Source organism: Teleopsis dalmanni, chromosome 2 (genome assembly GCF_002237135.1).
Source record: "Teleopsis dalmanni isolate 2A chromosome 2, ASM223713v2, whole genome shotgun sequence".
Classification (NCBI taxonomy): Eukaryota; Metazoa; Arthropoda; class Insecta; order Diptera; family Diopsidae; genus Teleopsis; species Teleopsis dalmanni.
The window spans coordinates 33,915,479-34,203,836 of NC_051847.1; the positions used below are offsets into that span (position 1 = coordinate 33,915,479).

A 288,358-nucleotide genomic window follows, 5' to 3' on the forward strand; every position below is an offset into this window, starting at 1 on the left:
ATATACCCTGTATATTTCAACTATATTAAGCCCTATATCATATTAAAGATAAACGAGTAAAATTGCAACACATATGAGTAGTGCAAATATTCCACAAAAACTAAGTCAATATGATACGAATGAGATACAATTATGCATAAAAAGTTAATACAATATATAAAAAAAAAATATATAAATAAATTCAACGCAAACATATATCATTTATAAGTAATATGCAAAGAGGAAAAATGGATCAGCTGCTTTGGATTACTTCAGTTTTTACTTTTGTGTTTATTATGTTATATATATAACATATATATGTATATATATTTGTTTATCTGCATTTTCCCTTTTTATGCTGTTGTTTATTTCAAGTTAAATTATGAGATAAGTTGAATGTCAATGTCTTCTACGCTGCTTTAGCTACCATTGGAGTGGAGTAACTTGAGGTTGCACTGAGTTGCAACCAGCACATATACATCCACAGTGCACACATTTTTGTCCGTCCTACCCCAATTAAGATACTGCATTTGAGATACAAGTACGATTTGTGTTACAGTTATGAAAACGACAGACGCAGATATATAAGATGAAAAAAATGGCATTTTTGAGGTAGGAAAAATGAGCAAATGTAGCTAGCTAGCAAATAATGTACAACACAGTGGATATATGAGTGGTGCAAGATGAGAACATATTGAAACTGGCAGACAATAGCGAACTAACGTAACGATACGTAAATCCCCGGAAGTTGACACTTCTCAGTTGTAAACGAAACAGAAACAGCAGGAAAAAAATATGTATATATTTATGACAAGCACAAAAATAGGGGGAAGTGGGGGGATTTAGCTTATAGCTAAATTTGTCATATTTAATTTGAACAAACTTGCAACAATGTATAGCAAATGTTTTGTTTAAAAAAAAAGATACAACATTTTCACATCGTATTTTTGTTTATAAATAAACAATTTTTTCTAACAAAAAAAAAATAATTTTTTTAAAACATTTGGTACTTGTACTTATATTCAAAAGAGAAAAAAGAAATATTTTAGGAAAAGCATTGAAATTCCAACCGCAACATCACATCTTGCAGCTTAACTTTTCCATTTTCCAAACTTTTAATTTGTTTAGTTGGAAACAATGAAAAATGCATGCAACTGGTATGTGATGCTGGCAACTCCTTGACTATAAACGTTGCAGCATCATTCCCAAGTATCGTATCTTGTGTGTGCGATGACTTCGACTGCAATGCCGTCTTATATTCCCTCTTTTCATATTCAAAACCTTTGATGTATTGTCTAAAGGTGTGAACAGTCTTTGTTTAAAGAAAATTTCTTAAACAAAACATTTGTCGCCTATTTGTTAACATTAAATAGACATTTTAACGCAGGAATATTTATGTGGAACTCAGAAATAGAATATTCTTCGGACATTTCGTACTAAAAATAAAATGTAATTTGATTTTATTCGATTATGAATTTAATTAAGCTACAAATACCAAAGAAAATATGTAATAAATTACAGTAGACGAGTAGAAAAGTGATTATACATTAGAGCAAAAAAAAATTAGATAAATTATGATTAGCAAAACATTACTAACTGCATATAAACTCAAACAATAATGAACACAAATATTTTTTTAATAAATAATAATTCGAGACAACTGTATGGTCAGGTCAGGTCAGCTCAAAAATTTACTTGATTGAAGGGCTTTCTTTTGAAACTAAAATTATCCTCACCATTACCAACCATTTTTTAATTGAAATAGATTTCAAACACTAGTTTTGAAGTTTGAAAAATTAACAATTTACAATGTTTAAGTTAATTTATATAGCTGGGATTCATGCGTTAGTTTCAAGTAATAGCATAGTAATAGCTATGGTTGTTTATGAATAAACAACAAAAATGACAAAATTCTGACACGGAATAAAGTAAATGAAGTATACGTTGGCTTATTCACTTGGTAGATGCTAAGTAGGAATAAATTTACTATTGCGATTCTGTGAAGACCGTGCTTTGAACGTTAATTAATATCTCAATATTATTTGTTAATCTACAGTTTGTAAAATAACTTTCAGATTAGATTTCGATTTCAGAAATTCAAAAACTTACGCAAGTCCCAACTAGCGATCTTAAGGATAGGTTACAGATACTAACGATGTTCTCACAAAGGAAACTCATCAAACTCGGTTGTTGAATATATTAACATACAAAATTGCAACTGTCCAAATACTAGTACAGTAGTTCCCAACCAGTGATCCGAGAGATAGTTAAAAATGGTCCGTAAATTAAGTTTAACCGATATGAATATATAGTTAATAGTTTGTCCACTATTATTCCTAAACTTAGTGGTCCCTACAAAAAACAAAAATATCAAAATAGTCCTTAATCAAAAAAAGGTGGGGAAACTATGTACTAGCATATCTATAAAAAGGTACTCTACGAATTTTTGTATATTCACACTTTTTAACTAGCGATCTCAAGGACTGGTTATATATACTAACGATATACCAAGTACTAACAACCTTACCAACAAAAAAGCAATTACATTCTTACACTTTTATGCAGTGATGTGAGACCTTTTTCAGTTGTTGAATATATAACCAAACAAAATTTTTCAACCTTCTCCAGTCTTGTACTTCAATTCCAGTTAGTACTCCCTCAACTGGATCACACCAGAGATACATACTACCTCTACGCCTTCTTCCTCTAATTATCTCTTCAAATACCTTTTTTGCTGCAGCGTCTTCATCCATTCTTACGACATGACTTAACCAAACCAGCGAAGATGCTAGATGTTAGTTGGCAGAATTATATCAAACCCATGAGAAAGCTCGTATAGCTTGCGGTTCATTCGAATGCAGTAGTCGTCGTCAACTCGTAGAGAACCAAAGATCTTACGAAAAAAGGCAAGATACAATTGATATATATTGAAATTAAAATTTTATCCAAATATCAACTGCGTTTTATTAACGTTTACTTAAAGAATCACTAAGTGGATGACTCTACATATATCGATTTTTAAAGTTTAATTTGAGTAAAAACTGTATTTCTCTCTATTTTCTAACTTAAGGCAACTTCCACTGAAAAGGAATAGTACCATAAGTTATAAAAAAAAAATGTATATGACTTCATTAGAAACTGACAAAACTACATACATTATAAATTTGTGCATACACATTATCAAGGAAAAACTGAATGAAAAATAAAATAACAAATACTAACACATACAACACAGGACTTGAGTCAGAAATGCCATAAGGCCACTTCAGATTCGGCAGAACAATATGAACTGCAATAAAAAGTGCACGTACAGTTTTCTCGAAACATACAACAACAACAACAAAAACAACACTAACGAAACAATAAAAGGATACACTTTATTTCAGAAAGCATACTTATAAACGACGAAGTGCATATATACTTGTATGCAGCAGCAGAAGCAGACAGTAAGGATAATGTTAATACCATTCATCCAACATTGCTTGCCTGTCGATGTAGGCACGGCGGTACTTTATAATACAACCCCAGATTTAATTATAGGAAAAACTGGCAAGCCTCAAAAATGGACAAAAGCAGGCAATCAATCAGTCAATGAACAATGAATTTATGCCGAAAGATAATATGCAATATAAGCTGAATAATATGCAATATTCTCGAAGGATAACATTCGAATGTTAAATGACGATAAAAGGTTACTGACGCAAACCACTCTAAAGTATAGTTAACATCTACAGCAACATCGACCACTACATCTTTAAAGGTAATAGTTTCGCAATAGGCGAAGGACATCGTAGCAACACCTAAACCACAGTTGTAAGATGGGAAATGTCCGAAAGGACATTAGCAATATGCCTAATGCAATTATAGTTGAAATGTGTATGGATGGTGTCCCGTGATGCAATATTATGCATGGAATAGTGTGTTAAAATTGCATTGCCTAGTTTATGACTTCAGTGTATAGACAACAATCACTCAACTTGTTGCAGCAATAAATCATTTTATTAATAATGAAGTAATTTTTTAATTTATGCAAGCAAATAAAATTAATTATGCTTTTATAGTTGCTTAATAATTAAATTTCAATTATAATTGTTTGTAGTATTGTGCATTAGAAAGATGTTTTCAAAGGTTTTAATTAGGGGAAGTACACAACTTATATAATATTACCTCGAATAATTAAAATTGTATGGAAACTAGAGTACTAATTTATAAGGGACATTTTCAAAGTCTTGTTTATTTATATTAATTGAGTGAAGCACAATTACTCGTAATCACAATAATAGAATCAATATTACGTATCAAGAAAATGTATACTATATATATTAAATTCGAAGTAAAACAAAATTACAATATAAATTACTATTTTGAGTTGTTTAAAAAGAAAATATTTTTAACATCATATTTAGTTCCCAATACTTCGAACTATAGCAGTGACTGAAAATAACCGGTAGTTGAGACTTAATTATATTGCTAATTAATTAACTTAATATTTAATTTCCAATACTTAAAACCATAGCAACGACTACAAGTCACCGTTAAGTACGACTATATTATATTGCTTAATAATTTATTGATGGATAAATTTTTTTATATATAGTTTTTACTTAGATACTTAGAAGTCTCTCCTTCGACATCCTCACAGGAATTTTAACTGTTCTTGTTAAAGGCATGTAATGCCCGATTTCTCGACCTGTGGAGCTATAGTCCAATAAAATATAAAAACCGTCACGAATTTTGTCATGTCGATTTTACTCTTACTCTAGGTTAAGCTGTTAAATTTGATTTTATGAAATTTACTCTTTTCGAGTTATTCATGAAAATGATTCTCAAGCAACTTTTAATAATATCAGTAAGAGTTCCTCTGCAGAGGTTATTGTTATTGACAAGTTCAATAACAACTAAGTACTAATTGCCAAAATATTGGACCCAGTTTTGCCAGAACTGTGTAATTGCGCATAAACTAGTCAATGGTCTCTATTTCACCTACCCGAACGCAGTTTCAGATGTTCTTCTTAAAATACACCAGTGACTTGTAAAAACCGACACGAGTTTTGTTACAACGATTTTACCCTTACTCTAGATTTAATATGTTGACTTGGATTTTATGGAATTTAATCTGTTGTACTAACGCATGAAAATGATTTTGAAGCAAATTTTAATGATATTAATACTGGTTCCTGTCTCTAGAGAATCTATGACTCTTGCCTGACAATTCAATGCCATCAAGTACCAATTGCTCAATGATCTCAGTTGAGTTTTGCATTTCTTGATTAGGTTTACTTGTGTATTATGGGAGTACAGAGCCTATAATACAATCTTTTCTCTCTGAGAAGATATTAAATTCTATGCTGATTTTTGACTTTTGTTGCTTTTAACTACAATTATTAAGTAAGTTCAGAAATGTGGGGAAAGATCGTTTTAGAGGGTTCAACTTTCAGTGATTTTTGTTGCTTTCAACTATAATTATTAAGTAAGTTCAGAAATGTGCGAAAAATGTGTGAGGTCTACATATCCCGATATCATTCATCTAAGATAACCAAATGCCTGTCACTACTTTTGTTGGAGTTGCATAGTTCTAAGGACAATGAAATAAAATGAGTTATAACAGCACTATTTTTTACTGCGATTTAAGTGTGATATCAAATACATATAAACGGTAATTTTAAGTCTACCATAAAGTCGTATATACAAATGTAATATATAAATATTGAAAATTTATTATAAATTTATATTATACATATTTGTAAATGATGCTTATATATTTATTACTTCCTTTCTTTTTTCATTTCTTTAAGTTAGTAATAAAAATATTTTAAAATGCACTAATTTTCTTGAGTTCATAATTTTTTTTTCTTTTTTTTTTTTGTTATTTATATGCTTTCTTTTTTGCACATATTATAATTTTTATTTTTATTTCTTTTATATTTGCACGCGATTTGAATTTAATTAAAAGAGAAGAAATAAACAACTTTAATCAATTAAAATTAATACAAATTATGCTGCTGACACAATTTTCATAGTTGAGAGCACAAAAGTCTATAACTTGAGTTTTGCAGATACAAGATACTATATACATATAAACATGATAGTAAATATATCAATATATATATATATTTATACATTTATGAAGTGAAGATATAGTCAATTCTGATATCTGTGTATTTGTATAAGAATATAAACAAATTTTCAGCTGATAATTATTTTTGCAGAGTAATAAAATGATTGTAAAAGAAGTGATATTATTTTAAAACGTCAAAAAAATGCAATAAAATTGTAAATTAATAATTTTAAATTAATTTGTAAATAACAACAGTAATTTTCATATTATCTTTTAAAGATGAAAGTGTAATAAAAATTATATTTTTGTATTTAACAATTAAAATATTATAATATAGCATTTTTTTGTATTGTATATATTTGTAAATATTATTTATTTATTTATTTTTTAATGATTTTGAAGGAAATATTCGACAATATCCTCTGTCATCAATGATTTCCATTCATATAAATATTTCCTTTAATAAGCACAATTTTCTATTATTATTCTATTTTAGCCATAATCCCAAATTTATTTAATTATTTTATTTTTTAAACACAATAAATTGTTTTAATTATTTTTTATTAAATTTCACTTAATTTTGTTGTCAAATTAGACAAGGCAAGAAGACAAGCACTAGACAGGCACAAGGATTCTTGGAATTCGATAGAATTTTTACTTCAAATTATGTATTAAAAATTACGCATATGAACGTTTGTATTTTGTAATTTACATTTTATAAGATTACCGCAAACAAATTTATTAGATTATAAAAATTATCACAATCAATCTAATAACATTAATACCGGACTTCGAGTCGCCATAAATTTACACAGATCCGACGAAACATCCACAATTTCAGCGAAATACAAACAGACTGAGTAAATCCAAAAAAATTCATGGTAAAATTGTTCTACAGTTGTTATTTTGCATTGCGTTTTGTTCTCCTTTCATGTTTCCATGTTTCATTCCAAACAGCATATGAGCGCGCATTTCATTTCATTTCGTTTCACATTATTTGTTGTATTATTCAATATGAGTGAAATTCAAACTCAAATTTTTTTTCGCATTGACGACTGACAGCATTTAAGAGTAAAATTTTATTTTTTTTTTCATCCTTCAGTCAGTCAAAAATGTTATTTTGCAAATTTTATGTTAATGTGCAAATAGGTCGGCAGGCACCTGTTATTTTTACACCTTACGTTGATATATTAACAACTTTATATTAAAATTTGAAGATTTTAGTTATATTTATTTTTATAATTTATATATATTTATATGTATAATTTATATATATTTATACATATAATTTATATATATTTATATTTATTTATATTTTTATATTTATTTTATATATATATTTATTTATTTATATATATTTATATATAAATATTGATATATATTTTTATTCTTCAATAAGGAAGCTAAAGCCGAATTTAAAAAAAAAGAAATAAATACAATCTACCTGCAGTACTTAAGAAAATACTTAAGGGAAAACATTTCATTCCAATTAGAAGGTTTAATTTGAGAAAAATAGATAAATTTTTTTACAAAAACATCATTGAAATAAATTTTATTTTTTTCAGCAGCAAAATCGAATTAAACTTAAAAGTTGTTATTCTAAAATCATTATACAAAATTATCAATCAATGGGTTAAGGTATAATTTCGTTACTCCAAAGAATGATGAGTAAGAAGAAATATTAGTAGTATTCTTAATCTCGAACAAAAATTTAATGTTACAACTTATTATTTTATAGTCATTATACAATATTATCAATAAATGGGTTAAGATATAATTAGATTACTCCAAATAATGATGAGAACGAAAAATTATTAGTAGTATTCTCAATTGCGAATAACAATTTAATATCGTTTTCGTTTAACAAATCTAGATTCACCAATCAAAAATGAAAAATCTACTAAAAGTAAGTCTATAGAGTAAAAAAGTTACCCTAGGAGGTTCGACAATTGAAAACGACATTAGTAACTGAACTTACTGAGCTGAATTTTGCACTTCTACTATAGTGCAAATTAGTAAAGACATATGAAAACATATTTATATTTGAATTGTATTTTTTTATTGCCGCTTTGCACAATTGCTAGTTTACTCGATTACATAATTCGTTACTAGAGATCGTGAATGACTTTATTGTGGTATTATATTATAAAATTGTATTATAAGATTTATGCAAATTATGAAAATTTTATATTTAATATTGTTAATATAATCCAAACATATCAAATAATTATTCAACATTATTTATAAAAATATAATTATACAAAAACTTATCTCTTAAAACAAATTTTATTTAATTTTGTAAGCTGCAAAGTAAATAAATATTGTGAGCAAAATGAATTAAGAAGAATGAAGAGTTTTAGCTCAAAATCGTATAAATCGTAAGTGGAACGAAACGAGAAAAACAAAACAAATTGAGCTAAAGAGATAGCGAAATGGAAATTGTGCAAAAAATTTTAAAATTTCTTTAAGATGCACAATAAGAGAATTTTAAATTATTTAAACTAATAAATTATTGTTAACTAACAAAGATGTATATAGAAATAATAAACAATTTTTTATTTACTGGAAATTATAATATACCACAGAAAATAAACTCAAAGAAAGACAAGAAGCACGTGCTATATAAAAAAAAGAAAACAAGAAAAACCAGTAAATACAAAAAAAAAAAAATTTGCAAAATAAAACAAGAATGAAATGAAAAACACTAGATTTGCCGGTCTTTCATCATTTGTTTACAAGCAGTAAGCAGTGTTGCCGTTTCTTGAAATTATCAAACCAACTACAAGCAGTTTGAGTTTATACTTATAATTTATTATATTGTATACAATAATTTAATTATATTAATTTATATATATATTTTAACATTTTTTTGCAATATGTTATTAATTTTTTTAATAAAGTTTAAAACAAATAAAAATAAAATAAAAAATGCATTATTTCATTGTTGAAATGCATCAGCGTTTAAAAAGCAAATTTACGCTAATAACAGGAGCACGCACAATTTCGTTATGTTAACCCAAAAGGAGTGTAAAGAAGGAATATTAGAAAATGTGGAGAACAAACAAAATATGCACGCAAAACAGAATAAAATAAGCAATAAAAAAAAAAAAACAAAACCACTGTTGAAAACAATAGAAAAATGGGAGTCGTTAGTTGTTGTTGTTGAAGTGACTGGATGGATATAAAAGCAAATGTGAAAAAAACAATTGCTTTCTTAATGATATAAAGAGGAGCAGCAGTGGCAGAAGCAGTAACAGCGGCAGCAGCAGCACCAACAAAGGTAAGTTAAGTGACGACTGCTCATCAATATAAAATGATGAGAAAAGCCGTGTCTAGACCAAGCACAGGGTGTTTTATGTTAATTAGTGTGTATTTATTTGAATACAAAAAAATTGGATTATGTATAAAACATTTCTTAACAAAACTTTTGATTTTTTATTAACATTTTATTAAAAATTAATATCGCATTAAAAACTATACCAATACTCAGTAGTCATAGTTGAATTATTTAAATTATACACATTCGACTAGAGTTCAATTCATTAATTACTAACAATTTATTAATTGAAAATAGTTTTTAAACCATTCTTACCAAATTATAATAATTCGAGTCTTTTGACGAACTCATATACATACATGAAAAAATTTTACCCATCCCTAAGGGGAGAAGATCTGATTATGATAAAAATATATAAATATTCTAAAATTGGAGTAATTCGAAGTACTAGTTTATTTGGGAACAAGTGTAAACACTAAAAATGATGTCAGTCTAGAGATTCAACGACGAATGCAACTTGCCAACAGATGTTAGTTCAGATTAAGTAAGTAATTGAGAAATAAAGCCTTTTTTAGGAAAAAAAATATCGCTCTACAAGTGTCTTATCATATCTGCACTGCTCTGTGATGCAGAAGCTTAGTAAATTACTAACAAAAATCACGCTCTACAAGTTTCTTATTATGCCTATCCCGCTGTAGGTGTAAAAGCTTAGACAATCACCAACAATGATGAGGAAGCGATAGGAGCATTTGAAAGAAAAATTCTTTAGATGATTTATGGTCTCTTTTTTCGTTGACAACGAGTATCGAATTGGATGGAACGATGAAGTGTCTGAGCTACACCACGACATTGACATAGTTAAGCGCATAAAAATTCAGAGGTTTTGCTGGCTTGGTTATGTCGTACGAATGAAAGAAAATGGTTCAGCTAAAAAAGCGTTTGATTCGATACTTCCTGGAGGAAATGCGATAGAAAACCCTCGCATCTTCAATGGAAAGAGCAGAGAACCAACAATATGGAGACACTCGGTACTACCAACTGACAATATTAAGCAACATAACGGCTGAACACGGCCAAGCACGACCTATATCTGTAATAGCTAATTAAGTAAGTAAGCAATAAATAACTACAGGATTGAAAAACAGTCTAATACCTCTGCACAAAAAGAGAGACAAAATGGAGTGTTTAAATTTTGATGAGGAGAAGAAGATGCAGATGTTGAGATAAAGAAACTAACAAATATTTTCAAAGACTATCAATGATAAATATTTATGCAGTATTCGAAAGAATTGTATGAATAGTCCACAAATATACTTTATTAAAATATAAATTAGGTGAGGGTGAAAGGTTATCAGCGCGTGCTGCTGAATACTTCGACTCGTAGACATCTAACAACGATTATTTTCTGTCATTGTTCTTTTTAAACCCTTTGCTTTGAGGAGATCCGGCAAGTCTACTTGTCAAATCAGGGAAGAAACGACCTCCTAGACAATGAAATCACTTTGTCTGCAGTTTAAGTTAGATCAAGTTAAAGGGTTATCACCACGTGTTGATTTAACAGTCAGCACTTTCACATGAAGACCTCCATTGACCATTGTAATGCCTCAAAGTTGTCTGAGAAAGGCAAGTTAACTATCTGTTGATATATCCTGGCATTATCCAGGATATATTTATTTCAAGCTAAAGAAGAAACTATATCTAAGATATTAAAATCGCTTCATCTGTAGAAGCGAACAAAGCCATATAAACTGATTAATGTATTCTATTTCTTCTGTATCATAACAACACCTGCACAATCCATTTGTCAGAATACGCCACCATTAAAAGGTAAGAAATATAAAAAAACTCTGCGAGATAATTTTCGTATTTATCTTGTTATTCTAATTATCTTAGAAAATAACAATGGTTTATTCGATTATTTCGAACATTTTTTACACAACATACAATATTAACATAAACATAAGTTTATGACATTATAAATCCCTACTTTAATTTACGTCATATTAAAAAACGTAGAAAGACAGTAAAATTCATAAGAGCTTATGGTTTAATAAAACGTGCCATTTTTTTCTGTTAAATATCATGCTCTTTTCGGATTCGGTAGAAAAAAAAACACGCTCCAGTAATTGCAAACATACTATTTTTTATGTTGAAGGATATACACACAGGACATTACTTCACCATACTGCAGGGCACGAGTAGCTCGTGTGTAATAGTGGAAACGTGTACATCGTAATAAAAGTGCATATTTCAGAGTTGAAAAATTGAAGTGGAAACTAACAGATAAGATAGAAATGTATTTCAGGACAGAGTATATGATATGTAACAAGGATTAACTTATTTTTGTAACTAAATAAAACTTTATAATGCAATTTGCGTATCAAATCAATTGACAAAAATTTAATTAACTGAGCTTTAATGGAGCTGAGAAAAATCGTTGATATTTTACTTATAGTATATACTCTGAAGTAAGTAAAATATTTTTGTATTACAACCATAGAAAGATATATTTATCGTTGTATGTCCTTTTTCTATTTTTGAAAAATGCTTTACTCAGATGAAATGATGCTGTAGTTTTATGACAAAATTACTAGAAAAACATGTACGAAAATTAAGTAGTCCACGTGCCAGTTAATTTAGGGACATTTAGTTTGGTTAAGTGTAATAACTTTTAATTAAATAATTTTACAAAATATGAATTTTTTAAATTATTATTTAACTCTTTTGCATCTTTAATATTATTATAATATATAAATTTATTTCAATAAATCCAAACTGAGCTTGTATTTTTATTTATACTTTTCTATAAAATACACAAACACTATCATTATATATTGATTGAATAATATAAACAAAATTGATAGTTTTTAGTAATACAATAAATAATAGACGCAATATTAACATTAAATTGAGTATATACTATTCAATATTATATCATTTGAAAGGACAATCACATACCACAATATTTGAGATATTTTGCACTTATCCTTATAGAAACTCTTATTGTTTAAGTTCAAGGGTGGTACTTGGTTGTCAATGGGATAACCTATTTAAATTAGTTATTCGAAATTTTTTTCATACTGAGTAGTCGAATATATATACCACAAAAAGATTCGTTCCCTTTAATGGAAATTGGGGCACTCCTGTATTCTCGTGAATACTTCTGCTTGAAAAATAATGAAAACACTTCTCAGTGAAATTAGGTGTTCGGCGAAATTGGAGTGATAGCCTTGTATATTCAATCTTACCAGTATTCAAATAATAGCCTCTTATGATATCACGGATAAACGTTGTTCAAACATAGACCAAAAGGAACCTCAAAAGAACTATTGTGGTAGGCGTACGAATAATACTAAAAGGCCCGAATCCCTCACTCAAGTGAAAGTAAACCAACCTGATTAGTCTATAAACTTAACAAAGCCCTTAATTTTACAACACTGACAACACTGTTAAATCGGTAAGAAAATGGACCCTCAAAATTTTAAATCTTCTATTGTCCAGAAGAAGTTGAAACCAGGATTCTCCCTCTATTTAAAATCATAACCACAATAAAAGTTATTATAGAGTAGCCCAAATCTTTTAGTAAGTTCTGCTTTAGTTTAAGTAGCCGACTGGTTACTTTATTGTCCCATTGAAATTAATATATTATTATTTTGTACAACATTAAAGTATTAAAATATATATTATATTGAACACAGTTTATTTAAAACGTCATATGTGTACCATTTTAGTCAAGAAATTCTATAAATAAAAATTATTTTCACCACATATAATAATTGAGTAATTGAACAGATTAAGATTTAAGAATGAAATTTACTTAACCTTTTTTTATCAATTAATGAGATATATTAAGGGTATACATGTGTAATTCCTTAATATATAACCATATATACATATGGAATTATTTTAAAATTAAACAAGAATCAAATTAAACTCACCATTTGAAAAATCTGTAACTTCTAAGTCTTCATCCTGACGTGCACGTTTTTCCACTAAAAAAAATAATTATAAACGAATTAATACATTTATTTAAATATTTTATTGCATATTACAAATTTGCTTCATTATAGCTACTTTATATATTCTTTATTATTAATATTACTACATATTATATGTTATTAAATATTACATATTTATATAGTCAATGTTTTCATACTGTAAATATGTACTACTTAAACAGAAGGGGAAGGTATGATGCGTCTTCAAAACCATCCGTTTTGAATATATACAATATATATCTATAAAATTCCTAGAGTGTATATATATATATATATATATATATAAAATGTTATCAAATAAAACTAATAAATTGATTTAAAATTAAATAAATTAAAAAAAAAAAAACTTTTTAAAACTTTTATTTTAAAAATGGATAAATTTATCAATAAAATAATATACTTATAGATTATAACTATTGCTGCAATAAATTTTATTATTTCTTTTTGGGATACACGAAATTATTCAATACACATTATATTGACCAAATTTACCCCCATCTCGTCACACCCATCGATCTATATAATCCATATCTATCAATCAATTAATCGTATCTAGAATATATCGGTAATTATTGCTACGTGGAATCTATACAATACTGACATCAACTACAACGAACAGCTTGCATCTCTACAGACTGATGCAGTATCTGCTTTGAGAGTATACCTTTGTAGTTATTTAATTCGTAAAAGGCATTCGATTCTTATCTCTCAGGAACATAGATTGCTATCTAGGATAGCAAAAAATATTCCTGCCTTAATGTAAAATATAACCATATGATAAGAAGATACTTATTACAATCTACTATATCTATTTTTAATGTTTATACAAATTGCAGCTCCTCTAAGTTCTCTAAGATATATAAATCTAAACTCATTGATGTATGTCCTTGTCATATGTTCTTTATTTTATCTCCTTTATTTGCCACTATTAAGTTTTCTGTAACACGATAGACTGGGCATACTTGCTGGCTACTAAAGACAAGCGTAGTATTAAGATGTCTTACACAACAAATATAAACAATATAAAAACCTTCTAATAAAACAATTGCTTTATCAAATTTGAATATATATTCTAATACAATAGAAATAAACTGCAAAGGAATATGTTATTAAAATAAAATAAAATAGATTTCCTATAAAAAAATAAAGTAGAATGGTTTCTTTCCTCATAACTGACTTTAAAATATAAAATCTTAGTTAATATAAAATAAACAATTAAATGTTATTTAATATAATATAAAAAAAACCATAAATTATTATTTACAAAAATTTTAAAAATTTACTTAAATTAAATAAACAATGAAATTAAAAACATTTTTACAAATAAACTTACTTGCAATAAAATCACTCGACGTTCTTGGCCGTATTTTTCCCATAATTTTACTGATTTTATTATCATTGTGTGGTTCCTTTTTCTGTTTGGCTTGCGGTAAGGGTCCAGGGCAATTTTCGTCTAACACTTTCGAACAAGGACGGTGAATATTTAATTTACAGTCTAAAAAAAAATTGAAATATGTTAAAAATATAAAATTATTTAATGCATATTTACAAACCTGTACAATGATAACCTTGTGGGCTAACACCCCATATAATGGTCTGACAATGATTACAGTGCGTCACTTCGTAGTATTGGCGTAATACTAATGGATGACCACGTACCATCATCTAAAAGAAAACAAATATTTGAGTATTGCTAACTTTACAAATAAATTCATTTAATATTAATTAATAAATTCATTATTATTAAGTAATGTAATTAAAAATAATTTTCTGGATTTCAATTTTTTGTTAAAATAGTATTTGATTTTAAGATCCCTGATCTTAAAAAAAAAAACCTACATATCTTAACTCATGTGAATTAACTATGTGAATACACTGTACAGTGACAAAATAAGTGTGGTGTGAGGCCTTTTATTTATTTTTCTTATAAGTGCATCAAGCATCATTGAAAAAAAGTCACGCATAAATACATCTATTTCCAATGTATGCCCTAACTGAAGCTCTTCTGACCATTGCGCCGCCCATCTGTTTTGCTGTCGTTCCACTCACACAAATCTTCGTCCAATTGACTTTTGAGCCCACCCCATTGTAGTAGTCACGTTTCTTCGGCTGGATCCAGGCTAAAGTTCAATTTCTTTTTCCCCAACCACTACCTATCTACTTCCCTACCCATGTAATATCGTCTTGTATATCCTTTCATGTTTCTGGTTACGGACTTCTTCCTATCTTATGTTTAATTTTTCTATAATATTATATTGTTACTATTCATGATTTATAAATAAAAAGTAAACCCTTTAGCACTAAACACTACATAGTATATAATATGAAGGGTAATCTATAAATTTTTTTTAAATATATTTTTTTATAGTTTTACTTCAACTCACTTTTCGATTTTTGCCCATAAGACGAGATTTAAAACTTTTTTCACGACTCACAAAATGATGCACACGATCTATAATACTATTTGGATGTGAACGAGTTATAAAAATGCGATGTATGACAGTCGATAGTGCAGAACATAAAGCTAACTTCTTTGGATCCTCAATCGGTAGATCCTTTTCATACTCCTCACTATAGAATAAAAAATTATATATATAATTTTAAAAGTTAATTAAACTTTAAAATATCATTTGTATCAAAGTAAAACTTACATTTTTGTCTGCAATTGACGCATTAAAGTTTCTTCAAAAATGTGTTGTTCACGTTGTTTATCACCTTTTGCTTCTGCCAATTGAGCATCTGTTGGCCCATAAATAGTACCCAAACCTGCGGTACGTTTCTGTTGAAATTCTCGCAATTGGTCACAGATAATATAGCGTGCACGCTTTCGACTTTTCCAAAAGACTTTACGTAGAATCTCAACTTTATCAAATTCACTTTGCAACACATTATCAACTTCACGCGCCAGCGATTCATCTTGCAAATACCAGGCAAGAGGGGCGCGTGGAACTAAAAACGTTGAATGTATTTCATAAGCCCATTTTCGCATATCTTTAGCTGTTCCCTCTTTATAAAGACCAGTTATTAAATAGAATAATAATGGAGCTGGCTCAGAATTGGAAAGCACATAATTTAGAAACACAGCAAGGAAAGCAACATTTTCAGCTTCCAGCAAACGTTGTAAATAATTGAATGGACCATTCTCATCTATAAATGGACCCTCCTGATCAGAAGCATCTTCATCCTCCATTGATATGATTTCTTTTTGTGTTGCACTTGTTTGTGCCGCTTGTATGCGACTGGAATGTGTAGCAGCAGTCTGTGGCAGCGGCGATGCAGCACCGGAGAGCGGTGTAAAATGATGAGACTCAACAAAAATACCGCTCGAGCCTAAGTGATCATTAGAATCTTCCATACCAATTGTATTTGGAGATTGGGCTGTTAAGTATGGTGGTGGCGGAGTACCTGGTGGCGTTACTTCACCATCTTTTTCAACGAGTTCCCATGAACCAGAAGTCGTTTTATTGAGGCGATCTGCATTAACGCGAAAAAAGATAATAATTAAAATTTAAAAGAAAAAAATTTGTATAAATGTTTGCACGGCGTCGGAATTATAACTAAAACAAAAGGAGCGTAAAATATTGTTTAAAGCGAGCTTTGTAATAATAAACAGTTTCTTGATAGTCCGGTAAAGAGAATTACTTGAGCGCTACAAACTTTAAACTGGCATAATCAGTTATTAAAATATCGTATTTTTTTTGTTATGGTCTGCTTTAAAATATCTTATATGATGTCAAACTGATCGGACTGGTTATAGCGAACACTCTGTGATATGTTCTAATTAATTGCTTTCTGTCGTTAACTTAATGAATAATACAACACATAAGAAGCAGTCAGTACATATTGTTTGATGCAATTTGGAATATTTATTCAGTTGATTTTGAAAATGATATTGTATTTCAGATATTCTACATAATAAGTATCTTGTATATTAAATAAAGTGTTAGCAAAACTTTTTACGCTTAGTTGCTCTTAAAATCCGATAAAATTTTTAATATTCAGCAAAAGCTAAAGCACTTTTAAAAATATTAGAATGATTAAACAACCCAGCATTGAACTGCATTTGAAAAATTTTAAATATTTTGTGAATATGGGTAGGGTATCTATGACGTCTTCGTATATGATATACTATAGAAATGGTTAGGCATTTCACACAATTTTTACATATGCCAATCCGCGAATTTAATTGTTTTAAATATAAAAATTTACGGTTGATGAACATAATTTTTTTATTAATAACACTAATGTACAAGGGACGTAACTTAAGTAAAATACTAACAAAAACTTGTAATATTGCGGTTTATTTAAAGTAAGAAGAAGACCTGAAGTTCATACAACAATAAAAAATATTTAATTATTTATTTAACTTTGGTATTTAAAAATTTGACTTAAGTACATAAGTCGGTCCTTGTGTATGTTACGTAAAGTAGACAAAAGTTTAAACATTGGTGAAGATGTTTAAATTAGTTTCACATTAATTAGTTTTAGATTATATAAGATGAGATAATTGGTAAGTTGCGCGGAATTATGAAGTGTAGAGCTACAGAGTCCAGAGTGATTATTGTATTCTTAACACAAATATCAAGATAATACGCCGATTAACGACCCATTGGTATTTCAAAGAATTTCCACCGATACCAGTTGAAGTTATGCGATTATACATAATTTTCCTACTGGTAAGGAGTGAGGCCTACCTAACACCTCCACTGATCTTTGATCTTTGAGCACCTACTTAGAAACTGCAACTCCACATCGAATGAAAGTAAATAAATACTATCATTCTTCCCGCGTAAGTTTGGGTTTTAACCACAACCACCACAACACTCCCTCCCTTAATTGGCCAGAACAGCCAAATTGCCTGTGGTACCAGATTTACACCTCCGATCAAGTGAAACTCACTCACTACCATTTACACTCCATTTACCATTTACAGTATCGCATAGTGCCCTGAATTTTAGCCGCCTCTTAGGACAGACCTTTCCTCGGGAATATTCTAAGCCCTTTCCCATGGGAGTAAGTGTAAAGCTACAAATAGGTCAGATGACAGAAATAGATGAGATACTATTTATTAATAAAAAATAATCTATGAATTTACGTTACTGAACTAAAAAACGTTTTATGAACGGTAAAAATTCTGAATACCTATCTAAGAAGTATATCTTCTACTAACCCTAAACAATCTTCTTTATTTTTATTTTATTTTACTATCCAATCTAAATCGAATTTATATAAATTAAATATTTAAGTTTAACTCACCAGGATGTCTTGGGTGCATATTTTCTGGAGATGATACAACACGTCGATGCTTATTTAAATGATTCTGTGGATTATGTGGCGTTTGACCAAGTGCCTAAAAAAATTTTCAGAAAAATAAATAACTTGATTTTATATTCATTTAAAAATAAACCCAAAATATTTAAATTTTTGTTTACAAAAATATATATAAAATTATCACATGCATTTCCAGAGATTTTATAGGAAAAAAAATTGCATAGTATAAAAAATGTTTAAGAATAAAACAAAAATCAATTGTATAGTGTGTCTTTATATATACATATATACAGTGTTATCTAACATGCATAAAAAAATTATACCATTAATTATAAGTGCACATAATATAAACTTAAATACAAAAATCTACATATATACAACCAATATAGGGAAGGTAATTCTACTTAAGTTATTCTTAAACCTCTTCAGTTTTATTTCTAACAAAATACAAATAAGTTTCGTAAAAATTTAGAAACTTTAACATATACTACAAAAGCATTAAAATTACAAAAGCCGTGTTTTTAGATCTGAGAGAATTGGTATATAGCCCAATATCAACCACTTGTTTTTTATAGTGCTTAGATGTTAAGAATACATAAGATTTATTTAAATTTTGAAAAGTGAAGAAAATAATGTAAAAGTATATGCGATAGTTTTTGTAAGAGTGTAGGATAGATCAAGGTTTCTCAACCACCGGTGCACAGACCGGTACCAGTTTCTTTAGTACCACCAATACATAAAATATTCTATTTTCGTATTTAATGATATTATCTTTTTGAAAGATATTGGTGATATTGGTACCGGTCTGTGCATTAAACATACAATATTTTATCGGGTCTTATAAAACACATTGAATATTTTTTCGATCCGCAGTACTTTTTTGTTTGAGAAACCCCGTTGTGAAGGTATAAAAATTATAACAAAATAAAGCTATTATTGTTAGTCTGGAATAAAAATATTTACAAGACTAGAAATAATGTGAAATATATATAGGTAATGCGAGGATTACTTATGCCATAATGTATTGATATAAGTTTTCAAATTTTTTGATATGTGTAATAAATGCATTTATTTTTTAACAAATCAGTATCAGTAATAGGTTTAATGATCTCCATCATAAACAAGATATTTGTACATATAATATTAGTAATACCATTAAGTTATATGTATATAAAAACTTTGTACTTCATGAATATTCATATTATACAATGCAGAGTGCTTAGTTTTATGTAAAATTAGTTAATTTTGCTTAAAATTACTATTAATTTTTAAAAATCTACTACGCCAAATCATGTTTGAATACTTGTGGTGAACTAAACAAAACCAAATATTATTAATAAACACCACCGACGATAGAATTGTGTATAGATAGATTCAATTAGGTTTAAATAGTAGAAAGTTTTACAATATACGAGAAAGCTACCAGTAAAAATCCCAGTACAAAAGCGTATTTCTGTTGTCTGAAGTTGATGAAATGCATATTACTTACTGCTGCTGTTGTTGTTGTTATTGGTGAATTTGTAATACAAGCACTGATAGCACCTTGCAATTGTTGCTGTTGCTGCTGCTGCTGTTGTTGTTGTTGCTGTTGATGTTGGTGTAATTGTTGTTTTATATTTGGACGATGTGAAAGAGGAAATGCCGCTGCCATATTATCCCGATGTATTGGGGTACAACTGGATACTAATGGATAATTTAATATGGTTTCAATGCTATTTGGTTGTGGTCGCGCTGAAGGCCCTCCTGTATTATTTAAATTTTGGAAACTACCTTTATGTGATGATTCTTCTAACATCATACCGGGCTGACGCGGTGGTAGTGGTGGTGGTATACAATCTACTTCGGTTGCTGTCATACCATCGAATAGACCACGATTCGAACCAGTGGCCGTTTCCATTTGTAAAAATATTTGTGTGGACATTTTAGGATCTGAGAGCGCTTTCGTTTTAGTTTTACCACGTTTCTTTTGCACTGAGGATGTAACACTCGATGTTGGTGTCGCACATGTTGGTTGAGGTGAATTACGTTGTGGACTTGTTATTTGTGAATGATCCAAATCCGATATTGGCGAAAATAATTGATTATTATTATTTGTATAATTAAGACCGCTATTACTACTATTGTTATTATTATTATTAGATGTCAAATCTAATTGTAGTTGTCTTGGAGGATTTCGCTGAGGTAATGGTGGTGGTACATCCTCTTGTATTGCATTTTTAGCTTGTGCAGCGAATTTATTTTTACTCTTTGAATTAGAAGATTTTGGAGTTTCCTTTAAGCGTTGTTGTACTAATTGTTGTTGCTGATAAAACAATTGTTGAGAATTGCGATGTTGTTGCAACTGTGGTTGATGCAAAGATTGTGTCATATTGAAAAGTGGTGACCCAGTACCCGTCGTGGAAGTATGTAGAAAATCCGTTGTATTATTAAGTGGTGAAGTTATTAGATCTTTATCAATTTTATTTTTACGTGTGCCCAACGATAGCGAAGATAGCGATCGTGGTAAGAGAGATAGGAATGCAGGTGAGGATTGTGTTTGTGGTGTGGTTGCTTGATTATGGTGCTGTTGTGAGGAGTTTAAATGGTGAAAATTGGTTTGATGATGATGTTGTGAGGACGCCGACAGATGATGAATTTGATTTGGCGTTAACATAGCAGTATTTTTATTGTTGACAGTTGGTTGATATTTAATTGTTGGTGCATCCTGTTGATAAAATGTTTGTGGAGATAGTAGAAGTATAATAGATTGTTTATACAAAAGTGTTGGTAGAGGTATAGTTGCAAAAAATGGCAGCAGGGATTAACAGGAAATAAAAGTAGGTAGATAATATTATAGTATAAAGTATATTAATAGTATGAAATAGTATACTCATATATATCAATTGAGTTTTAAGTATATTAATAGAGACTCTAACTAGTTTAATAGATATACTCAAATATCTTAGTGTGTAAGTTATCGTAATAGACTTGAAAAATTATTTTCCAATATCTCAATTGAATTTTAAGTATAGTAATTTCAAGAAAAACTGTATTCAAATTTTATAAGATAGCCAATTAATTCAATTTCCAAATAAAAGTTCATATGAAAAATAATGTTGAACTGAAATATATCAACTTGATTGTATTCAGTAAATATAATACAAAAAAGTTATTTACTAATGATAATATTATTAAGAACATGGCAATATGATTTAATAACTCCAGTTCAATATGATAAAATTAGTTATAAAATATTTTTCATAACATTATCTTATAGTCATATATATTGAATGCATATGAGTGAACACGAACCATTGCATATGATTTATAAAAGAAAAGTTTAAGAAAGGTTTGTGAGTGAGTTGTGTAAATATATCATAATATTTTGTTAAAAATATGAAATTTAAAGTAATATTTTTTATATAAAGACATTTTTAAAATTATGTGAAAATTGTGCAAAATTATGTTCATGTATAGTTTAAACACAGAATTAAAAAAATTACAAAAATATATATATGGTATTATTAGAATTGAAAGCTAGATGTAAAAACAAATGTGCTGTGCACAGAAAAAAATAGTAGAATTTACATTTTTAAATATTTATGAAGGGCAAACAATATTTATAAAGTAATTTGAATAAACAATTTTTGTTTACAACAAATAAATGGTAACAGAATGGAATAAATATTAAAAACTATTATGCGCCTTAACCTTAAATAAAATATTTTTTAATTAAAACTGTCGCTAACACTAAAATTAATAGAAATTCATATATATAAGCTAATATAATAGCTTAGCCGTTATAAAATTAGTTTAATTGAATTTTAATATAATACTTAAAATAATTATAATATATATAAATGCTAATATAAAATTACCAACTTTAAAATAAAATACAATAAACCTAAACCATGTAAAAAATTTAAGATAAGTTCGAGTTAACAATTCTAAAATATATTTTATAATAATAACTTGTTATATACATATGTTTCTTAAATAATTTTTATTTTTAAGGCATTCAAAGTTTGATTAAAAATATTTACACACACTTTTTACTTTATAATTAGAAAGTTTTTTAATTAGAAAGTTATTTAGGATGTTACTGTTAGCGTACAGCAAAAGAGCATTAAAAATAAAAATTAGCTGCAGCTTGAACATATAGTTTTTAATAAAAAAAATAAGTATATATATTATATTATATATTATAGAGATATAAAAATACTTAAAAAAACAACTTTGTCAAAAAAATTTGTTTGAAAAAATTCCTTACAACAATAAAATTAACGTCAGTACATTCATTATAAGGCTTAATTGCCTTTATTAATATAATACGAGCTGAAATATATACTTTGTCCATCCAATACATACCTCTGCACCAACTTGACGTAGTTGTTCTTTTAATCTTCGTATATTCGCCTCAGATAACTTATAACTTGGATGATTGGTATCGCCTTTATGACGTTCTAAATTCAATTTTTCCTGCTCAAGCATTTTTTGCAATGTTTGTATCTTACAAGTTTCCATTTCACGACGTTTAATACTCTAAAAGATTGAAATAATAAAAATAAAATTATAAATAATAATAAATTAAATATTATATGTTTTTTACTCACATCAACTGGTTGAGGTCCAGTAATGGATGCAGTTCTATCTCTGCCAGAGAGTATGGGTGTTGATGGTACTACGCCTACAGATGTCGGTCGCACCATTTTGAGATTCCGCTTAACAGCCAATTCAACAATATTGGAAGCTAAAATATAATAATTTTTTAATAATATAAATTTTAATATTTTATTTGTAAATATAATTTATAAAGATATAAGTAAAAACTTAAGGTTTAGTTTCGAAATAAGTAAGGAGCATTTAGCTTAAGTAAGGTTAGATTAGGTTATAATGGCGATCCTTATGATCTACTAGGATTATTGACCTTTTTGTAACCATACATATTTAAAAGGGTTTAAAATTATCTGGAATAAAAATAACATGCTCTTTAAGTAGGTATTGTAGCTAACTAAGATCTTTTTAAAAGTGAATATAATATATTTATGAAGTAATAATAAAAAATTAATGGTTAGTTTCTAAATAACTAAGAAATGTGTAGATTACGTTAGCTTAGGTTAGGTTATAATGGGAATTCTTATGATATATTTAGAATTATTGACATATTGTATGACTGTACAAAGCTCGAAAGGTTTAAGATTATCTGGAATAAAACATAAGATGCTTATATATTGATATTGAAAATATTGAAAAAAGATATTGAAATTTTAAAAAGAAGAGCTGATGGTTGGGTCATGCTGCTCCCAAAAAGTTGGCAAAATATATTGAACGAGGTTTATTTGAAAGAGGTTTTTCGAACAGTAGTGAGTATTTATTAATAATGAATATTTATTTAATTTAATATAACATAAAACATTGTCCTTTCGAAAAATCTCCAAATTATCTCTCAAAAAACAAATAATCTAAATTATAAATGGCGCAAAAATTATATTGTTTGTTATTTAAAAAAAAAATAAACTATAATGATTTTCCATGCAGTATGGATGTGAAAAAATTTATAATTATAATCTGATAAATAATAAGTCTTTCACTAGATCAAATATTTTATGATTAAAATAAAATTTCCTATATAATTACAAATATAAAATCAGCTCAATCACTTCTTTAAATTGCAAAAATGAAACTAAATCTCATTTAATTGTATATATTGTAGCTTTTGGATGCTCACCTTTAATTAAACTGACCACTGTTGGATGCTTTTCGGAACGCACTTCTTGCCCATTGACCTAAAAAGAATGTTAAAACGTTATACATTTTTTTCCACACAAATATTTTAAGTGACTTGCAAAAAATTAATCACAAAATTTATTTTTATTTTCATTTTTTGCAATAAAAAGTTCATTTTATATTATATTTTGGCAAACCTTTAAGATCATGTCGCCGGCAACTAAACCAGCAATTTGCGCCGCTCCACCTGGTTTCACGCTTTCAACAAAAACTGGATTGTCACCAGAAACCTAAATAAAAATAAAAACAAAAAAAATTGTTTTGTTATAAATATTTTATTTTTTATATAAGTCACTTAAATTTTTATTTTAATAAATTATTTTAAATTATTTTAATTATTACACAATTTTCAGTGAGAAATATTAACAAAATGTTTATAAAAATCATTGTCCTATAAGAAAAGTTGTACAGAATTTATATATAATGGGAATAAGTTTTTAAAAAGAAATTAAATCTATAGCCAGAATTTTTTAAATAATTGCCTATAATTAGGCAAAAGGCTTAAGTAAGATTACACATTATCCAATAATATGATCACTGCGACTTCTAATAAATGCACTCAGTACTAATTAAGCTGAGTAGTACTGACTAGTAGAGACTAGTGAGTAGTACTCTTGTTATGACGAAATAAACGGAACCTATTTAAAACGATCTTTCGGCTAAACTAAAACAGAAAGTGAGCACTTAATTTGAATAAGTAATTCTTTTATTTAGGTTTTCACTTAAACGAACCGGTCTCTTTTAGTTTAATTTAAAGGAAAATTACTGTGTGTATAGTATTTGATTAGTAAAGTAAAGACTTAATACTTCAATTCTGGATATTGCAGAGTAAAGAAGTATCTATCGAATCTAGATATCATAAGAAACAATATTTGCAAACTTTGTCATGAAGAAGAGGAAACAGCAGAATACCTTCTGTGTCACTGTGATAGTCTCGTCTCGCTAGACTCAGATTTCGGCACTAATCAACTGCCTATCCACTTATAACGAAAAATGGGCAACATCTCTCCATGGGACCTAATGACATTTTTAATTGCTATGCGCTTATAAAACTAAAATTAGTTTGTCATAATAATTCTGAAGGATGTAGTGACATACTTCCCAACTCCTTAGATCTAATCTAAACTAAATGAACTGTAAGGCTCATCTAGATTAAACCTAAAAAATAAACAAGTTGAAATCTTAATCTAGTATTTTAGGTCGACTAGCTCAAGAATGGGTTTTACACCAAGTGACTGTTATAGAAACTGTTGTAGAAGCTTGTAGCAAATAAAATAATAAAAAATTATATTATTACAGCTGGGAAATATTTCATAGGTATAAGATATATAAAGATATGGATCTAATGGATTCTTAGTCAACGAAATAACAGACAAATTTACCAGAGAAGTAGTAATCGTTTATTGACATGGAAATCATTCTGTAGCTTAGAAGAAAGTAATATTTTTTCACTTATTCAGAAAGGAGAGTAAAAACACAGAAAACTATATTTAGACAATCAAACTATACATACTAGGACTTTTACATCGAAATCGTTTCTACGAAATTTCAACCTAAAACGATTTAAAGCTTCCCTAAAAATAATGAAAACAAAATAAAAATCTTTACATTAATTTTTACAGTTGATTTCTTTTTGATTCGTAATTTTACAAGACTGGCAATTTACAGTAATTGAACTTATAGATTATGTCGTGAATAGAATGAGACCTCAAAGCACATGCAAAGAGTCTGATCTGCATGGATGTATAAATAAAAGAAATATCTAGGTGAACTTTTTACATTAAATAAAGAAATAAGACTCGGTAAGGAAGTTTAAATACTATAAATTATTTGGGACAACAAACTTGAAAAAATACTCTAAATAAATGAAGTGGGTACAATAGATCCCTAGAGGCCACAGTATTAAAACTTTCAAACTAATGATAATAGTTATAACAACAATAATATTAAGAATTAATTATAGAGCGTGTTAGAGCCACGCTCTATACTATTTGTGATATTGACGAAATTGTTTTACGAAGGCTAATAATTTAATTATGTATTTTCTAAGAACTTGTGTATGTCAGTTTCTAAATAAATGAAACTGACTATTAGATGTACCTACATGCGTTCCCACATGCTATTCCAACCCAGAGTAATAGATTGTTAATATTAGTAAATTTAATTAATATAATTTCTTCACTACATTACATACATCTTGACGAACTTATGTTATCAAATAATAGTGTAGAAAGGGTATAGAAGAATTTAAATAAAATTTTGTACAAAATGATTTAATAATAAACATTAATTTTTAAATCATTGTTTCTGATACATATTTGGGTGGCCAGATATTTCGATAATATTTTATTATTGCATTCGATGATTCATGATAAAATACCCTTCTTAGTAGTTTATTAATTGCTGTCTTTCTATAAACTCATTTATTTAATATTTTAACAGAACTTTTAAGTGCTTGCAAAAACCATTAAATATTTTGAAAATATTGAAAAATATATATTATATTTTATAATAGTGCATACAGTAGTGACCTGAACGTGAACTACTCATTCTCATTTAACATTTTCTATCTGTGCATGCATAAAAATGGATATAAAGCAACTGTTCCATTAATAAAATTTTTCATTTCAGTTTTAATTTGCCAATAATTTCAATGAATAATTTCAATTTGTTCTATGCGCTGATGAAACTGATGAAAAAGATAAAACCATTGAGTTTGCCGCGGCTGAACCAGGCAACGTGTACATAATTACTGGATGCGAGCCAATAAATTTGTATACAAAATTTGTATACGAAAGTATAACCAAAAAATAAAATAACACCAGAAGCAATAAATAAAAAGTCATATAACATAAATGAATAAGTAGGAACATTTCTACATTATTTTTAACACTATACACTGTCATAAAATTTATTTAAAGTTGACTATTTTTTCCTTTGACAGCTAATGTATATGACGTACATATGCGAACGAGCGCACTGGCTCCGTTTCCATCGCTAAAACTGGCACTGGCACTGGCACTGGCGTTGGCACATATGGCTTTTGTGGATCGTCAAGAAACATGGGAGAAGTACAAATGCAGTTTGTAAATGTAAACAAAAGGTTTTGTTTATTTTAAAATATTTAAAATTTTATTAAAATTTTAATACAATATATGTATTTCACGTATTAATTCACTTCATTTCCATATATTTGTAGTAGATACATCCGAGTAGCCACTCACATACTCTCCAACGAGTGCAAGTACAGCAATTTTTCAACAAGTTCAAGTTTATGGTTTTACAACAATTTCTGTACATTTTCCGGTAAAGTAAATTCAAGATTTTTGTTTAAAATAAATTAAGTTAAGACACGTGTCGCCTTTATGGCTACTTTAATGCTTTATAATGTAATTTTGTATTGTTGTGTTGTAATTTTATGAAGAGTTCCAAAAAAAAAACAAATATACTATATATACAATTTTCACTCCTTCAACAGATTTCCTGCTTATTTATTCATCAAAACAATCGAAAATAACAATGAAATTTTTGAATGAAAACCAAAATAAACGAACTTTAATGGTTTAAAGTTTATTAATAATGAACGAAATAATTAAAAAATATAATAATTTTTATTACAGATTTACGCCAAAACTATTTGTTTTCAAACAACAAACATTTAAAAATTTTTTTGTAAACAAAAATATTGAATGAAATTATTTTTCATTGCAGTTTTTAATGAGAAAATTTTTACTTCAAGTTAATAATTAAATAAGTTTAGTTATTGCCAATTATAATTTGTGAAAAATAGTTTCAGATATATCTATATACATCTGTTTACATTTATGTATAAGTTTCGCTTGAATGTACTCTTTCTTACTTACAAGTAGGAACTAGTTGTCACCTTAATCTTAACAACATAGGATGAGGGTCTATCAGTCGCGATACTCACAGCAACGCATCACTCACACAAAGGTGTGAAATAGTCCCGAAGATGCGTATATGCTATCTATTTTATCTATTTTAACAAGGTATGGTCACGCGTAATGCCATACTAAGGCCATGATGCGTGATACTGTATCACACCCTTCCTGAAGTGAAACTGTTTTGATGTTGATTTGTTGCCGATAATTATGCTCGCGATGCTACAGTTTAATCCAGGTCTTCTTGGCCACGAATTTTTCGCAATTCACCACTGTTTATGATCTTTATATATAGTATAGTTATTGTCAATAAAATAGAGGTTTCCAATCAAACATATTTCACTTATGGCACAGTATGAAAGAGTTCGACGATTAGTCTACACTATTAAAGTTTTGACTTAGATTGTTCAGATTAATCATACATACAATTTCTTATAATAGCGTCAGAAATAAATTCAAAAACTACAAAGAAGGGAAAAATGAAGTATTGTCGCAAGTTATTGACGAAAAAACCACAAAGGTCATTATTTTATGTTTTACAATAAATAGGATTTATTAAGGTCATCAATATATTTATGAGCTGTGAAGATCAATTCCAAATTCGATTAAACCAACTTTTTATTCTCTCTTTTAAAATCAGATAAAATAAGATCTGATGGTGGATGTGATAGTATCTTATAACGTAGTTGGACAAATTTTGGTCTGGCCATTTCTGGCAAATGGTCTGGAAGTGTTGTCCTGGGGAAACAAATTATTTTTTTACTTTTTATCTTAATTTCGCTATCGAAGAGATCTAAAAGAATCATATAATATTGGTACTTTTAAGCTTTTACGAAAAAATTAATTACAATGAACAAATAAAAAAAAAAATAGAAACCATGATATTTCAGACTTATATAGCTGTCTTTACATTTCTGAAACACATTCATCGGAAGACCTTTTATTTTGTTTCCGAAGTTGAGTGGTAAACTTATATTTTCTATACAGTTAAAAGTTAACGCAGATGCTCTTTTGAATAATTGTGAAATAATTTGCAAATACTGCTTGAAAGTATTTGCACGAGTATATATCTGATCTATAGTCAGTAATTGTGTTATTCAACTTGGTGATAACTTTTTTTAAACAAATGCTATTAATGTGTCTACTTAAGATTTTTATTGTACTATCACTTTGAATCACCACCACTTCGCGCACTTTAAATCTTAAATTACTAGATGATTGATTTAGTTCGCTATATCTGTGGAGTGCTTACCTCATATGACCTCATACCTCATACGATTATTCGAAACCCAGTAAATCACTTTTGAATCATTCTACAATATGATGTAGAATTTCCATTTTGCTTATCGCTTCTTTTTTTTTTTTGATCAAAATTTTATATTTTTTTAAAGGTTGTGCTTAACCAACACGTTAAAGTTTTGTGGAAACATTTTACAAATTCATCAAAACTTATGAGTGAAGTCAAAACAAAATTAGTTCCCATGTTGGAGAAATAATGTAGATTCAAGCTTTCAAATTTTTTCATGCCATAAAAAAAATTACAAGGAATATTTTTTAAAATTTATTTAGTGTAGTTATCCGAAGATAATACTTTTTTAGAAGAATAGTGCCAAAGTTTAAGGTGATTACAATTTCTACAAGGTACGGGTAATAAGCTTCTTCTAATTGAAAAACCACGACACTTGCTTTGGGAAGAGAGAACAGAACAAACATCAATGAATGTTTCATGAAGCTTTGGCTTATTCGGTTAAAACACACGAAGACATTTTCTCTAATATGAGAGGTTAAAAGTTCTTGATCTGTTTCTATTTTGTGTAGAGTGTCACGGGCACGTCAAAATCAAAATTATTGTTGCTTTCAATGCAAATTAAAAAACTGAGAGTGAGAGAAAAATCAAATACCGGTTTAAATTCAGTCATGAGAGCTGAGGCTATCTGTACCTCGTCACTAGTCAAAGTCGTGTTATATGTATGTATGTAAGTATATATTTCCTTTAAAATTTAGGCACAAGGAAAAAATACAAAACTATTAATAAGTAAGAAAAACGAAACTGACAAACTTATGTGATACTCTTTTGACGTGCCCGTGACACTCTACATAACATGGGGCTTAACATTGTCGTCATAACATAATCTAAACTTACTTATCAAGCAGCCTTCGTATATATTTAGTTGAATTTAATTTAATTTGCATTTTATTTTATTTACACTACATTTTTCATTATTATAAAAAAATAGCTTTTTGTCATAAAATAGTTGCCTATTTCCATATCATAAACTAACTCTTACTAACAATAATAGCAGTTTAACAAGAATGCAAAAAAAAAAGTTTTCCTTTTTTTATATTATTAAATTATCTACAATGACAAAATAAGATCGATTAATACATATGAAGTGTGTATATTCATAAAAATGTTTATTATAACTGCATGAGACAGTATGGCTAATACTTCTCACAGTAAAAGTCGGAAACATACAAAGATCTGATTTTGTTGTGACTATGCGACAACTAAAAATTTAATGATCACAAAATAATGATAATCAAAGTTATCGCTAAAAGTTCGTTATTATCTTAATCATCACGATGATGACTTCATACTAATATTTAATATTTGTATAAAAATATAATATAGGCAAAAAGCTGACTTAATCGACATGAGCATTTAAATGCAAACACACAGATATCTATAAAAAAATATAAATATATTTATTTATTTGTTTATATGAATTCGGTGAAAATGTCGGAATAACGTGAATGTTATTATAATTATATGCATATATATATATACACATATACACATACGGGAAAGACAATTTACAAGGCTTGTTTGTAATTTGTCATATTTCAAACAAAATTATATATTTTGTGTATAATAATAATTTGTAACGTGTAGTTAACCGAGCATTTAATTTAATAATATATTTTGTTTTATTTGTTCAGTAAAATTGTGTTTAATTGGTATATCATTCAGAGTATTATCATTATATATTTTAATTATATTACAGAAAGTGAAAATAAAATTTTAAAGTTGAATAAATTTTAGTTATTAATTTAAATCTTATCAAATCCCTTAAGGTAAACGTACTATAGAGAGATAACATTTATCAAAAATGTTTTTATCATTTATTTAAGCCAATAAAATTCATATTTCCTGAATACTGTGTATTAAATGATTAACAAAGAAAGTTAGATAAAGTCTGTATTAAATGAAAAGAAATCAATCTATTAAATTATTAAATATCTTTGTATTGAAATATGAAATGAAAATGATTACAATATAAATTAACGCGAAATATTAATTATTAATTGACACAAATAAGTGTACTGCAATGGTGTCATCCTCACTGGCGTGAAAGTATTTTATGGCTTATTTACATCGTATTTTTGTGCTGCGCAGATTTCTGTAATAAAATTTGACATTATCGCCAAGAGATACAACAATTTTGATGATTACACATAAAAGTTTTACTTAATAAAATAATTAACTACACTTCTTATCGGAAACAGATTAATAACACCCAAATGAAAAAAAAAATATGCTAATAAAGAGGCGAAAAATAACATTAATCTACCTATAAAAAATTTAAGATCCCGACATGAATAAAAAAAAATTTTGATGAATACGTTTAGTTAATATGCGTTCAATAATAATGTAAATGACCGATTTTACATTATTTTCAAAACACTAGTAAAATAAGAATTATTATTTCTTATTTCTGTTATAAGCAAAAAATCGCTTTTCATACATCAATTTAAAAGCAGTATCAAAAATTCACATTTGAATAAAATTGTTGAAAATGAATAGTACCAATGGATGCATAGCAAAACATTCTAAAGTGGACAGTCCTTTAAAATTAGTAAACAATAATAATCAACGTAATAAATAATTATAAAAATTATTAATATATAAAATTTAATATTAATAAAAATTAATAATAATAAAAATTCATAATAGTAAATTTTAATGATAATAAAAATTAATGATAATAAAAATTATAAATAAATAAACTTTAATATTAATAAAATTTAATATTATTAAAATTATCATAATAATAAAAATTAATAATAATAAATATTAATAATAAAAATTAATAATAATAAAATTAATAACTAAAAATTAATGATAATAAAAATTATATATAAATACATATATAAAATTTTATATTAATAAAAATTAATAATAATAAAAACTATACGTAATTAAAATTTAATATTAAGAAAAATTAATAATAATAAAAATGATTAAAAATAAAAATTATTAATAGCAAAAATTAATAATAATAAAAGTTATAAATATATAAAATTTAATATTAATAAAAATTAATGATAATAAAAATTATACATAAATAAAATTTAATATTAAGAAAAATTAATAATAATAAAAATTAATAATAATAATAAAAATTAATAATAATAAAAATTAATAATATTAAAAATTATAATCAAAATTAATAATAATAAAAATTAATAAGAATGAAAATTATAAATAATAACATTAATAATAATAAAAATTAATAATAATAAAATTTAGTATTAAGAAAAATTCATAATAATAAAAATTAATATTAATAAAAATCAATAATAATAAAAATTAATAATAATAAAAATTAAAAATAATAAAAATTATAGTATATAGTAAAAAAAAAGAATAATAAAAAACCATAATAAAAAGAATAAATATATCTTAATATAATTTTTGTCATCAAAACTTCACAGCTATTGCACGTTGTTTCTGATTACGTCTAGTATTTGAAAATTTAAACGGAACATAGACCTACACCAAGTATTATAACAGTTTCAACAGTTACTTAACACTATTGAGCGCCCTACAACAGCATTAAAAAAGTCGAACGTTTCCCAAACGTAATATAAACAATGATCTTTCGGAATAGTTAAAAGATCAGTCAATGTATGTCTTCATTTTGAAAAAAGTTTTCTTTTGTCAAGATAATGAACCGGCACCCATTCTGTCAGTTATCGTAAATAAAATTCACCAGTTGTGTTGCGAATTATATGATCATCCTATTTATTCATCCTGTTTATTTTATTTTCAAAGTTTGTAAATCGGTACATTTTGTAGGTACTTTATAGAAACTAAAAAAATTGGAGCATTATTGAGAAAACTGTTTGAAGTTAAAAAGAGTTTACTTTAAAAAATAACAAATAAAAAAAGATTTAAATAAAAACCTCTTCAATACTGAATGAAATCAAACTTAATTCTCTCTACAAACGAAAAATTCGCTATAACTTTTCTTAAGTATATTTAAAAAAATATTTTGTACTAAAGAAACTAATCATAGAGGCTACTAATCATATATTAATAGTTAAATAATTAGATAAAATTATTTGAGAACTTAAAACGAAACATAAAGACAGGTGTATCTCAGGATGTAGTACGTTTTCTTGAACTCAAACATAAAAACTTTTATAATATATATATTATATATTTTATATACATTCTACATATTATATACATCATATATTATATATATTATATATATCATATATATTATATATATATTAAATAGATTTTCCATGAACTGCTTATTAGAGTCATGGTGCTCACAGTACAATGTATAATAGCAAAATTATGTTATGTATCTATTACTATTAAACTATTTCGAATATTTGCAAAATATATAGATATACGAGAATATACAACTTTATAACTCACCTTCATACCATAACCATTTTCATCTTTGCGCACCGTTAATGTTAAATATTGAAAATGTTTGGGCGATTCGGCAATTGGTGAAATTTGTATTTGGGGACGACGTGATGCCATATTTATGCTATTGCTACGATGATTATTTGTGGTACCATTTGTGGTACCTTGGCTTAGTTGCACGCCGCCCCCCATTATGTTGACGGTACTATTATTAACATTATTATTGTTATTAATATTATTGCAATTGTTGTTGCTGTTGCTGTTGCTGTGACTTATACTGCTGCTTTGCTGTGAAATTGGCGTCACTGTTATTGGTGTTGAACTATTGAGATTATTGCCTAGGGGTGCAATTGGCGTTGAACTACCATTCATATGTTTCGATTTATTTTGGTAGTTCAATGGCAGAGGCGGCGTTTGTGGTGGTATTACTGAAACCGTTGGTTGTTGCTGCTGTTGCTGGTAACTAAGATTGTTATTACTGTTGCTATTGCTTAGACTACTTGCTAATGACGGTGATCTTGGTATTTTAGATTTAGATTTGGATTTATTTTTTGCTTTAGAATTTTTTACTGATTTTTGTTTTGGTGGTGGTATTTCAGGCGGTACATCAGTATTTGCTGTTGCTGTTGTTGCTGGTTGCCTACTTGTTGTCTCGTTATTATCACTGAGCAGCTGTTGTTGATTGCTTGATTCTTCTGGTAAATCTTGCACGTCGTCATATTCATGCTCTTCAGTACCAAAATCAATCAACCTAAAATAAAATAATAATTGTAATTTAATAAAAAATTTTAGTATAAAAATAATATTACATTTTTGTTATTTAACATTTAACATACATACATACATACACATATATTTATTTTTTTTTGAAAAAGTTCAGTTAAGTGTAACTACTTTTTTTTAATTACAAATAAAAAATTGAAAAAGAAATAATTTAAATAATTTTTGTAACTAGCTCCATACCACACCCATATGTTGGTTAAATGTATTTTTCGGGGTTACTGAGCGTTCATTTGTCACTTTACTTCATGTATCTCAGCGTTTAATCAATTGTTGCTATTGTTAGCTAAATTTTATTGCAATTTCAAAAAGTTTACATCATCGCTGATTTTAAATGCCATAATTTTGCACTAAAACAGTTTCAATGTTTAAATGAAATAAATTTAACATTTACGTGGTCAGAAGCTAAACAAATTATTAATTCATATTCATATTTATGTTTAACGTTTAGAGAATATATTTTTAAATATTTTTAGTTAATTAAACTATGACAATCATTAATCATGTGATGTAGTTGATGGCAACATTGATTTGTTTGTAAATAAAAGTTCTGTTATAGATTTAGTGAAAATATCTAAGCTCATTATTTATTCGGTGAAATATAAAGTTCGTAGGTTGTAAAATATTAAAATTGTTTTGAATTTTATATTATCTTTGCTTTTTATAATAAGTAAATGTTATTACAGAAACTTTCTTCTCTGGATCAGTGTGAATAATAATTAAAGATGGCATATTAGGTTATACGTGGTGGAATGACATTTTTCTGGATCTTATCAAAAGATCCAGATAACAGATTTGGGTACAAATCTGCATTCAATACGTAATAAGAAAATATAGCATATATGTTTAAAAAATAAATTTTTCTGATTTTTTTTGATTTTAAGAATTAATACGCAAACATTTCTACACTTCGGTCGGACTTATTCCAATACTCGCAACCTCATCCACCCCTTTCGCACACATATATCTTACACATACCTTCTTCTTTCCTTATTTGTACCTTTCAAGCTATTTACGTGTAGCTTGTGGAAATTTGTAATATTAAACAATCTAAACTATATTTATTATAAAACGTTGAGAAGGACTCGTTCTCCCTCCACCACAACTAACTAAACTATATAACGTTATCTTGTAACACTAAATAACCTCAAGGTCGCGTTTGTGTACACAAGATGTACCAGTGTGTCAAGGTCTTATACCATCTCAGTTAGAAAATTAAAATATTATTAGCTTATTGTTATTTCAAGTAGACTCCAGGATATTAGGATAAAAACATGCCGTTAAGAGTACCATTTGAATAAATTCGACTATACATTTTCTTATCACTGAAGAGAAACTCATAAGTTGTCCTCCTTAATTTAAAGTTATTAATAATCTAAATGCTATCTACCAGTCTTTAGGCTGTAATAGTTATTATAAACATTGTGAACGTAGAAAATGTAAACTATAGAACGCAGAAACAGTCATTAGTTATGACAGAGTATACATAAACTAAAACAGTATAAAACTACAAAGAACAATAGTTCAATCCGTTCACTCAACAGTTCTCAGTTGATCTAGAATTTTCTTGTATGATTACATCAAGTTTGCATTGTTTTTTCATAATAGTATGTTTCTACTGACTTCTTCAGACCAGTTAACCAGTTAACTTACTTGAGATTTAAGTAATTCAAGCAATCACAAGTAAGTTAACTGGTCTAATCAAGTCAATGAAAACAAATTATAAGATAGAATGGATCAACTGCTATCTTACGTCACAACTAATTCAGCCTTAAATGCCAGATTTCATTCAGTTTAACAAAAAAAAAATAGGGCAGTACCTGCCTCATTTCATGACAAATTAATTAAAAGATATTAGCAGATATTTTGAGTGATAAGCATTTAAAGTATTTATTTAAAATCATTTTGCGAATTCAAATAATTATTTCCTAACCGAAATAGTACTGATAGAATTTGATCTACCATTTTTATAAGTTTTAAAGATTCATTTGAAAGATCATCGTAGTTTCAAAATCTATGAAAATTAAAAATGATTTTAAAAAGTGTTAGGTATATATTACCTTGTATATATGTAATAATTACATATTAAAAAATTTAATTACTTTATTAAAAAAAATGCAAAATAATTGACCTTCCCTTATTTATAGTACAGTACGCTTCATTAAATTTTTTCTTATCTTAAAAGCGATTTAACCAATTTTTATCTTCTACTACATCACTGATAACCAAACTGATAAAATATATACCCTTATGTGTATATAATAGAAATAAGTTCAGATAAAGAAGCATATGTGTGCAAAGCTGTAATTTAAAAATAAATTCCAAGAAATTCTAAATAAATAAGGAAATACATAAACTAAGCTAAAAATATTAAATTCAAACATTTTGATTTGATTTTTTGAAAACGTAAACTGTAATATTTTGTATTTCAACGAATTCAGACAAAGGTTATTTAGTACGTGCTGAATAAGTATAAAAACAATCTATGAAGTATTCGCAATGAATTCCCAACAGACATTCTGCAAGTCTTTATGAATTTCTTGCTTTTAACGATAACGATGTTGGCATTACACAAAGTATGTAGAAGTCATTTTGTACTAGGAAATTTCAAGTCAGTCCATAAGCGGATACAACTGCACCTCACTGTAGGTAGACGTATAATTGTTTTCACCCATACAGTGAAATTATTGCATAATTGCATTTAATTCAATCTCAATTTGCACATAATGCCAAATAAATTAATTTGCAACACTTTCACACCATTAAGAGCAAATAATTTCAAAAAAAAAAAAAATAAAAGCACATTCATCCAACAATCATGAATTCAAAAAATGTATCTTATTGCCAGTGCATCAAATAAATAATGCTTTTTATATATTTTAATATATTTTAGTAAATTATATGTTGAAGAAAAAATTATGTGACAACTGCAGATGAAGGGTACCACCAATAATGAAATTCCCACAAAATTTCCATAAAATCAGCAAATAACGGAAGTAAAATTTGCAATAATAAAATGAGAGATAAATTAAATAGCAGATGGAAGCATAGTAGATACAACAAAAATGGTTGGGAAGAAAATACAGACATTAAGTATCTAATAAATAGCATCTATCTAATAATAGAAAACCAGCGCAAAGCAAAGCCACCATCACAGCAATAACAACAATTATCATTGGTAATAATTAAACTCATTTGGAATTACTGTACAGACACAAAAATGAATAAAAACACAAATAATCACAAAATGGAAAATAAAATTCTTAATAGGTTCAAAATAGACTAAACATTTACTGCCCCGTTTTTACGAATAAATCTGCACAGCATTCAGTAGAAAGATTTTTTGTTTTTATACTCGCATTTAAAAAGTAACAAATCAGCACGAATAATAAAACTTCGCTAATTAAAAATTAAAACTAAAATTAAAGCAGACAATATCCACTGCATTCACATGTGAGACCAATCCATAATGAAAACTTTATTTTCTATAGAGATATGTTATATGCACATATACGGTGGGGCTGCTTGGCAGTCAGTTTTGAAGTGAAAGAAGTTGGTTTTCTTTTACTTTTCAATTTATTTATAGCCAAAGCCCCTTTGAGATCTATACATTATATATAACAATATTTAATTTTTTTTATTAATTTAAATACCTTCTTTTTCAAACTATTTAAAACTCTTCATGGTCCATAATGTATTTATTAATTGAAAGTAGTAGAAGTGTCAGTCTTGTACATCAAAGTTCACTTAAGAACAAATAATGGCACGTATATGAAATCGCCTGAAAACTCTCCTAAAGATAAAAGCCCCAAATATCTAGAGCACTAAAGACGTCTCTTTTTAAAAGCGATACTCCCAAATTCAAGTATAAAGAAACTAACCTGAGAAGTCTATAAATTTGGCTATGTATCCAAATTTAAAGAGTGTCACGCTTTCAATTAAGTTAGGAAGACCCACACAAAATTTTGATGAAGACATCTCCTAGCCAATGGTGAGCACTACCACATGAGGTGGAATACAGAAACAGCTTCATCATCCGCAGAGCCACAACATCGATAAAAGTCATTAGAGTCATCACCGATACTGGGTAAATAAATATTCATATCGGATGTCTTGGCTTTTCTTGCAAACCCCAGGTATTTATGTTTAATTGCCAGTTCAACAATTCCGAAAGAGAAGTTTATATTGAAGAGCAGCTTTCATGCATTCACAAGTTCATCTGTTTTACAGTTGCTTAACACCTGGACTCCGTGTTCTGGTATTTATTTGAGGTACTTGGCCTAGATAACTTATTTAATTAATCTTGGGTTCTCGAGCTACAACAGAAGCAAGCGTAAGAACGATTAAATTTTTAATTGCAGCTGGATGTCTGAAGAAATTGCTGCATTTTTTGCCAGAACCGTATAGATCAGAAGTCAACAAACCTAGATAGCTTATAAATCCCGGTTATAGATAAAATAAAATAATTCCGGTTATCTCGGAATAAAAGGAAGTAGACGTAACAACAAGCAGCTTGTATGTTTAAAAAAAGTACTACATGCATGTCAAGAACTGTATAGATCAGGACCCTCTTTACTGCGCAGTAAATTTACCAATATGTATTTTACATACTATCAAAAGTTTTAATTTGTTTCAGAAATAATTTCATTTTAATTATGCTTAGTTAAATTATGAAATTTTTTTTCGTTTTTACAGATTCACGCAAGCTTAAGCATGTTAAAACAAAAGTAGCTCACATATCAGAGTATTAATTTAAACTATAAGTTTTTAATATTAAAAAGTTTTAAAAAAAATATTAAGGAAATAATTTAAAACATCACTAAATTATCACTAAATTAACAATCTTAGTAAGATATTTTTTATAGACTTAGTTCCGAAACAATTGCATGCTTCTAACTTGCGTTTCTTTCTTTGTAATTTATCAGAATTAAAGCTTTCTCTGATTTTTACAATTACACTAAGTAGTAAAATGATCAATATTTTTTAAAAAGTGTTGTGAGAAAGCATTAGTGCGATAATAGTAATATAATTTATAATATCAGATCATTCTAGATATAAAGGAATAAATATTACAAAGATATTGAATTACACAGTCATACATATTAATATATAATAATTGTCATGTATCGGTTCAGATGCAAATAATGTGTACTATGTACTATATTGGTTAATATTATTTTTGTACCTTTTCAGTCCCTGGCTATATAGAATCAAGTTAGATTTATGTTATTTGAAAAAAGCCAATAAGTTAAGTGAGACAAATTTATCTAACATTTCATGAAATTTTATTTCTAATAAAATTATTGTTAATAATTTCTAACAATAATTTTTTTTTTCTAGAATCATTTAAATTTTTAGTTTTAATTAATATAAAAAAGAGAGACCCAAAAAAAACTGCAATGACTTCTGTCGGGGCTGTGACACTTCGAATAAGGAGAAAATTGTATTCTATCTCATGTGTCAGTGTCTATCATTGGCTTGGAGAAGATTCAAAACAGTTGAGAACCCTTATCTTATCGATTTGACATAGCTGTCATTCTACAAAATAAGGAACATGTATAGAAAACCTGACAAGTTGTTACACTTTCATGTGAGTAAAAGAGTCGTGTCTTTCGGTGTTGCTCACACGCTCACTACTAAGGTCCTTCGGAAATTCTTTTGGTCTGTGAATGAACAATACCAATTCGTGAGCTCAAGTAAGCTTTGGATAAAACCATTCTAGCAACTTTATCTATTTATGTAGCAGCGGCACTGCTACATAGCAGTAACATATTTTATGGTATCCCTAAACGATAGAGCCCTAGTCAATTTACTTTACAGATACAGTTGAATACCTTATATCTAGGCTAATTAACCTATATACTAGATTTTTACAGCTTTCGATCAGTTTAATTTAATTTTAGTTTTATAGCAGTTTGACTATACGAATAAATAATGTTTTGATTTCTTCAAACGCCTTCTGGAGTACTCTATACAATAGATTGGAATAGCATGCAGTTTTGCCTCACAAACTGTGAACAATTTTTTTTAGTATTATTTTGTTTTAATCCAATAGTGAATAAAAACACACAATACGGGGGCTGTACAAACCCCCTATTGTTTCTATTTCTTTTTTTTTTTTGAGATTCTATTTATGTATGTCATAATATTGTGGAAAATATATATACATATGTATATGCAAAATTATTTAACAATATCATTTAAACCAAAACTGAATATTTGGTTGTGTTTATTTCATGGATGTAAAATTCTTCCTTGTGACAGATGGCATAAATATATATAGTAGAAATAAACCGTTAAATGATTTAAAATATTCTATTTGAGATATTTGATTTTTGAAATGTTTGATTTATATGTTTCATGCGACTGAACTAACTATTACAGTTAGTTGCGTCAATTGTTCTTTTCTGAATATTTTTTATATTCAGAGACAATAAATTTTGACCACAGAAATTTATTACTTTACCATAAAGCTACTTTCTAATGACGTAAGTTGTAAGTTGGAATGGAACATAAAAACACCGCATGGAAATATTGCAACATGGCGCAAAAAACTACCACAAAGAATTGTGAGCCAAACAAACCACAAATAATGCACTTTTTTAAACAACGACTTACTACACTGACTGTCAAGCCATCATCAAAACAGTCGACAGACAGAACGGCTGCCACTACTAAGCTGACCGCCTACGCAAATTTACAAAAGAATTAGTAAATTGATTGCAGCATTTGGCGTTTGTGTTGCTTTTATTGAGAATGGGAGTATGAGTGTGAATTTGTATGTGTGTGTGTGTGCTATTGTTGGTATGTTCAATATTTTCATTGTGGTTGTAATTCTGCATGTATTAACTTTATTGTTGTTGTTGTTGCTTTATGTTAAAATACTATAAAAGCATTTCTTTTGCTTTATTTATATTATTTTACCCTTAATTTGAAAAGCCTTATAAATTAAAAATCAAAAACAAAACAAAAACATAAAAAAACATGTTGCATGCAAAGGAAGTAGTAAGTAGTAAATAATATGGAAGCAGAACTTTCTGATGTATTCAAGAGTACAGATGTATGTGTGAATATATTGTGTTTGTTGTGTTTGTTTGTTTGGCTTGGCTTGGCTTGGCTAATATGCATTTGAAATACAATTTACGTGTCTAGCGGCAAAGTGCAAACATTGTGTGTACAAGTACTCCACCTCATAAGGGAATAATTAATTCTTTGAAAATCGTATTTGGTTGCATTGTTGTTTCTTTGAATTATTAAATATATGTTTGGTTTTGGATTTTATTTTAGTAAACACCCTTCACGATATCAATGTACAAAATGGTTTTTGTGCCGACTAGGGTCAGTTAAATTTGTTAAGGTTCTTCACATAGGTGTATTAAAACCGCTTCGTTGCCACATTTCTCAGGTTTAAAGTGCACATTAATTAATTAAGAACCATATTGTACACTCGATGTAATTGATTGCAAATAATAAATATATTTTTTATATGATAGGTCTTTCAAATTTAATATTTGCATATTTTCTTTAAAAATTGGTTACAGCACGTTATCTTGAATTGTATCTTGTTATAGATGAGTAAAATAGGAAAAATCTTAACCTCATTTAAGAAAGTATTAGATCAGGTATTGAAAATGTGCCCATTGTTAAGTGGACTTACCACAAAAAAAATTTTGATTTTAAATAATTTATTTAGAACACAGATTTCTATGCTGTACTATGCAATTAAATACATTTCATTCATACAAACAAATTAGTACACAAGACAACATAGTTGTTGCTTCAAATTTATCTTAATTGTGTGTACCATAGTCTCTGCGTTGGCATTGTTAGTTCTTATTCTTCTTTAAAAAAAAAATAGTTTTCACTAACTCGTTATTATATCTATCTTCAATTTCAATTCAAGTTCAATTGTTGCATTATATTGTGGTGCCTGCGTGTCTCACTATATATCTCAATTGTAAAAGCTATCATTCCATCATGAATGCCAGCCAGAGTTGCATTTATCAATATTTTTCAAAACCTTTTCTGTTTTCTAAATTATTTTATTATTTGAGAAATGAATCGAATACCAGTAATGTTCTCGTTTGTTTTCTTCAGGATTAAAGACTTTATTGTCTCTAACTAAATACATATTTGATGATCAAGTTACAATTCTGAAGGGCTTTTATTTATAAAAAAAATTATTTTCAAATTAAAGGAAACTAAAACAAGTCAGTTCAATAAATATGTTATTACTTAAATAAAACAGAAATTAAAAAAACAAAAGAACATAAAAAAATAATAAAAAAAATAAAAAAAATGAAAAAATCAAAAAAAAATTCATTAAGCCATATAACTAATTTTATCTATATATATATATATATGTTTTGTCTATATATATATAAATATAAAGATCTAGAAAAATACACAGACAAATGAAGTTTTCTGTGCTATATAAATTCTGATCTGCAAGAAAAAATAAAATTGAAGCTGTAATTAATCGGTTTCTCTAGCTGATGACGAGGTAAAATATTTAAATTCAATTTCTTCTTTATAATAGTTAGCATTTTTAAAAATAAAATGGGCTAGAAGAAAACATCCGGATAGTAAAAGAGTTAATGCTACCCTCATTTTATTATAAGTATTATTTTTCAAATGTATAAAAGTCAACTCAAGTCTTTTGAAAAACAAAGGTATGTCTATTTAATTTAAAAAAGACCTGTAATTCTTTGCTACAAGTATCTTGCGCGTTTCCTTTAATATATTGACCCAAAAAAAAATTAAGGACGATAATTTATTTACGAAATACAAACGTTTTTATATTTGAATAAAATGTATGTTTTAATAATACATATATGTATTAATAAAACGATGAGAGATTTTACATATATTAAAGCTTTTCCATTATAAAGAAAATGTTATTAAAATATTTAGTGTTATAAAGAAGAACATTCAATGTTTTATAATAGTTTTTAATTACGAAAATCATTATATTAGTTTGTTATTATGTAACATATAAATTTATAATAACATAAAATAATATATATAGGCACGTACAAAATGTAATAAGTACATTAAATACTTATAGATATTAATAGTTTTTATATAATACCAAATTCTTGACTGGTTTGAAATAAAACCATAATTAAATTACGTATTCTTTACGAATACGAATTTTTTAAAATACAGTAAATTTTAATTTATTAAAAATAATAATAGTGTTCAAAAACAATAGTGTTCAAAATTTCTACAAGTAGCTAGTGTCTTAAAACTACTAAGTTGACTTAATTTCTTGTTGTCTATTATTTAAATAAATAATTAGTTTAGAAAATTTTAATTTTCTATAATACACTATAGTTGCAACATATGGCTTATTATTTCGCACTATCAACTTATACACTATATAACATCGTTATTATTGCAAGTTTATCTTTTTTTGATGTAATAATATGTACACTATAAATTCAACGTATGGTTTATTATTTCGCGCTAACAAGTTATACACTATATAACATCGTTATTGTTGCAAGTTTATATCTGTTTGATGTATAGTTTGGGCGAACCCAATTAGACTTCAACTCAACTAAAATGTATATATTATGATGTTAAATAAATAAAAAAATAATGATAATAAAATAATTAAAAATTGCAGCTTTTATTGCAACAAAATAATAATTGTCGAACAAAAATACCGTCAGACTTGAAAATTTCTGTAGAAATTGTAAAATAATTCTTCACGGCTCAGAAGTGTTTAAATCGATCAATTTTATTAAAAAATTATTTGTCCAACAAGATTGTAATAAATTACTGGAAATATTTCTAACGTTCTTTGCACTTCTTAACTGTTTATATCGATTGATAAATAGAATATATAAAAATTGTTAACTGTATCGAAACACTTTCATTTTTATTGAGAAAAAAAAAATAAATTACCAGCTAAGATAAGTAGAATTCCCAGAATATCAAATGAAGTAGTACAATAATTATTATCGTATACATGTATTTATATACTATATGATAGCATACAAAGTACGACGAGTCTATTTAAAAAGTTAAGAAATAACTGCATGCCTGCACCGAAGACAGTGCATACAAAACCTGTTGGTTAACATTATTACCAAGAATTGTTAAAGTATTTGATATGAGCCACTTAAGTGCAACACAGCCACCGTTGTTGTCACATTTCTAAGCTTAGCTGACACACTTAATTTTCGTGTGGTGCATGCAATGATCTACCGACCGACCAGCGACCAGGCCCTCCCAGTCACTGAACAGCTCGAGCCACCCACCCACTCAGCTTGGGTAAAGGCAGCAAATAACTGTCAAATAAACTTGTTCAACGCACATGTAAACTAAAACTTCATAACCCTGTATACCCAGTACTGGTATTAAAGCAAAGTATTAAGTTAGTAAGAAGAAAAAAGTCTATATATCTCTTGCAAAAAATATAGTAACAGAGGAATTGGTAAATGAGATAAAAAAATAAACGAAAAAAAATGCGTGGTTGAAACTTTAGTAAATATTAAAAGAAAAGAAGCAAATAATAAAAACGAAAAATGCATAGAAAATAAAAATTCAGTCAAGCACAGCGTAGCCAACTTAATATTTTGACTAACCCACGCTTTTAGGGCGCTATGTTTTTTTGAAACATATGTACAGTTTCTGAGAAACTTTTTATCAGATAAAGATTACAATAACTATACTCAATATAAAAAAGCATATTATAGATAATTTTTATTTTTGATTGGTTTTTATTGCATTCAACAGAACAAAAATTTACAATTAATTATAATCTATTTATGGTATAGTTGGTTAATCGTCAGTTTTGTCGTAGGTTTATTGACAGTTTTCAGCCGATTGAAGAACCATATTAGAAGATTGATTTATCCCCTTAATCACTATTTTAGGGGCTTTTTTTTGAGGAACTTGGCCAATTCCAGGATCTCCATCTAAGAAGCATTTTAGACTTAGCAAAGGTTTGAGGTAATTTTTTATACGTTATAGCCAATAGACTTAAATGGATTTTAAGAATCTAGTTAGGCATCCAGGTAAAAACTATATTTATCCAGTGAACAATCAGCTAGATAGTCTGCTATCCAAATGAATATTACCAAAAATCTCTAAAGAACAACGTACATCGAATTTGAGGGAAACGATCTAAGGAGAAACTGTAAAACCAATGAATTAATTAAACAAAAGGATATAACAATCATATGCCTCTAGAGAGGAAACAAATTCATATTTCATTAGTAACTTGGAAATGTATAGTCAGAAGTACATATAAAAGAAAAAAATAAAAATATCAGATATAAGATCCGGTCCACCTGTTTAAAATGAGATCTAAAAATTCATCAGAATTTCACCATAATATGAATTAAAATTTCAATCCTAACAAATAGATGTCATCATCGAATACTATTTTTGAAAAAAGGATGACTATATTAGATTACTATAAGCTACAAAATATCTGATATATTGTCAAAATGGTTTTAAATAGTTAATATTATTTAAATTTGTGAAATTGACAAAATGATTTAACGGGGGCTTATGCCCCTGTCGAATTCCAACCAATTTAGTCGAATTCCCTCAGTTTTCAAATTGAGGAAATCAATAGTTTGACTTACATACTTAATACTTTTGAGACCAATACAACTGTAACCTGTTGTAAGTTTATAATACTAAATATTGTAGTATCTTTAGACTAACTTATATGACCAACTTTAATTGCACTATTTTTCGTTTGCTTATTAAAAGCTTTTACAATCGTGTCTGGAAGCCAGTTTTATGTGGTAAAAAATACAAAAAAATGGAAAGGTCTCAGTTGATGATTTCGTGGATAAACAATCTCTAACGAAATTATGTTATTAAACAGCAAAAAAATTGTCACACTACAAATGAGTTGATAAATAAAAAAACTTAAAAGGTAATGTGAAATAATCAACATTGTTCAAATTAAAAAAATAGCAAAAATAATAGAAAATATTTGAAAAAATTCCATTAAAACCACATTGCCAAAAAAATGTATCCGAATAGAAGCAAGTTGGCAGTAAATTATATAAATGTTTTTTCTAAACTATTTTAATGGAGTACATTTTAGAATCTAAAATTTAGATAAATAATAATTTTGAAAAATAAACTTTTTTCTGTTTTTTAATTTAAATTTTATTAAATAAAACTACTGTAGTAGTTCTCCTTTAAATTAATAATGCTTAAATATTTAATTTTACCATAACTACCATTTAAAAAGTAATTATATTACATAGTTTTTAAGAAATTACTATAAGGTTAACATACTATATTATTAAAAGTATAGAAAGTATCATTAAAGATCATAGATCGTAGAAATAAATGACGACATAAGAATTTTATGCCATACTCCCGAGTCAAGCTTGTTTCCCCAATAACTACTACTTTAACAACAACAAAATCAAATTATAGTTTAAATACATTTTCTTTACATAAATCGATCCTACTACAATCCGCTTTTCTAAATACCATTGCAATAACTCATTCTGAGTCCTTGGTCAAAAAAAAATGTTTTTACCACTGGTCTATATACAGTTACACATAGAAATAGATCCCTACTTTTACAATGTATTTTATAATTGCGTTATTGGTTTTTTTTTACTGAAATGTTATATTCTTATAACATCTGCACTTGACTATACAAAACAACTGCACGCATATCACTGTCTTTATCTATAGCGTTTATTGTCACATAACTCTTTTCCTATTGATTCAGAGAAGGATTGCTAAGATACGTCGAATTGAAATTCAAGACCTACTCGCATCACTTAAACTAATTTATTGTCTTTAAGAGTTTTATTAGATCACCGATATTAGTTTCTGATAATTCTTCGGAGTGCAATAAGTTGTTTGGTAAGGTTGGGTAAAAAATAAGATCATATTTATCCAATCTCCTTGTTGCAGAGCACGTTTCTAAGATTGCTTAGATATATTCTTATACTTTCTCTGCATAACCCACAACGCCTGATTACAAGAGAGATGATAATATTTGCGTTCTATATAAGTTAATTAGTTTTCAAGTAATGTATCAGTTTATAGAGGGCCAAAATTGGGTTGCTACTATTTTTCATAAAACAAGTTTAAAAAAATAATAAATAAATTATTTTCGGAAATTTATAGGGAATAAAACAAACATTAAGGGTGTGTCCAATTCTAAACTATATATGATTTGTTTATCACTGTTCTACACTTCTAATTTCAATATTTCGTTATATAGCCTTTATTTGATCTAAATCTATTAGTAATTGTAATATATTTTGTTAAATATGTATAACAATTTTGAATAAAAATATTAATTTTAATAACAAAAGAAATGAAAATATAAATAAACAAAAAAGTTTCAAGGTGAGGTCATCAGCTTTCTACAATAAAACCGTTCACTATTCCTATTTACCACTAAAAAAAAAATAAAGTAAAAAAATAATAAGCGTAAATACTTAATTTGTTAGTTACTAACGAAGATATTTTACGGTTGTACGTGTCGTTCGTAATGTTTAAGATTGAACCCATTTAACCAAGTTTATGTCAGTTCGTTCCAAGTATTTAATACTCGTACATATGTACATTCTACTCCAAGTTTATTGAATTCAAGTTTAATCATTTTTACATACTTGCGAGTATTTTACTAGCAATTCTTATAGTTGTGCATTTTTATTTATAAATTAATCAAAGAAATGACTGAAAGACGATGACGATGATGATGTCTCAAGTGTAAAATGCAATTTGTAGAAGTAGCTGATATGTGCATTATTAAATTGAAGTCTAGGAAAAATAGAACATATGTAGTTCCAGGCGATGTGAGGTCGAGGAGATTGAAAGCATTATTGACTTTTATGAGAAAAATAAACCGTAAAATGATGCAAGTGTATCTATAAGTAATAACACCAGCTAATAAATATGTATATAGAAGTAATTGCAAGTGTTTTGATATATTTTGTAATTATGTGAGTAACATTTAAAGTAGAATAAACATTAAAATAATCATTTTAATTTAGCAAAATAACAATAAAAATGGTATGCTGATATCAATTATGCAGAAATATAAACATATGAATATTATTGTTGATAAACAACAAACATATTAAAAATATTATAACTATTATTTGAGTTGATAGAAAATTGAATTCTTCATTTAGATGTTCGAATATGTTTGTGTTTGAACATTTGTCTCCCTAAGAGCTTTCTAATAGTCGCTCGAGCTCCAATGTTCCCACACATTTAAAGTATTCGATCCTATTATTCGAAATTGCACTATACCTGAAACGCTCAAACAGTTTGGAGCACTACTTTCTATTAAACAAGACGAAAATTTAATAAAACATTTATCAGAAGAGCTGTCCCTGAAGCTGGAACATCTTTGAGTATTTCGAACACTTTTGAAAATTTAAAGTTTTCGATCCCATTGTTCGGAATTCGACTAGCTTGAACTGCTCAAACAGTTTGGAGCACTACTTTCTATTAAACAAGATGAAAAGTAAATAAAACATCTATCAGAAGAGCTGTCCGTGAAGCTAGAACATATTTGAACCGCTCGAACATTTTCGAAAATCGAATACTTTGATTCAATTGTTCAAATTCGACTATGCCCGAACTGCTCAAACAGTTTGGTGCACTACTTTCTAAAAAAACAAGACTAAAATAAGGTAAAATATTTATCAGGTGTATTGTGCAAGAAACTTGAACTTCATCGAGCAGTTAGAATATTTTCGAAAATTCGAAGTTTTCGAATTCAATTATATTGAATCTATTATCTGTTATTCCTTATCCTTAGGAATTGATTTAGTTTAATAAGTAAGAGGAAGATTTGCACTTAAATATATTCAATATATTGAATCTATTATCTGTTTTTCCTTATTTAGGAATTGATTTATTTCAATGGGTAAGAGGAGGATTTGCACTTGATAACGCCACATTAACTCGTTTTTTACTTTTAATTTTAATTCACCTTTTATTGCAATAGCAATAACAATAATTCATTTATTATTTTCACGCCAAAGAAATGCAAACAACCTAATATGATTAAATTACGGAAACTATAGAAACAGTTTGAAGTACTACTTTCTAAAAAGCAAGACGAAAATAATATTGAATAAATATTCAGCAGGTAAGCTTTACGAAAATCTGAGATATCTTTGTGTAGCGCCAATATCTGCGAAAATTTAAAGAAATTTTTCGAAGTACTGTTTTCTATAAAACAAAATAAAAATAAAATAAAATATTTATCAGATGACCTATCCGAGAAGAAAAAATATATAGCACCTAGAACTTTTTCGAATATTTAAAGTGTTTGATTGGAATGTTCGAACTGAAGTACACTCGAACCGCTCGAACATCGTTATACTTTGATATGTTGCTTTACAGACATTACTAATGAATATATTAAAAATGTTATTATTCTTAGAAGCATTTATTTATGGATTTATTGAAATACTTATTAACAAAAAAAAATATATATAAAGTACTTAATTAAAATTTTTGTTTGAAACAAAAAAAAAATTTCACTTGATTTAACCTGAATTGTATTGAATATAAAAATATGAATGTGAAGTAAGAAAAGAATTGAAAGAAAATAAAACTAACCTATAAAATACTAACGGCAAATCAAAGTATTTCTAAAGCAAACAATGCAAAGTCAATAAGCAGTAATACCAATACTTCAACAGCAAATGTCTAATAATGTAGTTCAGCACATGAGCATCAAAGTATCTCATACAGTAGCCACAACAACAATAAACTTATTAATCAAATTCATATGATAAAAGAGATTCCATAAAAAAAAAATAAATAAATAAATACAAAAAAAAATTAACAATAACAATAATAAACGGTTTAAACTTTAACAATTAATTTAAGAATAGAAAAAAATGCCAGCAAGCAGTCAGAAAGAAAAACCTGCCTTGAATATTAAATCATATGAAAATGTAGAAGCATATGATGAAAACTGAGCACTCATACGATATGTATTTATATATACAAAGTACTAATATATAAAAATGTTTATATGTTTAATAATTTGCCATATGTATACATATAAAAAAACATGGAAACATGCAAACGTCAAAAGTTTTTTGACAGCAAAAACAATATAAGCAGAAAAAAAAATTAAATAAATTAAAATAAAAACAATAAGAAAATGCAAAAATATTTAAAAAAAAAAAAATAAAGGCCACTGACACATAGTCTTCAAATTATACAACAATAACAACAACAACAGCTAATAATATCTTTAAAATTGCTATCTACATATGTATGTATGTATGTATGTATGTATAAGTGTAAGTAAACAGACTTTGCTTATACACATGAAAAACTATAAACAATTATTCAGGGGGAGTGATACAAATATGTGTATATGTAAGTATATACCATATAGTATAAGAAACAAAAACTTTTTAATAAAAGCAATAGCTGATAAAAATTTCTAGTTTAAATTATCAATTAACCATAAACAAAAGAAATTGACTTCTAGACAAATTGGGGCGATGGAATTTATAATTTTTAATTCAATTAAAAAATATTTCAATTAATAAAGTATACAGAGTTGGAAAAAAGAGGCCTTATAAGCCACTTTTTAAATATTTACTCAATATTTTTTAACAATAACAAATAAAATATTTGAATATAAGTCCGTTTCAATTCATACAAAATAACTAAAAGATATACACTTATCCGATTTCATCATTATTTAGAAATGAACGTAAATTATTTGTGACTATATACAAACACTTTACTCAACAAAAAACACTTTACTTTTACATTCATTTATAGCCGAATTTATCTCTCCAAGGATAGTATAAGAAAAATCAGAAGTTGACTTTCTTTTCTCCCTAACCCTTCTCCGTCTGGTTTTTCATTAATTCGTATCTTTTAAAGAAGAAGAGTTATTCACCGTTCTTACTGTTACAAATCAACCAGTACTTAAACTTCTTTATCTTTCACAAATCTAAAGTAACTCACATATACGATAGACAACTACTCACTATCTCTTGCTAGGTGATACTTGACCCTGTTGTGATTACATTCACTCCTGACATTTTTCGAGTACTTTCTAACTTGCTTCAAATCACGAGGTTTGAGTTTCTTCCTGAATTCCTCAAACCATTCTGATTCGATTTCAGTCAATAATCATGGCTATTACCACCCAGAACAGAATTTGTAGTTAGCACACTATTAATGAAATTTTACATCTACCATATGCCACCCCTTTTACTAGCCATAAGAAACTACATCTTGATATCTTTTTTAATGTTCTTTCTCTGTCAATAACTCGCATGATTATAATGAACTGAGTTCTTCTACCTGTTCTGGATTACTATGATAAATTTCAGATATCGGTATTTAATGGACAACTGACCAAAATACACCCTCAATTTATACTTAACAAGTGATTTAGTATTCTCCTACTTTTATATGGTTTTTACCTGATGAAAAGAGACATCTGGGGCAACTGTAAAGCAAAAGAATTTTCCAAAATTTCCAATATTTAATCTCCTGATATTTGTATTTGTTGTGCGACAGCAAAAATGACAATTAAACATTAGTACCAAAGGTTGGCAAAGCAAGCCTTAAATAATGAAGTTTCTTATAAGATAATAAGATTCAAATGTTCAAATTGGTTAATATTAGTTAAAATTTGTACCAGTCTGTTGCTTCAACGAAGGCGGAACCAATGCATTACAGTGGTATCGGTGCTGACAACGAATATTAGAATGCAATTAGACTTGATTTACCCTTTAATAACGATTGTCGAAGCTATAACACTGCGGGCGGTGAGAAAACTGTACTCTACCTCATGTGTGAGAGTGCTCATCATTAGATAGGAAGAGATTAAAAGCCGTCGGTAACTTTGAAATTATGCACAAAACCAAGTTTATAGACATGTCAGATTGGTCTCTTTGACATGATAGCCCCCAATTTTTTGAGAAAATGTAAATTTTAACAAATACAATTATTTAATAACACTTCTAACTATGAATAACTATTATAAGTAGAGTTTATTCTCTTAAGAATATGATTAATGATATTTCTACAGTTAATTTACATATATGGATTATTACTGTTCACGGATTTATAAACCTATTACTAGTGGTTAATTAAAGAGATCTTAATATTTTTAAAGATCGCTCAAATTGTGAATTCAAAAAAAAAAAAACAATATATTTTAAGCCTGGCACTTACAGTCCAAACAAATTATATACGGACTATGAACTAATTAAAATATTTGAATATTTTTTAAGACCACTGATGATGACTACTTGGCAATACTCGAAACAGCGTTGTATGATCAGCCAAATTTCAACAAATTAAATAAAAATTTTTGTCTTTGTCTTTTCTTTGCTATTCGAATCCGGTTAACTTTTAAATAGTTTCTTTTCGGCATAAAGACGCGTCACACTTAGCAAGAAAAAATTAACATTAATATATTTTATTACTTTTAATATATAATACATAATCTTCAACTTAAGCAAGGAAGTAAGTTTTTAACCTACTTACTTGATTTATTAGTTAAAAGTCTAAACTGCATATTTAGTTCTTATCGCTGCAATTTGATTTTAATTTTTCCTTCGACCAACCAACTTCATATTTTAAATGACGTCAGCGTAAAGCTTCCATAACTATAGGCAAAAAAATGTGCTTAAGTTAACGACTGGGTCGGTCGCTCCAAATTTCTTACTTTTGTTGAAAATCGTTAAAATGTGTTCTGCTGCATTTGCTTCGTTCTAATAATCTTTTTCCAAAAACGAAAAAAAAAAAAACAAAAATTAATCGCTAAACACTCGCACTTATCGAATTATATCCGCGCTTTGCGTGTCAAAGACGTTTAAAAGGAAAAGGAAAAACACTCCTCGTTTTTTGAAAAAATGGCAGTTTATACAGGTTTCAGCGAGCTTTTGTGAACTAAATTTAATGGCAACCCAAAAAAATATTTTAAGAAATTAATAAAATTAAATGAAAAAATCAAAAATATTTTATATTGAATAAAAAAAATTAAATATAATAGTTACATATTAACTTAAAGTGCATGCAAGTTAAAGATTGTATCATAATAAATGCCATTTAATATAATAAATGACACTGCTTATGATTAAAAATGTGATAAACGTAACGCAATTGTTGTTGCTTCCGAATTATAATACTACAATAAACATTTACTACAATTAAAACATAGGATTGAATTTGAATTTTGTACTGAAAGTTTGCAATGAGACAATTCAATAAACTTAATTAAACTTAATCAACTATTAATTAAACTTTTTTAATATATTAAACTCTATATTTCAGATATAAATATATTTCTAAAAAGGTACTTAACAATATTTCAATTTATTATAATAAATAAATACCAACTTCAATAATATAAAATTATTAAAGAAGTTATTTATTAGTTTAATTTATTATAATATTACTATAATAATATCATGATATATGCATTATTAATTATTATTTCTTTCAATATTATTGCACACAATATTTTTTTAAGTGTACTAATTTGTTTTTTTTTTCGTAACTTTTTTAGCACAAAAAAACTGAAATTTGAGCAATATGCACTACTAAGGTTTCTATATTATTATTACAATATTAAGGATTTATAATCCAAAAAAATGATAAATTGAAAGTTAGTTATAGTTAGCAATTTTTAAGAACTATTGTTAATAAACAAACCAAAAATTATTGTAAATGTACCTACATATACCTCCGGTCTACATAAACACAGACAATAAAATGTCATTTACTTTTATCGAAATGGACCCCAAGCAAGTTTTTGAAATTGAATACAACAACTTGGAACCGTACACCATTACCGATTGAGTTCGGTTATAACACCGATCAAAGCAAGTTAAAACACCGATCAAAGCAAGCGGTTATAAAACCGATCAAACTCAGTTATAACACCGATCTAGTTCAATTATAACACCAACCAAGTTCGATTATAACATCCTCCAAGTTTGGTCATAACACCGACCAAGTTCGGTTATAACACCGACTAAGTTCGGTTATAACTTGTAATTTACATTTCTCTTAAAAAAGACAAAAAAAACCTGTTTTTCGAGGAAGGAGGGTTTAAGAAAACCACTCTTAAAATCAGCCTAGACTTCAATAATATTAATAAAAAGTTACGAAACAACTTAAGAGAACTTTTAATAAGTATTAAACACACACTATTGTTCTTCTTCTATTATACTCTTTTCCCAATGGAGCATAGGGCCTTACACGCACACTAGGCATAGGGAAAAAATACTTGTTTTTGCTTTAATCGAATAGATCTGCTTATTGGAACTCTAAACGATTCTTGGTCTGTTAAACCAGAATGAAGCGATAAAAATCTCCAGTTTTAAATCTTCATTTTTAGACGAAGTTTCGAATAATTCTCTGGAACCAGAATGAAGTAAAAAAATATTCAGTTTTACATTTTCGTCTTAGAGCCAGTAGTCTGTGATGATAAAACACTTCCATGAGAATTGTGATATTCTTAGTCGGTAAGTCCGACCGTTCCTGTAAGCAGAAAGAAGTAAGAAAATCTTTAGTTTTATATATACTTTCTTAGTTTTTGATCCGTCTTAAAGCAGTCGTCTTAAAGCCAATTCATAAGAAAGGTGTACCTAATTTTCTCTATAAAAGATGAAACGACTTGCGTTACTAAAACAAAAACTTAACAAAAAGAACAACACTTAAAGAGCCAAGAAAATTATGTATTATACTTTAGATACTTTATATTTCACTTGAAGATATTTGTATCAGTTTTCTTTCTTTAGTTACAACACTTAGTATCACCAAAATGATAATATTTTTCTAAGTGTAAGAGTTCTCAACAGCAGACATATAAATCAAATTGTCTGTAAGAAGTGTAAGAAGTGACAAAAGAAGATATAAAAAGGGTCAAATTACATTCAATGTTGTTGAAGTAAAAAGGATGAATAGCTGATAAGAGAGACTGGTTAAGGATATATGTGCATGAATAAGAATAAGGCATTTATTGTCTTACAACTTGGTGGCTGCAATTGTGCCAAGTTGAAGACATGGCCATAAATGTATTTTTAAATGTCAACGAAGTATTTCAAGAGTAAAGAGCTCTTCGCATTTAACAACTTAATAATAACACCAGCTTCAGTTCTATCAGCAAAATATCAATATGGTACTTGCGAAATGCAGTGGTGGAAGTGATTGTGGCAAGAGTGCAAAGGATGTTGGCTTATAAAAGACGTCTTTGTTCGATTTACGTCATTGACTAACCAAAGTGAATATTTTTTTTTTGTTACTTTATAACCTTTTGCAAATCTTCGTATCAAAGTGAATAAACAAAAATCTTGGTAAATAATTTGTTGGTGTGTTGGGCGAACTAAAGATTTTTGCTTTCATAGCCAGCAAATCGCTGCGGGGCTATAATGTACAGCCAACATAAGACAGTATTAAAATAAAATGTATTTGCATTTTTTACCTTTAAATTTAGAGAGAAGAAAAATTTTTTTGGTTTTTACAGTTGCATTTTTTTTATTTTTGATTTTTGGCGGATTTTTAAAGCTTTAAATTAGTTTTCTTTCATAAGGTATGAAAATTTTTTGTAGACTGCTGTAGTGCATATTTCACTATTAATACGACTTTAAATACAATTAATGTTTCCTCTTACCACATAAAGTCTTAATATAAAAAATTTTTATTTGTGATATTGTTAAATACTTCTGCTCCATATGAAGCAATTAAACACTTTTAATTAAAATGTTTAAAATAATTAAATATTAAAAAAAGTTCATTACATATTTTACATCAATTAGGCGTACTTCAATTAGCGATAATTGAAAGGTGTTTACTTTATGGCAACTCAATTATCGAACAGCGAAATAAAGCAAAAACCTAAAAGGAATTGCATATATAATAGAAAACTAAGGATTAAATTAGATGCGAAGGATCTAGTAGCTTAGATCCTTATTCTTGTTCAACTTTAAAATAAATTTTAGCAATAACTCACATATAAATAAATAATAAAAAAGAATTGAGTTAAATAATATTAAGTTATTATAAAAATTATTAATTTTTTTATATGTTAGTAATTCCTTTTATTTATTTTTTAAAACAATTTGTTTTGTTTTTATTTTAATAACACTAATACGTCACTAAATTTAAAAACAGAAAAATTATGCTTTTCGAGTCAATTATCTCTAACATCTCTGTATGTAAAATGTGGCTAATTCCTAAATGATTACTTTATTGAAATGACACTTGAAAGTGAGATAGTTGAGTTAATTTTTGAGATATTTCCATCATCTCAAAAATTCTTGTATGTGAAATTTAATTAACTGCTAAACAATAAGCGAATTAATTGCGCTAACGACTTAATTGAGATACTGTAAACGATATACTATGTTTACATTTGAAAGTATCGAATTTATGTAGCACATTTTATATATTTTCTTAAAAAATTGCACTTTTGTTGCACAACTTTTAACTTAATTGTGATAATTTATTAAACTTTAAAATTGAAATGTTGATAACATAAGAATTATTTGAATTTTTTATAAAAATTATTTCATAATTTTTTTCTGTGTATATATTTTTATATACACAATATACTGCAATGCAAAAACAAAAGAATGCAATTTATATTTTATTTTCCTTTTTAGTTTTTACGACTTTTGGTCATACAAGAAACATTTTTCCACTCATCATGATAACAACCCTGATTACAAGTTGCATTCAGTGCCGAAGAACAATGATTCGATTCCTTCACACACTCGCAATGCGGGTGTTTTCAGTTAAGTTTTTTATTATTTTGGGGTCGATAGAATTGATATGTAAATATAAATGTATAATATGTACGTAGTCATATAATATATATACCACATATACGAATATATATTCTGGAGCATGTCTTAATTGTGTTGATTTAAAGATTGAATGAGGGTGTTTTATATTGTTTTATGCATTGCAGTAAAGGGCTTCGGATTGATTAATGAAATAATCAAATGAAATTTAATCAAAGGGAATTAATTCCATCAGTTTCGACTTTCAAAAAGTATATAATGTTTATTGTTCCTTTGTTATTATAAACCAGCAACCTTTTAATAAATACTAACTAAATACTACTTTTAAGTTTCAGTGTAAATTGATAGAATCGTCTTGAATATATCAGATTATATGTATTACCGTATATGTAGACCTTAATATGTATTACTCAAAAGAGCAGTTAACAATTTTTATCAAGAGACATTTATGTTTAATATGTTCATATGATATGTATTGAATTTATAATTAAAATATTTATCTCTGAAAACTATAGTACCTATGTACATAAAGAACCAATATCAAATCCTTCAATCCGTAACGACTGTGATCCTTTACCAAAGACACCTCGCGATATCAAAAGTATTATTAAGCATTTATAAAGTATTTCTTAAAAAACATTCCAACAACTTATTCCATATGGTGAAATATAATAATCAAAAATATGAAAAGAGATCTATAACAACAAAAGCTTATTAGCTTAATAATATCTAGTAAGCAATATTAAATCCTCGTATAAAGGTTACTAACTGGTATATTCTATCAAAATTGAAACGTATAAATTTATATAGACAGATATATAAATTTATATATATAAATATAGATATAGATAAATTTATATATAGATATGACCAAGAATTTATGTCTCCATTTGGAGCGATTACTGTGACTATTCGATTTCTTGTTCTATAACTATTTTTTACTAAAATATATGACATTCTACCTTACAAATGAAGGACAAAATTATTCGCATTAAAAATTTTCAAAAACCAAAAGATAGTGACTGAAACAAAAGTATAATCAGTTGCATTTTATTTTTCAATCAAAGAGGAGTTTTCTTATAACAATGGTACCACAGATTAATATGTTCAGTGAACTCGCCAGCAACCTCAGTTCCTGTTCGTCTCTAGTAAACTGACAAATGAAGTTCTGGACTCCTGGAAACTACCTATATGAGACCAGTATTTATACAGTTATTCAAATAATCGTTTTTTTTACACTTGATTCTCTGTGGAGATGTAGTCGACATTTAACAGAATTAGACTTTAAAGATGTCAAAATTCAAATTCAATTAATTTCGCAACTCATGTTAAAAATATAAACTTGGAAATATTTATTTAAGCTTTATTGTATTATACTAAATAAATGCATTGGTATTTAAATCATCTAATCTCCTTATTTAGTATATATTAATGTTTTTATTAATAAGGTCAACATGTTAAGTTTCTTTACGAAATCTTATCACTATAGACGCTTTTGAAGACGGTGAAATTAACAATTTTGTCACTAACAGAACATTTGTAAAAAAAAAAACACAAATTTGGTTAAGTTATAGCAGACGTCTAACAAAAGAGTATTTAAAGATTATAAAATAATATATTTAGCCTGCAATCTTAGTGTACCAGTTTGCCAATCTAATTTTTTTTAACTTTATAATTGTAGATATTGTTTACTCTTTCGAAATAAATATCTTAGATTACATACTATATATAGTACACAAAAAAATTATAATAGAGACTATTTTGCTCTAATAAATTATGTGATAACAATACAAACAATAGATTGCTACTCATTTCTAAACAAAGAATGACGGTACTTAAGTTCTTCGTAGTCTCAAACTACTTTTTTGTTAACTAACAAAAAATAAATGATAAGAAAAGACGGTATTTATATTTAGCAGTTTCTCATTAATACATTTATTAATATTGAATTTAAGTTATAAAAAATTTTAAATATTAAACTGAAAAGAGAAAAGAGAAAAAGAAAACTAACTAATATTATTCAAAAATTATTTATAAAGTAAAAGCAAAAGTTGAAGAGCCACTCCCAATTTAAATAGCTATTAAGTCATCAAAATTAGGTGGTAAAAATGTATATTTGATTTAAGAAAAAAAAATGCTTCTGGATGATATAAAAAATTAACCAAAAATATAATCATACAAATGAGCAACACCTTCAGCAATATACAATACTGTCATTTAGTAAAATGATTAATAATCGTGCGGCTTGAGTTCTTAAAATGTGTTGAGGTATTTATTACAGAATAACAAAATTCGCGAAAAATAAATTATATGAAATCTGTAAACAAAAGAAAAATTGTTTGACTTGTATTTTATAAAGCTTATATACAGTTGGCAACAGGTTAAATATTTTGATTACAAATTGAATAGAAATAAAGAGAGAGTAGCTTCTTACAAAAGTTCCATTGTCAAGTAGTCTAAAATTAGTGAATAATGGTCAGACCACCGACAAGAAAAGAAAATGAATATTCCAATAACAGAAAAATAATCATGAGTTATACGTCTTTTATATTACTCAGCGGATTAACTAACATGGAACGGTTTCGCAGGTTTGTTCTTTACGTGATAATGAAAGACGTTACTTTAGCGGAAAAAGGTATTTGAAACAGCTATCGACGTAAGAAGACAATAGAATACTGTATCTTCGGTAAGATGATCAGGTTAAGATAATCATAATCACTTTTAAAGCATATAACTGGAGAAAAATAAGAATGCCTGGAGAAACGATCTTTGCCAAACAATGGACAATAAACTTCAATCGACCTAACAATCGACTTCAATCGATATATGTATAAGCAATTACTTATTGTCTGTAACTGTGTATACATTATATTATTTTTTTTTTAAATTTTTATTTCTAGGTTCTGAAATTTTTTTTGACCAAGAACCACTATGATATTTTTATTTTTAGTAGGGGCTACCACAAAGTTTAAGAATAATAAACTGTATGATTATTTTAATATACTTAATGAATCTCTGGTATAGTATAATGTATAATGAATTGTATAAGTGTATAGGTGCATTATATAGGTTATGAAATAGGTATATAATTGCTTGCAAATTTTTTATGCTTATTTTCTAATAATAGAGGTCTAAGTGAACAAACTTCAAGCTATGTACTCATACTTGTTCAATTTGATTCAGGAACCATTTTGAACCATCTCGCGAACCACCCGTCGGAAATCACTGTTATAGACGATTTGAAGTTCGTATTAAACGATAAATAAATTAGTTTAGCTTTACATATTGATAATATATATCGGAGTTACGTGGATAATAAGAATAGCGTATCCTCATTATCGTGCTGTCAGTGCACGTCTTTCAAAAGCTTATATATCTTTGATCTTTCTTTTTTAAAAGCCTAAGTGAACTATATTAATTCTCTTTGAGTACAATTTTAAGCTGTGTGTGTAGTTCTAAGCAATTGTTCAACCTTTGGACATACATTTTTAATAGTATCGCAAACAGACATTCGGTTAAAACTGATCTTTGTCACAATATTATTTACTATGTATTGTATTTATATAAAATAATATATAAAATTAAAAAAATTCTATAGTTAAATAGAATGAAACAAAATAGATATTGAGTAATATATAATATATACAACTGCCATTATAAATACTTACAAATTCATATGAATTGCTGTTGAATAATGTCTAGAATTTCATTATTGCTGCTATGAAAGTCTGTAATATCTATCTTTCTCTCCCCAATAAAACGTTCAATATAATATCATAAAATGTATAGCGTATATACGTATGCAACAAGTATATAAAAGATACTATAGAGTTGAGATAAACTTCAACACGAATAGAGAATAATAAACAAAATAAAAAGTTTCTTTATCACTATTTATACAATTTACGTATTTCAACTTATTCATTATAAAAGAAAAAATATAGTTTTGAAGTATCTATAAATTTTTCTTGGAAAAGAATTTATATAAACAATTTGTGCAACGGTTGGGGTATAAAATTGCAATTTTAAAATTTTGCAGAGAGATTATTTTACACATAAATTTGTTCGAGTTACAAAGAAAATGAAATATGTGATATCTATATTTATTTAAAAAAAATAATTGAAGTGGTTTTAAAATTATAATTACTATTTGTTTTAGATATTTTAAAGGATTTAAGATTATTTATTTATTTACCATTAAGAGGGGATGTGACACTGCAACTATCGAGTCTATTATGCCTACTTCCTGGTTTAGATTAAGATCTCTAAGATTAAGATTGTCTTTGTCAAAAATTAAACAGTTGTATAGAACTGTTATAAGGATGTCTTATATCAAATTAGTAAAATAAAAATAGGAACTATATTAACTTTTGGAATTGAAATCAGAACTAAGGTTTTCATTAATCATTTAGTGCTAGCCAAGATATTTTATAAAAGCGATTAAATTGCTGTTTTTTATTAAACAATCTTTACTCTCTTTTTAAAAAAAACTTTTAAGATAGTAAACTATTTACTATTTATCTTATGTATGACTGTGCTTTGAAAGCAAACATAAAGAGGGAGAATATTAATTACATATATCCATATTTTGGAATGACAAATTTCAGTGATTTGAAGACTGAATATAACAAAACAAAGAATATTCATTGTTGAAGTTGTAGTTCTAGAATTGGATAAAAATTCAAAAAGAATAAATGCCTACATATACAACAATTAAAAATAGACATATTTTATTTGTTTAGGTTTTAGCACATTTATTCTTATTTATTTAATTTGATTTTTTTATTATCTGCAATGTAAGCACACTATAGAAAATTGCTTTGGTGGATGGATTTTATATAATTTATTTTATCAATTATTTATTGTATTCCATTTCGTCTGTGAGCAGTTGTACATTTTTGTGTAAATTTTATTTGGTTTTTTTATATAAACATTTATTTGTAGAACCTTGACCTCCCATACTGACCTCCTCATTGAGTCATTATAAAATTGTAAATAAAATTATAATATCTGTGGTTTTTCAATATTAACAAAATAACATAACGCAACTCAATGGAGAATTCCAAGAATTTCAATATAACTTCTAGTTGAAGTATACCTAAGAAGTTAATAATATATTACTTATAAAGATATGTAATGGAAACAAGCTCATAAAAATTCATAAAAATGTTACACATCACATCAAAAAGAAGGAGATTAATTATTCTTTTAATTCTTAATTAATTTAATTCTTAATTAAACGCATTATCAAATCGTTTTTAAACATTTTACTATAAAAAGTGCATACCAAATAGAATTTAAAAATTGTTGTACAATATAAAGTTCCTATTTAACCACGATAATTAAGTCTTTATAAGCCAAGGAATGGCAAGGTATTTTTTTTATAACACAATATAAGTGTAGTTAGTCAGGTATCCCAGATATATAATATATTATTTTGTTGTACATTAATAAAAAAAAAATTTTAAAGCATTATTAAATAAAGTCAAAAGCATTCCCTCCTGCATTCTCATTCCGATCCAGATCAAAATTGGATAGTCACATAGAATATGAGAAAAAACCTGTGTTTTTGTAAATGTAAATCTCTAGTAAGAAATTAAATTCAATTACTATAGACAAAATAATATATATTTAGATAACAAATCAAATCAAGCTAACTTATCTATTAACTTTAGAATTGTTAAACCAAATCTGCTAAGGAAAGGTGTATGTATCTTCAATAATACACAAATAGAGTTCTGTGTAAGACTGCGATCCGTTTGAAAAAACAGGCGGAGATATTTAAATAATTTTGAGTTTGCAATACATTTTTTAATCTCCGAAAATCAAAATTTTTTTCAATATTTGGATTTTGATTCATATTCAAATCACATCTCCAGATATTGCTTTCTTTTTTGGACAATTTATACCATATCCTTCAACTTACAATAATATATTTCAAGAATATTTTAAAGATTGTAAAAGACAATCGACGTTGTTAATTTGCAAAGAACCAATTCACGACTCATCAAACAATTCGGAAAAACAACCTAAACGCCAGACGGGACTAGAAATTGACATAGGAATCAGTAGCACCAATAATACAATAGAGCACCGCATTTTATTCAAAATGTTGTTTGTGAATGTTGAGTATGAATAATACAAGAAGTTACGATTGGTGTAGACGTTTGACAATGTCCAACAAATAGACGAAATATATGTAGAAACCTATTCTAAACCCAGAAGGTGGCACAAAAGATACGAAGTGCTAGGAGTTCTATGAAATATGAATAATACAAGACATTACGATTGGTGCAAACGTTTTCAGAAGGGTCTTGAGAAGTTAAGTATCAAAGATCAACATCAATAACCGACAATATTCAACAAATATAGAAAATATATGTGGAAACCTACTCTAAGTCCAGAAGGGGGCACAATAGATCCGAGAAGTGTCACATCTCCTCTTAATAATATATAAAATAAATACTTCCATTAATATTATATATAAAAAATTATTTAATAATTACAATAACTGTTATAAATTAGTAAACACTATGTTTAAATGAAAATAAACTTACCTTCTTGTGATTGATGGGTCATCCATAGGTTTTTACCGACTTACTGAAGAAAAATTTTAACGAAAAAATTTATAAATAAAAGAAACTTGGAAGAATTAATTTTATCGGAAATATCCGCTGCAGTTTCAAAGTGGTTTTAGTGTGTAGGGTATTAAGGGGCAATTTTGTTTATATTGTTGATTGTGCAACACGTTGGTCCTAGAATTCTCACTGTTTTTCTTTTCAACACTTTTCTTTACAATTTAATTTTGTTAAAAAAAATTTATTTTTTTTTATTTATTTTTGTTTTTGTTTTATTTTTGTTTTGTAGTTAAAAGCAAACTGCAAAATAATTTTCACTTTAGCACATTTAGCACATGTGTTCGGAAGGAAGGATAAAAGTTGCAAGCGCAACGATTTATGAGGCAAATTTAAAAGTAACAATTCTGAACTTTAGACTTTTTCGTTTTGAATTTTTCTTCATAGTTTAAAGGAATTCACATTTCGAATTTTTTGTTGTTTTGGCGGTTGCCAAGTAGCAAATTTTGTATTTTGTAGATATTTTGCTGTAACTGCATTAAAATTATTTGCTTTGTTTTCTTTAAAGAACACTTAAAAATTTCTGCACAATTATTTCAATATTTTATAGTTAAGATTTATATAAAAAATTATTATTTTTTTTTTAAAAGCATTTTTTTTATATTTTAAAAATCACAAACTCTTCGCTGATTTATTGCTTAGTAATTGTTGTTGTATGCTATTTGAATAAAATTAAATTTTTTAATTTATTAATATTTTTGATTATTATTTACTATTAAATATTATTTTTCATTTAAAACCGAACGAAATACCGTGAACATGAAATCATCATCAAGCAACAAAAAAAATATAAAAAAAAAGTAATTTGTTGCACACACACACAACACACTCAAAGGAAAATATGCACACATTGACAAAACATACAACTAACAAAAAAAGTGTTGTGTTTGATTTACGTTTGTTTTGTTAGTCTGTTTATTATTATTAGGTGTATTTACTCCTTCTTTAACTCATAATACAAAATGATTTTTACTTTTTTTTTTTCAACGACTCAAAACAAAAAAACAAAAACAACTGCAAAAAGTGGAAGCACATACAAAAAATGAAAAGAAATAAAGAGAAAAAAAAACTGGTCGCGCCAGAACAGGAATGAATTTATTTACGAAATTCTTCACGTAGCGAAACGATGAAGTAAAACTGACTGACTGACTGGGCCAAATATGTTACCATAAATACTTCTACAACACTGAATTCTACTTTCAACTCCGACGACTTTACTTTACTACTTTACTGCGTACTGTGGAGATTGCGTAGAAGGCAAGCAAGCAGCAGCAGCACACAGCACTGCACAGCACAGTACAGCACAAATGAAAGAAATTAAAACACAAACAAAACAAACACAGAAAAACGAAGCACATAGAGGAATACGAATGCAGCACACCGGCACAAATTAAAATTTGTGGTGGCAAAGTAACAAACTTTTGCTTTAATTTTTACTTATTTCCTTTTTTTTTGTTTTGTTGTATTTGCAAATAAAAATGTTATTTAAGAATGAACGTAGAAACAAAATAAATTTTGATATATACGAGTATACTATATAAAATTATATTAAAAATATATAATTTGTATGAGTACCGTCTGCTTGCGAATACATAAATAAAATTACATCAAAAATTATTTAGAAATTAATGGAAAGTTACTACTTTTATATGGAAGAGACTTGAAAGAAAAGAGAAAAATAAGTAAGAGGATGGGCACAATGGTTTTCAATAAAGACAGCAATAATTATATTCCTATATTAAAATTATATTACTATAAATTATTAAAATATTTTAAAATAATTATTGAACGGGCTATTTAATTATAGTTTAATCATTTAATTAAAAACTATAATTTTTTATTTTTATTTAAAATAATTATATTTTATATAAGTGATATGCCAATATTTAGACTATCTTCAATAGTCATCATCATATTTTGTATAAAATATGTTATGTTATATTAATAATATTATATTAACATAATATATTGAAATATGTTAGTTTAATATATTGATAAATTTTAATATGTTATATAAATATTATTATATTAGCATAACATATTAATATATGTTGTATTAAAAGTATTATATTAATATTATTTTAACTTTTTTCTTTTATTTAAATAAATGACATATTTCAGACTGGTCGACATGGTCATTACACACCACGAACTATTCTACGTAAAGTAAATAACTCTGACTTGCCGATGGAATCATACCACCTTAAACGTCGTGCCAAAGGAGACGATCTATTAAATACATCTATTAGTATTATAAAGGCAAACAATCCTACATATGAGGATTATTGCGCAATTCTTGCAGTAACTTCCCTATACTAACCTGAATAAACAAGGGGCAGAGATAAATTTAAATAACTATTGATTGAATGACCCAAGCCTAATTCGGTACAAAAACATTCCTATGCTGGTACTGACTTCAAAGATAAACGGATATTAAACTGGCTATTTCACAAAATTTACAGATATCAGCGTTCATCACTCTCTGCTTGATAGGTAACTGTTGTTGTAGTCCATAGAAATCTGTCTATGAAGTTAATTTTGTGAGTGTTGAATGATACTACTTTGTCGCCGAATTTGACTAATGGTTCTGAGACGTAGGCCCGTTCTTGTTAAAAACTAATATTTTAGTTAAGAAGTACAAAGATTAAATAGTTTTTCACATATGTCGGGTAATAAAATTAGACAGATCGAACCTGGATTCATGTCAGTCCATAGTCCAGTATCCTGTTAGAACAAATTTTAAATTAGATACTGCCAATTTATTTTGACGTACCAAGTCGGAGGTTTGACATTTGGAGTATAAGGACCATGTATTTCTTGTAAATCACCTTTCGTCTGTGGCTGGTAGGAACACAACTTGAAGCAGGAGTTTAATTTTTAGAGTTCTTTTAACAATAATGCAAATCTTTTAAATCAGTTATTTTTCGATCTATCGCTTGTCTAAGCTCATTATTTCTAAATGATTTTAGTTCTAACTAAGATCTGTTCTAGAGCAAACTTTAAGCTTCAATAAAAAATGGTTTTGAAATCTAACATATATTGTGCAGTTAGTTAACCCGGTAAACGTATATGCGATTCTTACAAGCTTTAGGGGTGGAAACAGGGCTATAAAAATCAGTGGGATGGCAGTACTTGTAGCGACATTATGAGCATGTGCGATGGAATAATAGCACAGATCGACCGAAATAAGGGGAATGCTAGTACTCGTAACAATGATAGAGGTGTGTGTGAGGGTGTAACGGTGCACGGCGACAGAAATAAGATGATACTATATTCAAGTCAAAAAATAGCTTCCCATTGTCTTTTTCTTCTTCCAATCGCAATAACACTGTAAAGAATATTTAATCACTTTTTTACTAAATTGTATTTTAACGTCAGTTATGCTGGTAGTGACTGATTAAGTTAATAAAAACTATTACATTCCTAGATTAGGTTCTATGAAAAATAAAGAATAACATAAAATCATGCAGTAAAAAATGCCTCAACAAAATAATAGTATTAAAATTTACCAATTAAAAAATAACTATAATCAATTATTTCAATAATTCTACAGCTGGTTTATGATTTCGTTCTAATATAACACAGCAAGTGGATTTGTTAATGAACTTTCACAGCAAATTAACAAAAATAACTCCAAGTTATGTACGGCTTTGGGTCAGTTGGCTAATGAACACTGAGCTTCAAATTTGTCAGGGCACGAGTTCAACCCTTGGTACTTGCAGTCTTAAAAAAATATTTACGAATAATTAAATACAAGAATTATTTCCAAGACTACTGATGATGGGTATTTGGCAATTCTCGAAACAACTGTATGGTCAACCAAAAATCCAATTAAATAATATACAAAAAAAATTTTTGTTCTTGTAATTTACTATTGTTCAAAACTTCTCTAATTATTTCACTGAATAGGAACACTTATACATTTTTCACAGTTCAATCGCAGCATTATATTAGTACTAATAGAACTAAGTGGATTCCAATTCTTTCGGAATCGCTTTGCTCATTTAAGCTAGTGAAAAGATTATTGACTAATCTCATTAGGTAAGGTCTGACTCGTTAGTAAAACGAGTGTTAATATATTATATTTTTCAAATAAAAAATGACTCTGAGGCTAAAATAAGTAAATACTGAATTTGGAAAAATTTATGAATGACATATGTGCAGTACACGAACAAAATGTTAGGTGTTAGGGGTAGGAAAAGAAAAATTGTTAACACCTGGATTAATTTATTGTACTTAGAATGCAATAAATTCATAAAGAATTTTATTTATTTTTATAATGAGATTAATTGTTTGTTGAGTTTCAGTTTTATTTCAATTCGATTGCATATTTCAAAATATAAAGAATTAATTTTATTTGATAAATTTTTGCAGATGTATTGCTATATACAATATAGCCGAAGTACACATATTGTAAGGGCGTATGTTGCACGTATAAAATAAACAAAAGGATCACGCAACGCAACGCAACGAAGATCTTCAACACTGGAGTCGTCTCCAATAAGAAAAAGTGAAAGAAAATAAATAAAATCTAACCGAAAACAAACTACACCAACACACAACCGAAATGTATAAATAAAGAAATTTTATCCGATGTAGTGGAGACTTTAATCCAAAATCAAGAGTAGCACAACAGCAGCAGCAGCCACTGCGGCGGATATCAAATAAGCAAACAAATTATTAAATGAGCAAACTTTTTTTGGATTAATAATTAAAAATTTCCGTTTTACACAATAACACAATATTTATTGAAGAATTTTGTTTATTTTTAAACGATTATTTAAAAATTTCACAAATTGAATGTTTAAGTATTTTAAAACAAAAACCAATCATAAATAAGGTTCAATATTATATTGTTTACATTTAAATAATTATTGCACAATAATAACAAAAAAATATTTATTGAAATTTTCAATGAACAAATAAAAACCGCAGTATAATTGAACTTTTGACTTTTTCATTTTATTTTTTTTAATTGACTTCTTTTATAATTTTTCATTCTCTTTTGTTAACTTCTTTGCTGGAAATTTTTTCTATTCAAAAAACTTTATTATTTTACGAACACTGCTTTTAAAATAAAAGTATTAATTATTACTAATACAATTTGTAATTTAAACAAAAGATTTTCACCAACAATTAAAAGTTTATTTTTAATTAATAATTTTATATCTCATTTACGCACAACGAGAAAAAAATCCACCGACCGACCAACTACGTATAGAGAAAAATGATGAACTGATCAACATCATCCAACAAGTGGTGTTGTTGCCGCGACTCACCTAAAAATTACACAATCCCTGAATAATATTTTTATGTTTTAGGGAATATGTTATAACACATATGTTAATTGAGTAAGTTATTAACTCCTAAAATTAAAGTAAAATAATTTACAATAATTATTTGCATTTATTTACTTAAGAAAACAATTATTAACATTATTTAGAAAATATTTATTCTCACAAATATTTATTGTGTAATTACACAAAAGCACAACAGAATAAATTCATAAAATTGATAACTTTTTAAAAAAAAATAAACTAATATAAACTGAATTTTTTTTTAATTACTTAATTAAATAGTTTACACAAATGTACGAAGATCAATTTAAAATATCCATAATATTATTTATATTTGAACCGATCGTATACTCGAAAAACCATTGTTCGCGTACGAATGAACAAACCAAACGGCAACAGTTCTCATACAATACTGAACGTTGTGGTTTCATTTGTAATGTACAGTGTTGCATTATACTAGCTATAAGCACATGACACATCTGTTGGTATTACTTTTGTGGGTTAATTTTTGTAGTTTTATTAAATCTTAATTCTATTTTACAATGTATATATTTTTGAATTTATATTATGAAATAAATTATTTTTTTATATATAAATAAAAACAAGTTTATATTGTTTGATTAACAAATCTCGATTTTAACACCTTAAACAAATCAAATTATATCGTTTTTGATTGGCAAATCTAAATTTGCTCTTAAATTATTATTTATTGCTCGAATTTTGTGGTCCAATCGAACATTATTGTGGAAAATCCTAACACTGTTGAACAGTTCCACTGATATTGTCAAGTTAATTCGGATTCTTTTATTCATTTTTAGTTTCTTTTATTATATTATTTTAATATAATTTTCAACTTTTAAATAGCAAATGGACGCAATATTTAAAATATTTAAAATGCCAAATGCGTTTCAAGTAACATAAAACAGCTGTTACGATCAAAACAATTTTATAAATCTAGCAATATATCTAGGCTGTTATAAATTAATCACGAGTGTTGAGTTTACCTACTAGTTTCTTGTAAAAAGTTTAATATTATATTTCAATTGCAATAACAATTAATAGCATATAATTTTATAAATAATAATTGAAGTGTTTAATCATTATTTCATTGATAATATAAATTATTTAAATAATCAAATATACATATATATTAAAAATATTGCAAGTATGTGTCATTATTATCAAACATCTTGTAGTATTGTATATATAGGTGATTTTTAATATTGTTCAGTAAGTTTTTCATCTATCTTATGATTTCAATTTTTTACAAATCAGCATAAACAAATATATACATTCACAATTAGAAAAAAATTATATATGATATAAAAATATTGACATATAAGGTTTTAAATTTATAAAATTTTTTATACACAATTAGTAAATTTTAAGTAATGTTAATGTTTTGATTCAAAATTTATACATCTGAGCGGAATCTTTAAGGTCTGTATCAAGTTATTTTCATCAAATATATATTATTTATGTCAATATCTATGTTTAATATAATAAAATGTAATGTGATGTTTTATTACATGTAATAAAATGTAAAAGTAATGTAAATTCTGAAACACCATTTTTGATAGACTAAATAAAATTTAAACGGCTTCGTATCTTCTAAATATATTTTCACAAATGATAGACCTTCAACTATAAAACTTATTTAAGTATGAATGTCGTGCTTATAATGCAACTAAAACTATTTATGTTAATCAAATTAAGTTTCGATAGTTTCCATTGGTATAAGTTAATTTTTGCATATAAAATAGCTTCTTTATTTACATTCTATACATAAAATATATGATAAATATTTCAAATTTCTGCTAATTTGGTAAATTTATTTTTAAGTGTTGCATTTGATGTTTTTCGCCTTAAATCAGTTGATTTATTTATAATGAGTTTAATTATATGAAAGAAACATGGTATTAATCGCATAACGAGCCACCGAAACAGTAGTAGTAAAATTTGTAAAATTTCTTTCTTTTTTTATCGACTCTGCAGCACTGTTTCCAGCTGTTATTTTTCACACAATTTCGTTCCGTTTCCGCCGTTCCTTTCTAATTCACATTAGCCATAGTAGATAATTCACACATTGTTTATTAGTAAAAAACGTAGTAGTTGTTTAATATTTTAATTGCTAATTGTAAACATAAACTATTATTTAAAAAAGATGAGTTCTGGTTTTGTGACAGAGACAGAAATTATTGAAGCCCGCAAGCGTCGACAAGACGAATGGGAAAAAGTTCGTACTGCTGAACAACCACTTGGTAAACATTTTTAGATAGTTATCATTTCTTTAAGAAGTTATAAAAATAATAAATATAAATATTTAGAACGACCTGAAGAACCTTATGACGGCCGATCTTTGTACGAACGTTTAAAAGAGCAAAAAATTAAAAAAGACATGGAGTTTGAAGAAGCACATAAACTAAGTAAGTGTTAGATATTTTGTTTGTATTTTTGCAATATTTACCCTTTAATTACATAGAAAACCTAATACGCGGCTTAGATGATGATGAAGTGCAATTCTTAGAATTGGTTGACCAAACTAAGATGAAAGCTGAAATAAAACAGTACAAAGAAGATGAACGTGAGCTTAAAGATTTTCGCAATCGGGTAGCTTCTTTACAGCAGGAATCTCTTGACAAAGTAACTTCATACATTTTATTACATATGTTAAAATAGTTTGTAAAATTTTTTTGTATACAGAAAATCCAAAATGAGATAAAAACATCTAAAGCTAAGCCAACCACTTCTACTACACGCCCAACACAAAAATCTTTATTAGGTGTTGGTATTAAACGCAAAAATGATGAACCAGAAAGTGAATCTGGTGCTGATCAAAATAAGATGTCTAAAGTTATTACAACTGAAACTAAACCATTGCAGCAGAGAACTTTGTTGAATATTAATACAAACGAATTCGATAAAGGCAATTTTAAATGTATTGGAATTTTACCTGGTATTGGACGTTATAATGAATCAAGTGACTCTGAAATAAGCAGCGATAGTAATGATGAACCTGACGCTACTGAGAGTAAATATGACTTAGTAGGACGAAAACGTCAAAAAAAGAAGCAATGTCAGGAAGAATAAATTTTCATTACTTTTTTTTCTGTAATTTAGTTCATAATTAATATTAATATACATAAAAGCTAGAGGCAGAATTGTAGTTTTTCCATATTATTGTTTTTTTGAATTATAAAATATACTTATATGCCAATTATAACAATAGCTACAATTGTGGTAAAATAATTATTTTTTGCTGGATCATTTTATATATTTTTTATTTAAATTTTAATAAAATGGAATGTACACGTTATCTTAAGATCAATGTTATGTTCCAAATAAGACACCCGCATATAATATAGTTTTACTTATATTAGTTATAAATGGAATTACTTCTTTTAAAGACTTCGATACTAAATAAGATCTGATACATATCCCCATTTTTAATTATAATAGTATGATGCAAATAATGGCGATGTTGTGGCTCGACAGACCGACTGAGATTCGTGTATATTGTTAACATATACCTTTCACCTATTAAGCATCTATGAATAAATACACTATTTCTTGATGTGTCAAAAACAATAACAAAGATTGTTAGAAGCAGTTTTAATTATGGAAAAGAATTGTTTTAAAAAACCTGACAAAATTCTATAGTGTTATGCCTAGAGAAAGACTCCTAAGCTATTCTGTATAAATTAAATCTAGTAATAGGTAACTTTACTTAAGCGCACATTAATTTCAAGCACACCGTCTAAATATCCATTTTTTTACTTTACTTTCTTTCAATTCCACTACCAATTCCACTTCTTCTTTTAATGGATTTGGCTTGTAATATGTTCTTGGGATTGCATTCTACGCTGAATATATGAAATCTATTGATAAATCTAAGAATATTCTTCGATTTAAGCCTTCAGGTCTGTTGTTGTAGTTTGTAGAGATCAGTTGATGTACTGTCTTTTGGGACTGTTGTTGCAGCCATCAGGTTCTAAAAAATAAAAAGAGGACTAGACGTATACAAAACGGTGATAAGATTGTGTATTATAACGATTATGTAGGACAAGGAATGGAGGAATAAGCGGGACTAATTGAATCTATCTAGGTTGGGTTCAGATGTAGAAAATTCAACAGCTTGATGGAACGAAGCCTTAAATCAATATGGCTGATATTGATGTATGTGCTGCGGTAAGCGGACAGATGATCGACTTTATAGAGGGTAAAACTGAAGATCACCTTATTTATGTCTGACATATAACATATGTTAAGCATGAAGCTATATATACAGACTAGATCTCATGCAGCTCAATGAAAATGAAAAAGATGTCCTAGCCCTGTTTTTGATAATTGTTTGTCACAATTAAATAATATTAGCGAATATGTAGGTCTGCTTTTTGAAAAATCTGCATATAAGAACAATACTAATTTCCAACTCTAAAAGATGGTGGCAGTTGTTGTAGTCTGCAGGGATCTATAAAGCGGATAATATGAAATGAATTACAAGCTGAATACATGGATTTGGATATGGATCGGTGGTATTGGCAGTGTGAGACGAGAGGTGGAAAGAGACTACACAACTGAAAGATGGTAGTTAGGAATAGTTTGTTCAGCTATGGATTAATGTGATTTTAGATATATGTAAATACCTGTCAGCATTTTTTTGACTAGACTGAGGTGGTCATAGACCCACTACTTTAATTGTTTTTAAGTACTGACGAAGTCTGTTAAGTATAAATCTTGTAGAAAGGATCGACTTTTAAAAAGTCTGGCACAAAAATTTATTCTTTAATTCGTTTTTTTATGTGTACCTAATTGCTTATATCATAAATCAACAAAATGGTTTTAGTTTAATAGCTCTCTATAACAGCGTTTTTCGAGAGACCGTTCATAGAGTATATTTCCAATATATTCTCTGTGATTAAAGCACATTTTTCACAGGTAAAAATTTTCCCTTTAACACTGTCTTCATTGTGTAGCTTTAACTTATTTATATATTTATCAGTTAAGTTTTGCTTTATAAATAATAACTTAACTAAAGATCATGGCTACTAAGACTCTTAAAAGAGATCACACAATAGGTTTAGAAGTCGATTGATGCTTTTCAGATACTAAAATAAAAGAAGAAGAATTGTTATGCGTCCCTTTTATTATATGGGAAAAATTGTATATAACTAAAGAAAAGGTACTTCGGATTTTACTATATCTATATTTATAAGAGGTCTGATGATAGCGAATTTTTTCGGGTCCATAATTTTTAATGGGAGAATTTTTATATGAAAGTAAAGGAACGCTATAAATTTTCACATTAAATTGATGACATGATCTGAAACATGTTTTAATTCGTTCGCTATAGCTAAAATGATCAACAAAAGATATATACGGGTTGGTTATATTTTTTAATTTCTTCAAACTAAACACAATTGAATATAACAATAATATAATAGAAATCATCTTAGCTTGTAGGTTTTTAGCTAAGTTGTCATAAAAATTCAATTATTTCTTTTGCATTATTGCAAATATTCCAATTGTTCCCTACTCTCTGGAGTGATTATATCTAATTCTTTTATATAATACTATAATATCGTTGAAACCACCGTCGTAATAACTTTGAAACCATATAGAAAAGGGTAGTATTGTACATAGTTTTAATATATTTGATTATATTTTTTGAAAACTTATAATATTGTACATATAAAATGTATATTTATAAAACGAACACTAAACAAACAAAACAGTTTGGGAACTACGTATTGTTCTTCTTATTACGGTTACGGTTCTTAACATTTGAAACTTCATAAAAGTTTGTGCCAATTTTTTTACGCTTCTGACTTCGTTCAATGGCGCGTCTTTCCTTAGCGGTTAAGCGTTTTTTCTTCGATGGTCCTCCATCATCATCATCATCATCATCGTTTTCGTTAGGTTCAATTTTAAATTTACCAGAAGCAGTTAATGCCACAGTCGGTAGCGTACGTGCAGCATTTGATTTTTTATGTATAACACGTTCCAAATTTTCATCATATTCATCTTCTGAATAAAATTCGCTAGCACCATCACTAGATTCCTCTTCATCAGATTTCAGCACTCGTTTCTTTTTACGTTCAAGGCGTTCTTGTTTTTGTTGTTCCAGCAATTCCATATCAATAGCATCCAATTCACGTATATCTTCTTGTTCAAACTCCAAGCCAACTTTAATTTTACGAAAATCTTGCAATTGCTTAAATTCTCGTGCTTTCTTAACCGATTCACTAACAAAAGTTTCTGCATCTGACTTGGCATCATCATTCTCTATTGTGGCATTATCACTTCCTATTGTAGCATCATTTGTTGCTGTTGTTGACGTAGTAGTTGTTGTTGTTGATGTAGTTGTTGTTGTGTCTGTAGCAGCATTTGTAGGTTCTTTTGTTAATGGATTTTCATAACCTTCTGGCGCTACATAAAAAGGTAATTTACCACGTTGCCAGTCATTTAGTACCATACGTGATATAACTGTGATATCAGGTTCTCCACCTTTTAAAAGTTTACCACTTTTTTTAGCCAACTGCTCCAGGAAATCCAAAGAAGTTGTCCAACTTTTAATTTTATATGTTCTTCGTATATATTCCTTACGTACACGTTGCAACACTGTCTCCACATAGTCTTCTGGATTTGTTACTAGCTCAACTCGCACAACACCTTTTAGTACTTTTTCAGTATCAGTTTCAGCTGAAGGATATACCACACCTGGGCAATCAATTAAGAATACACGCTTCATTAATGTAATATACTGCCAAACTTTAGTTTCGCCAGCAATAGGCGCCACATTACAGACTTTTTTCGAACGCAAAGTATTAATAACAGAAGATTTACCAACGTTTGGATAACCAATAAAACCAACGCTTATTTGTTTTTTGTCTACATGCAGTTTACCCAATTGACGGAATAAATTTATCAGCGCACCTGAAATAATAAATATTAAACATTTATATTTTATTTCTATTATTTATTTATTTACTTACCTTTTCCAAAAGGATGTTGCATTGAGGCATGAAACGCAATAGTGGGATATTCTGCACTTAGTATAGCTACCCAACGTTGTGTCACCCACACAGGCACCAAATCAACTTTGTTCAATATGAGGAAAACATGTTTGTGTGGCTTTTCTTTGCGTATGAATTCCTCTATATATTTACAGCGTGTACCAAGCGGATCACGTGCATCAAGCACTTGCAGTAGCACATCTGAAGCATCCACTACCTTATGCAGTTCATTCCAAATACGTTTACTTTGACCAGCAGCAAATACCCAATCTCTAACAGCAGCCTTTTCACCAGTATCCTCACGTACTAAATCTACATCTTTTGTTTCGTCATATTTTTCAGCTTGTGCATCTGCATTACGCGTTAAATCTTCCAGATCTCGTGCCTTCACATTGACGCGTTTCCTTTGCTTTTTCGGTCCAAATACACTATCAAAACTTTCTGTATCCAGCAAATGCACTCGTTGATATTTAGCAGTTTCATTTAAAAGTGTTATAGGCAATTGCGACGGTTTCAACACAACTTGATAGGGATCTTTCAATGCTTTACCAATTTCATCTTGAAACTTTTGTAATGCATTTTGTGTTATAACACGCGAATTACTAAACCATTTTGGTGTAGGTTCTACACGTGCCATAGTGCCAGGGGCTAATCGTCCCTAAAAAAATTCAAACAGACAAATAAAAATTATGTTTCATTGTGGATATTCCCTTGGATTACCTGAAATGGAGCCGGTGTTATGATTTTGCCTCTACGATCACGTTTTGCTTTAAAATTTCGGTACATTTGCAAACGTTTTATTGTTGCTTGTGACCGAGGATTCGCAACTCCTTTCAGATCGGATTTTAACCGCTCCGGATTCATGGAATGATTGGAGCGGTTAAAAGTTTGTTTACGGGGTGGGCCCGATGTACTGCGTACTTTGGGCATTTTTATATATTGTTTTTATATTTTTAACCAAAAAATATATTTATTTTACACAGAAATAGGAAATTTCGAAAAGGTTTAAAACGGCACGTGTTTAAACCACGGTATATGAACTTGTTTTGACAATAAAAGTCAAAACATTGCTGTGTCGATTTTTTGAACAGTGTTGCCAACGCGAAAAAAATTTGCTTTTGTAGAGTTTTTTGCACATTGGTAAATTTAACAAACGAATGCTTTATGTACGTGATGTATTATGCTTTCCGTATTTAATTATAAAATTAAAATAAACAGGATGTGTAACTAAATTATTGTAAATTGAAAATTGAAGAAAGTCTTAAAAAGGATTATTGTATAGCCTACGGAGAAGCATTTATGCAAGTTATAAGCCTTATATGTGTTATATATTTTGGTCATTACTGGAAATGGATTGCAGTTCTTACCCTTTACAGCCTTATGGCTAAAATTTGTCTATTTAACACCATTCTTTTGATCCACCGGAAAAATAAGAAAAATATATATATTTTCATACTATATTTATTAAATTAAATATATTTATTTAAACCTATAACGATAGTATTTTGATGCCACTACAATAAATAAAATAAATAAATAACCAAATTATTCATAGACTATAAGGAAAAGTGTACTTAAGAACATTTTTGATGCCACTACAACAAATAAAATAAATAAATAATCAAATTGTTAATAGACTATAAGGAAAAGTGTACTTAAGAACATATGCTTTTATCAAGAGCGGTAATTAACTAAAGATATAATAATAGCCATAATGTTTCTTTCAGAGTTGCAAAAAAAACAAAAGTCATTATTTTTGTTGTGTTGAGTACAAAATAAAATATAAAAATTGTAAACACTAAAAATTAATTAATTTAAATGAAAGAAAATAAATGAATACTAGAAGGATAAATGTTAGAATTTTTTATCTTATATATTTAAATTAATTTAAATAATTTATTTAATAATTTAATATAAATAATTTATTTATTTACATATTTGCAATTATTAGTAAATAATATGCTCATATGATTTTAACGGATGACTGGAATTTTGCAAAATATTTCCAGTTAACATTCACAATAGAGGGATTTTTAAATATGTCTGTACTGAAACTTAAGATGTAAAAATTTTGGCAAGTAAAACCTACCTTTAAGGATTTTAAGAGCATTGTTGTTACTTCACGTGCTTTCTTCCTCTGAAAGAAAAACTTATGGTTATCAACTCATTTAAGGTGAAAAATGTCGTATGCAACCCTTAGAAATAAATTTCCCACAAGGGAAATTACCAAAATTTCAAATATACGTCATATGTAAAACAGCTGAACTGTAACAGCTGCGCTGCAAACAACAGCTGAGCTATAAACAGTGGCACTGAGAAAGTAAGTATATATTAAAATCATTGTATTTATTAATTATATATGAAATTTGTATATAAAATGTATATAAATTATTTAATATATCAATTATATGTAAAATTTATTTATCTGATATATTAAGTAAAGTTTATAAAAGTTTTATCAGCTGTATAAATTATTATAAATGAGAAAGTGCCTAAATGAGATAGTGTGTGAAACAGTACTATTAGTAATAAAATAATCACAACTTTATATTATGTTTACATTACTAACAACCGAATCTCATTAGGATATTTTAATATGGATTTTATATACAAAATTCCACTAATTGTTAATAAACTTAGTATTAGGAACACTGCCCACTAACCATAAATTTAAAACAAATTAACCTGATTGTATATAACATTTTTGTTAAAAATTATAATTTTATTATTCTTTTCCATAAATCATGTATTCTCTCAATTAAAATTCAAAAAATTTCATTTGCATCTAAATGACATTCACAATAATTTGAATGTCAGAAAAAAATTATTATGAATACATATCGATTGTGAATTTGGCATTCCTTCAGTCATTTAAAGTCGAATGGAAAAAAGCAAGAAAATTCCACAACACTATTGCGCTAACATTAGAATATTAAGAAAATTTTTGTGAAAGTATTTATAATTGCTTAATCCTGAGAAGATAAATTGGATGTGTTGAGATATAAAAGTGTCTAAAATAAAATTTTATTATAAAATTGAGGCTATAATTCAGTGGAAATATAATTTCACAACGGAAGAGTAAATGTTGGTATTCTTAGATTTGGAATGTTGTATTATAAATGCTGGTAGCCTTGACCAGCGCTTATAATATGCAAATTTAACGGATCTAAAAACAAAAAACATTTAAGCAACTGTAAATTTTTATAAAATTCACACTTTATAAACTAATATAACAAATAAAAAAAAAATGGATGAACATACACTAAATGATTTGCTTGAATGTTCGGTTTGCTTGGAACGCTTGGATGATGCAAAGGTGCTTCCGTGCCAACACACCTTTTGCAGGAAGTGTCTCTTGGTTAGTTCCAACGTTATTTCACAATTAACAATTATTTTATATTATTTTGTTTTCTAGGTAATTATGGCTAATAAAAATGAACTGCGTTGTCCAGAATGCCGTATATTAGTGGATTTAAGAGTAGATGATTTGCCACCAAATGTGCTTTTGATGAGAATTTTAGAAGGTGCGTATAAATAATAAATGTTTTCCTTTTTTTTTGGTTATAAAGATTTATGTATGTGCGCTGCAAAAATTTAATCGTACAATAATAATAATTTCAAGAAAAAGCACTACACCCACATGCGCAAACATGTACACATGCAAAAGTGAGCTGTTTAATTGCACCTACATATGTTTTCATTTAAAATTAGTTATAACTTCTATATATTATTTTTAAGTTAAATTATTTGCATAACATTAACTAAAATATGCTTATTTGTAGGTATGAAAAATTCTGCAACAAAAATCCAACAGTCTGAAATGAGCTTATCTAACGGAGCTGGAGATAATGTTGCAAGTAAAGTGGATGAATCCATGAAAATTAATGTTGATATGCAGATTAGTTTGGGAACAGAACCGGTAATGAATTCTCAGCCACAACAGAATCAACACGCACATATGCAGCCACCAAAAGAAACCCAACGTTTATCACAAAACCATCGCTTTCGCCAACTGACTGAAATGATAAGCTCATTGACTGCTCCAACATTTCCACATGCTATTGCTTTGTATGACTTTGATTCGAAAGAACCAAACGATTTAAAATTCAAAAAAGGCGATATTATATTATTAAAGCGAGAAGTTGATAAAAATTGGTATGCTGGTCAACGTAATGACTGTGAAGGAACCTTTCCGAAAATATATGTAAAGGTACATAATACAGCAAATATAGTCAAAATATCTTTTTTATTAAATAATTCTTAAAAATAATATTTCTAGGTTCTTGTTCCATTACCACGTGCTGAATGTATTGCTTTATATGATTTTAAAATGGGTCCAAATGAAGAGGAAGGTTGTCTTAGTTTTAAGAAAAATACTGTGATACACGTTTTGCGACGTGTCGATGCAAATTGGGCAGAGGGACGTATTGGCTCTACTATAGGAATATTCCCAATTGCATTTGTTAATTTAAATTCTACAGCTAAGCAATTATTAGGACAATTAATTAAAAATGTAGAAGTTACACAAAGAAACAATGTAGCTATAACTTCAGCACAGCAACCACAAGTGCAACAAGCTGCACAAAACCTTGTCTGTACAGTTCCAAATTTACCTAATGGTAATAATGCAGCTCAAATTAATCCATGTGACTCAACATCATCGTCCAGTTCTTCTTCGCATAATAATAGCCCTAACTCTACTACATGCAGTTCATTGTCTAGCACAAATTCTATGCCCGGTAGTCCAAATCATTCGCTACCAAATACACCAGAACATTCAATGAACACCGTAAAATATAGAAACCCGAAAGAGAAGCGACATTCATTGAACGCTTTGCTAATTAATTCTGGTTTCGGTGCTACTACAAGCAGTTCAACAAATAATTTACAAATGAATCGCCACTCAGCTGAGATATTAAGTGCACCGAGTGAAATGAGTGAAGCAGCTGCTTCTGCAGTTTCTGCTTCAGTTGGTAATGGTTTGCATAGTTTGCGTATACAACGTTCATTTATTAATTTCGACCAAGACTTTTCTGTAAATGTCAACAAACCCGTTAAACAATCGATGTCAGCTCGTGAACAACAACAAACAGCTTCCGTTCCTGAAATTCTAGCACGCACAACTTTACTTAAAACAAGTTCACAACAATTTTTTCCAGCATCTTTGCCATGGGGACATCTGGCCTTGTATCCATATACACCACGTATGAGTGACGAATTAGAATTAAAGAAAGGTACATTATTCTCAATTATCATTAACATAATATATATAATTATTTATATATTTACCTACTATTTTCATATAGGTTGCATTTATATTGTAACTGAACGTTGTCCTGATGGTTGGGTTAAAGGTAAGAACTGGCTAGATCAGTCTGGAGTTTTTCCAGGCAACTATGTCACACCACTACGTAATCGTGATCAACAGCAATTAATGCATCAATATAAGTGTATGCCTTTGCATAATCACAGTGCTGAGGCCAGTAATAATATGGACATAGCACTAATGCAACATAATTCCTTATTAGTTAATGGTTTACCACAACAAGCTCCAGATTTGCCTCAACGTTCCTTATATTACATGGATGCAGAAACTGCAACAACATCTGCATCATCCTCATCAGCTGCATGGAATAAACCATTAACGCACAACACTTTTAACCCTTTCAATCATATGATTAGTTCACATCCGCATGCCGTAGATACTGGAGAAATAGAAGCGGCAAGGCAAAATGATCCTTGTAGTGCTAATGTCAATACAAGTGGTACAACCGCATCGATGTCAGCATTTAATTTAATGAAACGTTTTGCTAAAATGAATACACGCTCAAAATCTCCCAATACTGCGGCTAATCAAGAAGTGAATTCAACAAATAACCATCAACATCAGCAACAGCAAACTTCGCACCCAATTTATGCCACAAATGAACAACCGCCAAACTATGGTATGTCACTGCACAATCAAATTAATCCCAATGTACCAACACAAGTTCAGCATGTGCACGTTCGGTAAGTTTATTTTTTATAATTTAAAATGTTAATACAGATTTATAATATATTTTTAATTTAGTTCTGGGTCGTGCCCAAGTCAACTGCTACAAAATATTCCAGTTAATCTAACAGTGAATGAAAATTCGAAACATAATATGCAACAACAGCAGCATTATAATCAGCAGTTACTTGGACAAACCAGTTACGGCTCACAGCGCATTAAGGGCTGCAAAGAACGCACTCCATTGCCATGTGCTTTAGGTGATCGCTTTACTAAATATCCAACTCAAAATGGAAAGCACACTATTGGATCCATACAACAAATTCAAAATCAATTGCAACAAAAATATGCTCAAAAATGTGAAGCTGCAAATGCTATCAATCATCGTAAATCACAAAGCTTAGACGCAAATACTTTACCTATGCCAATGCAGGCTTTAAACATGTGTCTTCAAGCAACTGCAGCTCCATCTAAATCTAATAATATAATAGCACCATTGCTCGCTGCCTGCACTGCAAATCAGAACGTTCAAGATGCACCGGATAGGTGAGTGAAGTATTAAAAATTTTAAAATCATAAATATTATTTCTGAAAGCATTAAAAAGGATTTTGAAAATGTTTTCATTACTTTCTCTTATTGATATACACCCCCACAATGTGGCTCTAGCTAAGAGCTGGGCGAATTTTTTAAGCAAATATGTCTTTAGTTCTCTTACAGCAGACTCTTGCGCTGATGGGAATATCAACGAAATCGTGTATCGATAGTCGTACATATGTTTACGTTCTAATAAAGTATTTAACAGACTTAAGCTTGAAATCTCTAGATATGGAAGAAGCCTCCCTCGTGATGCGAGAACTGTCCGTGCCTAAAATATGTGTGCTGAAAAGTTAATAGTCTTGTGTAAATATGTCTATTCCCCAAGCTACAGTACTACTCTTGAAGTACACACCAATTTGAGCTTGATTGACTTACGGCTCCGTCAAGTTGAAGTGGCATTGCTCCTTCACTTTGACCCGTACTAGCTTCAATTAGCACCCCATATACATCCTTTCATCTTATACTATCTGTTCCCATGTATATGCTTTCTACACTTACTCTTATGCTTTCTAACCTTTGGGTCCCTTAAAGTTACGACAACAATCTTTAAATGAGATATATATATCGAAAGATTTTTTAAACTTAGAATCTCAGAGAACAACTTTCTCTAAAGAAGTACTTTAGTTTTGCTGAACGTGTTTGTTTAATAAATTCAGTTTGAAAGAAAAGATCTATATTAGGGTTTCTCAATTGCGGTCTGCGAATTATATTGGTCTTAAGATATCGTATTTTCGTATTTTACGTTATTATCTTTTAGGAAAATATTGGTATCGGTCCTTGAATAACACGTTAAAAATTTTTCCGGTCTGCAATATGTTTTGGGTCGACAGATTTCGGTCTATACGACATATGATATTTTAATTTATTTCCTAATACATATTTTAGAAAATGCTTACTAATATTTTCGTTTATATTAATAGATATCGTTGCGTTGTACCTTATCCGCCAAACAGCGATTTTGAGTTGGAATTACATGTTGGGGATATCATATATGTTCACCGTAAGCAAAAAACTGGTTGGTATAAAGGTTTAAATGCGCGCTCAAATAAAGTAGGTTTGTTCCCAGCTTCATTTGTGGAACCAGATATATAAAAAGGATTAAGATACTTTAATTAACAATTAATAAATTTCTTTTAAATTTTCATCTCTAATACAAAATCGCATCGAAATTTTGAAGTTTGTTAAATTTTTTAACATTAACATTAAGAATATCACAAAAAATTATATCGCTGGTCGATTTATTTTTTCTTAGAAATCTTCAAAAATTGTATCCACTTTGTTTCTATGAGATTTTGTTATAATTAATAAAAAAAATGCAGTAAAAAGTGTTGTACTAAGACTGAAAGGAAAATTTAACATATTGCATATAATCTATAATATGTATTTAAAATTTAGAAGATTTACACTTACCAGTAATTAATATTTTCTACAAATCTCATCACAAATTTAAAAACTTATAATTATAAATGGAACAAATTTTATTATTTTTAGAAAATTTTTTTCTAATTTTAATATATATATATATAATTATTTTCTTATACATTTAATTATAAAATCATTGCTTAATATAAATGTATATACATTTAATCTATTTTTTGGTTTATTATAGAACTTATATATTAAAAATAATTTTTTAAATTTTTAAATATGAATAATAATAATAATTATTTATTTTTTTTTATTTAACAAATAAAAATTAAATTATAAATAATAATTTAAAGCTAATTAAAAATTAGCACTTTATAATTATATTTCATTTAAATCAATGAAATAAAATTTCATTTGTTTCAATGATAAAAAAATCTTAAATTTTTATTTAAAGTTCTACAAATCAAATATAATAACTCATGTCTCCAGCTAGCTAATTCAAATAATATATAATATTGCTTAAAACTCTTTAACTTAAGCACAAACTGAAATTGAGTATTAAAGAGCATTTTTCTACTAATATGTAAAACTATATTAAAACTATTATATTATATAAAAATAAAAATCAAATATTAATATACTAATAGAATTATAAGAAAGTTAAGACAAACGAATATTATACTAATGACTGGATTTTGAATGTGAATATATGCTTAAGTTCGATTTAAAAAAAACTTATTTTAAAATAATTATTTAATTAAGTAGTTTTGTAGTTGGCACAGAATTTCCTTTATAAGTTTAAGATATTTCTTTTTTATACTGCCTTATATTTTGTATATATTTAAGTATTTTCTATACTGTATTTAACATTTATAATTCGATTATTGAAAAACGTTCAAATTTTTTAAAAAGAGATTGTTTACATTATAAATTAAAAATATTTTAAACTCGAATTTACTTAACCGTATGCATTTATTAAAAACAACATATCAAAATAGTTAACTGTAATCGCATTAAATAATATAATATTCATATTAATTTTCTTTTTGTTTGTATCAATTAATATTTATTTTAGAGACATAAGATATTTCTATGTCCTATGAAATTTTAAACGAATGAATCAATTATTTTACATTGTTTGATTTTTTATTTTTTTTATATTTTTTTTTTTGTATTTTTTTTTATAACTTTTGTTTTTATTATTTTTATTTACATGTTTTATTAAATTTTTTTGTATATTTTTTATTATTTTTTTTTTGTATATTTTTTATTATTTTTTTTTTGTATATTTTTTTATTTTTTTTTTGATATTTTATTTTTTTTTTTTGTATTTTTTTATTTTTTTTTTTTTGTATATTTTTTTATTTTTTTTTTTGTATATTTTTTATTTTTTTTTTATATTTTTTTATGTTATTTTTTGTATATTTTTTTATTTTTGTATATTTTTTATTTTTTTTGGTTATTTTTTAATTTTTTTTTTATTGTATATTTTTTTATTTTTTTTTGTATATTTTTTTATTTTTTTTGTAATATTTTTTATTTTTTTTTGTATATTTTTTTTATTTTTTTTTTTGTATATTTTTTTATTTTTTTTTGTATATTTTTTTATTTTTTTTTGTATATTTTTTTATTTTTTTTTTGTATATTTTTTTATTTTTTTTTTTATTATATTTTTTTTGTTAACATTTTTATATTTGCTTTATTACATATGTTTTTAATAAATATTTGAAAACTGATAATCTCGAATTTACTTAGGAGTTAAAAATCGGTTAAAATAATAGAAAATATATATTAATTTTTACCTATGCAATTCATTTTTATCATCATTTAATAAATATGTGTTTTCCATAAATTGTTCTTTGATTTAATTATTTTCTTAGAACTTTTTAAGCAATACTTTACTATTATTTTTTTTTTTATATTTTTTGAATATTATTATTTTTTAAATATATATTTTTGACTTTTTGTTTTTTATCTTTTTAATTTTTTAATATATTTCTGATATACATATTTTTATTATTTAATCTATTTTTTTATATTCTAATATAAATTTTTTAAATACATGTATATATGTATATTTATCTATATATATTTTTTATATTGTTATTTAAAGTTTTTAAATACATGTATATATATACATTTATCTATATATATATTTTTTTTAATATACATTGTTTTTTTAATTCATGTATTTTTTATAATTTTTTCATATTTTTTTAAAGTTTCTTGTTTAATTTTATATTCATATATATTATGTGTTTTATTTTTATAGTATTTCGTTTTGTTTTTGTGAATTCTAATTATTTTTTATATTGTTTATATCTTATATATGCACATTTTTATTATTTTTAATTCTTAATTGAACTTCTTTACATTTATTATTTGTATATTTTTAATATTGAAATATGGTGATTTTCATTTATTTTATTTTCTCTATATGTATTTATTTTTTCGGTCATGCTTTATTAGATTTTTGTTTTTAAATTACATTTATTGATATTTTTTTTTTGTTGTAAAAATTTTTTTTTTGTGTTATATACAATTTAATATAAAATATTTTTTAATATTTAATTCCTTCCTCATTATTTTTTTTGTTTATCTATTTATTACTTTTTTATTATATTTTATTTTTGTTACAATGATTTTATAGATTCTATTAGAAATTATTAGACCAAAATTAAAACAAATAATTCTATTATTTAATTAATTTTATTGAAGTACCTATTTTATATTTAATATCTATTGTAATTTTTTTATTTGAATGCCTCCACTTAACATAAGCTCAGCTTACATTCATATATGTGACATTTCTTTTAATATAGTTTGTATACATTATTAATTTTGAGTAATATTAAAAGTTTATTTAATTTGTTTTGTAACTATAAAGGAGTTTCTTACATGGCCTATTTTTACAAATCAGATTTAATTATAAGTCCTATTTACATATACTAGTAATTATAGCATAATTATACAATTTTCTTAATAAAATTATAATATAATACATATATAAATAAATTCTTTTATAATTGAAATTAAAAAAAATGTTTTTATTCAATAGTTTTTGGCTTTTTAATCCAAAAATGTCTACTGTTCGAAAATAGAAACTTCCAGATCCAGGAATTTAAATCAGCAGTAAAAACTTTATACCCTTTGAAAATGTTTCGGAATAGGAAATAAACTGAAAGGATGGGTATACATAACTTAAGAGCGATATTATCTGTATCTTTCGATCAAAGCTGTAAGTAAAAGGCATCAGGATGATCTATTTCTTTGAACTCTTGTTACAAAATGAACCAATTCATCTTCTTTGTGTTGCTGTTATTCTTGTTGCAACAAAACACGTTTCCATTAAAATCTCACCCATCAAGAATACACCCCCTAATCCTGTATTCTGTACCAAATGTTTTCTAATCAAGAGCAAGCACACTTCAAGTTTAAACGACAGTGTTCAATGGGTTGGATTAGGAAAGGTTATGTGGAGATGGGAAGGAGAAAGGTTGAAAGGTTGTGTTGTTCTTTTAGTATTTTACTTTAAAAATGCATTTATTATAAAACTTTAATCATAATGCGCTAATAGTTTTCAACATATGATTCTTAGAAGAATGGCTTAGTTATAAATACAAAAGAACGCAAAAAGTTTAAAAATGGAAGAGGTATTATTTTCTATAAATTTGGGAATTATTACATTAGGATAAAAAGCGGTATTGTTGACGAAGTTATGAGTGCCAAATGAGCAGCATTTTTATCAAAATATTTCTTCTGCATGGCGCAGTAATACTTCTTTTTAATAAATAGCAAACCAAAATCTAGTGAGAATCGCATTAAAATGATATAGCAGGTCTCTGGAATAATATCTATCTGGAATAACTTTAACTTATCTTAAAAGCGTTTACTTTACTTCTATGGTATCTTCATATTTTTGCTATTGTACTTTTTAACTAATTTCCATCTGAACATAGATTAACTGGTTGCAAGATAAACGAAGAGAAGTACGTCGAAAACTGAAGAGAGCTACGCATATATTCTTTTATTTGTTGTTGTACTAAGCACACTATCAATTTTGAAAAACTACAGAATATAAATATTTAAAAATGCAAACACATATGAATACTTAATTAATTCTGCTAATTTATTAGAACACAATTTTTATTTTTTAAAGTTCAGCGAAAATATATGGAGTTATTCGGACTTTTCAAATTTGGAACCATAGATTGGAACATATTGCAGAACTGTTTTCCAATCTGTATAGTACAACAGTCCTAAACCGGCAGCTCCTCCAAAGGTAGCAGCAGATCTGATGCTATAAATAAATTAGAAAATATTATTGTAAATAATTTAATCCTTAAAATATTGAGAAAATATTTAACCTTAGAGGTGTTATGCAATGTGATACTGAGTCGTATGGTGAACTCAATAAATAATATAAAAATTAGTATTACATGTATATACTTACAAGGCGGTTGCTATTTGAGCATGTTTTGGGCCAAACGGTAGAGTCATCCTTGATATTTTATTCGTTTCCAAAAAGTCCGCAACTCACTTTTAGAATAAAATCTGTAAAACTAAATAAATTATCATATGTCAAAATAAATTCACAATAAAACTACAAATTTCGTTCCCTATTTTAGTTATTGTGAATGGTTGCCATAATGAACAAGCATAAATGTCACAGCTACGTAAATGTTTAATTTGTACTAATATTTATATATATAGTAAAAAATAATTTTAACTTGAAATTTTAAAATAACGATGTATAAAGAAATGACAACATGTTAATTTTTAAATATTTCTTTTTTATATCTAGTATAATTTTCAGAACAAGTTCACGTTTGATTGACGAGTAGGAGAAATTTATATATATGTATTGGTAAATCTGAATTTAATTTTGTTGTCCACAATCGAACATTTTTAGAGCAATCTAAAATTTTTTTTTATTGTTTTAGTAGATATATACTACACAAATTCATTTATGGAATCAAATCACAGTTTATATGTTAAATCATATAAAACAGCTGTTAACTTCGGGGTGATGTTGCTACTCTGGCAAACTATCTAGAGTGTTATAAATTAATCTCGAGTGTTACACATTTCTCGGGATTTACCAACCAAAAATGAAAATTACACAAAAATACATTAAAAGAGTATCTCGATAGAAAAAATTAATCCAGATTTACCAATCGAAAACACTATTTATTTTATTTAATATCTTTTAAATAATTATTTTATTATTTAAAAAAAATTATTATGTTATGATATTAATTATGTATTATCATTTTTATTGTTAATTATTGTTATTGTTAATTTAACCAGATGTAATATAAATTATATTCTATATAATATTATATTGTATATATACCAATAAATTTTTTAGTTGTGTGTGAACCTTATATAAAGCCACCTTTTGTGATTCCAACTGTTTACTAGGATATTTTAAATATACATCATAGGATGGTGTTTCGAAATCTTTGAAGACTTGGTGCGCGTTTTTGGTAGACTTGTCGAAAGCTACGCATCCATATAGCAAGGATGACCTAATAATTAGAGATTTCTATTCAATTTTACTGACGTAAATTTTTTGCTTTAGAAGAGGAATTTAATTTGTTTAGAGTTATTACACATTATCTCTTTCCTTTTGATATTTTGAAGGAGATAAAATAAATTTAGAATAAAATTTAAATTTGTGTGTTTTATTTACAAAGTCTGCAGAAAGTCTGTAGATGTTGAAAAATAGATTGCATTGTGTGGTTATCTACATATTTGTTCAAAATGAATTAATAATAAAATTAACAATTAAAGAAATGCTTGATCTGGATATCCCTCCTATTTTTATTTAATATTCAACCAATTGAAATTCGGCATAATGTTGGACTGTTTAACAGAGCAAATCCTTTATTGACTAATTTTTTGATAGTGATTGGGACTATCGGTTTATATGGATTCAGAAATGATGGATTTACGCCCTGAAACCTTTTGTCTGTACAAATGACCAAAGGATGTGCACTGTTCTTCTTAAAAACCCGGAAAGGTCACGTCCCTTTGCTGAAACAACTTATCAAGATTGGCGACCAAATGCCACAACCATCGAAGTTTCTCCGAAAAGATAAGTCAAATAGAAGTATTGACCGCTGGTAAAACCTTAAGGTGATTATACTAACATTAATATATGCCATACCAAAATGATTAATCATTTAAAATAAATGTTATCTGAACCGTCACATAACACACATATGGGATATAAAATTCTTTAACTACAATTTGATTCTAAACATTAAATGTTGGTTTCAATGCTCACATCCTTTATTAGCTAACAAATTGTAGAAACCTTTTTCGGAAGAAAGATTATATGATTAAGGATGATCTTAATTTTTGCAATGATGAGGAACCACATGTTTGGAATGAACTTATCCTTGTATTATTTTTTAAATTGTTTTTATGTTACATTTTGTTCGTATTTTATTTATCTCACACTATGCACAGCACTCTCAAATAATCACAAATAAATATTCCACAAATTATTATTTTAAACTTGAGTGCGTCAAGTTCGAAATTTATTATTGTAATAAAAATCCATAAAAGTTTGACAAAATTTGTTTGTTTTTTACTTGAGTGGAATAAATCTGGAGCTGTGGGTAGCACCAATACCGGGTCTACCGTGCTTAACGGGTTTGTATGATAGCGCGAATTCACCCAAATAGTGACCAATCATTTCAGGTTTGATTTCAACCTAAAAATAATATTATAATTATAATCTACATAAGCGAAAAAAAAACAAATTAAATTTACCTGTCCAAAATCTTTGCCATTGTAAACACCAATGATGGATCCGGTCATCTCTGGTACGATGATCATATTTCTCAAATGTGTTTTGACAATTTCTGGCTTTTCATTTGGTGGTGCTTCTTTCTTGGCTTTACGCAATTTCTTGATAAGTGCCATTGGTTTGCGTTTAAGACCACGGGAGAAACGCCTGCGTGCGCGACTGTGCATCAGTTCAACCAATTGATTGCTGTAATATAATATATAATAAACAATCAAATAAATAATTTACTATTTGATAAATAGTTTTGTACATACGTTGGCATATCTAATAATTGATCCAAGTCAACACCGCGATAGGTGAACTTTTTGAAGGTACGCTTCTTCTTAAGAGTTTCTTCAACCTATAATAACAATAGAGATAAATTGTTTGTATTAGTTTGCACATCTCATTTTGTCATTATTCTGCCGTGTTAGCGCAAAACTTTTTATAGGAAACTTTCGGCTTCCTACAACACATAATAAATTCTTCGTCACTTTTCTGTATAAATTTTGCACTATTTTTGGCCGATGTTCTATATTTTTAAAGATTTATTTATTGAAATTACCTCAGCCATCTTGACGTTTCTATGTTACAAATCGGAAAGAAAAAAATAAAGACATGGCGCTGCCATCATATAAATTTTTTGACATTTCGACTGCAACATATAAAGTACTGTACGTATGGAAAGTTCACAAATTATTTTTCTCTTCATATGTATGGTACTAATATATTATAAAATTTAATATTTTTATTTATCAATTTATCTAATTTATTTATTCGAATTACATATTGTACAAAGCTATAGCTCACTCAAAGCAGCCGCTGAGCTTTTATGAGAATATTATTGACATCGTAAAGGCTTTAAAGTGTGTAATTAGCACGAGTTATAGTATGTTCCACTAATTTTGTTAGATCGGTTTATATACATACTTAAGGTCGCTATCTTTCGTGCTTTTATTCTTAGTTAAGAATAAATCCAAGAAACTTTGACCAAAAATCGCCAAAATTTTAAATATTTGTCATATATATTATATGTAAAATAAATATAAATGATTTAAATTATCAATTATATCTGTTTAATTGTTTTGTGTGATATATTATTAAGTAAAGTTCATTTATTTTAAATGGATACAATACAAAAAGTCAATGAAAAAAATATGTACGCACTAGTATTTAATAAGGTTCTTTGTTTTCATAAATTATATGTGTAAAGATATTTAAAAAATTGATTTGTGATTTAATTAAATTTAGAAGAAAGTAATTATATTTGTTGTTATTTAACAATTATTAATTTTTTCCGATGCGTTACACATTGTTTTCTGTACGCAATATTGATTTATTATGTATTAAATTGACCGCGTCGTTAGTGAAGTGATCATATTAAAGGAGCACTAACTGTCAAACAAGTAAGTATGGTAAGTAACTAAGGTACGCTCTTGATAGAATTTTCTAAAAGATTGGAGTTATTTTCTTTACCACTAAATATATCACTATATCTTAATACATTCCGTAACTTAATCTAAGTATCCTTTAGGCTTAGATTAGACATATTGATTTGAAACATTTTCAAAATAAATGTGAATATAAGATATTATGCCATAAATTATCAAGCATTATTAAAAGTGAAATTAGTATTGACAATAAGCATAAAAAAATTGAATGCAAAGTTAAAAATTTCAAAAATTCATAATAAAATAAATAAACATAATTCATTGTTAATATTTTACATAATTTATTGGTCCATAAATCGGTTTTAAACAGGTTTAATAACTAATTGTTTTAATGGCTAAATATATTTAATAATAATTCTGTTTTTTAACGGGCCTGACCAATTAACCCGTTAGTCATCATAAGGGTACTATTAAGATAATTAGGATATCATATAGGAACCTAATGATGACTATAGAATATAGTTGAAATATCAGTTTAAATAAATTTCTTTAAAAAACAATTTTTTAAAGTGTGTCTATTCAATTGCTGACCTATTAGCCCGTTAATAAACAGGTTTGTAAATAAATAGTGAGATAATTGACATTATTTAAACTCAAAAAACTTATTTTTGATGAAGCCACTAAAAGTCAAATTAGATAGACAGTCATGGTTTATGTCAAACATGTAGTTGTATTGTTTCAATGTGTGTATGTGTTTGACACGTGATGTCAAAACAAATGTCCAGAAATTCATTTTGGCGTCTAGCTCACAATATATTTTTTAAAACCTAATTTTATTGCCATTTTATACAAAACGTTAAGGACTAATTATGGCTAATGTTTTTGATAATGGTGGAGCAGAAGGTCCTGGATTTGTTGGTATACGTTTTTGTCAAGAATGGTAACAAGAATGGTATAATCAATTAATTTAGCATATAATAATTTCACCTTAGCAATAATATGTTATATCCGAAGGAGGATAAGGATAATAAGATTCTTTTGTATGCTTGTCGAAACTGCGATTATAAACAAGAAGCTGATTCTAACTGCATATATGTAAACAAAATTATGCACGAAATTGAGTAAGTTTTTCTTTTATACGTTGCGCCATTATATTACAGCTTAAGATTTTTAAAGTGAGCTGACACATATTGTTCCGGATGTTATATCTGATCCTACATTGCCGCGAACTGAAGAGCATGCTTGTCCGAAGTGTTCGCATCGAGAAGCTGTTTTCTTTCAAGCGCAAACAAGGCGTGCTGAAGAGGAAATGAGATTATATTATGTTTGCACTAATCAAAATTGTACACACAGGTGGACTGAATAAATGTAAATAGCTTAGTGTACACATAGTGTACAAATAAATTATAATGTAAACTGGAACACAGATCTATAATATTAAAAATAAACTTAAAACAGTGTATAAAGATTTGGGTGTATTCGTTCAATCTTCCAATATCCAGATATCTTCGTCGTAAGTTTGATTTTTTTGTATATTTTTGTTTTAATTAACCATAAATCGTGATTAAAATATCTCGGAATGACCACAATACCATTACCACTTTAGTGGTAATTAGCGCTTGTTATTATATACAGTATTCAATGTTTATGTGATTTTGCATTTAAGTACTCTGATTTTCGTTTGTTATTGTTTCGTTTCTTTGGATTTCATTAATTGTGTCCATATAAATAACTCTTTTCTGTATTTTTGGTTTCTTGTCATGACAGCTCTATCATTGAAATACACGAGAAGAGTTTCAGTGACTTAATTTATTTTTTGATCTAGTAATAACTCTAAAATTATAGTGTACCATTAGGTTGTATATTATTTACAAGTTTTGATACGGAATGGATCAGATGTGCTATCATAAATAATGTGTTTTAGCTTTTAGTTTTGTTAGAGATAAAATAATTACAGATAGATAAATTTTTTGTTATAGCTTAAATTTACCAAAGTATTTTGTAGCATAATAAAGCGATTTTATTAAATTCTTGTTCGAAGTCATTGAAAAGGTTATGTATGTCTATGTTTACTTTATCATAGTACTTCAGTCATTGTCCCCATCATTGAATACAGTGTATTCTAAAGATATCACTAGATATAATATTAATATTTTTTAATACAAAAGATAGAATTCTGCTTATGAAATAATTTAGAAAAAATTATGTGTCTAAATTTTGTATGTAAAAATCTATTTAAGTAGAAACATTTTCTGTAGGATCTTTGATATAATATTATTTTTTTTTTGTCATCGATATATATTATATATATATTGTATATATATTGTATATACTTTTTTATATATATTTTTATATATGCGTAGATATATGCTTATATAGTATTATATATAATTTTAAATATGCATATATATGCAGTTTTTTCAAGTCCACAAGTAAATATTAGAGAATTATGTAGTAAGAACGAACCATACGCTAATAAATTTATCTTTTAAAATAATAATATTTAAAATATTTTGAACTTTCCACTGTTTTGAATATATAACAATGCTTATAAATTATAATTAATTTGGCAATATATGCTATTAGCTTCAAATCAGTAGTTTACACATGCTAAGACATCTATAAGAGGTGTTATTATAACTTTAATGGTAATAGAAAATAGCATTATAATATGGTAACTATGCTGTCCAAGATTAAAAGTAGGACGTTTATTACACAATATACCTATTTCTTTCTATTTTTCACTGCTGTAGTCATTGCTGCTACTACTGATTGGAAAAATTGTCTTCGAAGACATTATTTTCGAGACAGTCCTTTATAGTGCATCCGCATGATTAAGAAAATTTAAAAACAATTGTCTAAAACATGAATGTAAATAAAGTCTCTTCAATCGAATATATAAATCTGAATTGATTGGATCTGATTCGTCTGTAGGCATGCGTCCATGTTTTTAAGACGTCTTCGATGTCAAATCGATCCGTTTTCAACTACAATATTGAGATATTTTTTGTTTATTTATTAATGTTTAGTTTACGATTAATAAATAAACTAAAGGGTAACGTTTAATTTCAAGACCTTTAGGCTTTTTATTGTAAAGAATTTATACTATTGTGCCACGTCTTAAACGTATTGTCAATATAAAAGTCAAGTAAAACATTAGTATTTGATTGATATCATTTTATATATGGTTAGTTTAAGTTGGTTTCAAGTGGCAGCATTAAGCTTACTTGAGTCAAAATAATGGCTGGTTGAGATATTACGGATGAGATACTACTAACATTTGGTTGGTTCCTCTTAAGTTGAAGCAAGTGACTGGTATAAATTTTGCTCTCACTAAATTGATCAAGATTTGACAAAAATCTTCATCTACCCAGGCTGTGCAATCGTTACAGTCATTTCTGAGAACAGTGTGTCTGGTTTGACAAGTTCGTTTATATATAGTATTGACTGATATTTTACTCATGACCTAAGAAGAGAAGCTTAAAATACTGATAGAGTAGATTTTTAGGCATATATAGCTTTTATTTTTATGTTTTTATCTCGTTGAAATATATTCTAAACGTTAAGCTTAAGCTTAAAATTATAACTCAAGATAGTTAAAATATTTAATTTATATATTATAAACTAATAATAATAAGTACCGTTCTTGCCAATTAATAGCTCAATATTTTTGACCAACCCACTTTCTTTTTGTTATCTATTAATATTTATTATAGATCCGCTATTTATTAATTTAATCAATTTAAACTATTTTATCTTAAGTGAAGATTATAAATATATTAAAAAAATATGGAAGAACAAAGCAATAAAAAAAAATTCGCAACTGTCCAATTATCAACGTGATAAAAAATATATAAAAATCCAAAAAAATGTAGATAGTCTCCTCATTTGAGTACTATAAAAGCATTCCTTTTTCACAATGAAGACGTCAGTAACGTTTTTAAAATGTTTCGTTTTGTTGCTTTATTTGCGCTGGTGAGCTGTGCTTACGCAGGTGTTCTACCCGATGGTCGTATCGTTGGTGGTGTTGATACTACCATTGAAAAATATCCCTATCAAGTCTCCATCCAATCATCTAAAGGTAGCCATTTCTGTGGTGGTTCCATTGTTAAGGAGGACATTATAGTTACAGCTGCACACTGCATGGTTTCACAAACAGCTGCCAAAACTCAGGTTCGTGTCGGTTCCACAAGATATGATGAAGGTGGTGAAGTTATTGATGTAGAAGATATCAAAGTTCATCCAGGTTACAATTCCAAAACTATGATTAATGATGTCGCCATTATGAAATTGAAACGTGGTGTCAAAGAATCATCTACCGTCCGTTATGTCAAATTAGCTACAGATACACCAAAGACCGGAACACGAGCTGTTGTAACAGGCTGGGGTGTTACATGCTATTTAACTTGCGTTAGTACACCAAAAATTTTGAAAGAAGTTGAAGTTGATATTGTTGATAAAAAGGATTGCGAAAGCAAGGAGTACAAGTACGGTTCTGAAATTAAAGACACTATGGTATGTGCATATGAGGTTAAAAAAGATGCCTGCCAAGGTGATTCCGGTGGTCCATTAGTTGCTGACGATGAATTGGTTGGTATTGTCTCATGGGGCTATGGTTGTGCACGCGAGGGCTATCCTGGTGTCTACGCTGATGTACCTTCTCTACATGCTTGGATAGAGGATGCTATTAAATCTATCTAAATATTCAAGTAATTTTCGAAAACAATTTGTGCATATTTTGAAATATACCAAATGCGATATTAATTTGATTTTTATTGTTTTGTAGTAAGTAACTAATATTGTCATCATAGTTTGCTTTATTTGGTAAAGTCTGTAAGATGTAGTATTTTATGCCTGCTGAAATGAAAACCAATATCTTTCTTTTAGTTTTAATGAACAAAATATGTATGTTAGCATGTAAATGACATAGACATCATTTTATGTTGTATAGTAAATTCTAGAAGTTCTTAGAGTCCTTGACGCAGTATTTCTCTCCAGACACCTCTGCTGCGTGCGCACTTTCTCCAGTCTGATAAATTAAGTCCGCTTAGTGCTCTCTCAACTTGATCACTCCACCATAGATACGGTCTACTTCTACGTCATTTTCTTCCAACTACCGTTTCAAATATCTTTTTCTCATACATTCTTACGACATGACCAAGCTAGCCAAGCTGCTGGAAGTGGCACGTTATGAATGATATCAATGACGTGTTAAAGCTCATATAGCTCGTGGTTCATTCAGATGCGGTATTCGTGGCCAACTCGTAGAGGGCCAAAGATCTTAAGAAGAAGTTTTCTCAAATGCATTTAATTTACAATCAATAACTTTCTTTTTATTTCAATGAACAAAGCTTTTGTTCTACAGATATAAAGGGACAAATATTTCAAATCCAAATAAACTCAGTATTCATAAAAGCTATATATACCTACAATACCCAATTATCATCATTCGGATAATCAAATTAGCAGCTAAAATTAAAGAGTTGTAGTAGCAAAACTAAAATTATTTTGTTATACATATATAGTTATTTCAAGTCACAAATCGTTCCCAACTTTTATAGATATCATAAGTCTAAAACCCATCGTTATTATAATTTACCTTTAGTTAGTTAGTAGGTTCCAAATGTTTTTTAATTTAAGAGTCTGACCTTTAAGTTTACTCTGACCGTTATACCGTTGGGTGGTGAAAGTATTAGAATTCAAAATTATTTTCTATGATTGGTTATTCATTGTCGTTAACATCTTATGGATTGCAAAAGTCTCGTAACTTAATTCTTTACTACAAAAAAATTCGCGAATGGACTTGTAAAAGTTTTCAAATTCTTTCTAAACTATTTAATTTAAATATATTTTAATTATATACTTACGAGGGCAGCCTTTTTAAGTCTTACGCTTAACAATGAAGTCACAGTGGTTAGTCAGTAAAAATGGTTTTATCGTTTTTTAAAGTATTCTCCATGATGACCAATACATTTTTCCAGAGTTTTGCCACTTTGAAGTTGGTATCCGCAAAACCAAGATTTTGAATGTGTCAACGGCGTAGAAAAATGTTTGCTACGCATTTTTTTTAATGTTTCAGAACAAGAAAAAGTTATGAAGTGCCAAGTCGGGACTGTAAGGCGGTTGGCCCATCCATTCGATGTATTGAGTGTTCAAAATTTTTTTTGCTAGAGGTAGTAGAGTTCACATTATCGTTATTCATGGAAGAGAATGATCTTCGTTTAACGGCTGGTTTTCCTCAACTCTTCGACGATTTCCGGCAAAGAAATAGTTTTGTACCACTCAGAATTGAGTGTTCTACGTTATTCAAGTGGTACAGTTGCGACATGACCGGTTTGTAAAAAAAAACGTGCGACCATTTGTTTGAATCTGTTTCATTCGCGAACAATCATTGTCGGGTTCTGCTTATTTTGGAAAACACAAACAATGGATTGCTATTTTGTAGATCCATGATTCGTCGTAGGGTTATAAAGATGTAGATTAAGTACCTAGATTGCGCCAAACCTAATTGATAGTTGTCAGATTTAATTGATTTGCGTATAGAATAAAATTATAAAAAGCAAAAATGATTACATGTTTTATTAGTGATATTTCAATTAATTATAATATTCTACTGGCAGTTTGAATCTTCTATTAGGATATTTTTATTATAGGTTTATGTTCAGCACACAAAATGGTAAATAAAAAGAATTCAACTGTTCAATTGCTAGATCGATAAAAAATATAAAGAAATCCATTAAAACGTAGAGACTATCTACGCTCATTTAAATACTACTAAAGCACTCCCTTCTCACAATAAGAAGTCTCGCAAGAAGTCGGTAACGTTTTAAAAGGTTTTGGTGAGCTGTGCTTATGCAAGTGCTGTACCCGACGATCGTATCGTTGGTGTTGTTAATAACACCATTGAAAAATATCCTTATCAAGTTTTCATACAATTATCATCATCAGGGGATCATTTCTGTGGTGGGTCTATTATCAGTGACACTTATATAGTAACAGTTGTTTACTCACTCACAAAGAATCTCATGTATCCAAGTCCGTGTCGGCTCAAAAAGATTTAATAAAGATGGTATAGTTATTGCGGTTGCTCAAATCAAAATGCATCCAGGGTATAATTCTAAAATTATAGTAAATGACGTTGTAGTTGTAAGATTAAAAAAAACTGTCAAAGAATTATCTACTGACCGTTATATCGAACTAGCTGAGAAAACACCAAAGATCGGAACAAAAGCTGTTGTAACAAGTTGGGGTGTTGAATATTATTTGAGTTGTATAATTACATCTAAAATTTTGCCAAAAATTGAAGTTGATATTGTTGATAAAAAGGATTATAGTATAAAGTATAAGTACGGGTCTGAAATTAAAGACACTATGGTGTGTGCATATGAGGTTACAAAGGATGTCTGCCAAGGGGATTAGGGCAGCTCGTTGGTTGCTGAAGATAAATTAGTTGGCTTTGTCTCATGGCGTTTTGGTTGTGCATGCGAGGGCTATCCTGGTGTCTATGTTGATGTACCATCTCTACGTGATTCAATTATGGACGATGCTAAAATGAATGTAGTGAGTCCTTTTTAGCTGGTTTATCTATAGTAAAGATAGTGTAATCCGAGTTCAAAGTTCAACAAGTAAATTTTTGATATGGGGGCATCGTTCTTCTATCGAAATAAGGTTGACTTTTTTTATTTCTTTTAAATTCTACGTTTTACTTGTAAACAGTCGCACTTTTCAAAATATGTATTATTATGTCTTTCTGTTGTGTGTTTATTTTCATTAAATTTTTAGTCCATATTAAAAAGTAATATAGCGTTTACGTTTAAGTATGATTTTATATAAACTAAGTTAACAGGTTTATTTAGTTTAGATACCAGTGTACAAAATCAGATATATTTTGAATATCAGATCTTGCTACTTGAAAGATCTTTTTCAGTTTCTGTAGATTATATCCAAATTTGTTGACGGAATTAATTAACAGTGGTTGAAGTATTTAAACGAATCGCAACACTCTCTAGAAAATGTTTGAAGATCATGCATACGTTCAGTATGCGGTATGAGCGGCCTCTCTTTTCTGTCCATCAATCTAAAGTTCTATCTGTGTATTCTAATACATATTATGTCTAGTCTAGAACATTTGTCTTTAACCTGTTGCAGGAAATGTTGAAATATTATGTAGGTGTTAACAAAGCGTAGCGAACGGTGAGAAAAACTATTATATTAAAATATCATTTTTAGTTTGACGGCTTTAACAGGGACACATAGCTTGCCTTGGATATAGCTGCAGTAGTAGGAGTTAAATCTTATTCGTTGGTGTACAATCTACATTAGATTACTTTTATCTAGAAAGCCTTTGTTTTATTTGTGAATGAAAGTTAAGTTTCTGTTTTGATAAAAAAATACTTTTAAATAGTTTTTGTCACGAAATATCAGTATCAATGATAAATTCCATATTGAGTATTTTTGCCCGTGGTACTTCATTTCTTTGCTTTGTTGTGTATTATTTAAAACAATTAATTTATTGCCTTTTTAGATTAATTTAAAATAAAAAACCGATAGATAGCAAAACTTTGATTTTGATGAAACGAACGCAAGCCTATATAATCTATTTCATATCTTCAACGTTTACGTTCTTTCATATCACCAATCAAATTAATGGCATGCTTATAGCCAATTGAAAGATAACACCAATAAATCACAACATTGATCAGTTTAATTCAGCTATAAAAGCCAAAATACGACTTTATAACTATTTCAGTATTTCGTTACGTCTTATTTGATTGGGAAATACTATGTTTCGTTTCGTTACACTCTTTGCTTTAATAAGCTGTGCATTCGCAAGCACCTTGCCGGAAGAATTTGATGGACGTATTGTAAATGGCGAGGACGCAACAATAGAGGAATTTCCATATCAAGTGTCTCTACAAAAGACTTCGGGTGGACATTTCTGTGGCGGTTCAATTATAAATGAGGACACTGTAGTCACAGCTGCACATTGCATGACAAGTCAGGTTATTTCAAATCTTAAAATACGTTTGGGTTCAACTCTCTACAACGAAGGTGGTGAATATGTTTCGGTAAGGGCATTCGAATATCATCCAGGATATAATTCTAAAACTAAGGAAAATGATATTGCCGTCATTAAATTGGCCACACCTGTACGAGAGTCAGCAAAAATTCGTTATATTGCGCTAGCTGAAACAACACCAGCAACTGGTACTGCTGCGGTTGTGACTGGTTGGGGCGTTAAATGCTTCCTCTGGTGCATTTCTTCTCCTACGACTTTGCAAGCAGTTAAAGTTGGCATTGTTAGTGAAAAGGATTGTGCTTCGAAAGAATATAATTATGGTTCATCGATTTTGCCAACAATGGTTTGTGCTTACGATGATGATAAGGACGCTTGTCAAGGCGATTCAGGTGGTCCATTGGTTGCAGATGGTGTATTGGTTGGTGTTGTGTCATGGGGTAATGGTTGCGCTAAAAGTGGTTATCCTGGTGTTTACAGTGATGTGCCATCTTTACGTGCTTGGGTCGAAGCAACCGCAAAAACTTTGTAAAGAATAAATTAAATTTAAAGTATAAAAAGAATGCTTTTTAATTGGTAATATGAATATATTTTAAATATGGTTTTTTAGATATTTTTTTGCAATTTTGAAATAAGCGAAAAATATTTAAAATTAATATTGCAATCATATGATATTAACATATTATTTAATAGTACATAATTATAAATTTTCTAAGCGTATATGTGACACCTTGACATGAGCCAACATTGAACCAGAGTACTGTGCTTACCTATATTCATAACAATTTGCTGTATTATGGAAGTTAAATGTATTTTCTGATGGTCTGGATATGTGAGTCAGTAATTTAGGTTAGGTTATATTGGCGATCCTTGGATCTACTTAGAACTATTGGTCCATTATGCTACTGTAAAAAAACTTGGAAATTTGAAAACTACCTTAAACCTTTGGCAAAGCCTAAATAATATCTAACAGAATGTCTTGGGTCTTATTAAGATTTTGAAAAACGTAAGTTCTTTAGGTAGTCAATGTTGTTGTTGTTGTTAGAGTACGGTTGTGTAGTAACTTTGGGGAGTGGTAAACGGAACTTGGTCGTCGAAATTGATGAGTGGCTTCGTGACGTAGATCCAGTCGATCTTGGAACCAAAAAAGGATAAAGTAGATGTGCGTTATTATCGTCCTTCTCACAACTGCGATAGAAATAATTGGATGGGACATCTTCTAGCATGGTTTTTTAAACGACTGTGAGCTGTCAAGAAATCTTATCACAAGACTAATTTATTTAAAAGATTGCTAGAATAATTTATATACGGCCAATTCCTATACAGATTTCTGTATTTTGTTGAATCTTCCCACTTTGTATTAAATTATTCAATCAATTGTTGAGCTTTCTATATTAACAACGAATTGCATGATATCAGCTATATGCGTAGATCTTTCAGATATATTGAATAATTACCTGAAGCCAGATTACCAGCTCGTCTGCTTTACAGTTGCCAAAATTATCTCTATGACAGCGAACTTTAAGCCTAAGTAACATCGTCATCTCATTCAGTTGTGTGTAGCAGTCAAAAACCTTTCTGGATGTAAGCTGTCCTGAACTCCAGGACTTTAAAGCGTCTGTTAGTATGACTGTCTGTTAGTATGTATAATGTGAGTCAGTAAATTTGTGAACCGTTCGAGATATATAATATTTAGTTATAAGGTTTAAATCTTGATGTTGATATTTTGCTTTACAAGTGATCAAGTTAGATCGATTTATGGTAATATCCAGTAAAACTTGAAACAAAATATGTTGAATAACTTGGACAAATATGAGTTATACTTTAGCACGAAAAGGTTCATAATAAACTACATACTTAAATTCATTTCTTATTCATTTTATTAAATTCGCTTGATACTTACAACAAAATTATTAGTATATTTATATATAAAACTATAAGCTCAAGTTTGGTCTCTTTTTGTGGATCCTACAAAATATTTGTTAGTTTTATCTGTTTAGGCTCATAAAAAGTCCCAGGGCAATTTTGAAACTCAGCTGGTAAACTTAGAGGTTAGGTCGATTATTATTAGAAGAACGTCATATAGATCGACAAGTAGATAAACAGGTAGAGAGACAGCCAAATAGACATATACACTCAGACAGACATCGTTAGTTTTGTTGGTATTGTGATCAATAATATATGTTGTATGAGTTAAATATATTTGTGTTATACTTTGCATTATTCTCTGCATTACAAACACGAAGATCAACTTAATATACTTCATCCGCACTATGGGTATCAGGGGCAGGTTTTTTTGTATAATAACCCAATATTATTTAATAGGTTAGTAGTATACTTTTGGGATTATTTTATTTTTGCCTTTCCGTGAGTTTTTGAAGAGTATACTTTAAATTAAATCAAGCTAATATATATACCCCTGTAAAATAATTATATGTGCAAAATTTGTTTTTCGTTATTCTCTTCTTAGAATAATGGTACTAATTTTTTTTATATACAGTTGATTCTGTAGTTGAGTTTAACTTCTCTGACCATATATGGAGTTTTTTTTGTATACTATTTGTGGTACCGTTATCATAATTAATAACAATAGGTAGCAAATTTCATAGAAAATAATTATATGTGCAAAATTGTTTTGCTTCTCGAAGTGTCAACAGTAAATGGAAATAAAGTTGTGAAGTGTATTATAAAGTTTTTTTTTTAAAGTATTGAAGAGCAAAGAATAATTGGTAAGTAAAATACTTATTATTTATTAATATATATTTATTATTTTAATTAATTTAGATAAAAAATGCCGCATGGGACGGAATTTTCAAGTGAAGAGTGCGGAAAGATTATTGGAATGAGTTTTGCTGGGATGAAATGTGGCGAAATATCTGCTGCTGGTTATAGACACCTGAATACTATAATAAACTTATTAAAATATCTCGAAAAATATGGTGTTATAAGAGAGGCGGCCGCTTACCAACTATTAACAACCGAACAAAACGGCATATTCAGCTTCTTGCTACCAATGAGAGGATGAGTTGCAGACAAAGAGAAATGAATTAGATTTGTCTATCACTAGGCAATGCGTGCAACAAGTTATGAAAAAAGACTTAAAGCTAAAATATGAGTCGAAAGTTCCCAAACCGCGCCTTACACAAAGACATAAAAATGCTCGTTTAGCTTTTCATGACAAATATAAGTTTTGGGACGAGGAATTCGAAACAGTTGTTTTCAGTGATGAAAAAAAGTTTAATCTAGATGGTCCAGATGGTCAACACAAATATTGGAGAGATATTTGTCATCCACGTCAGAATTGCAACAAACGCAACCATGGTAGTGGTTCACTAATGGTGTGGGCTGTCTTTAGCTCGAAGGGAAAGTCTAATATATGCTTCGTACCATCAAAAATGAATTCGGAAATATACATAAATCTGTTGGATAGTGAACTGATAAATTTTGCTGAAAATATTCATGGAGATAATTGGACTTTCCAACAGGATAATGCTCCAATACATGTTTCTTGTGCTACAAAGAAATTATTTGAAGAGAGAAGCATCCCATTGCTAGATTGACCGGCTATGAGTTCTGACATAAATCCAATAGAGAATCTTTGGGGTATTCTTAGTGCCAATATTTATGCTTATTCGAAGCAATACGATACTCTTAAAGAGCTGAAAAAGGACATACTGGACGAATGGGCCAAAATTGACCTCCTACTATTAAAAAAATTGGTAGATTCAATGCTACATAGGATACAGTTAATAAAAATAAATAATGGAAACACATTATCTTATTGAAAAACAAAAAAAATTGAATTACATAAAATAATTAATTGTTTTTAGCAAAAAATGTGAATTGCACATATAAATATTTTCTATGAAGATTTAAAATAAAGTTAATTTTTCACTTAAAAAAAATTAATTTGAATAAAATTTTTTTATTATTTTAATTAGACTACTAAACATAAAAACAAATAATAAACTAAATTCACCCTAACAAAATTTGTTAGAGTTTAAATTAGATTTTAAGTACTGCACATATAATTATTTTACTGGGGTACATATATATAATAATAAAATGTATTATTTTTGACGAGGTAGAAAAAAGTAGTTATAATAATAATTTTTTATAGTTATATTGTCATAAATTAAAGTTGCTATAATGTCTATAAAAGCTAAAAAAAACAAACCCATTTTAGGCTTTTACATTATAAAACGTGATATTCTATCAAGGTATCAAGGTATCAAGTTGTATGCGTTTGCGGTTACTTTTTAGGATGGTAGGAAGTTAAGGGGTATAAAGTTTGTTCAAAATATAAAAAAACCATAACCGGTGAGTGTATGGGACTATATTCCGTACAGTATATAACGATATATACTTATATTATTGCTGAACGTAATGAATTCTTGCATTAAGATTCTTGCATATGACACTGGTTTGTTGTTATGTTTATTGCTCTACAGACTGACTTATGAGTACAGAGTTTACACGGGTATATTGAATTTTGGAATATTTACTTTCATGTGGCATATCTCAAAGATCCTTAAGACATTTGACATTTGTTCCAAATTAATTAATGTACTACCATTACTAACGTTTGTACGTTTGTACTTTGTAATTGAAGCTCTGAGAAGAAAAATGACTAAATTAAAGCTAAGTCAATACAGTATTACGGTATAGCTGCTGACAATTCACTACGTAGTAGGTAGCCATGCTATTAGACTGGGTCTACCTTATAATAACGTTAGTACTTTGTAATTGAAGCTCTTAAAATGAATCCGTATTTCACTTTCTTTATGAATAACCACATTTGTTTAAGAGAAAAAAAATCTTTGAGGAAAATTTTCCTACCGATGTGCAAACTGTCATCCTGCAATACTAGGGTATTGGCCAAGTTAATAGACTTGAGTTTCTGTTTATACGTTGGATCTACAGCACTATAATAAAGGTAAAAGTCTAAAGCATCTAACGCACCAACAGAAACTCTTTCAGAAGGCGATAAACTTCCATCCTATAAAAGGGATTTTGAATCTTTACCTAGCTAATGCTTACAATACACTGCAAAATGAGGTCGACTACCGCTTTCTCACTATTCACAGCGTCACAACGTGAAGCCGTTATAGTATAGATCAATGTAGTTAAATATGACTTCATATTATTGTTTGAATATTTTAGAAATAAATTTCGATTTTTATTGCCGAACTAATAGATCTGAAATGAACTGAGTACTGGTCAAACCTACCATAGTCTGTAATAAAGGATAAAAAAATATATAATATCTATAAAGTATGAACAATATGTGTACGTCATAATAGTGTTTAATGGGAACTACACATGTATTGACAATAGTAAAAATAGATGCCTTTGAAATACTCTAATAGATGGCATGACAATATCTCTCACTATGGTCGCTAACTTATTAGAACGAAATTTTTATTAAAATGGGAACAAGGAAATGGAATTCGATTGGTAATACGATGCTGTAATGCAAGCGAAAAAAGGTTTAAGCTTCGACAAATTGTAGAGATCCTATGTTTCACGGGCACTCATAAGAGCATAGAACGTCATTGTGGTTTAGTATGAGGGTTCTACTTCTTATGTTTTATAAAACCACAATATACCTCAACATGGGTTACTTGGCATATTGACTATGATTTTAAAACACCAGTTTTTTAATGAAAAACTATGTTATAAAGAAACTGTTTTAAAAATCGGTACAGTAAGATTTTTAATAACACTTACAGTGAATATTATTTTCATACTCGACGTCTGCCTTGAATAATTTATTTAGTTTTTGTTCTCGAAGTGATAAGTTTTCCACAGTAGCTCTTGCAATTTTTGGTTGAGGAAATGACGCAAAGTAGATTTCTTAAGCTGTCAATTGATAAATGCTAATTGAGAAATACAAATGCGAGCATTTAATTTCAAAGAGATAAGCTCACAGTTTTGAGTACTATTTTTCATACTACCTTTATTCTTCCGTTTTGTTATCTCCATTTTAAGCAATTAATTCACGAGTTGATAATTTCTTCTTAGGTGTAAGCACAAAAAATCGCATTATTTCCTGCCGAAGAATCCATTTACCATATCTTTGTTGATGTAATCTATTCTCTATCTCTAAAGCTTTCTAATACGGCCAATCGTTAGATTAGAACAGTCATAAATCACAACACTGATCAGTTTAATTCAGCTATAAAAGCGGTAACACGATTTTATTGGCTCAGAAGTGACTTCTTAATTGGTTCAGAAATATGTTTCGATTCGTAACTGTCTTAGCTTTGTTAAGCTGTGTCTTGGCAAATACCTTACCAGAAGGATTCGATGGACGTATTGTGAATGGTGAGGACACTACAATAGAGGCACATCCATATCAAGTGTCTATACAAAAGAGTTCGGGTGGACATTTCTGTGGTGGTTCAATTATAAATGAGGACACTGTAGTCACAGCTGCACATTGCATGACAGGACAGGATGCTTCAAATCTTAAAATACGTTTGGGTTCAACTCTCTACAACGAAGGTGGTGAATATGTTTCAGTAAGGGCATTCGAATATCATCCAGGATATAATTCTAAAACTAAGGAAAATGATATTGCCGTCATTAAATTGGCCACACCTGTACGTCAGTCAGCAAAAATTCGTTATATTGCGCTAGCTGAAAAAACACCAGCAACTGGTACTCATGCAGTTGTGACTGGTTGGGGCGTTAAATGTTTCTTCTGGTGTATTTCTTCTCCAACGACTTTGCAAGAAGTTAAAGTTGGTATTGTTGATGAGTTGCGGTGTGCTTCGGACGAATACAAATATGGTCCAAAGATTATGCCAACAATGGTTTGTGCTTTTGATGAATCTAAGGATGCATGTCAAGGCGATTCAGGCGGTCCATTGGTTGCAGATGATGTATTGGTTGGTGTTGTGTCATGGGGTAATGGTTGCGCTAAAAGTGGTTATCCTGGTGTCTACAGTGATGTCGCTTCTCTACGTAAATGGGTTGTTGCAACTTCAAATTCCTTGTAAAAGACTAAAGGACTAACAAATAAAATCAATTATATATGAAATGATAAAACAGCGTACTTTTTGATACTATTGGAGTGATTGGGGTGAAAATATCGATTATAATAGGGGACTGAAATTATGCTAGTGTTCAAGTGTTTTTTGGAAGTGATTTTAGCTGACTTAAAGTGTTTAGTCTCTAAAGTAGTTGTTAATTATTTAAAAAAATTTTTAATTTGTTATTATTATTGTAAAAAAATAGTGTTGTAAGGTAAGACCAGTGATATCTATTGAGTTATATTTAAACAAAAATTTTTGTTCTATAATACTATAATATAATAATTCTTTATAATATTATAGCATACTATAATACTACGATATTAAAGGTTCAAGTTTTTAGGCTTCTTTCAAGTTGAGAAGAACGAGAAGATTTTAGATTTCATTTTGCATTGTTACAGGATTGTTCAGAAAATTTTTTGGGTGCTAGATATAACATGCTATATATAACATATTGTAAAAGTAACAAAGTATTTATGAAATATATAAAGTCATTTTTGATTAAATATGTATATTTAATCAATTAGATTGATTATTATAGTGTGTCTATAGCTCTGAATGTTATATAGCATTTTGCTAATTTAATATTATAATGTTTCTTCGGAGAGTTATTGTAATATAGTTAGTTAGTTGAAGTGGAGGGACGAATCTTTCTCAATTGGTTAAGAAAAACGTTTTGATTTCACAAATTATTGTGGTATGAAAGTGAAATAATTATGGGATTAATCTCTTTGAGATGTAACATAGAACTAATAGCAAAAACTTAACAAAATTAGATAGCTGCTTTTGGGAAAAAAATTTCATAAAAGAACATATTACAGGCATATAATATGTAGTTCCAAGTATTAATTTCTTCAACTAAAAGTGCAGTGGAAAATTGAAGATATGCGCGACATTAGAAGGAAACAAATGTGTTGGTTATGAGATTGTAGATTATTGCTCGAAACGGTGACCGTTAGGATCCCACAGGAGATGGGTGAAGCCCACGACTCTTAAGAAATATAGGAGATTAGATCCGCCTAAGAACAACTGGACAACTTATACAAGCGGCACGAGGAGTCATTGGATTAGGACAAGAAATATATAAATTAACTATATAATTTATATTAGTGTTCCTTTTTTTATGACCGATTACATTCTGTTAAAAGAATACGCAAATAAAAAGAAACAGATATATTTCTAACATAGTCAATGAATATTCATATTCCTTTTTATATGTGATTAGATACATTCTATTGAAAGAAAACGCAAATAAAAATAAAGAAATAAATCTATGTATCACATAGTGTAATTTTTTAAAACTCTCCTAAACTCTTCATCCACATCCACAAATTCAATAAGCGGGAAGCAAGGTAGTACAGGCTACCACGTCGTTGAGTAGAGTAATGTCAAAGATTGTTAATGTCAACAGCCAACTCTGTTCTTCTAAACGGAAGCGAAATATGGGCTGCTTTGCTGAAAGTAGAACAGAAACGTAAGCCATTAACATCAGGACAACAAACGGCAGCTGTAAAAATTGCTACACCATACCGTACAGTATCTGAGGCTGCGGTGCTGTTCATCAGTGCCACATTAACTATAGATCTAACAGCAAAATAAAGGAAAATTAGGTGGCAAATTAAGTAGTAACAAACTACAACGTTAAATCGTGTAGAAGTAAGAAGTAGTAGTAACAAATCCAACAACAGTGCCAACAAAAATGGAATACAAAAACAAAAGGAAAATGGATAGCAAGATTTATTCAAGATGGAGCGATATGGTCAGATAGGAGAACTGACCAAGTAAACTATTATCTAACCCAATTCCTTTCTGGTCATAAATATTTTTAAAAATTCCTTTTCCGTACTGGCAAAGCAAATGTTATGAAGTGCATATACGGAGATAGGTTAGTTTAGGTTCGGAATGCGCGTACTGACCGTTGTCAGCATTTCCACTCGGAGGCATATATTCCCCATTGTGATGCCGTCAAAAATTTTGCCGGAAGAGGCGGGTTGCTAACTTTTGTAATCCTTGTTAAATGATTTGGTTTTCCAGATGAAGTTGAGGAGATCCGATAAGTTTGCTTTCGTTATCTCTTCCAAGTCAGTGAAAAAGCGATCCCCGAGACATTGAAGTCGCTTGGTCTGAAGTCCTGGACAGAGACAGAGGAAGTGGTTGATAGATTCTACCTCCTCTTCATCTTGGCAACTCCTGCATAATCCGCTTGCTGGAATTCGCCACCGTTGAAGCATAGGTGCAATGGCACAGCGCCCCGTTAGTACTCCAGTAAGCACACGAACTGGAGGTTTACGGAGATACAGATGAAGATAACGCTGAACACATCATATTTAACTTCAACAGATGGTACAACTAAAAAACATCACTGGAAACAATAGTCAGTGAAATAAACGTCGAAGATATCATAACAAAGATGTTGCTACCTGAAAAAAACTAAACCGCCATAGACCGATTTGTTACAATCATACTCAAATAGAAAAAATATAAACTCGAAAATGACTAATTTCGAAAAAGAAGCAAAGAAATAAGCCTAATTACAGTCTGCACGCAGGCTAACAAAGAAATAATTTTTCTCCTGAATCCTGAAGTGTGGTCGATAAAGTTACAGAGTAGAAATGTTCTAGTACACAAGGGGAATTGTGTTGAGTCCGTGCAAACCGGGCATACCATTCTTGTGACGGCATAGTGACCATGCGTAAGTCATTTTTAAACCTTTTCTTCGCACACAAACAAAAAAAAATTGGTTGTCATAGTAACTATTTTTTAACGCTTTATGGCGTTTTCGATTGGTGAACCTGGAGGCAATATAGATTTACTCTCGATCTGTCAAATTTTGTGGCCCAATCAAACATTTTTAGCAAATATTTATATATTTCATAAATACATATATCAAAACAAATTACATTTTATTTTTCAAGTCATATAAAACCGCTGTTAATTTCAGTGTGACCTTGCTACTCTGGCAAACTATTTAGAGTGTTATAAATTAATCTCGAGTGTTACACATTTTGCACGACATTTACCGATCGAAAATTACACTAAAAGGTAATCCCAAATAAAAAAGTTACCCCGGATTTACCAATCGAAAACGACATTAAACAGTGGCAACACTGTTTTCTTTTCATTAGCAATTAAAGCTACTGGAATATATTATTATTGGGCTTATAAACAATAAAGTAATTAAATATCTTATCATAATTCTATTATATGAATTTGTATTTACCCACAAATAAACAAAATATACCGAAATATGTATAAACTTTTCTTCTCTCTTGTCTGGCTGATCTCACTTCTTAAGACTTAAGTTAATATTCATATATACTCCAAATAATATAATATTCTCCTAATAATTTTCTTATCAACCCTTAATTGCAATGTTTATATAAATTAAGTTTAATTAAAGCTTATCGCAATAAATTCATGCATCGTAAATAATTTCTATTTTAACTGGAAAGATTACAAAATATCGATGGTCGCCATATACCTGACTAAATAGAGTAGACCAGTAATCAATTTATTAGCGAATATGGTGGACATAAAAATTTTGTTATTGATAAGTGCTCTTGGGCTGACGTCTGCAGCTGTATTGCCAGTCGAATTACCAAAAGACACAGAAACAGTATTAGTACCACAATTAGATGGACGGATCGTTGGTGGCAGCGAAGTATCTATAGCGCGGCATCCACATCAGGCTCAATTGCGGCATAGAACTTGTGAAGGTTGCACCTATTCGCATCTATGCGGAGGCAGTATTTACACTGATCGCATAATAGTAACTGCAGCTCATTGCGTTTATAATCGCTATGCCAACAATTATTTGATAGTCGCTGGTACAGATAAGCGTAGTGGTGCTGAAGGTGTTGTCTCCCGTGTTGATAAAATTGTGATGCATGAAAACTATAATGCGTCCATAACAGATTACGATGTGGCTTTGATATTTCTCTCAAGCGAGCTGCCAATAGATGGTATCAAAATTGCAACTATAGAACTGGCTGATAGTCAACCGAAGAATGGTGCTAAATCTATTGTAACAGGTTGGGGTACAACTACTGAATCTGGTTTATCATCGCAAAAACTATTAGAAGTGGAGGTACCAATTGTAAGTAATGAAGCATGTAATGTGGCTTACGGTGAGGGACGTATAACAGATGCTATGTTGTGCGCTGGTGTGAAAGATGTTGGCGGAAAAGATGCTTGCCAAGGTGATTCCGGTGGTCCTCTCTTAGTGAATTGGAAATTGACTGGAATTGTTTCTTGGGGGCGAGGATGTGCACGTCCCGATTATCCTGGTGTTTATGCTAACGTACCATACCTTAAAGATTGGATACAGCAAATTGCAAGTGATAATATGTAAAAGTAGTAAAAGTTAACATTTAAAATTTAGTGTTGAGGAGGTATTTATATAGAAGAAAAGAGTGTATTGTGTTAATATAATAATAAAAAATTTTAACTCATATCATGTATGTTATAGAATTCGTTCAGTTGATAGGTCACATTATATTTATTTTAATAGGAAGCACTAGTTTAAAAATAAGGGTTATGTTGTGTTTACATTGGACTTAAATGGACTGGACTGGACTGTACTCCTTTAGAATTCAAAACATTTTATCATAGTCATTTCAAAGTGTTTACACTGCCATTTCCATTTTTTTTGGCAGTTCGTACTTTATAAAACCATTTGCCTTCATATTATAAAATTTGTGTTTATTCAAAATGAAAAATTTTAAGTAAAAATAACCATAGTATACTTTAAGGCACACAATTGGTAATACAGGGTTATCTATTTTGTGGTACCAAAAATACCCAAATCATTATTTGGGTATTCGGGTGTCGTTATTTTGATCAAATTTTATTTTAATCTGATATTCTGATCTAACCATTAGCACTAGTTTTATATATAATTTTAAATCACACATTAAACAGATGTTTGGTGTCAACGTGAAAAGTGTCTCAGACCTACACTTTGGATAAGATAATTACCTAATACCTAATTACCTAATAATATTAAGCTTTTAAATATTCTCAGATCAAAAGGGAAAAATTTAATTAATATAGATATTATCGATAATTAATAGAGTTATTCTTCATACATTTTGTTAAAACTTCACATGGAAGTCACCAACACTATACTCAAGTTCAAGTAGTTTGAATTTTGCGTTTCCGATATTTTTTAAGTAGAACTTTACAAAATTTTGATAATTACAAAAATAAAATCAGATTAAATATTATTCTTAGAACTAGAACTATTCAGTACTGACTTAGAAAAGTTTATCTCTTTCGTTCAGAAAAAAAAAGACACACTGAAAATATTATTAATCTAGGTTAGTTTAGGTGAAATAGAGGGAGGAACGAGTACTTCAATTAACTAAAAAGGAGTTTTGTTGTCTCGTGATAATGGGTAGAAGCATGGTATTGTTAGAACCAGCCGGAAGCATTGATAAATGTGAGAAATTGATCGACGTTAATGCTATAAATATCACCGATATTTCTACCGCTACTACCATGCCATCCTATAATAGAGTAATCTATTAGAACAGATATTAACTTAGACACTACTGATTTGTTATTGACTACCAATTCAGAGGTTGTAAATTTTAAGTAAAATGTTCAAGTAACTCTTGACCTGACTTCTGAAGAAGTATGAGCTCACTTCCTATTTGTCTGTCACACAAAATGGTCACCTACCGTAGGTCACAACTTACGGCTGTGACTGGCAGGGGCACGGACTGGAAGAGAAGTTTCCGCAGAATACGCGCCCAATCGGGCTAGTTCATATACGCGCTATATTGGAATGCCCTAGAACCCAAACTAGAATTAGATTGAACATTCCACTTAGTGCGTTAGTACATTGCTTACATTCTTGAAGTATGTACGATCTATTTAGTATAATATATGTTAATTAACATAGTGCTTAAAAATTATAAACACCAAATAATAATCAAATAAAGTTTATTTTTGTTTTAAAACAATTTATGTTTGAATTTAGAGTTGCCGCATTTTAACAAAAAATAATTTATAATGTGGTTGTTCAAATAAGATCGTATAATCTCTAACGGAAAACATATGCGTTAATTAATCAACATTGATAGCTATGCGATTAAGCACACAATCATTAACAATTGATTACATAAAAATTATACATTATCGTCTAAACAAGCGTAATAATCTCTAACTGGTAATAACATTGACACCAATACAATATATTAAATTTTTTGCTTATCATTGGTCATTAGTCGTAAAGATACAGCAAATAATAGACGTCCATCGAATGTCGAGTAACGTATTTTGAAAAAGGTTTTAGTTAACAGAAAACCAGCAGAAACCACAGTACAATTCTTTGTAAAGGTATTATCGATTTTGATTAGAATTGAATTTCACAAGTCTTAACTTCCGGTTTACTTACAGTGTCAACATGAAAGTTTTGATCTGTCTTACTGCTTTAATAGCATTAGTGTCCAGTGCAGCCATCCATTATGTTAACATTAACGAGGAGGAGACATCACTGCCACGTTTAGTGGATGGCCGTATTGTAGGTGGAAAAACTGTACCAATCGGTGCGCATCCACATCAGATTAGTTTACGTTACAAATCCATCTTTACACCAGAAAATGCTTATAGGCATAGATGTGGCGGCAGTATTTATGCTGAGAATGTTGTTATAACAGCTGCTCATTGCATTATTAGTACAGTTCCCAGTCAATTTCAAGTTGTTGCAGGCACAAATTACCGTCAAGGCTCCGATGGCGCTATTGTACCAGTGAAAGAGATAATAATGCATGAGAATTACAATCCCGATACTTATGACAATGACATTGCTGTATTGATTTTGGGTTCACCATTACCAATCAACAATTTGACTATTAAAGCAATCGATTTGGCAGTTGAAGATTCAATAGATGGTCAAAACTGTGTTATTTCTGGTTGGGGTACCACAACGGAGGGTGGTATAGCTGCAGATTCATTGCAAGAAGTAACTGTACCAATTGTTAGTAATGAAATCTGCAATAAGGACTATGAGGGCTTGATAACGGATTCTATGTTATGTGCCGGACGTCGTGGAGTTGGTGGTAAAGATGCTTGCCAAGGTGATTCTGGTGGTCCATTACTCGTTAACGGCAAGTTAGCTGGCGTTGTCTCATGGGGTTATGGTTGTGCTAGACCCGAATATCCTGGTGTATATGCTAAGGTCTCTTATTTGCATGCTTGGTTGTTAGAAAAAATTACGCCTCATTTAAATTAAAGTAAAAACTTTAAAATTAAGAAAAAAAATTTTGCTTTTCGTTTTTTGTAATAATATATTAAAAATCTCGTTTAAAATACAAAAACTTCAAAGTACAACATTCAATACTAAGTTTAATTGGAACTATACACATAAATGATCTTTACCCCCGTTTTTCAGGTTGTTAACAATAGCGCATGGTAATACTGTGTTATAAACTACAACTTCTTATAAACTTGAAGGACTTGATAGTTTTTTAGTGATGATAACATATTTTTTATCAGTCATTAAATAATTTTCTGTTATTAGAGATATTTTTAATCACAAATGAATTAATTTGTTTTCTTGTTTAATATTTGATAATGCTTTGGATATGATTTAAAAATGGTCTTAACATATCAAATCAAAGATATATTTGGTATATATAATTGTGGCTTAGATATGAAAAGTTTTGTTGGATATATCATAGATGATTTGTTTGGTTTTTATTTTATACTTCTGCGTTTTTGTACCAACTACAAGCGCAAACCGGGAAAGCCATATCTAGATAGATATGGATCAGATGTAACTAAGAATCTAAAAAATAAATCATGTATTGTTTTGGTTCGCGAACTTTTGCACAAAAAATCTTCGGGAAATCGTTTAGAGTACTTATTGTATGATTCTTTGGTCAGCTTTTTGGCAATCGGCCAACGACGTCTCAAGCCCTAGCACACTCCCTGCCGATTTGTGTAAGTCCTCCTAATAATTCAAGCTATACTTCAAAGACAGAAATTCTGATTTCGTCATCATCCCGTTCTATAACTGCCCCTCTCGTGATCATGGTTATAGAGTCTACCAACAACCACCCCCCGGGCTTATGCATTAACGTCAACCCACCATCTCTCCCTGCGCTATGTCCTAAAAACGTCTTTTTTCCTTAATTACTGGAATAAAGTTTCGGTGGAAATCTTTTTCATTCATTCCTAAGAATGAATGTCATAAAAGAAAAACTCTGAATATATATTAAAATATATAAAAATATGGAGTTCTTCATAGATTTCTTAAATCATGAGTTTTATAACGATATAATGTGGATTTCACAAAATTAAAAACTTAAAAATATTCGGTTTCCAAAAATATAGTGATGAAAACTTATTTCACCAATCAACTAGGTGGTATTGTGGCGAAAATAAAATGATATTTGCTAAATCATAGCGATAACATTGAGGTTGGCGCAGCACCACCTCAGAAACAAGGAAAATCACCTCCCAACTGGCGCTGCCTACTTATAAAGTCCTGATCATATAGTGTGAGAGTGTTTTAAAATTCCCGTAGATTGATAGGGACCAAGCTAACTTGAGAAAAATGACGTTAAGATTGAAAAAGCTAAAAGATATAATCATGGAGATCTATAATTACCATAAGGCTCTGAAAATGATATGCTAAAAGTATATTTTTATTTGCATGACATATAATTTAAAATTATTTTTCACATAAATTCAAATAAATTTATTTAAAAAGCTCTTGTATTGGAAACCTCTATATCGCCAATCCGACCTGCTTGACGCATAATATCCTGATCAATGCCATTCACTAATAATGCCACTTCTAAACTTAAGTGTGCAATCTCATCCTTAAGTTTTGCTATAGCTTTCTTTATTTGAACCACAGAGCCTGAAAATAGAATAAATAAAAGATACTATGGTCTATTTTTTAAACAACACTTTATGTCACTTACTGCCATCGGACATAGATTGACCACGTCGTTCCATTTCAGCTTTCTTTATATCATTCTCTGCAATGACATCATTTAATTGAGTTAACAAATTAGCCGAATCACTTTCAACTTTAGTTTGAGCATATTGTAGTTTAGAGAGTTCTATGGAAACTTCCTTATATTCACTTATAAGAGTTTGTAGTTCGTTATTTAAATGCTTTTCACGACTTTCAACCTTATCAATACTAAATGTGAAATCGCCATGTAACTTTTTCAATTGATTTTGTGTTTCCTCCGCGATCTATAAGCAAAAGTACAAGCGTTTAAACTGTTCATATATAATTAATAAAAATTTCTTTTAGACCTCATCGATATTTGTTTTGAATGTTTCAATTTGACTTAAATGCGAACGCCAATCACGTGCATCACTCTTAACAAACACCTTCAGCTGTGGTAAGACCCGTTCAAACTCTAAACGCCATTCTTCCTTATCGGTCAAATGTTCTGTTACATGTGTTTGTGCCTCAGTTAAGATATTATTAGAGTCCCTGCTTCGTGCAATATTGTTAATCCAATTGAAATTCTTAAAATGATTTTTATCCACTTCCATATCACTATCATCACTTCCACCGGCATTTTGTTCATCTTCTAATTTTTCGAGAATTATTTCTGCATTATCTTCTAGATATTCCGTAGCGTGCTCTTCTTCTTGTGCTATTTGCAGATGTTCACAAGATATCTATGAATTTAAAAGAATTAATCTCTTAAAATATTATTATTATAAAATTTATTAAGTTACAAACCTTAGCTACTTTTAATACTTGTGTTGCTAGATTGTCTAGTACTAGCAAACATATTGGCCCGGCCCCTCGTATAAGTTTATTGGGTGGAAATTCAACTGATATATCCTAAGAAAATTTGATTATTATTGAAAGTTTATAAATATATTTAAATTGTGCATACAATTTCCTCCAGTATTTGTACAATTTTTGCAATCACAGTATTTGGATCATCGTATTCCTGTGGCCTTTCCATATCCTTACCTAATTTTTTACATAACCACCAACATATAAGTGTAAACATATAAAATTGTTCTCCAGGATTAAAGGATTTCACAAAATAATATCGCGAAATCGGTTTCATTTTAAACTCCTTGAGTAGTTGGCTTTCGTAATTTAGCAATTTGAGCTTCTCCAATAAATCGTCGGATTTATAAGTGGCATTTGCAGAGTCATTTTTATCTTGTGCACTAGCTAAGTCTTCTTCCATTTTAAGGAATGTTCTTTTGTAAAGTAAACTGTTTTATTTTTTAATTATTTTTACTATATTATATTTGGTATTATTTTCAATTATAATCACGCAAATTTTCAAAACAAGTTTTTTGTTTATAAAAAATTGTTTCCATGCCTAGGTTGCCATGGGTAACAAAGTAGTAAAACACAAGGGTTGCTTTCACCTGATATTCTCAGGATTATTTGGTTTTGTGGAAGTTGTTTTGAAAAGCGTAAAACCATTCCTGTTTCTTCCTCCCCCGCTTTTTTATGAATTACTTTATTTTTTTATCAATAAGAACTCTTAACAATATATATTTTATATTAAGAAAAAGAAAACAACTTAGTAGATAGTTTATATTTATTTATATATAGTATATTTATATATAGTATATTTATATATAGTATAAGTAATACATTTATTTAAAAAGTATTATAACTTGAATAAATTGTGTTTTTTATTATTATTTAGTTTGGGGTATTTGCACTGCGATATAGTGATCTATTTTATCCCCTCCATGGTTTCAAAGTCTTTCCGTTTCCAATTTATCAACTCGATAAATTGTAGTCTTTAACCTACTTTACCGAGACGTATTCCTTGGTCGAAAAATAATGCTTACGTAGGTATTTTTATCGTTTATATGAGTATATCAGTGCTGGAAAAGCTTCCAGAATGTGATTCAATGTCTCATTCTCTAATATTAAGATACAGATGAACTATGTGATTCTATATAGTAATAATTTGTGGAAAAAATTTTATAACCTACAGACTGTTATATATATTACTAATGAACGGTGCACCTCATTATCAACATCTTACTAAAGTTTGCAACTTTTTCAAAGGTAGATTAATTATGCAAATTAAGTAAGTTGCCCCAAAAATATTGGTAACAACACTAACAATAAAATAGGTATTTCATCGGATTTATAGGAAAAAATAATTTAAATTTAAGTATCCACTTTCTTATTTAAAAATGAAAAGTCATTCCTTCTTAGAAAACATTTAAATTGGTGTGGCATTAAAAATTAATAACAACACATTTTTAATATAGTTGTGGACATACACTTAAGAAAATTTAGTGGATGTTTCGTTAGGGATCAGATAGTACTGAAAAATGTCAGATATTTAAAAGTTATGGAGGCATGTCTAACTTTTTATTAAGGTAAGGAAACACCAAAAGAATGTACGCTATTAGCACCTGATCATAAAGTATACATAAAGTGTAAACTTCTTCGGCTAATATGTAAAAAGACCAATAAACGCTACGAAGACGCCAGCATAGTGTACACTTCTTTAGTTAAATTGTGCAAAATGAATGCATGATACGATCACTCGATTGTAGTTTACACTTAGAGTGTACCTATATGTACACGAATACTATATTGCATAGTGTTCTGTTTTTTTTTGTAATATGTGAAAAGCGTCTAAAGCCACAGTGTGAGACTTGAATCCACTAAAACCATCTATTAGGAATGAATGGAAAAGATTTCCATAGTAATGTGGAAACATCATTTCAGTGATCAGAGGAGAGAGGTAAGAGCAAGAAGCTTAACGCCGAGTGGACTAGGTTTATCTAGGCCAGCTTATTCTAGTGCTCTGTATAATTGTTAAAACATTTTCATAGTGTTCTGTTTATTCTCTTTAACTGAAGAGAAGCAAAACATTAAAGAACATTTCAGGAAATCGTGAATGGTGTTTTACATCAATGTTCCTCTATCTTTTCTTAGCTAGCTAAGCTTTCAATACTAATCTAAAAGTTTTTTGTATTTTATATTAGTGTTATTATCAGTCTATTAGTAATAGAAACAAAATTATATATTGTATTATCATTACAGATAACGCAACATTGTAACTTGTTATGTACTTAACAAAATTGACTATATGTACTCGATTTTAATACAATTATTGATGATAGTTCGAGATATCAATGAATGTTGAAATTTATTATCTAGATAATTTTAATGACGTTCATTCACTGAAATTTTTATTTCAATTGTCTATTTTTACTTAATTTTTTTTCTAAAACTAAAGTTCATATTTATAAACAAATTATGATTCATGATTGCTAGGCACTTTAAAAATCTCTCAATTATCAATTTATGAATTCTAACGAAATTTTGTAGTGGTCCATAAATCAATTAAAGATAAGTTTTTATATATATGTACATATATATAAAGAAATAATTGAAATCAAAATATGTTTAAAACTGTTTACATAAATATATTTTTATATTATAGTAATATAGATATAAATCTATATATATATGATTATAATAATAAAACAGCGGTTCTGAATTTTTTCTATTAGAAATTAAAAAAATTATTTTGAAAACTCCTACACTTCATAATTTTAAATGATAATAAATTAAATTGAAATGAAAAAATAATTAGAAATAATTAACTGACTGAAAAGGTTCTAGGTGGTTTTAAACCCTGACTTTTCATCTATATACACAGTTTACACAGTTAGCCAATAGGCCTAAGTGGATCCCCTAGTATAATCTAACCTAACCTGACTGAAAAGTTTTGCACTATAAAAAGTAGTTTTTCTTTCTTTAAAATGTTAATAAATAATATTACATAAAAAACAAAAAATTTGTTCCCAGTAATAATATTTACTGTAATACAAAATTGCGAATACAAGCATATACAATATACATATATATATTACAACAAGAAAAAAAAACAACAATAATTAAAGTTGCAGATGTGAAAATGTAGAAGTTGCCGTCATTGAGAGAAAGAAGGGTCCTTCGTAACATTTACTAGAGTAATGAATGATTTAATTACTAGAGTAAAGACAGCTGACAGCACCAAAAATTTAGTAAAAATTAAAAATAATGGTACCCGTTTACAGCACTAGAAAAAACAAAACAAAAATTAGAGAATATTAAAAATTTTTATTAAAAAATATTAGGAAATATATCTGAATAAACACTTTCGATATAAAACAGTTTAAAAATAATAGTGGCGTTAAAACTTTTGGTAAGATACGAATGTCTTGTTCCCAACTTCGCTATATAAAAGTCTTTTAATATTGAGTAATGATATAACTTTTTGATAACTTTTCCCTAGCACTTTGCTAGGTGTTCCGTACACTTCCGTTTGATGTAGTTTACGCAGTCCAATTTTCTATAGATCTGCTTATTAATATGAGATTAATGAGACAACTTCTGGCCATTTATTTGTACGATATTGTTGGCGTGTCTTCTGTAATCCCGCACAATTTATCGATATCATTGAAGGAATTACAACATCTTTAACTTAACACATATATTGTTCTTTCTGTCTATAAATTTAATCGTGGTTACAATAACCTCTTACACAGAGTTTAGAAATATAATCATCCAATCAGTATTAGTAGGTTTCTTCTTTCCCTCGTTTATAATTTTAGCTTAGATATCTTTATGGTTATGATGTTAAAAAGCATTTTTGAATTGCTGATATTTCTGAATACCCAATGTCATCCATTACTACTGATCAAAAGATTGTCGATCACATCATGTATTGTTACTTTCAGTGTAAGTAAAAAAATAATATTGAAAACATCAACAAATTTAGCGATCGATGATATAAGAGATCATATGATCTCTTGCATTACATTATTATTGTATTTCAACTTAAGTGGTATTAAGTAGATATTTTATAACAAATTGTTTATAACAGATATAAATTAAGTTGAAATCAATCAATAAAGTTTGGCAACCACTGTCAATAAAAATGGGTTAGATTTAAATTACTTGAAAGACATAAACATTTATATATTTTTATCAATTTATATAGATAACAGTCAAGAAATATCAATCAAACCAAAAATTTCTTATGACCTAATAGAGCAGTCTTCGTACATTTCTAGAGTGTTGACGCTCTTTGTCAGTATATAAAGTAATCCGTAAAGAAAAGTGCAAGTTCTGAACGTAAAATGCCGAAATTAAATTTTTGCATTTTAATTTTCATTATTTTTATATTTAACATATTTAAATATGCGGTACCGTACCCGAATAATTCAAATGACAATACGCGCATAGTCGGCGGAACAAAAATTGGTATACAAGAAGCGCCGTACTTAGTTTCACTGCGTAGTAAGAAGAACTCCAAAACTCCATTTGAACATCGTTGCACTGCGGCAATATATAATCCTAGAATTGTACTGACTACAGCTACTTGTGTCATCGGACAAGCTATAAATCAGTTGCAGGTAGTGGCTGGAACAAATTATCGCACTCAACAAGACGGTTATGTTTACCCAATAGACAAATATTTGATTCACCCAGATTTCAATATTTGGTTAATGGATAACGATTTGGCTATTGTTCATTTATCAATTGACTTAGAGAAAAATAAGCCAAGAATTATTGCTGCCATACCTCTAGCGAATATATTACCTATGAATGGTTCTGCCAAAATTGCTGGATGGGCTTCTACAAACGGAGATGTGAGAGATATGTCTGAAGAATTACAAGCAGCAACTGTAGAAATTTTATCTGTGGATGCCTGTATGGAAGCTTATGGTGATCAACGTGTTAGTGAGGCAATGATATGTGTTGGTAGCGATCATAGTAATGGTTATGCTGATGCATGTTTCGGAGATGCTGGTAGTCCTTTGAGTATAGATGGTAATAAATTACTTGGTTTGGTAGCTTGGGGAAGTGGTTGCGCAAGTAAAAATAGTCCTGGAGTTTATACAAACATAGTACATTTCAAGGATTGGATTGAAAGCGAGTCATTAAAATTATAAGATCAATAAATAAACTTTTGTATTAGTAGCTAATATTCACAATTAATTTAAAAAAATAATAAAATTATTAAAAATTTTAATTACAAGGGATATTTTGAATGAAAATTAATCTTTTAAATAAAATGAAAAGATTAAAATAGATAAAATATAATCAATACTGATTTGTTAAAGTAAAGCCCGTCAGGTACACTTAAATCCAATCTATTGAGCTCAAGTATTTCAAAATTTATTTATTTAATTTATTGTGTTTGACGATCAGCGATCCACTGATCCAGTTCCAGTTTATCAGTCCGCTGATCCACTGATCCAGTTTATTACTACGTTGATCAACTAATCCAATTTATCATTTCGCTGATTCACTGATCTAGTTTATCACCCCGCTGATCTACTTATCCAGTTTATCAGTCTGCTGAATAGTAACTGATATAATTGAGATACATCTTTAAAAATCTATTCCTTGTGGTAACTCAAACTACGCAATCATAGAGAAAACGTGTAATTGTTCTTCTTTTTTCTTCTGAGTTTTCATAACTCTAGAATCAGTGTTAAATGGATTTTGCATTTTCCATTATAATAAATAAACTGCAATTAAGCTTCAAATATTGAAGCAGTTCGTATTCATAAATTCTTAGTAGTTAATTTTATTACATAAAGGCCAGGTCGATAGGGATATCAAACATGCCGCAAGTGCCTTTCATTTATTAAGAAAAATAGTAGGTTGATGCTTTTCTTGAAATTTACGGGGGTTCAAAAATCGGTACTCCAAGAGTCACATTCATTGAGGCACCAAGCCAGTTAGTGGCCTTAACTGTCTTCTGATCTTATCTTATGTTCTAACAATAATAATAATATGTTTTAGTATATCTCCTTTGGTACAATTTCTTCGATACGCCACTGCAAATGAGTGGGTCAATTTATGGGACGATAATATATTTTGTTCCATACAGTTTTAACATCAGTTCAAAGTTGAATTTTTTCCATTTAGTAGTTTTGAATTTTTATCTTCTAATGGTAAAATAATTTTAGATTAATTTGAAATACTATGTATGCAATAATAGGAGGTTATGATAATTATGTTCTAAGAAATCGAATAGATTTCGAGTATATGTATGCTTGAATTTATTGCGAAACTAATATACAACGCACATTTAAAACACAGTTGAAGGTTACAGTAACTGCCTACTCTCACTGTGGTCCAATTTATTAGAATATATTACCCAGTGACTGTAGACTGTAGGTTAATTCTGCGCAGTACTACTGCAATGCATTTACTGAACTTAATATTTGATATTTCCCGGCCGACCTAATTATTGTTTGTGTCATATATTTCTCTAGTTACTATAGGTTTTTATACTAGTTATAAACAAATGAAAATATTGATTAGCAAGCAAATGGATTGGAATAGAATGATTTTCGAATAGAGTGAATGCTTGCATCAAAAAGCGTGTTTTATGAGCATATTTTGATATTAAATAAATTAATACAAATTGACTTCTTTTCAACCTACTCACTAACAGAGTTAATAGAAACAAATTATAATTAATTACAACACACACACAACATAAATTTCGAAAGCGGAACCTATTAATTTTAATATAAACTATATGATTATGAATTTCATTGATAAAATTTTAAAAATTATTCGAATAAACCTTTGAAATTTTCATAATCGAAAAACATTAACAAATTTTTATTGTTTACTTATTAATATGAACTATAAAAGGCTTATCTAACGATAATGACCGTAAGCGCGATAACCGTGAAGTCAAAACTTAATTCCATGAATTCTAAATTAGTTGAATTAAAAGCGTTAAACTCACACGATACCAGAAAAGAAAGCAGAAGGCCATCCAATTTTCACAACAAACTTAATAAGTATGTGTAAAGTTCAATTAATTCTCAGCATCGTCATTATAATAGCTGCAGTAGTGGTAGCAGCACCAGAAGGTCGCATTATTGGGGGCGAAGTTGTCGATCCTTGGAAACATCCATATATAGTGTCCATAAGATACAAGGAAAGCGTGAACAGTACAAGTTTGCATAGATGCGCTGGCGTTGTATACAGTCAACAAGTGGTCATCACTAGTGCTCAGTGTATAGTACCATATGCTCATTTTGAACGTATCTATGTTAAAGCGGCTGGTAATACACGAACTGGTGTAGATGGTCAATTATATCCTGTGAAAAAATGGATCTCTCATGAGAAATATTCAGTATGGACAGCTGATTATGATATCGGCGTATTGATATTGGAAGAACCATTTAATTTTAAAAATTTAGTTATTCATCCTATCGCAATTAGAAATAGTTTACCTAGCGCTGGTAAAATGGCCACCATTGCAGGTTGGGGTTATCGTGAAGAATTTGGACCATCATCTTACAATTTAGAAGAGACTCAAGTACCAATTGTTAGCTCAGCTGATTGTAATAATATTTATAAGGTTAGTGGCGATGAAGTTACCGAACGTATGATCTGTGCTGGTTATGTTGCGACAGGTGGTAAGGATGCTTGTCAAGGTGATACAGGAGGACCATTAGTGGTAGATGATGAATTAGTTGGTTTAGTCTCTTGGGGGCGTGGTTGTGCACGACCTGGCTATCCGACAGTATATTCGTTGGTTAAGAGTTATGTGACGTGGATTGATAACACAATTGCAGCAGAAATAAATAAAATAAATTGAAAACAATACTATAAAGATATTTAAAAATGTATTATTGTAACTTCGGAAAAGTGTTATACTGCCAATAAAATATAAAAATGAATGATGTAAATAGTTTTTAGTGGTTAATGTTATATAAAATATTTTGAATGTTATAAAGAAATTGATCTATATAATATGACAAGATCTATAGATCTTATCTGTATATTGATTGTATAGACACAATCATTGATCACGTTGATAATGGCGTTTTAGAATCAAAATATAATCTTCATGTCTAATGTACAATTTGTTAACAGTCACTGGCTACAGTAGTTAGTTAAGTCCAAAATCTAGTTGATGCATTTTCGTAGAGCTGTCTTAATTAACCAACAATTGATGCTCAATTGAACTACAGTACGAGTGGCCGATCACTGTAGTCAGCAAGTGTTGCTTATTGGTGCGTTTAGCATCAAATTAACCGTGTTATTAAAATGGTTAACTCATGAAAAAGACAGGTATTATTGCCTTAAAACTAATGTATTAAGATGTTCTCAGATTAGATATTGTATTATATAGATTAGATAAAGATTGGCTTTTAAGTTAGTTTTGAATTTTTTACAACCTTTATAATATGACACTTATAGTAATGGACTTAAGTTGCAAGGAGATCACCGGAAAGACCTTCAGAGGCTATAAGTAAATGTTACATATTAAACAAAAAACTCTCAAAAATGAAACCATCATCACTCATTTTTATTCGCATTAATTCAACATGACATTTCATATATTGAGTATGCCTTTCCAATTTAACTATCTACCATATATTCAGTTAACATGACAAACTACTGCGTTTCTTTAAAAGGTGATGCCTAATTTTGCTCGCAGTTAACTATAGACGTTGACATAGAAATTATAGTAAGTAACTACAATATAAGAGAGGATATATTATTTTTATATATAAGCTGGACCTCTTTTCTGATGAATTGGATAATCTTTGTTTTATTACAAAGAGCCTAGTGAAAATAACAGAGGCAATATGTTGGAATCAAATTAGTAGACATTTTAAAAACAAGTACTTTTAATAAACGTATTAAGAAGAGACACTAAGTTGAAGTTCTTTAAAAACATATAAATGGATATTAAATATGAGGGGTTTAAAGACTTTATTGGCTTTGCTCTATAAATAGCCTTGTTATATGATTTATTGCTTTGTAAGTCTAATTAAATGTCTTTGATAACACTACTATATCTATCTACAGTATCATATACAGTATATCTGTATTCAGTAATCAATTAAAGTTAATAATTTATGAATTATTTAAATGAAAAAGCATTGCATTTGATTTTATTATGTCTTATCTGCTTATCTACTGAAGTACTTATTAAAACCTAGTAGCTACAAATCACTGTAATATTATTTTTATTGCTTAACACCTTCAGTAGTCTTGACTTCGCCTCGTTAAACTCAACATCAAATCGAACATGATCTATCAAATTCAAACATTTTTCTTCATTTGTCTAATAGTTGTCTTCACTACAAGTCAAGGATACGTATTAGCTGAAAATAAACCTACAGGACTACAGCAACGCATATTAGATGGTCTAACAACTACTATATTTAAGCATGCCTATCTGGTATCGATTCGAAAAAGATTCAGTGAAATATCTGCCTATGAGCACTACTGCAGTGGTAGCATATACTCAGCTAACATAATTTTAACTACAGCCAGCTGTGTGCGTAACACCAATCCCTCCAATATAAAAGTTATAACAGGCACCAGCTATAGTTCAGGTGCAGCGCAGGATGGCGCAATGCATACAGTTCGAGAAGTTGCTTTACATACAAATGATTCTATAGATATAGCACTACTGCATTTAGGCACTAATATAACTTTAAATGGTTTTAATACAAAAGCTATATCTTTGGCCAAAGAATTACCAAAAACTGGTAAAATGGGTGTAGTAGCTGGTTGGGGTAAAAATACTGAAATTGGTACTATCAGTGAAAATTTGCGCGAAATTAATGTACCAACTATGGATCAGGCTGCATGCAAGGCTTATTATTTTTGGCATTCTATTACTGATACGGAAGTATGTGCTGGGTATGTTAATGGTGGTGTAGACGCCTGTCAAGGTGATGCCGGCAGTCCATTATTAGTTGATGGAAAAGTGATTGGTATCGTTTCGTGGGGTTATGGGTGTGGGCGAAAATATAATCCTGGCGTTTACACAAATGTAGTGCGTCTTGTTGATTGGATTGAGCAGAATGCAGCAGTGACAAATGAAATTCTTATGTAAATAATTAACAAATTAAAATTGTTTTTTATAAACTGCACATTCCTTATTCTTTGTTTAGTTGGTCGTACGTATTACTATTATTAACAATTAGCTATTTGTTAGTAGAAGTGATATTGAACTTATTTGTTGATAAGATTAAACATTTGCTTGTAGATATACCACCATATAGGCAATATGTGTACGGATATTTATCATATCATTAATACTATTAAAATACTACAATAAGATTACAATAACATTCTAAGCACAGTGGGCTAAATTACTTTAAGACTTATAAAGATTAGAGGCACGCAAGATTGAAATAAAGAAGAGGGAAGGACTACACTTTTTCTGTAGTATGTGGAAAGCATCGAAAGCTATAGTGTGAGACTACCTACTAAAAGCATCTCTTAGGAATGATTGTGGAAAATTGCAGCGGATGCAACTCCATTCCAGTAATGAGGGGCAGCGAGGAAAGTAGATAGGCATAGTATTTGGTAAGGTAAATTTATTAAAGCCAGAAAAAACATGGTCGTACTGATTTAGAAAAAGATGGGCTTATATATGAAGGAGGTGGAGTTGGAGCAATTTTCAGGGTTTTTAGCTAGGTGTACACTCTGCGCTCAGAAACATAGTGGCCCCGGTTGTAAAGAGGAATGCGTGGCGGGATCTATTAATGCGTGGATCTATTAATTTTTTGTTTATTAGTTAGTTTTTTATATATTTTTTAATATATATTCGATTATTTAGATTTTTAATATATTTTTCTATAGTGCAGAGAAATAATTTTTTACAACCCTCTACTAAATACGTATATGGATATAATAAATTGTTTAAATAAAAAAAAAACAGCTTTTTATCTTTATTGTCAAATATCGTATTTATATCTTAAGTGATATTGTTATTGCAAAACATTACTTATTTTATCGCAACAATTTAGTATGTCCAGAACAGTAGAATAACTAAGTTACAAAATTGTCTTCTAAAAATCAAAAAGTTAAAATTTATAGAATATTTGTTAGTAAATTACAAACAAAATTTTTGTAAAATATCATGAATAGTGCTTGTTATTACATTACACTATTAGTGCTAGCTGCAAGCACTTTAACGGCGTCACTAAATAATATCAACACAAATGCGAACTTGGAAGACAATACTTCACGCATCGTTGGAGGTAAGGACGCTCACATCGCTGTTTATAATTATCAAGTAAGTCTTCGTTACAAGAGTCTCTTTGAACCAGAACAATCTTACGAGCACATATGTAGTGGTGCCATATATTCGGATATAATTGTAATAACAGCAGCACATTGTGTTATTGGTACAGTGCCAAGTCAATTCAAGGTAGTTGCTGGTAGTAATTATCGTAGCGACAATAGCGGTACTATTGTGCCAGTGAAAGAAATCATTATGAATGAGAATTATAAACCTAATACAGCTGAAAACGATATTGCTATATTAGTTCTTGGTTTACCTTTAAGGCCGAATAACTTTACAATTGGAACTATTGATTTGGTGAAGAGCAGTCCGATTACAGGTGCAACTGCAACAATAACTGGTTGGAGAAGAACTAAATCGTCATTGACAGAAGTTTTACAGGTTACGCGTGTACCTATTGTTAGTCACGATCAATGTAAAGAGGATCATAAGGGACAAATAACTGATTCTATGTTTTGTATAAATGCAGCCGGCAACAATGATTGTGAAGGGGATTCTGGTGGTCCCGTTGTTGTAAATGATAAGCTAGCTGGTATTCTTTCTAGACAATTAGATTGTACTCAACCAAACTTGCCAGGTATTAGTGCCGATGTAGCACATTTACGTAATTGGTTACTAGAAAAAATTGCTGCATATCAGTAATTGTGTTGCAATCAGAAAGTAATAAATGTATAATCTATATTTTTTTTGTGATAATATATATGATATATTTTTTTGTTAACAAATATTTCAAAAATTTATATTTAATAATAAATGAAATAAAATAAAGTTTTGCGAATCGATTTTAATATGTCCTAAATCGCAAAATAGCAATTTAGTTTCAGCAGATTACCAAATATGGGTGTAGCCAAGAAGACATATACGATAGCAGTCCTAAAAATGTGCCCAAAGGAATATTTCATAATATTTCACAATGAAAAGAAGGTCTATGTGGTAACGGGCTACCCCCTAATAGAAATATATCGGTGGCGAAAATATAGTATCTAATTGTCATCAAATCGGAAACCAGATTTCCGATTTTAGATGATATATTGATGGATATTAAATACATCGTTATCATAACTGGTTTTGTTTGTTTTTATAAAGGGAATTTTTTTAAGATCTGTTCCTTTTGGTCCATACGAACCAATTTGATGACCTTTGGATGATAAAAATATACTTACTTACTTGGTCATTTTATACATATGTCATAGCTATGTCTAGTAGCCTCCGCCACGATCATAGAATTACTTTTGTTTGCTGGTAGTAGTGAGTGGACGTCTTCTACCTGAGGGTGACGAATCAAACACTATACTAGCTTGACGCATAACCACATATATCCATGAGGAAAGTTTCGCTGCACAGATTAGTTCACTACGCACTGATAATTATAGTTATCCAGAGAGGGCCATATGTAGGCTGTGTGTCAACTTGAAGATAATAGTTACAAGGATTATGCTAGCATTTAACAAGTTAAATGTGATTAGACACTTTACCTATTAAAAATTGAATCGCGGAACAGCAAGTTCTATATAATCTAATCTGCCACACGTATACTTAATAGGTATAGTCCGTTGATTTCTTTATGGTCATAACAAAGAATTAATTATTACACTTCTCTGAAAAGAAATATGAGTTAAGTTAAATTTAGAAGTATTTAATTTATAACCTCTTACATATCTAAACTTGCATATCGTTTAGATAACATTATTTATGATCACAATAAGTGTACAAATCCATTTAATAAAAAGTTTTACTAATCACTTTGAAAAACAGTCAGTTCGGTGTTCGTTATGTTGTGGATTACAGTATTTGTGAGCGGTATTCTATTCACCAGCGTTTTAGGTGACATTTCATCCATTGGCAATTTAGCAATGCCCGATGGTCGCATTGTCGGTGGTGAACCGACAGAGATAAGTAAATACCCTCACCAAATATCTATGCGATATAAAGGCAGGCACCGTTGTGGTGGAAGCATTTATACATCTAATGTTATAGTAAGTGCAGCACACTGTGTTGTTGGAATAGAAGCAACCGATTTAACTATTGTGGCTGGAACAACATTATTAAGTGAAACTCCATTGGCTGAAATACCTGTCTACAAATTTATTGTACATGAAAAATATTCAACTTTGAACAACGATAACGATGTTGCTATTTTAGTGTTAACTGATAACTTTGACTATGGTCCAAACATACAACCGATTGGTTTGGCGAAAAATTTGCCACCAACTGGTACAGAAATTACCGTATCTGGCTGGGGTACTTTAGAAGAAGGTGGCACCATACCTGATCAATTGCAAGTAGTTAATGTTAATTTAGTTGATCAAGCTGTTTGTAAAAAATCCTACTACATACTATTAACTTCTCGTATGTTGTGTGCTGGAGTCAATGATGGAGGCAAAGATGCTTGTCAAGGTGACTCCGGTGGTCCATTAATATGTGATAATGAATTACTTGGTATAGTATCGTGGGGAACTGGTTGCGCACGTAAAAATTTCCCAGGTGTTTATGCTAGTGTACCTGCCTTATATGAATGGATAGAAGTCACCGCTGCAAAAAATGGACGTAATTTTTCATTTTTGTAACAATTTTGATATTAATATAAATATATAAAGAAAAAAGTCATACAATGTTTAATTTTGATATAAAAGAATTGCTTATAAGTTCAAGAATTTTTTTAGATATATAATTGTATTAGAGTGTTTATATTGGAATAATACTAAATACTTCAAGAGACTTTTAATAACCAATATTTTAAATTAATATTATTGATAAATTTTTATTGATAATATATAATTAGTAATAGTGATATTATCACCATTTAAAGTGATAAATATTTTACTTTCAATATAAGATAACAAGGTCTAATAAAATATAGCAACACCGGAATTAAGCAGTTATGGGATAAATCTTTCTGTATATATACATATGAAGATTGAAATCATTCAAATGCATTATATTAAAATATATTTTTACTTCAATAAAGAATGATAATTTTAGTAATCATTAATTTTAGTTCATAGTACACATTTGTATGCTCTAAGAATTAAAAGCTATCTGTCCTTTAATAGTATTTTAAATACAGTTATTGATAAGTACTAATAACCCAATCATTGCCGTAGGTATCTTTAACTCAGGTATTCAATTATATCAACACAGGCACTTTCACTTATTCTATACTTTAATAAAAATATATTTCTTATAAGACCTAGAATCTAGTATTCCCGGAATTATGTAGTTAGGTTTATGATTACTAAACATAGTAATTACAAAGTCAAATCCATATATATAAACATTGCATATAAACATATAGTTTGTTTTACTTTTATTATTGTGTGTTATATCGTTAATTGATTAATTAGGTTGGAGTGCTGTTGACTTATAATTACTTAAATCACGTAATACTTTTCAGCTTTAAGTACCTTTACATGTTTTTTACAATGTATTCAAACAAGATTAATCTATCTGGTTTAATTAAAAATAAAAATAATAAAAAATTAAAATTTAATAAAGTATCTTAACATTAACGAACAGTCATTCGGAGGACGTTTTAGAAAAAGGACTCAGATTTTCCACTACAATTTCTACCATCCTTAAGAATAGCTTACTGAAGAGGTTATAGCAGATCTAATAAATTGCTTGAAAATATATATTCATATACTGAATATGGCTAATAAGTTTATAGCATATATAAGGGAATATTGTGAGAATTGTACAATAGCTGGATTGGGTTATATAGCAAATAGAAAGTAAGTATTTTGGTTATGATATTAAAATTCTAATCCTTGATTGTGGTATAAGTCTACACTTTACCGAACGGATTTTTTGGTTAACTTGTTTGATTCTTTCGTCATGGGGAGCCTATTATTTGATAAATGATTTTAAATTAGAATTTGAGAATAAACCAGTTAGTATAGTCTATGAATCACTTTCCCCGATGCGACATTTTCATTTTCCTTCTTTATGCGTTTGCGAAGCTCAAAATATTGGAGCATATGGTGACGACTTGGAGGCATATGTTAACTCGTAAGTCTTAACATTGTTAAAGAATTAAATATTTAATTAATTTATTTAATTTAAAGTTTGGGAACTGGCTTTGATGGTGAATACAATGATAATGTCGAAAAGTTTCTATCAATTTTTCTGTATCCGGAAGATTATTATCATTCTGTTATGAATACATGTGAAGAATTAGAAGAATGCGAAGAATGCAGTCAATGTCCAGAAAGTGGTTATAGAGACGTTATGGAGAAAGTATATAACAATATTAGTAATTAAATAAGAATAATCTAATTTTAATTTTTTAGCTGGCTGTGAATTGTAGCGCTTACTTCGTTAAATGCAAAATTGCAGATAGAGTTTTTGATTGCTGCCAATATTTTCTTCAAATTTTTACTCCATTTGGAAATTGTTTCTTGATGAACTCTTTGCAGAATAATCATCGGTAAGTTTAGAGGGTATAAAATAAGAATCTCTTAATTAATTTGGTATTCCTTGGAGTCATTATTTATTAAAGCTAAAGAATCTGTTGTAATACAAGAGTGTGGTTGTGATATTGAATAATTACGGAAGTCAAATTTAATGTTCTATAAATTATATAGATCAAGCTGATCCCAGTACATAAACCCACAGTTCATAAGCTTAACCCATAAACCATTACCGTAGAGTAATGCGAAATTTATTTTTTATGAATATTATTTATTACCAGATCACTTACAGATCACAAGTTTGTCCTAATCTGACAACATCTGAAATCTAAATTGATATGAATCACTTACTGTTGGCTTGGCACTGCATTTAACTCATTCTAGGTATTATGAAAGGTACAGTAGAACACAAGGCACTTTATCATAACTTGACTTTAATAGAAAAATGAAAAAGGCAATAAATAAATCTTGCAATATATTATATTGCTCAATTTAATATACTACCTTTGATTTTATAAGAAATCTGTTAGACTATGTTTACACTTAGGTTAGATTTGGTTGTACCAGTGATCCAAAAGGATCCACTTAGACCTATAGGCCCATTGTGTTACAGTATAAGGAAAAACAGCTTTTAAACCACCTTGAACCTTGGGCTAAGCTTTTAGTGCAATTTAAGGATACGTCTTGACCAAGATTCTAAAAAAAGAACGAGTGGCAAGGCGGTGTTGCGCATATACTGGATATGAACAAAGAGGGACCTCCTGACAACCATATATCTATAGAGGGAAACTAACATTGAATTTTTTGTCGGAATTGGGAATGCGAGGAATGTAGGCAAAGTTGTTTACCGTAAGACTGGAAAGTTTAAGAGTTGATCCGTGCCTACAGTCACTAATCTTTCATTGTGAGGTAGCTTTGAGTCTAGAGGAGATGATGCAGCCAATTGTTTACTAACAATATCAAATGACATTAAGTGAAGCATTAGGTTTAACACAATGGAAGGTATGGTACACAGAGCACCACTAATACAGAGTTCAGCTTTGCGCTGATCGCTAGTGAGTACAGTACAGTACGAAGATTTTTCGAGAGTTGTTCACCATATAGTGATGTCATTCAAAAGTTTTGGCTACTAACAGCCATATTTACCCGTTAAGTAATATGTGCTTGTGATCCCCATCGTTTACCAATTGCGTTTTGGCATTTTTGGCATATGTCAGCTATAGAAAGGCAAAGGCTGACAAGTGATCACTTTCAGGAACTATTTGTAGATATATGGATATGTATATATATATGTACCATACATTATAAATGAATTAACTTAATTATAAAAAATAATAGTATTATATATAAATTATATTGCGTGTTAAAATTACACTGGAAAATTGATAATAATATAATCATCAAAGAAAATCTTTTTTAGAATTTCATAAATGAAGACTTATTAATTTATTAACAATAAGTTTAAATAATAAGTTTGCACTTAATATTAAAACTATTAAATACAGACCTTATTATAGCAAATTGTTGATAACATAAAATATTATTTACATCTTTAACAGAGGATATGTTTAGGATGTTATTACAGAATAGACAATGAAGTATTCGGAATCTATAATAAATAGAAAAAATAAAACTAAGTAATTATTATCTTAGTACCAGATATAAATTTGAATTCGTACAGCATAACAACCACTAAATTATAAAGTTTATTTCTTTAGAGGCAGTAAAAATTGGCTTCACACCGCTATAGATCCAGTGGATGATACTGCAGAAATGAAAATATTCACTCAACGACCAATGAAGGTACTGACATAACAGTTTTTTATTCATTTTCTAATTTTGAACGCAAATAAATATCTCCCTATTCCCAGGTAATGATAGTAAACGAAGAGGATATACCACATCGTGCTGTTCAAAGTGTATCAGTGTCGCTTAAAGAACCTGGTATGAAAAAGGATTTTTATATTTATGTAGAGAATATGGTTAACGACCCAGAAGTACGTGATGTATCCATTAAATACCGGAAGTGTCGTTTTCCTGATGAAACTTTACCTAATACATTATATCGAGTTTATAGTTTTAGTGCTTGTCTATCAGACTGTTTGAGATTTCGTCAGCTATACTCTTGTAATTGTACTTTGCCACATTTATTACCAGGAGGTATATATTTATAGATATGTGTATTCTTTAATTTTATATATTTTTTATATTATAAGACAATAAAAATATACCGGAATGTACTCTAAAAGGCGTACGCTGTTTACATGAGAAATCACTGATAAATCCTGATATTGGATCTGTACTAAATTGGACAAGTGAAGATGAAAGCACTAAATGTGAATGTTTACCTTCATGCACGGAGGACGATTTTCAAGCTGTTTATGAGAAATATTATAAGTAAATAAGAGCTTTCAAATATTTCAAACAATTATTATAATTATATTTTAAATTAATTTATTATAATAACAGTTTTTCATTAATGGTTTCAGGTTAATTTGGGTCTGTTGAGCTTAAATAAGAAAGTAGTTTTTTTTTAAACATTTGTATATTTGGCAAAAAATAAGGATAAAGTACAAAAATTGAGATTTTAAAGGGTTAATAACAAATTTTACTTTAAGAGATATGAATTTGGTATCTTCAGTAAGCTTACTGCCTACAAGTTCCCCTCAGTTAAAAGACCTACAAGTTGCCCTACTATCTTTCTCGAAAAGGGATTATTTATAAAATCAACGTATAGAACAAAAAAACTGCTTCAAGAAATATTTCAAAAAGTTTTCTTTTTTTACTAGAGACAAGAAACTTATATCTCTTAAATAAAAAAATTTTATAATAATCCTTTATTGAACTAAAGACCTATATCAACCTAATATCATAGATAAATCAAGTAAGAGAATTTAGTGCCACATTGAATTTATTTATACTTTTTTGTTATTAATTAAAATTAAATATTTTTCGCTTGATGAAAATCGAGTTAGTGTCTAAAGCACTTTCACTCAATAGTGTCTGCGACCACTTGGATGATCTACTGTAACAAGATCTCCGTTGAATTCTGATAAGTTATTCTGGTAAATTCACAGAAGTAAAGTTTAAAGCCCAGCATATTTTCCTGTTGAAATATATATTGCATTAGATTTGAGCGAGTGCAATTCTGAATTAGTCTGCATATCTACAGAACCAAATAATTTTAGCTCTCTGACTTTGATATGCTTTGGCACACTCTCGACTCTCAAGTATTTGTGTATTATATTAAAATGATATAAATTTTTTTTGTATTGCTTATTATATGTTAATTAAATAAAGTTATAATGCTAAACTTAGAATAGTCTTTCATCGTTGTTGCTCGTGCAAAATCTCGTGTACTTCTGCTCTTAAGAGTGGAGCAGTTCGTTATTGCAAGTTCAGCAATTAATGCTGTTGAGTATATAGTGTGGCCTGAGAATTAGTGAATTATACTTTTTTTCAAGTGAACCACATACAAAATGAGTGACGGATGTATTTGTTTATATTATGTATGCTATAGTTCATCTTCATTTCTTATGTACCATGGATCTTTTAGTATACAATATTCTTTTTTAGCACAATATTCTGATAAGTTTAAAATTTTCTAATAATTTTACTAGTAAACAGATATATATTGTAAATATCGATATTATATTTATATTATTTTAGTACACATAATGCTGATGGTTCAATTAGCGTGACTATAAAAGTACCAAATTTGCCAACTCAGAGATATCGTCGACAATCGTTGCGTACTAAACTTGATGTAGTAGTGAATATTGGTGGTGTGCTTGGATTGTTCATGGGAGTAAGCATACTCAGTGCTTTGGAATTGCTGTATTACTTTACACTTCGAATATTCAATAACATTAGAAAGAAAAAAAATCTAGAAAATCACAAGTAAAAATTTAAGTGAAAAAAACATTTATTTTATTATTCACCAGCAAGTTAAAGTTATCTTAATACACATCTTATTATATTATTATTATCTAAATTAATTATAATGTATTAAATAAAACTTAAGTAATTCTAAATAAATTTTACAATAATAAATCAATCCTCAATATATTCTTCCTTAACAAAATCTTTGTTGATGTCTTCGTTGTACTTCATTACTTTCTTACATATTAAACTCATAACTTCTTCATTAACTTTTTCTACTTCATGCCAAGGTAAATGATGTAGCATTCGATCGAAGTTCGCCCACATATCATAATATTTTAATCCTGCATTGTCGGTAGTATTTTGTGGTAAATCGTACTCCTAAGTAATATATTTTAAATAAATTAGAATCAATATACTATTTTATTTGTTTATAGTTTACTTATTTTTATAAATTAATCTACAATTAATTTCATCTATATTTATAATTTTAAAAGATTATTATCGTAAATTTATATAATTTTTGTATTTATTTTGATTTATATAGTTCTTTTCTATATAAATTTGCCAACGTTTAGACGTTTTTTGATCTCTTCATCATGGTGGGATAATTGAACAACAGTTTTTTATTTTAAAAGTTTACAATAATAGTCTTATTAAATCAGTATATATTTTTAGATATACATATAAATAATTGAATTTCTTACTGAGGTATCTTCTTCACTATTGGCCACAGAATATTTTCCCGTCTGAGAGTCATTTAATGTTGTACAAGATCTGAAAGATAAATAACGTTTAGTTTCTATTACAATACACAAGAAAAGCATACATACTCTTCGTATACAGGATTAGGTAGAAAGTTTAAATATGAATCGAATTCCCATGCCAGTAAATCATTTTCCTCATTCTCACCGGTTGCAGAAAATTTTGATTGTAGGTAATAGGTTCCACATAAACGAGTCCACACATGTTTACACTCTTCAACTTAAAGTTAAAATTCGCATCATTAATTTATATTGCTACTAAGAGATTTGAAATACGAGGGCTGCCTTTTAAGTCCTACGCCTAACAATGAACATATAGTGCATAATCACTTAAAAGGGTTTACTTGTTTTTTTTAAGTATTTTTCATGATTATCAATACATTTTTGCATTCGATTAAGCCGATTTCGAGATAGTTTTGCTATTCTGAATAAGTATTAAAACCAACGACTCAACGCTTGGGCGTAGAAAAATGCTCGAGGAAGTGATTGGGTGCGGATGACCCATCAATTCGACGTTTTGAGTGCTCAAACACTCTTTTGTCTGAACTGATGTATGGGAGCTTGCATTGTCGTGGTGGAGGATGATCTTCCTTCGATGGTTGGTTTTTCTCAATTTTCCGTAGACTTTCGGCAAACAAATACTTGTATAGCACTTAGAATTGACCGTTCTTCCTTGTTTAGGTGGTACAGTTGCGAGATGACTGGTTTGTTTGAAAAACATGAGACTACTTGTTTAGATTTGCTCCATCTGCGGATAACATTTGTTGGGTTCGAATTACTTTGGAAGACTCACACAGTGGATTGCTGTTTTGTTTCGGGCTCATAGGCGTAGATCTTTGAATCGTCATCTATGACGATATCGTAGACATATTTTAAGCTACCTCAGCGCACGAAAATTTTCATTATTTAATTTCATTTTTTCGTACAGGTACAATTTAGAATTGATGTCAATAACACAATAAGCATTCGTAATAACATTTATGTTATGCTAGAAAATGTCAAACTAACGAACAGAAAATTCAAAATTCATGTGGCAATACTTAGTGTTGTTTCGGCGCAAGACTTAAAAGACAACCTACATAATAAAATAACTACTTTACTTACCTGATTTTCTACAAGCAGCACTAACTTCCAGCCACGCCATGGTTATGTTGAACTCACTTATATTAGCATCTTTTATATCAAACCAAATTGTTTTGCGCGATCTCATTTGATCAGCAAGTAACTTTATCTCATTACTTGTAAAACTGCCAAACTCACTATTCGTAACGGTATTTTTTTTTAAATCTATGAAGAAATTGATGTAAAACGATTAGTTTAAAACGATAATATACAATATATAATAAAATGAAAAATATTCTAGAATATTCTTTGGCGACACTAATAATATATAGATATATATATATCTATATATCTCTAATATGTATATCTTCATATTTATATCTTTATAATAAATACATCTTTTTAAATATATATCTACATCTATAGATGTAAATATATATATATATTTACATCTATAGATGTAGATATATCTACATCTTTTTAAATATATATCTTTATATATTTTATATATATGTCTCTATATAGTAAGATATATAGATATATAGGTATATATATATATATATATGAACTATTGGCTTTGCTTGGTAAATTTTGAACGATAAGTTCATAAGCTTAACCAAGTTTATGGTCAATTTTTGAAACCTATATGGTCTTGATATATAATTTAAAATACTGTTTTCTAGGGCCTCTGATAAAGACTAAAAAAAATGTATACAGCAAAGTATATAGTAATATGGATTCATACATTATCTTTTTTTTCGTATATAACAAAAAAATTTGGATAATTATATGTTAGAATGTACCAATATATTTTTTTTTTTAAACAATTCATTTCATAAATAGCTCAAATGTATCTACCCTTTACAGGTAGTAAGGAAAACTATTTAAATATTCTAATGAAAAATTTCAGCTTAATTTAAGTAAATCTAGTTCCATAGTTCTATTGATTTTTCATCTTCATTTTGATTGCACATTTTCTTGAAAAAGAAAAAAATCTATAATTATTCAACTAAATTTTTGTGACTGTCAAATTTCTATCCTTAAACCGGGTTTGACCTTAAAAATAATGAGCACGTTTCAAGTAATTCTTTTGTTATTTGTATCCAACCAAAAATAGGGTAGCTGTATCTACAGGTACACAAATAAAGAGATTTTCAGTGACAGATTACAAATATGTATTAAACATAAAATCATTTAATAGCTTAAATAGCCCGTGAAGTTTATAATTGAACATATTTCAGCATAATATATAATAAACGTTAATATAAAAACAAGTCAACGAGTAGTTTGGATTTTACCGAAACTGAAATACTCTTTCCACAAAATTATTGTATTTCAAATTCTGTAAGAAATGATTTTTAGATAATTATCATTAATTTACATTAACATTAAAATAAAATTAATATTTTTTCATTAAATGAATTTCTTCTTTTAAGAACAGAAATTTGAACTGTTTAATTTGATAAGATAAGATTACAGGTATACCAACTTCGAACCGATCTATTACAATATTATTAAAAGTATACAAGAATTTGCGTAGAACTCTCTGATAAATACAGAAGCTTTGATTATCTTATATCACAGGTTAGCTACTTATCAATAGTGATATTAAGAACTTTAAGATTTCTTTCAATAAATTATAATTTAAAGAAATTAATTTAAAATCACACCCCTTCACTTCAGTCATGCATGCAGTTGGTGCTCTACATAGTTTCAATTTATATCTTTATACAAATAACAACTAAAGTATGAAGTGACAATTTCACATATAATTTTTGTAGAATATTTTTGCAAAAATGTTAAAAAAAGCTTTTATTGTAAAAATATAAAACTAAACAATCAAGTTGTCGAGCAGTTAAATCCTAACTAAAATCGGTTTAAATAAAATTCAATATATAAATTAAATGTTATATATGTTGATTACATATTAAAAATCAATAAAATGCTCTTACAAGTGAAGAATTTTAAATTTTTATGGTAGCCAAGGGATATATGGTAGAAATACTCCTAAAATTCTTTCCAGGAAGGCTATGCACTATGTCATTTGTTTATTTCGAGCAGTAGAGCAGGCGTTGGTGTTCTCTTAATACAACCTCTCTTAATGTTGCTGTAGATCACAAAGATCTATAACGCAGATATCATGAAAGCAATTAAAAGACGAATACATAGGTTAGGAAGTGGAAGGTGTTAGTAGTGTAAGAGGAAAGGGAATTATTTAAGTGTAAGAATGGAAAGGGTGATGGGAGAATTTAAATTGAAATTAATCATAATCAACGCAGAGTAAAGTTACAGTTGGGGCACACATTGAGAATCGACGTATTTATGTGTCATTCTGATCTTAATTATCCAATACAGTTTTTGCTGCAAGGGTGAGGTCTCGTTGTTTCTGGGAGATATATTTGGCGAGGGCCTGTTGAGAACTTTGTGGCAGTGCGAACATATACTCGAAGAGGATACTGCATTTGTGTGAATGACCATTAGTCCTTAATATGTGATTGCTTTCTACGATCAAATTAGTTTTCCATCTATATGAGGAAAACTGACTTCATATTTCTAAGAGTTTAGTCTATGTGCAGCCAGACGACTTCTCTAGACGAAAATATTTCGTAAAACTGTTTAGAACAAAATTTCATTTCAAACAAACAAATGCTAATTTACATTTAGATAAATAGCTATCACTAGATCTATATTCCCATCAATCCCTATTTGATATTCGGCATTTGAACATATTAAAAAACTTGTAAATCCTATATATGAGTTGTTATAGTTGGTGGAGATTTATTTGGCATATAACATAAAAGGAATTATAAAAACGATTATATATGTTAGGATATTATTGTTAGGGACTATTACTTGAAGCTAACCTGGATCAAGCTGAAAAAACGTAACTAGTTGAATAGAACGGAACCAAGGATTAATTGGGCTCAAGTTGATGTGTGCATTTGGAGATAAAAATAGATGAACCGTTTAGACCGGCAATAAAGAAATTCCTGGACATAGACTCGGCCACTTATGTGGTTTGATAAATTCACTTGTTAAATGATTATTTAAAATGGTAGTTAAAGATAATATAATGTGTTGTTTTCTAGCAGCGACATGCTGTACGTCTCTGAGCAACTTGTGCATTGTCGACGACCAAGTGTAATTCACCATTCCCAAAAGGAACTATACCAGCAGATTTTTGCTAGTTACAACAACATAATCTTTAAAATTAATTTAATTGCAAGCATATTAAAGGATTGGCTAATATATTATAATATATTACTTTGATAATGCACTGAATCTTGGACTAATAGCTTTTTAACACCGCTTTACTTGTTAATATTCGGAAGATTTTATACTAACTTTGAGCGTGTTTTTTGAGTATGTAGATTAAGGAAAAATAAATTTTTGCGATGAAGACTGTAGCAATGAATATCACACCAAACTTCCTGTTTTGATAAGGTCTGTAGTTTTCCATTATAGCTGAGTTGGCAGTTCATGTTTTATTTTGGGTATCGCGTATTTGCGTTACTACATAACAGACTTAGTGGGGTCCCGTATTGAGTGCTGTTAGGTTTATACTAAAAACAAAAAACTCCAAGGAAAAAATTTTTGTTGACCTGCCGTTTTGAATTTCCAATAGCGTTTTTAATTATTTTAATGTAAACAAAAAAATGTTTAAATATATTACCTGGTGTACTCGTGTGTGTCTCTCTTAATTGCACTAAGCTTTCATATTTTCGGATTTTTGTTTCACGCGTTAACATTTTCTGAATTTTTCTTCTTCTGTTATCACTTCGTATTTTTGCTCTATTGTTTTCTCTCCAAATTTTTTGCTGTAATTTATGACGTTCCTTTTTTTCTTCTGCACTTAAATCTAAACGTGGTCTACCTTGTTTTTTTTTCATTGTTTCCTTAATATAAATAATCTTAAATAAAAACAAACACCACTCCGAAGCTTGTTTGTGTTTCTTCTAAACAAATTGTACTGTACTGTCAAACGCCAGTTTGACACAACAATCTGACAACATAAGTGCACCACCTACTTATGAAAAAGTAAGCAAAAAAAGTAATCGTTTTAAGTATTCGTTACTTATATATTCAATATAAAAATTTAAATAATTAATAAATTGTCTTATATTGCTATGATTTTAATTTTTTAATATGTGTTTGGTGTTTATATTGATATTGAATTAAAAGTAAATATTTGTCTTAACAATAATTAGCATAATTATTATTGTAATATAATTTAACCATTGTGTATATTATATTAAGTGCATCTAAATTTGCGATGAAAATATTAGTATCGTTTATAACATATTTCGATACAAACAGTCAACAACAACAATTGTAAAGATAGAAAATTAATATATGATAGTAAAATTATTTATATATACACTATGATACTCTATATAGCTATTTGAAGTTCTACTAATAACAAAAATTTGTGCATGTACTTAAACGCGTAGGTATAAAATATGGTTAATATAATTTTATAATAATCACGTTAAATAATCTAACAGTTAAAAATTACTACATTTTTTAAATAAAAAGCAAACTGGCGATATTATGACAGCACAAAATGCAATGCTTAAAAGCGCAATTTTTTAGCTAATATCGTTGCAATTTTAAATATTTGTGCAAACTTTATTGATCAGCTGTGTCGCTATAAATAAATTATAAAATAAAATACCAAAATTGAACGGAGAGTTTAAACTAAAAAGTATTTACAAAGATATTTTTGTAAATGATTCGCTTGTGTTGGAATGCAACTCTGTATTGGCAACAGATAAATATATACGATATAAATTTATTTAGTAAAATTGTTGTGTAAATTTATCATGTTTGTGTAAATTATTTTTTATAAAAAATTTTACACTTCATTTACCAAGTTGATAAATTTATACGTTTATAAGGGTATAAGGCATTTATCAGTTTAGGTGAGTACTCGTACTATGTTAATCTGAGTAATTCTACTATGTCCTACTTAACATACTCCTACTGTGTTAAATATGAAGCTAATACAAAAAATGAGATTTAGTCCAAGAGTTAGTTTAAAAATACCTGAGAAACAAAATTTTTTTATTAAAAAACTTTAAATTTCAAAAATTTTAAACTTCTATTTCAGGAATTTCGAAGATTGATGGGTTTTAACATATGTGTCCCCGACACCTTACTAACAAAAAGTGATGTGATAACGTTTATAGTTACTGTGTATATGGTATTACTTTTTACTGTTTTCGATACAAATTTCCCTCTAATATTTTCTTCCACCAAATAAATATCCTTGATCGTTTATATAATTTTGAATTCCTATAAGTATTGTATATTAGTATTGATAGCGAATCGTTTTTTAAAATATGCATACCAGCCGTTAAATATACCATGTTTCCACTTGTCTCATTTAGGCAGTTTTGCTCATTGAGAGCGTTAATGATGATAATTTGCCGTACAAGGAGGTTTTATATAAATGAACTCGTTATAAATAAATCAACTGATTTAAGGTAAAAAAAAGTCGAAAGCAACGCTAAAAAAACTCCCACAAGGGAAATGATCAAAATTTGAAACATTTATTATATATTTTATATGTGAAATATAAACAAACAAGCTATTTCACATGCATAAATCAGGTTACGGTAATGAAAACGATCATACCTTAATTTCATTAACATAAGTAGTCTTACACTGAAACAATAGTAATTGACAATTAAAATTACAAACACGTCTCTGGTGTGAATTTAGTATTAGCTGCAGTGGAAACACGATATTACTGTAAAATCTGGATATCTAGAATAGAGTATATAACATTGTTGTAAAAAATCCTCCTCTTAGTTTTTAATCAACAGACACAAAACGTATGACTTGTATAGTAGAGAGTAGCAGCGAAATGAGTCAAAAGTTCTTCGAATAAAAACAAATACCCTTTGGTATGTTTCTAATACGACACATTAACGTAATCTTCACATAGTCACATTAGTAAAAGAACTTGAGAGATAAGAGACACATCACACATATTTCGCTTTCAGTTCACCTAGACTTCCTTGACACTGATTTGTTTCGGCTAAACAGATTTAGATACAATAATATAATCATTTTAAAATAAAAAGAAAAAGAAAATTGAAGTAAGTACTAAATGACAATATATTTGTTAATTTGAAGAAACAATTTTTATAACTTGCTCTTTATAACAGCACAAAATTAAACAAGATACGATTACGTTCCATCAGGCATGGACATGAACTGATAGATGGCAATGCATAATTTACAGTAAGTGGAGATGGGTTAATACAAATTATTGTCCAGGTTGGGGGATTTTATTTTATGCCATAATCAACAGTAGTAGCGTGACTAATAAATTATTCATATGGTGTTTAATTTATTAATCAGTTATGTTAAGCAGATATAATTACATTAATAAAATATTAACTATATCAAAGTTGATAATGTTTATCAAACAATTTGATTATTATTATTCAAAATTTCCATTCCCTAACTTATCAAATGTCATGAAATGGTTTTGAAAAAATTTGCATATCATTTAATAAATAAAATTTAAAGGATTTTATTTCTTATAGATTATGAACACACATTTAAAGAAAAGTAGGATATAAGTAAAGAAAATATCATAAAATTTTCTGTAAATTGTATTTAATTTATAAAAATGTTAAATATGTAATATTTATTTAAAATTATAAATAAATTTTTCAATAAATAATAATAATATTTTATCCAACTGAATATAACGAAATAACAGGTTTAAATAAATAATAATATATTATAATAAATTAATAACTGATTAAACTGAATTGATTAATATATTTTACAAAGTTATAAATATAAATTATTAAAACATTTAACCATAAATTTAACTATCTGGTTTCTTTTTATTTAATGGATGAAAAACTTATCAATTTGCATGAAATGATTTATGTTCTCACACTTAATGTCTTGATTTATACGCTACGATAAAATTTACGATATATATAAGTTCATATCATTTAAAGCAATAAAGATTATAATAGAAAAAAAAAGAAATTGTACTTTTATATATACGATTATTGTGGTTCATTACCATTATATATAGCATAATAACTACTTTTATGAATGAATATAATTGTATCGTATTTTATGTTTATGGTAATAATAAGAATTTACAATATTTTGTCTGTGATTTTATATCGTAAAAAATTATATTGCATAGATAAGAACTATTAGTATTTTTTTTTCTAATATAAGAAATTACCATAAATAACAACTTTTGTTATATTATTCATATTATAAATTTAGTATTAATTTTAATATTATACTTTAATATTATACATTATATACATAAGATAATTAATTAAAATAATCTAATCTTAAGTCTTATTATACTTAAATTAAATCAAAAACATTGCCAGACATCTATCAAGAATTTTAGATATTTACTGTCGATTACTTTTAGACTTTTAAAAGAAACGTGTTAAGCTGATTCATTGTGAAAATATAATTTAGTAAAAATCATAGAAAATAGATTAGGACAAGTACATATGATACTCATTGATATTACTTAATTCATTGTAAAATTGAAGTACTTTGAAAAACATTATTAATTGGCTACACGCTTGTGACTCAGCCTTTATTATTAAATTAATTAGTACAAGTTTTATGAAATCCATTCAGAACTATAAAGTATGTATTAATATATATGGTATATCTGATTGGAAGAGTGTTGTCAATTAGCGAAGAAAACAATAACAATTTTATCGCAAAACTGTGTTGTATATCGGTAAACTATATCGGTTGGCATATCAGTCATTTTATCGGTAGCTGTAATTACTGGGAAATATATAACGCATTTCTTTTTGAGTTAAACTTTCTCTGAAGGCTACCGACATTTTATAATGGATATAAAGTGTAATATCGGACTAATTGCTTTATAACGATAATTTCGTCATTTAATTAGACGTAAATTTATGTTTTCGAGTTTATTATATTTTTTAGATTTCTACTAGATTTTGGTGTTAACATTTAAAATAAAAGGTTTTAAGATATTTTAATTAAGGCAAAAAGATTGGTTTTTATTAGAATTCCCTAGAAGGCTACAAAATATTGAAAATCATCTTGCTTTTCATTTTCTAAAAGGGAAGGTGTCAATGAGACGATTGCCTATATATATTTTTTATTATTATTTTTATTACCATTTTATTATAGTCAATAATTATATTATAACTTAATTATAATATACACTATAAATTTTTTTTTTTATTATAAAAGAATTTTTATTAATAATATAATGTAAACATTAAAATTTTTTGCTTCGATTAAAACAAGATAAAGATTTCGAGACAATCACAGAGCTAAAAAATGAGTGGCTGTTTATTGAAGAATATATGTATATTATTGTCTAATATATATGTATATTATGATAAAATTTCCTTAGTACAACATATTAAAGTTATCTTCAATCCGATAAGGACAGTAATGGCATTATGTTACCTATACCATAGATTAAGATATTGATCTTGAACACTGATCCTAAGGATTTTTTGTAATACTTTTATTTTCTTCTTTAAAAAGAAAGAAATCTCAATGAACGGGAAAGTATATTAAAGTAGTAAAGGAATATATAGTGTATAATAAGGTGTTAATTATTCAATCGTTTATATGTAACATATAATTGATCTAAAATTAGAATAAAGTAAATAATTTTATTGGAATAAAATGAAATACTCCTTAAAATTAGAAATCTAGAAATCTTACGGAAAATATAAATGAATTTAAAATGAATATTGGAATCTAAACAATTGTGTTCTAAACTAACTATTGTTGTTATTTAGGTTCAATGTAATGTTTAATGAATACCAACTATAGGATCTTCTTCTTCTTCTTAGTATCCGTTTCCCTAGTGAGCACTCTGTTAGGTGCTTCTCTGCATATATGTTATCGTTCCACATTTAGTGCGCTTCTGTCATTTCTGTCTCAATTGTCTATCTTCAAGTTAAAGCTGGTGTACCAAGGCGTCTACTGCTTGCGGATTCCATGTAAAAGCTTGTCGTGGAATATATTTATTTGGTCGTCGAACAGTATAACTGAAGGATGCCATTACTATAGAAGGTGAAACAATTTGTGGGTATATAAGTAAACGAAAAAGTGATTAATTGACCCAATTTTTGTGTTTATCACGACTGGTTATAAAACATAACATATGTAACATACACCATGTTACGAGGTCCATTTAAATAATTCCATATAGATTGAATTTGTTAACCAATTAGTGACGAATAAGAAAATATGGATAGCTATATATTTAGTATGAATTTATTATATAAATTAATGGATAGTACTGAATTAAATGACAAATGAGAATATGTGGATAGATAAACATTTAGTAGCCAGAATCTGTGAGAGTGAAGTTAGAACAACAAGAGGAAAACAAAGGACGAGAAAGAGATGGAGTGACAGTGTTCGACAAATTTGAGAAATGTGAATGTTAATAATGTTAATAAATATATTTTATATTATAATTCTCTTGCAGATGATTTATTTACAATATCTGAATATCTGAGATTTGAGCTGTTTAAACAGGTATTTCAAGAATGGAAATATGTTTTCGTTATGGTGCCTTTGACCTTATTAAACATGTCACATATATGCAAGTCAGGATTTAAAAGTTTATTATTACTTAATTGGATAAAATTAATCTTAACAGTAATTAATTAATAAACTTTTCAAAAGTATTTTACTATTCCACTATCTATTATCGGTTACTCCAGTGCAATATATACATAACTTTTGTTAGGTATAGATCTATATTTTTGATCATCTTTAAGTAGTTGTAGTTACATAAATGTGACATATTTATATATTTATAACTTACTTCCTATTCAATTTCAATTATTTATGCAAATACTTTTGAGTTACTAAATATGAAAGTTAAATTATAGAAAGAAACTGATAAGATTAGAGCATAGCATTTTGACTTATTAACATTAAATATAGGCCACCTTATAAAAGCTCGTCACCTCTTACGTACGTTAAAAGTATTTTGAATTTCAAGTAATCAACATGAATGAAATCGTGATCCGTTCGCTTGTGCTAGCCATCATTGGCATATTCGGTACAATTAACGCTGCAGCCGTACCTAATACACCGAATGGACGTATCGTGGGCGGAGAACAGACTACCATAGCTAAATATCCTTATCAAGCCTCGGTGCGTTTGGACACTTATATAATGTTACATATTTGCGGTGCTTCGATCTATGCACCCCGCGTTGTAGTCACTGCGGCACATTGTATCAAAGGACGTTTTGCTTCTTATATTTACGTTGTTGCTGGATCGTCTTCTATAGTGGATGAATCGGAACAAGGAATACGTGCTAGTAAACTGATTTATCACAGTGGCTATAATAAGAATACGCATGATAATGATGTTGGTTTAATTATATTGAGTCAACCTTTGGTCTATTCCAGTGTAGTGCAACCAATCGCGTTAGCTGAGAGTTCACCTACTGCTGGCACTTATGCAACGGTTACTGGTTGGGGTAAAAATAATGAAGAATCCGAAACCCTAACGAATATCTTGCAAGTAGTGGATATACAAATTGTAGATAGCAACGAGTGTAATTTGAAATATTTAACTAAAAATCTGGCTATTACGGAGCAAATGGTATGTGCTGGTCTTGCAGATGGTGGCAAGGATACATGCCAGGGAGATTCCGGTGGTCCATTAGTTGTGAATGGAAAATTATTGGGTGTTGTTTCGTGGGGAATTGGTTGCGCTAAATCTGATTTTCCTGGAGTTTATGCTAGTGTACCATATCATACTAAATGGATCGAGGAGCAAGCTAGCTCATATTTGTAAAAAGTGGTGGAAACAAAAATTATCTTAAAAAGTGATTCTCCTTACATGGAACCAACGAACAAATTTTATTATTATTATTATTAGTATTTTATTTTTTATTTTTTCAATTATACTTGTATATCAATTAGTGCAATAAATATAATTTTTTATGAAAATGATTTTGCATTTTGTTGTAATTTCTGAAATATGTGCATATTTTTTTTATTGTATTAGATTAAGCGTATTATGTGATGAGTATGCTATCATTTCTGTAATTCAGTTATTCAATATTAAGTAGTATGCAGGTGCCAATATATAAATCTATATACAGGTACTCTTTGTATTTTTTAAAGACATCCATCATTCTTAAAAAAACCTTAGCTACATATTTCCAAAGATTACTGGTCCAAACAATATCATTTCATCATATAACCAATATAACCAAAAATGTAGCTACCATCAGATGGAATTACCTCTTAGCAACCACCGTGTAACGTTTGGAAGTCTAAATGTTACAGTCCTTAGAGTTGAACATTTTTTGTAAACTTTATTTTTCGATCTAATCAGCTATAGCTAGAGTTTGGATTAATTTATATGATACTTAAACTCTTCATTATATGTGGTATTTACATACTTATTCCAATGATTGATGTAAGAGTATCGTTAAATGATAAAAATTTTCAGAATATATTAAAATTACTGGAATATATATTTGAGCAAATTAAGCGTGTAAGGCGTACATATTTTAGTTTGTACTTCTTAAAATGAGCAGTAGTTTCTAGAACACCCATTTCTGTTCGAAGGACAGTCTGTGATATTCGATATCTTATCATAGAAACAATCATCTATTAGTAATAATAAACAGTAATAGGGATAGTAGATAATAGGGTTTCATATACATATATATATTGACTAAAAAAAGTGGCGCTTAGTTACAATTAGTCCTCACATTTATTTAGTCCTTGATACAAAGGTGTGCTCCAGTATATGGAGCTAATGACTTGTGTTAGGTAATGTCATGTATTTTGACGATTGAATCCGATGTGAGTTCGGTTTAAAGTAATAAGTATGTCTTTGTTATTTTGCATAAACCGGCGTTTCTGACTGTCAATGGCTACAATGGAGGTGAATTGAGTGTTGTAGTTTCTACGGGTAGTTCAGAAGTGAGTGTATTCCCAGTTGTGGAATTTAAATTACTAAATCATCTAGAGCTGTGTATTTTCTTAAGAAATCCGAGCTCAACTGTTAAGATGTTAAGTTGTGATTTCGCGGTATTTTATGCGCTCCTATGTTAGGTACTGTAGGGAACTAAGCAAATCTTTTAAAATTTGGTTGTTGGTAGTAAAAACTTTCATGTTCTTGAATTTGAATTTTGTTATGTTGCTGTTGAATAGATTGAATCGAACAGATGAATTAAAGGTTATAGCAACAAAAGCCTGAATTTGCTTTTCCTAAGAAATAGTTAACATCGCCTTATTATATGGTTGTTCTAATCATACTTCAGTAAAATAATGAAAAAATATAATTTTGTTTATATATATAATTTATATATAGTATATAATATAAACACAAAATAGTCTTCAAGATATATTAAAGTACAATAAAAATGTTAACAAATTAAGAAAACCATTTCTAATAACGATAAATGCATATAATTCCTGTACTTTGAAGTATTTCTACCGTAAGATCATTTTTTTACAGTGCAGTATAGATCCAAACGTCTTTGAGAAAATGTGGGAATTTGTTGCCGAACTTTTTCCACCAATGAAAAATCTAAAAAAAAATAATTTATTTCATAAAATATATTATTAGTATAAATATATTGTTTAAATAATCGTATGCCGTTGTATGCAAAAGACATGAATTTTGTTTAGTTTTTCTATCTGCCGATGGTAAGTAATGTAGAAAAAAATATATAAATGCAACAATTGGGTTATTAGATGCATTAAAAGTTCTTACTTATTAAATTCTCACTGAAATAATATTAGGATTATTATTTCTCAATGCTTATTTAGCATAAATTTACTTGATTCCGTATTTTATTCATCGCTTTATTTGAAATGATTCATTTGTATTGCTCTGCAAACTTAATAAATTCATTATAGTTCGATTGTCAATAATAGCTTACCGATATCAGCTACAACCGATTCTTCACCTTCTTTTGCACTGCTTACAATCTTTGCCCAGGGATCAACTACCATTGAATGTCCATAAGCAATATAATCTGCAGATTCATCACGAGCTGGTGATGTAGTCACCACAAAAAGTTGATTATCATTAGCACGTGCTCTTTGCAACAATTCCCAATGTAACGGTCCAGTAGTCATATTGAATGCACCTGGGTAAATAATCATCTCACAACCTAATTAAAAAATAAAATTTTATTACAGAATTCTAATCCAAAACATTTATAGTAAACCTTCATTTCTATAAATTCTGGCCATTTCCTCAAAACGTATATCATAGCAAATGCCAATACCAATTTTATGACCATCAATTTCAATCGTTGTAAACTCATTGCCTAGCAATCAATCGCGTATAAATACTTATTAATGATTCCAAATTATTTAGATACCTGCTGTTAATGTTTCAGATTCTTTAAAAGTCATTAATCCCTTAATATCAATATCAAAAAGATGCATTTTACGATGTTTGGCTATTAAATTTCCAGAAGGATCCCATACAGTACACGTATTGTAAATGGCATTATCATCAGCCTTTTCCGGTATCGTGCCACCAACAATATAAACATTATGTTGTTTTGCTGCTTCTGATAGTTTTTGGGAAGTATATCCATCCGGTATGGACTCTGAATATTCTTCAAAATATTTTGTACCATATGGACAATTAAAGCATTCTGGTAATGTTATTAAACGTGGTTTATGTTCACAGACAGCTTCCTCGATTTTACTCACTGCATTTTGCACCGTAGCTATTTTGTTCTTCGTGCCTTTCAGCTGCAGCAAAACCATTCTCATTACTATAAACGCAAAATATTTTTAAGTTGTAAATGTTCTTTTATATTATTTTTCTTACTGTTCGACATATCTTTTAAATATTTAATTAATGTTGAATAATTAATAAACAAAAGTGCAAAATATGAAAAATCAAAACAAAGAAAAAACAGCTGTGATTAGCGAACTTAGCTTTGATGACAATTCGAAAAATGAAAAGTTTTCTCAGTATTGTAGAGAAAGCTTTGTAAAAGTGTTGGAAAACGTTTAAACGTTAAAGCTATCAGTAGAAGTACCTGCGTCTACACTGTCCGGATTTTGGCAAGATTTTTGCCAAAGTCACTTTTTTATTAAATATTTTTTGGTCAGCCAAAAATTCAATTAATTAATTTAAAAAAATAAATTTTTGTTGTTGTTTCACTTCTGTTCGAAAACCTTTTTATGTTAATATTTTACTCAATTTTGATATTACAGAAAATTTTTTTTTGTCATGGGTTGTTATTTCAATTTTTCGCGCGAAATATACCTATTGCAAACATATACCTAACATATTTAAAGATAATATTTAATGCTTAATATACATACAGAAAATATTCGAAAATAATATGTATTTGTGTTCGAATATAAAAATATTGACAAAGTTTAGTCAGTGTTGACCGATAGGTAATAAATTCGAATTCCAATATATAACTTTATTCTTCATTCATAATAGGTATTTTCGGCAACTTTTAAGTGTACCAAAAAACAGCAATTTTTTTTGATTGATAATTGAATGATTTAATGAAATAAAATGATTTGTGTCAAAAAATAGAAGATTGTATGTTTTGTTTATTATCATTAATAAGTAGAAATGTTCAGGGTAAACACCTATTAAAAATATTGTCTTTTCTATGTATTATAATAGGTCTGTTCCACGAGCTACTGCTAGTAACTTTAAGTAATACTGTGTATACACAAGTGCGTTCTACTAGCAAATTTTCGAGTAAATGAAAGCACCTGAGAGAGCGTGACATCCCTGTCAAAAAAATACTACACAAACATTACTCGTATATTTTTTTTCAAGTAAAATTTATGTTGATGTGTGAATCAGCTGTTTTGGTTTGATTTAAATTTTTGTATTGTTTATTTCCGCGGCACTGGTGTTTTCAACAGATTTTACACACAGCTGTTCCATGAAAATTTGTGTAACAAGCATAAGTTGGCACTTTATTTGTGTTATGCTTTCAGTTTGTATTTTACTTGTGTTTTACTTGAGTTTTATTATGAGTAGTTTGTGGAATATGATTAGGTCAACTCAATGTTACTCTAGCCATACATAAATTAATACTATAATACTACCTCCGCAGACATGTGACCCGGCAAAAGGAAATGCAACCTGTCAGAGAACCATATACACAGTAGTATTATATACTCTTATCGGGTATACGTTCAGTTCATCTAATAACTTTACTATTAATGCAAGCCTCAAAGGGACAAAAAATGCGTTTCATTTGGTATAAGTTTTCCGATTGAATTTTAAGCAGTACTAAACTAAGATAAAGACAAAATATGGCATTCAATTGTTCAAAGTGAAAGTCAACTGCATATATACAGGATCATAAATTACATATAAATCTACAAGTAATAAATGAAATAAATCTAACAGATTAGTATCACTGCAATTAAAAGTAATAACACTCGTCTGTACGGCAATCTGATTAAAAATTTTTGTTTTCGGGGACTCATAGATTTAAACAGTGTCAATAACAGATAAGATTAATACTTTTAAATAAATTATCAATAGTTAGTTTGTTGCAAAAATTAGCTATAAAAAGGGAGTCAAAAACTGGAGTTAAAAGAAATAGAGTAATGAATACAAAGATAAATCGGTCGACAATAAATGATTTTGGAGTTAAAAAAATAAAGATGCATCACATGATGGACTTAGATTAGCCATTAGAAAGAAAACGGTATGTAGTAAAATGAAAGAATATGGGGATGAATAACAATATAACTTTTAGAACAGTCATAGTTGCTAACAATTTTTACTCTCACTTTTTTAAAAATACTGGAACCAGCGCCTCCTTTGACTGTTACGCCCCACTCAGTGAAAACAGCTGAATCGCCATCATCTGGGCTTTAACGAGCCAATGGTTGAGCTAAATCTCAAAATTTAATAGAAGTATTCAATTTAATGACTGTGACATCATAATCCTTATTGTTTGAAGTAGATAAGTAATGAGAATGAATTTGTATGTCTATTATGCTAATAACGTTGGTATTTCCAACGATATTTTTTACACTATATTGTACTGTGTAATATTGAGTATTAGGAGGATCAAAGCAATGAGCAGCTGTAATAATAAATTATTCAATATAAATGCTGCCACCACATCTATGTTAACCTTTAAAACGAACTGACACCTGCCAGGAATTAAATTCAATGTAGTATTCTGACCACCTATAACACGCCTATCAGGCATAGGTACAAGCGGTCCAAGAACATTGCCATTAATGCAAGTCGCAAAGGCATACAAAGCGATTAACATGCTATACTTTTCCCGATGGAATTTTAAACAGCACTGAAGACAGATTAAATATATTATTTTTAAATTGCTTTCATAAATTATAATGTACTATACATATGTATAAAGATATTAGTATAATCGAAAAGATTAGTATCAATGTAATTTAATGAGTTAAAACACTCATTTTGAAGATAAGTTGATTAGAGGGTTATGTTGTTATAGTTTCGCTATTTTTTAAACAGTGCTAAATATAGATGTGAATTACTTTTTAATCAGTAGTTAAGGTGCTTAAAAACTAAAAGTAGCTTTTCTCTATCTTAATCATTCTACTTGAGGCGATGAGGCAAAGACCACCACAATTCCTTGTCAGCTATTGTATATACCTTGTATAGCTTGACTTCACGTCTCAAAATTATTAAGTACTTGTCACTATACTTTTTTTTTTCAAACTATCCTGATCAATATTTCAAACCGTTTTTATATCCAATAAAAAATAATATAAGCTCTTTCCATTTACTATTGGGGTATTAAGGCCCACAAAAAACAAAATTTGCACTTCATATCAAGTGGCAGTTAGGCATAGCCTTAACTCTTTTCCCTCCTCTCACACCAAAATGATTTCAGTTGCAGTTGATCTTTCGTACGTAAAATAGTGAGTTGAAAGTTCCACCTTTATTATATACCCTAGATTATTGGGGTACATGCGACTTTCTGTATGTAAGGAGGGAGTACCACATTATACTCATCAGAAATATTTAGTCCGCTTGCCATTGAGACCAAATGTCAGTTAATCTAAACATCCTCCCATACAATATATGTTCAACAAGTGATAGATTATTCGAAATCCTATTCTGTATTCTGTATTTAAAGTTGCCCTCGACTATAAAATCGCCTTAAAAGTGCTCTCCGTAGTATGTTTCGGTAGCACTGTTACTCTCAGGACAATAGCATTGCTTTTGATGCTTTTGAGTTAGGATCTCTGTACATAATTAGGAACCTTTTTTTTTGCAGTAGATTGAATAATCGAAAGTCACCTTGTGGAATTAGAAACCTAACCAAGCAGTAAAATAAATATGAGAGTTGAAAAATATTGTATATTTGTTTCTTAAATAGCCGTTATTTTTTTTTTTAATAAAGTAAAAATAATTTGATACAATTTATAAGATCAATATTAATTTGGCCATATTTAATAACATTTTTAACTAAATTTATTGTTACCACATTCTCAGCTAATTAATCTCTATCGTTAAAGATATTCAACCAAATTTTTTAAAAATTACAATTTAATTTATTTATTCATTATTTCATGACTTTCAGAGACTTTTAATTTTGTTTCTTATTTATTTAAATAAAATTTACAGTACGGCATTTTCTTCAATCCATGACTTTAAGTTGGCAACATTGGTGTAGACACCAGGATAATTAGGACGACCACAACCAACACCCCATGACACAATACCACTGAGAACATTGCCAGTAACTAATGGACCACCAGAATCACCTGAACAAGCATCTTTACCACCCTCTTTGACTCCAGCACAAATCATGCGATCAGATATAGCATACCTTTCCCAATAACTTTTCTTACAATCGTCGATGTTAACAATATCTACATGCACTGCCTGCAGAGCCATTGGAGAACTGCCACCTTCACGTAATGCGCCCCAACCAGTGCACACAGCTGTATCACCATCGGCTGGCCTTGAACTAGCCAATTTAATTGGTTGAACTGTATCTTCGAATGAAATAGGTTCATCCAAGATAATGACGGCAACATCATAATCCATAAGGCTTGAATCATATTGGGGATGCGTGATGAATGATTTAACACTGGCAATGTTTGTTGTACCGCCGACAGTTGTTACGCCGTATTGAATTTTATACCAACTAGCAGGATAACCACCGCAATGCGCAGCTGTGACAATAGTTCTTTCATTATAAACACTACCACCACACGAATGTGAGCTTAACAGACGAATTGACACCTGCCAGGGATGTGAATTTATAGTAGTATCTTCACCACCTACAATACGCCCATCAGGCATAGGTACAGGCGGACGAAGAACTTTGCCATTAACGCAAGCCACAAAGGCCCAAAAAGCAATTAACATTCGAAACATTTCCCGATTGAATTTCAAACAACACTGAAGAAAAATTGACGAAATATGAACTTAAATAGACCAAAGAAAAATTCACTTGCTTTCATAAATTATAATACATATAATATATTATACATATACAGATATAGGCAATAAATGAAACTTATCGAAGAGATTAATATCAGTGTAATTTAGAGTTAAAGCTTTCATTTTGAAGAAAAGTTGATTAGATGGTTATGTTTTTTATAGTTTTGCTAGTTTTTAATTGACTCAGCCGCGATAGTTTTTCTAAAAAAGTTGATATGAAACTATAGTGAAGCTATCGTATTTTGATATTTTAAAAAAAAACTATTCGCATATACCAAATATTGGTCTAAAATATCAGCAACTATAGCTTCTTTGTTTTAATTCTCAAGATTCCGATAGTTTTTTTCGTAGGAAAATTTAATGTAAAAAGGAAACTTTGATTAGTTGGGTTTAAACAGTACTAAATATAGATGAGAATTACGTTTTAATCAGTAGCTAAGCTCTGAACAAACTAAGAGTACTTTTTCCCTATCTCAACCATTCTACTTGAGGCGATGAGGCACAGGACCCCTCAAATCTTGCTCGCTCCGTCTTAAAAAAAACGGAGCATGTCGACTTCCTACACATTCGGCTCTATAGCTGATCTCCAGCGTAAAGTTTACCACTTAATTGTTCTGCAAGTTTGCAGCAACCCTACTCCCTTTACGTAATATTCTCGTATTATTCACATATTCCCCTTGAACCCTTACGTCCGTGCTTTTCTGGCTACGATAAATTTATCTTGCTGAAAACTAAGTGTTCATTACTGGATTAAGATTTCTACCAATACACCCTTGAGTTTTGCAGTTAATATGTCCTGCTGTTATCCTGTGGAATTTGATGTTTTCTACCCACAACACAAAACCGCATGCAGTAGCTTAAATATTATGCAAACTGTCCTTTCCAAATTTGGACTAGACTAGACTAGATTAGCGTAACACCATGAATGGTCAGATCGATAGCAGGAAGAAGCAAAACTGGCATTGTTTCCAACAACATTATCATTCTTTTAATCGGAATAGTACGAAGCCGTACTTTACTAGAAAAACTTCTTGAAATTAAATTGGTTTCTCCTACATAGCATTATCTAGTCTCAGAGTAGTCATTAGCCGTACGAGGCGGTATGCAGATCTTCGATCAGTCATCGAATAATCGGCGAATCTTATGAGGAATACGTAAATTAGTCAAAGAGAAGGGAGGGAGTCTATGAAAACCCCCAGCTAATAAAGAGTAAAAGTGCCCAGTTGCACTAACTCGGGAAAACTTCAACATAAGATATCGGTTTCTGTTTTCAGAGAAAAAAATAAAATGATGTAAAATAAATGGTGTATAGAATGACTTATAAATGACGTATAGAAAGTGTAAATTTTTGGAAAAATATGATATAAAAGAAGTTTATGTTAATTAATTAGTGTTAAAGCATGACAGATTTTAAACGAAAATAAATTAATAAATTAAATAAATTTTAAACGAATAAAATACTTAGGACTGAACTTAGTATTCAAGCTATAATTCTGGGCACAAATTCAATAAGCAGCAAGGAAGGCAGCACAGGTTACTGCATCGTTAAGTAGACTAATGGCTATATTGTTGGGTAGCTTTAGCGGTGCTGGTTATCAGTAACACATTACCACTAGATCCATCAGCCAAAGAAAGAAAAATAAGGTTGCAAATTAAACAGCAACAAAAACGACAACGTTAAATTATCTAGAAGTAAAGCAGTAAATCTAACAACTGTGGCAACAAAAATGGAATGCAGAAACAAAAGGAAAATGGAAAGCAATATTGATTCCAGATGTAGCGACATAGTCAGATAAGAAAACTGGTGAAGAAAATTATTATCTAACCCAATTCCTTTCTGGTTATGGATATTTTCCAAAATACCTTATCCGTATTAGCAAAGCAAATGATCCGATATGCATATACGGAGATGCAGACGAAAACAACGCTGAACATACCGTCTTCAAATGCAACAGATAGAACAACTAAAAAACATCACTTGAAACAATAGTCGGTGAAATAAAGGTCGAAGATATCACAGCAAAGATGATGCTATGTGAAGAAAATTAAATCGCCATAGACCGATTTGTTGCAATCATATTCAAATGGAAAAAATATGATCGCGAAAATTACTACTTTAAAAAAAAAAAGGCAAATAAATAATCCTAAGCAAGACTGGGACGTAAATTAACGAAGAAAAATATTTTAAATGGATAACCAACCCAGGGTCCCTGGGTTCCTAAAGTATTTCCGATGAAGTTCTAGCGTAGAAATGGTCTGATACACGAGGGAATTTGTATTCAGTCTGTGCAAACCGAGCACACCACTATTGTAAGGACATAGTAATGATGTGTTAATCCTCATTAAAGCTCCCCTCCACAGAAAAAAAAAATGGATAGAGTAAAAAGTTGAAAGTAACAAAACATATTAAAAAATGCATTTTAAAAAAATTAAAAAAAAACTGAAAAATGTTTTGTAATTTATATGTAAATGTAATAATCACGGAAATTTTTCTTTTTGAATAAATAGTACTGCTTTGAATTTCAGGAAAAAAAAAATATTAAATTTTATATATTAAATACGAAGGCTGTCTTTTAAATTTTGAGTCTAGCAATGAAAACACAGTAGTTAAACAGTGAAAATGGGTTTGTTGTGTTTTATTACATGTATCATTTTACATATTTTACACTTTCGTAGGGACTTTAAGGCAGACCCATCAATTCGACGTTTCGAGTCCTTGGATTCGCTCTGTTATTGGAATATTTTTGTCACTAATTGTGAAAATAAGAAACAGTGAATTGCTGCTTTTTTTTTACTCTTAGTTTGTTCGAGCGTAGCTCCATCACTCTTAACGATGTCGCAGACATGTTTTGAGCTACCCCAGCCGTACCTTTTCAGTATTTCTTAGCACCAATCAACACGTACCTTCTATTGAGCGATTTTAAAATTATGGGGAATAAAATGAAAACAAGTGCCCAAGAAAGCCTCTATCTCCCAGTATGTAAAATGCCTATCCATCTTAATAATTTCTTTCACTGCTTTCTGGCACCACAGTTGTTTACGAAATTCGTCGTGCGGAGAACGAAGACCACTCTCGAATTAATTGAACCCGTATTTTACAGTCGCTGGATGTGGTGTTTCATCCAATCTTAAGACTCAACTTTGACCACATAATAAAGTAAAAATAATTACAGATAATTTCAACTAATGAAAGACCAATATTACTTTGGCCATATTTACTAACATTTTTAACTAAATTTATTATTACCTAATTAATCTCTATCGTTAAAGATATTCAACCAAATATTTTTAAAATTACTATTGAATTTATTTATTCATTATTTCATGATTTCCAGAGACTTTTAATTTCGTATCTTATTTATTTAAATAAAATTTACAGTACGGCATTTTCTTCAATCCATGATTTTAAGTTGGCAACATTGGTGTAGACACCAGGATAATCAGGACGAGCACAACCAACACCCCATGACACAACACCACTGAGAACATTGCCAGTAACTAATGGACCGCCAGAATCACCTTGACAAGCATCCTTACCACCGTCTTTCACTCCAGCACAAAGCATGCGATCAGTAATGGTATTTACTCCACTATAACTATTATTACATTCTTCGTTGCCAACAATATCTACTTCCACTTTCTGCAAAGTACTTGAAAGATTGCCACTTTCGCTTGTTGTGCCCCAACCAGTGACAACAGCTGTAGTGCCAGCATCTGGACTTGAACTAGCCAATTCAATTGGTTGAACTGTGTCTCCGAATGAAATAGGTTCATCCAAAATAATGACGGCAATATCATGATCGATAACGCTTGAATCATATTGGGGATGCCTGATGAATGATTTAACACTGGCAAGGTTTGTTGTACCACCGATAGTTGTTACGCCGTATTGAATTTTATACCAAGCAGCAAGATAACCACCACAATGAGCAGCTGTGACAATAGTTCTTTCATTTATAATACTACCTCCACAAGAATGTGAGCCTAACAGACGAATTGACACCTGCCAGGGATACAAATTCACAGTAGTATCCTCACCACCTACAATACGTCCATCAGGCATAGGTACAACTGGTCGAAGAACATTGCCATTAACGCAAGCCACAAAGGCACAGAAAGCGATTAACATGCGATACATTTTTCGATTGAATTTCAAACAACACTGAAGAAAGATTGGCGAAATATGGCCTTAAATAGCTCAAAAAGAACGTAAGTTTTATTCTTGCAGGATCATAAATTATATATAAATCTATGGGTAATAAAAAAAATAAAATGAATAGATTAGTATCAGTTGAGTTAAAAGTTAAAGCACTCGTCTGCACGACAATCTGATTAAATACTTGTGTTTGGGGTTTAATAGCTTCAAACAGTGCCAAAGACAGATAAGTAGTGTATATGGTTGGTTCGTTGCAAAAATTAATCATTTATTAAAGAATCAAAAATAAATATGTATGGATATACCTATAATGGAGAGAGCGACGATGAAAGGAATATAAATGAATTTCACGTATGAATACAATGAGAAAACGTCAGTAATTCTTCTTTCCATAACAATCAGAAGAAAGATAATGGAACAACGTTAGTCAATAGAATGATAAATATATACAAAATGATTTAGTGATAGAAACTAAAAAATAGCTGAAAATATAAGTGAAACAAGTTAAATTAAAAACCAGAATAATTTCGGTTTTTGAGTATATTACTCCAGAACAGAGGATTACTTGGTTTACTTTATATACTTTCTCTATAATAGTGTCCTCTCAATAAAAAAAATGTTTAGCATGATAAGTAGCACAACAGCAGGAAGAAGAGCATATTAACTTTCTTTTATGTTCCGGCATTTAGTCATTCGTAAACTCGAAATTTCATTGCATTTTTTCCAATCTTCTTCAGACACCTCAAAAACATGGTTTTTAAATGCAACAACGGCGTCTGCTTCTTCACGACAAAAAGCGTTATTCTTGGTGTTAGGAAGCAAGAAGAAGTTATTCTTTTGTGCTGTTTTTGTGATGCCAAATCGGGACTGTACGGCGGATGACCCATGAATTCGATTTTTTGAATGTTCAAATAGTCGGTCTTGTCGGTACTTGTTTGTTTTCCGTATTTTACTGAAGACTTCCGATAATCAAATATTTAAAATATTATTATAAAAATTAAGAGTAAGAGAGATAAACAGAGAAATGATAATGCAGATATAGTACGAGTGTTTAAGGTATTATATTTTATTCTATTGTAAATAATTTGGGTTCAAATTGCTACGAACTCAAAATGTACAATCGGTAAATAAATATTTTGATTTGCCGATAATCAGTGACATTGTTAGATATTATTGTGATTTGCAAGAGGGATTTATAAATATAAAACAAAAATATTTTTATTTTTATCTTTAAATAAAATTATAAGATTAGTTCCGATGAATATATAGGTAACATTTGTTTGATTTTTAACGCTTTGTAATAGGTCAAGGTATGATTGTACTGTCGCTTTAGGGTACTCGAAAGAGAAAGAGTGTACTTTAGTTTAGAAAGAGCAGACTTCATCAAGTTTCTTTAAGTATTATACATAAAATAATTATACAACATTAATTGTGTTGGTAGAAAATTTTATTATTTGTAAGTCTTTTTATTGAGGGAAATATTTTATTAAAAATTTGGATTCCACATTCAACAATATATTGCGAAAGATAGTTAATCCATTGGAATATAAAATATAACCAATTAAATATAAAATAAACCGATAAGTTTATTCTTTGAAATATGGGTATTATACTGGTGATACTAACACTTGTAACTGTCTATATACAGTAGGTATAACTTTTTGTTGAGTTTTATGTTTCTTACACAAAAAAGCTGTTCCTTATATATGTCACATTTAAAAACATGAGTAGGAAGGACAACATAGAAACTTTATGTTAGGTTGGATTATACCAGCGATCCCTAGGGATTCCTTTAGGCCTATTGTGTTACTGTATGTTTAGGAAAACTCAGGATTTAAAACCATCTAGAACTATTAACGAAGCTCAAAATTCTGTTTAGTGTCAGGTCTTGTAATTGATCAAGATACTCGAAGAAGAGGGCATCTAAAGTGTTAACTTTTTGTTAAAAAAATAACATTCGCTTTGAAAAGTTCTTTCTTAAAAGTTTCTTAAAGCTTCAGATCTCACAAATCTTTATTAAATAATTGTGGCAAAAATTTTTTTACAAGTTTGGATGGTTTTATGATTTATTGTAATTCTCCTAGGTTAAAAACTCAAACATCCGTGGCCTTGTACTAACATCAATACAAATATAAGAATTTATATATTATTACTATTCAATAAAAACAGCTTTTAAAAAATCAAGATTTGAATTTAATTTAATTTAAAATTTAAAACAAATTTTTATTTGTAAAATTTTGTATTAATTGCTTTATTTTATAAAATTATAAGTATTTTAGAGATGTTAGGACATAATTTACAATAAAGAAAGTTCATTATTAATCCAATCCAAGAAATATGGTATTCTCGTAAAGACACCTGAATGATCTGGTAGCATACAATTACCACCCCACGACAACATACCAATTAATGTCCCATCAACAACTAAAGGAGCAGCACCGTCACCAGTACAAGCATTGCCCATTTCGTCTCCAATACCAGCACAGAGAACATAATCTTCAATTTTTAAAAAGAATGGCCATTGTGTAGAGCACTCAGGATTTGTTATGGTCGTAAGATAAGATCTTTCCAATATAGTATCATCTGTTTCTGAACCCCAGCTAATAAAAGTGCTTTCGATTCCGGCATCGGGATTATTTTCAGCTAAAGTAATTGGTTGTGCTGTACTACTTAGTGGTATATCATCACTTAGTATAATCAGACCAATGTTATAATCAAAATTGACCGGATTAAATAGTGGATATACAATGAAACATTCTGCAGCAATAATATTTTCGTCGCCACCAATTTTTGTCATACCGTATTGAATATTTAACTTAGAAGTACTTTGACCGTAGAGGCACATACCACCGGTTAATATAATACGTTCACTTAGTATGCTACCAACACAGTAATGCTCATCATCCAAACGTACAGACACAAGATATGGATATTGCTCTATATTGGTGGTGTCAGCATTTATCATTCGTCCATCTGATATATCATTGACTCGTATAACATTAGCTTGGGTGGTTAGCACAAGTCCCAATAACAAAATCAAAAGCCTAAACATTTTTATGTTGTGAATTTATAATCCCACTAAACCTACTCGTAGTTTTGCAGGGATTTTTATACAAAAATTACGAATCGTTTAATGGTTATCATACATTTTTTTTTATTTATATATTTTAAAAATAAAATATTATCAGAAATTATCTTAAATTATTATTAAATGGATGAAATTTAATTTCAATATTTTAAGCATTGTGGATAATATACCGCAATATACCCTAAACACCATAAAGTGATGAATGTTAAGTTTCTAGATTAATTATTTATTTATATAAGTTATTAGTGATTTAGAAGAAAATTCTTTCCTGAAATATTTAAATTAAAATGTGTATGACCTATGTATATTCAAATGAACTGCTTTAATACTTAAATCGGAAATGAATTACAGACTTAAGTATCTAAATAGTCTGATAAATAGTTTGATATTATGATACAAAATGAAAAGATACAACGAATAAATAGAGTCAAACTTGTTTTTGTGCGGTGGATAGGGACCGTATAGTCTCCAGTAGAAATAACTCAAAACCGAATTATAGCATAACATGTTTTTGTGCGGTCGATAAAGACGGTGAATAAGGACCGTCTCCGGTAGAAAATCACTTAAAACCTGATTATTTTGATTTAGAAAATACATGTGAGAATATTTTTAAATATTTTATTTACACATATAATTTTTATACATATAACATTTTTTATACATTATTCTTCGTCATCTAATGATACGCGAAATTTCTTGTCACAAGCTTCTTCAAAATCGCTTTCGTCACTTATAGATAATCCCTTGCATTCGTTTAAATTTGGCTTTTTTTGAATTGTTATGTAGTCGGTGATTAATTTTTGCGACAATCGTTGTTTCACAAGACGCTTATATATGTTTCGGTAGCCAGATATACAAGATTGAAGCTCTTTTTGGAATTTTAAAGCTCTTTTAGAATTACCATCAATTGCAAGAAAATGATTTTCTAATTTATTACAAATTTGAAGTCCTGCATAGATGTTACCTGCTGTTATTGTCTCGGGTTCTTCTTGCTTTAGCTTAGCAATAAATATCTGTTCCGGGGAATAACTACCATCTTCAATAATTTTTTCTAACTGTTTAGAATATTTATTAGTAGCTGTCACATTAGCAGGTGCAGCTTCGCCCGATATCTTCAGTTTGTGAAGTGCGTGTCTTTGTGAAAACCCGGCTAACCAACCATTGCTTGCCGAAAATTTTGAGCTTCCAATGTGAGACGATGAACAAGACGGTTGTAAATCCTTCAGCTGGTTATAAAACCATATTGCTTGCTCTTTAATTAATTCTCCGTCAACTGGGATTCTTTTTTGAGTTAATTGTTGAATCCACGATATGAGCACCTTTTCCATTTTTTCGATCAAAATATTTCTCGAATAAGATGATCGTTTAACGCTTTCATTTGTGGCACAATGACTAGATGCACTTATTTCACCTGCACGTTTTTGTATGCCTCTTATGGTGGATTCACCTAATCCAAATTCTTTACCTAGAGCAGTGGATCCTTCACCTTCTGCTAACCGTTTTAAGATTTTGATTTTAGTTTCCAAGGAAATAACCGTCCTCTTCGTTTTGTTTTCCCGCTTATTCATTTTCAGATATTATGTCTAAAAATAAAAATATATCAATTAAAATTTTTTTTTTTAAATTTAAATAAAAAACTTATAAAATTTACCCTCAATTTACGCTTTGAAATAAATCTTATGGTAATAGTCCAGAAATATGAAAGCACTTTAAAAATATCAGTTGATGTTGCTGAAACAGTTATATATTTTTTGATTTAAGCGGCCTTCTCACTAACACAGTTCAGATAATAATTAGTAATTGGTTGATGCAATTTCGATTGAAGTCTATTTTATTTCACGCATTCGCTGCTATCATAAATAAATGTACTTACATTCCACTTTACTTACTAAGGTAATATCATTTAATTCTAAGAATTTCTCCTTCTTTATTTCTTCATAACACAGAACTGTGTCCTTCAATTGAGGAACTGTTAAAAATACTTTATGATGTGCGCAGCTGTTGCAAGTAAAAGACTGCTTAAATATCAGCGCTGAATTACAAATGTTTAGTTTTGTACAAAATACAAAAACAGAAAGAAGAAACGCATAAAAAAAGTCGCACAAAAGAAAATCGCACAAAAAAGACCGTATAAAAACAGGTTTGACTGATACAAACAAACAAATGAGAGAGGAACAGAGACAGAAACAACTCAAACGCTGACCTGTAAGCATAAGAGGGTATTCAAAATTTTGGTAATCGGGTATACTTGATAACCGAATAAACTAGTGACAAAATACATTTCGAGTACATTAATTTTATTATTGCCACTTAACAGTCTTATCATGTTACTTGTTTACCAAAACTGTGAATATTCCTAATATAATATAAATTACTTTTTATCTGTAATAAAAGTGTGTCTAGTTGTTGTACCTCACGTATATTTTCATCAATGAAAAATTACTTTCTATTGTCAGTCTTTTAGTTGTAAAGACAATAACAATTATATGAGTATTTAATCTGACAATTAATTTGTTGTTGTTGTTTTATTTTTTTCATGTTTTTTTATATAAAAATCAAAAAAAATTCAATTTTATAAAAACATACACATACTATATACAAAAATATACATATAATATAATGAAATAATAAGATATCAAACAGTAAGAATTATTCCGTGCAGAAACTGCAATAGTTCTTAATACTCTTTCATTATTTCGTTAATCTAAATTACATCAAAGATTTACTTTTTAAAAAATTTTTTTATTAATTACATAAAAATAAATACTAAATATCGTAGGGTATCTTAAAGTCTATGTCATAAGTATTTATTATTTTCAGGTTTAATTTATCTAAAGCCGTTGGCCAAAACTAATCTATTAGTAGTGCGTATTTTCTTATCTTTACGATTTCAATAGGGAATTTAATTCGATCGTTGTGGTCTGTTTTTATATTAATAAAAAATATTTATTTATTTATATATATTGGATATGTGTGCACCATATACATAAAAATCTACAAAGCCCAATAAAATTTTTTATACCCAATAAAAATATGTATAAATGATAATGCTTAATACTAACATTTATTTCGCACGAAAAATAGACATAAATCTTTAGATAAAAAAATTTTTTTTACAATATTTAAAGAACTATATTTAACCCAATGGTTATTATTTATAAGCGTAGCCAGAAAATGTGTCAATAGGTGCCACAACCCTTGAAAATAATTTTAACAATTCGTTTATAATAACATATTAGGGATCGACTTTGTATATATGTGTTTATGAAAACTGTTACTACAATAAAATTAAAGAATGGTTAAATATTTATTATCATATAGTTTGTTACAAAAATGTTATTATATTAAAATCGGGAATTTGCTTTGAATTGGTGTATTCAACTACTTGAGCATACACATATCCACACCATTGCTATCAATCAAACATAGTTAGGGGGCTCTACTGGACCCTATCTGTATTATGAAATATTACTTCTAACTTGTTGTGTTCAACTGATTGGAGATACACATATTCACTCCATTGCTATCAATGAAAAACACTTAGAGGGTCTGTACTGGACCTTTTTGTATTAAGAAATATTACTTCTGACACATTTTTAGAGCATGGGTAGGTAGGAAATAGTTCTATATACCCCTTGGCTATGCTCAGGTATTTCTTTCTACCCAATTGAAAAGTATTAAATTTTGTACAGCAAAATTGCAAATTATTTGATAATTTTTTTTTTGCAATATTTAAAGTTTTTTTTAGTTTTGGAACAATCTGTCTCAAAGATTATATATTTTAAAGACATATAAACAGCCTTATTTTGCGACAACATTTTGTTAATAAAAAGGCTCTACACATAAGAGAAATAGATTACAGTAATTTTTTTAAATTATATATGTGGGTTTAACAGTTTCTAAATTTAAAACTATATTAAATAAATTATTTCGTTTATTTTTTTGAATTATCAAGTAATTAATTAACAACAAAGTTTAATATGAAATTAGACTATATCATAAACTACTCCATAGTATTTTTAAACAATGTTGGATATAACATTGACATCATTCACTTCATTAGATAACCATTCTAAAGCACTAGGAATACTAGTAAAAACTGCTGGATCGGTTGTGGAACCACAACCATCGCCAAAGGAAAGTACACCAACCAATGTATTGTTCACAACAAATGGTGCGCCAGCAACACCATCGCAGGCCTGACTCAAGTCTTCATAAACACCAGCACACAAAACACTGCTACTTATATCATTTAGTCCAGTATATTTGACAGCACATTCTGTATTACTAATAATTTCCAAATTAATCTCGTCTAATATGGCTGTATTGGCTATTAAGCCCCAACCTGTGAGCATACCAACTGTACCTGCTGCAGGAGTGCTTTTGGCTAATGCAATGGATTTGGTGTTTTCACTAAGTGGTATACTTTCACTAAGTATAATAGCGCCAATGTTATTATCAAAATTGACAGGATTAAAGTGTTGATGTTTTACTAATAGTTCCGCTGTAATTATATTTTCTGAGCCACCAATTGTATTTACGCCGTACTGTATGCTATAGGTAGGTGGACTAAACAGATATATACACAAAGCAGTTGTTATTACTACTCGTTCGCTAATAATCGTTCCAATACAAGAAGGAATACCATCAACTCGTACAGACACTTGATATGGATGCAATGCAATAGTGGTCGGTGTAACAATTGCATCTTTACTGATAACTGCAGCATTAGCACTGATAGCTATTATGGACAGCAATATAAACAATTTATTGGTATACATGTTATATTAAGTTTTAAAGAAAACTGTTTTAAATTATTATTTAAAATTGGTTTATATAGTAAATTACTTATTACTTGATTTTTTCTACTTAAAAAAATGTTATCATAAAATTATCTAAATTCTCTTGCAGTTCAATTATAATTGATTACACTTACTTTCTAGACTTAATTTTATTTTATCGTAATTAGTATAATGGACTTTATATTGTTTATCATAACTTAAAATTAATTTTAATGTATATGAAGTTATACACAAAAATAAAAAGCATACATTTTCAACTTTATTATATTTTGTGGACGCTTTTGCGTTACGACACGCTACAACATCAACCGTAATTTTTTCTTTCAGAGTAGCAAAAAAATACTCGCAACTTATGAACGAAAACATGTGAAGCAACAACAATGCTCTCAAAATCTTCAGAGTTTGATTTTACTTGCAAAAATATTTACATCTTATGTTTTAGTGCAGTCAAAATCAAAAACCAGCCTATTGTGAATGTTCACTAGAAATATATAGCAAAATACCGGTCATCCGTTAAAATCCTATGAGCATTTCATTTACTAATAAATTCAAATACATAATTAAATAAATTAATTTAAATATAAAGGATAAAAATGCTAACCATTGCACATCTGATATTCATTTTGTTTTCCTTTTTTTAAATATCATATTGTAGACAATACAACAAAGAACGTATGTTAAAAACAAGCATTTAATATATTCTAAAAGTGATGCCAATTTTTATTTAATGAGACTTCATGATGTTTTTCAACAATTCTGAAGGAAAATATTATGAAAAATATATATCACACATAAAAATTATATATAAAATTGATATATTAAATCATTAATATGCACTTTATATATCAATTACATGCTCAATTAATAAAAACAATGAATTTATGATATAATTACTTCCTCAGTGCCTTTGATTACAGCTCAGCTGTTGTTTGTTTACATTTTACATATGAAACCCGTAGCACACAATCTTTAAAAGAGGCACAAATCGAAATTCGTCAATTTTCAAAAAATGTAAAAAGTGTTTTGCAGCGTAATGTCATTCCTCACAAAAAAGAGACATAACTTTTTTTTTGTGACAATTTGCAATAATAAAAACAAAGTGGAATTTTGCGTGTTTCTAGACAGATAAATTAAAAGCAAGTTACATTAACTTAAAATTGACGAATTTCGAGCTGTGCCTCTTTTGAAGAGGGTATGCGATTTGACACATACATAAATTTTGGTAATTTACTGTGTGGGAAATTTATATTTAAGGGTTGCATTTGATATTTTTTGTCTATAATGTGTTGTTTTATTGATAATGACTTCATTTATATGAAAAATTTTGTACGGCAAATCATTTTCTATAGCAAAACTGCCTAAATGGGATAGTGTGAATGTGCTATAAACCTACCAAGAGAAATGTCAAGTCCGTCGTTAAATAAAATTCTTTTTGTTCTCTTATAACTATATTACTCATATGTAGTGTTTTAATGTATTAATGTATTTTAATGTATTTCAGTTATAATGAATGTTATTAAAATATTTAATAAAAATTTCTAGAAATAATAATGATTTATGGGCGTATCCGAGTCAGAATTTGAGGTAGAGTAAATTGAAATTTCTTAGGGATTTTTTGCAATGCACTTATGTAAATATTTATTTATATATATATTGCACTTATATATTATTTTTAGTTAAAAGTTTTCAAATTTATTTATTTACGAATAGTATTGAAATTTAACAATTAAAAATAAAACTATAATTAATTCAATTATTCTACAGCTGGTAGAATTATTTCGTTCTAATATAAACACAGTAAGTAAAATTGTTAATAAAAACTTTAATAGCAAAAGTAACAAAACTCCAATGAAATATGCGAACATAAAAAAGTCAAGCACGGCTTTGGATCAGTTGGTTAAGGTGCGTTGATTCTGAACTTCACATTTGGCAGGATCCAAGTTCAATTTCTGGTATTTGCAGTCTTAAAAGTAATTATTTACGAATAATGATGGGTATTTGGCAATACTCGAAACAGCTGTATGGTCAGTCAAAAATTTAATTAATTAAAATAATATAAAAAAATAAAATTTTTGTTGTTGTAGTTCACTATTGTTCGAAAAAACCTTTTTATATATTTATTAAATATCTTACAAAATTGGTAATAGCAAATTTACTTAATTTTTATCTAATTTACCCAACTCGAAATTCTGGTAAATACCAATATTCGCTGCCATGCTGACATAAAGGGAAATAGTGAATTCCCTCAATTTATTCGAACTCGTACACGGCCTTAATAAAGCAATGTTGAACCAAATTATTATAAAAAAAAATCCGCATATGGTAACGTTATTATCGAAATAATTTATCGATAAATGATTTCATGCTCATTTTTGTAGTAAATTTCATAACATGGCATCATTTTATTTTCTGTCGTGAAACGAAGTATAAGTGAGTTGTACCGAGCACATAAAATTTTACTGAACAGATTTTGTAGTCAGATTTTGAAAGCAAAAAACTAATTTTATTTCGTAAAGCTATAAAATATTCCTTAAAAAATGTCGCTGTTTGGTTCATTAATGGGAGATTTTGATGATGATATATTTGGGTAAGTTAGAAAATGAGAAAAAAAATATATAATTTATAGGTGTGCAATTACATATACCAGTAAAATTATGTTAATTTTTTTATGTTTATAAACATATATCATTGTATAAATAATATGCAAACGAAATTTTTAATGGTTTTTATGAAAAGTATTTCTATACATGTCTATATAATTTTCTTTTGCATTTGTATGAAAAGTAAATGCGACGTAAAGACGCCCTTTCACAGGTTTTTATTTTTAATATTGTACTATTAATATGTAAATAAATTACGCTAAAACATTAAATTTTTCTCATTCTGTATTCAAAAGTTGTTAATAGATATAAACATTAACTTAAATGTTAATTTTTAATTGGATAACGTTGAATTGATATTTTTTCTGCATTGTCGACGAATAAATCGATATAATGTTTGTATGTATACGTAAATTAGTTTTGATGAGTTTTGTTGTTGTAAACACGAAAGTCGTGTTTGGAAAATTCGCGAAGCGACAAATTTGAAAACATCTGAATATCGCATATCTAGATTTCCTTATGTCTAAATTAAATTAATTAATTTATTTATTTTTAACAAAAAAAAACCGCAACTAAATAAAAATATGATAAAGTGGTTCACATATTTTATATACACTGAAGTCAAGGCCAAAATTGATTTTATATGTGTTAGTGGTTACACTAATCAGCATGGTGGGTTAACATATGTAAGAATGTTTTTCTAAAAAAAATTAAACAAAAATCAGTAAAAATAGTTTTTATGAAATTTTTTAAATTGTATTATTTTATTACAGAAAAAAAAAACGATTTATACAAATGTTGCAATGCATTTTTCTATGTTGTAATTGTTGCTGCGCAGTAGCTTAAGTCCTGCAAAAATTTTTCTCCCTTTTAGTAGTAAATGACACATATTCTTAATTTTCTGTTCTAGTAGTTTTCCGAATATTTCATATAATTACAAAATTATTATATGTACTTAATATTTACTATTTCAAATAATCAAAACCCCTTAAAAATAATCACCATGTCATTTAAAAACATTGGTCTGGTGCCTACCCGGTAAGTGCTGATTCGGGCAAGTACAAATTTTTTTTAAATAGGAACTAAAATATATATATTTACTTTCAAATTTATTATTTAAAAATTATTTGTCTTCATTATAAACTTTGCGACTCAAAAAAGTTTAATGAAGACCCGAAATTCGTACCTTTTTGAATTTTAACCAATTATTGATAGAGATCCTTAAACCTAGTAGAAAAATTCGTTACAGATTTAAGTTCAGCATACTCATATTAATTCAAAACCCACTCAAAACTCCACTCCTCTCATCTGTACATCTCCCATTTATTTATTTTAGAATTCAATCAGATTCAACAGTATGCTTTACAAATTTTAAAATAAATATATGGAAGATATAGAAATAATCTAAAGTTTCCCTCTTCTACCCCATGCCGTAGTTTCAGAATGATATTTTATATCTAAAGCGCTATATAAATTAAACATTCAAACAACACCGTAAGTAGTAAGACGACAGCTCCGTTTTATGTTTTGTATCTGTGGGCTGTAAAGGGCTAAAGTCGGCTATGTTAATAGCTTTTTGTACTTATGCAGTAGTTTCCAAAAGACGGCCGTCCTTATAAAATCATGAGAACATTTATTATTAGAAGTAAGATGACAGCTCCGATGTATCCTTTACATCTGTGGAATGTGAAGCACTAAAGACAGCTAAAGATGAATGTTTATGGCTTTATACACTTATGCAGTAGTTTCCAGAAGACGGTCCTCTTAATGCAATAAATTTCCTATAATATCTAGAGCAGTAAGAATTTTTTTGACAATGGATTTAATAAACGTTATTTTTTTTTCTGGGACCAAGGAATTAGACATGATATGACTTATTAAAAATTTTCTGACAACAAATTCCATTGATTGTCAGATTTTGGCGCTTTGTCAGCACTTGGTGAAAATGAGAATTATTTTACATATTACATTAAATTACATTAATTATTATGAAAATCTCATATTCATTGAAAAATAGTTTTTTTTTAAATCCATGTAATTATATATATATTGTAAGTATTACATATGAATAATTTTAGTCAATTATTTTTTTTTTTCTTTGAATACTATGTCATTTATAAAGTTAAACTGCTAAATAGAAAAAAATTAACTTTTTAAAACTAAATTATTCTAAAAATCGCAAGTCTTTAAACTTTGAATTTGGAAGCGTCAAAAAATGCCTCGTAGGCATGGAAAATCGCGGAAATCTCCAAATTCAACAGGCGAAGAGTAATATATTCACTCCTATTTTAATTACATATTATGTACTTTTTTAGATATGTGAAATAAGATTTATTTAAATTGTTACAGAAATCCTATGAACGCAATGAATATGCAAATGCGTTCGATGAATCGTTTAATGAATTCAATGATGGCGCCAAATCCATTCAATATGTTGGCACCCATTAATCTTGGCTTTGAGGATAATGCGCTAATGGAACGTCATAATCAACCAAATCAAATGGGCTTGTTTGGCTTCCCAGCTATGCCAAATATAAATCGTCTTTTAAATGCTGGTGAGTAATAGACTTTAACATTTTAAATAAATAAATATTATACAGGGTTATCTATTTTATGGTACAGAAAGTAAATATGAAATGAAACACTTGTGATTGAGACTTTGATCAATTTTAATATATTATATGGACCTGTTTTCTGTGGTACATCTTACAATACTGGTTCCTTTTTGAGTCTATATTTAGAAATATCTTGACTATTATATATATACAATTCTTTGTTTAGCGACTTTAAAATTACATGACAAACAGACAAACGAACAAACGATTTTAGTTGCCAATTCTGATTACCAAAACGTTTGAGTTCACGTCCGACTTAGTTCCTTTCGCAAGAAATCTAAAATAATATGTGCTGTATGGTTTGTGGAACCGTCCTGTTAAAATCTTGTATATCCGAGATTCATACAATGATAATCATATAGTGGTAATGGTTTTATTATTCCTTTAGAACAAATACCACATCATACACTGACTTTATGTGGCTGCTGCAATAGGTTTTCGGCAGATACTTCTGGATATTTATTGCCACAAATGCCAAAATGTTATTTGTTGACCTATTGATCAAACGAAAAATGAGTCTCACCACTCAAAAAACTTGAAGCGAAACATCTTCATCCAACTCATAGACGAGTTGGAGCACTCATTAGTATTAAAGTCTGTTTTGTTTTTTTAAGAATGTTAACTTTTATTTCGTGCGTTATTTTTTAGTATAATTCTATACGTATTTCGGCAAATTCGCTTTTGCCTTCATCAGGAGGATTCCTAATATTAGGAATCCTCCTGATGAAGGCAAAAGCGAATTTGCCGAAATACGTATAGAATTATACTAAAAAATAACGCACGAAATAAAAGTTAACATTCTTAAAAAAACAAAACAGACTTTAATATAAATTTCGACGTAACAACTCAAAAAATTAATAACAAAATTACTCATTAGTATGTTCCGCGATTGTTAAACAAATTTTATTGTGAAATGGCAAACTTTCAACAAAACATATAATAACATATGAATTTGAATTATATTTGACAAATTTCACAAAAAAATTGCAACCAAAAAGGTCCACAAAGTGGATAATCCTATAAAATATAATATATTATATTATAAAATTACATATATAATTAAATAATAAATAATAATATGTTTCAGATTTGAATGGTGGAGGCGCTGGTGCTTCATATTGTTCAAGCTCTGTTGTTACGATGTCATCGGGCCCTGACGGTCGTCCACAAGTTTATCAAGCTACAACTAGCACAAAAACTGGTCCAGGCGGTGTACGTGAAACTCGCAAAACAATACAAGATTCAACAAAAGGTATTAAAAAAATGGCTATAGGCCATCATATTGGCGAACGTTCACATATTATTGAAAAAGAACAAGATTTAAATTCTGGTCAATTGGAAGAACGTCAAGAATTTATTAATTTGGAAGAGGAAGAAGCTGAAGATTTTGATCGTGAATTCACATCACGTGCACAACGTGGCATGGTGACTGGAGGTGCAGTGCATCGCCCACGCCAAGCAATAACCATTGAATCCGTCGACGATGATGATGATTATGAAGAACAAAGAAACCGTCATCGTCGACAGATGCCAGCTTTGCCCGCACCACCATCACACAACAGGTTAGTTTGTTATAAATGTTAATAATTGTATGCAATTTTATAAGTTATATTTAAAGGAAAAAATTCATGCAAAGCATTAGGTGCGTGTAAAAAGTTTAAAAATGCTTACATAAAGTTTATTTAGTTAAATATTTCTTCCTTTCCTTTTTTAATTTACAATTTTAATGTATAAATGCTTTGCGAGTTTGAACATGAAATATTAGAGCTACTAATAGGACTTACTATTATTTAGATTTTTAGGTTTTCCAAGCTTTCTTTAAATTTCTAAATATTAATTTATTAAATTGCTTTAAAGCTATATAAGTTCATATTTAATTTGCTTTCTTAAAATAATTATTTTTCATTAAGTTAGGATTTAATTTTTTAACTAATTTATTAGCTAATGATATCTGAAATTTATGAAGAGATATTGCTATAGGTGTTATTAATATAGAATAATATAAAATTTATAGATTAATAAATCTTATCTTCATAGTTTAAGTTTATAGTTATATTTTATAATCTTGCTATTTTTTATTATTAATTTCTTTTAGTTTTTATTTATTTTTATTTTAAAATAAAAGAAATTATTTTGAAACAAATAAAAATGATTTTTTGTTTATTTTTTGTTTTAATTTATTATTTAGTTTTATTTATTTTTTATTTGTATTTATTTATTTGTATTTATTTTTATTTGTACACCCAACTCTTTTTTTACACGGTTTTACACGGATTTGAAGTTACATGGTTGAAAAAAAAAAATTTTTGTAAAAAATTTTTAATCTAGTACGGTCTCAAAATCACCGTCTTGTTCGACATTTGGCATTTTTTACACGGTTTTTTTTACACGGTTTTTTTTACACAGATTTCTGAGGAACGTATCTACTGTGTAAAAAAATTTACACGGTGTATTTATGTATTTATATATGTAGTTATTTATTTTTAATTATATTTATTTATTGTTATTTGTATTTGTTTATTAGTTTTATTTGTATTTATTTATTTATTTTTATTTGTATTTATTTATTTATTTTTATTCGTATTTATTTATTTATTTTTATTTGTATTTATTTATTTATTTATTTTTATTTGTATTTATTTATTTATTTTTATTTGTATTTATTTATTTTTATTTGTATTTATTTATTTATTTTTATTTGTATTTATTTATTTATTTTTATTTGTATTTAGTTATTTATTTATTTATTTGTATTTATTTATTTATTTTTATTTGTATTTATTTATTTATTTTTATTTGTATTTATTTATTTTTTTATATTTGTATTTATTTATTTATTTATTTTTATTTGTATTTATTTATTTATTATTATTTTTATTTATTTATTTATTTATTTTTGTATTTAATTTTCTTTTTTTATATATATTGAGTCTTTTTGAGATTAGTTCATAATATTCTATTTCTTATATTCTAATAGTTTATTACAATAAGGTATTTTTTATAGACTAATTTGTTTTATTTGATTTTAATTGAATCAACTTCAATATTAATATAGAAATAAATAATTTATTGCCTTAATGATAAAGTATCTATTTTCGTATAAAGAAAAGGTTTATAGTAAATAAGTTTTTAACTACAAAAATTTATTTTTATTTGGCATTTTATTGAGCAGACCATACAGCCGTTTTAATGGTCTTTGAGCATATCTTGTGGTTTCACAGCCCATATATAATATTTGGATTTCTAAGTTTCGGAAAATTTGAAAAAAAAAACAACTATTATATTTAGTATTATATAGTTATTGTACATTTATATAGCTGTGGTTTGTGCGTTGGATTTGATTGATAACATTGCAATTATAAATAAACAATTATAAAGTATATTAAGTGTACATTGACAGGGTTAAAGTTCTGACTCTTGGAGTTCGAAAAATATATACGGACAATTAAACCTATAGGTGCTTTCAAAGAGCACTGATAATGAATATTTGGGAATATCTGAACCAGCTATATGGTTAATCAAGAAATTTATTTAATTAAAAATAAATTTTTGTAGTTAAACACTTTTCCACTAGGAAGGCTTTTCTATATTTTTGTAGAAAACAAATTTCTTTTAGTTTAAATTTTTTTTTGTAATAGTTATTACGTTATAAGTTTGTTTACTCGGGTTTTAAGGTAAAAATTATATTAATATCATCCTTATCTTTTAGCTTTTGATTTCTATAAACTTGTTCACAATAGTTTTTGAGACTTAATTTGATTTGTTTATGATTAAATTGCTATTGCAAAATTAGTGACATAATATAATCCATATAATAAAAAGGAGTTCATTCTTAAAATTTTTTATTTAAAATTAGTTCCTTTCGTCGTATTTAAAATTTAATATTTATTTCTTTACGCCTGCAAAGCGTACTAGTAGTTATTTTAGTAGTCTTCGATAGTTTCTTACGCCATTTGATTATCTTTAAAATAGTTCCATGACTTTTAAGGGAAATAATAATACCTTAACTTTGATTTTATAAGTAAAACGTTTATAGATGTTATCTATTAATGTGACATAGAACTTACTAATACTTTCTAGTATTTTCAATATTATTGCTTTTAAGAAAATCTCATTATTTAAGATTCAATATGATTTTTGGTGAACACTGGAAAAGGGGAGACAAAGGGCGAATGTTTTCTGGCTGACGCATACACAGGACACCTAAACTTTGTCAAGTATATGTTAATTATTTTACAGGCAGGCACTTTATTTAGTGCCTGCCTTTTCGACACTCCCAAGTCCAACTGTATGGCAATTGTTCCACGCGTTATGGTACGATTCGTCACTGTGACTTTTGTTACAATCACAATGTAATACAATCAGTGTTTCACGAAGTTCCTTCCCGAAGTTCCTTCTGGTATTTCTGAAATATCAATGAAAAATATTACTCGTCTAATAAAAATATTTAATAAAATGCTACTTTAGTTTGCTATTGAAAAAAGTATAATTAACTATTATAATTAAGTGTAAATGCAATGCCCTTTAAACTGTTTTAGAAGTTTTTTTTGGGTATGTTTGTTTTAAATATTATTTTATATATATTTTTTTTTAAGATTATTTTATATATCTTTTTTGTATATATTATTTTATTGTTTTTTAAATATTATTTTATATTTTTTTATTAAGTATTATTTTATATTGGTATATTTTTATTATTATTAATATTATTTTAATTTTTTATTAAATATTATTTTATATATATTTTTAAAATATTATTTTATTTTTCTATTAAATATTATTTTATATAGTTTTTTTAAATATTATTTTATAAATATTTTTTTTAAATATTATTTTAAATATATTTTTTAAATATCATTTTATAATATATTATATTATTTAAAATATTATATAATATATGTTTTTAATATATTTTTTAAATTATATTTAAATTTTTTTTAAATATATTTTATATATATATTTTTTAAATATTTTTTATATATTATATATTGTTTTAAATAATTTTAATTATATTTTTTTTAAATATTTATATTTTTTTTTAAATATTTTATATTTTTTTAAATATTTTTATATGTTTTTTTTAAATTTTATTTTATATTGTTTTTAAATATCATTTAATATATTTTTTTTTAAATATTTTATTTTTTTATATATTTTTTTTAAATATTTTATATTTTTTTATATATTTTTTTTAAATATTTTATATTTTTTATATATTTTATATTTTTTTATATATTTTATATTTTTTTATATATTTTAAATTTTTTTATATATTTTAAATTTTGATTGCACTTCCAAACTTCATAGATTTTTTAATTTAATTTTTAAATCAAATTATATATGTTTGAATATATCATTAAATGTTTTGTGTATGTGAACAATTTATTTTATTCTGGATATTACCTAAGTTATTTTTCAGCTTTATTTTATTAAAATTAAATTGAAATAAAATATAGAAAAAATGAAAATCAATTTATATTCTCAAAATATTTGTATTTTTTGCAGGCATTATAATAATAATAATTATTATTAAAAGAGATATTAATTAACAACAGTTATCCCTACAAATAAAATATTAATTATTCACTACACATCTAACTAAAAAAAATACTAATTTTGAGGTAATGCAATTAACAAAAAATTTTTTAGTAGTTTCGTTTTGTTTTTAACTAATCTTTTTTAATGATTTGTCAATATTAGTTGAATTTTTTATATTTTGAATGATTTTTATATAGCATAAATTATAAAAATTTATATAATTTATCGTATTTTAGTTCTATACTCTACCCTACATATCGTCCTATGTACATACGTATATTTTATTCCTAGCCCATCATGCACATCTCAGATATTTAATTCTCTTTTACTGAATTCGCATTTTTTTCTTCATCAAATCATTAATTATTTAAATACCAACAACCAGTCAAACAAACGTCTCAAACGCTTATAACAACGTTAGCAATTAAAGGATTCGTTTTAAACTAACTACTACCACGTATTATCTTCCAACAAACAAAAAAAAAAAAATAAAATAAAACAAATAGTATTTTAATATATATCTTTACTACTACTATTACCATCAACACATCAAATTGAATGAAAAATAAAAAAACTTTTGATTTTAAATATCCACATTTATAAACATTTTGTTATACTTTATAAATGAACTTTTCCGAATTCACTTCGTCAGCTCTTCTTCCGCAACTACTACGAAGCCAGCTGCATCGCGTGCAAATGCTACTGAATCTGCTACTAACGGCGTTAATAACTACAACACGCTCAACAACAATAAAAACAACTATTTGGGCACTCCAAGTAGACGCGCTTATCGCAGTCATCATTTAACCGGCGCAACAACTCGCAGACCTCTACGTACTCCTTTGTCATCGCCGCTCGCTACAACTGCAGCTACTCACAGTCTAACTACAACGACATCGCCAAGGTTTGTTACAAATAGCCTAAATTTTCGCAATAAAAAAAAAATATATACATACATATATTTACATACCTAAATTGCTGCATATATAAAAAAAAACTATCTCAATACGTATTTACTTATATTTACATCGAGTTACAACTATAACTGCTATTGCAAATATCGTAAGAGAATGTACCTCCGCTTAGGTGGAGGGAGGTTATCATACCAATCTATCTTATTACAACTGCTACGCCAAATATATTTATTAAAACTTTTACATCTGTATATTGGAGAAAGTATCTTTCATGATTGATAAACATTTACTTCGCAAATCGTTAAATCTTCGATCCACACACTGGTGTGCTCTTTCTTGACTCATGAATATCGTAATTCGCTTAAGGTTTCGTCTCATTAGAAATCATATGATTTAAGGTATGCACGGAATACTTCGCTTCAGTTCATATGGTCTTTTAACGGAAAACTTCGACAACTATCACATATACATTATGTATCCTTTCTGCAAACTAATCGTCATCGTCGTTTTAATACTTAGAACCACTCGTCAATATTCACGTCAATTATAACATATACCTCTTCGTTTATCTCTTCGAATATTCCTCAAACGCAGCGTTCGAATATAAAACAAATTTTGTTACTAAAGCTTTAGAAGTTTTAGTTTAAAATGTTCAGATTGAATCGAATAGTTCGTGACACTATCCATTCACTGTTCCTATTAATATTCGTCGTTGAAAGTATCGTTAAATAGTCAGCCGTATCCTGTTACCTTGATTAAATGACATCTGGCTTTCCTTGGTTATAGTTAGTTTGCATAAAGCGCTATTATCGTTAGTTAAAAGTGCTTTTGACTAAGCATTTTTAAATATAAAATTCTGAAATTTAGTACATTCATCTAACTATAAATATTTGGGCTTTAATAAGAGTACTACATATTATATGTTTATTTCGTGTACATTAGTTGGATCGTTGATATAAACAACTTGTTTCAAAATGTTTTAAAGTGGGACCTCATACATTTTTCCTGTTTTATGAAAAATTTGATTTATACCCTTAACGATTCTCTCTAAATATTAAATTTTTGACGAGCTGCTTTATATAGTTATATCGATAAGCGCGTTTGTTTCATTTTTCTAAGGATCGCCATTCTACCATACTTTACACAACCATATCACCATAGGCCTAGTTTTTTTGATCATTAATGTACTCTACTTATATATCAGGTTCCAAGAACGGTCGGGTCTACGTCCCGGAGCCAATCGTCACCTACGACGACCAAGTACCGTTCAACAGCTCCCAAAGGGATTCCACAAGTAGGTCCCGGCGGGTTACAACAACAACAACAACTTATATATATCAGTATATATCAATTTTTTGGGATGGTCGTTCTGATCTATTTTCAAAAGAAGTCTAGGCGGATATAAACCTATTCCACACTATTTCATAAAATTTTATGAAATAAGATATATATTTCCTTCCTTATAAATATCCAGGACTTATTAAATATTTTCCTCGTTCATCTGAGTCAAATATTAATCACTGTTTATTTTTTTAATAATGTGATTCATTTTTTTTTGTTAGTATCTTGGCCGAGTATTGGTATATATTCGTATCTCGCCCAATTATTTTCTACATATTTATAAATCATAATTTGTTGATTTGTCTTTGTGTCATATATATTTTCTACGTTTAATTAATATATATTTGTCAGACGAGTGAAGCAGATAAAATATTTCATATATAATATTATATATGGTCTGACTTTTTAAGAACTCTGGCACGTACCACCAGATATTTATTAGTCCTTTGTAACTAAAACTTGGTCTCTAACTGAACAGTAAATATCGATACTGTTTAATGCTGACCAGAAAGTATGTTTTCGAAGTATTTTATAAGATTAACAGCGCTGCCGTTAATAGATTTTACAGATCCAGCCTATGTTATAGTTTTGTTTTAATTGATCTTCAATAATTTTAGGCCTCTTGAAAATTTTTATAAGTTACCAAAAAAAATAAAAAATATTTCAATTATAAAAATAAAAGAATATTAATTTTAGATTTTTTCAGCCATATTACTTTATAGATATAAAGTAAAAAGCGTTATAAAAAATTTAAATGACATTTAAATTTTAAAGGTTTCTGTACCTTATTATGATAAACCCAAACAGTTAAAAGCAATTATTATTGTCCTTTAAACCTTTTATATTGAATCTGTGTTCTGTTGGAATTTCTGTATATAAACCTGACATCTACTATATATATTTTAAAATAGTGACTAACAGGATATTCTGGATCTTAACATAGCTGCAGAATGTGTATTTCTTTCGGAGACACTGTTTTACTTATTTATGGAACAGTCTGCCTTCTTTGCCTTTTTAGGACGGATACCTAAAGTGCGACTATCCGACATTTTTAATATTTTAACAGTTTGTGATGGATCCAGTAAAGAAACCGTTTTCTGTTCAATAAAAAATTGAGCAGCAGGAGAACATGCTTTTAGAAAATATATCTTTTCCAATATTGGCTTTTACATCTATAACAACCTTAGTGAAGCAGAGACATTCGGTTGCTTTAAGAATGTCCGGTGGTTCATTTTGTCTTGGATAGCAAACTGGAAATGATATCTAAAGCACCACTACCCTTTATTTTTTTTAAGTGGTTGAAAGTAAAAGGAATAAAACTTATCAGTTTTGGTTGGTAGGTCAGATTGGGGAATTGAGTCAGTAAAGATAGAGTTGCTTATACGTTATTTAAATATCATTTTAAATCTTAGTAAATTTAATTTCGGGCATTCTAAAACCAATAAACATGTAAGAAATAATATATCTTTTAGTCGTATGGGAGGATTAGTGTAGTGCGGTTCATAAATTAACATTTTCTAGTTACCGATTTCGGATATTGTGGCTAATTTTACAAGGCGGGTTGTTAAAACCTAGTAACCCATATCCGCACTTCAGTCTGACGCTGTGGTTTTTTCCCATGCTGCGTAATGTCAGTCATTGGTAACTAATTTTACGGGATGAGCGCCAAACCTAGTAACTCAATTCTGAACTTCAGTCTGACACTCCACTTTTCTCCCATGCTTCTCGTCCGTCATTAAAAGCTAACTTTAAGGGACGGAGACCAACCCGGGACTAAGTAACCTGATTTCAGTTTTCAGCTTAACTTGTTCCTGTCTTCTTCGATTCTGTATTTGATTATTTAAGTTAAGAAATTTTTTATCTCTCGAATAATTCTTTTATAAAGTCGTTTTATGATTCTTTTATGCTGCGTAAGCATTATAAATACAACACATTCATCCAAAAAAAAACTCGATTAAAATTATAATGTGGTCTCAAATTTAATTATACGTATGCTAAAGAAACTAACAATTGGCAGGTGAAAAAGAAACAATACTGATAATTAAAATTTACTATATATCCTTATGAAATTTTGCTAACATATCCTTAAAATAATATGTACTAGTATATATAACTACTTAATTACTTTCTACATATATACTTATTTGACACAGAGATTGGCGTTTATATAATCCACGTTTTTATCGCAAGTAAATAATCAACTCATCACCAAACAATATATATTGAATACGAACATATATTGTTTTGTATAGAATGCATCATAACATTATTAACCTACTCATACGATATACGACTTATGCTATATGATTTATAACAACACGACAACTACGAAAGACCCCAAAGCAACAACTTCATAGTCAAGAAGCCACACACTGTACGTCTCTAGCAACCAACAACTAATAATCAAACTAAATTAAGTTCATTAAACCTGTCTCAACGAATGCAGTTTACCACACACATAGTGATCAAGTGAATAATACATCATCGTAATAGTGATCCAGTATCGTAATAACGAAATTTTGATGATTATATGTTATTTATAAACCGAGAGCTGCGTAACGTAACACTTTGAGATGCCATATGATTTGACTATTTAATTGAGATTTCTACAAAGTTTGCTGTGCGCTGCCTGCAACACACACGTTTTGTTCATCCCGTTCCAAGCTGCATCCATATGCTCTCTTTGCTGCGGTGGTATGGTGGTACTACGTGTAAGAATTTTACAATACGTCAAAATTAATTGCTTATGTATTTCCACAGTACATCTACAGTTTTGTCTGCATTATTTATACATAAAATTATAATTTGATTTATTTATTTCAATATAATGTGTAAAAATAGATCAAAAATAATAGATTGATAAAAAGAAACGCTTTATATCTTGAAATCAGTGTTGGCAGACACCTGTTTTAAGTTAGATAATGTATGTATATCGTGTGCATGCCGTCGAAATCTTTTATTTATTTAAACAGACTTAAAAAATTAAAAACCTTTACAAATTGCGCTACGCCAAAAAATCGTTTCATATCATCAACACTGCTTCAGCTACCGATTTGCAATTGTATATATTGCTTTCACATAATCGTTTAAACTGGATAATAGAGCTTCTAGTAACGGATCGCCATCAGTACTTAAATTTATATATTACTACGCTTCCTCCGAGTTTGGCATACTTACTACGACGATTTCGTGTTGAGTTATTACGTCGTAGTAGCATTTTCACATTTATATTTATTTGATATATCTGATAGAAAATATGAACGGAAACTAATTATAACTCACGACTGCTTAAGTACCCGACATCAATTCTCTCGACAGACATTTGACTTTGTGAACTGTTTCTTGTCCAATCTAAAAAGGTGCATTGTTCCAAATTATGATTTGGTACTAGAAAAATTGTCTGTGACAATAGTTCTATTAAATTATGTTAATAAATTATTCAGGTATTGACTCGGGTATCATCAAGCAAAGGAAGGACCAATATAAAGGCTAGTGACATGATACTATACATAATCCTACATAAAAGTCCCGCATTACGTGTCTGAAATTTTCTTCTTCGCAAGAATACCAAAACAATACGTTTCTTTTGTATGTTCTGCGATTGTTTACCGATCCATTTTGTAAAATGGCAAACTAAACAAGAAATTAAAATTAAATTAACAATATGATGTCTCCAAGGTCAGTACTGCCAAATTAGAGCACATAAAGGGTTTGAAGTTTTTCACGTGTTCAGTTCCGAAACTTTTATAATTTGGAACATAATTAGATAATAAAGATAAAGAAATTAGAAAAAAAAGTTAAGTATATTAGGTTTTAGTAGATTCAGTAAAAAACACTTGAAGATTCTTCAAGAACCTTTTAGGAACAATTTAAATAAAATACTACAGGACTTGTTAAATTTTTTAAATACACTGGGAATATTTCAACAAGACTTAAGAAAAAGTTAACTCAATCCTAATCCACTGCTAGTAAACATTAAGAACACTTCAAGAAGTTTACTATAATAAAACCTATATTTTACAGGTTTTCAGGAATGAAGTACCGTTCGACATTTATCTTGGAAGCTTCACCGCACACATAGGAAGCGAACAAAACAAATTTTTGCATATAATTTTTTACATTCCACAAAAAAAAACAAATAAATACCGGACCACTAGTATTTTAATAGATCAGTTCAAAAAGTATTTCAACCAATTTATTCGAACAATTTTTAGAATATTTTCAGGACATTTTAAAAACATTTCAAGACGTTATACGTTAACATTACCCTAAGAACTATTCAACAACGCTTAAAAAACATATTATTAAAGACTTTCGAATACATTACTAACATTTTAAAAATACTTCACACTAGCTTTGGATATATAGCTTCAATTTAATGCGATTTTTAGGTTCAGACCTTATTGCAAAAAAAAGTTTTTTAAAAATGTGATCCACTTTTTTTTTATTATAGTTTAAATAAATTATTTTTTGTTATTAAAAAATTTTTAACTTTTAAGTTTTATATCTGATTATTCTCAAATCTGTTTCTTTTTTAATATCTCTGTTTTAATTCTATAAAATATGTAGGGATACGATATATATTTTTCCTCATTTTGTTTTTTCAATCTTCAACCTTTCTTTTGTATAGATGATGAGTTGTTTGAAATATATCTCGTTTATAAATTTAATATAATCGATTTTCTTCTAAAAATAGAGAAAAAGGAGTGTATTTATTCAAAAGTACTCCACAAAAATTAATAAAAATAGTAAATTTAAAGATTAATTAAGATATATCCTACATAGATATATATATAATAATATATATAGTTTATTGGTTGTTTGGAAAAAGTATCAGGCAACTACATTTCTTCTAACTCAAGATCCTTTTTTTTTTTTGCTTTAATTTTTTTTATTAGTATTTAATATGACTGAATATTTAAAGTAGAATGTGGCAGTGAGAATAATGACCCAAAGTTTCTATTCCAGAAATTAAGCAGTTCTAACTTAATTCTTTATTAAAACATTTATTTTGTTTTAATCGGTTTCGGTTTAGGTGATTTATATAAACGATATTTTTATTTGTCTTCAAATATATTTTTTAATTATTATTAAAACACAACTAAAAATTATATTTTCACAATATGGTACACTTATAATTTTTATAAAAACAAAATATAACCGTTTCAGAAAATTGTGATCAGTTGATCATAAAATACAAAATGTATTTATGGATTATAGCACAATTTATATATATATGTTATTATGCATATAATTGTTATATACTATTTACTACTCATACATTTCATTGTTTGATCATTATTATATGTCATAAACCCCTTCAATGCATAATTCACATTCCTTCGCATGTATTTCTTTCATAATTTACTTATAACGATATATTTCAGCGACAATTTTATTCTTGATAATAATTTAAAAAAAAATACTCTTACATTTATTGGAACCGTTGACCATTTTGTCCCGGTAGTGTGAAATGCTTAACCTACCTTGTATTGTAACTCTTCTAGTATTAGTGTGAGTACTAAAATCTAAACGGGGACATATGTTATTTCAAAATACTAATAAGTTTTAGTAGAGAATATTGTATTGTTCTCATAAGCTTTTAAACATATTTTTATGTGTCTATAGTTTAATGCAAATCTGCAACTAATATGATCGCTTGCCTATTCAGCAGTAGCGGGAATTGCAGATTTTAATTATAGTTATAACATTAACAATATGGATTTTTTTTGACGTAAGTAAAACTGATTATGTCGTTACTAGAGGTGCTTTAAACTATAATCTGCAAATACGTCTAGTCCTAATATGTACCCAAACTACAGCTCTACCCCCAATAATCCCGTTCATCTGTTCTCTTACCCCACTGCACATACAACCCTCTGTCGAATCTATCTTTGGATCCACCAAATTGAAGTAACCTGGTCTCTTCATTTAGATATGGGTTGATTTTAATTTAAACCCCAACCATTCTCATCGAACCTCACTCCCTCATTTCCCCCCCACTACTCACAATTAACCTTCACCTATCCACATTCTAACCCATATGTTCGTCTGCTTTCTTGGTCCCAGCGGGTGGCAACAGTAAGAGCTGAAATCTGCAGAGCAGTAAATGTAGAGTTAGGTTAGTTAACATATAGCAAGTAGGAGAATGAGAATGTCGTGACTTAAACCTAAAAAATGAGATGTACATAAATTATGAATTAAAAGTTTCGTTGAGACGACATATTTTTATCAGGAATATTTTGCGTTTATAAAAAAAAATAAATTGATGCTATTAGATACCAAAGGCAGGTTTGAACCGTTTTTTTAATCAAGTGTTTAGGTAAAGTATTACACTTACTTTAATAGTGATCTGATAATACTGTCACATATGGATGGCTTGATGTAGTAGGTTTCTCTTAAGTAATACGCAAGTTGGCACAATTAATGTGTTTGGTACATTACAATAGATTTTCTATCGTCTCGCTATATTACCTTGCCATTAGATGTGAACAAGACAGCTTATGGTGATAGATTATTTTAAGTTGATTTTAGTTAACTTGGTTATGGTCAATAGCTTAACCATAACTTGATGGATGATAGTTTCCAAAGTATCGCAGGTTTGATATTATGAGAACGCAATGGTCTGAAATCATGAGTCTTGATTTTTAACTCTTGTCTCTTGTATTTTGTCTATTGCATTGTTTGTCAACATATCCGTCAGAAGAAAAAAAGTGAATCTCGGAACTGAAGAAAATTGGATATGAGAAATCGTCACCGTTTAGTAAGTTTCACGACGTTCAGCGATTGTTGAACTATCAATATTATAAAATGACAAACTCAACAAGAACTGAACATACATAGTATTGTCTAATAAGGATCACGAATTGTTAATGTAAAAATTATTAATTATTGCTGAACCGCTGACGTTATAAGTAAATAAAAATTGTTTAATTTCTCTCATAAAAACATCAACAATATTTTTTTTTGTTTAGAGTTACTAAAAGTTTTTGTGTTATACTAATATAATACTATATGTTTCGATTTACTATAGTTTATTAATATTTATTATTGTTTTATATTGTTAATTGTATTTAATCATATAATATAATTTTAATACTTTTTTTTAATATTTACAGCATTCATCCTCATCCCTATAATACAGCAGCAGCTCGTAGGAACTACCGTGCAAAACACACGAAGCAACATCAAAAGTCTCATGAGCACCAACATGAATAATTCAATTTAGATTAATATAGGGTGTTGCATTGCTACTAATAGATGCTATAAACTTAACTAAAGAACTAAACTCACAAAGCTATAAACACTTCAACCAACAACGCTTTGACACCATCAAAAATCAACATTGCGCAGTGCGACACCTCAAAACAACATCAACATTACATTAGATTTTAGTAAACAACACCTGAATTTCTTTTAAAATCTTTTTTTTTATACAATTTTTCTTTATTATACACTTAAATATATACAATGGAATGCTATTCCCTTTCTTCAACTGGTGGTAGCAGTTCTTTAATGTTTTTGGAGACTAAATTTTTGATGTATACCAAATTTTCAGCGTTTTCAATGTTTTAATTATAAACTTGCGATTAATTTTAATTTAAAAAAATATAGAAATTGTTTATAAATTTAAATTTGTTTTAATGTAATTTAATAAATTTTTAATTTTTGTAAAATTTTTATTGTTCTATAACAACATTACACCATTATATTCCTAGACTAAAGGCAAACATTTGATAAAGTAGTAAATTAATGTAAGTTATCTATATAGCAAATATTTGAATATTATTTTCAGTTTATATATTTTTTTGAACTAATTTTTATTACAATAATTTTTTTAATAAATATGTATTTAATATATGTGAAGTATTTTTCACTTATGTTTATTTTATGTAAATTAAAAAAGTTTTGATATAAATTAAGTTTAACAAAAATGTAAAAGTTAGCCAATATTTTTTAATTAATACAATATAAAAAAAGAATATCTCAACTATAACCTGCTTAAGTATTTTTTTTATAACTTCAAATACATATACTATTTAATAATAATCCCATAATTGACTTATAAACTCTTACAGCTTCGGCTTTCATCACTAAGAGTTCTGTATGCCTTTAGTCATAAATTTATAAATTTGTTTTTAGAAATTTCTTATAAATATTATTATTTCAACAAAATTATTTGTATTTTTAAGTATATTTATGTCAACAATATTGAAATAATGAGATGATGAATACAATTACAATGTTTATAAAGACAATTTAAAATAATTCTTATTAATTGGATTAAATAATGATCAAATTTAGGATTTTAATTCAAATTATGTAAATTTTACTTATTCAACTTGATTTGAAAAATAAAATTTAAGCACATTTTATGAAATGTAGTTTATATATACATAATGTGTTTATTATATTTAACAAATTTGAATTCAAATGAAAATTTTTGTCTTATATCAATTTTTTGTCTTATATATTTTTCTTAGTCTAATATATATTCTTTTTTTTCTTATAACTTCTTTGCCCTATATATTAAAAAATATTGTTTTACCAACACAAAAACAAAAATATATTAATTATATACATATTTAGAACATTTGTATTCAAATGTCTACTTTATTTGTATTAGATATTAAAAAAGAATTGTATTAGTTATATGTTGAAATATTTTATTTAGTGTTTAAACATAAATGTTAATTTGAATTCATGTTTAATATTTAATGTGCAACTATGTTTTTATATTTATCTTTTTTATTTTAAACGTTGCGCTTTATATAACAATGAATAACTTTATAAGAAATTTTATGTTTCTTTTATTAAAATTAAAATAATATAAATATAAATTATTCAAATGTTGCAACTAATATGACAATGAATAATTTTGTTTATTTTTTTTTTTTTTGAACACTGAAAGATACAAATTTATAAAATATGTTTTTAAATAACCCATTCGTATATTTTAAATGTTAAAAATTGCAATTTCCAAAATGTTACACTTAATGAGACACTGAAACGATTAAATTAGTTTATAAAGAATTATTAGTTTAGTTTGATTGGTTAATATTGCGTACCTAATTTAACCATAAATACGTATTTTTATTTTATATACATTTAAGATTAAAAATATTAACGAAGATTCTTATTCCTTATAAAAAAAAAACAAAATCAAATCAATATTTTTACATTGAATATTGAAATATATTATATAAAATTTTATTGTTTATTCTAAACAATTAAAATTATAAATCATAAAAACTTAATAGGTTTTGTGTAAAAAATTAAAAAAATATTTTTTGTAAAGTGGCAATTTTCCACTTTATATACATTGCATCATACTTCAAAAGAAAAAAAAAATAATATAAAATATAAATAAAAATAAAATTATTTTATATTACTATATAAACTCGTAAATAAGGTGAAAAAGATCTATGCTAACTTATCTTGGCTAAGTAAAGTTACCTTTACGAAACATATATATGTAATATTTAACTACAATTATATGTAATAAATTTAATGTTAGGTTAAAAGATTATTAAAATCTCACATATAAAATAAACTATATCGTTAAACTATACGAAATGCCAAGTGTTCTTATTTTATTAGATACGTATATTGCTCTTCTTTAGAGAGTAATTGTGAACAGACAGAGATTTTTTTAATTTCTTCAAAAATTATTTAATTTTTAATGTTTCTTCCATGCCCTGCAAAGTAGGCACCCTTTAATATTAAGCAAAACGTGGAGAAGAACGGTCGGAAGTTAGTTAGCTGAAGCACGATATATAGATGGAACGACATCTACAGAGAAGCACCAAAATAGAGTCAGATTTAGAAGAATTATTAAAGCCATATGCGACACTAAGGGAAGTAGACAATAGTGGTAGGAATATTGTGTTGTAACTCGTGAAGATCTATATATTATAGAAGAAAGTACGAATAAATACTTAGAATGTGATTGTGTAAAGATAGACTGAAATTTGTTTGGATAGGGGATGAGGGCGTGGTTGAGACTTAATTAAAATTAGTGTGGGTTAAGGTAAATTAAACACTGGTCAGGTTTCAAATTAGTATTTGCATTAAAGCATTAGTTTGCATTAGTATTTGCATTACACTAATTTTGACTAATATTAATTCCTTTGCAATAGATTCGATGTGTTCATGATACGAGAAAGGTGTTAACGATCCAGCGTTGAGGAAGAGATCTTTTGTTCAGTTGGCTCTTACTTTGTTGTAGTTTAAAGATTCGAGATTTCACTTGACTCACCTATTGTCAAATAAAGTGTTTTAATAAAAAAAATAATATCGCATGGTGCCATGTTTGAAAAATAAAGTGGTTATAGGTGATGACGATGTTATGTGTTGATACAAAATTTTGGATCAGAAAACCAGAAAAACATCTTTATTGAGTGCTTAAGTTATCTGCAAGCATTGAACAATCAAGAATACATAATTTTAAATACAACTCATTGCAATTATAAATTTTTATTTTATACATTACTATATAATTACAGCCGATACATTAATATGTTCTTAAAACAGAATTAACACCCCCCAAATTTTAAATGAAAATTTCTAAATTAATTATTATCTAGTCGTGCTTCAGTGTCACGCCAGTTACGTTTAATCATATCAACGACGTAAAGGAAAAAACGCGACTTCGAAAAGGAATTACCAGCACAAAGTAATATGAAACTCCAGGCAAGTAATAAATTTAAATCAGTTCCACTTGTAGGTTCCAAAGGAAGAGGTCCAGTTATCTCTGTTATATTAGGTAATGGATCAATTGGTTTCATACCCGTGTGACGTGTAACGAAATTAATAAAGTCCCCACTGTCGCTGTAGAATTTGACTACTGGTCTACCTTGATGAAACAGCATTAAAGTAGGTAAACCAACGACTCCAAATTCAGTATTAAAATTTGGAAATTTATGAGCATCAACAGCAGCCATGCGTAGTTTGGGAAACACATGTGGTAGTTGATTTGCATGTGGAGCGCCATGTGCACAGATTAAACTTGTTTCAGCGTAGAAATATAAGAGAACACAACTGCCAGGCTCATTGCGTTTGGTGGAATTTCCAATTGGTTTTAGCAGTGTTATGACATCCTTAACACTATGGATAATTTGCAGTGTGCTGTTTTGTACAGTATCATTTACAATTAATGGTGGTGCTGGAATGCACTTAACCATAATATGCGCTTTACGCGCTCCTTCGCCCGTACGTGGTGGCAATAAATGTTCAATGTAGTGATCATCACGGGCACATGACACCAATTCGTGATGGGTTACATGATCCATAAAATCATACAAGCATTCACCACGAGATTGGCCCAACTCCTCCAAAGTCATATTGGCTACATCCTTCCACTTGGAACTATTTAGTAAGTTCCCTAAACCCATCATATTCAATATAGACTGAAAGGCATGCAACTCAACTGCAACCGTGTTTTGCAGTGGCAAAACTGAAAGATATGAATTCATATATTGCATTTGAATTGTAGTAAAAGAAATTTACTTACCAAGCAATAAAATTAACACAAATTTATAATACACCATTTTTTGACTATGTTTTGTCGAACAACTTCACTGCCCACTGCACAATTTGTAGATTTCAATTTTTGTTTGTTTGTCTGTCAAATAAAAAAAATGACAGCTTATTTTATGGTGAATATATGGAGGTGAATAAGAAATGTTGTTAAATATTCAAAGTTTGAACACTACGTGGCGCTGTGATAAAATTTAAAAACATTCGCGCAAAAATTGGAAGGATTTGATATGAATTTAAGCCTCTATTCAATATATTTCATATATAATTTTGGAATACATAAGATAATTTCGTATATATAATTTGATAGTTTATTTCTTTACAATAAAAACTCAATGCTGTTATGAAATAAAAAATATATATGGTACAATTAAATTAACTAATATAACATAATGTTTCCACGTAAGAACTAATGGATCCAACTAGTGAAAATAGAACTAAGAATAAAAAGAAATGATATTGTATTATTTTCATACAATAATATAATTTTACTGTTGAAAAACCATTAAAAATTAGTTTAATAGTTTGTAGTATAAATGAAATGTACTTTTTGAAAATATTTTAATTTTATTTTCTAACATTTCCAAAAAATGATTCTTAGTTTTCGTTTAAATTATATTAGTTAATTTCAATTTTATTTTTAAAATTTATAGCTACTAAACGCCAGATTGTTCGAAAATCTTGAGATAGGCTGTTTGAAGGATGCCATAAACACATTTTACTATACTGGTGTCATCTATTATACACACAGGCTGATGAATCCATAGCATACCTACTACAGCAACTTTTTGGCAAAGTTAGACACAGCAGTCTCCTTAGGAGACACAACAGTCTCCTTCAAGAGTAATACAATAATTCCACCACTTTTCTAACATTTCAATATCTCTCTGATAGAATTATTCATCTTTGGCTTTATAATAAGTGTCAGCTTCAACAATGACTTATCATTGCAACCATCTCTTTCCTTTGTGCATTTTTTGGCGGATAATAATTGAAGTATAATTCGTTTAATTTGGCTATGGTAGGCAACGACTGGTAACACGGCTCATTATCTTGCATTTTTCTTCTTCGTATTTGTCGTTGTTCCGTGATTTTCTCATGCAAACGCACCAGTTGACCCACACAGTTATCTCAATTGATGGTCTCTCTATTGATCTCTATTGATTAAAGTAGTTTGACGACTGATGTTAACTTCGCTGACGGACGATTCGTACCTGGAGTGAAGTTCTGAGTCCATGTTTTGTTAATTTCTACATACCGACGCAAAAAGTTCTTTTATGTCACTTCAACAGATCTCATTCATTCATATGCGTTGACCTGCGAATTCACATCGGGTGCTCTGACCCAAAGACCAACAGAAGTTGGATGGGCTCCGCTTATTATCAAGGACGAAGTTATGCCAAACACAAAACTTCAATTGGTGCAGGCGTAAATTTCTTGGAATTTCCAATCGGCGCATTATCTTGATACTTGTATTTTTAAAACATCGTGGTATTAAAACTTCAATGCAAATAATCACGTTGAACAATTCTGAGTTCTGTCCTCGGGATTGCGTTATTATTACATCGTGGTAAGGTCCAAGCCGCGCTGCTGCTTCAGGTAGCTAGCTTTGTACTTCGTCTTGGTGTCATACCTCTGCTTACTTCAACTGCCTTTTGTCGAGATCTACTTTTTAACCTCAGTATCTTTTCAGCAAATATTGTAATGCGATTCCAGTTTGTTTAATTAATTCGAGAATTTAATTTAAATATTGATTCGATAGAATTAAATGCATTATGACTCTATTTTTCTGGAGTGAATATAGAGTGAATATATAAATATATATATATACATATAAGTGAATATAAAGAATAGAGTCTGTAATATAATATTATTTATGAATTGTTTAAAGAACTATTATTTGTGAATTTTTTAAGAGTATGCAAACTCGGATTTAGAAGTCACTTCTCAAAAAATTCCATCCTCAAACCATTTAGTAATGACCTGCACTATATGTAGCTGATATTAATACTACTTTTGATAGTTAACACTAGGATGTGTATACCATGTTCAACATGCACAAAAGCAGCACTTCAACAATTGGTATTAATTGCGAATTCTGCAACATATGTAGCTACATGTGTTGTTATTGTTTCTCAAAATGCTACTGGCTCCATAAGTATTTGTACGAGTATATGCATGAGAGTTCCAAAAACATTTTGTACTTCCCCACATATTGTATATACATACTTATACATGTACCTATAGATGCTCGTACTTGAATCCGTAAATCTGCATATGTACGCATAGATGATGAGGTGCTTTGCACAATTGTGTTCAACTTCCGCTTTTATGGACAACATTGGAACACTTTAGCATGATAAGTTGATGCTTCTGGTATTATACGCCATGAATATCACAACCGAGAAAAACCTATTGCATACAATACAACAATAACAATAACAACTCCAACAACAACAAGTTATTCGTTTGTGTGCAGCGGTCTATCTATGTGGGTCCATCTTCTGGTAAGTTATTCTGTCATATGCATTCAGGCATTGGTGTATGCATAATTCAGCTGCATGATAATCACAACAACCGAAGTTGCAACAGCAACAGCAACAGCAACAGCATCTACAGCAACAATAAGAGTGGCGAAGTGTGGCACAGGAAACGCAATTGCAACAACAATGTCGAAGAGTTTATGAACAAGTTTAAACAGAAACAATAACAACAACATGTCAAAGTTGGCTCATAAATCCTTCAAGAATTATAAAACCGATTTTATTTATGCACTTTACCAATGTAAATACAATGTCCATCTGTTTGTTTGTCCGTCAGTTCGTCAGTTCGTCTGTCATTTCGGATCTGCGTGTTTGTCTAGTGAATAATTTGTCTGCGTTTTAAGCTAAGTGTGTGGTGCGTCTGTATTGATTAATTCACCTGTCTGATCCAATAAGCTTAACTGTCAATTATGCTTTCCCATATCCATTACTGAACTCACTTGTACTTTTTAAACTTGTTGAGTAGGAAAATGGTCATTAAAACACCCTGTATTTTAATTATACTGCAATGTCCATTTAATTTTATGTACCTAACGCACTTGAGCACCATTTTTATTTTCAACTTTCACTGAAGCCTTAACTCCATTTTGTTTTGGTAATAATTTAAAATGAAGTATTTGGGGGGCTCAAAATGCATTTCATTAACAGTGTTGCCACTGAATTGTTTCAACATTTGTCACTGTCAGCGCAAATGTTGGTATGCTTTAATCGTTTAGCATTCCCGTTTGACATTGGTGGAGTCCTTTTCGAAGTGGCACATGAATTATTGAATCTAAAATGGCAGCACATCCGTTTCCTGTAGTTCAAAAATATTTCATATTAGCACGTAGCTAAGCATTAACATTTTATAATGTTTGTATGTATGTAATGTATGTTCAATTCGGTAAATTCTAAACGGGAGCTTACTTGTGTTAGTTGGATTTGAGTGCGTATGTTGGTAACTGAAGTAAATTAAGTAACTAAAATGAAGAATTAAGAACTCAAATTAAAGATTTTTAGTTGGATTTGAAGAAGATGACATTAATGTGGCAACACATAGATCATTGCCATAACTAAGAAAATTTTTTTTAAAAGTTTATTCAAATAAAATTATTAGAGATAAATTTTAATTGCTCTCTACAATATAAGAAGTTTTTTAAAAATTTTTCTACAATATCTATTTTAACCAAAAATCTATACTTAATTCTCTATGCAGAGATACTTAGCTCGATACGTGAACCTTAATGTAAAATAAATACCTTTAATCCTAATCCCAAAGCTTTACTACTCTTTGAACCTCTTTAAAATAGGTTTTAATCACATACAGGTTTTAAGACAAGGTTTTCACCTAGGGGTAGTGAAGTTTTCACCTAAAAACTAATAATATACAAATTTTATAGAGTTCATAATCTTTGCCGTGTATTTTAAATAATAGTTATGCTTTTAGTGAAGTTATATATTGTTTTGAAGTGGTTAAGATATTTTATTACAATTCAAATATTTATATGTATTAATATGTACCACATATATTTTATATATAATTCCAACAGGAACACAGATTGTTTATATAAAATTTCTAATTCTGTTTGTTTAAAGCTAAATATTGTAGTTCGTTAAAAGGTTTTCCGATTTCGTTGAAGATGGTGCATCTCCATGTAATCTTGGGTCTACCACGCCTTCTGCTGCCCTGCGGATTTCATTCCAGAGTAACATACAAGTATATCAATATTTTATTCAAATTTTTTTTTCTTTTATTTATTTATTTAATTAATCTTTCTTAGAAAGAAATTTCAATAGAAATTGACAATAATTTTGCAAATCTTAAAAAACTAGCATGTATGCTATTGAGCTATGGTATTCATATTCATCAATGATTTTCTTTTAAGGCGATTTGTTGCAGTTGCAGAAGATAAATGTCGAACATGAGGATTTGGATGCGACTTAAGTCTCTCTCGGAATTTAGGTGTATATTGGCAAATAACTTCTTCAGCAGTTAGTAGGATTAGATCTTTGTGAAGTTTTTTTTGTGTTTCACATTCCACGGAGCGCAAGTAACTTGTCGGAGAATTTTATTTTATACTCACTGGATTTTTTCTATGTTTGTCTTACGCGCTGAACACCACAGTTCTATACCATAGGTCCAAATTTAATATTGATTGCTTTAAAATTGATTTGTAAATTAACAATTTGTTATTGAGATCAAGTTTAGAGTTGCGATTTAGAAGCCAGTACAATTTCCTGAAAAAAGCCCTTGATGTGGAAAGAAACAGTTCAATAGAAAAATATCTAGAAAGACTTGGCTCAGAGAAAGAACATGATTATTACTTATGGAAAACTGCAAAGAAATGTAAAGCTTTAATTCAAAGGGAACCTCCTATATGCAAACAAGATGGCTCCTGGGCTCGTAACGATGAAGAAAAAGGAACTACTCTAGCACTATACCTGCAGAATGTTTTTCAGCCAAATCCCCAAATCAATTACTTCCAGCCTAACATACTTTGTATTTATTATAAATATATCCTTATTGATATATTTTTAAAAGTCTGCATATAATTTCCGATTGAATATAAAGCACTAGTTTAAGCAATTTATATAAAAATTCCAGAATTTGAGTTTTGCAAAAAAAATTGTAAATTCAGAAAGTATTTTATAGTAATAATCAACAAAGACACGAAAGAGTATAACCGAGAACTAAAAAAAAATAAAACAAATAAATACAATAAATAAGATAAAAATCTTTTTTTTTGCAATTTTATTAATTGCTTAACATTTTAAATAATGTGAAAAACTTTTTCGCCACATATGAATGCATTTCCGACCCACAACCTATACTCCATCCCATAAAGATTTGCCGACACTCTGACACGCCAAAAATATGGGAGCAAACCAAGCCATCAAAGACAATGAAGAACATTAAACGATAATAAAACTTTTTCAGATGAATACATTTTTGTAAATGGTGGATTGTCGAGTAGGAGTGGAGTACCGCTGCAAGGCACACATACAAACGCATACATGCATACATACCCATAGAGTGTATCTGCTTGTATTTTATATGCATGTGAAACACAACATATTGGTTAAAAAAAGTTTTTAAAAGTTTTTTGTTAAGTGTTGCCATATGTTTGTGTTATTTATGGCATTGCCATGAAATGTGTGGGCTTCTCTACGGTGGTGTTAAGGTTAAGTAGGAAAAAAATTGATATTTTATGAAATAGAAAAAGTAATTGTAAACTTTTCAAGTTAAGTAAAATTATTGGTTATCATTAGAAGTGTCGGAAAAATTAAGTAACTTTTTTTTTTATTCTGAAGTAAATGGAATAATAATTTTTTTATAGTGTATTTCGAAAAAAAGCTTTTAAAGTTGCTACCAAATTAATGAGCCGCAGTATAAGAAGTAATAAAGAACGTAGGACATATATTATACATTTAAATATATATTATATTTACTATGGACATAAATAAAAACAAAATTTGAGGGTACTTTATAAACTTAATTTCTAAGTAAACTCTTATTTATTTAAAAATTAACATATATATATATATATATAAATATATATATTAAGTTACTTGACTAACATATCATCAATCTCATTAAATTTCCCCATAATAACGTGCATCACTTCAATATCAAAGCGAAGTGCAAGTAGTTAATGAAGTAAAGTTGTCGTCGTGTATGCAGAGGAGGGGGATTTTCTTTTGTGGAACAATTCATCTCAATATCAATTTCAAGTTTTATCGACAAAGTTGAATGATTGCCATAACAGCGAAGTTCAAGTCAGCTGCCATATATTTTTTTTGCATTTAATCTTAATCGCGGAGTCTGTATGTCATTGATGTTTACGGTAATAGCATGGGGGGCTCCTTTAAGGATAGTATTGCTCAAGTGATTATCGAGTTTGACTACTACTCAGTTTCAACTTATTTTCGTAGGAAAATTTTATTTTTTTTTTTTGTAATTTCTTTGTATTTTATCTAAAATTTGGATTTATGTTAAACGAAGCGTATGTTAAGTAGTAAACTTCTGATGGTTGCTCAAATATGTACACAGACGTGCACTCATATCAAGTGTTATCATGGCAAATAAATATGGGTATATAAACAATGTCAGCGGATTCATTCATAAGTTACTTAGCAAATTTTTTTTTTGGAAACACGAAGTATTTAAAAACGATCTCCTAAAGAAGAGGAGAAATAGAGAAATCTATGCTGCGCCAATCTACCAGGGCTTTTATAATCGAATTTACTTATAGGAACTATTAGCCTAAAACGATTTAAAGATATAATAAAACCACATAAGAATGACTATAAGAATTTTGAAAGGATATGGTAATGTGAATTCTAACAAAGCTGTGAACTAATGCCCTAAAAGTTAAACTTTATTTATCATGTTATTTTCTATTTCAGGAAACATAATCATATTTTTGATTATGATTCTATTTTCCTCTCATAACTGATAATAGAATTTACAAAAGTAAGATGGTAGGGAAGAGTATCAGACCTCCAAGCACATACTAGAAGTGTAGAACTGATACCTACATTAACAGAAGAAATAATTAAGTTAGCATCTTATATAAAAAAAAATATATGAGACTCGGTGTTGTAAGTTCAATACTACAATGAAGAAATCGAATTTGGGTTAATACTCTACGTCAATGAAGTGTCTCCCTTCATAGATCTCTAATAGATAGCAGTGGTATGTCTGTTAACTTAATATTAATAATTATTGTTATAATTTTAATAAGATTCAGTATTTATTAAACCTCCCTTACTTATACGGTCGTACGAACTTTATTATGATATTGATCTAACTCACTGAATAATCATCCAGCGGCTTTGCTGACTTGATCAAAGGTATTTGAAGCGGTAGTTGGAGGAAGAAGACGTAGAGGTAGATCATGTCTTCGGTGGAGTGATCAAGTTGAGGGAACACTAACCGAATTTGATGTACAAGATTGAAAAAACTGCGCGCGTAGCAGAGACTCCTGGATAGATATGCTGCGTTTGGTCGAAACTTAGTAACTGGTTGTTATGGTCAAATAAGTAAGTAATTTGCTACAGAAATGGTTTCGATCTTTCGAGACGAATTTTTATTAGTGACGGGATACAATTTTTATTTGAAGAATATATCAACAAAAATAATTGTCGCATATGCTGGACTGAAAATCCAGAAAATCCAGTATGCAGAAATGGCCACACTATGGTGCGGCATTTGGTTAGGAATTGGATTGGTATTATATATTTTTTTGAATGATGAATGTGGCGGACAAAATGCCAATTCTGTTCGCTACAAGTATATGATAACCAATTTTCTTTACATGAGATTGGTGATATGGATATGAAAGATATGTGGTTCCAATAGGATGCCAAGCCACAATGCGCTGTGTATATGATACCTTCTAAGTTTCTTGTGCGAGAAATCTTATGCAAAATATCGTGTTTATGTTGATAGTCCCTATGTGTATCGTTGGTTTGAAAACGAATACCTGTCAAATTATCGTTGGCAACTATGTGACGGAATGTTATCGAAAATTATAACGACAGGAGCCAGTACTATAAGATCTCCCATGATAGGTATTTTTTTTCGACGGAGATGAGTGGTATGGTAGGTATTTCTATGATATTATATTCTATATCTAATAGTAAGATTTTGAGTATATGTTGCAATAAAAATATATGGAAATCACAATCATCAAGTACTCACGTCATTTAATTGAAATCTTAATCATAAACCATAAGCGTTTATATTAAAAGTAATAAGATTAAAATTTTGTATATACCTATACCATGTCAAATAAACAGACTTCATATTCTACATTATTACAATAAAATACTGCACGTCTACGGAGTCGATTAAAAGTTAAATTTTATTTTTCATAGATTTTTGATTATGAGTTTATTTTCCTATCATAACTCATAAAAAAGAACAAATTTTTTATATAAAAAGGAGCCAAACTGATTGATGTGCTCCAAAGCAGAAGGAGCAAATGTTCCGAAAGCAAATGTGTTCAATATACATACAATATTCATTTTTGAGATGATTTCCTTTTATCACAAGCAGAATGTTTATCAATAATTACATTTGACTCTTATCAGAGTTTATAGCAGATTAGTTAAATATGCTGATTTATTATGGATAAATGTGAAGATTTTGTGCCCCTGTACCGAGTACCCCCAGAGTAAGTGAGGCAGAGTCAAGTGTTTATGGCTTTTATGTGATTTTTTTATGGTTCACTTAATATCTAAGAATTTATTTAAGGGATATAAATTGCAATGATGACTAGAATATTTATGAATACGTCATTTTAGCTTTAACTGTGCTTACTTATGTTAATTTAATCGACTTCAAAAGAACTGAGATCTTCTACAATTTAGCTATGGAGTACAATGTACTAAAGAAAATAAAGTTGAGAAGAATACTGTTCCAGTATTTTTAGTCTAAAAAAGTTAAAATATTTATAAATAATATATTCAATTATATATAATAACAAATAAGGTGCATTACAATGCAAATAGAACGTTAGGATACTATTTTAGTATTTGTTGTGCGAGTCTGTACTGGTAACTACATGTATTGTTCCTTTCATTGGAGAACCCACAATTCTGTTACTTTTTATTCCCGCCTAATTAGAGAAAATTAAGAAAAATAACAAGAAATTTATTCTCATTATTCTGAAACATATTGTTCGGATATGCAGATATGGTGTATATTAGCGGTTCCCAATCTTACAAGAAGATCATGCTCACTTGGACTCTCAACGTGTTCGCTTTGGGATACCACAGTTTACCGGACACAATAACTGTTAACTGTTTCAAGTGACCAAGATGCAGGTATCCGTTTTTTGGTTCAAGAAACCAGTTTGTCATTTTGATGACACGGTCAATGTCTTTGAGATATCATAATGTACGACACTATGGATTTTTTACACATATGTAAGAGAGGAAGATACTGAAGTGAAAACAAGCCCTATGTCTTCAATTATTTTAAGAGACCAACTAAATATTATCCCAATATAAAAACAATTAATTCGTTCGTCATTTTATAAAGTGGTTTTTATCGAAAAGTAGTGAAAGTGCAACACAAAATTTTTTTATTATTTTTAATTAATTTCATTTTTGGATATCCAAACAGCTGTTTCGAGTATTGTCAAATTATCTTCATCAGTTGTCTTGGAATTATTTTTTATATTTAATTATTTGTGAATAGATTTTTGAGACTGTAAGTACCAGGAATAGTCTCGTGCCCTGCTAAATTTAAGGCTCAGAGTCAGCACACCTTAACCATTTCACCCAAAGCCGTATTTGACTTTTATGTTCGTACATTTTTAAGAGTTGTGGTAAATTGGTTTGAAAGCTTTTTTAACAAATTAACTTACAGTGTTTGTATTAGAACGAAATTATAAATCAGCTTAAGAATAATTTAATTAATTATATTTTTTAAATTTAGTTATTAAATTTCAATACTAGAGGCATTATTTTTTGCATGATTTATATATTCTTTCTTATATAGAACCCAATCTAGGAACGTGATACTGAGAAAGTCATGCTAATGTTATTCGATGTCATTTTATTTAAATTGTCTTTGATTCTTAAAATAGTGATTTTGGATAGATGTATGTGTAACGAAAACCCGAAAGTGGATATATGCCTTATACCATCTACTGTGTTCAGGGATTAAGTTTAAGTTATCCCTATTTTGGATCAGAAAACCACTTCGTTATTTTAATAAAATATGCAATATCTTCAATTTCAACATCAGTGATTTTGCACACATATATGAGAAAGGGAAATCCAAAAGTGGATATAAGCCTTATGTCGTTAATTGTTTGTCAAGGGAAAAAGATGAAGTTTTCTGTATTTTATCTGTATATATTTATCTGTATATATTTAATGGCTAGATGCTAAAGTGGATATATGTTTTATGGTGATTGTATTCGCAGTAGACCGGATATAAAAATAAAAAAGTCAGCGAATTTCTGTTTTCGCACACTATGCAGACTGTCATACGCTTTTAAAATAAAAAGCAGAATGTATGCGAATTGTCTGTGCGTGGAAAAATAAAAGGCACTTTTAGAATTTTTATTTTGTGGCGCTTTTTATTTTAAAATGAGAATGATAAGAGTCATTTGTTTGGTGTTCATTTTTTTAATAATAACTATTACATTTACTTCATCTAATTAATAAAGCTATTTATAAACAATTATATTCACTCGTGTCAAAAACAAAGGATAGTTATCTTTAAAAATTTCAAATAAAATTTATAAATAAAAATAATGATTGCAAGCTATATTATTATGGATGTGTTTTATTTTCCTGATTTTGGCAGCTGGGACAAATATCCTTATAATTTGATTTGCGAAAATAAACAAAACAATAAAAGCAAATAATCCAATTAAAAAAGAACATGGAACTGTTAAAGCCAAGTATAGCTGCTTGACCATAACCTTGAATCACAGGAATAACAAAACAATGTAAATTCAAATTCATTGCTAAATTCCAAAAAAAGCCCGAAGGACCTTTATTTTATTTCCGAACATAAAATAAACAAAACACAAATGCAAAGCGAAGTACAAATAAAATGGCGTTGCAAAACCAACTCATAAACCAATATTTGAGATAGTAAAACCAAAATGGCGGAAGAAACCATGTTAACATTACCCTAAAGCGTAGTCTCGATGGAACTTATTCGTTTAATATATATAACAATCCTCCAGGCAACAAGTAAATAAATATTTCTACATAGAAAATGTGCATTTGAGAGAAAAAAACCGATGGAAAAACAAGCTTCCATTTTCAGTGGACATTGAAGTATCAGCAGCGTTTATGGCCGTGGGAGTTTGATTTGTTGGCAGCCCTGGTTGGGATGTGTGCATGTGATTCCTATTTGAAAAATGTGTTCTGGAAGCATAAGTTTCCTCGTTCGTATATTTTCATAACTTATTTTTGTTCAACGAAAACTTTTGTTGGGGTTAAATTTTATTTCAAATAAATTTGCTATAAAATCAAATTTTGGCTTCGCTTCTGGTTATGAATTAATTGGAAAATGGTAATGTCAAAGCGTATAATTGGAGGATAACAAGTTGCAAGGATAGATTGCTTGTTAATGAAATATGTAAAATAGAGTTCTATGTCTTGTAGGTTTTCATGTTATATTTGTTTAACATATTTTATACAAAACATGTGTGTTCAACATGCACAAGACATTGTTGTATACTCGTACAAGTTCTAGATGTTTCCAAAATGTTTTATCGTAAAAATTCTTCAAATTTTCAATGTTTTTGTTAGTTTATGCTGTAAGGAATACTCGAAAGATTTGCATATTTAAAATAATACGAAAGTATTATGTGCTTGCATTCGAAATTTTTATTTGAAGCTCTATTTATTAATAATAACTGTAATATTTTTTTATAAATATAATTATTATTTTTTTATATTATTATACTAATGCCAATAATTAATTTTTAAATAGAGCAAAATGTTAGTGATGTAGGTAAGAGGAAGACGGAGGTCATATAAGGTATACATGCATTTATTCCGTATAGAAATGATCTATAATTATCAAAAGAATAAAAATAAATAATGCAAAATTTTAGTGATACAGTAACTAAGAAAACGGAGTTTCATGTAGGGCAGGGTTGTTCAAACCAGATGCGATATTGCGGTCCAATACAAATCACTGTATAGATTGGGGGACCGCAGAAGCAAATAACACATATGCGTTCATAGTTGTTTTCGACAAAAATAAAAATTCGTTTATAATGTTAATTTAGTTTTATTAATTTATCAATTTAAATTCTTTTATTTGGTATACCTTAAAGTAGTAGATTAAAAACATGTAGCGGACCGTATAAACATTAGCTGCGGGCCGTGCTTTTGACAGCCCTGATCTAGGGTATAAGTGTATTTATTCTGTGCTGAAATTATTCTAAATTTTATTCTGTGTAGAAATTATCTCGAATTTTAAAAAAAAAAAAACAAGATAGTTATAAATCAATTTTTTTTGTCACCTTCAAACAAGTTATTCCAGAGAGCAATATGCAGTTCCTGTGCTTGATGTCCTCTATATATTTAACATATACTGAATATTCTAAAAAATCGAGCTTTCGATATCTTTTTCACAAAATTAGCGAACAATAGTTTTGGAAAACTATGGAAATGTATCACTTGCCGTCTATACTTTTATATTCTGAACATTTATTTTACTCTTATTTCATGGCATGTCGGTAATTGAAATTCCACAAAAGGGCTTGAGATTAATTAAGGATGTGATTGTTGTTGAGGTCCTATGGTTCACCAGGAGAGAAGGACAACAGTAAGTAATGCTTATTTGTCAAATAAGCTTGAATGCTATATCTCTAATTTCATACAAATATCATAGTTTCTTAACGTGTTTACTTACTATTAAGCCGCAACATCGCGGTGTTCTTAATACACGCACCAGTATAATGGAATTCTAAAGAATTCTAACAAGATCAATTGAAGCAATACGTTTATATCGTTTCTTTTATAGGTGGAAGCGAACTTTATCAAAAACCTGTGGTGTTACTTAAGACACAGCATCAGGTTTTAAAACTCAACTTCACATCGAATGAAAGTAATCAAAGTAGAGTAACGAATACAGTCAACCTACCCACGTATTTTTGACTTTTAACCACAGTCATCGCGATATTTCCATTTAATGGGTCAACCTTAATTGGGCAGGATAGTCTAAGTTACCCTTTTGCATCAGATATACACCTTTGGTCTGGTGCCGTAAGTGAAACTCACCCACTGCAATTTGAAATTCACCCACTATTAATTGTACTCTAAAAAGAATCGGGTAGTGCCAACTGGATCTTAGCCACCTTTTATAAGAGTCATACCTTCTTTCGGGAATATTTTAGTCCCTTCCCTGTGGCGATACAGCTTTATGTAACACAATTGGATTTATAATACATTACAACTTATTCACTGGAGCATTGTTTCCAATTCTAACGACATAATGCAGGCAACAAAATCACTGAATATTATTTCGCTGTACAACGCTAAGACTGAGATAAAGCTTATGCTTTTATGGTTCATTTGGATGCTGTCAGCTTTTAGAGGACTTCAGTTATTACCAAGAGTCTTTCTCTTGTTTCCTAATAGTGCTAATTCATAGAGAGGACTTTAGTTATTACCAACAGTCTTTCTCTTGTTTCCTAACAGTACAAATTCATAGAGAGGACTTTAGTTATTACCAAGAGTCTTTCTCTTGTTTCCTAACAGTGCTAATTCACAGAGCATCACTTTGTTAAATGATTGGTAATGACTTTTACGTAGCTCTTATTTATACCAGATACTTATGTATCTAAATTTGCAAGAAAAACAAAAATTATATCAAGATAAGAATGAACGGGGTACTAGCTCCCATTTGAGCAGAGCACTCCGAAAATTCTATTAAACTTTAAATTAAATAATGTTCACGCTTTATAATTTATAATAATTATTCAAATTTTAATCCGATTTCAGATGAAATCAACTCATAAATTTTATTCTAGTATGTGAGTTAATGAGTTATTGTATCTTTTTTAGTGCAGAGTCTATTAAGTTTACTGCGATAATTTTATCAAAAAAGGATGGATGTCATTTTTGCAATTTAAGTAGTTACTAATTAATTGTCAAAAAGCGATACTTTATTGTGTGTAACTGTAGACAAAAGATAAGGTCCTCATTTAAATTGAAACCAACTCACTCACATCCTTTTCGCATACGGACGAGGACGAGGACGACGCATAAAATTTGTTATGAACAAAGAATTAATGAGAAATAATAGTCAATGGTTGAATGCCCTAATTTGCATAATTAAAAAGCGAAAATTTATTTTTATTTTTATTTATATTTTTATTTTTCATTTCAAATGAAAATCTTGAAAAAAAAATTTTAATTTTACAAAAAGGAGCAACAAAAACAAAAAAACAAGTGTAGTGAAAAACAAAAATATTTACTGATAACGTTGCCACTTAATCCTATTTCAACACGTTTCATAATAGAATCTTTCGCTTTTTTGATATATTTTCCTTTTATATGAAATGTAAAAAAATATTAAAACCATAAATCTGCATTAAGCGCTCTTGTCTACGCGTATATGTATGTATGTATATGTAAACTGTGTCTGTGCGAGGGAGCAAACAAAAGTTCGGCTTTAGTATTTTCAATCTAGAAAATAAGTAGGGGCTTAAGTCGTTGAGAAAGCATTTCAAAAATTTTTAAGTGAGGTCTTCAGTGGATTGTGCAATTTCAGAGTTTATTTGTTTGCTTTTGAGGGCAAAAATATTATTAAGTTCCCAAAGAAAAATCTTTTTATTTTTCTAAAAGATTTTTCTATTTGCCGCTTAACTTTTTATATATACAAAAATCCTTGTAGGGGTAATTTTTTTTAACTTTATTTATTTTCTATATATACATATATATATATTTTTTTTGTTGGTTAATGGCAGGAAGCTTCATATATTTTCGTTCTTGTTGTATATTCGTATATGAGGGAAGCTTCTACTCAATTTGGCATTATTTTGCTACATATAGGAGTGTATGGTACGTAGTTGCGAAAAGGGACATCACAGCAATATTTTAAACATTTTTCATTTTTTAATAAAGTCTTTGCGTACAAGGACAATGATTAAGGCAATGTTGCTGGTATTTGCGTTGCTACAGTTGCCAATGTTGCTGTTGCTACTGCTGCTGCTACTACTGCTGCTGATGCTGCTCCTACTGTTGTTGCTATTGCTGTTGCTACTGCTGAGTTTCCTATCCTTATTGGAGCTTTGCATTGTAAAATATTCATTTAGGCAACAGTTGCGTATCTATGAGATGAAAGCTAGTATGGGGGCATGTTGGTGTCATGTTGCGAGAATTTATTCGCTCTAGCGTTGAAAAGCGGATTTCTTTTTGCATTTTTAAGTGCTACTAAAAGATTTATCATTGATACACGCACACAAACAGGATAGCTCCTTCATGTGTGCTTAAAATTTTGGAATTATAAATACTTAGACTGGTTTAACCTTTCTCGGTTTTGTAAGTTTATTAGAAGAATTTTGTGTTATTTTGTAGATATTATCAAAAATGTATTTACAGCTTATATCTATTATATATATAAAGTTTAATTAGTTTTGCCGATAAAGCTACGCTTTCTTATAATGACAAAGAAGCTATTTTAAACATTTTGAAATAAAAAAAATATTACTAAAAACCCGGGACTTGAGCACGGAAAATTGCAGCAGCCTTGGCTACTTGTGGATAAACACGATTAGTCATCGCTTCTAATTTGACAGACATGAGTTCTACGCCTGGCACTTGCAGTCCAAACAAATTATACACAGACTATAAACTAATTAAGACCGTTGATGATGAGTACTTGGCAATACCCGAAACAGCGTTGTATGGTCTGCCAAATTTTAATATATTTCTTTATTTGTTATTTGAAACCCTCTAATGTTATATATATATTTTTTTTTTAATTATAAACTGATTTAAAAATAAACTAGATAATAAAAATAAATAATTGAAGGATTGAGTATATTGGAGGTATTTTTTTTACTAATAAATATGCATTTCCAACCAGCAAAACTTTTTCCTAGTTCAAGTTAAGAGTATTATAACAGCGAGTAATAAGATAAGAAATTAAATATTGCCAAATACCCATCGTCAGTGGTCTTGAAAATAATTGTTGTATTTAATTATTCGAAAATAAATTTTTGAGACTGTAAGTACCAGGTATCAAACTGGTGCCCTGCCAAATTTGAAGCTCAGAGTCAGTGCACCTTAACCAACTGACCCAAAGCCGCACTTGACTTTTATGCTCGCACATTTTGCTAGGGTTTTGTTAATTTGCTGTGAAAGTTTAGAACAAATTATTAGAATCAGAATCATAAATCATAGAATAATTGAATTAATTAATTATATTTTTATTTTCAATTGTTAAATTTCAATATTATTCTGTTTGTAGAGACATTAAAAATAAAAATATTTTTAAAATAAGAATAATATATACAGAAAATTGTGAATATGTGTAGTTGTATATGACATGTGTAATATATGTGTAGAATAGCATGTAAGTTGCTTATGGGGTTTGGCAAGCTGGACTATGAATACAAGACAATTATAAACTCAACGATATAATATATTGAGTGATATTTAAAAACCCACTTTAATTAATCAGGGAAAATATTTCTAGAAAATATTGTTCAGTATAAAAGTATAATTGTTAAACTTTTAATTTTTTTCTTATAAAAGAACAACCGACAGACTTTAGATTTTATAAATTAAATTAAATGAATTTTTAATGTAATTTAATCAATTTAGCTTTCTCCATGCATGCAACCAAGTATCATTTCGTTTGGCAAGAAACTTACATAAAAGTATCACTTCAGATTTCGTGTATCAATCTTGCGGTCTATCAGGACTTGGACTGGAGCCCACATAGTAGGAATTCCAACTTTTCAAGTGGCTTTGATTTTAAAATGCAATTTAGATAAGCTAAAATGCTGTCCTCAAGAGTTGCCAGCTTATCACACAAATTTTGTGCACCTCACTGCCACTGCCATGACCATCACACACTTGGGTAAGTAGAATTGTTCAAACATTTTTTACTTTTTAGGTTTTGTGTAGTCCTTAATTTTAACTTCAAGTTACATTTTTTATTTATTTTTATTTTATTTTTTCTTTTTTAGAAATCAACTGAATTCAATTGAAAAATTTTCATTCTCTACGCCAAAATACGGAAGAGTACTTTCAGACGCTACTATCGGTATGTTAATAAATTTAGAGAATTTCTTAATGTAAGAACTTATGAGAAAAATTTTATAGATATTTGGATTTTATCTCAAATAGTTCTTTACATTTAAAAAGGAGGCTGAGTTGTATGTTTTTTGCTATATCAAAGAAAATGGTATAATAGGAGCAAGGAAATAGCTGAGGTCGTTTCCTTATTTAATAAGCGGTACTGCTTAGTGACTGATTGGTGGATGAAAAGGTTGTGTTTAAACAATTTTAATATGAAAGAGTTTTATTGAAATTGAACTATAATTGATTTTTATAGATATTATTAAAAATTGATGCTCTTGGCACTTAGGGTTCATTCCATACCGCCATGCTCTTGGCACTTAGGGTTTATACCCTATCATAGTTTCGATTCAAAAACTTATGAAGGAGTTAGTGCACAAGTCTGTTGTCTTTACATCTCTTTAATAAAAAAACTGAATCTAACTAAAAGACATCACTATGTTGTAATAATCGGATAATTATTGAGTTAAAGACATTTCCATTACCCTTAACATCTATTTGAGGAGGTCACTATAGTTGTAATAATCGGATAATTATCGAGTTAAAGACATTTTGCGTTGTGTTTTTTGTTTTTGATTAGGCTTAGTTGTTTGCATCAAAGTTTTACTCCAGGACTAGAGTTCCATTTCTTTTCATAATTTCTATGCTATTCTCATCCAGCATTATAGTCCTTGATTAGTACACCGATAATCAGTGCACTCTATTTTTTTCTAGTCTGAAGTGACTAGTCTGAATTCATGAACTCATCGGTCATTGATTCATATTTTTTTCGACTATTGTATATCAGTAAAGTAGGTAGGTAGGCTGGAATAGCGGCCTTCTTTCCAAAAAGCCTGCTTAAGCTCAAATAATGATCCATTGTGTTGGCACAGGTATAGCATTGGTAAGTACATAGCTTTAAATCAGTATACATATAGCCAACGCCGAAAAGGTAACGATTCCCTCATAAGATAAAGAAAAACCAATCTGACAGTTCTATAAACTTGGCGAGGTCCCTAACATAACAGGATGATAGCTCAGTCAGGTCGGTGAGAAAAAAGGATCCGAAGGTGGAGCATAGTCTTCTCCTCATCCTCAGAGCCACAATATTGACATATCAGTAAAGAATTGAAACCAAAACATTTATCTAAATATGTAGCGTTCACAAATTCAATACATACTAGCATATTACAATAAAATTTCGTATTCTCTAACGGAAGTCTACGTACAACTTCAAAGTAACTGAATTGTACAATTTTTAAAATTCGAGATTTTGCACTTTTGACTTATGGGATATGCAAGTCGTTCATTTTGAGAAAAGCAAAATAAAAAATACCAAAAATTGAGATAAAAAAATATTTCAAATGAAAAGCATTGCAACTTCCTTGCTATCGAAAATGTCGTCAATATATGTATATAGTCAGGCCAAAAATAAAAAAAAAAATAATTGTAAAATATACCGGAAATGCAGGCGGAAGGGCTATTTTAAAACTATTAAATTGGGCTGCCAGCCAAAGAAATTTATTTGAAAATTTTAATTTTTTTTTTACTCATGCGAGTATGTCCCACTGCCTGTGGGAACTACTGCTTTTATGGGTATGTACCACATTCAACTTACATACTTCATTTACTTAACTTTTAAAGTTCCGTGTTGACATTCGAAACTTTCTTTTTGCCCAAGTTTAATTTACTCATTCTCTGCTTTTTTTTTCACAAAAGAAAAAAAATTGTCGCTGATAACTGTGACAAGTGATAAGAAACTTTAAAATATTTATTGTGGTTGAGTTACTTGAAGTAACTTATTTGAGTTGTTCTAAGTGTATGGAAGGAAAACTATTATTTTCTAGTACTATTTAAAGACAACTGGATTAGTACTCTTTCTGCTGCATGGTATAACATCAGCGGCAAAGCTTTTTAGTACTACTACTGAAAAGCGAGCAAAAAATATAGAAACAAGGCCATAATAATCTACAGAAATGCTTATTCCTGAGCTAATTAGTTAAGAGACTATGGCGTCACACATTATAAAACTAATAACAAGAAAATTAAACATTTCGAAGAGGAGTGGAAAGCTCAATCACTACTCGCATAAGCGCTACCATTCAGAACAGCTGCAATGACACAACTGCAATGATAACAGATGAGCACACACAGACTGAGAAATGTGGTCCACTGACGAAATGACAACAAAAGACAAATGTTTGAGCTTCATGCTCTGGACGGCCTCTTGACGAAATACGAAATCGATGATCTCGAGGAGGCAAATCGTCGGAAATTGGGTTGACTTTAGTGGGTTGAAGTCTCACACAGGCTTGGGCTTTCGACTGCTGTATATCTCGTTAAAACAAAATAAGTTAATAAGAAGAAAATGAACTTCGAATGAATGATTACATATCACGATCATCATGATTAAATAATGATTACGATTAGACCTATTATTAATTGGAAAGGATTTGAGACCGGATGCCTTCTGTACTATGAAGATGATTTCAACGATGATAAGAGATCTGGATATCACCGTTGACAAAATTAACTAAGTATGTATATTTGCTAATGCACTGCTCAATATGATCGAATGTATATCGGAACTGCGAAATAGGCAGAGTAGAGGTAGGGAGTTCCACTCTAGTTCTAGTTATTAGCGACTTTTAGTGCCTAGAGCATAGTTCTGTATTATACCAATTATATTAATACTTGAGTAGTATAAGTGAAATAAAAGTTATGGCTTTTTCGATTAATAAATTTGTGTTAATTTTTTAAATCAAGATGCTCTTTTATTGCAACTTTAATTTTTAATTGGTAATTCTGGAGTAAAATATACAACACTCGAGATTAATTTATAACACCCTAGATATATTGCCTGAGTAGCAAGATAACCCTGAAGTTAACAGTTTCTTTATGTGACTTGACAAATAAAGTGTAATTTGATTCGATATATGTATTTATGAAAAAATATATGTACACTAACACTAGTACAAAAATGTTAGATTATTTTAAAAATCTTCGATTGGACAACAAAATTTGACAGATCGAGAGTAAATCTAGATTGAATCCAGATTTATCAATTCAAAACTATTAGTATATTATATTTAATTAAATTATAATTTAATAAGACTTAAGTTTTTTTTTATATATAGTAATTTACAAATAACAGAAATAACTATTAAAAGATATTTACGCGCTAATTTCTAAGTGTATAAATTTCTGAACTCAAGTTAAATAGTAAAAAATAAAAAAAAACAACAACTCATATTACATTTGCGTATAAAATGAATAAATTAATAAAATAGTTAAATAGTTAAATACAATATTAAATATTGACTGTAGCCAAACGCTAGTGAGTGTAATTAATTATTTCTAAAACAAATCATAATTCTAGTCAGTAGCGCGGTTAAATGACGTTTCATTAATGGACGGTAGCCGGCTCAACGTCAAATAAATTCAGGTTAAGCTGACTGAATTAATTATTATATCATAGCAAATTAGCAATAATTAGTATTTAATAGTTATAAAAAGTATAAATTCCATATTTCATACATTCACTATTCTACATTTGCATACTCGTATTTTATTCCATCTATTTGATCTATCTATAGAATAGACAGATAGTTAGAATGAGTATTTATACAACTCTAAGACAGTCATAATATCGTCAAAGTAAAAGTGAAACCACAAATAAATTTCATTAAAATTTATATAAAATTTTCATTTGTTTTAAATAATTATTAATTATTATTAATAGAAGTATTACTATTATTAAGAGTTCAATAAATAATATCTAGTACGAATTCATAGTAGAGTATACATATAAACGATAAATCTACACATTTTTAAACAATAATTTAAATACCATTTTCCATATTTAGAAAACGGTTAAAAATTTAAATATCAAACGGTATTTCTGTTTATACAAATACATTTTTTTGTGAGTAAAATTAAAATAATTACCTGTATTTAGAGATTTAGGTGATATACCAAAGTTCTTCCCAACTTAATTTAGAAAATATATTTTCATGCATTTGAGCATAAAACCCAACTGTCTACAAAGACGTGGCAGTATCTTTGTATAAAACGTAGATTTAGAAAATCTTAGAGTAGTATCGGCAAAAGACGAAACTAAATAGAATAAGAGAACTAAATCGAAAATGCAAAAGTTTCAAGGCAATATGATTGGGAATTATGTAACCAATCTAGAGAATTGCATGACTAAAGAATAGAATCTTGAATATACTAAATACTTCAAAAGATCTGCAATCAGAAACATGCCCATTGAAGACGATAATACATTTTGTCAAAGGTTTAACAAAGGTTAAGCTGATACATACGCATAATATCTGAATATGCATATTTTAATCAGACTATATAGACTGTCTTTGTCATACAGACCATCCAACATCCAACATATCTTGCAGATGTTGTGTAACATAGAAAAACCATTAAGTATGTCTGTATTTGTATTTTCGCTTATGAGATGTGTAAATTGTATATAAAACAATTAAGTAAAATATCAGTAAAATACATATCACTTAGTTTTAATGTAATAATAGTTAGAAATAAGGTGAAATAATAATTATTTCCAAACTCAATAAAGAAAACAACTTAGTCTTTTGTTTATGAACTTATTAGCTACCTAGCAAGAAGAAGCGATCCCATTTAATGAATGGTGCAGAGGAAAAGGAAAAAAGAACTATATTGGAAAGAACTACCAAGACTCTTGCAATCTAAAATGCTTAGAGGGACTTGCAACCTAAAATACTTCAAGGATTGCATATAACTAACAAAGAATAACCTAACAGTTTTTAACGGAATAATAACCGCTTACTGCAGATTGAATGATCACCTAACAAAGTTAAGAATTCAATCGAACTCAGACTGCAGATACTGTAGACAAGAGAGAGAAACTACATACCATGTGTTAGGCGAATGTCTGGCACTGATGCACAGGATTCAGAAATATCTGGGAGGGTGTTTCATGGAAAATAGGGATTAATGGTTAGGGAAGAAAGGTTCTATGCTATTTTTTATTAAAGAAATCGGACTTGTAGACACACTATAATTCGACTAAGGGGCACAATAGATATTTTAGGTCGCAGTGTATTTTCCCGTTAACTAATAATAATAAAATAATATTTTAAATTTCTAAATATTTAAAACAATATTTCCACAACGATTACAATCGTTACTAGATGGATTCTGAATATTACCAGAAAAACAATTAGGCTTCTATTGTTGTAATATTGAACGTTTCTATTGATATTTGATATTTCCTTGAGATATTAAGTTATTTGGTTGTGTATTTTTATATTAATTATATTTCTTAATATAATTAATATTTCTTAAATTTTAAGTTAACATTTTGCATTTAATAGTAGTTGTAATTAAACCATAATAAAATCCATAAATTAATCTATAAATAAAAAGTTAAAGTGTTATAGGTCAGACTTTTTTCGAGCCTTCATTTGCTTTAAGGTTAGAAAGGGTTTTTCAAAAACTATTTAAAATTAGTTTTTACTACTAAAAACTTTTCTAAAGACCTTTCAGAATTTTTTTATATATAAGTTTATTTCTTGGACGTTTTCTAACCTATGGGCTAATATCCAATAATAAAATTCAAATTAGGATCTTTCAAATACTCATACGCCCTGATGACCAATTAAACACAAAAGAAGAAACTGCACACAAGCACATTAAACTCGTACATATAAAAGGCAAGAAAAGTTTATTAGAAAATTATGCAAATTAGTTTACTATCAACTTTTAAACTCAATTTCTTGCATATATTTTTTGCTGTTCTTCCTCTTCATATGTGTTCCATATTCGCATAAAAAACAGGGGTCTTCTATTTAAGAAACGAAAAGGGCAAAGAAGTAATAATTTTAGAGAATTTTGCATTGAAATCAATTTCAAACCAAAAATGAACAATTCTGGTTACTATAAGAGCAGTTTTTATAGGCTTGGCGCATAAATTTATTGCTCCTTTGGGTAAACTTAACAAAAGCCAAAAAATAACTACAAAAAAAAAAAATGAAATAAAAATTTCAGCAAAAAATGGTTTGGCAATTTTGCTACTTTTTTTTTGTATGGCAGAAAAGTACGCAACGCAACGCAACACTTGAAATTGATATGCCACACATCATTTCGCTCTAACAATAACAATACAACAACAACAACAACAACAACAACAACAACAGACACTTATTATATTTCTGACGCCCCCATCCTGTTCAAAAAATAGGTGTCGATTTTTATGCCACCACAATTTTTAAGCTCATAAATAAACTTGATTTAGGTTTGTCGGTCGGTTTGTGTCCTTTCTCGCTGCAATTTTTACCATTTTTTAGTACTTTTCACAGCACTCTTTCTACTTTAATAAGTACATAAAACTGTTGCTTACTTTTGTTATCCTTTTTAAGTTTAATGCTGTTCAATAACAACAATTCCAGCTTTTAGAAACAGTCGTCGTCTTCGTTGTTGTTGTTGTTGTTGTTGGTGTTGCCATTCAATATATTTTCAATATTGAAAGGGAAAAAGAATCAACATATTCCAAACACATACTAGCAACCCTTAAAAAAATATTTGCCTGCTCTTAAGTTTTAAAAGGGCTGGCCGAGACGTGCCTGTGAAATTCTAATGCCTCGAAAAAGTGTTTAAGTAAGGAAAAAGTTTTCTGCTTTTACTTTGTTTCGCTTCATTTATGCGAAACTGCGAATTGCTCCCTTGCCACCAGCAATTTTTGTCTATCGTCGCTTTTTCAATTTTTCGAAGCTACCTTTAGAGTTAAGTCCATGGGTTCACCAACACAATTTTCGCGCCAATTTATTAAAAGATATATATTATATCAAAAAACAGTTAATTGAAGAATGATAGATGATATTCAGTTTCTGAAATTAATAATATTTGGGTTACTAATTACTACATAATTGACAAACATGATGTCTGCAGACCTAGAGAAACTTAGATAACATATTTTTAGATCCAATATTTGGGTTACTAATTACTACATAATAGACAAAGATGATGTGTGCGGGATATGCCATATGCCCGAATGTAGAGAAACTTAGATAACATAAGTTCATATCCAATATTGAGGTTACTCATTACTACTTGATAGACAAAGATGATGTGTGCAGTAAATGCTATATGTTTTGACTTATAAAAACTTAGATAATAGGTATATATTCATATCCAATATTGGGGTTACACATTACTACTTGATAGACAAAGATGACGTGTGTAGAAAATACCATATGCCTGGACTTAGTGAAACTTAGGAAGCATATTATGTTAATGTCCAACAATATTGAGGTTACTAATTACTAATTGATAGACAAAGATGATGTCTGCACGAAATGTAATATGTCGGGTCCAAGAGAAAATTAGATAACATATTTTTAGATCCAATATTTGGGTTACTAATTACTACTTGATAGATAAAGATGATGTGTCTAGGAAATACTATATGCCTGGACTTAGAGAAACTTAGAAGACATATTATGTTAATACCTGGCTTCATCAAATTACAAATAAAATGTTTTCGTATAACCCAATACTACAATCAAGAAGATAAAGATATTGATTTTTATTGAAGATCGACATAATTTTTAAATTCGGTTGGAAGGCAAGAAACTTTGACTGTTTCCTATTAAAGACTGTCATGGGCACGGTTGCCACTTGAAAATTTTTTCCTGTACCAAAATTGGTTTAAAAAGGTACCATTTCTGTAAAAAAGGTCCAAAATTTTTTTGGACCTTTTTGTTTTTCGTTCTGTGTTTTTCATAGTTTTGTTAATGAACAAAATATAAAATAGTGAAAAGTTGCATTTATAAAAAAATTAATTGGAAATATCCACAATAAAGTTGAGTCGTCAAAAATGTACCATTTTTTGAACATGAGTACCAAACGAAAAAAAAAGTACCAATTTTGGTACTAAAGTACCGTAAGTGGCAACCGTGGTCATAGGTTTAAATTCGGCAGGGAGACAAAAATATTACAGTGATTGGTCAAAGAATTTGTATGGACCAGGACCGGCTGCATAAAGAATAGACAGAATAAAATAAGAAGTCTTGGTAAAACCAAGGTTAATATTTTTTGTAGTGTGTAATTTAATTGCTCTCATTATGTGTATTTATTTAAAACTAGAAAAATATACTAAATACATTGAGTATCAGTCCTTATGTAGAACGTTTCATATTTAATAAACAAACTATATAGGAAATACGACACTAGTAAAGTAAGAATTGCTGGTGCACCAAAAATATTCTTTCAAAAATATTCTTTTTAAATAACACAAAACGCACTGATCAGAAAAATATTGTTTTCAATTAATAAATTCTTATATTAAAATTATATTCCTTAAATGAGTCACATCAACATATTAACAATGAAATCCTTTTATAGTTTTTCATGTGATAATGAGTAGATTAAGAGATTTGTGCTATACTATAGCACTTTTTTTACATGAATAAATATGCATTGGTTTTAATATTCAACTGAGTTCAAAGTTTGAAATTTTTAATTTAACTGGGAATCTATAATGTTTAAACTTTGGTATCGCTGGTATCACATACAAATTTGTATTTGATACCGAAAAAATGAGACTGTGTAGAAAAATCTTGCAAAAGACTAAGTGAGCTAAAGACGGGCTATTGGATGTAATATTTTATATTTCTAACATAATTTTAAAGATATTTGTGGGTTAATAGGTCAATTTTATTTTTATTCTAATATAAAACATGTTGGTTAAAAATTTTATTGAAATTTTAAAAATATATTCAATACTTCGACTATTTTTAGCGCTCATCTTCAGGAACTAATTTATTATATCATTATTAGTTTATTAGTTGTAACCTTAAAACAAAATAGTTGAATTTATTAATAAAACTAAAACTTTCACTCATAAATATATGCATATATACTGCCTAATTTTAAAAAATAGATGAGATAAATTAATATCTTATTCAGTACCACTCTCCCGGGCTTATGCACGTATGATGCTTTTGTTTATAGGAAAATAGCACCATAGCATGCCTACTGATTAAACCTTAATCGCTATGGTTTGTCACTGCTAATTAAAAAAGTTCTACTAAGTTCCGTCAACTAGACATTGCTATGCGAAAATAAGGGCTACTTTTTAAAGCTTTATCTTAGATGCTAGTAATTATCGCTTTGCATAATTGTTGCGATAATCTCACTTACTTGCTTCGAATCGTCTTTTTAGAAAACAATGAATGTGTTATACATATGACTCCAATACAAGAAATGTGGTCACCCTTACGATAAAACATTTTGTTTATAACTCTCAACGCAATAGATGACCCGACCCGGTTGTCCATTTATATGGAAGAGGCAAATTTTAACAGAATTGCCAGCTTAAAAGTAGGAACGAAGTGGAGTGATTTATATTAGAAGCAAATGAATGAAAATTATTTGTTATGGCTATATGTTTCATAATAATTTTAATGACTAAATATCAGCAAAAATATGAGCGTATCATTATAGAGATACTGATATAGTGGCTTGAACACTAAAGTTTATTTATACCGTCTTTGAAAATTCTTTATATTTTAAATGCTTAAAATCGAATACTTAGGAATTATTTAAATTTGCGTTATAAAACGGCTGTAAAGTATTGGAAAATGTTTTGGAAAATTGGGGTAAATTAATCATATCTATGTAACCGAAATAACATTTTTTTCATTCATGTCATAAAATTATCTATTAAATAAAAAAAATATTTGCATCATTTCCTTAAATTGTGGTTAAGTCTTTTATTTTCGATTTCTACACGTCTTTAAACAATCACCCTAGACCCCTATATAACATCGAAGAATATTTAAGAATACCTAAAAAAAGTTAATTAGGGTGTTTTTGATTGAGTAAAATTCCATTTGAATATTCATTTAATGTCCACCTAAAATCAGTAAAAAAATCTATCAAGGGTAAAGTATATACTACCCACTACAACCATAGAAAATATTGCTTTTCCTTTACTTGTTGTTTCGGTTTTTATGTAATTTTCCCTCCCTCTGTATAAACTTTTGCTATTCATATTTCACAGTTCGTTACATGGTTGGTCTCTAATAGCACATCTCACAATTACGTCCTGCTGAGTTGTTGTGTTCCTGACTGCAGTTATTGCTGCTTTCAGAAATATAACGTAAAAGGATCTCAAATTCAGTTTAATATTATTTAAATGGCGCTGACAGTTACAACCGGAAACTGAACAAAATTACAACGCGTTATTAATAAAACGTTTTGTTCCATCATTTTTCTATTGCTTCCTGTGGTAATTTAAGCCCATTTGCAGCGTATCTATTTCATTTCCTTTGTATTTAACGATTCCATCAAAGTATACAATTTCAATGTCTTCATTGCATAAGTAAAGTAGGAAGATTTTATATTATTTTAGAGGAGCAAACTTAAAAGGGAAGCACATCAATAGTTGTGTAAAATGTAAACAAAGGATATTGACTTAAAGTACGCGTGTGACTATGACAGATTTAAAGGAGTAGAGTGGGAACAATGATATAGTTCACTTCTTTCAATAAAAGGTTTTGAATTAGATTTATATAAAAGGATTTTCTAATTCATTTAATTCATTATTATGAATAATAATTTTATTATAAAACATTTGTGATGTTTCTATACTGTTTAAAATTTCATTTTTATCTAAATATAAGGCACATCAGTGCCCAAATATGTTTTTCATAACAAATGCTATATAAAACAACAATAAAATATTAGATACGCTATTTATCCATATATTCTTTAAAGCAGTTTTTTATATTACCATTTTGGAAGATTACTTATACCATGTTTCCATTGCTTATTTAGTAAGTTACTTAAGTAAGTTTAGGAGTCTTTCGTTTCCACTGACATAAGTTACTTATTGCATGTGGAAGAGTTTTTATGTGTCAGAAAGTTCTTCAAAAAGTTCTTGAAGAAAGTTTTTGTATGTGTAGAGAAATTACACTGAATAATACAACATATAAAAAATAAATTTAATTGCTGTATTAAATGATTTATATATATACATATTTTATAAATCTGTGAATGCATATCACTTAATAAATTTTATAATTATTTTATAATTTTATTAATTATTAACTTTCGTACGAAGTTTGTTGACAGTTCAGCGGTTGTTTGTTTACATTTTAAATATGAAACATATGATGTGTGTGACATTTTTATAATTTCCCTTATGGGATATTTATTTTAGGGGCTGCACTTCATTTTTTGGGTCTAATTTTCATTGTTTTATTTCTAAGTAAGTTAAAAAACATGAAAGCTCATTGTATTGTTAATGAAATTCACTTAGTAAATTAAGTTATTAAGTAAACATTGGATATATATTACTAAGCTTACGATTATATGCAATCATTGGGGACTTAAAATATTCAATATTTTAGAGAACCGGTGTTGTGTTAAAGTTTGTCAAACAATTCTTTCTGAATATCAGAATAAGATGAAATGTATTAAAATTAAAGATAAGACCTGAATCTATGCTTCTGACCCAAAAACTACAAATGACCCGACAAATCAAATGAATACTGTTCATAAGGTAAGCAAAGACAGAAAATATCTTCCGCAAAAAAGGTCAGCATTATAGAGAAGACAATTGTTTGTTTTCGCATTAGGATAATGCACATCCACCATTGATTCTTCGAGACTAATTCGCGAAAAATTGAACTTTTGTTTCAAATATATAAAAGAATAAAAGGAAGGGTTTGAGCAGTACTGAAGAAACAAAAACAATAAAACTTTTTGTTATTCTAGTTGCTTTTCGTTATAAGACGCGTCATATTCGACAGAAAAAATATTTACATTAAAAGAATAAAAGATCAATTTATTGTATATGTAGATCTCTTCTGTAATTACTCTTCTACTATTCACCTGTTTTAACACCATCTAAATGATGGTTATTCTCTTTGCTCAAGAGACCATTCAAATTATGAATTAACTATGAAATCATTCTCATCATCATCGTCCATAGCTATGCAGTCCATGTAGGACCTAAGCTTGTTTTACGACATTCCTCCATTCACCTCTATTTTTGGGTTTTTAATTTAAAAGGTATAAAGACTTTAACTTTATTTTTTAATAACAGTGTTACAAAAATAATTTAACTATGAAATCATTATCATCATCATCATCCATAGCTATGCAGTTCATGTAGGATCTAAGCTTGTTTTACGACATTCCTCCTTTCTTCTCTGTTTTTGACTTTTATACTTCAATTGATGACATTTATATCTCTCAAATCTTGTCGATCACTGTCACTTCGTCTCTTTCTCGGTCGTCCTTTTATTCTCGTTGTTCTAACTTCACTCTCGAGGATTCTGGCTGCTGTTTTTTTTCTTCAGGTATCCGCACAACGTGTCCTATCCACTTCAAGCCTTGCTTTTTTATGTGCTTGATTATTGTGTCACCTTCAATCCCTTAAGTCCCTTAGTCTATTTTAATTGCAAATGTATATCAAGTCCAATGAATAATTATATAAATAATTCAATATTGTATTAACTTATTTAAAGTATTATTTTTTTGTTTTCCACTACATTAATTTTATATTATTGAAAGTGTATGAATCCTAGAAACTTTTTAAATTTATTTTGTGTTATGCTTATGAAGCGTCACATCCTTTATAGGATTATATTTTAAAATTTTTTTTTTGAAATTTGTTTTAAACTTTGAAAAATTGTTTGGATAAGCAAGTTAAGATTACAATATTCTTTTTGATGGCTTTTCAATATTAACTTGAACAGAGAATGATTTGCATATGCGTACTGATTTATAAAAACCGTGAAGCTGCTCTTGTATCTGGGATGCGTAAGTCAAAAATATAAAAAATTGATTGAAAAACTTTTCTATTTAGATAAAACCACTTAAGGCTATAGAGTTTGATGAATACGGTTTCAGTAAAAAAAAAAAATAATTTTAAAATAAATATATGTGTACATATTAAATTATAAGAAAAAAATTATTGAAATCTAATAATTAAATAGTTTGATAAGGGAAATTATTTTAGATTGAAAAGGATATATAAAATAAATTTGTCTGGCGTAGAGTTGGCGATCGGATGTTAGTAAGTCGCAATTTATCTATAACTGCAGTGACTCATTGAAACTACTTCTTACAAATATTGATAAACATTAATCAGTTTATTAAGGTTTACGAATACAATATATTATAGTAAACAACCGTTATTTGTTTAGTTCACATTTGTATGGTACATATATTGTGTGATCAATTTATATTATATATTTATATATATTATTGAGAATGTTCAAATGCAGAACTGTAAATGATGCCAAAATAGTAAATATACCATCCCATACCTTCTGCTCACAATGTATCCGGATTTTGTTGTTTGTTAACTACTCCTTAAGTAATAGACCTTTTTCAAAAAATTTTTTTGTTATGTTTTTACACCCTTTCTTGACATATGGTACAAATTTGAGCGCCATCTGTCAATTAGTTTGTTTACAGCAGTTGTTAATGTGAAACTACCTCAAGTGCATTTAGCGATTTTTACTATGGAAAATTCTTGTTGTACGCGATTTTTCGACCAAACACGGCACTACTGTCATCGCTCAGGCACCATATTCGCCAGATCTGGATCCGTGCGATTTTTTCCTGTTCCCAAAACTCAAATTGCCCCTTCGTGGTAAGCGTTTTGAGTCGATTGAATCGGTAAAAGAGAATTCGCTGAAGGAACTAAAAGCCATAACTTCGGTTTTCGGGCCTACGACAAGTGTATGGAAGATTGGTTAAGCGTTGGCATATATGTATCGCTTCGGAAGGAGCATATTTTGAAGGAGATAAAATAGATTTGAAAAAAAATTTAAATTTGTGTGTTTATTTACAAAATCCGAGTACTTTTTGAGCAGAAGGTACTTATTTTTATATGTAAGCATAATGAGTATAATATTGCATGTGTTAGGCTCTTACTTTCTATTTTACAAGACTATAACTTTATGGTTTTTTGTGTGAAAAAACACTTCCAGTGACTACCCAGCACTGTGTCCGGTCATATCTCGTGGCACTTGAATGTGTTGCCGGAAGGCAGAAGGTATTATCTTAATGTTGTCGTTTTCGATTAGTAAATCTGGGGTAACTTAATCAATAGAGATTCAGTTTTAGTGCAATTTACATTTTTGGTTTCTAAATATTTTGCCAAATTAGCAAGATTACCTTGAAATTAACTGTAAGCTATTTTTTTCGATTTGACATATAAAGTGTGATTTGATTCGATATATGTATTTGTGAAGTAAATAAATGTCTACTAAGACTACTACAAATGTGTAGTAGTCTCTAAAAATGTTCGATTGCGCAACAAAATTTGACAGAACGGGAGTAAATCTAGATTGAACCCAGATGTATTAATCGAAAACCCCAGTAAATTGTTCTTATTTATTTACATAAAACCTTTAAATCGTCTTAGGTTTAAAGGCCCTATAAGCGATTTTGACAGCCCTGATAATAATAGTTTTATCTCTTTCTCTTGTATTGAATGAGTGAGAAAAATTCCCTCTATCTAATCCACAGTATGATTTTAGGTTAATTAATTAAACAAATATTAATATAATGTGTTAATTGACTTTAAAAATATTTGAAGCTTCTGTTCCTGATATTCTTCTCCTCCGTTTGCACAAAGAATGTTCTATCCTTTTTGTCCTTCACTTAAATATAAACAATTTTATTAATGTTATTAAATTTGTCCCAGTGCTACTACATCTGACACTTTGACACTATTTCATTGCATCAAAATCGGAAGTGTCAGTGCAAAACCTACTCAACGTATGCGAATGATTAATGTGGTCCACATAGCAGCACTAACGAACCGATGGCATGGCCAGCAAGGATGTACATGATATGTTGCTTGGTTAGCCTGAAATTTATAGATTACATTCCCATGCATACATTCAAAGTTTTTACACATGTAAAATATATGTTTTTCTATGTAAATTTCTACAAATGTAGTTTTTACTCTACAAAAAAATATGAAAAAAATGTTGTGTGCTGAATAAATATAATAAAATTTCTAGTGTTCAGATACAATATTTAAACGAGAATTTAATATTCATTTTTTATGCAACGTTTTTTTATTTAAGGTTTTTAAAAAATTATTCAAAACGACTTTGCAAAGCCGAATGCTTACATTAAAAATCATTTACGTAGTAAATAAACCAAAATATATGCATTTATATCCGTGTGTTCTCATTTATATTAATTGCCTTAAATTTTAATCAAAATATTCTTTTAAAAGAATTTATTTATGATTCAACACACAGAAAGCAATTCAAGTGTTATTGAATGTGAAAACACACTTTCACATACGAGCTATGTTTGCGCAGTATTTGGTGATCCGATTAAACTTATGTTGTTTGTGTTTTTATGTTGTTTTGCGTTGTGTGATAACTAATTACACCTGCACCAACTAATTAAGCCTTAAGTTTGCTTAAGTTTAAGTGGATATAAGATTTAAACAAAATAAATAGAACTAAATCAGTATACGAGAAATGTTATTGAAAAGGAAGTCCTAGAATGGGTAAATTCCTAGAATGGGATTTGTAATATATAATTGAAAATGGGTTACCTCTTATTGAGGTACCTCTGAGCTTTGAATACAGAATCTATTGTATAAATAATATATTTAGTAAATTTATTTTATGAATATATTTATTTTTGATTTAATTTCGAAATTAAGTTATATTACAAAAGTCTATTATTTTTTAGCCTTATCATTTCGAGGAGGAGTATCTACAATTTTTTTAGTAGGGAATAGCTGTTTTCCTTGGCATTTTCTATTAGATGGGTGTGTATATTTGAATTTTTTAAGTTTAAGGCTACTTTTGATCTTTAGAAATAGTGTTGCTTTTGTAAAGTTAATCCATTGTTTAGTGTGTCGTCTCGAATTTTCTACTTATGTAACTTAGTTGTCTTTGGGGTTTTCAGGCACCACTTTGATTTCAACTTGATTTATTAAATATATGCGAGTTAAAATGAGGTTTATGTGCTAATGGTGTTCTGACCGTTTTGACCTATAGTGTTAAGACTATACTTATGAATAACGCTCTTATATAGAATAGTTCCACTGTTAATGTCCCCATTTTTAATCATGTATATTAAGAAATTGGCTAGTTAAATGACTGTCTTATGAATTTATAATTCAAAATTCATCCAAACATCTGTTCAGAGCCTAATACTTACTTTATAACTTTTTTTAAGTAATTTTTTTAGCAGTAAGCAAAGTTGACTTTCTCGTATATATCATCCATTGCAATGTGTCACTTAGAAGGCTACATTCATTTAAAAATATGTTTTGTTGGCTAAATTAGCATAACTTATCGTATGTAGAAACTAACACGACGATGGTACAGAGTAGACGATTGAGTTATGTGTCCGGGTCTGTCAAGATAAAGAGTGATGCTTTTGAGAGTTTCTTTAGGCACAATGCAACAGGAAGTACAAATGAATAATCTAAAATTTAAAAACTGGTTCTCAGGAGGTGTGCTGTTTTTCGTGCGAATGTTCCAATAATTTTTTCTTGTTTATTTCTTAAGCGGTTAGTTCTCTTCTTAACCTATTCCACTAAGTTTAATTTAATTAAAATAATAGTGAATTGTTGCTCTACTTCATATTCTATTATAAAATGTAAAATGAAGCATTTTTTTGATTATGAAAATATGTAAGCTTATTCATATTTCATGATATAATGAATTTTGTTTGGTCTATATTTATACAACGTTGTGCTTTATGTTTGTAAATGAATTTTTATGTAGCCACACTTTTTGTGATGTTTCAAAATTGTTTTTCCAGCTGTGTGTGCATATTTTATTTAATAATATTTTGATGGCATTGGCAATATTTTTGAATGGCACTATCACCATAAATTTTTGTGTGTTTTGTAATATGTAAATTAGCCAACTCGAAAGGACAGAAAAACTGCTATTTACAAAAAAAAAAAACAAGCAAGCGATTAAATTTTGACCTTCTGCAACTTCAATACCCTTTACACAGATGGGTTTGTTATATATAAATTATTTGTTAATTGCAAACGGATAGATCGATAGAAAGGCAGTTAAACAGACGCTTATAAATAAATACTTGCTTTCTGTAAAGAATAGTAAGTAAACACCAGGATATGAATATTCAATGGACAGATCTCACTGATTGATTAGCAGCAATGGCCAGAAGATTTACCAACCGGTCGCTGAAGCGTTACATTACACCCTTTCATAAATATGTGGTAAAAAAAGTTACAATGAAATTAAGGACTTTTCCAAACTGATTAAGCCAGTTTAAAATAATATTTTCATAATTTAACGCGATTTGAAATAGAAACCAAATATAAGAGGGTTCTATTACAAATCCCCCTATTTGAGGATTCTAAAATATTATTATGGCAATCACAACTTATAAGTAAGAAATATTGAAAATAATTGCTAACAATACCGTGAAATAAGTGATAGGAATAGAATCATTAAAAAGAGCTATATCTTGTCAACAGACGAACGACAGATGAATGAAATCGAGAATTTATGTTCACCTAACTCTCGGATGAAAAAAAAGCTATCAGATTAAAGCTTCACACTCACTTGAGTGTTTGATGTCTTATTCCTTATTCAAAAACAAAGAAAATATAGAAATATAGATGATTAAATAGATACAGATAAGTAGAAACAGACCGATAGAGAAGTAGAGTGATAGATAGATAGCGTGACACACTTGCAGACATCGATTGATGGGTTCGTCTTGATATCACGTATACGAACAAACCTCTATATTATTTTTTAAACAATAAGAGAAATTTGGGAACAAAAGAATTGTTAGGACATATTGTCCTATATTGATAGTATAGAATTTTATAAAAATATTCGATAGGAAATTGTTCAAAGACGTTTAGTGGTTTCCTTATCTTTATTTAGAACATGTAGAAACGCATTCGTGATCATTATCAGATTTTTAAGAAATTGAATTTTCTATTTAATTCTCGATTAAAACATAATGAAATATATTCTTGTTGAGTACATACGATTATATAGTATTATATTTCCACATGGTCTTGTATTTTATATTATCAATAAAAATTTTAATTTTTTTTTAATATATTTAGCCAACAAAAATTGAATTTTTTAAATTTTTAAAACGGCCACAGCATAAATTTTTAAATATAATATATCCAGGGTTTTGAATATTCAAAATCTAAATCTTTAGGTGAATGCATTTACTAAATAACCGTTTTGGAGTGAGTGATTTTTCCTATCTTTGAATTTGTTACTCTCGCGATACTTATCAATTACATGACCTGAAAGATATATCGTTATCACGTTAATAGAACTTCAAGTAGTATCTTTTTTGGATCCAAATATTTTTATTTAAAATTTTTATTTATTAAATCTAAGGCGTTGATCATCTGCATTTGTTCGTGTTTATGTTTCGTAGTCATTAGTTTAAAAAACGAGAGTTATTAAAAATTTGGTATGCATACCAATAGATGATCTCGTAAGTAGAAACGGGTTGACGGGCATTACTAACTCAATTTGCGTTCTTGTAGTGTGGAGGAATGATTTAGTGTGGTTGGTTGGTTAAAGTGGTGGCAAAGCGTCTTTTGTGCCCAATTCCGGCATAGGCACCGTATTGTCACTGCACACCCGGAAATACTATAAAATTGTAAGTTTTAAAATCATTCTAGGAAGTTATTAAAGGAACTTATGTTTAAAAGATCTATGTTGAGAATATTTTTACAGCTCCTTGGTTTGTAAGCTTTCTCTGTGGAATATCTTAATCTAGCTGGACCAGTGTATGTGCATGGGTAATGGTTAATTAGCATGGCTAATTTAGTATGGTTAATTACTGTTTTTCGTTACATATGTCCGGATAAACTTAAAATACCCATTTAATACCCATGATAAAATGTAAAATGGGTAAAATGTAAAAAATATACATATACAAAGGAATATCTGTATAAAAATTTTATAAATATTTTATTATTCATATATTTTTTTTAATTGTTTTACTTTTTATATTAACACAAATTTTTTAAATTTTTTATGTATTTTTTTTCATTTTTAATTTTATTTTTAATATTTTATTCACAATTTTTGAATGTGTGCAGATATTGTTTTTGTAAATAGTACGAAAGAGAAATAATAGCAATAATTTACTTAAATACATATAAATTTGTTAACAAATAAATTTTGTTTTAATTTTTTAAAGTTTTTAAAGTAACGGCAAACATAAGAGATGCGTGCGATAAGAGAGGGGTTAAAGAGCTTAGAATTACGTTTGATAGTAAAAAAATCCCTATAGATTATGAATGAATTTTAGTACACAACTATTTATGTTTTTAAAAAAGTGTTTATATTTTTGTTTTTAAATAGACATCAACATTTGTACTGAGTCATATTAATCCATACCAAATGAATTATAGACTTTTTATCTTATTTATATTTTATAAATATGTTCGTATATAAATATGTTTAAACAATAATTGCTTCAATAACAGAAACTTAATTGAATGCAATAAAATATGTTATTGAATAATAAGTAAAATAAATTTATAATAAATTTCAATTTTAATAAAATTTTAAATTGAATTTTAAATTGAATTTATTAATTCAAATACTGAACATATTAATGAATAACAATTTGATTTTAATATGTAGAACTAAAATAAAATTAGTTAAGCGTGAACGGAGATATGTGTCAAGATACTAAGATTTTCTGATACTATTATAAATAACAGATAGAAATATAAACTTCTATTCTTAAACGAAGAAAACAGCAAAATTTAGTAGTTCATAGTTAGTAGTAGATCCGTCACATATGAGACATCTTAGGCCTTATAAAGTAGGCAATTGATAGTATCACTTTATTTAACTGCTTTCATGAATTTTTATTAATAATTCACCCCAGTTTGGTTTAGGAAACTAATTTGATGTGATATGACCGTGTATTCAAAATATGCTTTGGAAAAACTACATATATATATCAGGTGTAGTAAAAAGAAATCCATTAAATGGCTTTAGTTATCGGTATCCCCGCGTTGTATAAGTTCGATCTGGTCACGCTAGATGGCATTGGAAAGATGATATTTCGAGCTAGAAAAACTTTTGTCAAAACTATATTTCGCCATATTTTACAGCTTTTTTTGGATAAAGACAAAAACGCCAAAGAGGTAGCTAAAAATTTGATAGTGTTTATAGTCCTGTTACTATATAAAACCAATCATGCACAATTTTGCTTTCCATTCCGGCAATTTCGATTAAACTGCTTCGATTGCTAAAGGCCCGATTATTGCACAAAAAAACTGTTGGAAATTATTTGCATAAGGCTGGATACAAATATAAACGCGATGTATCAGAGCTCGGTACCACACCAGTTAACAAAAAAAAAACTGATGGACCGAGTTTCCATCCGCGAATCACTGCTGAATCGTAACAAAATCGACCGATTTTTGAGGCTGTTGGTGACTGGTGATGAAAAGTAGATCATGGATCTCTTATGACAACGTCAAGCGAAAACGGTTGTGGTCGAATAGCGGTAAGCCGGCTGAAACGGTGGCCAAGCCAACATTGACGTTTCTGGTCGTCCGGTTTGCTGTGTGTTTAGTGGGATTAGCAGGGAATCATCTACTATGTGCTACTGTCCTACGGAATTGGGCTGTCAATAATAGAACCGTCTGAAGGAGACAATAAACGCTTTAAATGGCCGGCTTTAAACAATAGCGGAAGAATTGTATTCCATTAGAACAACTCTAAGACATCGATAACAACTCGTCAAAAGCTACGGGAACTTAGTTCGAAGTTCTTATGCATTAAAATAGAAAGAAATAAAATCGAAAAATAAAAACATTAAGATAATAAAAAGATGGGCAAATACGAAAAGTAATAAGAACAACTGAAAATGAATATTAGAAAAAGAGTTAAAAATTCAGTAGTTTTATACATCGCATCATATAAATTATGGTAAATTTTATACAAGTTCTGTGCTTATGATGAATATTCTAAGTAAACTGTCAGAAAAGCTTATTATTTTTAGCACAGACCTTGTAACTAAAATATTTGGGAAATTCCAAAATGGACTGAGATATTCATTAATTTCAACAGAAATTTAAGTTTTGATTTCTTTGTATAAAAATAGTGCTTGATGCAATCGTATTTAAGTTTTTTTTTGCTATTCTTTTAATTTGCAGCAACTAATTTTCTTATGTTTTAGTTATTTTTGTTATAAGGCTTTTTTTTTGTTTTTTGCAATTAAAAGTATTTTATGTTTCGCTACAGGCTATGCACTTAATATGCAGACAACGTTCGCTGGTATCAACATTAACTGAAACTAAAACTAAGCCCCTCGCTAAAGTTGTTGTTCTAACGTTTCACCAGTTCCATTACATCGACTCTCAGTGCAGATGTGAAGCACAAGTGTTTATTTATAACATGGTTCCACGATACTACCACCAAACACCAAAGCAGACAATGTCGTTGTCTACAACGGAACAGGAAAAATACATTTCATTACACTCGCAAACAAAACAATAAAAAAGATTGTAGAAAAATTATGCTAAAACACTAAAAAGAATCAGGATGAGGTTTGTTCTTTTATAACGAAATCAGGATGTGCGCTATGTGTTATCATACTATATATATACATGTTACTAGACAAGTGTGTATAAAATTCCGATTACTTCTGAGAGTTACGAAAAGTTAGTGAAGCTCACTTTTAAAAGTCTTTTTTCATATTTAGTTTGCAGTAGTGGAGTCTTAGTTCTTCATCCGACCCTAACCCAGGGCACACTCTAACTCTTTTACATGAGCTCCAATAAAATTATATTATAATATAATTTCGACAACCAAATAAACACATTCCATGACAAGCTTTGACATGGAACCCACAACGCAGCAGACGCCCTGGTGCACCGGATTTGACTTGGAGAAGGACAATTGAAAGAGAAATGACAGAAGCGTACTACACATCAAACGATTTACAGAGAAGCACCTAACAGAGTGCAGTTTAAGAGAATCATTGCGGCCCTATGCCCCACCCTTAGTGGGGTAAGAAGAAGAAAGATAATATAATTTTAAATTATAATATATTATATTTATTGCATATTATAAAGTTATACATTCAAAATAAAGTAAAATAAATCTAATAATACTACATACTACTTTTTTTAAATATTGGTATCCGAAACTAAAAATTTGATAAATGTTCGTTTTAGTTTGCTCCACAATTTTTTTTCTGGTAAGTGGTAGCGCTGTACTGTTCGAGATTTGAGAGCCATATGCCATTTAGTGAATTTGTATCAGCGGTTTTTTAAATTATACTTTTGAGTGTTTTACGGTTGCTTAACGTTATCGTTGTTCAAAAGTTTTAGGCAAAAATCTCAACGAATGTGATAAGCTAAGTGTTGTGACATATATACCTGATACTAATGTGAATAACAAAGTATTATATACTTAGTGCAATGCATACACAGACAAAATAATAAGTATTATGTATATCTGACTTCGGGTCATTTGTCAATTTTCTCTTCTCAATGTTGGCGCTTTGAGGTCATATCATAATCTGCTCTTTAAAAATATATAGAGGTTTGAGCAAAATATTCCCATAGTGATGGTAACAAAAAAGTGTACTTTTGAGTAAATAAAAGTGTGATTTACATCTTCACCCTTCCGTATTTGTATTTATTTTTTTTTTTCTGTTCTTGATCGAGTTTGAATATTGTACTAGTTCTAACATTATTATTCATTCATTTTAAAAATATTGTAATATTTTTTAAGAATATAATAATGAATTCATTCATAAAAATATTGTAAATAGTCTTAAATATTGATTAGATAAAAAGAAAAATGAATGTGTCACTACTCTATTTCATTTAAAAAGTGAATTTCTGTAATTTTAGCAAGATAAGCTGAACAAACAATTGATTACTTGATTATATACGAATTATGATCTATTTAAAAACGTTACCTTACTTATTATAGTTTAAGTCTAAATATAGAGTACTGTAATTATAAAAGTATTATAAGGCCAGTAATCTTTAAACATATATTAAGTTTGAAAAAAAACTTGGAATGTAGTGAAAAATGCGGTGGATACTATATAATCTATATTACGATTTCCCAGATCAGATAAGACCGCGGGTCAACTCAAACCACTTAATAGGTTGGAGGGCTGTAGAAATAAATACATACGTTCACAATTTTGTCGGGTAGTGCGATATTGTTTAATTTGGTTTTATTGGTTCTTTATAAATTTATCTTTTACAATTCTATCAATATCAAGTTAGTTTAGTTGAATGTGTCCCACAAAATGAACATACTGATTAAGAATGTAGCGAAACTGCACATAAAAATTACGAAGCAAAATGATGATGAATTGGATTGTCTGGTTGGAGCGATCACGTGTTACATTATAACTTCCGACGGAAGTTTTGCTTTACACCTTTAAAACAGAATGCGCGTATTATAAATAAAATAGAAATGCAGGAACTTTGATGATAGAGGTACAAGCCTTTCTACACCTGAACTTTAAAGTAGTTTACATAATTATGGGTGTGAAACAAAAGCAGCTACTATGAAAACTATACGAGTATGGGTAGGCGTTTGTAATACATTTCAGCTAATGACATTTTACACATGATGAAGCAGAAAGTAGAGTCTGAGTAGAATTAAGTTAGTATATCATATATTAGGAATATGTAACATGTGTGTTTTCATTCACATGATGGAAATTATTTAATTAGTGGTTTTATAATTAAATATTTTAAATTAGTTATACTTGAAATAAGTACGACAAAGCTAATTTTATAATATGTTCTCCAGATGTGTATGAACACTTTTGATGTCATAAAGTACGACATTAACAGCTAATACAATCAAAATTTGTGTATTACCAGAAAAAAGTAAGGAACTATTTTATAATTTAGAAATATAATTTAGTGAAATATATTTTAAATTTTTAAGTAGCGAAAAACGAAAATATGTAACTGAAAGTTTACATATCTTAAGATAAGATATTGATATTTTGAAATATAATGACAAAGAACTTTTAAAAATTTTGTAGAATTAAAATTATCTCACCTTATATGGAAGGGTATTTCATTTGTACATCACTTATAAGACGCTGCAAATGTACAGGGTATAGTTTGTAGAAATCTAAAACTCGGTTAAAATAGAATTTCTTTATAAAATAAATATTTTTAAGAACATATATGCTGTAATTTAGTAAAAAATATTAATAAATAAAGTATTCAATAATATGAAGTAATACGCACTGCAATGCGTAAGGACTTTTTGATATATTAGAACTAGTGAGGCTAATGATAGTTATGATAAGACTGATGCTCTAAGACACTGATGTGTCAATATCTATAAAATATAGCTGTAATTTTAAAAGTATTTTTTTTTGTATAAGAAAATACGACACCTATAGGATAGATACAAAACATCACACTTAATTTATTTTAATTTAAAAATATTTTAAAAAATTTAGATTTAAATAGTTTTTCATATAGCCAATACAAGTTTTATTGAAATCATGTATCCACAATTTTTATAATAATTATTTGCATATGAGTAGTAATAGTTATGAGAGTAATAATTATAAAGTAATATTTTAGAAATATGTCATAAATGGGTTAAAAAATTTAATTTGGTTTAATAATTCATTTTCATCCTTTTCTTTTTTTTCTTTTATATTATTATTTTCATATTCGTCATAACCTTCGTCATCGTCTTCTTCATCATCTTCGTCATCATCTTTTTTATAAGTATCCAAATACGTTCCAAATACAGGTTCCATCATTTGTTTAAGATCCTCTATGGATATTGGTTTTCTCATATAACTTTCAGTATCTCCTATCGCTTTAAATGTAATAAATGTATTCACCTGTTCATTATCGGGTTTGTATTTAGTTGATTCCTTAACTTTGCTTAACATATAACTATTGTCCAGACTATCGATATTGTTAAGTTTCTTTGATTCAGTAATTTTACTTTGCGATTGAGGGTAAAATGTCGCCAATATTTGATTAATATCTTCATCAGACAAATAACAATTATCCAAACTATCGATATTGTTTAATTTATTCGATTCAATAATTTTGCTTTGCGTTTGAGGAAAAAATGTCTTCAGTATTGGATTAATATCTTCATAGGACAAGTAACTATTCTCCAGACTATCAATATTGTTAAGTTTCTTTGATTCAGTAATTTTGCTTTGCGATTGAGAATAAAACGTCGCCAATATTTGATTAATATCTTCATCAGACAAATAACTATTATCCGAACTATCGATATTGTTTAATTTATTCGATTCAATAATTTTGCTTTGCGTTTGAGGAAAAAATGTCTTCAGTATTGGATTAATTTCTTCATCGGAAAATTGTTTGTTATATATTATATCTTCATTTGCACTAACAATTATTTTTACTAGATCACCATCATCCAATTTATTAAAAACAGTTTGTTTAATTTTATTGTCCTTATTAAAAGTACGACTAAACTGAGAATTTCCAGCTATCATAGGTTCGTTAAGATTTTTCTTATTGGTATTAAAGTAGTTGTCGGAGTCATAACTTTCCGGTGTAATATATCTTTCATATTGTGGGAATCTTCTAGGTGTTTTTTGCGCACTGTTAATAACAGTTGCAAAATCGTTTGGGTAAAACCCGGCTTCAATATATGATTGTTCATCCTTTTCTTTACTTAATTTGGATTCGCCATCATTAAGATATAATACTAAAATTGCATCATCAAGTGTATTGGGTGATTGTTTACTATTGTCCATTTGATATGATAAAAAATTATTTTTGGTGGTAATAATTTTATTAAATTTTTCGTATATATCATTAACGTCTCCGTATATTGCAGAATGTACTTGTAAAACTGCTATGATTAAGAAGATAATTGAAATAAGCTTCAGACACATTTTGTTTGCATTAATATTCTAATAATGCAAAAGCAAAAAATGTTCAAATCGTGTTCAATTTTATTTACTTTTGGAACACACTTTACTCCCTCTGATTATTAATAATTTAATTGTACCTAAAATTTTTTGATTGGAACTATCCGAGCACTTCTTTGCTTTCCGATGTTTTAGTAAGAACTGAGGTGACAAATATGAGTATTAGTTTTTATATACATCTGAAAATTTTGGAACGTACCTTGGCGTGATTAACGTTGAAAATTATTTGTAACCATAACTGGAAATGTGACAATGGAACAATGGAAAAGAGTTTATAACTAATATTACATTAACACTACTACATTAACAATTGGTGTAAAGATAAGAAAAGAATATTACTATCTATACACTTTTGAATTTCATAAACAAAGGAATATAAAGTAAAAGTCGATATACGGTGATACATGAGTTGGTACTCATATATCCGGCAACACAAATCCGCTTACGTCAAACGAACATGTGTTTAAAATGTGACACATCAAGTTACATTTTTCATGAATTGACTTGTAAATTGATTTGAAGAAGAGTAAAATATTTAAAGAAATATTTCGTTACTATAACAAGGGTGAATTCATACCAAACAATTGGGGTGCTTGCTGGACCCGGAAGTGTTTAATGGATTCTGTTCCGGATATATTGTTGTTAAAGATATATCTCGCTTTGCTCGGCAAGTCACTATAAAATTTGATGGAATTTAGCAAATGGTGAAACAAGACCGACCCGTTAGTTATCAAGACTTAGTGAAGGCATTTAACATCAACCAATTGACACCTTGGAATCATTTAAAAGGAGTAGACATGTAAAGATGATCGATGATCCAAACATCTTGAACGCACAGAAATTCGATTGATCGAATCACAGTCAGTTAAACGCTATTGAAACTCAATGAAGTCGAATATTCTTATTGTGTATCATTACGGACGATGAAAAAGGTATTAAATATGATATTATCCAACGCAAGTATACATCGCCAAAGCCCGTCATAGTTAACAGATGCATTATTGATTTTCAACCCTTACAGTAAAATTAAAACTACTCTTTAGTGTATTAACTATAAATAATGTTAAAATCTATTTTAATCTAAGTAATATTCTCCTGTATGGTGATATTACCTATAAGGTAAAAGTATTTCAGTCACTACTTGTTGAATTATTATGAGTATCTCCAAATCGAAGGTAACAGCATTTCATCCACTACTTGTAAAGTTATTACGAGTATATCCAATTAGGTATAAAACATAGATGCATAGTCGAATTAGATATTTGGGAAGCGCGGTAACACCATTATAAGTATTAGGAAAGTCAGAGTATCATATTCACATAACTTAAAACGTTGGAGTCAGTACTTAACGGATGGTACTCAAACATTATTTTATCAGAGAGTTGAAAAAATAATGTGGCTTAAAATCGCAACCATATACAAAAGAATGTGAAGAAGTCAATAATATCGTTAGATACATTGCAATAAGAATTATTTTTTTTTTTTTTTTTTTATGCTACAACTATTTACATTATAAATAACGAGTACCTTGAATCTGATAAATACTATACATACATAAATAAGCAATTTATTTTCTACACAAATTACTTTACATTCTAATTCAATGCCATATCAGCGACATTTCGCCGTTTTAATCGTCTCTGTTGTCCATACGAAGTTATGATGTTAACAGCTTCTATGTTGACATGTTGCTGCAACCTCAGTTTGTGTCTTGTTGCTTTCTGTTTTATTTCTTCAGCGACTGTGGACAATTTTAGATCGCGATGTATATCGCTGTTCCTAATGTACCATGGCGCTTTTAAAATGTTCCGTAGAACCTTGTTCTGGAAACGTTGGATTATTTCGACGTTACTTTGGCTAGCGCTCCCCCATAGTTCAGCGCCATACGACCATACAGGTTTTAAAATTTGATTATATAGCAGAAACTTGTTTTGCATAGATACTGTGGATTTGCGGCCAATCAGCCATTCCATTTTTCGCAACTTCATGTCAAGCTCGTCCCGTTTCTTTTTTATGTGTTCTTTCCACCGAAGTTTTGCGTCCAACGTTATACCAAGATATTTTGCAGTATTGGCATATGGTATTTGAGTACCTTGAATCGAAATAGGAAGATACTGTATTTTTTTATTTGCAAAATCCACATGAACAGATTTAGCAGAATTCAGTTTGATACGCCATCTTTTTGTCCAATTGTCTAACGAATTTGTAGCTGTTTGTAATTTGGCTATTGATTCTTCAACGGAGTCAGCAATCGCCAAAATAGCAGTATCATCTGCAAATGTTGCAATTTTATTTTCAGGTGTTATTGGCAAGTCCATTGTGTAAAGCAGGTACAGTAGTGGACCGAGTACACTGCCCTGAGGTACACCAGCTTTTATCGCAGAAAGATTTGAATAGCAGTTTTCGTGTTTTACATAAAAGAACCTCGAGGTAATGTAAGACTTCAAAATCGCAAAATATGACGACGGCAAACATGTTTCTAGTTTATTCAAAAGACCTTTGTGCCAGACTTTGTCGAAGGCCTGTGCGACATCGAAGAATACAACAGAACACACTTTTTTACCTTCAATAGCCCTTTTTTACCTTCAATAGCCCTTTCAATTTCATAATAAGAATTATGATGATAAAAAAAATTTGTATAAACTTATGAAACTTTATGAATGAAAGCTAAGTAAATGCAATAAAGTTATCACCTATGTAGCATAGAAAATAATTACATTGAATGGAAAGTTTTCAAAAAAATTTTCATATACATACACTGCCAATGATTGTACTTTACGATTAAAAAAAAAAGTCCCACAAATAAATTAGTTAAAATTTTTACTTATTTTAAATGTCTTCTATTATTTGCTGTAGGTAATATGATTATTACAACTATAAGTAGGTTATATTACTTTTATACAATATGTACTTTTATTATTATACATATATACTATATATTAATTGTAGACGAAAATTAGAAGAACATAGTAAGTACTGTGTATTCAAATGGTGGAAAGTTCTGCTGTTGCTCTCATTGAATTGATCACTGAGACCTGCAATTCGGTTTTAGTTATAGAGTGTACTTTCTGCTCAAATGCACAGTATTTAAATTTTATTTGAGAAAAATATTTGAATATTTATTTAGCAAATATTTAGTGCCGATTTTGCAATGTTAACTTAAGTCTTAAAACTGATTTAAGTCATACTTGAATTACTAACTTTGCTGATTTAATTTATACTTTCGTCAGTTTTAAGAGTTAAGTAACACCTTTCGAATCGCCACTTCATTAGTGCAAAATATTAAAATAATGTCTTTATTGACACAATTTATAAAATATTGAGTCAGTCAGCAACATCAATATTTTCGAGTCAGCAAGATCAGTATAATATATTTAAAGGTTTTGGAAAAGTATATTTCTTTCAAGGAGGTTAACGTCAATATATAAACACTAAATAGATATTTGACATAAGAAATTATTGAATCATTAAAAAAGAAAAATAACGATTATTACTCAAATAGATTAACTTATGTATATATTTGGTATAAGATGTTACAAAGTCATGTTTACATTTTTATAAGGAATAACAATTACAAATTATTTTAATTTCGAGCAAACATCGATTTAGTAAGTTATTTAATATTAATTATTAATATGACTGTTTAAAACTTAACTCTCTTATGTAAGATATAATCTATTTGACTCTCTGCCATTTTGAATACGTTATTCATTGAATCAATTAAGTCTTTACGAACGACATTGTTAATATTTTTAAGCTGATCAACATCTGATTTTGTTAGAGTAACATTATCTTCTTCCTCACTTTCTGTGTTATATGACTGCGTTACTATTTCCTCATCTATATCTCTATTTGCGTTCACATTATCATTTTCTTCTATTTTTTCAGTATCTTTTTCGTCATTCTCTTCATTCATATCTTTAACATTTGGAGATGTTGTTACACTTGCTATTTCATCATCTGTATATGTATTTTTACTTTCTTCTTTTTTTTTAATAGGAAACCCAAAAGTTTCATACAATGGGTCCTCAATTTCATCTTCACTTGATTTATCAGTTTTAAATGGGTGTATCTCATTTTTTTCTTTAAATGCTTTCCTTTGTTCCAAACAATTAGACTCTATTTCAATTATCTTAATAAAATCAAAAAAGGGGTTAAATATATGTTTAATATTATTAAATTTAGCTTGAATACATTCTTCCATAAATTTATGATCATCTTCAGCAAATTTGTTTTCCTCGCTTGTCGAACGAGCTTTTTTTGGCAATGGATTAATACTAGTGCTAATTATTTCATTGGAAGGTTGTTCATTATGCGTGTTATCTTCATGTGATTCATCAACACTTTCTATCTCATCACTCTCATGAAATGGACCAAAAATAATTTTTATCACTTTTCTAGTGTCCTCGTCAGAAATTTCATTATTTTTACTTTCAACACTTTCATCCGATATGTCAAAACTCTCTTTCATCAAATCCTTAGTTTTTGTTACACTTGCTGTTTCATCATCTGTATATGTATTTTTATTATCTTCTTTTTTTTCAATAGCTTTTTCAATTTCAACCAATGAGTCCGCGATTTCATCTTTATTTGATTTATCAGTTTTAAATGGGTATATCTCATTTTTTTCTTTAAATGCTTTCCTTTGTTCCAAACAATTAGACTCTATTTCAATTATCTTAATAAAATCAAAAAAGGGGTTAAATATATGTTTAATATTATTAAATTTAGCTTGAATACATTCTTCCATAAATTTATGATCATCTTCAGCAAATTTGTTTTCTTCGCTTGTCGAACGAGCTTTTTTTGGCAATGGATTAATACTAGTGCTAATTATTTCATTGGAAGGTTGTTCATTATGCGTGTTATCTTCATGTGATTCATCAACACTTTCTATCTCATCACTCTCATGAAATGGACCAAAAATAATTTTTATCACTTTTCTAGTGTCCTCGTCAGAAATTTCTTTATTTTTACTTTCAACACTTTCATCCGATATGTCAAAAATCTCTTTCATCAAATCCTTAGTTTTTGTTACACTTGCTGTTTCATCATCTGTATATGTATTTTTATTATCTTCTTTTTTTTCAATAGCTTTTTCAATTTCAACCAATGAGTCCCCGATTTCATCTTTATTTGATTTATCAGTTTTAAATGGGTACATTTCATTTTTTTCTTTAAATGCTTTCCTTTGTTCCAAACAATTAGACTCTATTTCAATTATCTTATTAAAATCAAAAAAGAGGTTAAATATATGTTTAATATTATTAAATTTAGCTTGAATACAGTCTTCCATAAATTTATGATCATCTTCACCAAATTTGTTTTCCTCGCTTGTCGAACGAGCTTTTTTTGGCAATGGATTAATACTAGTGCTAATTATTTCATTGGAAGGTTGTTCATTATGTGTGTTATCTTCATGTGATTCATCAACACTTTCTAGCTCATCACCAAAAATAATATTCATCAGTTTTTTAATGTCCTTGTCAGAAGTTTCATTATTTTTACTTTCAACGCTTTCATCCGATATGTCAGAAATATCTTTCATCAAATCCTTAGTTTTTGTTACACTTGCTGTTTCATCATCTGTATATATATTTTTATTTTCTTCTTTTTTTTTAATAGGAAACCCAAAAGTTTCATACAATGGGTCCTCAATTTCATCTTCATTTGATTTATCAGTTTTAAATGGGTATATCTCATCTTTTTCTTTAATTGCTTTCCTTTGTTTCAAACAATTAGACTCTATTTCAATTAACCTATAAAAATTAAATATCGGGTCAAATATATGTTTAATATTATTAAATTTAGCTTGAATACAGTCTTCCATAAATTTATGATCATTTTCAGCAAATTTGTTTTCCTCGCTTGTCGAATGAGCTTTTTTTGGCAATGGACTAATACTAGTGCTAATTATTTCATTGGAAGGTTGTTCATTATGTGTGTTATCATCATGTGATTCATCAACACTTTCTACCTCTTCACTCTCATGAAATAAAACAGGAATAATTTTCATCAGTTTTCTAGTGTACTCGTCAGAAATTTCTTTATTTTTTCTTTCAACGCTTTCATCCGATATGTCAAAACTCTCTTTCATCAAATCCTTAGTTTTTGTTACACTTGCTGTTTCATCGTCTGTATATGTATTTTTATTTTCTTCTTTTTTTTCAATAGCTTTTTCAATTTCAACCAATGAGTCCCCGATTTCATCTTTATTTGATTTATCAGTTTTAAATGGGTATATCTCATCTTTTTCTTTAAATGCTTTCCTTTGTGCCAAACAATTAGACTCTATTTCAATTATCTTATCAAATTCAAAAAAGGGGTGGAACTTTTCAATATTCATTTTAGCTTGAATACAGTCATTCATAAAACTATGATCATCTTCATCAAATTTGGTTTCCTCGCTTATCGAACGAACTTTTTTTGGCAATGAACTAATACTAGTGCTAATTATTTTATTGGAAGGTTGTTCATTATGCGTGTTATCTTCATGTGATTCATCAACATTTTCTACCTCATTACCAAAAATAATATTCATCAGTTTTTTAATGTCCTTGTCAGAAGTTTCATTATTTTTATTTTCAACGCTTTCATCCGATATGTCAAAAATTTCTTTCATCAAATTCTTAGTATCATCATTGGGTATTTGTTTATTTAGTTCAACTATTCCAAATGGATCAAATATAATTTTCATCAATTTTTCTAAATCATCACTTTGCTGATGCTCCTTATCTAAATTGTTTTCAGTTGTTTCTGGTGGATTTGGTTTGTTTATCGATTCTTCATTATTCTGCTTTTCTGTAGATGTGCTTTCATCTGCAAATATATCACTCAAAAGATTTTCTAAACTGGTTTGTTGGTTTGTTTTATTGGATTCATCTGATTCTTTTGACTCATCTGATTCATCTGATTCATCTGATTGATCTATTTTATTATTTTGTTTTCTAATGCTAAATAAACGATTAAGAAAATAAGTTTCAATCGAATTTGTATCTGTTAGTTTTTCGTTAAGGTTTCCAGTACTGATATCACTTTCATTATCAGACTCATCACTTTTTGTTTCGGTTTTCGAAATAATATATCTTTCATCTGTTGGAAATATTATTGGCTTATTCTGTATAACTGGTTTTAGTGCAACATTTGTAAAAACCATTGGAATATCATTGATTTTGTTTTCGAAAGTATTTTTGTCTTCAAAATTAACGTTTTCATTTGTATTGTCGTCTTCAGTTGGGTCTGGGAGGTAGGGAGGAAAATGATGAAATGTAGATGGGAATATAATTTTGTCACTATGCGTATGTCCTTTTACTTCTGATTTGGATTTATGTTGACCAATATTATTAGCTGTTAAATCGTTTGGTTTTTCATTACTATCAAATTGATATGATAAACGATTATACTTGTTAGCAACCTCTTCCCCGAATATGTCATCCATTTCACCATCTGGTGGTAAATGAAATGCCTGCACAGTTATAACACTTAACAATAAAATGGAAAAAAATTTTAGATACATATTGTTTGAACTAGTGAACCGATGACGGATGGGAAAATACTATCAAATTAAATTTATTTTTAATTATTTTTCACACACACGTTATTGTCGATTATTATCAAATAAATTTTTTAATTTCTAGCTTTTGATGAGAAGAAGCTTGGCACTTGTTTGCTACACGAGATTTCACTTAGAACTACAGTTCAGAGACGAAATTACTGTATATAAATACTTTGCATCTTATTCGTTTGGGAGTTCTCTGATACATGTGGTTGGTTTAAACTAGAAACCTGTCTTTTTTTGCAATCTGTCTGATTATTTTTGCACAAATTGAGAAGAAAAGATCATACATAAGATCAATTAAAGAGAGTTAGTAAATAATTGAATATAAATTTCAGATTAAACTGACGGGGGCAAGAAATAGAAATATGAAATTTTGTGTTTTACAATCAAGGGAACAAGCAGTTGAAGTTGTTTTTGAGAGAAGTACCAATGAAATATGTTTATATATTCTGAAAGATGAGCTGTAATGAGAGCTCATTTTTTTATTATCTATTAAAATCGTAATTCGAATTCTAAAGAAATAATATCAACAAAATGTATTATTTATAAACATTTCTTTGTTTGTTAATTAGTAAAATATATTTTTTGAAATATATTGTTATATATATAATATATTTCAAAATAAATATTTAAAGTATATTTACTATTTATTATTATAAAGTGACAAAAAAGTAACAACGATAGACTAGAACTATAATTTTATTTATTTTTGTTGACTTCAACTGTTATAAGAAAATAATAATAAAATAATTTGTTTACTATTACGTAAATATATTAATAAATAAATATTATAATAATAATAAATGCAACAGATATTTCTTAATACATATTACCAAAGATTATATATAGCTTTCCCATAACTCCAGAGAATAAAACTGAATATGAAAGATAAACCGAGTTCGTGCTGCATAATCGAAAAAATCTGAAAGATAATGCTCGGTTATAAAAGTGATAAATATGAAAATTTAGATTTGTATACGAGTTTACAGACTCGTAAGGATAATGGATAATGGCTTAATATTATTATGGAGGTAAAAAGGAAGGAACGAACAATTAATTAATTTAAATTTTAAATGCAAAAATTTTGTTAGATAATAAGAATATTTTATTTTTCAGATTTAACCATTTAACCTCACTTTTCGTTGATTTTGGCCAATAAATTCATTGGTTAGTAAAAATTTTATTTTTTATAATATTAATAAATAATTTAATAATTAATAAATAATATAGAAATTTTTGTCTAAAATGGTATAAATATAATAGAGCCCTGAAATTATTTACGAAAACTGACAGACTTACCAACACTTACCAACGTTATCTAATCTCAGAATGGTTACAGGTTCCTCGGGGAGGTATGCAGATCTGAGGTCAATTATTGCTTAGTCTGATAAAGTGATCAACAATAATCCAGTCAAGGCGTAGAGAGAGGTTTTGAAGAAACCTCGCAGTGAGTAGAGAGTAATATCCACTGACTCAACTAGCTTCAACATGATTATAATAATAATTATATAATTATAATTATACTAATATAATAATAATTATATTATATAAATAATTGCAAAATATTTTGTTATATTTATTTTGAAATAAATAAAAAGTATAATTATAAAGTATTGATATACAAAAAAAGAATAAAAAGTGATTTTACAGAAATTTTGAGAAAAATAACATTTACCATATCAATTCTGGTATAAATAGATATAGTTAGTGTTAGAGATGAAGTGATTTATGTGAATATGTGACCACGTTTTAAAATCCTGTACCTCGGTTAATACTGAAAATATCCTCTCCGTGATAGGTAGAAATGTATCTGTTCATGTTGAAGTCTATCTGCTGAATGTTATATTCGGAATGAGAGCAAAGCGATTAATGGTTTTAAAAGAAATTTCAAAATTGTTTCATAAACGAACTGAAAGAGTAAATTGATTGATAGATAAATTATATTTTTAAATTTTATTTTGTTTGTGAAGATCGCTCCCAAATCTTGCTCAGATCATTTTTGTATTTTAAGAGTTTAGTAGAGTTTTCAAATAGAATATAAATTATATATGCAACATATTGATATTATAAAAAAAAAATTATACAAATTTATTATAGCGATATTAGATATATAATTTATTTAAGAAATTAATTTTTTAGGAAAATTGTTTTTAAAACTTACGTTTTGAAATTTTTAAAGGATTTTCATTGGGAATAGTAAGTAGAACTGCATTATAGTGAACAGATAGATATTCAGAAATCTGATAATAAACAAATATTGTATTATTCCTATATTATATGTAACACTATGAAGCAATTATATACCATATAGTGGAATATTCTAATATAAATACGTATTATTTTGAAAGGTATAGCTTAAAAATGACTTGCAGCAATAGAAAAAATGAAAATAAATAAATTTTGTATATATATATTTCATATATGCAATAATAGTGACAATGACAATTAAACACAATTAAAATACAATTAAATTATTTATTAAAATAAATCACTTTAATACAAATATAAATAATAATGAGCTTAATTTTATAATTGAACTAATCTTGTATTGAAATTTTCAATACTACAATTTATTACATCTCCCTCGTATCTATATTATATGATGAAATGTGTTATCAATTATAAATTGAGAGAATAAATTAAAAATATAATTTCATACACACACATTTAACGATATGAGGGGGAATTCCCAGTGCAAACTATTGTAGATTGGTAAACAGTTAGCCATAAAAGACTATAAATAAATATTATTTATACACAAAATATAAGCATAGATAATTTATAAAACTATTTACAAGCCTTATGTATAATTACATATATACATATGTAATATATACGTCTTTTCAGATACGTGAGTTGATTGAATACTATTTTCTGATGGGAAAACACCGCGTAAATCTAGCGATGCCAAGTAATGTAATATGTTACAGCGATTTTGTTATTTTAGAAAAAAATATTTGTGGACGTAAGTCAACGTTTTTTAACAATTAAAAATTATAAACATAAAATTAAATTATAAACATTTTCAAAGACCACTGATAATGAGTCTTTAACTATAATCGAAAAAAAAAAATTCAACTATGTAAAAACCATTTTTATATTAATATTATAAACACCTTGCTACTACTTCATCATTTTTATTGATATATATATATATGAACTTGCATTACTATATAAATGTTTATATAAAAAATTAATTTTTTAAATAAACATTAATTAAAAATTTATTCATTTTGAGGTTTTCATTATCGAATTCATCTTACTTCCACAAATATTGAATGTATTAATAAATTCCTTGCAGAATTTCCATTTATAAAATTGATTAAGAATATTTTTTATTTTTTTTTTAATAAATTTTATTTTTAAAGAGATTTGTCGGCTGGAAAGTTCACAACGGCTATGACTTTGAAGTGGTAAGCACATGTTACTGACTTAATATCTAAGCATGGATCGTATAATAACTCGAGTAGATCAATCCATGTGACGTAGATTTTTGAAAAATGAACGTTGCATTTGGCAACCACACCTTTAAAACAAAGTAGTTTTGTTTTCTGAATATTAGAAATTGGATTTGCACCCGTGCAACTTTTAACTCCAAATCTGATATAGTTTTCAATGAGATTATTTGCAAAAAAAAAAAAGTTGTTAAATTCAGATAAAATGGTGACTTAAGAGTAACAACTTAAGAGTAATTCAATTCAAAATATAAACAAAAAAAAATTATATGAAATTATAATTCGAGGGCAGCCTTTTAAATCTTGCGCCTAACAATAACAACACAGTATTTAAACAGTAAAAATTATTTTACTCTTTTTCGAAGTGATTTCCATGATAATCAATACATATTTTTTTATTCGATTAAACCGATTTTAAACACAGTTTTGCTACTCTGAAGTTGTATCTCCAAAATCAGGGTTGTGATAATCTCAACGGTACGCAAAAAGGCTCATCATGCATTTTTTTCATAATTTTTGAGAATAAGAAGAAGTCATTGGGTGCCAAGTTAGTACTGTAAGGTGAATGACACATTAATTCAAATTTTGGGTGCTCAAAAACTCTTTCGTTTGATGTGAAGTGTGGAAACATACATTGTAGTGGTGGAAGATGATCTTTCTTCGAGGATTGGTTTTATTCAATTTTCCGATGACTTGTGGCAAATAAATGATTGTATACTATTCAGAATTGATAGCTCTTGTTGTTTAAGTGGTAGAGTTAAGACATGATCGGTTCTTCTGCAAAAAAATTGCCCCCATTTGATTGGATGTGTTCTATCCGCGGACAATTGAAATTCAACTACAGTTGAGGCAAGGTCATATTTATATATATATATATATATATATATATATTATATATATATGTATAGGAGAGCATGTTCTTTATGAATGATATCTATATTCTACCAATGTTTTTCTAATTTATTTTTCGATGCTTTTTTGAAGAACAATTTGTTTTTGATCTGAAAATTGGACACAGTTTCCGCAATCCCTCTTTTCTGGAGACAAATTTCTTTTCTTAAAGTAACTTTTTGATGTTTGTAAAAAGTAGTGGGAGGGAAATCGAGCATAATCTATTTATGTTTCAATTTATTGGGTAATGAGTCTATGTGAAATCGTAGTTTTTTTCATTTGCATGTGTTGTCATATTTCTTTATACCTATACTTCATCCAATCCAATCGGTTCAATTATAATATTTGCTTTTGATATATTTATATTTTGAAGGATATAGTGTATAGTATATAGTGTATAGCGCTAACAGTGGTTGTTTTTAAAAAAAAAAATTATATAAGAGTATCTCTCTTGTATTGATTAAAATATAAGTTTATTAATCAGTTTTAACAATTCAAGTCATTTTATATAAAGCGAATATATTTATACCCAGATAGTTAGAAATGAATATATTCAAACTTTTTGATGTAAATTCAGCAATTCTCTTCATGGAATGGATTGAATATTAAAAACTCTTTATTATAGTATATAAATATAGCATTTAAGAAATTATTTTATTTATAATCAAATTTTTTGTACATGAATATGAATTAATGAGTATAATTAATGAGTAATTAATGAGTAAAATGAACTGTGACGATTTAATTCCAATAACTGCATTTTTTATTATAAACAAATATTTATAAAATTTTTAAAATTGTTATCATTAATTGAATTATATTGAAAAAGTAAATAATTTAATATTTTTGTTGATGTTTCAAACTAATAATGTTTTGCTGATTTCTGATTTTATTTTGAGTGAAATTATTATTGACACATGTTCTCAGAAAATTGCTGGCAATGTCTGTAATAATAAAAAAATATTACTTTTCAAAAAAATTTGTAGTAATTTTTATAATAAGAAATTCGTAATCAATACTACAATCGCTGAAAGAGTTATTAAATTCCATGAAATCATTTCAATTTCGCAAAATATGCATTTTAATTTTTATACGTTTTATATGTAAAAGTGTGATAAGGGTATCTTGGTTAATCAAGATTTTTACACCATATTAAAGGAATCATTGTAGACACCATAAAATACATATAATCTAGATCGGATCGACATTTAGCTATGAGTTTATTTAGCTATTCGTATTCAATTTAGCGTCTGTTCGTCAATCTGTTTCATTCCAAACTGTTCACTCAGTTTTGAACATTGATTTGTAGAAATGGTCTAAATTTAATTACTATATAATATGTTAAGCTATGTAAAGCGAAAAATATGATATGAATTTTCTCTTTTTGTAATAATGAAATTAGAATAAAATTTTAGTCATGATGGCTCAGATTTAGTTATAGATGCCATATAAACTGCCGAATCAGACACAAGTCTTTGTTAAGGGGATCTTCAAATTTAGAATTTCAGTATAATTTAGAAAATGCAATCATATTTGGATTCGTCAAAATCTACTGGTTTCTATAGCTGCTATAAAAACTGAACCATGGTGTATGACTTATTTCATTTTTAAGAAGAACATTCAAGTAAAATTTGATAGACTGGAAAATTTGATACAGAATATACTTATATTTATATGAAAAAATATATAAAATCGTATTTATTGACGGTTAAAATTTAGATATAGCTACCATATAAAATGCCGATTTAGACAGGTTTTTCTTAGAAACACTTTTTTTTTGGCATCTGCCTTAAATATGGAACTTAAATTTAATTCAGAATGCAGCCTTTGAAATAAAAATGTGATTGATTAGTAAAATTTAGATATAGCTTGGAAACAAAATGATGAAAATATTAAATTCTGTAATAAACATACATTCATTCCAATGTTCTTCTAATATCTTTTTCGGAATCTTAGTCCTGAAAACAGGACTAAGATTCCTTTTTTTTTTTTTTTTGATACAAATTTCCTTCTTCGTAGCAACTTTTCGATGTCTACAAAAAGCCATGGGTGGGAAATAAATTTGCCCGAAAATTATTAATGTTTTAATTTATCGATTAGCGACACGGGACATTGTCTAGAATTTTTTTCTTTAATGTTTAGTGTTTATTGTTTGTACCAAACTTTAGCTAACTAAGCATACGCATGAACAAAAAAAGTGTTCAGTAGCTCTTATTATTTTTATTATATATAATATTATATAGCTGTTATTATTATTATTGTTAGGGTATATGGTACTGCGACCGTCGGGCTTAGAGCAGCTCTCTAAGCCCTGTTGCGTCAATAAAAAGTAGTATAGAACCTACTTCACAGATTTTTATTGTCTCTTCCGTAAGAATATACATTCCCAGGAGCCTCTTCCGTATGTTGCTATATATTATATTATTTATATATATTATCTAATAAACAAAGACTCAATGTATATCTAAAATTCTGTGTAAAAGATGTCTAAACTTACTTGTGTAATATAAAAACCAAGCGTTCATATGAAAACATATTTAAATGAGTTTATTACTACCTAAGTCTTGTATATGTAGCTGAAAGTTTAAAATTTGTTATTAGATATCACTGTGAGTACCTAAACAGCCAAGTTTTAATATTATAGTATATGCTCTACTTTATTTATTTTAAATTTGCGCAATTAGCTGCAAAGATTTAAAAAGTATTATCTTCAAAACAAATCTTTTTTCAGTAGTAATAAGAATTATTTAATAAGAAAAAGAATCTTGTTAAATTACGTATATATTTTTGCGATTAATTTTTTACAAAATTTATATAAAGCAAAAGGTTATTAAGACTATAAATAAAATGACATGAAAATCTATAATCTATCTTTGAAATTGATTCTAAATGTATATTAGAATATTGAGATATTTTTGCTTTTCATTTGAAATTCAAATAAAAAATTTTTCAAAACTTTTGAAATACTATGAAATATTAAAATTTACAATATTTATAATATTATTATTAAATATTAATACTAAAATTAATATTTTTTAATAAAGCTTCTTGAAATTAGTATTCTTTGTTAGAATTCTTAGTATGATATCGCAGTTCAATGTACAATTTTAAAGTTTTTTTTTTATCAGGACACTAAATTAAAATGATTAATAATTAGTGATTAAACCATAAAACTGTGACTTTTATTAAATAAAAATTATATGATTCATTTATCATTTTCATATAATGGTTTGGAACAATAATATTGACATGCAGTCAAGCTATAATCATGTGATCATTAATTGTCTTGCATTGTGATTAAAATGTACTGATAATGCAAGATACTTAACTGATATCATTTAGATACGTGTAATAAAAGTTGCAGTTAGATTGCGGTTTAAGTTGCAATTTGGTTGCGGTTGAAGTAGTCAATGACTAATAATGTTTGAGATTAACATAAGAATTTTTTATGAATCATTACCAAATGTTGGTGTTTGATTTTAATAATAAAAAAATAATTTGTTATCAGTTTTATCTTTACAGCAAATTGCATTATTTCGTGCTGGCAGAGATACTTTCGTTAGACGAACTTTCGTCTAACAGTGGTGAAGAACGATTTTTCAACCAATCTTCTTCAATGTAAATTATTTTTAACATTACAAATATTATATAGCAATTTTCAATTAAAATTAAAAACCCAAACGGCACTTTTATTTGTTATTTTTTTTTTTGTAATTTTTATAAGCATATAACATATGCAGAGATATAAAGCATATTTGGTGTTAGTACAGAGACATACGATTAATATATATATATATATTTTATAGAAATTTTGAAGATTTACTACTCCTCTCTCGTATTATTTTGCTGTTGTTGGTATTTCCATTGCTGCCGCTTATCTTTCAAATGTAATATATTTCAAAATACATTACTACATCCCTAATAGCTATCAAGTATAAATAAATATAAATAAAAAAAAAAACAAAAATTATATATATGTATATATATATATATTTAATATAATCTGCTCCTATTTGTTTATAATGTTTCTGTTTGTTTGTGTGCAGTTGTCTATACCTGTACTATAATTCAGTCCATTGTCATTGAAAATTTTTAAAGCTGGCAACGTTTCAAGAAAATATATTTTATTTCAATATCTCTCTTAATAGAAAATCTTTATATTGCCAGAATATGGTTAAAGTTTGGAGTTTATACAATATGAAAGCAATACTGTATTAACTCCAAGATCACTTTTATTTTCAATACTGTTATGATTTCTTTGTATAAATTGGAATAAAAATGAATTGTGTAGATTGTAAAGTTGGTAGGACCACATGACCTAGATTAGATTAGAGTGAGAAGGAACAACCTTTTGAAGTTTAACAAATTTGCAGTTTCGTGTACTTATTAGAGTATTAAGGGATACTATTTTTTTTGTATCAATGCTTTAAAGATGACGAACTCCATCAAACGAATTTCCGTCCACTCGCTCTTTATTGAAATAATAAAGATGGTAAGGACTCCATCAATAATTTACTATGCCTCTACCTAGGACTTCAAACACAGCGGGACCAGTATATCTATGAGAGTTTAAACTCCCTCTTCATTGAGATAATAAAGCGGGAGTGGAGTTCATTAATAATTTACTATGACTCTATCTGGAACTTCAAACACAGTGGCACCAGTGTCTATGAGAGTTTTCTTAGACGTTGTTTCTCAAAGTTGGATCTTCTTAATTTGATGGAGAAAAGTGAATGGTTTAATAAGTATAATACAAGAAGTTATTATCGAAACAACATTTAGTGTAGTTCGCTTCCTATTGGAAATTTGTAAAGGGGGGTTTGGGGTTGATGTTGCGATGGTAACTGTCTATGAAAGCAAGAGTTGATGTTGGCATTAATAAGCATCCTTTTAACCTAATCTTATCTTGTATAAATCTAATTCTTTTTAAAATTCAAAAAAATAAATATATTTTTGATTTTTTTTAAAAATTTAGCTCAATATTGTAAATAACATAGAGTAAATTTCTAAACTATTTGAGTTTCAATCTGAGGTTTAAATTCGTATATATTCTATCAATTAAAAAATCTTTCAATAATATTAAAAATATTTGTCTATTGAAATTTATAATAAACATTTTCTAGTTTTTTTTCTTCTGTTTTTTATATTTTTTTTTGAGTTAGTTATTCTTTATTGATAGTCAAGTGTTGGAGAATTTTTGGAAAAGTATTTTATTGCATTGCTTCGATTGCACTTTGTTTATGTGCATGTATATTTATTTTAGTGTTATTCATTGAAAAAATGGTTTGCCTGAAGTATAAATAAAACCACAAAAACGAATAAGGATTTGGTTGGGCAGCCTTTTTGGTATATTTTTCATTACACAAACATATATTCTGAACAATGTATGGTGCATTTGTCTATGATTGCACCTTACATATAGTTGGATATTTTATATATCCAAACAAACAACATTAAAAGTTGGTCCTAATGGTTCTGATGTGTTACTACAAATTTTGTTGTTAATTATTTTATTGATTAATTTTAATGCTAATATTAATTTATATAATTTTTATTCTTTTAATAATATTTTTATTATTTTTATTAAAGATTATTACTTAATATATTTTATAAAATTTAAATTACTAAAAAATCAATGCATATTAATAAAAATATTTATAATATTGAAAATTTAATGAATCTTCGCTCTCCAGAGTATATCTTACCGTGTAATTAAGCTGTAAATGATATCATTTTCACTTCAAAATATGATATAATACACACAAAAGAGACCGCGTGAACACTGCAAGGCTTACTGCAGTTCTCTTTGGTCATTGGTGTATAGGAATCCACGCAGAGAAACTATGCATTCCCCATAATCCTCACTGCAGAAGTTGTGAAAACCCGCAGGAAAAAGAAGCCATAATACATTTCCTCTGTGAATGCTCGGGTGTGACACGTCCAGAAGATAAAGGTTCTTAGGAAGATCCTTCTTTGATAGTTTATCAGACTGTTCATAGGTGAAGACGAAAGACCTATTAAATTATTTAAATTCTATTCTGCCTATTCTTCTATACTAGTGTTCTTGAGAGGAATATGGTAGCAAAACCGCGAAAAATCGCTAATTAACGTACATGGACGTTATCTAATGGCTTGCCACTGCACCCAACCAACCATCTTAGATCTAGTATGGTCATTTAAATAAGTAAAAATATGTAGTATTTTTCATTGGTTTCACTTATATATATTTTCATAGAAGCTTATCTGTTGTACAGAAGAGCTTTGCAATTTGTGTAGTATTATAAAACTTGCAAACAAACTCCATAAAGGATAAAAATCTAGCATTGCAGGAATTTTTTTCTAATAAAAGAAATTTATTTTTTGTTAGAAAAAAATAAAAAAAAAAGGTGAAGTATTTGAAATAATTGTGCTGCAATACTGGTCAAGTGAAACACAAATCAAATGCGAAAAAGTGGTTTTTTGGAAAGGTGAAATATAATAAAAAGCAAAGAATGAAACCAAAATCTGGCAATAAGCATGAAATCAATTAAATTGATATTTGTTTTCTCTTATTTTTCGGTTTGAAGGATTTAAAGGTTTGTGGTGGATGTATTTTTTGTTAAATTTCTATACCAAATTTATCTTTGATTTTTAATTGAAGAAGAAAAAAATTGGTTTTCACATGCTTCTACACAAGTAAATTAAAATTGTTTTTTAAAATGTTAAAAAAACAATATCAGAAAAAAAGTTCGAATGCCGTACGATTGATGTTAAGTTTCCGTACTATCAGTAAATCCAAATAACGAAAATATTTGTATTAATAAAATTTTTCAACTTCACCACACCGAAATGATGGAAAAATACTTTTTAAAAAAATTTTCAACAAATAAAAAAATTTATTTGCAGATTTGTAGTTCAAGAACACTCGCAGATATTTTAACTTAATAGAGAAAGTAGTTGATGTACGATTGATGTTAAGAGTTACGGTACTATCAGTAAATTCAATTAACAAAAATATTTGTATTAATACAATTTTTCAACTTCACCACATCGAAATGATAAAAAAATACTTTTTAAAAAAATTTTCAACAAATAAAAAAAATTTATTTGCAGATTTGTAGTTCAAGAACACTCGCAGATATTTTAACTTAATAGAGAAAGTAGGTGATGTACGATTGATGTTAAGAGTTTCGGTATTATCAGTAAATCCAAATAACGAAAATATTTGTATTAATAAAATTTTTCAACTTCACCACACCGAAATGATGAAAAAATACTTTTTAAAAAAATTTTCAACAAATAAAAAAAGTTTATTTGCAGATTTGTAGTTCAAGAACACTCGCAGATATTTTAATTTAATAGAGAAAGTATGTAGTTATTGAAGTCGAATGTAGTCAACCCTCAAGTAATGCTTATTTAAATAATTCCCTTTGAGCCAAATGAACTTCGAATGGAATCTAATCAAATTAGAGCACCAAATTTCTACTTATTTATTTCGCACAATATGCAGCAATGACATGCTTAACTATTAGCCAGCATTGCTAGCATTGCCAGCGTTGCCAGCATTACCAGCAGCAATGTATGCAGATGTATTAGTATGTACGAGTATATAATACGCAAAGCCAAATAGTAGATAACCTCTAAGCAGTACAATTCATTCGGAATTTTATGCTCATCACGTACGTTTCTCACTCGTAAGCAAAATACGTTTCGTGCGCTGTTTTTTTTATACTTTATAACACTTGTTTTTTTTTAAGCTGGCACTTCTCTACACAAATTTAATTTTTGTTTAGTGTCACTTTGTGGGGGCGTCAAAAAGTGTGGCAACCTAATAACAAAAATAGAAGTAAGAACCAAAAAAATAACAAAAACAAAAAAAAAAAAATTAGAAGAAACGGAAATCCATTGCCGAGCATAGTGAGTAGGTTAAGAATATACAAAATAGGAAAATTTGTAAATTTGGCTTATTCAGTGTTGCCATTTTGATATGCTGATTAAATTTGTTGGTGTCGTACGTGATGGGCGTTTGCATTAGCAAAATAAGTGTAAGCATACCAGATAAGTGGAGAATACTACGTTGCAAACACTTGTGCACTTATGGTTAGGGGAATTGAAATTTTAATTTTATTCTTACTTGTAATTACTTGGTAAATGAGCTTACTAATTAGCTTTGTTTTAAGAAATTTAGTTATAAAATTTGAATTTGCAAATGTTTTTTTGGAAAACTTTTAATTAATACGATGGTTGCTGTTGAAAAGTGTTGTTTGGAATAAGGGATTCTACATACAACACAAAGTTCTAGTTACGATATTCTTCATTGCAAAATACGATATGCAAATTTTTTATCACGTAGTTTAAAAAAACATTGTGAACTAGATTTATTTTTAAGAATAATTCAAAAATATTGAACTTAATCTGCAAAAATGATGTAGTGACATAACAATAAATATTATTAATGATATGATATGATGATATATATGAGATGATATAATATTATATTGAAATGCCGGAACTATTTCCAGTACATTAAGAGTACTCATCTAAGCATACAAATGTATGATTTAACGCACTTAGTGAAATATTTGTGTAAATTTATCAATCTGCTGTATAATAGCACTATTTATATCAGCAATAATTATGGCAGCACAAAATGTACTGCTTAACAGCGTAATTTTAAACCTTATTAATATAGTTCTAGAAATTTAAAAAGAAGCATTTATCTTATGAAACATTCTTGATGCGATAATAGTGAATAGACATATGACATGTATTTTGGGTATAAAAGACATTGTCGGCTGGGTTCAGGATTGTTAATAGATTGTTAAAGCCTGAAGTGACCTTCTAATGCTAAATCGAAATCTACATTAAAATAGGAAATCTAACATCTATAAAAATTATGCGAAGAAGAGTATCTACAACATTTTATGGGAGGCTGTTTCGTTCTGAAGGGCTATCAATATAAACATTTTGGAGAACCACACTATGTGAATCTGAGTTGATTAATGTATTTGTGGTGAAAGTGATTATGTACAGTTATTTTTTTTTTTAAGAAATTTAATAATACTTAATAACGAATATATCGCCATGAAAACTATGTCGTATTCGTTTCTGAAATATGGAAATACAACTATTGTTTTAATTACTCTTCAACTTTAAACTAAGACTAAGCTTTAATATGCAATTTTAGTTTTAAAAACATGCGAGTGAGGAATAACTTAGTCAAAAAATAAATTTATCTAAATTTGTATCTATATCTATACATTAGAAGTTGATTTTTTGAAAAGTTTTTCCAGCACTTTTGCAGAAAATGTGATCGTTCTTATTATTTTATATTTTGTCTTTATGCTTATAACATAGGTATCAATATATTATTCTCTTATGAACATAACTTCTTAAAGAATCAATCACGTCCATATACTAGTAATCGTTATGTGGAATTAGAGCACTGAAAAAACATTTGATTTTTGTTCCCTAAAAATTTTTTTAAATTAAATGCTTTTGAGATACTTTTGGTTTTTTTTTTGGCTGCATTCTTTTTGGTTTTTAAGATACTTTTGTAGTTTTTTGACTGCGATATTTTTGAGTAGAGTTCTTTTACACACTTTGTTTCTCGATAATTATGGAAACAATCGACTTACTTCTGTGTTTCGGAACACGAAATCATTTATCCGATTTATAAGCAATAAGTAGGAAGCCCCTGTATATTTAAAAGTATAAATAATTAAATCATTCTTAATTATGAAATAAAATAAAAAAGTATTTACTTGTTTTGCACTGAATTAAATTCTTTGAATTTTCAAACAGAGCAGATATCGTTGAATTCTTTATAAGTAACAAATCGTAAACTCTTTACTCATTAAACTAAAGGCTTTAAAATTAATAAATTAATTATAAATAAAATATTTATAATTCATTTAATGTTGGCCCAGACAAATAAAAGACTCAAGAAGCGATAATCTGAGAGAAATTGCCCCATGATTAAATTCTTTTAATAATCAAGCAGAGCAAATATCGTTAAATTCTTTATAATTAATAATTCGTAACCACTTCACTCGTAAAACTAAAGTCTTAAAAATTAATAAATTAATTACAAATAAAATATTTATAATTCATTTAATGTTGGCCCAGACAAATAAAAGACTCAAGAAGCGATAATCTGAGAGAAATTGCCCCATGATTAAATTCTTTTAATGATCAAGCAGAGCAAATATCGTTAAATTCTTTATAATTAATAATTCGTAACTACTTCACTCGTAAAACTAAAGGCTTAAAAATTAATAAATTTATTACAAATAAAATATTTATAATTCATTTAATGTTGGCCCAGACAAATAAAAGACTCAAGAAGCGATAATCTGAGAGAAATTGCCCCATGATTAAATTCTTTTAATAATCAAGCAGAGCAAATATCGTTAAATTCTTTATAATTAATAATTCGTAACTACTTCACTCGTAAAACTAAAGGCTTAAAAATTAATAAATTTATTATAATTAAAATATTTATAATTCATTTAGTTGTGACCCAGACAAATAAAAGACTCAAGAAGCGATAATCTGAGAGAAATTTCCCCATGATTAAATTCTTTTAATGATCAAGCAGAGCAGATATCGTTAAATTCTTTATAATTAATAATTCGTAACCACTTCACTCGTAAAACTAAAGTCTTAAAAATTAATAAATTAATTACAAATAAAATATTTATAATTCATTTAGTTGTGACCCAGACAAATAAAAAACTCAAGAAGCGATAATCTGAGAGAAATTGTCGCATGATTTATGTGTGTATATAAATTATTTAATACAATATCTACACAAAATAATTCAAAGTCTTTAAGAGTTTATAGTTCGAATAAAGCGATAAAGCAATAAAAATCGTAATAATGAATTATGATAATCACTTAATAATTGTGAGCAATTAAAATCACATTCAGAAGAAAAACGATTTTATTTGGCACATTTCTGGGATTACAGTCTCGAAAAAACTCGACGGACGGAAGTACATAAAATCTTTTGCTTCTGAGGTTTCAATTAAATTAAATTGCCTGTAAAAATAAGAATGAGTAAAGAAAAAATTGGTATTGTGGGCAGGTAAGAAATCGGTAAATAAATATTAAATATAACTTTAAAGAAATAAATTTAATATGAATTTAAAAAAAACGTACAATAGAAAACGTTTTTATTTTGAACTAAAATAAAAATGTTATTTAATTTTTTTTTTTTTTGCCTGCAGTGGCCTTATTGGACGCGCTTGGTCTATGCTATTTGCTTCTGTGGGATATCAAGTTGTGCTGTACGATATATTGCCAGAGCAAATTAGTGCTGCTTTGCAGGAAATCGAGCAAGAATTGCATAAACTAGCTAGGAATGGCACATTGCGTGGTACACTGACTGCACAGCAACAATTCAAGTGCATTTCCGCAACAACTGACATCAAAGCTTTGGTGCGCAATGCAATGTTTATACAAGAATGCATACCTGAACGTATCGATTGGAAAAAGTCCTTGTATCAACAACTGGACGCAGTAGTTGAAGCGCATACAATAATTTCCAGTTCGACGAGTACATTTATGCCATCGCTATTTAGTTCTGACATGAAACATAAGGAAAATGTAACTAACCATTTTACTATTATTATTGTTTTTGTTGTTGCATAAACTATTTTCAAAACTAATATTTATAAATATTTCATATGTATTAAAAGGTAGTTGTTTCACATCCACTAAATCCACCCTACTATATACCATTGGTGGAAATAGTACCGGCACCATGGACTAAAGCAGAGGTTGTTGCAAGAACACGTTCACTTATGCTTGAGATTGGACAACGCCCTGTAACGCTAACACGTGAGATACAGGGGTTTGCTACCAATCGTATACAATACGCCATTCTAAACGAGGTTTGGCATTTGGTTGAGGATGGTGTATTGACAGTGGCTGATGTGGATAGTGTTATGACGCATGGTTTGGGTTTACGATATGCATTGTTGGGTCCATTAGAGACTGCACATTTGAATGCAGATGGTGTGTCTGATTACTTTCAACGTTTTGGCAAAGAAATATATGCTGTTAGTCAAACTTACGCACCGACACCAAAAATTGAGGATGGTCCTACTTTGCAGAGAATAGCACAACAGTGTGAAGAAATGGTGCCACATGATAAACTGGCGGAGAGAAGAGTACAACGTGATCAATTCTTAAAAGAATTAAATGAGTTGAAAAAACAATTCTAAGTAACTAAAAGGAATTTATAAAAATAAGTATGTATGTTCATAGTATCTGATTTATTTATAAAAATAGACAATGTTATATACATATCTGAAATTTGTAGTTATTACTAATATTTTTATCTAAGAATACTTGGAATTGTTTTGAGGAAACTTTGCTTTGACTACCCAAGTATAATGTGGATCATTTAATGTGTGCAAAAAGTTCTAACCGAAGTTGATAGACTTGATGTCAATAATAATACGTATTATGAAGCAATGAAGGTCTGAAATAAAAGGCAAATTGGGGAAATATGTTCTTTATATATAAACGTTTTATATATACATACATATATAGAAATAGTGTTTATGTGTTAAGCTGTGTATTGATATGTTTCATACATTGTATATAACTAAATAAGCTACTTGCATTAACAAAATATGTAGTTATGCGAACGGAAGCCACTCCAGCTTTAACTCAATAACAACATCCGAGAATCGAAGGACGAAAAAGGACTCAAGTCGTTTCGTGGTCTACTTCGACTAATCCTTCACTTCAGTGGGGCCACTTGTTGGACAGTGCGCTGTCCCAACGTCCCGCCATATATATACATTGTATATAAACCTGAACCTGACAAGTTGCTTGTTTTTAAAATTGGTAATTATTAAGTATGGATAATTACATGCTGACTGGCAATTCTAGATAATTCTTAACATTTTTATTAAAGGTCAATATTAAAATAGATCTATTGCGCATAGTGTTACTTTTTAACTTTATATATTTTGGGGTTTTATCAAATAGAACGCAGAGTAAAATTCGTTGTTTCAGAGTATGCATTAATCCTCAACAACGCTAACAAAGTGAAGAAGTATTTGTTTACCAAGAGCAGAGCATTCACAGAAAAGGTACTTTGATCTTTCATTGTTGATGTTTCAAGGCCAACAGATATCGGTATTAAAAAGGCACAAAGTCCGTAAGTTGATACCTCAGTAAGTTGATACCTCACTAAGTTGATACTTCAGTATGACATGTTAGTTAGTAACTAATTAACTCACTCTCCACATATATATAATCACTCACTATATAATTCAAACTCTCTCATATATATGTATGTATATATATATAATCTTACATCTATATCTATATTAATATTTTTTTTTCTTCTATGGTACAACGAATGCTTTTGAACATTTGAATATTAAACGCGGTATTATCAATTTTCTTTTGACGTCGCGTAGAAACTGCCGTGATTTTATAGTAACCTATAAGTCCACTCTGCTTAGCGCAAGTTTATTAGTTTATTAGCTTTTGGTAGTTTATTCAAGATACTCTTTGCTGATATAAAAGAATCTATAAGTGAACGAGAGAAATTAAATCTACTTGAGTGCAAACAGACATGCGGCAGTCAAGAAGATTTATTGATCCTAAACACATCAAAGTTGACGCTATCTTTAACCTTAATAGAAACGATATTAAACTCTACAGTGAACTACTTACAGGACTTCTTTAAACTCGTTTATCATATGAAGAATATAGGTGTGGTAAAAAGTAAATCCTTTCGACTCCGTTATGGGGGAAAGTTCATAGCCCACAGCAATTACGAGATTTATAAATAGGCTAGAATTGTTTTAGCTGAACTTTTAGCTGAACAATAGATCTCTTAGGCCGTAGTGCATTCATAGCCTATTGTTTAATAAAAATAAAACTGCAGCAATACGATTTCCTAAATGGCTATGAACTAACTATAATTACTTCTGAAAAATGAATGGAAGTAATTACGATAGTAAGGCATACTCAATAATAAATATAATTTTTGTTTAGTATAATCTTTTACTTTAAAATTACTTTCCAAAATGTGACTTTAAATTTTTGGATTTCTTCAATATTCGTTGTCTAATTTAAGCTCCCCAAAAATCACGTCATACTCGACTTGAGTATTCTTGAAGAGGAAAAAGAAAACAAATCCTTTGAAAAGGTTTTTCATTTCACATTTCTCATCTTATTTGGTTTGGGTACTTTCCTTGCAAAGCTTTTCTACTTCTCTTTCAAAATGTTGAAAAGTAGAAAAATGTCTACAGACGACATTAATGAAATTAATTTCTGTGGTAACCGGAAACGGTTAAATAAACTTCATCGTGTCGCATTTCCGCTTGTTTGTGCATTGCGCCTCCGTTTGACAAATGGTCTGAAGCATTTGTTTTCAGTGCTGACTGGTTTTTCCTAACATTGACTCTCTAAAATGAAAAATGAAACTTTAATAATGAATAAGAAATTCTTGTGCCGTTTTTTTCCTAAAAGCTTAATTTATTTTCGCCTCACTGATATGACTTGTAAAAAAGTATCTCGCAAAAGAATACATTTATACACCGTAATAAATTAAAAATGAATATCAAAAAAAACAAAAAAAAAAAACAATAAAAATTTATTAAAAAAATTTGAGAAAAGACTTAGGATTCCTTTGCAGAATTTCTTATATTCAGTTCATCTACTTAAGCAACTGTGACTGGAATGTTAACACAGAGAGAGAGTGAGATATATTCCAAGACAAAAAGTAGAAAAAAAATACTTATTCATATTGAAGCAAATAAATATAAAAAGAATATCTTAAATGCTTTGAACGACAAATCCTTTTTCGACAATTTATTCAAAAAAAATTTAATTTTTGAAATTGAAAAAAATGTTCAAAAGAACTTCATTATCCTTAGACTGAAATGCATACAATACTAAATTTGCTGAGTAATTTTCAATTTAACATTGAAAACGTATGCGCGGATTTTAATGAACTTTTCGTGGTTTCCCATTGTTCCAAACAGACGCGCCGCAGGACATTTTATTTAATTTCCATATCCCATGCGTGTGTATGTGCACTGCCAAGTGGAAATCATACAAAAAATTACCAGACAATAGTAGTAGAAGTTCGTATTATTACTACTATTATGGATGCACTTACTTTTTCTATTTTTTTGTAATTAATTCTGATGATAATTTAAACAATGAATCCATGGTTAGTTTGTGGCAGGCTGCGTAATCATTGCATTTCCAATTTGACAGTGAAAATGGAATAATTGGGATTGAATGATGACTGACAATGCAATATGGCAAAACATTTTCATATGTAAATTACATATGGAGTCCATTGAGTTATAATTTCTTCATATGCACTTTTTCCAGTTAATCCGATAAAGTTTTTTTAGAAGCTGATGTCGTTCTCCTCTTATATTCACTTTTGTGATATACTTACTAAGCAGTTATGGTTGTGAAATATAATGTACACATTGTCATTATTTTACTATTTTTAATATAACTTATTTTTTTAATTAGAAAATTCAAATAATTCCATTACACTTTATAAAAAACTTACAATAAAAGAATAGTAAATTGATTTTTAAATTTTTTGAGACTGCATGTACCAAGGGTTGAACTCGTGCCCTGCCAAATTTGAAGCTCAAAGTCAGTGTTTATTAGCCAACAGAACCAAAAGCATACTTGGCTTGTATGTTTCAACTAAGAGTTAATTAATAAATAATAAAATTTTATGGTTATAATTTACTGCTGTTCAAAATAACTCTCTTAAAGAATATTCCTTTATGATATTGTATGAATATAAGACACCTTAATAACTCTTTCTCTTAACTAAACCATATAAAAAAGTGTCCAATTCTCCAGTAATAACTTCTCTAAAGCACAATATAAAAATTTATCTATGCAAGTATATCAAAATTGAATAAAATAATTAAATTAAAATAATTTATAAATAATATAATATAAAATAAATAAATTATATAAAAAATTTAATAGTTAAATTTTGTAACTTCTACAGAAAAACTGCAATCTCTTCGAAATACTTTTTAGAAAACTAATTGAATGCTGCCAAATGAGAGCTCATATCTTTATGGATGATTTGAAAATACAATGTGGAATAGAAAGTAGATATATTTTTAGATAAATCAGGACTTTCTTTCACATTAGATGCTGAAATGTTTTCTATTAAATATGTAGGTTGATTGATTCATTAAAGGAATGTATTAAATCAACAGATTGCAATCCCTTTTGATAGCAGAGGCATTATTCGTACTTTGTCTACCATAGTACAAAATCAAAGGTAGTTAATTACAGTAAAATTGAACTAAATTTATTGAATATTGAGAACACAATAACATAGATTTGGGTTTTAGGATTAGTTTAGGTTTGGTTTAGGTTGTAGTACCACGGGATTTTAGGGCATTGCAGAATAAAATACAATAAAATTGATAATAAACTAAACTACAATCACAAACCTAATTATTCATATTAATGAAACCTAGTAATTGCATTAATAGATGGTCAAAAACTTAAGCAAATTTATTATCTTTGTAATCTATTTTTTAAGCTATAATTTTTAGAATGAAAAGTCCTACTGTGGCAGGGCCAAAAAATTATATATAAACTTTAACCAGAAATGTAGAAGCATAGGACAAAAAAAATAAAAAGAAAATCAACAACTAAATACTTGGACATATTTATTATATAGACCGCCTTTTGCTATTCTTATAGTTTTATAAGGTTACTTGAAACCGTTTTCGAAACTGCCTTGTCACCACGACCCTACTGCCTAAGTAAAAACTTTAGAATTTCAGCGATCCTGCAGTTTGTATGCTAATTAGAATACTAACAGCATACTGTGAAATTACACCAATGTTTCAACAGATTGGATGTATTTTTCATCGAATATGTGTTTGCATATGGTACGGGTGACTTTATACATTGTGACCGAAAGGTTTCCGGAAATTTTTAAATAAAACGCAAAATTCTTAATCTTCATCAATATTTATTTTATCTCCTTCAAAATATGCTCCATTAGAAGCGATACACAAATGCAAACGTTTCTTCCAATCATCAAAACATTTTTTATAGGCGCTTTCCGGTATGGCTTTGAGTTCCCTCTGCGAATTCTGTTTTACGTCTTCTATGGATTCAAAACGCGTTCCTCTGAGTGGTAATTTGAGGTTGGGAAACAGGAAAAAGTCACACGGTGCAAGATCAGGTGAATACGGTGGCTGTTCGATGGTATTTATTGAATGTTTGGCCTTAAAATCGTTGATAATGTTGAACAAATTGAGGTGAATCGGAACAAGCCGGGCGTTGACACGTCGCATACACAAATTGTCCACCAAAATCAAACGAGCCATCTCACGACCGATGCCTAGCTCTCGTGCTATCTCTCTAACACTCACATGAGGATTTTTGAACACGATTTCCTTTGCCTTTTCAATGTTTTCGTCGGTGGTAGAGGTCGAAGGTCGTCCAGAACGCGGCATGTCTTCGACGGTCGTACGACAGTCCTGAAAGGCTTTGTACCACTCATAAACTTGAGTTTTCGATAAAACTGATTCCCCATAAGCCTTTTGTAGCATTCGCAACGATTCTGCACACGAAATTTCGTTCGAAAAACAAAATTTGATGCAAACTCTTTGTTCAATATTTTTTTCCATTGTTTTTTTCGCAACGCACTACTGAGGTGAACTGGTTTCAACAGCTGCCGTAAACGAACTGTCCGACAGATCGCGCTCATTTTTGGCATAGTAATTAAGGACAGTGCTGCCAAACTACATAAACTTAAAATATCGAAAAATATACAGCGCGCGAATTTTAAATGAGAATTTCCGAAAGCTTTTCGGTCACAATGTATGTACTTAAGTTAAGCTACCTATCCGCTATATTCAGCAGGTGTTCATCTATTTTTCTGTATATATCGCGCAGAAGTCTAAGTGCCTCATTTTGTCGGTCCACAATATGGTTAGCGCAAATTTTACAATTACGTGTATTATGAACTTTTTTATTACCTGCTATACACTTATGGGTGGAACCCAAAATATATGCAGCCAATGTCTATAGGTCAGTCTGGTTTTTGACTTTTTGCACTGCCTAACATTTGCAAGATACCGAGTCAGAATATATTGGTTTTATTCCTGGCTATTTACCCCGCTTTTCTGACCATCTGCAAGGTTGGCTCAAATTTTAGCAAAATGCTGAATTATTTCATTTCCCTTTATGTTATTTTCCTTCATTAACTCGATTAGTCGGTTCTCAGCGAGGTAAGCACAATACTTTTATGTAGCTGATACCTAATATATAATACATACAGCGAGTTTCTATGGGTCAATCTGTTTACTGCTTCCTTGTACTGCTTAATAATTTTAAAAGATTATTGGTTAAAGAACTTTTTATTCCAGAAGTATATGTACGGAATAGTGGTATAAATTAAAGGTTGAATAATTTCAATAACCCAATTTTTGTTGCCACATACTGCCAATAAATTACTTAGTGAAATCGTCCGTAAAACAAAGTTTTTGTTTCAATGAATTTTTTTTAAATATTTTTAACTTGAAGTTTCCTTTTTTAACGCCAAACAGACAAAGGATTAACACCAACCATTTTTAAAGTACAAAAATAACTCATACCACTTGGTAGGACGCATATATTTTACATGGTTAAAATGTTTAAAACTTTTTTTTTATTTCATGTACTTTATTTTGTCATTTTGTTAATTTTTTTTGTGTATTTTTTTTTGTGCAATATCCTTTTTCAGAATTTCTGTCGAAGATTCATTGTTCATGGTTTATACACTTTTCGATATTTTTTTTTGGTTATTTTTTTGTATATGTCTCAACTATTCAATGGTTATTTTTTATTATTATGATTTTTACGTGGTTGTTGTTGTTGTTGTTGTACCACCAGCAGTGATTGACCGCCAGTGGTGTTCGGAATTAACAAAAATACTCAATAAAAAAATGATTCAAAAAAACTGCCATAAACCATTACCTTACGACGGTGTTGAAAATTATGGTTCACCAACACTGGAATTGTTTGAGGCACTTCCTCACTCCATATTATTTGGCTTTGGTTTGTAGTAGATTTTTCTTTGTTGTATGGATATATCACTGTGTTATGGAGTATTTCGGTATTTGTATTGGGACTTGCATTGTACAATGTCATTGCAACAATAAATTATTGTTCGTTCGTTAATGCTTTAAATGCTTATTCTCTTCTCTATAACGTTTTTAATTGGTTCAATGCATTGAAATGCTTTTAAAAATGTTTTAATTGATACAGACTAACATACAAATACATATACTTTTATATATAAAAATTCATATTTACATATATAAAATTAATAAAGAAATATTTATGGTTTCTGAAGTGTTGGAAAATGTTTTAAAAATGTACGTGCAGTGAATGTAAGAAATTTTAATAATAATATAATGGGTCTTCAATTCCTTCAGCTTTAGTTAGATTCGTTTTGTGTTGAGTATCTAAACTACTGGAATCTATCTATGAGAACAATTGCAAGCGAATCTCTTAACATAGTTTCCATACTATATTCCATACTATATATACAAAACGTTGAAAATTATATCATTATTTCTGCAAAAAATAATAATAGAACGAATAGAATGCTTTAATAAACCCATTAAAGTCGGTTATTATAATTTAGCAATGATCTGTTCACCTTGCTAATTAATAAAACTCTAAAAATTTTCAATGTTAATAAACTTTTATTCAACTTTTTACAGAGAGAAAAATCGGAACGTTCTCCTCAATCAAAACAAAAAACTTAAAAATATTTGAAATTGAATTTTACTTTTTAAATTCAATAAATGCACAGCCAACTGGGTCGCCACAGTACCCCCTCCTAGCGATGGAGTACTAGCAACAACGCGACACCACAACTAAGTCGACAACACCACTCTTAATCCCGAAATTCCGCTAACCTTGCTGGGAAACGCACTACTCTACCAGCTCGTGTCACTTTCGGAATCGGCAACAGGGATTCACGCCTACAATCACCAGAAGTCACTAACTGATCACCATTCAACAACGCTGAAGGCTGACGCGTTTCTGGAACAACCTGTTCAAGATCATCACACGTTAAGTACGCCGCCTTCAACCTATCATTCGAAACAGTCACCTCTCTCCCACGGCAAAAAATAACAGACGTCTTCTCACTACGACTCAGCACCTCAAATGGACCTTCGTAAGGCTGCTCAAGTGGAGCTCGAGCACGATCCACTCGAAGAAAAACGTGCTTACAATTAATAACGTCACGCGGAACATACACAGATGGATGACAATGTCTTGTTGATTCAACGGATTTAACCTTAGCTAAAGCCCTTCGCAACGCCGACACAAAATCAGTCTCGGACGACTTCTGCTTGAAATCCGAAAGCATCTGCCCTGGAACACAAAGAGGATTTCCAAACAACATCTCTGAAGGACTAGCATTTAGGTCTAGTTTCGGTGTCGTTCGCAATCCCAACAACACAAGCGGAAGAGACTGCGTCCAATTACTTGAGGAATGACATCGAATGGCTGCCTTCAATGTTCTATGGAAACGTTCAACCATACCATTTGCTTGAGGATGATAAGCCGTGGTATGAAAGTGTTTCACTCCAAGCAATCTCGTCAGTTCCCGAAATACAGCAGACTCAAACTGCCGACCCAAATCAGTGGTAATAGCCTGCGGAGAACCAAAACTTGCCACCCAACCGTCGATAAAAGCCGCTGCAACTTCTTCTGCCGTAATGCCCGACAGAGGCACAGCAACAGGCCACCGAGAAAAACGATCGACGCAAGTCAAACAATAACGCTTCCCCTGAGACAAAGGCAATGGACCCACAATGTCAACATGAACATGCTGGAACCGACTATCAATATCAGCAAACGAACCAATTGGTGTTTTAGTATGCCGTTGAATCTTCCGCTGCTCGCTCTCACTGTACCGCTCTATGATGCAAGCCTTTAAATTAGCGTATCTTCCAGTTTCAGGAGGATGAAGCACTGCATCACTTACATCGGCGATAACACTTGACTCAATCGCTGCTACAACCGTGTTGAACTGTGTGATGTCACTCGTAATGGCAGCTACTGCGAATTGCGCCTCGATCTGAGCAAACCAAATCTCCGGTCGCTCGTGCCAAAACGGTGGCACCTTCACTGCTACACGGTTTACGACACTTCCACTATCAGAAGCCATTACTACACCTTCGTCTGCAACTGACATCACAGCTCGATAATTAGATATTTAGCTCAGAAGTTAATATTTCTAAATTTAAACTTTTTCGAAATCACGTCGGGGTCACCAATTTAGCAATGATCTGTTCACCTTGCTAATTAATAAAACTCTAAAAATTTTCAATGTTAATAAACTTTTATTCAACTTTTTACAGAGAGAAAAATCGGAACGTTCTCCTCAATCAAAACAAAAAACTTAAAAATATTTGAAATTGAATTTTACTTTTTAAATTCAATAAATGCACAGCCAACTGGGTCGCCACAATAAAATCAACACTGGCGTCACTTATAAATTCATCTATTGAGCTATATAATTTTCATAACAAATCAGAAAATGATGAAAGCTATAGATGAAAAGGAAATATAATAACAAAAATGTTAATTATAAGTTAGTGATAGGTTCAAGAGCAAGTCCTAGCGCTCTTGTTTTAAGTATCATTCTTAGTGAAATCTTTTCTAAAGGTTCTTAATGACACATATATTTCTGGTACAGTAGCTGCCTTTATCATAAAAATCAATAAATTTACTTAAAGAATTTCATGACCCATTCGATTACGGTTAGAGACATTTCTTCAAGTTCCTTCAAGATATTGTTTAATAGTTTTTTTTTTCCTATAAGTTTCCGCAACTTCAGCAATTTGTAATAAAAGTATTGCGTAATTATCAAAGATCAGATAGAACAGCGGTAAGCCTTGCAGTATTCACGTAGTTAATTTTAGTGATTTTCCAAGGTCTAGGCTTGTTATATGACGGTCATATTACCTGGATAGTTATACGTGACCAAAGTGTCTTCAATTTGTTATTGGCAAGTTGCAGAGAGTGGGTTATCCATAGGGAAATATATCTAGGAAAGCCCAAAGGTGGGTTAAGCCGTTTGCTTTTTCATATTCTTTAATGTCCCTATGTTCGAATACCCAGATAAGAGTGGTGCCAGCTAGCCGGTTTAACTCTCCAATTATTTTTCAACAAGCTTTGATTTGATTATAATTTGTTTTGTCAGAAAGCGTTTTGCTCTTGTGTGCTACTATATTCAAACGTTTTATACTTTTTTATGAAATAAAATAAATTTCAAGCTTTATGTTTCACGATAGTGTAAACGTAATTGGAAACATATCCAAGCGTCAAGCTAACGCTAGTGTAAATAGGTTATTTAAGCGTTCATACAAAGCTCTTAATAAGTTTGAATACTCAATAGTGAAATTATGTTTAAATTTAAAAGTATATTTTTAGGAGCAATGAAATATTACGCATTTATTTTAAGTTTTGTCTATATATAATAAATTATTGCTAAAGAAGGAAAATACTTCTTAATCTATTACACCCAAGAGGGTTTGTAAGTAAAATGCATAAGAGTGGATATTCAATCGTAATAAAAATGATATTTGTTTGAAATTTTTGAAGTGATACAGTAATTTATGCAAAAGTATTTAATATTTAACTTAATGTAATGATTTTCTATTAAGTTTTATTTGTGTATAAGATATAGCTAAAGACTTATGAGAGTTTTTATGGATTTGAAATAGAGAAAAAGTAAATACTAATCATTGAATTTAAGTTTAATTTTATTGAAAAAATTTTCAAATAAAATGTAATAAAATCAATTGCTGAGATGTTATTGGATCAGATAATAAAAAAAAGATGAAACTAATATTACACTAAAAATATTTTTCTATGAATGAGTTGAAATCTTTTTTATTTTATTTTAAGAATATTGATTTATTTTATTTTCAAAACGTTAGTAATTTTTTCTGAAGATGAACGGGGATAAAAGTTAATACAAATCATTGAGTTTTTATATGCTTTTATTATTTATTATGTTGTACTTCAGTTGGCTCATAAAAAATGATAAAATTATAGAACATCTTGTCAACTGTCATGTCGTACATGTGAATAGAAGAAACTTGCAAAGCAATTTTTCTGAGCTATTTTTGGAGACAGACCAAATTCTAAAGCAGCAACAATACATCAAGACAGGAAAGGTATCAATGATTTATGATGACATGTATCTCCTGCAAACATAGGAATGACCACAGGTTGCGCTAGGAATCGAAGCGGCAATATAATAAGAGGAAATTTTTGCTACTGAAAATGAATGGTCAGCAGAGCATAAAACAAGTGATAAAATTGCACATAATAAAAAGAAAATAATAATAAATAAAAACGGAGATAAACAAGAAACAAAAAAAAGAAGAACATATAAAAGAAAAGAAAAATATAGGGACAAAAAATATTGCAAAATAAGTCTTGTTGGTTGAACTTTTGAAAGTACCAAGGGAAGTTGTAAGCAAAACAAATAAATATAAATTTTCCTACATATTGCAGAGAACAAGAAAACAAACGATATGGAACGTTAAGGGGGGAGTGTTCTATGAAGAGATCAAGATAAATGTCACTAACAAATCAAAACAAACAATAACAACAGCAATTGTCAAATGAAAACGCACAAATTAAATTGATGAAGTCGATGATAGTACGGATGAAGGTGAATGGAAGGCGTCTAAGATGGTTGAGCAATGAACTGATAAAGGAATTATTGGATTATATGGAAGTCAAAACAATTTAGTAGATATTTTTTTGATTAAATGCCAACAACACACTCTGTGGGTTGTGTGAGTTATAAAGCAGCACAATAAAAAATAATGACATTTAAAAAAAAGTATAAAAAAAAATTTATAACAAAAAATATAAAAAAAATATAAAAAAAAATATAAAAAAAAATAAAAAAACATAAATAAAAAAAATAAAATTAAACACAATAAAATGGAAAAGCTTTTGATATAATTGAAGTAACATGGCAACGTTATAAATGACAATTCGTCGATAAGAAAACGTTCCATTGTATAAAAAAGATTTAATTTTTTTTTTTTCCATTTTTTGACTGAAATGTGTCTAAGGACTTCCTTTTGTGAGGAAGGTGGCCACAAGTGCTGTCAACATTTATTTATACATTAAAATTGTATTTCGACAGACATAAAGAAATCAAATGAGAATTACATCGAAATTAAATTAAATTTGTTACAAATAAAATTTGTTTTTTTTTACAAAATCGTGTATATTTAATCACTTTATACTGATAAAAAAAAATAGAGTACTTACAGTACAGAGAAACAGAAGAGCACTTCAAACTGTTGTGTTGAGCAGTTCGTTTTATTCCGTTTCAATGCGATTCATTAATCTGAAATTTTTTCATTTGCAGATACTTTGTTGACATATGCAATAAATGAAGAATTTCAAGCCATTTGCTGTGCTTTAATAACCTAAAAGCATATGTGTTCGCTTTGGTAAGGATTTTCCTTTATGCTTTTCTTTGATTTTTTCTTCATATTCCCCTTCTTTTTTACTAATATTTTTCTTTTTTAAGTTCTGCTTTTAGCAAATAAAAATTCAACGGAGCGCACATATGTCTAATGAAGTTGAACACATCAATTTGGTTTTTCCTAATGTTTGTCATAATCCTTCAATCCATGGAAAATTCTTTTTAATTGAAAAGCAGGCAGCTGATGGATTAGATACTAAAATTCAGAGCCGAATTAAATTATAAGCTTTTTCAATCAACTTCAATGGAAAACTATAAATGCAGCAGCTGTTGCCAAAAAGAAGGTATTAAAGATGAATTAAGAGTGATTATAAAAAAATATATATGAGAAAGTCTTAATACTAGATAACGTAGAGAACACGGAATATCTAACGATTTTGAGTTAGTTTTTAAGTATAACTGTTAAAATAAAAAAAATAAAAATAATTATATTTCAATATACCATATATTTTATAAACGTACAAATTTTCAAGAATTATGTTGCGTTAGGGACCCCTAACGTTAATCGAAAACTAATCGTCGCAAATATAACAGATCACAGCATATATAAGCATCTTAAGAATTAGTATCTGGACAGACAAACAGAATAGAGATTAAAATTAATTAACAATTACACTTAACGTTAGCCATAAAATAAATCAAAGGCTAATCATATCAAACAAAGTACAGATACCTTATAAGCACTCTAAAAATCAGAATCGGACTAGATACTCAGAAGTAAAATTAAACTTAAATTTAATAGCATATCATTAGGAGCAATAAAATATTACGAATTTATTTTAAGTGTGTAAATATATAATAAATTGTCGTCGGAGGAGGAAAACTCAGAAGGGAATTTGTAAAATGCATTAGGATGAACATTCAGTCTTAAAATTAAATAATAATAATTGTTTGCACTTTTTGAAGTGACATAGTAATTCGCACAAAAGTAGTTAATTAATAACTGATGGTAATAAAAGCATATTTTATAGTATTAAGATTAATTTGTATGTAGAATCAATGATTTGAAAGAATTTTTAAGGATTTAAAAAAAAGAGCAATTATATACTAATCAATGAATTAAAGTTTATTTTTATAAAATTTTCAAATATTATATAATAAAATGAATTGCTGAGATATATCTCAGCACCTCAAAACGAAATAAAAAAAGTTAAGCTTTACTGAAGATTAATTACATTGCTGTTATATTACGTTGCTGAGACTTGAACTCAAGCAAAGAGAGGTGCTACATGTAGAGAGTACGCTACATTTCCACCAATTAACTGTCTGCAGTCTCTTAGTGAAACAGCGAATTAGAATTTGGTAAATTTTCTGTTGAAAGCGTTGAAAGTGGATTTGGTTATTCTACAGATATCAAGTTTCTTAAGTATTCTTTTAGAAGACCGTACTAGACCATTATATGGTGGATCGTATGTTCTTAAGCCATGTTGGTGTTAAATAGTAATACTTTCCTTGCACTTGAATACATTCCTAAAATATTGCCACTTAATTTTGAATATAAAGATTCATTTTTTTAAACTCTGTACACATAACAACCCAGATTACATGACATTTTGTATGGATCTTCAAAGATATTCATATATACATAGATGTCGCTTGATTTAAAATATATGGACTTAATTTTATAAATATTTCAGTACATTCGGAGTAAAGCGACACTATTTATCAGGGAATAGCGAATACTTCTGTTTATTAAGAGCAGTAGACTGCAGCTCTTACTTCTGATTCCATGTCAGAGTCATCAATGAAGTAGTAGAAAGCATTGGGTTTGATGTTAGTCTATTCACATTTTCACCATTCTCTCACTTAACCCTGTACATTTAAGCATATTTATAAATTTTTGAACAGTTTAGGATTGTTATTTTATAATATATATAAAATAGCGTAGCATTTGACTGTCAAGAGGTCAACATTTACAAAGAATGTGCTCTGAACTTTTGATGTCTATAACACAAAAACGATAAACAACAGCGTCGGAGAGCCACAGCTTATTTAAATAGTACCCTGGTAATTAACTGTAAGGTTATCAAGTAGAGTCCTCGAGTCAACCCAACTTAGCGAAAATATTTTACTTGATATTCTCTTCTCTGAAATTAGAAATCTTTACTGTTGGCTTACAATGATCTGCACATTTCTTCTCCTCCTATATATTGATGAACTCATTTAAGTGGTTTTTTGGCTTTTTGTGAGTTACATTTCTGCAGTTAATCCGATTTCCATTCTAAATATTGTTGTTGGATATTTATAATCTGTTTTACTCTGTTTAATTTTACTATGTCACCTTATGGCAGTTTTCAACTTTGGCTAGTAGAAAACAATAAATGTCTTGGAAACTGACCGATCTGTCATCCTTAAAAATTGAAGACATCAAATTTATTCACTTTTTCTTGAACGGAGGACCTGTGTCTTCTTCATATGGTCACTTTTAAATTAATTATGTTTAAAAAAATGATAATACTGGTAAAATAAAATTATAATAATTGATATACGATTGGGAATGATATGATATGATATATTTTAATAATAACCGATGTAAACTAAATCATAATAAATATTTAAGTTATCGTGATTACAAAAATAATTATTAGAAATATACTGTTTAAAATAAATGTATTATTTTTTAAAATTTTTTTAAATTTTCTAACCTTATTCTTATATAAAAATTAATATCACAAAACCAAATTTGTTAATTCGCATCCATCAAAAATGTATTTCATTTGAAATAAAATTTATTGGACTTACGTGATTGAAATAAACCATTCAATTTCATCCAATTTTTTATTTTTAAAATTGATCCATCGATTGCAGAGAATTTCGCATTGGCATCCTCAATTAAATGATACTAAAATGTAGAAGAAATATGGGAAAATTGTATTCGGAAACGTGCAAATAATTGTTATTTTTTCATCGGAATGCCATAAAGTGTTCCCTTCATTGCCTTGACTTGGAAAATTGATTGTGCACATTTTTTGAAATGACGTCAATAATTGTTTCAAAATAAATTTTTTTTTCTGAAATAAGACAAATAACATTTCAATGTATAAAATATTGCAAAATGAAATTTAATAAACTTTGTAGCAATTTTATTTATATTGTAAAATATGTATATGACATATTCGTATATTGTATTTACTTGTATACTTGTGTATATTTCTATATTAATAAATATAAAAAATAATTTGTTCAAAAACTTACACACAATATTTGTACAGAGAATACTGATAACACTATGTATTATTAGGTTTAAGTTTGTATTTTGGCTAGAAGGATTGACATTTCTAATCTCTATCTTATTAGGAACCTTTTGTCATTTGAGTGTGACTTTAGACATAAAGTGTGTTAAAGGTTAAACCTCAGCAGGAAATGAAGTGAAAATTTACAGAGTACACTCCTTTCTCGCATAAAAATGAAGAAGAACGAGAACAAAAAGGATTACTAGGATAATATACAAGTATTAACACAATCCAAATCTCTTATTGGTACCTATCACAATACAAAATATTAGGTTTGTACAGATTTATCAAAAAAAAAACTTAAAATCATAATAAGAGTTTCATCACAGAACACTGTAAACTAAAAACCATCTTATAAGACTAGGTATACATATAGATACAAACTGTAGATTCTGTGAAAGGAATGAAGAGTTAGCCACACATGTGCTGTAGAATACCTTGCGCTAATACACATACAGAATAGACTCCTGGTAATGTATACTCTTACGAAAAATGCCACAAAACTCTGTAAAGTAGGTTCTATACTACTTTTTAATGATGCAACAGTGCTTAAAGACTTACTCGAACCCCAGAAGGAGACACAGTAGACCCGACGGTCGCAGTGCTTCATCCCATATCAAAAATAATAATAATTGTGAAAATTTTGGCCAGAACTGTAGTAAGCATATAGATTATTAAGATATAAATGCAACGATTAGAAAAACTTCTAATAATGAAGGTTAAAATCTTCACTTTACTACTGAGAAATGCTGGTATAATAGTTTATTAACACTGTTTATTAACAGCTTCTAGATTAACACTGTGGCTTTTGAAGCTTTCCACCAAGATGGAAAAAAATCCATTAATTTTTCACATAATTCAATTAATTTATTTATATAATCCAATTAATTAATTTGATTAATCTAAAATAGTTTAAGACAATAAGCTAATTTTCTATATAGCTTGAAAATTAAATTAATCTTCGGGTTTATATAGCTGAGGCAAATACAAGAGCTGAAAAATACAACCAGAAAAGAACATTGATAAGAGTGAACATAGTATAACATCAAATACAAAAATATATTTAAATATTTTTAAAATTAATAAATGCAATTATTTATGGTGCGATTGTTTAATATTTTTAAAATTTGAAATTTGCAAGTAATTTGTTTAAGCATTTTGTCATCTTTTAAGTTAAATAACTATTTTCTTTTGCAGTAAATTATAAATTTTATATATGAAAGTATATGATGCATACCATTGTATATGTCTTTTGTCAACTTCTAATGTTTTAAGTATATTTTTGGATCCATATTTGTTGTACCAGTGGGAGGGTCTTCAAAAACTGCCTGTAATAACAATACCAACAATAAAATAAAATGTCAACTGCTAGATTTAACTATACTGGAAGCACTTTCAGCCTTAGAAGGATTAAATAACTGAAAGGAGTTAAAACTTAAAACAAATATAGGCTTTAATATGAACTGGCAAAATTGCTTTAACTGCTGCCATTGACATTGCCATTTCAATTTTTATTTGTTTGCTAGCAAAATAGTAAGATTCTCATAAATTCAACAGAAACGAGCAAAGAGAAGGGGGAACGGTGAATGAACATAGGAATGAAAGTGTTAGAGTTTCGCAACATTTGTTGTCTGATTGTAAATAGAGTGGCAAATTTCTACTTTTCAAAAATGTCTTACAATTCAAACAACTACAGACACAAAGGCAATATAATATGCATACACGCCTACAAATATGCAAACATTTTTACAAACAAAATGTCTGTCATAAAAAAGTGCAATTTAGAAATCTAGTACCGGAACGTACCAGTACCGGAGCAAAACCGTATAGACAATGGCCTCGCACATATGCAACATACATCTCACATCTCACATTTTACAATTCACCTTTCAAATTGTTTGCATTTTTGTTGTTGTGATTATGTGACGTGTCATTGTTGTTGTTGACTATTGTTTTCGGTAGCAATTGTTGTTGTTGTTGTTGTTGTTGTTGCTGTTATGCAGCATATACAATGAAAATGAAAATGAATGAATTGTTGTAAAATTTATGACATTTGCCTGGACATAGCACTTTTACTCAAATGTCTATTAGTGCCAAGAGAATGAGAATAAAAAAGAGAAAAACTAACAAGAATGATGGATTTATTCCGTTGCAATATTGCACAGCCAGTATGGATAGTACGGATATATATCATAGTTAGCAATGTTACCATCATGTCTACAAAAGTGTCTCCAAATCGTGCCATAAGCTAAATGATTATTTCTTACCAGCTTACTTGCATGCACGCGACCAGCCTGACTGAAGCACTTTGCCGGTTGGTATCAGTTCCTGAATTTGCGTATTCATTTTCATAAAATTCTGGCTGGCACATGCTCCTCATAATCCTGTTCGCAATCTTTTTCGTAATCAAAAATATCATTTCGTTGTCAATGTCAATGTTGTGGAAAACGTTTCCATTGCTACTGCTGTTTGTTGGAAGAAGACATTTTGCATAAATTGACACTTTAGTGCATTTCGGGCGTAGCAAATGTTGGTTGCAATGTTTACTGTCAGCCATGCCACATTAAAGAATCATAAATGCCATGAGATTCATTTCGGAAGTCCTTCAGCTCATACGCTGCCTTGAGGACTATGCGAACAACAAAATTGACACATGTAAATGGCTTCTAGGAAAATGAAATTGAAATGGAATGCCTCTGATTCTGTGTAAAAAGTCAACTTTTAATGAATTTTTTGTTGCTGAGCTGCCAATAACTTTTGTATTTTATTTAAATACGAGTAGAATCGCAGCAATTATTTTGATTTCTGTGAGGATGCGAATGCACTCAACCGAAAAAGTTTACTTTAAGTACTGGCAGTGAAGTGTTTAATTTAGTGCGAGTTTCACTTTTTTATAGATAGTACCTATAAGGAGTCAGGCAAGAACGTGATACGTTTTTGGAAGGATTGAGTTTAGTTTAATACTTAACGTTTTGAGTTTTCCAATTGCAGAATAAGTTCTGTGTGTTGAGAACTACTTTTAATATTATTTTAGTAATAATATACTCCTCCCAATGACTTTATTTTTCCATCCATTTCTTCCGCTCGTATCCTGCAATGTTGTTTTTTGAAACTCATTATTCATTTCAGAGGTGAAGAAGGCAACTACTGAAAAACGCCATGTTTTCGCAAGTTAGCGCGCCTGAAAATGATTTATTTAATAAAATACTGAAGTGGTATCAAGTTCAGACTTAAGCTGCCACTTCAATGAAATCTTCAACATAATGAATTTGTTATTTGAAATTTTATGTTGACGTATATGTGTGTGGGACTTTTTTGATTAAATTTGAAATTGTTCAATTTATTTCATGCAATTTATTTTAATTTAAAAAATACAATATAATTTTATTAAAACAAAATTATTATTAAAAAATTATTTTTAAGAATATAACAGTCATATGGCAGAAATATATATCACAGAGCTGTTCAAAGCACGGCCCCTGGGTATTATGCGCCCCTTAGCTAATACAACACATTATTTTATTTTTGTGGTATACTAAATAAATGAATTATATTTTTTAAATAATTAATTTGTCAAGACTTTAGTATATATTTCTTTGTACAACTAGTAAAAAAAAAACTCGTATACAATCGTATTTTTCGTATGACAATAAATGAAATGTATTTCTTTCTGCGGTCCTCCAATCTCTTTAGTGATTTCTATTGGCCCACGATCTTCTCTGGTCTGGGCCTAGACTGTTAAGCTAATTATTCTTGTGCCTATTAAGGATTACGTGACTATTAAGGATTAAGAATTAGTAGTTTTGCAAATAGGTGTTGTTATTGGCATTTTAAAAAATTTGGAACGTACAGCTTTTTTTTTGACCCAAAATACCTAGGTGCTATAGATCAACTAACTTATTTGTACTTTGTAGAACACATTCTGTGTACTGTGATAGTCCTGCTAGACTCAGACTTTGGTACTGTCTATCCACTTATAACGGAATTAGACAATATCTCTCCAAAGGCAGTCGTCTTTGCAACTAAAGTTGGGTTTGTCACAATAACCCTCAAAAGTAGCAGTGATGTGGTGACAAGTTCCGAATCTGTTAAAAATCTAATCTAATCTAATATACAAGTACATTTATGTATCGCAGAAATATGGACCTGTAACATAATGGTCGCACATGATACATTTATTTCTATATCATGCGATGGTATTGACGTTATCACATAGTAATGAGCACTTGAAGTATTGGAGAGAAAAATTGTTCATAAAGTTTTCGATGCACTATGAAGACTGTCACATACCACGGGAATTATGTACTTTATTACGACATTAACACTGGTCAGTGAGAGAACATTCAAAAGGTCATTACCAAAGTCATGTAATGAACATAAAAGACAATGTTTAAAAGAAAAACATATTTGCAGTGGCAGGCGGAGGTAGATATTGTAGGCGAAGAAGATGATTTCAATAGAGTGATCACTTGAAAGGAGCACTAATCGCAATCCGTAAATGGGAGAACGCTGCTTCAGGTCCAAATTTGGCTACAGATTGTTACGACCACATACGTAAGGAAGCACTTTAATGATCATCCAAAATTGAATATATGCTCTAAATTATTTTTTTCATAAAATCAGCGACACATATATAAATAGAAGGGAATATAGATTAACTTACATTCGGAAATCGCTAAAATTGATTAATTCAATCAATTCTCTTACGCAATACCCATGACTGTTAGGTTTATATTTCGATGTACTTTACTGTCTTACGGACACAAATGTAATATACCTTTAGAGTCTCTGGTAATTATAAAATAAATGTATATAACTGTACATAAACGGATTTACATATTATTACTTTATATACGTTTTATAACACCTAACATATTCTTGCACTTATAAATATGCAATTAAATTATTTGTATGTAGTTTTGTGGATATAATTTTTTTTAATTGCATGTTTATAGGGGCAAAAAAATATATATCTGTTAAGCAATATTCTTTCTTTTTGTAGTATAAGATATGAGAAGGAGAAATCATTTTTACATAGATAACAAAAAAAAGTAATAAATAATTATATTAAAATAAATTTTTTGTCTTCTATTCCCAAATATTATTTGTTGAAAATCTAAAAGAATTATTTCAGTAAACCGTTATCTCTTTATTTTTTTTTCAAACATAAAATAAATAAAAACAATCTTATAAATCAAAATTGTACATACAACAATATTTAAGGTGGCAATGTAATTTTTCATATTGAATTATTTCACTTTGATACACTAAAAAATCTGATATTGTCAGCAGAAAACTTATTTTGGACGATTTATTTTTGTATCTTCATATTTTCATATTGTTTTTAGTACCAGACAAAAGTTGGCAGATACCTCATGGCTTTTTCAAATGAAAGGACAATATCCTTTTAAGCTTATTTAGGAGTTAAAAGCGAAGAAAATGATTTATTATTTACAAGACTATGCGAAATATTTAGTGCTGTAATATTTTTCACAATACGTATATTGCTTTATATATTTAGAGTGGTAAGTTTAGTTTTTGGTATTTTGGGGATGCGTTTGCATTTTATTGTTGTTTATAGTAGTAGAGAGAAAAAAAAAACTTTAAATATTAAACTTAAGTTAGTACTATATTGAATTGATTCTCTTTCTCGCTCCTACTCTCATCTCTCAGTGGGGCATAGGACCTGAATTGATTACTTGATATTTTTTTGTTAAGTACCAAAATAATTAAATTTGTTCCAACAAGTCCATCTGATTTCACTAGACTCTTACTGTTCTCTTATTCTTATTGTTTTAACCCATTGAGTATCTTTATATATGTTATCTTTTGTATTCAATTTTATTATTTGCTATGCATATTTTATATATAATTTCTGGTGAATTTAGAATGCTTTTAAAGTACGTACTGCCTACTAATTTTTTTTTCTACATGTATCTCACTTCGATTTATATTTTTTATATAAGCTTCTTTGATTGTCAAGTATAATTTTTATAAGTTGCTAGATAAAAATCATAAATATAGAGCCCTGAAACTATTTAAAAAAACCGACAGGCTTACCAACACCGTGTTATCAAATCTCAGAATAGTTACAGGATCCTCGGAGAGGTATGCGGATTTGAGGTCAGTTATTGCTTAGTCTGTTGAGAGAGGTTGTGTAGAAACGTCGCAGTTAAGAAAGAGTAAAAGTGCTCAAGTGCACTGACTCAACTAGTCTCAACATAATAATAGATACAGCAAGTAAATAATATATATTAGTAACAGATTTGGTTAAAGTTATTGGCACCAGACTTTAACTGAATAATTATTGTTTGAATTGAAGTTGTTTTTCGTATAAATAATAAAGTATTATTTTATAAAATTAATTCAATTCATTCGTCTTTAAAAAAATATATCCAAAAAGTCTGTAAATTGGATATTAGAAATTGTATATTAAGATTATATATTTTATGGAATTTTTAAAACGTTACCAATAATAGATTTTTATAACTTTAATGAGGACTAGGTTAACTAAGGATGAAAAGAGTCTCACTACTAATAACTGGACATGTAGACTATACAATATATTTATGAATATATATACTATTCTTAAAGAAAAAAAGGGGACTACACAATAATAAAAAAATGGATCGTACTGAAAAAATTCACATTCGTTATAGATTAGATTACCAGATGTATATGATCCAAAAATATAGCTTTTAAAGTAAAAAAGAAGAAAACATGGGTACGTATCATTGAAAAAAAAATATTGGATAAGTTTAATTGAAGGGTCTAGTAATAAAAAAGCGTTAATGTCGAAATTAGAAATGAGGAGAAACTTTGCTCCAATAAAACCAATATTCGATATATAATTGAATCTTATTTGGTATCAAATAAATTAGACTTAAATATGTATTATTTCAAAATTTTTAAATTATATTTTGCTAATTTAATATTAATTATTAATTATGTATAAACAAATATTTGGAATAGTAATTTTAAACTAAATTTATATAAAAAATTATTTTGAGTTAACTATAATTCATACTTAAAGGGTTTTATAAGGTACATTTCGGGAATCCTATATCATAGTTTGAAAAATGTATACTAGCATACGAGTATTATACGAGTATTATAATAATGTATACTTTATGCTTTATCTAATGGTTGCATAATTGTGTCATTCATTTAATGAAGAGATGTATTATTATCTATAATAATTAATTAATAATTAAAATGCTAATTTAAAACCGTTTTAATCTTTTACGTGCCAAATCTAATTGGTGTTCCTTTTTAGGAATAGCAGTTAGCAGATGCTCAAGTGAGTCATGCAAACGTCTCTTTAGTAAATTATTATCAGTTGAAATAACTGCACGAGATTTTAAAATTTTTTCGCGATGTAATTTCCTTACTGCATTCTGCAATTTATCAATTTCAGCTTCAAGTTTCACTTTTGCTGAAGGTACATCTTTCTTTCGTTTCACAAACTTTGAGTCTTCTTCATCAGTCATATTAGGCGTATTAGAATTTTCACTTTTCGGCGAAGACTCGTCGTCACTCGTTTTATAACTTAATTCGTTCGGTTCTTCAAGAAGAATTTTATAATTTACTTTAAAAGCTTCGATATCTTTGAGCAATATCTTTTTAAGTTCCGCTTCCCGTGCAAAAGCTTTTGGATGTTCCTGTATGGCAGATTTACGAAAACGATGTTTCCGTACATTTTTTAAACCTGGTGTCAATCCATGAGGAAATAAATAGTTATCAGGTTTACTCCCCTGTTTTGGTACGTATTCTTCTTCTGTGCACATTACCTAAAAAAATTGTGTTCAAAATAGATAAACTGAATAAGTATATAACTTGCCATTTGTGATATATTAGCGGTTTTGTATAATCCATAAGGTTCATAAATTTTTTCTGACTCCACTATTGTTGGCAGATCGACAACCCTTGCATGTAATGTTTTATCCCCATAGCTAAAGGTGCCACTGCGATCTTCATCGTCTATTGTCAGATATGATTCTATTTCTTTGCCTGAGTCGATAATATCGCTCATCTCCTTTGCATCTTTCTAATCAAAAAGATTAACTAATTTATTATTAATTTATTGACAATGTGCTTATTAAGTGCATTATTTTAGTAAAAAAAGGGAATTTAATATTGTAAATTCAATTCAAAAATATTATCAGATAGTCAAGTTTACTTCTGGTAAACGCAATAAAAAAGTTTCCTCAATCGGGTCAGTTTTTGGAGCCCATTCGTTACTTTCCAATTTTTTCTTAGCAGCTAAATCAAGTTTTTCCAATTCTTCTTTTAATATTTTAAGGAAATCATCCATTTTTTTTTGGCAAAAAAAAGTACTTTCTATACTTTTTAAAAGTAAGTAATACCCAAAGATGTTACCAGTTAAATGATTTTAAATTTAAATTTGATAGTATTAACAAAAAAATTATCTGGTAACACTGAAATCCAAGCTTTCTTTTATAAAATCAAATTAGAGTAGAAGTAGAGTGAAACTAGTAAAATAATAGAAAAATTTTCCAACCTGATCAATCCTGATTTGTCTTGGGAGGGTCAAATTGAATAGATAAGAAAAACATTGAAGATTCCCCTTCTCCTATTGGAAATGTTCCAAGGGGGTAATCCAGTAGAACACAAAGAAAGTATGTAATAAAGATGCATTCATCAACAACCTAATGAACTTGAATAAATCGTTAAAGAGAAGAGAATAAATCGTTAAATTCGTTAACTTCATACCACAAAGTATCGCATGAAAAATGGCTCTGCTAATTGCCAAATATCTTACCCCTATATGTTTGAATGAATATTAGTAGTATATTAAAAGCTTGAAAAGAGAAAGCTTTTGATATAGATTAAAACACTACAGAAATACTAGACATTCAACTCATAGCTCATTGACTGCAATTTGTATTCGTACAGATTTGAGAATAGATAGAACGATCCATGTGGATACAGATACGGTATAGATGACTGCAGAATTAAATATTGACAAAAATGACTTGACAAGGACGATTTGATACTGTGCTGTGGCTGTAGAGGTATATCAAAAGTGCCCATGACAAGTATTATAAAAAATATCGCTGTTACATATGATATAACGATGCTTTACATTATCTAGAACCAAATAAATGAATTGTGAGCTTTGTTACACTTTAACTTCATCGAGTTTGAAAGTATCTTCTAGTACGTTTTTAAGAATTTTGAGCATTTTGAGCGTTGGGTATCAGCGACATTATGTTGAGGTAATCAACATAATTAAGTTTTAAATGCAAAATGGTATACAATAGGGGTGTATACCATCAGGGGTGATATAGAGTTATGTGTGAATGGACTTGATGATGCTTTTATAAAAATCTTAGATTCTGCTTAAAAAAGCATATGATACACATTATAAGAGTAATTAGAAAATTAGGATAATGGGAACCTGGTTTTGTCTACTGCTTACGATAAGATAACAAGTCTCACTGACTTGAAGTAGAACTACCAAATAAGCGAGTCTTGGTTTATCTATAATACTGAGGAGAGACAGTGTAGTTTCACTGGGGAATCATATTCAGAAAACTTTAATTAAACAAATGGGATGACTTTTAAATTCTCTATTTTAAAATATTAATGAACATATTAGTAAACATATTTAATATAAATCTTTGAATTATAATTAAATTCCGATTCAGTGCTTTTTATAATGTTTATTTTTATAATACTTAAAGTCGTAGTACTTCTCTCCATTTATTTTATCTAACTCATTAGTTATACAAATATGTTAACTGCATTATTCTGGATGTTCTTATATATACTATAAATAAAATAAAATGTTCCAATTTCATGTTGTTACTCGTCTATCTAATTTAACTTATCGCCCATAAATATGCAATTTCACAATTGTATTATTTACATAATTTAAGCTTTAAGATTTAATTTTTACCCCGAAAGTATGCAATCTAAATTTTTGTAGAGAATTTATGTATACTAAAAATATGCAATGAATAATAAATGTAATATTGGGGGGAGAGAAGGGAAAAGATTTTAAAGTGATAATTGAAAATTTCATGACATTCGGTTAATTTTATTAACAATAAATTGCTAAATAATTTATTGTTGGAAAAGAGGTATTAACAATTTCTGTATTTGAGGTGGGGATTTTAATTAAGGTGGGGAGGAGGTAAAAAGTCTGTTTTCAGAAAAATCTAGTGCTTAATAAAAACAGTTGTTTTTAGTTTCATTAACAAAAATTTACTTAAAACTATCAGTAATTATTCTTTTTAATCAGTTTTCAAATTATAAATATCTAAAAGTATATGCTAAACAAATCGACAAAATTCAGTTTTCAACTTTGACAGGCAATTGGTTTGTAACAGAATTCTTATAAAATTTTGTTCTGAAAATTCCGAAGATACTGAAACTGATTTGCCTTTTTTCCTTAAATATTATTTTCAAAATGCATTCATGAGTGAAACTTAACAAATTAAATTCATATGCATCTACGCGTCCAAACATGTTGCGCATCCTTTGTAACTTCTTAACAAATTCAAAGAAGCAAACATTTTTTCCTTAATCATTTGAATTATATA

General features: G+C 28.8%; 32 protein-coding genes across 34 annotated transcripts; 18 read left to right on the plus strand and 14 right to left on the minus strand.

Annotated features, from left to right (window-relative positions):
• Positions 1 to 13,041: 13,041 nt before the first annotated feature.
• On the minus strand, positions 13,042 to 64,576 carry LOC119674286 (dual specificity protein kinase splA-like). Its single transcript, XM_038085418.1, has 14 exons — positions 64,020 to 64,576; positions 33,926 to 34,670; positions 24,487 to 24,579; positions 24,291 to 24,348; positions 23,176 to 23,312; positions 22,931 to 23,104; positions 20,073 to 21,287; positions 18,569 to 18,662; positions 15,964 to 16,786; positions 15,697 to 15,883; positions 14,866 to 14,977; positions 14,646 to 14,807; positions 13,253 to 13,306; positions 13,042 to 13,055 (listed from the first exon to the last, which is right to left on the minus strand). The coding sequence occupies exons 1-14, from the start codon at positions 64,043 to 64,045 to the stop codon at positions 13,042 to 13,044; spliced, it is 3,894 nt and encodes a 1,297-aa protein (XP_037941346.1). The 5' UTR covers positions 64,046 to 64,576.
• A 6,197-nt stretch (positions 64,577 to 70,773) lies between these two features.
• Positions 70,774 to 72,743, plus strand: LOC119679721 (PSME3-interacting protein). The gene is made up of 5 exons (XM_038092218.1): positions 70,774 to 70,834; positions 71,559 to 71,655; positions 71,722 to 71,820; positions 71,877 to 72,037; positions 72,098 to 72,743. The coding sequence occupies exons 2-5, from the start codon at positions 71,559 to 71,561 to the stop codon at positions 72,482 to 72,484; spliced, it is 744 nt and encodes a 247-aa protein (XP_037948146.1). The 5' UTR covers positions 70,774 to 70,834; the 3' UTR covers positions 72,485 to 72,743.
• A 2,349-nt stretch (positions 72,744 to 75,092) lies between these two features.
• Positions 75,093 to 77,603, minus strand: LOC119680098 (nucleolar GTP-binding protein 2). Its single transcript, XM_038092745.1, has 3 exons — positions 77,131 to 77,603; positions 76,390 to 77,068; positions 75,093 to 76,330 (listed from the first exon to the last, which is right to left on the minus strand). Exons 1-3 carry the CDS (start codon positions 77,338 to 77,340, stop codon positions 75,138 to 75,140), a joined length of 2,082 nt encoding a protein of 693 aa, XP_037948673.1. The 5' UTR covers positions 77,341 to 77,603; the 3' UTR covers positions 75,093 to 75,137.
• A 1,631-nt stretch (positions 77,604 to 79,234) lies between these two features.
• Positions 79,235 to 84,232, plus strand: LOC119679863 (E3 ubiquitin-protein ligase SH3RF1). Its single transcript, XM_038092443.1, has 7 exons — positions 79,235 to 79,768; positions 79,826 to 79,934; positions 80,193 to 80,620; positions 80,690 to 81,644; positions 81,717 to 82,419; positions 82,481 to 82,948; positions 83,921 to 84,232. The coding sequence occupies exons 1-7, from the start codon at positions 79,658 to 79,660 to the stop codon at positions 84,090 to 84,092; spliced, it is 2,946 nt and encodes a 981-aa protein (XP_037948371.1). The 5' UTR covers positions 79,235 to 79,657; the 3' UTR covers positions 84,093 to 84,232.
• A 4,244-nt stretch (positions 84,233 to 88,476) lies between these two features.
• LOC119681756 (cytochrome b-c1 complex subunit 10) lies at positions 88,477 to 89,059 on the minus strand. The gene is made up of 3 exons (XM_038095028.1): positions 88,976 to 89,059; positions 88,822 to 88,922; positions 88,477 to 88,668 (listed from the first exon to the last, which is right to left on the minus strand). Exons 2-3 carry the CDS (start codon positions 88,866 to 88,868, stop codon positions 88,548 to 88,550), a joined length of 168 nt encoding a protein of 55 aa, XP_037950956.1. The 5' UTR covers positions 88,869 to 88,922; positions 88,976 to 89,059; the 3' UTR covers positions 88,477 to 88,547.
• A 1,822-nt stretch (positions 89,060 to 90,881) lies between these two features.
• Positions 90,882 to 91,839, minus strand: LOC119679533 (40S ribosomal protein S15). Its single transcript, XM_038091936.1, has 4 exons — positions 91,733 to 91,839; positions 91,443 to 91,528; positions 91,152 to 91,374; positions 90,882 to 91,092 (listed from the first exon to the last, which is right to left on the minus strand). Exons 1-4 carry the CDS (start codon positions 91,739 to 91,741, stop codon positions 90,967 to 90,969), a joined length of 444 nt encoding a protein of 147 aa, XP_037947864.1. The 5' UTR covers positions 91,742 to 91,839; the 3' UTR covers positions 90,882 to 90,966.
• Positions 91,840 to 93,291: 1,452 nt separating this feature from the next.
• On the plus strand, positions 93,292 to 94,017 carry LOC119681557 (DNA-directed RNA polymerase II subunit RPB9). Its single transcript, XM_038094791.1, has 3 exons — positions 93,292 to 93,498; positions 93,551 to 93,679; positions 93,735 to 94,017. Exons 1-3 carry the CDS (start codon positions 93,428 to 93,430, stop codon positions 93,922 to 93,924), a joined length of 390 nt encoding a protein of 129 aa, XP_037950719.1. The 5' UTR covers positions 93,292 to 93,427; the 3' UTR covers positions 93,925 to 94,017.
• Positions 94,018 to 96,491: 2,474 nt separating this feature from the next.
• On the plus strand, positions 96,492 to 97,327 carry LOC119681300 (trypsin-like). The gene has a single exon (XM_038094453.1). The coding sequence runs from the start codon at positions 96,504 to 96,506 to the stop codon at positions 97,257 to 97,259; it is 756 nt and encodes a 251-aa protein (XP_037950381.1). The 5' UTR covers positions 96,492 to 96,503; the 3' UTR covers positions 97,260 to 97,327.
• A 2,329-nt stretch (positions 97,328 to 99,656) lies between these two features.
• LOC119674288 (trypsin-like) lies at positions 99,657 to 99,977 on the plus strand. The gene has a single exon (XM_038085419.1). The coding sequence runs from the start codon at positions 99,657 to 99,659 to the stop codon at positions 99,975 to 99,977; it is 321 nt and encodes a 106-aa protein (XP_037941347.1).
• A 1,317-nt stretch (positions 99,978 to 101,294) lies between these two features.
• LOC119680937 (trypsin-like) lies at positions 101,295 to 102,128 on the plus strand. Its single transcript, XM_038093969.1, has one exon. It carries the CDS (start codon positions 101,342 to 101,344, stop codon positions 102,104 to 102,106), a length of 765 nt encoding a protein of 254 aa, XP_037949897.1. The 5' UTR covers positions 101,295 to 101,341; the 3' UTR covers positions 102,107 to 102,128.
• A 5,673-nt stretch (positions 102,129 to 107,801) lies between these two features.
• On the plus strand, positions 107,802 to 108,585 carry LOC119676318 (trypsin-like). The gene has a single exon (XM_038087559.1). It carries the CDS (start codon positions 107,814 to 107,816, stop codon positions 108,576 to 108,578), a length of 765 nt encoding a protein of 254 aa, XP_037943487.1. The 5' UTR covers positions 107,802 to 107,813; the 3' UTR covers positions 108,579 to 108,585.
• A 3,545-nt stretch (positions 108,586 to 112,130) lies between these two features.
• Positions 112,131 to 113,020, plus strand: LOC119676312 (trypsin eta-like). The gene has a single exon (XM_038087553.1). The coding sequence runs from the start codon at positions 112,135 to 112,137 to the stop codon at positions 112,960 to 112,962; it is 828 nt and encodes a 275-aa protein (XP_037943481.1). The 5' UTR covers positions 112,131 to 112,134; the 3' UTR covers positions 112,963 to 113,020.
• A 1,842-nt stretch (positions 113,021 to 114,862) lies between these two features.
• On the plus strand, positions 114,863 to 115,879 carry LOC119676311 (trypsin zeta-like). Its single transcript, XM_038087552.1, has 2 exons — positions 114,863 to 114,953; positions 115,014 to 115,879. The coding sequence occupies exon 2, from the start codon at positions 115,021 to 115,023 to the stop codon at positions 115,846 to 115,848; it is 828 nt and encodes a 275-aa protein (XP_037943480.1). The 5' UTR covers positions 114,863 to 114,953; positions 115,014 to 115,020; the 3' UTR covers positions 115,849 to 115,879.
• Positions 115,880 to 117,297: 1,418 nt separating this feature from the next.
• Positions 117,298 to 118,795, minus strand: LOC119674289 (intraflagellar transport protein 57 homolog). Its single transcript, XM_038085420.1, has 5 exons — positions 118,490 to 118,795; positions 118,330 to 118,434; positions 117,891 to 118,265; positions 117,548 to 117,827; positions 117,298 to 117,483 (listed from the first exon to the last, which is right to left on the minus strand). Exons 1-5 carry the CDS (start codon positions 118,793 to 118,795, stop codon positions 117,323 to 117,325), a joined length of 1,227 nt encoding a protein of 408 aa, XP_037941348.1. The 3' UTR covers positions 117,298 to 117,322.
• A 3,805-nt stretch (positions 118,796 to 122,600) lies between these two features.
• On the plus strand, positions 122,601 to 123,570 carry LOC119676314 (trypsin eta-like). Its single transcript, XM_038087554.1, has one exon. The coding sequence runs from the start codon at positions 122,721 to 122,723 to the stop codon at positions 123,534 to 123,536; it is 816 nt and encodes a 271-aa protein (XP_037943482.1). The 5' UTR covers positions 122,601 to 122,720; the 3' UTR covers positions 123,537 to 123,570.
• A 1,777-nt stretch (positions 123,571 to 125,347) lies between these two features.
• LOC119676317 (trypsin eta-like) lies at positions 125,348 to 126,275 on the plus strand. Its single transcript, XM_038087558.1, has one exon. It carries the CDS (start codon positions 125,414 to 125,416, stop codon positions 126,215 to 126,217), a length of 804 nt encoding a protein of 267 aa, XP_037943486.1. The 5' UTR covers positions 125,348 to 125,413; the 3' UTR covers positions 126,218 to 126,275.
• Positions 126,276 to 127,608: 1,333 nt separating this feature from the next.
• On the plus strand, positions 127,609 to 128,498 carry LOC119676315 (trypsin eta-like). Its single transcript, XM_038087555.1, has one exon. It carries the CDS (start codon positions 127,661 to 127,663, stop codon positions 128,474 to 128,476), a length of 816 nt encoding a protein of 271 aa, XP_037943483.1. The 5' UTR covers positions 127,609 to 127,660; the 3' UTR covers positions 128,477 to 128,498.
• A 922-nt stretch (positions 128,499 to 129,420) lies between these two features.
• Positions 129,421 to 130,356, plus strand: LOC119676316 (trypsin zeta-like). Its single transcript, XM_038087556.1, has one exon. It carries the CDS (start codon positions 129,509 to 129,511, stop codon positions 130,313 to 130,315), a length of 807 nt encoding a protein of 268 aa, XP_037943484.1. The 5' UTR covers positions 129,421 to 129,508; the 3' UTR covers positions 130,316 to 130,356.
• A 1,077-nt stretch (positions 130,357 to 131,433) lies between these two features.
• Positions 131,434 to 132,240, plus strand: LOC119674290 (trypsin delta-like). Its single transcript, XM_038085422.1, has one exon. The coding sequence runs from the start codon at positions 131,446 to 131,448 to the stop codon at positions 132,238 to 132,240; it is 795 nt and encodes a 264-aa protein (XP_037941350.1). The 5' UTR covers positions 131,434 to 131,445.
• Positions 132,241 to 133,321: 1,081 nt separating this feature from the next.
• Positions 133,322 to 137,950, plus strand: LOC119674291 (sodium channel protein Nach-like; the record flags this gene model as incomplete). Its single annotated transcript, XM_038085423.1, has 8 exons — positions 133,322 to 133,404; positions 133,457 to 133,681; positions 133,738 to 133,909; positions 133,963 to 134,099; positions 135,801 to 135,885; positions 135,954 to 136,242; positions 136,299 to 136,479; positions 137,752 to 137,950. Coding segments are annotated over exons 1-8 (1,371 nt in total), but the record flags the coding sequence as incomplete, so codon positions are not given.
• Positions 137,951 to 138,112: 162 nt separating this feature from the next.
• Positions 138,113 to 143,790, minus strand: LOC119684464. The gene is made up of 5 exons (XM_038098509.1): positions 143,464 to 143,790; positions 139,833 to 140,015; positions 138,798 to 138,948; positions 138,672 to 138,741; positions 138,113 to 138,345 (listed from the first exon to the last, which is right to left on the minus strand). Exons 1-5 carry the CDS (start codon positions 143,678 to 143,680, stop codon positions 138,136 to 138,138), a joined length of 831 nt encoding a protein of 276 aa, XP_037954437.1. The 5' UTR covers positions 143,681 to 143,790; the 3' UTR covers positions 138,113 to 138,135.
• A 6,014-nt stretch (positions 143,791 to 149,804) lies between these two features.
• LOC119682112 (trypsin beta) lies at positions 149,805 to 150,741 on the plus strand. The gene has a single exon (XM_038095465.1). It carries the CDS (start codon positions 149,820 to 149,822, stop codon positions 150,615 to 150,617), a length of 798 nt encoding a protein of 265 aa, XP_037951393.1. The 5' UTR covers positions 149,805 to 149,819; the 3' UTR covers positions 150,618 to 150,741.
• Positions 150,742 to 152,127: 1,386 nt separating this feature from the next.
• Positions 152,128 to 153,690, minus strand: LOC119679800 (omega-amidase NIT2). The gene is made up of 5 exons (XM_038092345.1): positions 153,633 to 153,690; positions 153,172 to 153,576; positions 153,016 to 153,117; positions 152,725 to 152,958; positions 152,128 to 152,369 (listed from the first exon to the last, which is right to left on the minus strand). The coding sequence occupies exons 1-5, from the start codon at positions 153,640 to 153,642 to the stop codon at positions 152,284 to 152,286; spliced, it is 837 nt and encodes a 278-aa protein (XP_037948273.1). The 5' UTR covers positions 153,643 to 153,690; the 3' UTR covers positions 152,128 to 152,283.
• Positions 153,691 to 157,397: 3,707 nt separating this feature from the next.
• On the minus strand, positions 157,398 to 162,422 carry LOC119674292 (serine protease 48-like). The gene is made up of 3 exons (XM_038085424.1): positions 161,621 to 162,422; positions 161,415 to 161,461; positions 157,398 to 158,227 (listed from the first exon to the last, which is right to left on the minus strand). The coding sequence occupies exons 1-3, from the start codon at positions 162,379 to 162,381 to the stop codon at positions 157,413 to 157,415; spliced, it is 1,623 nt and encodes a 540-aa protein (XP_037941352.1). The 5' UTR covers positions 162,382 to 162,422; the 3' UTR covers positions 157,398 to 157,412.
• A 2,273-nt stretch (positions 162,423 to 164,695) lies between these two features.
• LOC119674293 (trypsin-7-like) lies at positions 164,696 to 165,451 on the minus strand. The gene has a single exon (XM_038085425.1). It carries the CDS (start codon positions 165,449 to 165,451, stop codon positions 164,696 to 164,698), a length of 756 nt encoding a protein of 251 aa, XP_037941353.1.
• Positions 165,452 to 166,149: 698 nt separating this feature from the next.
• Positions 166,150 to 167,575, minus strand: LOC119674294 (tigger transposable element-derived protein 1-like). The gene is made up of 2 exons (XM_038085426.1): positions 167,139 to 167,575; positions 166,150 to 167,070 (listed from the first exon to the last, which is right to left on the minus strand). The coding sequence occupies exon 2, from the start codon at positions 167,053 to 167,055 to the stop codon at positions 166,150 to 166,152; it is 906 nt and encodes a 301-aa protein (XP_037941354.1). The 5' UTR covers positions 167,056 to 167,070; positions 167,139 to 167,575.
• Positions 167,576 to 169,506: 1,931 nt separating this feature from the next.
• On the minus strand, positions 169,507 to 172,505 carry LOC119674295 (trypsin beta-like). The gene is made up of 2 exons (XM_038085427.1): positions 172,490 to 172,505; positions 169,507 to 170,228 (listed from the first exon to the last, which is right to left on the minus strand). The coding sequence occupies exons 1-2, from the start codon at positions 172,503 to 172,505 to the stop codon at positions 169,507 to 169,509; spliced, it is 738 nt and encodes a 245-aa protein (XP_037941355.1).
• A 176-nt stretch (positions 172,506 to 172,681) lies between these two features.
• Positions 172,682 to 190,681, plus strand: LOC119674160 (myeloid leukemia factor-like). 3 transcript variants are annotated; one of them, XR_005252202.1, is made up of 6 exons: positions 174,975 to 175,157; positions 175,239 to 175,444; positions 176,592 to 177,066; positions 181,695 to 181,946; positions 185,451 to 186,008; positions 190,416 to 190,479. XR_005252202.1 is itself a non-coding variant. In XM_038085286.1 (5 exons), the coding sequence occupies exons 1-5, from the start codon at positions 172,827 to 172,829 to the stop codon at positions 190,513 to 190,515; spliced, it is 1,083 nt and encodes a 360-aa protein (XP_037941214.1). In that variant the 5' UTR covers positions 172,682 to 172,826; the 3' UTR covers positions 190,516 to 190,681. The 3 variants fall into 3 exon arrangements, 2 of the variants coding, with proteins under 2 accessions (XP_037941214.1, XP_037941213.1); XM_038085286.1 differs by lacking the exons at positions 174,975 to 175,157; positions 185,451 to 186,008 and adding an exon at positions 172,682 to 172,876 and having other exon boundaries at positions 190,416 to 190,681; XM_038085285.1 differs by lacking the exon at positions 185,451 to 186,008 and having other exon boundaries at positions 174,977 to 175,157; positions 190,416 to 190,681.
• A 3,072-nt stretch (positions 190,682 to 193,753) lies between these two features.
• Positions 193,754 to 195,103, minus strand: LOC119674161. The gene is made up of 2 exons (XM_038085287.1): positions 194,810 to 195,103; positions 193,754 to 194,752 (listed from the first exon to the last, which is right to left on the minus strand). Exons 1-2 carry the CDS (start codon positions 194,844 to 194,846, stop codon positions 193,869 to 193,871), a joined length of 921 nt encoding a protein of 306 aa, XP_037941215.1. The 5' UTR covers positions 194,847 to 195,103; the 3' UTR covers positions 193,754 to 193,868.
• Positions 195,104 to 241,590: 46,487 nt separating this feature from the next.
• On the minus strand, positions 241,591 to 245,792 carry LOC119677560 (uncharacterized protein PF11_0213-like). Its single transcript, XM_038088963.1, has 2 exons — positions 244,081 to 245,792; positions 241,591 to 243,546 (listed from the first exon to the last, which is right to left on the minus strand). Exons 1-2 carry the CDS (start codon positions 245,617 to 245,619, stop codon positions 241,747 to 241,749), a joined length of 3,339 nt encoding a protein of 1,112 aa, XP_037944891.1. The 5' UTR covers positions 245,620 to 245,792; the 3' UTR covers positions 241,591 to 241,746.
• Positions 245,793 to 260,883: 15,091 nt separating this feature from the next.
• On the plus strand, positions 260,884 to 262,275 carry LOC119682608 (lambda-crystallin-like). The gene is made up of 3 exons (XM_038096094.1): positions 260,884 to 261,075; positions 261,218 to 261,596; positions 261,689 to 262,275. The coding sequence occupies exons 1-3, from the start codon at positions 261,044 to 261,046 to the stop codon at positions 262,214 to 262,216; spliced, it is 939 nt and encodes a 312-aa protein (XP_037952022.1). The 5' UTR covers positions 260,884 to 261,043; the 3' UTR covers positions 262,217 to 262,275.
• A 22,553-nt stretch (positions 262,276 to 284,828) lies between these two features.
• LOC119682889 (transcription initiation factor TFIID subunit 7-like) lies at positions 284,829 to 286,159 on the minus strand. Its single transcript, XM_038096425.1, has 3 exons — positions 285,970 to 286,159; positions 285,631 to 285,837; positions 284,829 to 285,580 (listed from the first exon to the last, which is right to left on the minus strand). The coding sequence occupies exons 1-3, from the start codon at positions 286,102 to 286,104 to the stop codon at positions 285,014 to 285,016; spliced, it is 909 nt and encodes a 302-aa protein (XP_037952353.1). The 5' UTR covers positions 286,105 to 286,159; the 3' UTR covers positions 284,829 to 285,013.
• Between the last annotated feature and the right edge of the window lie 2,199 nt (positions 286,160 to 288,358).

What these genes read in the sequence shown, in the direction of transcription:
- LOC119684464 (XM_038098509.1), bottom strand. Translation starts at nt 143,680, where the DNA reads ATGAAAAAAAAACAAGGTAGACCACGTTTAGATTTAAGTGCAGAAGAA. An exon ending in GACACACACGAGTACACCAG is followed by an intron (nt 140,016 to 143,463) that starts GTAATATATTTA and finishes ATTTCTTCATAG; the next exon opens with ATTTAAAAAAAAATACCGTT. An exon ending in CCTAATCCTGTATACGAAGA is followed by an intron (nt 138,742 to 138,797) that starts GTATGTATGCTT and finishes TTTATCTTTCAG; the next exon opens with ATCTTGTACAACATTAAATG.
- LOC119676317 (XM_038087558.1), top strand. Translation starts at nt 125,414, where the DNA reads ATGTGTAAAGTTCAATTAATTCTCAGCATCGTCATTATAATAGCTGCA.
- LOC119674286 (XM_038085418.1), bottom strand. Translation starts at nt 64,045, where the DNA reads ATGGATGACCCATCAATCACAAGAAG. An exon ending in AGTGGTCAGTTTAATTAAAG is followed by an intron (nt 23,313 to 24,290) that starts GTGAGCATCCAA and finishes ATTATATTTTAG; the next exon opens with CTTCCAATATTGTTGAATTG. An exon ending in CTGGACCTCAACCAGTTGAT is followed by an intron (nt 23,105 to 23,175) that starts GTGAGTAAAAAA and finishes TCAATCTTTTAG; the next exon opens with AGTATTAAACGTCGTGAAAT.
- LOC119674160 (XM_038085285.1), top strand. Translation starts at nt 175,105, where the DNA reads ATGCCTCGTAGGCATGGAAAATCGCGGAAATCTCCAAATTCAACAGGC. An exon ending in AAATCGTCTTTTAAATGCTG is followed by an intron (nt 175,445 to 176,591) that starts GTGAGTAATAGA and finishes AATATGTTTCAG; the next exon opens with ATTTGAATGGTGGAGGCGCT. An exon ending in GCACCACCATCACACAACAG is followed by an intron (nt 177,067 to 181,694) that starts GTTAGTTTGTTA and finishes TCACTTCGTCAG; the next exon opens with CTCTTCTTCCGCAACTACTA.
- LOC119681557 (XM_038094791.1), top strand. Translation starts at nt 93,428, where the DNA reads ATGGCTAATGTTTTTGATAATGGTGGAGCAGAAGGTCCTGGATTTGTT. An exon ending in ATACGTTTTTGTCAAGAATG is followed by an intron (nt 93,499 to 93,550) that starts GTAACAAGAATG and finishes ATTTCACCTTAG; the next exon opens with CAATAATATGTTATATCCGA. An exon ending in AAAATTATGCACGAAATTGA is followed by an intron (nt 93,680 to 93,734) that starts GTAAGTTTTTCT and finishes AGATTTTTAAAG; the next exon opens with TGAGCTGACACATATTGTTC.
- LOC119674294 (XM_038085426.1), bottom strand. Translation starts at nt 167,055, where the DNA reads ATGAATAAGCGGGAAAACAAAACGAAGAGGACGGTTATTTCCTTGGAA.
- LOC119680937 (XM_038093969.1), top strand. Translation starts at nt 101,342, where the DNA reads ATGTTTCGTTTCGTTACACTCTTTGCTTTAATAAGCTGTGCATTCGCA.
- LOC119682889 (XM_038096425.1), bottom strand. Translation starts at nt 286,104, where the DNA reads ATGGATGATTTCCTTAAAATATTAAAAGAAGAATTGGAAAAACTTGAT. An exon ending in TTTTATTGCGTTTACCAGAA is followed by an intron (nt 285,838 to 285,969) that starts GTAAACTTGACT and finishes CTTTTTGATTAG; the next exon opens with AAAGATGCAAAGGAGATGAG. An exon ending in CCGCTAATATATCACAAATG is followed by an intron (nt 285,581 to 285,630) that starts GCAAGTTATATA and finishes CAATTTTTTTAG; the next exon opens with GTAATGTGCACAGAAGAAGA.
- LOC119674292 (XM_038085424.1), bottom strand. Translation starts at nt 162,381, where the DNA reads ATGTATCGCATGTTAATCGCTTTCTGTGCCTTTGTGGCTTGCGTTAAT. An exon ending in ATTGAAGAAAATGCCGTACT is followed by an intron (nt 161,462 to 161,620) that starts GTAAATTTTATT and finishes TAAAAATGTTAG; the next exon opens with TAAATATGGCCAAAGTAATA. An exon ending in TTCATTAGTTGAAATTATCT is followed by an intron (nt 158,228 to 161,414) that starts GTAATTATTTTT and finishes GGTCTATTTAAG; the next exon opens with TTCATATTTCGTCAATTTTT.
- LOC119674161 (XM_038085287.1), bottom strand. Translation starts at nt 194,846, where the DNA reads ATGGTGTATTATAAATTTGTGTTAATTTTATTGCTTG. An exon ending in TGTGTTAATTTTATTGCTTG is followed by an intron (nt 194,753 to 194,809) that starts GTAAGTAAATTT and finishes CATATCTTTCAG; the next exon opens with TTTTGCCACTGCAAAACACG.
- LOC119677560 (XM_038088963.1), bottom strand. Translation starts at nt 245,619, where the DNA reads ATGTATCTAAAATTTTTTTCCATTTTATTGTTAAGTGTTATAACTGTG. An exon ending in TATTTCATGAGAGTGAAGAG is followed by an intron (nt 243,547 to 244,080) that starts GTAGAAAGTGTT and finishes TTTGGTGATGAG; the next exon opens with CTAGAAAGTGTTGATGAATC.
- LOC119679533 (XM_038091936.1), bottom strand. An exon ending in CAATTATTAGATATGCCAAC is followed by an intron (nt 91,375 to 91,442) that starts GTATGTACAAAA and finishes ATTATATTACAG; the next exon opens with CAATCAATTGGTTGAACTGA. An exon ending in ATGGCAAAGATTTTGGACAG is followed by an intron (nt 91,093 to 91,151) that starts GTAAATTTAATT and finishes TATTATTTTTAG; the next exon opens with GTTGAAATCAAACCTGAAAT.
- LOC119679800 (XM_038092345.1), bottom strand. An exon ending in ATCTGAAACATTAACAGCAG is followed by an intron (nt 153,118 to 153,171) that starts GTATCTAAATAA and finishes ATTGATTGCTAG; the next exon opens with GCAATGAGTTTACAACGATT. An exon ending in ATCGGTTGTAGCTGATATCG is followed by an intron (nt 152,370 to 152,724) that starts GTAAGCTATTAT and finishes ATTTTTTTTTAG; the next exon opens with ATTTTTCATTGGTGGAAAAA.
- LOC119674290 (XM_038085422.1), top strand. Translation starts at nt 131,446, where the DNA reads ATGTTGTGGATTACAGTATTTGTGAGCGGTATTCTATTCACCAGCGTT.
- LOC119681300 (XM_038094453.1), top strand. Translation starts at nt 96,504, where the DNA reads ATGTTTCGTTTTGTTGCTTTATTTGCGCTGGTGAGCTGTGCTTACGCA.
- LOC119680098 (XM_038092745.1), bottom strand. Translation starts at nt 77,340, where the DNA reads ATGCCCAAAGTACGCAGTACATCGGGCCCACCCCGTAAACAAACTTTT. An exon ending in TAACACCGGCTCCATTTCAG is followed by an intron (nt 77,069 to 77,130) that starts GTAATCCAAGGG and finishes GAATTTTTTTAG; the next exon opens with GGACGATTAGCCCCTGGCAC. An exon ending in GCAACATCCTTTTGGAAAAG is followed by an intron (nt 76,331 to 76,389) that starts GTAAGTAAATAA and finishes TTATTATTTCAG; the next exon opens with GTGCGCTGATAAATTTATTC.
- LOC119676312 (XM_038087553.1), top strand. Translation starts at nt 112,135, where the DNA reads ATGGTGGACATAAAAATTTTGTTATTGATAAGTGCTCTTGGGCTGACG.
- LOC119676314 (XM_038087554.1), top strand. Translation starts at nt 122,721, where the DNA reads ATGCCGAAATTAAATTTTTGCATTTTAATTTTCATTATTTTTATATTT.
- LOC119674293 (XM_038085425.1), bottom strand. Translation starts at nt 165,451, where the DNA reads ATGTTTAGGCTTTTGATTTTGTTATTGGGACTTGTGCTAACCACCCAA.
- LOC119676316 (XM_038087556.1), top strand. Translation starts at nt 129,509, where the DNA reads ATGAATAGTGCTTGTTATTACATTACACTATTAGTGCTAGCTGCAAGC.
- LOC119674289 (XM_038085420.1), bottom strand. Translation starts at nt 118,795, where the DNA reads ATGGAAGAAGACTTAGCTAGTGCACAAGATAAAAATGACTCTGCAAAT. An exon ending in TACAAATACTGGAGGAAATT is followed by an intron (nt 118,435 to 118,489) that starts GTATGCACAATT and finishes AAATTTTCTTAG; the next exon opens with GATATATCAGTTGAATTTCC. An exon ending in TCAAAACAAATATCGATGAG is followed by an intron (nt 117,828 to 117,890) that starts GTCTAAAAGAAA and finishes TTTTGCTTATAG; the next exon opens with ATCGCGGAGGAAACACAAAA.
- LOC119676318 (XM_038087559.1), top strand. Translation starts at nt 107,814, where the DNA reads ATGTTTCGATTCGTAACTGTCTTAGCTTTGTTAAGCTGTGTCTTGGCA.
- LOC119681756 (XM_038095028.1), bottom strand. Translation starts at nt 88,868, where the DNA reads ATGACTCTACCGTTTGGCCCAAAACATGCTCAAATAGCAACCGCCTT. An exon ending in GCTCAAATAGCAACCGCCTT is followed by an intron (nt 88,669 to 88,821) that starts GTAAGTATATAC and finishes ATTTATTTATAG; the next exon opens with CATCAGATCTGCTGCTACCT.
- LOC119679863 (XM_038092443.1), top strand. Translation starts at nt 79,658, where the DNA reads ATGGATGAACATACACTAAATGATTTGCTTGAATGTTCGGTTTGCTTG. An exon ending in TTTGCAGGAAGTGTCTCTTG is followed by an intron (nt 79,769 to 79,825) that starts GTTAGTTCCAAC and finishes TTTGTTTTCTAG; the next exon opens with GTAATTATGGCTAATAAAAA. An exon ending in CGAATTAGAATTAAAGAAAG is followed by an intron (nt 81,645 to 81,716) that starts GTACATTATTCT and finishes ATTTTCATATAG; the next exon opens with GTTGCATTTATATTGTAACT.
- LOC119674288 (XM_038085419.1), top strand. Translation starts at nt 99,657, where the DNA reads ATGCATCCAGGGTATAATTCTAAAATTATAGTAAATGACGTTGTAGTT.
- LOC119682112 (XM_038095465.1), top strand. Translation starts at nt 149,820, where the DNA reads ATGAATGAAATCGTGATCCGTTCGCTTGTGCTAGCCATCATTGGCATA.
- LOC119682608 (XM_038096094.1), top strand. Translation starts at nt 261,044, where the DNA reads ATGAGTAAAGAAAAAATTGGTATTGTGGGCAG. An exon ending in AAAATTGGTATTGTGGGCAG is followed by an intron (nt 261,076 to 261,217) that starts GTAAGAAATCGG and finishes TTTTGCCTGCAG; the next exon opens with TGGCCTTATTGGACGCGCTT. An exon ending in ACATGAAACATAAGGAAAAT is followed by an intron (nt 261,597 to 261,688) that starts GTAACTAACCAT and finishes ATGTATTAAAAG; the next exon opens with GTAGTTGTTTCACATCCACT.
- LOC119676311 (XM_038087552.1), top strand. Translation starts at nt 115,021, where the DNA reads ATGAAAGTTTTGATCTGTCTTACTGCTTTAATAGCATTAGTGTCCAGT.
- LOC119679721 (XM_038092218.1), top strand. Translation starts at nt 71,559, where the DNA reads ATGAGTTCTGGTTTTGTGACAGAGACAGAAATTATTGAAGCCCGCAAG. An exon ending in TGAAGAAGCACATAAACTAA is followed by an intron (nt 71,821 to 71,876) that starts GTAAGTGTTAGA and finishes TTAATTACATAG; the next exon opens with AAAACCTAATACGCGGCTTA. An exon ending in AGCAGGAATCTCTTGACAAA is followed by an intron (nt 72,038 to 72,097) that starts GTAACTTCATAC and finishes TTTTGTATACAG; the next exon opens with AAAATCCAAAATGAGATAAA.
- LOC119676315 (XM_038087555.1), top strand. Translation starts at nt 127,661, where the DNA reads ATGATCTATCAAATTCAAACATTTTTCTTCATTTGTCTAATAGTTGTC.